Source organism: Phascolarctos cinereus, unplaced genomic scaffold (genome assembly GCF_003287225.1).
Source record: "Phascolarctos cinereus isolate Bilbo 61053 unplaced genomic scaffold, phaCin_HiC Scaffold_9;HRSCAF=440, whole genome shotgun sequence".
Taxonomy (NCBI): Eukaryota; Metazoa; Chordata; class Mammalia; order Diprotodontia; family Phascolarctidae; genus Phascolarctos; species Phascolarctos cinereus.
In genome coordinates, this window is record NW_027556402.1 from 41,990,062 (window position 1) to 42,239,689 (window position 249,628).

The window sequence follows — 249,628 nt, forward strand, 5'->3', positions numbered from 1 at the left end:
TTTCTCCTCTAATTTTCAAGATTGCCTCTTTTGTGCTTATTTTGGGTTTGCTTATTTGTTGGTTTTCTAATTTTAAAAAATGCATATCCAGTTCATTAATCCTCTCCTTTTCTGTTTTGCTAATATGTGTTTTTAGGGATATAATTTTCTCCCCTAAAGATTGCTTTAACTGCATCCCAAAAGTTTTAGCATGTTGTTTTATCATTTTTATCCTATACTGTGTTCCACATTTTACCTCCCTAGTGTCCACCTCTCTACTGAAGAGGATAGGTTTCTTATCAGATTTCTAGAATGAAGACTGATCAGTAAGGGTTCTGTGTGTCATTATCCTTTACTTCATTATAGCCATCATCAGTATTCTCATTTAACAGAAAGGGAACCCATACCTAGGAAGGATATGCCCCAAACCCCACAACTACTTAGTTAATGCAACAGCCAGGACTAAAATCCAAGCTTCCTAACTCCCAATGAAGGATCTGTGGCCCTAAAATCCTATTTAGAAAATGCACAATTAAAAAAAAATGCACAATTAAAACTTTGACTGCCCAACACAAATATACTGCTGCATACGCTGTAATCAAAGATGTCAAATTACATAATCCAAAAATAGAAATTCTAATTTCTGAAAGTTTCTGACCAATAAATAGAGGTCTGAATGTTGTATGTGGTCTAGTGAAGGTATGATAACATATTTAACAGATTTTTAGATGACAGCTTAAAGAAAATATCTGATTTGTTGGATGACATAATAGGGATCCAATGAAAGCTCAACGGTTTACACTAGACCTGCTTTAAAGGGCCCTTCCATCTTTATTTCACACTCCTTCCCCAAATAAATGCCATTGTTATTTAGTTGTTTCAGTAGTGTTTGATTCTTCATGACCCCATTGTAGGTTTCCTTGACACATCTAGCAAGTGTCTGAAGCCAGATCTGAACTCAGGAAGATGAGTCTGGTACTCTGTCTACTGTGCTACCTAGTTGCCCCTACCCCAAATAAATCCTTCGTTCTAATAAAATTAGTGTCTTTGGTCCCAAAATTAATGTGCCTTAGGCTTTCTTAGTTCCAAATATTTGCTTAAATTTTGTAGTATTACTGGAAATCTCTCCCTTGGTATCACTGATTCTCCAATTCCCAAATATTCTTCAAAGTCCAGTTTCCAGACCAATTTCTCCGTAAAGCCTTCCCTGACCACTTTAGCTAGAAGTAATTATTGTCTCCTTTTTAATCTGATAGCACATATTGTTCATCTGCAGATGATTTGCCTTCAATCCTTTGAATAGAAGACAAGTCTAGGGAATTTAACCTAAAAAATGAGAGAAGTAAGTAACTCAGAGATCCAGAGCTAGTAAATGTCCGAGAAGAGATTCGAATCCAGTTCTTTGTAACTCCCAAGTCAAGCACTCTATCCACTATGCCACCCTGCTTCTATTTCATTTGGCACTCATGTGTTGACTTATATTCTTAAATTTCTAAAGTGATTACATATTATCATAAATCCCTTAAGGGCTTGCTTTTAAAAATTTGATCAATAAAGCAAACGATCTCAAATCTCAAATGCTTTTCAACAAGGTATCTGTGCATGTGTTAATAGGTATGACCATATCTGTTCCACAGTATTTTGATTATTAACACCAAGAAAGGGATAAGACAGGGAGACATATGTTATGCCAAAAGTAGTTGCCACTTTCATGTAGGCTGTCGAGCACAAAGGGGGCACAGTGAATAGAGTGCAGAGCCGGGAGTTAGGAAGACTCATCTTCCGAAGTTCAAATCTGGCCTCAGACACTTACTATCTGTGTGACCCTATGCAAGTCACTTAACCCTGTTTGCCTCAGTTTTCTCATCTGTTAAATGAGCTAGAGAAGGATATGGTAAACCATTCTGGAATCTTTGCCAAGGAAACCCCAAATGGGGTCAAGATTGAAAATGACTGAACAACGGTCCAGCACAAAGTTCAAATGGAAAACGGATTCTCTAGAGATGGTAAGGTTTTCCAAATGCTTCAGGCAGATGACATTGTGACCATTGCAGCAAGCACCAGGACACTACAGAGCCTCCTTTAAAAAAACAAACAAACAAGTCTGTTCTTAACAAACAGCACATAAAATGACCCTTTCCATATACAGTCAGGATTGTACGTGAAACTGTGAGTCTCTACTATATTGCTTTTCCTTCTAAGTATGTATTAAATTCAACATGTTATTTTCAAAGCTGTCATGCTTATCTGTGTTTCATTTTGAATGTCTGTTCACTTCTGAACATTTTTAAAACATTAAATAACCTTTTCTTATTGACAATTGCTATTCTTCCCCTTCCCTCAATCCTCCAACCTGTTTTTTTTTGGGGGGGAGAAACAAAACCCTTGTAACAAATAAATATAGTCAAGCAAACAAAACAACACATATGCCTTGTCTGAAAATGTACCTTTGAATTTGTAGCTTGAGACCATTGCCTCTTTGACCAGAGGTAAACTGAAGAGCCTCCAAAAGAAGATACCTAGCCATGTGGGAAAAACCAAGTGGATGAAGAATGCTGATAGACAAGGCAGTCATGCAGTTTGATGGCTAACCAATCCTTTGAGCTGTCCACCAGTAATTGGACAGACACTGAATAATGATCTAGGCCCAAAATTAAACAAAAAGAGAAAAGTTGCATGTGAGAAATAACAAATTGCTTTTTAACACCCCCCCACACCAAGCTTCTACCTAAAACAAAAATGCAACTTTTCATCACCAATGGTTTTCCTGTAAGGCCGTATATCTACAAATCATAGGACACAATTTTTAAAGGTCAAGGAAGAGACATAATGAGCCTAAAATGGGTGATATTATCACCAGGACTTATATGCAAGAATTGTTAAGAGAGCTGTAAGTTCTTCCATCCAGCTCTCAGAGTGCTGCTTTCCCTCCTTTCTGGCTGAGGATTTAAACTCAGCACTTCAGAGTTCTCCGTGGAAGGTGGTATTGCTATGCTTGTTGTTGACAGGGGCTCTCTGGCATGTGCAAGCCTGACTTTTCAGAAGATCATTCCCCTCAAGCTGTTTTCCCAGGTATCAGGATATAATGGTGAGTAGGGACAAAAGACAATTTTGTAGGGAATGAGGCCCAGAGTAAGAGGTAGTGTCACAATGAAGTACCTTATTGAACATGTTGTCATCCCTAATTGGGTGATCAGAAGGATATCTGAAAGTCAGTCAGCAAAGTTCTCAGGTGAGGGGGTGAGGCTAGAGGAGACCATGGGAAGTTTATAGAAGGATGAAAAGGCTTGGAAGAGCTGCAGGGTTAAATAGGATGGTGAGTTAATTAAGGAGGTGGAAAAGAACTGCCTTGCAGCTGTGAAAGCTCAGTTGAGTTTATATAACATAAATTTGTAGCACACCCAGTCAGAATAGTTTCATGATTTTTTTTTTTTGGTGGGCAATCAGGGTTAAGTGACTTGCCCATGGTCACACAGCTAATAAGTGTTAAGTGTCTGAAGCTGGATTTGAACTCAGGTCCTCCCGACTGCAAGGCCAGACCTCTCTTCACTGCACCACCTAGCTGCCCCAGTTCCATGATTTTTTATAGGTTTTTTCAGTACTGTATGTGTAGCAGTGAAGCCTGCAGATTGTGGGAATGGCATGACACGGCAACATTGTCAAGAGATGAGGACACTGTAAACTTGAACTGGTGCACCAAGGAGCCAAGATGGGGAAGGAAATAGAATGTAGCTAGAGCTGGGTATTAAGTAGTTCAGGCAAAGGAGACAGGTGCTTGGAGCTGAAAGAATACTGTTACTCCCCTTCTGCCAAGGCAGGAAACCAGGCAGAACATTTGATGGAGCTCTAAATCATTTTTTTAAAAAATAAATTTAAAGAAAAAAAAGGAAAAAAAAAGAAAGAGCCCCAGACTAGTTATTAGGACCTGGGGCTGTAACTCTGATCTCCTGAAAAACTTATTTCTTCTCTTTATCTTTTCCTTTCCTGTCTTCATCTTAAAAATGGGCCATTTGTTCTCAATTATCTCTAACATCCCTTCCAGCTCTACCATGCTATGTTCCAAGGTCCCTTCAAGATCTAACATTCTATGTCCTATGTACTCACTGCCTCTGTGTGACTCTGCTTGAGGGGCTCTTCCATCTCTAATATTGTGGAGGCTCTTTTCTTTTTTTTTCCTTTTTTTTTAATTTTTCTTTTTTTAATTTTTTTTCCATATGCTTTTGAGAGGAAAATTTTTTCTCCCTTTTTCTCCCCCCCTCCACCCTCCCCAAGACGGCGCACAATCTGACATAGGCTTTACATTTACATACCCATTAAACATATTTTCACATTAGTGAAGTTGTAAGTAAAAATTAGGAGGAACCATCAGAAAGATGAAACAAAACTCAACAGAAGGTAAAAATAAGTGAGAGCAATTCAACTTCCATAGTTCTTTCTTTGGATGTGGACAGCATTTTCCATCCTGAGGCCTCTGGAGATGTCTTAGATCCTCATAATGCTGAGAAGGGTTCAGTTTAACATTCTTAGTCATTGCATAACGTGGCTGTTATTGTGTACAAAGTCTTCTTGGTTCTGCTCACTTCACTCAGCATCAGACCATATAAGTGTTTCCAGGTTTTTCTGAAGTCAGCCTTTCATCGTTTCTTATAGCACAATAGTATTCCATTACATTCATATACCACAACTTGCTCAGCCATTCCCCAACTGATGGGCATCCCCTCAATTTCCAATTCTTTGCCACCACAAAAAGAGCTGCTATGAATATTTTTGTATATGTGGGTCCTTTTCCCATTTGTTTGATCTCTTTGGGATATAGCCCTAGAAGTGCTATTGCTGGATCAAAGGGTATGCACATTTTTGTAGCCCTTTGGGCATAGTTCCAAATTGTTCTCCAAAATGGTTGGATCATTTCACAACTCCACCAACAATGTATTAGCGTTCCAATTTTCCCACATCCTCGCCAACATTTATCATTTTCCGTTTTGTCATGTTGGCCAATCTGATAGGTGTGATGTGGTACCTCAGAGTTGTTTTGATTTGCATTTCTCTAATCAATAATGATTTAGAGCATTTTTTCATATGACTATAGATGGCTTTAATTTCTTCATCTGAGAACTGTCTGTTCATATCCTTTGACCATTTATCAATTGGGGAATGGCTTGTGTTCTTATAAATTTGTCTTAATTCTCTATATATTTTAGAAATGAGGCCTTTATCAGAAAGACTGGTTGTAAAAATTCTTTCCCAATTTTCTACCTTCCTTCTAATCTTAGTTGCATTGGCTTTGTTTTTGCAAAAACTTTTCAATTTAATGTAATCCAAATTATCCATTTTGCTTTTCATAATGTTCTCTATCTCCTCTTTGGTCATGAATTCCTCTGTTCTCCATAGATCTGATAGGTAAACTATTCCTTGTTCTCCCAGTTTACTTATGGTGTCAGCCTTTATATCTAAGTCCTGAACCCATTTTGACTTTATTTTGGTATATGGTGTGAGATTTGGGTCTATGCCTAGTTTCTGCCATATCTTTTCCAGTTTTCCCAGCAGTTTTTTTCAAAGAGTGGGTTCTTATCCCAGAAGCTGGGATCTTTGGGTTTATCAAATAATAGATTACTATAGTCATCGACTACTGTGTCTTGCATATTTAACCTATTCCACTGATCCACCTCCCTATTTCTTAGCCAGTACCAAGCAGTTTTGATGATTGCTGCTTTATAATACAATTTAAGATCTGGAATTGCTAGGCCACCTTCCCCTGCATTTCTTTTAAATCATTTTTGATTAGAGAAATGCAAATTAAAACAACTCTGAGGTACCATTTCATACCTATCAGATTGGCTAATATGACAAAAAAGGAAAATGATAAGTGTTGGAGAGGATGTGGGAAAATTGGCACACTAATGCATTGTTGGTGGAGTTGTGAACTGATCCAGCCATTCTGGAGAGCAATTTGGAACTATGCCCAAAGGGCAACCCGACTGTAAAACCTGGAAAGACTTGTATGAACTGAAGCAAAGAGAAATGAGCAGAACCAGGAAAACATTGTACACAATATCAGCAGAATTGTGTGATGATCAACTATGAATGACTCAGCTCTTCACAGCAACACAATGATCCAAGTTAAGTACTTAGGACTCAAGAAAGAAAATGCTATTCACCTCCAGATAAAAAACTGATGGACTCTGAATGCAGATCAAAGAATACTTTCCCTTTGTTCTTTTTCAGGTTTATTTTTTTCCTTTTGATCAGTTTCTTCTTTCACAACTTTGACTATATGGAAATATTTTACATGATGGTACATGTATAACCTAAGGAGAAAATTTGGAACTCAAAATCTTGAAAAATGAATACTAAAAATTATCTTGATATGTAATTGGGGGAAAAAAGAAAAAAAAAACTTGAAAACTTATTCTTCCCTGGAGGGAGAGTCGTATGGGAGACTTGATTGATGGAATGGCATTTTTTCCTCTTTACCCCCAAAATAGGAAAGTGTTTCATGAAGGAGTGGCACCCCTGCTTTTTTTTTTTGTTTTTGATTTTACCTCAACTGAATAAATTCTGCTGGACAATTTGGAACTATGCCCAAAGGGCAATCAAACTGCATACCCTTTGATATAGCAATACCACTACTGGGTTTGTATCCCAAAGAGATGATTAAAAAAAGGGGAAAGGACCTACATGCATAAAAATATTTGTAGTATCTCTTTTGTGGTGGCAAAGAATTGGAAATTGAGGGGATGCCCATCAATTGGGGAATGACTGAACAAGGTATGATATATGAATGTAATGGATACTGTTTTGTTGTAAGAAATGATGAGCAGGCAGATTTCAGAAAAACCTGGAAAGACATACATAAGCTCATGCAAAGTGAAGTGAGCAGAACCTGGAGAACATGGTACACAGTAAGAGCAACATTGTGTGATGACCATCTATGATTGACTTAGCTCTTCTCAGCAATACCATAATCCAAGATGATTCCAAAAGATTTATGATGGAAAATGCTATCCACATCCAGAAAAAGAACTAATGGAGTCTTAGTGCAGGTCTAAGCACACTATTTTCACTTTATTTTTTCCCATCTTTTCTTTTTTATGTGAGGCAATTGGGGTTAAGTGACTTGCCCAGAGCCACACAGGTAGGAAATATTATGTGTCTGAGGCTGGATTTGAACTCAGGTCCTCTTGACTTCAGCAGGCCAGTGCTCTATCCACTGAGCCACCTAGCTGCTTCCTATTTTCACTTTATTTTTTCATGGTTTGTTCCTTTTGCAAACTAATTTTTTTGCAAACTGTTTCTTCTTTTCTTATTTCTTCTTTCACAACATGACTAATATGTAAATATGTTTTATATGATTGTTCATACAAAACTTATATCAAATTGCTTACTGTCTTAGAAAAGTAGGAGGGAAAAGGAGGGAGGGAGAAAAATTGGAACTTAAAATTTCATTAAAAAAAGAATATTAACATGTAATTGGGAAAAAATATTTTTTAAAAATTCTGCTTGAGCCCTTTATTTTTATTCTATGTGTGTCTCTGTTTCAAATGGGTTTCTTGCAAATAATGTATTGGTAGATTCTGGTTTTTAATCTATTCTGCTATCCACTTCTGTTTCATGGATGAATTCATCCCATTCACATTCACAATTATGATTATTAATTGTATATTTCCCTCCATCCTATTTTTCCCTATTTATCCTTCTCTGTCTCTCTTTACTCTGTCCCTCCTTAAAAGTCAATTTTGCTTCTGGCTTTAGTCTGCCTTCCATTCTATTAGCCCTTTCCCTTCTGTTGTCCCTTTCTCCTTTTACTTCCCTATAGAGTAAGATAGATTTCTATACCCAACTGAATGTATATGTTATTCCCTCCTTGAGCCAATTTTGATGAGAGTAAAGTTCAAGCACTGCCCATCACCCCCCTCATCTTCCCCTTCAATGTAAAAGCTCCTCCTTTCATGACTCTTTTTTGTGAGATAATTTTCCCCATTCTTCCTCTTCCCCTTTCTCCCAGTACATCCCTCTTTCTTACCCTTTAATTTAAAAAAAATAATCCCATCATAATCAACTCACACCTGTGCCTTCTGTCTATGTCTAACTACCCTAATAATGTTTCAATTCTTCAGAGTTAAATGCATAATCTTCCCATATAGGAAAAATTTAATCTTATTGATTCCCTTATAATTTCTCTTTCATATTTACCTTTTTATGCTTCTCTTGAGTCTTGTATTTGAAAGTCATAATTTCTATTTAGTTCTGGTCTTTTCAGCCCCAATACTTGAAAATCTTCCATTTCATTAAATATGCATTTCTCCCTCCCACCCCTCCACACCAAAGAATTGTACTGAGTTTTGCTGGGTTGAGTGATTCTTGGCTGTAATCCTAGCTCCTTTACCTTCCAGAGTATCATATTCTAAGCCTTCCAATCCTTTAATTTAGAAGCTGCTAAATCTTACATTATCCTAATTGTGACTCCACAATATTTAAATTCTATTTGCTATTTCTAACTATTTGCAATATTTTCTCCTCAACCTGGGAGCTCTGGAATTTGACTATAATATTCCTGGGAGTTTTCATTTTGGAATCTCTTTCAGGCCGTGATTGATGGATTCTTTCAATTTCTGTTTTACCCTCTGGTTCTAGGATATTAGGGTAGTTTCCCTGATAGTTTCTTAAAAGATGATATCTAGGCTCTTTTTTTTTTAATCATGGCTTTCAGGTAGTCCAATAATTTTTATCTCTTGATCTACTATCCAGGTCAGTTGTTTTTCCCAATGAGATATTTCACATTTTCTTTTATTTTTGCATTCTTTTGATTTGTTTCCTTTTTTTGATTTTTTTATTAATTTATTTTTAGTTTTCAACAATCATTTCCATATACTTTTGACTTTTAATTTTTTCTCCCTCTCCCTCCATGCCTCCTCCCCAAGACTTGATTTGTTTCTTGGTGTCTCATGGAGTCATTAGCCTTCACTTGCCCATTCCAATTTTCTTCAGTGAGCTTTTGTACCTCTTTTTTTATTTGCCCCATTCTGCTTTTCAAGGCATTCTTCTATTCAGTGGATTTGTGTGCCTTTTTTACTATTTGGCCAATTCTGTTTCTTAATGAGTTATTTTCTTCAATATCTTTCTTAAATTCCTTTACCAAACCACTGGTTTTCTTTTCAAAATTTTCTTGCATCATTTGTACTTCTCAATTTTTCCTCTACCTCTCTTATTTGATTTTTAAAATCCTTCTTGAACTCTTCCGGGAATATTTTTTTTTTTTTGCAGCCTGTGACCAATTGACATTTTTCTTTGAGGCTTTGCATGTAGCTATTTTGACATCATTGTCTTTTTTGTGTTTGTGTCTTCATCTTCCCTGTTACCATAGTAACTTTGTATGGTCAGGTTCTTTGTTATTTGCTTATCTTTCCAGCCTATTTCTTGACTTTTAATTCCATGTTAAAGTTTTTTTGTTTTTAAAGGCTTTTTAAAGGCTTTGCTCCCAGGGTGGAGACAGCACTGTTCTAAGCTTCAGCCCTTTCTTGCGACTGTTTTCAGAGCTAGCTCTGAGGGTCTGTAGGTTTTTGGTGCTTTCACGGTGGTATGATCTAAGGAGAGGTGTGATCACTGCTCTTTGTGCCAGTCTGTGCTCTGGTGTTTAGCCAGGAGGAGACCTTGTTCCCCTGTAACCTCTAGCACTAAGATTTCTTCTGGCCCTGGGATTGTGACTGGGTCCCCCACTTTTCTTCAGCTGCAATTGCTAGTGCTTCCCTCTGTCTGGGAATTAAGACTAAAGTTCCTATTCCCCTGGGAATGATCAGAAGCACTCCTCTCTGCCCTGGAACTGCCACCAAGGTTCCTATTCCCCTGAAGCAGCAAATGTTGTTGCTCCTTTTGCCCTGGGACTGCAATGCAGAGGGGCAGCTAGATGGTGCAATGGGCAGAGCACTGAGTTGAGAATCAGGAAGACTCATCTTTCTGAGTTCAAATCTAGTCTCTCAGACACTTACTAGCTATGTGACCCTGGGCTAATCACTTAACCCTGTTTGCCTTACTTCATCTGTAAAATGAGCTGGAGAAGGAAATGGCAAAACCTGGAATGCTGGACCATAGTCAGGCTTGAGAGAGGTCCCAGCTGGAGGAAGTTATACAGCAAGAGTTCCAACCTCAGGGCAGCTAGGTGTCATAGTGGATAGAGCTCTGGCCTTGGAGTCAGGAGGACCTGAGTTCAAATCTGGTCTCAGACACATAACACTTACTAGCCATGTGACCCTGGGCAAGTCACTTAACCCCAATTGCCCCACTGAAAAGCAAAAAAAAAAAAAAGTTCCAACCTCAAGGCCCACTGTAGGACCTACACAGGAGAGAAGCCCTACTCTTATACCTAGTTCAAGTGCCATGGACTTTCACTGGCTTAAATGAGTTGACCTAAACTAATATGACTAGAGGCAGATGGCCTACCCATGCCACTTGTATTCCTAAAACTTCTCCCAATTGGACTACTTTCCTTGCACTTGAAATGTCAACAGTGAATCTGCCCCAGAGAATGATGCCTCTTCCCCCTGTCCCTTCTTTCCTTTCTTTCCTTCCCCTCCTGCTCCTGGCCCCTGTAGAGTAGGTAAACTGAACATTTTCCAGAAAAATTGTGGCCCTAGGCCAGCAAAGACTGAGACCTATGACATCCCACCTCTCCTGTTAGAACTCCACATTGCCCCTGGATGGGACCATGTTATCAAAGACATTCTCTACCCCTAGAAATCACCCTGGAATCCGTTTCAGACCCTTCCCTCGTGTCTCTTTCTTGCCTTTTTGGTTCTTACGGAAGGAGTTTTAATTTTTTTTTAGCTTTCATAGAGAGGTAGAAAAGGCTTTGAACTGCCTTAACTTCTCTCCCTAAGAGACTATGGCAAAGTCATTTAACTTCTCTGGGTCTGTTTCCTATGATAAAATAGAAGTAAAATAAAGTTTTTGTATATTTGTGAAAACAGTGAAGTAGTATTTAAATTTTTTTGAGAAGAAAATGGATATGGTTTTGCCAAACAAATGATCAACAATCATATGGAAAAAACATTCTAAATCATTAATAATAAGAGAAATGGACATTAATATAATTTGAGGTTTTAACCAATACCCATCAAATTGACAAAAATGATGAAAAATAGAAGTAGTTAATTTTGGAGAGGTTACAGGAAGACAGGCACACTAATTCCCTCTTAGTAGAGTTGTGAATTGTTCCAACTGTTCTGGAAAATAATTTGTTACTATATAAGAAGGTCACTTATAAAATCCAAATCCTTTGAACCAGTATCATACGATTGGGCATATGCCCCCAAGGACTTCAATGACAGAAAGATAGGTCCTATGTGGAGAATCAGGGCTCTGAGATTGTCTTCTAGATAGCTTCACATTATTACCAAGCATAGGGGCAGGCTATCCATTACTACCTTTAGGGACCATGAAGAAATTTCATTCTCTGTCCCCAGGCAGAACAATGAAAAGCACCTCATCCACTTGTTGTAGCCAATTATTTGTTCATCTTTTACCTTTTTTCAGAATATTCCAAAACTCTCCTCCACATTAATCACCCAGGGATTAATATTTCTGCTTTGAACCTAAACTGCCGTGATTGACAGTATGGAGGAGACCAGCCTGGTTCACAGTGGCATTCTCTCTTGTGATTACAGACTCCGTGATTATGGCACTGACTGGAACAGTCCTTAGAGCCATAGACACTGAGGCCCTGACAGTGCTTGTGGTAGCACACCATCTGCTCACCACACTTCGTGCCAGTGGCCACGATCTCGAAAGGATTATGGCTTTCGATCTGCATTACAGCAAGGTCACACCTTTTACCTCCCAAAATGAAGGTGCACAGAGCCCTGGAGGGGGGCCGTGTGCTAGCCCTGGAGCAGTACAGGTCCCCACACTTGTTGAAGCCCCTTTTGGCAGGATGATCAGCTAGTGTGCATCCTCGAGGAAGCCCAAACCAGAAGCACCTGTCATCAGACACTCGTGATCCTGTACCCCAGAGTGCCTCGCACTGCTGCTTGTAAGTGGGGCAGGCCCCATTGTAACAGTAGCCCTCCCAGCATGGTGTGCCGTTCTCTTTGTATGCATTTTCTGGACACTTAGCCTGTCGGCCATTGCAGTACTCAGCCAGGTCACAGACATCCTGAGCATCCCGACAGAGCTCTCCGGCTTCTGTGAAATGACATTCCTGGCAGCATTCCCCTTCAACACAATCAGCTCCTGGGGCCAGCCTGCAGTTCACAGGGTTACAGCACAGATTCAAACACTCCCATGGAAGGCCACAATCACACTCCTCCCCTCGTTCCACAAACTTGTTCCCACACACAGGCTCTCCCTTATTCTGCTCCAGGTCTGGGAAGTTGGTCAAGCAGTTGGCCTGGAATATATTCCCCCTAAGAAACTTCTGCAGATTATCCTTGCTGCAGCTGCTGAACTGTTTGGGGTAGGCATTACCAACCCCCATGGATTGCATGACACACCCACTTGCATTTTGCTGACCTCACACCAGCAGTCCTTGATATTTTCATCATGGTCCATGCCAAGGTTGTGTCCCATTTCATGAGCTATAGAGGTTGCTAGTCCAAATGGATGAGAGTCGTAGTCCTGGTTCACTCCCCCAGAACCTAGTTGTGCACATGGAACCCGATCTGGCCAGTCCCACCCCTCTTCCAAAATCCAGTGCTGTGATCAGCTGGGCATTATCATGCTGCTTCTTCCTTATTAGATTGCTTTCCCTCCATTTCAGGAAGTTGTTCAGGGAAGACTGTATGTCATTGCTGATTGCAGCCTTGTTACCTTTGTCCCATATTTCCAGGCCAATTAGAACCACACGGAAATTGAGCAGCTGATAAAACCTATCTATTTGATTCACAACCTCTTTCACCCTATTCCGTATATTCCGTAGGTTTCCATATTTCTTGAACTCTGTGTGCTCCACCACCACATAGAGCTCTACATAGTGAGTGTCTTTTGGGATGGATCCAGGTACCCAGCTTGGGGGCATGTTGACTGTAGCCATCTTTGTCTCTAGTTCTCTATGTAGGGTGACCCTGGGGATACCACAGAGGCTCAGTTTCTTCTTGAAATGTCTTTCCCTATAGACTGCGTGTTTCCCCTGGGCATTGCCATGTCTATCCTGGGCATTGCCATGTCTCTTCTGGGCATTACTATATCTCTCCTGGGCATTGCCTTGTCTCTCTTGGATGCTGCCATATCTACCTTGAACCAGTGGTTCAATCAGATGGATGGTAGACCCAATCTGGAAAGAGCCCCGGATGCCATCACAGGTGCTGATGCTGGCAGAGGAATTATAGTGCCCCTCCACATGACCCTGATAGAAGCAATGCTCCTCTTCCTTCGGCCACTCAGTCACCTCCGTGCCATTAGCCAAAGTGTAGGTTTCTGTGTAGTCTGACCCCACCAGGTACCTGTTTCTGAGGAGGTAAAGGGTAAAGTTATGGTCTCTCAGGCCTAGGCGGTAGCGGACAATCTCAGGATGCACAGATGCATCTGAAGAAAGTTCTTGTGGAATCCCTAAAATGGGTAACTGGAGAGGTTCAACCACTTCATACTGTTGCACTTGTCGAAGTGGGCCTATCAGTGGAACTTGTGGCTCTGAGAAGTCCTGGTTTGCTCCAAAAGAGTTCCTCAGCGAGAAGAGGAGGAAATAGAAACGGAAGCCAGGGCGACAGGGGAACATCACGTAGAGTGGAACTAGCCCTGCCCGACCACCTGTGAGGGTGGGGATGTGGCCATGCAGAACACGCTGTGCCTCCCTGTGCCGAGTTATGACTTGCTGCAGCTCCCCGGGTTGTGCTTTTCTTCTGACTCCTCTGCTTCCTCCTCCAGACCCTCCTCTTCCTCCCCACTCCCGCTGATGGATGAGAATCACACTGACCTCACAAAGAGTTCTTCTCCCAGCAACCCTGTGAGGTATTCCAGGATTAGAACAAATTGAGACAATTATGGTCCATCCAACTTTTAATACAAAATAAGTTTACTTAATAATAGCATGGAAAGGATACCAGCTTCCACGTTCTCCTTCTCCAGCTCAGCTGGTGATCAATTCATTTCAACTTCCTCAGGTTTTGAGGTTTTGTTTTGTTTTGTCTGGTGCACATAGTAGAGGCCTCAGTAAATATTTGTTGGATTGAATGGATAAAATTCTTAAGATCTGTTAAGTTCTACTCAAGAATTGTCACTGTTTTCCTTCAGGTATCTGTTTGGCTTTCTCTCAGGTGTCCTTTGACCTCTTGCATTGATGAGCATTTGTTTACCTTGCTCATGGAGAGAATGATTACTAGAATTTTCTTTTTTCCACATTTTCTTCTTCAGTGAAACTCTTGTATCAGAGGCACATGTGATTGCAGGATCAGAGGGTCTTAGATTCAGAGCTGGAAGGGGTTCTGGATGCTGTGAAGTCCAAACCCTGCGGCTAAGGTCAGTGATTTGCTTAAGGTTGTGTAGGGCAGGGAGTGGAACAAAGGCTTTCTGATGCCAAATCTAGCCCCCTTGGATTATACCACCCTGACAGGCAGTGTGGCAGAGTGGAAAGAGCTCTAATTTTGATGTGGGAAACCCAGAGTTCAAATCTTGATTCTGTGATTTTCTTAGCTGTGGGATCTTAGGCATGTCACTCTGTGTCTCTTTGAGGCTCATTATGTAAAGTGGGAATAGAAATCTTTGTACTATCCATCATTTACAGACTCTTTTGAGGCAAGCTCTCTGTAAACCTTAATATGATATGGTCAAATTATTAAATTCAAACTCCCCACAAAAAAACCATACTAACTTAAAGCAAGAGATTTCTTGAGGGGGCAGCTAGGTGGCGCTGTGGATAGAGCACCAGCCCTGAAGTCAGGAGGACCTGAGTTCAAATCCTGCTCAGATCAAACACTTGACACTTACTAGCTGTGTGATCCTGGGCAAGTCACTTAACCCCAATTGCCTAAAAAAAATTTTAAAAAAAGTTATCTTGAGGGGTTCCCCATTTCTGTTGCCACATGGTCCTACCCAGAAATTTGATAAATCCACTTTCCTTTAAATCCTGAGGGCTCTCCCACATATAACTGATTATCCCCCCGCCTCCATGCCACCTTTCCTCTTTCCTTATTTCTGTCAGGGATACTCCCATCATTTCAGGCTTCTATTCAAAGCCCATCTCTGAGCAATCACCCACTGTCATATCTTGTCATTTCTATCTTTACGACATCTCTCATATCTGTCCTTTTCTCTCTACTCTCACAGCTAGCACCCTTATAAATTTCTTGGATTAGCTCAATAGCCTTGTAATTGATCTCTTTGCCTCTTTAAGTCTCTCTCCAGTTCATCCTCCCCATAGCTTCCACAGTGATCTTCCTAAATCATGCGTCTGACAATGTCACTTCCCTGCTCAAAAAGCCCTAGTGGTGCTTCTAGAATAAAATACAAATACCTCAGCCTGGCTAGCATTTAAGGTCCTTTTAATTCCAGCCTACTTTTCCAGTTGTGTTCCAGTGCCTTTCCACTATTGAAACCCCCAATTTATCTTGTATATGCCTTGTTTTATGTAGTCGTTTGCATGTTATCTGCCCCATCATATTCTAAGATCTCTGAGAGATGGAACTCTTTTGCCTTTATTTCCCCAGGGCTTAGCACAGTGACTTGCACATAGTAGATGCTTAATTAATTTTTATTGACTATAACATGGTGCCTGTGTTTCACTGACTATCCTAGCGTTGTATACTCTCATTAATCTCCTAACTTTATACCTCCTTCTTCTAGCTAACTTTGTATTCTGCTCATTTAAGTTTTTTGAATTATTGAAATATGCAAATTGTTCAGCTATTGTCATGTCAGATGAAATTTGTCTATGGCATCCAATAAGTATATGTAGTGTGGATATCCCCTTGCTCTCCTACCTGGTGTGCTGGCATAGATTTCCCCTTACTGCCTTTCCCTCACACTTTGCCCCATTAAAAGATCTTTTAAATCTATAGAAGAGGACCCAGTGAAGGGTGGATCCCTACCTATACTGCCTGGTTAAATTACACACAAATGAACTGAAAATGTCTCGACCAATGTATCTTATGAAAAGAAATCTAACAGATTAGTGTCATTTTCCTTGTCTTATTGTTCATTGTTCCAGTTTCATAGGATCATATATTAGAGCTGGAAGAGATGGCTCTTTCTCGTTGACCTCTGTTGTGGGCCAGACCTGACTCAGAATGGTCTGGTGGTTCAGCTTCAGGATTGGAACAAAATGAGACAATTGTAGTCCATCCAACTGGTGATAAAAGGCATTTACTTAATAATAACATGGGAAGCATACTCTGCAGGGAGACAAAATGATTTAGATAGATGTAGCCCCCCATCCTGCTTTGCTGCTGTACTCCAAGGCCCAAAGGACTTTTCTTTCTGATTTATATTTGAAATCTTTCATATTTGTTGTTTTTCCCATTAGAATGTGAACTCCCTGAAAGCAGAGACTGTCTTACTTTTCTATTTTAAATCCTCAGCACTTAGCAAAGTACCTTCCACATTCTAAGTACTTAATAAATGCTTTATTCATTCAATCATTCATTCATATATGAATCTGGGAGTCATTTGCAGATAGATGAGATGATTAAATCCATGAGGGCTAATGGAGTCACCAAGTGGGAGGGTACAAGGGGAAAAAAGAACACAGGGCAAAGTCTTGGGGTACTACTGAAAGTTTTGTTGACTCAGTGACCTATTGTTCCCAGCCCTGCTTGTCAATCTGTGTTGGGGAAGGTGACACCAAGTCTGCAGCTTTTTGCATTACCTACTCTTTGTCACTCCCCCCCCCCAGTGTGACCTTTGTACCCCTACCTACAAATTGTCACTGTTCTTGCTATCTTGGGGAGGAACTGAGGTGCAAGGGCTCAACCTGTTCTGCTGAGGTGGACCTGTCTGAATTGTCTTAAAGTTACCCATAAAAGCTGGCCCCTCCTTGAAGCCAGTGCTGATCTTCAATGGTCAGCTGGTCAAGATGTTGCTACCTTGATGTATTCATAATAAAATCCTTTTAATTCTCTTTGTCCTGAGTTTTGCCTCATTAATCAGGGTGAAAACCCAAATGAAGAATTTTCCTTTCAACAATACACTCAAGGTTAAGGGGCAGGAGACTGATGATGATCTAGGAAAGAAAAATAAAGAACCGACAGGTAGGAGAAACAAGAAAGAACAATGCCACAAAACCCTAGAGAGCAGAGCATCCAGGAGGAGAGTGTGGTCAACTGCATCAAATGCCACTGAGAGGTCAAAGAGAATGGATGATGGTTGAGAAAGTAACGTGATGTCATAGAGTTCTTGACTTGGAATCAGGAAGACCTACATTTTTTTTTAATCCTACATGATGCAGGGCAAAATGCTTAATCTGTCTCAGCTTCTTCATCTGTAAGATTAGGGTGTTAGACTTGATGACTTCTGAGCTCCTTTCTGGCCCTAAGTTCTATGATCTTATGACTTGGTAATTAAGAGATAATTGGTAACTTTGGAGAGAGAAGTTTCAGTTGGGTGATAGGGTCAGAAGCCAGATTGCAGAAGGTTGAGAGGTGAGAGAAAAGGAAATGAAGGTTTGGTTTGCTGCCACTCTTTTAATACTTATCACTGCCTTGTATTGCAATCTTTTAAAGTTTATATCTTCTGAATTTAATTGTTAACTGATATCTTCTGAACTCCTCTATCATTTATTTACTTATTATTTTGTGGAGAATAATGGAGAGATATATACTATATGATAATTACCATTTACCAATTACCATGTACCAATTACAATGGTTGGATCACTGGACTTAAAGAGTAGTTGTTAATGGTTTAATGTCAATGTTGAGATGGTCTACAGCAGAGTACTCATAAGATCTATGCTTGGCCCTGTGCTATTTAACATTTCTGTTAGTTACTTGTGTAACCAGGGGCTCAAGCATAGACATTTGTTTAAGACTTCTCATTGGTGGAGAGAATGGCTACTCAATACCTCGTGTCAGTGTGAGGGGTTGAGTTAGCAAGTGCTTAAGAGAAGAAAGTTCATTCTTTTGGTTTCTGGCTTGGAGGACAAATACACGATTCCAGATTCTCTTCAGGAGAAAGGTTCTTGGAGGATGAAAGTCTCTTGGAAATCAGCAAGTAGAAGAGCCAGCCCCTCAAGCTCAGTCATGCTGTGTATTGTGTGGTATATTCTAATCTGTAATTTCCCTGATTTCTGTTTGATCTCTTCTTGGATAAATGAGTTTATTGACTCTTCAATATTTTTGATGGTCTTTGTATAATTAGCATTTGGTGGGAAGAGAGTCAAGCTTTTAAATACTGCAGGGAGCATTGCTATTACAATTAAGGAATAGTAAAGTGGCATGAATCCAAAAACTCATTGCCCCTAGAGAGATATAACTCTAGTCTAACCTTCTCTCTCTAAGTAGAGCAAAGCATGCTAGCCTCACAACCCTAACCTCTTGCCCCCTTCCAGGCAGTTATTGATCTTCCTTGGAGACAGGTGGGTGAGATTTGAGAGATATCTATTCACACCTACCTTTGAGCTGCATTTAGATAAATCCATATGGATAAATATAACCTACATGGACAACACACACAGACACACACACACACACACACACACACACACACACACCCTTACACTTGTATAACAGCACAGACAACATGCTTAGCAGGTTTGCAGATGTGACACAAAGCTCTGGGAGGGGTAGATGAAGAGCTACAAATAGCTTGACAGGCAAGAGCACTGGGCTGAATCAAATCAGGTAAAATTCAAAGGAGATAAATGTAAAGTCTCACACATTGGTATAACAAGCTAGCTTCACAAATACAAGATAAGAGAAGCATGGTTAGAAAGTAATTGTTCTTTAAAAAAAAAAAGATCAGGAGGTCCTAGTGGACTATAAAGTCAGTAATGAGTCCATAGTGTGATATGGCAGCCCAGATGTTCATTAAGAGAGGCCTAGCTTGAAATAAGTGGGATGGAAGTTATCACTACGCTTCAATTCCTAAAAGGAGGCAGTGCTGCTGATCCAAGGCGAATCCCAGCCCTCACCTCTGGTTGGATGTGTAACTTTGGCTCCCCCTACTTGTAGCCCCTGGAACCTCATGTTATCGGACCAAGGCTCAGAAATCAGGATGAACCCCATCTAGAGCAGACACAGAGGACAAGCTCTGGTCTCCCTGTCTCCTCCCTTCTTCCCTCTCCTCTAGGGCTCCACCTCGGACTCTCTGTTATGAATGTGCCCTCCAACCCCTTCATACCCTGTTCTTCAACTTAAATAATAAGTAGCAACTTTGAAAAAAGAAAAGAGGCCTAGCTTTCAGAACTATGGAATTGATCATCGCACTGCACTCTTCCCTCATCAGACATCATTTGCAGTAGTGGGTTCAGCTCCGTGAAACATGACACAGTGTTGATAAGCTAGAGAATGTAGCGTGTTTAGCTAGAGAAGACAGAGTTAAAAAGCTGTTTCTGAGTAGTTGAAGAGATGTCAGGTGGAGGACAGATTTGACTTTTTCTGTTGGGTCCCAGAACACAGAGGCAGGAGCAATGGATAAAAGTGGCCATGAGGCCAATTTAAGCTTCATGTTGGGGGGAAAAAAAACTTAACAATTAGAATTGTGGCTCTTTGCCTCTTGCTTCAGTTACTCTTAGGAGATCTTAGTCACTCATCTGGTAAAAGACCATGAGGTAATGAGAAAGATGTTAGTGCCTTCTCCTCTTTGAGGCCATGCAGCCCTGAGGAACAGACCTCAATCTTTTTGATTTGTTCTTTTCCAATTGAGGTGAAGAGAGAAGAGCCTCATCACCTAGTGAATTAGAAAGGTCATCAGGAGGATGCTCTGAGGCCTGGCATTCCATAGTCTGGGCTCTAGACCTTATGTAGGCATAAAGAGTGATCTTAGGGAGTGATCTTTGGGAATCCAAACCAATGGAAGGACTCATCTGCCAGTCATGCCACATCTGGACATAAATCTGGTGGGATTAATGCCAGATAGGAACCGAGCTAAGATATGAACCTAATCCCTCTCCTCCTCCCCAAACCCCAAACAAGAGACCAAGGTAGTGTAAGGGAGATTATGCCCTTCAGGTGTTGGGGAAGTTTGTATTTTATTCTTGCTTTACCTTTAAAGCAAATATCCCTTTATAAAAATTAAACAACAAAAAAAGGACTCTCCTATTAGAACAGGCCATCTAAAGAAGTGGGCTCCCTTTCATTGGAGGTCTTCAAGTAGAAAATGGGTAACCATTTATTGAATATGTTATAGTGGGGAGTCCTTTGTGTACAAGTTAGACTAGACCAGGGGTATACTGGAACCATCTTGAACTAGCTTATGAGAACCAATGGTTAAATTTTCAGTGAGCATCTACACACAGAAATTGGCAAATGCTACAAATCATGGCTTGATTTACTGTTTTATTGATTGTTAGACCATCACACATGGCACTAAATAAATCCACTTATCCAAGTTGACAGCAAACAAATCAGAGAAGTTACACAGATTTTAGAATATATCGGACAAAAACAGAATGAATGAGTTCTTTCATTGGGATCAGGTTTCTTAGTCAAAGAAAGAGAGAGCCTGATCTCACTCACTCACTCACTCACTCACTCACTCACTCACTCACTCACTCACTGCCCCAAAGTCTCTGGCAGGGTAAGCTGGTGATAGGGACGTGATTGAAGCACCAGCTCCTCTCCATGTTCACTTCTTCCAGGAGTTTTTCCCTCCCTTCAAGGATTTCTCTCTAAAGAGAATCTGGAATTGCATGTCTCCTCTCTCAAAGTTGGCAGCCAGAAGGACAAGGATTTCTCCTCTTCCAAGCTCTCACCAACACTGTCCCTCACTTAGGCATGAAACATTGAGTAATCACTCTCTACTAGTGAGGAGAGTCCTACACAGTTAACATTGATTACCTGCATTATTAACTATCTTTTCACTTTTATCTATCTTATTTCCCCAATGAGAGTATAAACCTCTTGACTATTAGAATTGTCTTAGAATCCTTTCTTGCCAACCCTCTGGTACTCAGGAGTGTCTTACACAAAGCAGATACTTAAATATTTGTTAATTGTATTTGTTAAACACACAGCCATATATAGGATATCCCAAAAGTCCTAGTGCAGTTTTAAGCTTAAATATACGAAACTTAATGCTACATGGTTAATATATAATAATATGTGGCAAATATGTAATATTTAAACTATGACTCCAATATAATTCTCTACAGCTTTCACTACACTAACTTCAAACTGTACTAAGACTTTCAAGATGTCCTCTGTAGTAGTAGCTGTAGAGAATTACGTGCAGTATTGAAGGCGTTGGAGCTGACTCGGTGGCAGAGTGAGATGAGCAATGAGATTGGGTGCAGGCCAGACCGCCAACAGTTCAGCCACTGCGTGGTTGTTGCTTCATCACCTGAAGCCTGTTTCCCTTTATGTAAAATGGGAATAACACTATTTCCTCAGTCTGTGTCACGGTGTTCTTGGGAGATTTGTAAACCTTAAAGCATGGTAGAACTATAAAACATAATAATCATGATGATAATGATGATTAATAATAAATGGCTAGAGCCTAGTAAGTTAGTCAGAAAAATCTAAAGTACACAGTATAAAAAAGCAAATGATTTTGGAATCGATTTTTTTTAAGGTAAGAAAGAGAAGCAGACTGACCTAGCGGAGAGAGAGCTGGCCTTGGAGTTAAGGAGATCTGGATTCAAGTCCTGCCTCCGGCATGAACTGGCTATCTGACCTTGGGCAAATCACTTAATATTTCAGTGATCCAGGCATGTCTTATGACTGTAAGTTGCAGAACAAATGCTGATTTGAATTGGTAGAGAGAGTTTCCTCACCTGGAGTTCCCACATGAATCATATCACAAGAAAGCTAGCTGACTTGTGGGAAAGATTCATAGAATCATAAATCTGGAGCTGGAAGGGTCCTCAGAAGCTATCTGGTCCGACCCTTTCATTTTACAGATGAGGAAACTAAGGCCAAGGCAAGTGAAGTGATGTGCCCAAGGTCACTCATCTAATAAGCATCAGAGGCAGGATCTGATCCAGGTTTTCTGACTCTTACACCACTGAGGTTAAGAGTGAGTGTACTACACAATTTCCATTTAATTACTGGGTATAACAAGGGATGAGAATCATTATTTAGGGAGTCAATAGTAAAGTGGCCTTGAAGCTCATCACCTGGAAATTAGCTGTGACAAACAAAAGAATTAGGGTCTTTGGAGAAATTATAAGGTTTAAACAAGATTAATGAAATAATGTTTATTGTAGTTTGCCATAAGACATCCTTGAGCACGAGCATATTTTGGTTCATGTTGTAGTCCAGGCACCAGATGTTTAGAATTTGAACAGTAGCTGAAATTAATTTTAATGGAATTGCTAAGGGAATAAAAGGACTGCATTTTTTAAAATGTAAAGAAATGTGAAAATCAGGAATAACATACAAATAGAATGGGGAATACAACTGAAACAGATGTAGAGAGCCCCAACTAAGCACACACTGAGCAGGAATGAGCCACACTGTCATGTTGTTTTTAAGTTGCGATGACACACAGGAAGCAGGAAGTCATCCAGATGTTACGAACATATTGTTTATGCCCTTGAATTCCTTATTCCTTAGCTGACCTATTTAACCACCAGCTCTGGGATTTTGTGACCTTTTACTTTTCTCAACAAAGTGTCCATAAACAGAATAGTCACTTAGCGCCTGGGACACACATGTGGGAGACCAGGGCCCTGAAATGCTGATCACAAGCTTTGGGGAGAGAAGAAACATAAACATGCAAAGGGGAAGTGTTATATAACGTCAGGTTTGATTCAATGCCAGGTAAGTGGATTCCATAGCCTTCGTAGCATGTCATGCATGCTTAGTTCTCCTGATTTCAGTACTGGAAATAGCTGAGATAAATGAGAATTCCTCCTACTATCTTTAGAGTACTACGCAAATTTACCTCAGTATTTCAGAAGATCCATGATTTTATCATTGTGGGTGATTACTTGATTGACAGGTCAAAACCCAAGCATGCCTTAGGAGCTAGATTTTGTGTTTTGGAGTTAGTGTAAAAAAACAAAACAAAACATGATTGAGTGGCTAGTTTCTTGATTATGAATATAAAAACTGAAGGGATTGTGGTTGCTGGGAACCTCTCTGAATCTCACCTTGACAAATAATAATATAAAGGAATATAATATTATCATTGGACTTGTGGCTTGCAGATATTCAGAGCAAGTGGCCAAGCTAACAGTAATGTTGGTTGGATTCAGAGTTGATTGAATGAAAGGACCCAAAGAATAAGGACTTAAAAAGTCAGCAGTTCTTCCTAACAATTAGGGTTATGCACAAAAACAGAACAGGGTGTCTTGAAAGGTAGTGGGTTCCCCCATACTGAAGCTCTTTAAGCAGAAGCTAGATGACCACTATTGGCTATTTTATGGTGAGGGACTCCTTTTGATTATGGATTGAGTGAGCCTGACTCACGCTGGTCCCCCTGGTATTTTAGGCTAGGTATTGGAACAAAATGAGATACTTGCAGATCATTAAGCAATTAATCAAAAAGAGCTTTTCTTAACCACAGCAGAAGGATATTCAACAAGGATGTGCACTTCAGACACCTCCGGTTGCTTCAACCAAGGAAAGCTCACTTGGCCTGAGCTACCAGTTGTGATCCACCAGCCATGAATCAAAGCATTTCTGGAGTTCCTTGTGGTATCGAGAAAGTGATATTAACAGTCTGAGCCTTTAATCCCCTGAATCAACCTAGTGTTGAGGAGGGTCGAAATACTTTTTAAGGAAAAAAAAAACACTAGCCTATTTTGCATAGGAGAGATTAGGATATTGTTCCTACCACACTAGTGATGGCTGCTGGGTTATTTTATAACTGTGAAATTCTTTGATTCTAGTGGTGTGCCCCTGGAGTCTCTTTTTAATCCTGCATCGTTTACTCCTCCCCAACTAATCACAGAAAGCCCAGGCATCTGGATTGAGTTGGTCAATCAAAAGTAAACTAGAGATGAATAAGTCATCAGGCTGAAAGAAGCACAGGATCTTTGGGTCACTGGATGAAAACAAATGATACCATATAGGAAATATTGTGTTATTGGTTAAAAGAATTAGGTATGGCTCAAGACCTATATATACTACAGCAAACTAGTTTAGAATCATGTATCATATTAGCAGTAACTCAAATGGTGGAAGGAGCCAGGTTGAAAAACTTCTGGGAGAATTAACCCTCGGGGAATGGGGAGGAGCATGAGATTCTCTTATCCATTCCCATTAACCAGGTGATGATCTTGTGAACCTCAAAGGTCAGAAGATCTGGATCTCCCATTGGCATCAGTAGTAGAGTCTTCAGAGTAGGTAGATGCCGATGGCAGCATCTGCATCAGGAGCTGAAAGACATACTGAGAACAAACTAAACACATTAAGGAAAAACAGCTTTGAGAAGGCTGACTCCACACTGGTGGAAGCTGATGAGTAATGATATTAGAAAATCTCAGCTCTTCATGGTTATTCCTAGACTCCTAAAGAGAGTACAGGCTATCAACTCTATAAATTCACCAATTCTTAGAGGCCAGCCGAAGCTAAACCTGTGGGGAACTTCCTATAAAGTGAGAAAAGGTCTTCTAGTAACCAGGATTTGTAAGTTATCCCTTATAGCAACACAAGTTCTATAGACAAGTGCGTCACTTCCATTTTACTATATGTTTGAGCCCACTTTCCCCTGGGAAGTTCTACAGGGGAACTTGTGTATATAAGAGTTTACTCCCAGAAAACTGGAACACTAATGCATTGTTGATAGAGTTGTGAAGTAATCAAACCATTCTGGAAAACAATTTGGAACTATGCCCAAAGTGCTATAAAACTGCGCATACCCTTTGATCCAGCAATACCACTTCTAGGTCCATATCCCAAAGAGATAGTAAAAAAGGGAAAAAGACCCACATGTACAAAAATATTTATAGCAGTTCTTTTTGTGGTGGCAAAGAATGGAAAATGAGGGGATGCCCATCAATAGCAGGATAGCTGAATAAGTTGTGGTATATGAATGTAATGGAATACTATTGTTCTATACAAAATGACTAGCAAGTAGATTTCAGAAAAACCTAGAAAGACTTACATGAATTGATACTGAGTGGAGTGAGCAGCACCAGGAGAACACTGTGCACAGTAACAGCAACATTGTGCAATGACCAACTTTGAATAACTTAGCTCTTCTTATCAATACAAAGATCTAAGACAATTCCAAAAGATTCATGATGGAAAATGCTATCCACATCCAGAGAAAGAACTAAGGAGTCTGAATGCAGATCAAAGCATACTATTTCCCCTTTTTTTTTTCTTTCTCGTGTTTTTTCCCTTTTGTTCTGATTCTTCTTTCATATCATGACTAATGTGGAAATATGTTTAACATGATTGTACATGTATAGTTTATATTAGATTGCATGCTGTCTTGGGGAGGAGGGAGAGGAGGGAAGGAGAAAAAACTTTAGAACTAAAAATCTTATAAAAGTGATTGTTGAAAAAAATTTAAATAAAAAAGTAAAATAAAGCAAAAAAAGGAAAAAGAGGTAACCCTCAGGTTGGAAGGAATTGTTTCTGTAATAACTTTTTTTTTTTTGCTTTTTAGTGAGGCAGTCGGGGTTAAGTGACTTGCCCAGGGTCACACAGCTAGTTATGTGTCAAGTGTCTGAGGCCAGATTTCAACTCAGGTCTTCCTGACTCCAGGGCTGGTGCTCTATCCACTGCACCACCTAGCTGCCCCCTCTGTAATAACTTTTTCCTGCTATACTGGCTTAATAAATTCCCTAAGGGCTAATTTAAGGTTGGCTAAATAATCAAAAGGAAACACACTGCTGGGAGCTTATGAGGAACAATATTAGAAAACCCCAGCTCTTCATGATTATTTCTAGACTCCTAAAGATAGTAGTCAGCCACCTTGTGGTGACCCAGCCTGTGAATGCAAGTACAGATTGGGGGAGAGGCCCTAGTGGGAATGTTAAACTGTAAATTCTCACAGAGTTTTAGGGGGTAACTCCTTTGTTTGAATCCTTTACCACTGGGCTTTGACCACTCAACTCACTACTGGTAGAATGTGTGATTCTGATCTACCTTGCTGCAATGTTAGTTTGCTCTGTGTGTGTGTGTATAGACATATTCAGAAGTATGTCCAATCCTTTCAGTCAATCACAAGACATTTGTGTGACATCATTGCTTTTCATCCAATGATCCAAAGCCCCTATTCTTTAAAATTGTTTAGAACTTATTCACACCTAGCTTACTATTGATAGATTCATTCCAGATGCCTTGGCCTTCTGTGACTAATTAGGGGTGGAAATGCATCCCCGTCCTTATATTATCGATCACTTGACTTTAGAATGGATTCTTTTTCATGTAAGGATTGTACTAGATGCACTGTGAAGTCCTTTTAAATTCTGAAAGTCCTTGATTCTTTAGTAATTACACATGTGGATTTCAGTGAGCACAGACTCACTCAAAGAAAGAAAAAAAATCATTTGGGAGATGTTAAATCATGGGCCAAAATGCTGAAAATTTTAATTATCTTAAGATTACCCTTTCTGAAAGTATGTGCTTTTTCTAGCCTGAATATTTGCAAAAAGCATAGTAGAAGCAGCATGACATAGTGATAGAGCTGGCCTTGGAGTCAGAAAGACTTAGATTAAAATTATTCCTCAGACTCTCACTGTGTGATTCTGGCCAAGTAATATAACCTCTCTGAGCCTCAGCCCTTCATCTATAAAATGAGGTTGGACTAGAGAATCATTTTCAACTCCAAATCTATGAGCCTGTGATTTTTTGGAAATATGATTTCATTTCTAATATGTGTTTCTAAAGGCAAACTAAGATCTAATGTGGATAAATGGGCTAATGGGGAGGGTAGTCCTTGGGGAATATATAGATTTTCTCTGCTTGGGTCCACGTGAAAGCCAAGGGTGAGCCTACTTCCAGTCATGATGACTCAGAGCTTTGTATACTATGTGATGACTAAGAATTCTATAATTGGTTGTGGAAGTGGAGGAACTGATGACTCTAGGGTTGCTGAGCTAGAACTGAGTGTACATATAAATCTCTCTCTCTCTCTGGTTGAGGAAGGTAGCTGCTCAGTCTCTTATCCAGCTGAATGACAGCCATAAGCACATGTCCTGTCTGTACAAGCCTATGTCTGGGATGGAATTTTGTGGGTTTTTTTAATCTTAGATGAGTGGGAGTACCTAGGTGATTTTATAAGTATGAAAGATTCCGAGGATGAGGGCTGATAGTTACCAGAGGGAAGATAGCACTAAGGAATGGAATGCCACATTAGCTTTCAAGCTATGGACACAGGAATGGACCCATGGAGACCAGGTTGGGCTGTCTACCTAGTAGGGAGCTACAACTAAGGAAAACTTGGTGAAGATTCCATGAAGGGGAAAAAAAAGGACTCTCAGTATCAGGAATAGTGAGGATTCCCTTCCACTCTGTTTTCTACATATATACCTCACAGTCTTTGTACTTTAAATTTGACCTCATGCTCCTTAGGAAGCTTGTTTGTATAAGAGAAACATATACCACAGGTTTGGGGGGAATGTTTTGAACCATTTCTTGTCAGTAAACCCCTTTTCTGAAAGTTAATGGAATCAAATGGTTGATTGTAAATGAGGCACACATGTGAGGGCTGAGGAGTCCTCATATAAGAAGGATAGCCATTTAAGGTAATCTGCCCCTGAAACTCTAAGAGTAATTCTAGTCAGCTGACCTCTGGGGGCCCCCAAACTGAAAGCAAGTGCATAGCTGGGGGAGTGGCTACAAAGATATTCCTCTAAAATTACAAATACACAAATTTAGGTAATGAATCCAAACAAAACAATTATTTTGCTTTACATGTTTTAAGACAGTCTTCAAATTAAAAGCAAAATGACTGAATAGGCTTCATTAGCTTGAAAGATTTTTTTTACCCCATAGGTATAATTAACATAATTTTACAGAACCATGGAATTTGAAAAGATTTTTCAGAGGTAATCCTAATCTAACACCCTCCTTCTGGGACAGGCCTGCACAACATACCACCTGCAGGCCACAAGCCTGTTTTATATCCTCTACATTTTTCATAGGCTGCCCAAAATCTTTATGCTTATGGCCCTCGGGCCGAATGTTGTGAAGGCCTGTTCTAGGAGCTTCACCTAAACCAGTGCTCCTTAAACTTTTTCCACTTGCAACCTCTTTTCACCTGAGAAATTTTTACATGACTCTGGATATATAGGTAAATAAAATAGGTATACAAAAAAATTTACTGATAATAAATCATAAAGAAATTTATTTTAAAACAATTCTTTGGTATACATATAATTTTATCATTTATTAAAGATGAAAGCAAATTTGCAATCTAATGAGATGGATATGCTTGTTTATTTTTACATAAAAATTAAATCTTGGTGGAATATTTAATACTGTAGGATGGATGCATCTTCAGTGTTTTTCAGAGTTGACTGATATTTTGATTTTATAATCATCAATGTTAAGAATGCCACTTGCATAAATATGTAATACAAAAATGGCAGATGTTTAGGGCCACTTCAGAAACTGTTGGAAATTCTGTCCTCAACACAAGTTAAAATCCATTTTATGATTCTTTAAGAAACTCAGGTTTTAAACTTGTTTCACTTAATAACTTGGCAAATTCTTCCTGAACTTTTAATGGTAGATGACTGATGCTTTTTATTTCAATTGATGGTTAATGAACCCAACTTAGTTTTTTAAAATCAAAATCTGAAGGGAAGTATTTCTGAAACTGTTTCTCCAGGCACTTCAGATGATCAATTACAACTCTTACAATTACATCTTTGGGAAGTTATTTTCAGTTATAAAATCAACTGTAGCCGTAAACATTTCTAAAGAGCCATTTCCACCCTATTCTTCCATATGTTAACTTTTTTGGTAAAACTTTCAAATTTATCTTTTAATATAAATAAATTACAATTTTTCCTTGAAACAACATATTTGAATCATTGAGTTTTTTCAAAAATATCCAACATATAACATAGTTTTGAAAGCTTTAAGTCATTTGGAAAAAAATTAACAAAATCAGATTTCTGCTCATTCAGAAATCTAACAGCTTCATTTTTCAATTTCAATAGTCTGTTTAAACTTCATCTTCCTGAGAGGATTTGACAGTTTCTTTTTCTTTTCAATATGGGTGCACTACAACCAGGTAGTGAAGACTCTGCCACATTGTCATCAGTATTTTTACCTCTTCTGTCTAAATTTAGCCACTTAGCCATAAGTAAAAAATATTTTGTCCTAAAATATAAATATTGCTAATAATTTCTCAAATAAGCACTAGCTTTAGTTTATAAAATTACATTTGTTTGTGCTAAATTTAAGAAACTGATGTTCGCACACACACACATACAGCAGTGATGGTGGAGAAATATTATTAAAGGGCTTTTGTTTTTACTTGCTGCAAATAATCACTTAGTTTCTGTAAAAGAAGGAGGAAAAAAATTTTAATCAAACATTCTAATACAATACAATCCAAAACTATACTAATTTGATACATGCTGAGGAATGATGGTAGGAAAAATCTTTTCTTTATTTTTCATAATTAAACTATTATGTTTCTGTTAGAGCAAAAAACTTTGCATGTACAGTAAAAACACTGCAATTCATAACACACAATAGTTTTTAATCTGAGCCAAGGTGTTTCTGGCAGTGTTTGTTGGTGTTCTGTGGCACAATGGCACATGCAGTGCAAAGTGCACAAGTTGTATGTTCAGAAATAAGGCTGCAGTGAATTCACATGATGCAATGCTGGCAAGCACTGCCAGACACCTCGGATACATCATGCGTTTGTTTTGAATTAATTTTGGGTCGTTTCGTGTTCAGAAACCTTTTACTGTTGCCAAATTTTTTGTGACTCCCACATTCAGTTCCGAGACCACGCATGGGTCACAACCCACAGTTTAAGAAGCATAGACAACTCCATGTAGGTGGATTGCTTTAATGACTATGAATGATTAAAGCTGATCTTTTAAAACTTCAGAGTCCTACTATTTAGAGACCTTAGAGACAGACACAGACACAGAGAAATGACGTAAATTGTTCAAGGTCATATAGTTGGTGAATAGTGGATCAGGGATAGGAACTCAAGTCCTTTGATCCAAACCTTTTGTTCTTTCCATGAATTTATTAATATGTATTTTTCTTGTTTGCAGATCTCATTTCCAATTACCTTAAGCACTAAAGCTAGTTTACCCACATTCAGTTATGTTCCCAGTGTCAATTCCCTCTTTAAAGCTATAAATAGGATGATGTTGTTAAGTGGAGATCTTTATAAATGAAGATATAGCATAACCAGGGAGGAGCAGCTGAGGATTTGCTCCAGAGTGCCATATTTAGAGACTAATGGCAGCATTTGCAATCTTTTAACAGTACAGAAACAACAGAGCTTAGCACCTAGTTAGCAACAAAGATTAAAATAGGAAAGTACCAGATGGTGAGCAGGGGTGAACCTTCCCTATCTACAATCTTCCCTACCTTCAATCTCCTGGCCTTCCCTCCACCCTACCCTTGGTCCCAGGTGCCAATATCCTTGGTTTTTTGGTGTCTTCACCATGGAGCTCAGCCTTCTACCCCCTCAGCTGACATAAATGTGAGCTATGTGCCACTGGCCCCTCTAAATCCTAATTTAAATTAAAGATTTTACTAAAATTAGAAATACCTCTTCCTATCAAATTTTTATATATTTTTTAAAGAAATTTTATTGCACTGGGAAATTGAAAGAATCACTTTTTCATGAACTGTTTTTAAAAGTATTAGAAAGATTTGAGCTTTCTCACAGTTGGTTTGTGTACAGTAAAATTCTACCAAATTTTCTTCACTCTCGATATATACTTTCTCCATGAAACTTTTTTTAAAATGAAGTTCTTTTGCTACCCCTGACACACAAACATCTTAATCCTAATGTAGCTCAAGTTCCATTTCCTATGAATCACTTTTGATTACTATCTAATTGGATAAAAAAATTTTATCAATTAGCACACTGATATACCAACTCCTTACATTTCTGATGGTTATTTCCACTTCATCCCATCTGTAGCTTATGTGTACCTTGTCATTTACATTTTGTCTCTCCCATTAGATTATAAACTCCTTGAGGGCAGGGACTGTCTTACCTCTCTTTGTATTCTCAGCACTTAGCTCAGTGCTTGGCACATAGTAGGTACACAATACATGTTTGTTGTTTACTGATTGGAAACTACATAATAATTTCAGATTCATAGCATGTAATTAATTTTACATGAAACTAATGTTTGGGCAAAGAAAATACAGCAGGGACAGGGTCTCTGAAATTTTGGTAAGATTTCTGACAGCAATCATCAACTTCAACCCTATTAGCATTTTCTTTAGACATTTCCAAGTAACCAGGTAATTGGTATGGTGATGGGCTGAGTATGTTTTTTCCCAACTTCAAAAAAATTAGTGGGTGGTGCTAACCAGGTGGAGGGTATGCTCTGAAAGGCAGGAGAGATGTGAATGAAATTCAGTTGTTTTTTACCTTGAGTGCAATACTAGTTGAAAAAGGCGTGTCATCTGAGTGAGACTGTAGGTCTAGCTAGGGTAATGGGGATCTGGTGCATGCACAGAGTAGCTGGGAATGTTTCTCCACATGGAGTGGCTAAGGAGCTTGATTTCAGGAGAATCAAGATGTAGAATGCAAGTGCCTTGGAAAGAATGTGGGTGGCAGGTGCAGACGTTCTATAACTGGTGTTGTTCAGCCTAACCACGTGGTATAAGAGGCGGCTCTCTCTATTCCCTCTTTAAGCCCTCAGAACAGAATCAATCCACCCCCAGGACCTGTCTGTCTCATTTAACTTCCTCAATACCATCTGAATACATTAAAATTCTGAAAGGATATTTGTTTCTACTCCTACATTAGAATGTCTCCATTATACAACTCCTTCCAATTGGTTAAAAACAACTCTTGTATTTGTATTTCAAAGTTCCTACTCAGCACTAGTTTTTTCATCAGTTTCCCAAAAGTTCACTCTTTTATTTGACCTCTGATCAATGCAATGACCAACCATGATTCCAGAGGACTCATGAAAAAGAAATGCTACCCACCCCCTAACAAAGTAGTAATTTACTCTGAGTGCTCATTGAGTCATTTTTAAAATATGGCCTGTGGGAGAATATGTTTTGCTTGACTATGCATGCTTGTTACAGGGGTTTTGTTTTTCTTGCTTTCTAAATTGGGAGTAAGGAAAGGAGGTGAGAGGGAGAGAAGTCAAATTTTCAGTGATTAAAAAAACTTAAATATAACGCAGAGACATTTATCAGAGAAACTAGCTGCAAAGATTTTACCCCAGTTAACTATTTACCTTCTAATCTTAGCTGCACTGAATTTGTCTGTTCAAAAACTTTTTATGTAATAAAAATTGTCCATTTTAGCTTCTGTTAGCCTCTCTATTCCTTGCTTGGTCATTAAGTCTTCCTCTATCCATAAACCTGAATGATAACTTTTAGCTTGGTTCTCTAATTTATTATGTGACGTTTTATATTCAAGTCATGTACCTTTTAGGAGTTTATCCTGAATTATTTTTTAAGGCCCAAACCAGATTGCTCTGCCAGATTGGTGATTAGTTTTTCTAACAGTTTTTGTCAAATAGTGAGTCATGCAAGGAGTTGAGGTCTTTGGGTTACTGAACACTAGACTCCTAGGTCTATTTTCTACTTTATATTGCATGCTTAATCTATTCTACTGATTGAACCCTTATTTTTTAACCAATACTAAAATGTTTATTGTTTGTAGTATTGAGATGTGGTACTGCCAGGCCCTCTTCCTTCCCACTTTTTTCTCACTATTTTTCTTGAGAGTCTTGACCTTTTGTTACTCTAATTTATTATTCTTTTCTAGTCCTATAAAGTAATTCTTAGGTAGTGTGGCAAGCCACTAAATAAGTGAATTAATTCAGGAAGTATTGTCATTTTGATTATATTGGTTTGACCTACCTGTGAAAAATTATTCTTTCTCCAATTTTTTAAGTCTGTCTTTATTTGTGTAAAGAGTATTTCATAGCTTTATTCAACCTATGTGTAGCTTGGCAGGTAGCCTTACATTTTACATTTTTTTATAATTTAAATGTAATTTTTCTTTCTTCTTGCTGCATTTTATTGGTAAAATACCAAAATGCTGATGACTTACATGGATTTTATACTCTGCAACTTTGCAAAACTTACTGTTTCAATTTAGTTGACTCTCCAGGGTTCTCCAAGTATTACATTGTTATCTGTAAAAAGTGGCAATTTTGTTTCTTCTTTGCCTATGCTTATCCCTCAGTTTCTTTTTATCTTATTGCTAGAGCTAAAAGGTCCAGCATTAGATTAAAGAGAAGTGGTAACAAAGGACAGCCTTGCTTCATTCCTCATCTTATTAGAAAGGACTCTACTTCATCCCCATTACATAATGCTGGCTATTCACTGAAGATATACTATTTTCCATGTTAAGGAAAGGTCCATTTATTCCTTTGTTTTCCAGTGCTCTTAATAGAAATGGATGGTATTGTCAAACGCTTTTTCTGACTATTAACACAATCATCTGGGTTTTGTTGTTCTTGCTATCAATATGGTCAATTATGTTTGTGGTTTACCAACTGTGCATTCCTAGTATAAATTCAATCATGTCAGTGTATAATCTTTGTTCAGTATGACTGGATTTTTTGCTAATATTTTATTGTAAATTGTAAAGTAAATGTTCACTAAGGATAATGGTCAATAGTTTTCTTGCTTTGTTTTGATTATCTATGGCTTAGGTATCAAGACCACATTTGTACTATAGAAAGAATTTGGTAGGAACTTTTCTTTTGCTATTTTTGAGAACACTTTGTGTAATACTGGAATAACTATTGTTTGGATGTTTCGTAGAATTCACTTGTAAATCCATCTGGTTCTGTAGTTGAGTTCTTTGGGAGCTCATTTGTGGCTTGTTCATTTTCTTTATCTAAGAAGGGGCTGTCAGCTAAAATTCCTTATTTCATGTTCTACAAATCTGGATGTTTTATGTTTTGTAAATATTTGTACATTTCACTTAGACATTTTGTTTTATTGGTATATAATTGAGTAAAATTTTCTAATAATGTTGTTTCTTCATTTGTTATCAATTCTCCTTTTTCATTTTTGATACTGGTATACAACACTCCATCTCCTAACTGAGCATTATTCATTAGCTTTCTCCCAGTCCTAGAAAGCTCCTTCTCCCCTTCTCTTCTTTCTAGCTTCTTTCAAGTCTTCAGCTAAAGTCTCACCTTTTGCAAGAAGCCTTTCCCAGTTCTCCTTAATCTTAGTTCCTTCTCTGAGATTACTCTCAATTTACACTGTATGTATCTCATTTGCACATAGATGTTTGCATGTTGTTTCCAACATCAGATTGTGAGCTCCTTGAGAACGAGGAATTGTTTTTTCTTTGTATCCTCAGTACTTAGTATAGTGCCTGGGATATTGTAGGAACTATTTAACAAATACCAACTTACTGGTAATTTGTTTTTCCTCTTTCTCCTTTTTTAAAGCAAATTAGCTAATGGTTTGTCTATTTTTTTAATCTAGTTTTTGTTATTTCAACTTTTTTGCTTTCAATTTTGTTAATTTCTTCTTTGATCTTCAAGATTTCTATTTTGTTTTTTAATTACAATTTTAATGGTTTTGTTTTCTAGTTTTTTGAACATCTTCAAAGATAGAAATTTTATGATGAATAATTTCAGAAGAAACTATAAGAACCTTTATCAACTGATGAAGAGTGAAGTAAGTAGAACTAGGAGAACAACTCAGATAATGATGACAACCCTAGAGAGAAAAGCAACTCTGGAAGACTTTAGATCTCTGCTCAGTACAGTGATGAATTCCAAGTTCAACAGGTGATGAATAGATTTTTTTTTCTATTTTCATTTTGTTTTCTTGTTCTAATACGTCTGGGTAATTTTCTCTCATGATTTCTTGAAATATGATATCTAGACTTCATCATGGTTTTCAGGTAGCTCAGTGATTCTTTTTATTTAAAAAAAGTTTTTATTCATGCTTTCCCCCCCCCAATATCTTTGTAATTTCCCCCAGTGTCTCTCCCTCAGACCTATCCCATTTAACAAATATTTTTAAAATACAAAAAAAGAGAAAAAATAAGCATAACTGATCTATACATTAATAAAGGTCTCATGAGTTACAAACATCATCTTTCCATGTAGGAATGTAAACAGTTCAACTTTAATAACTCCCTTATGATTTCTCTTTCCTGTTTACCTTTTCATGCTTCTCTTGAGTCTTGTATTTGAAAGTCAAATTTTCTATTCAGCTCTGGTCTTTTCATCAAGAATGCTTGAAAGTCCTGTACTTCATTGAATATCCATTTTTCCCCCTGAAGGATTATACTCAGTTTTGCTGGGTGATTCTTGGTTTTAATGCTAGCTTCTTTGACCTCCGGGATATCATATTCCAAGCCCTCTAATCCCTTAATGTAGAAGCTGCTAAATCTTGTGTTATCCTGATTGCAACATTAACTTTTGATTTTTTGGTATGTGGTTGTTCTTTCCATTTCCGCTGTTGTAGTTATTAAGTACATTGTTTTCTTGGCTCTACTTCATTCTACATCAATTCATGTAGATCTTTTCATACTTCTCTGAATTCATCACATTTATCATTTCTTATAGCATCCTACTGTAAGACATAGTAATTTACCACAATTTGTTTATTCATTCCTCAATTTATAGGCATCTACTTTGCTTTAGATTCTTTGCTATCATAAAACATGCTGCCATAAATAATTTGGTGAATATGAGTACTTTCTTTTTATCAATGGCCTACTAATGGAATCTTTGGGTCAAAGGGTATGGATATTTTAGTCACTTTATTTGCATAATTCCAAAGTGTTTTGCAAAATGGTTGTACTGATTCACAGTTTCACCAACAATGCACCAGTGTGCCTAACTCACAATAGATAATATCGACTATTCTTATCTTCTGTCATCTTTGTACATTTTTGCAGTGTGTGAAATGAAACCTCAAGTTTGTTTTGACTTGCATTTCTCTTATGTTCTCATATGTTATCACATTCTTTCATATGGCTGTTAATAGTTTAAAATTTTGAGAACTGCTCATATCCTTTTTCTTTCTTTTTTTTTTTGGTGAGGCAACTAGGGTTAAGTGACTTGCCCAGAGTCACACAGCTAGTGAGTGTTATGTGTCTGAGGATGGATTTGAGCCCACGTCCTCCTGACTCCAGGGCTGGTGCTCTATCCACTCCACCACCTAGCTGGCCCCTATTTGTTCACATCCTTTGACCACTTATCTTTTGGAGAATCCAATTATTCTTAAATTATCTCTCCTTCATCTACTTTCTAGATGTTTTCAAATACAAGATAACCTTACATTTTCTTCAACTTTTTTTTTAATCTTCCCCCTTTATTTTGATACTTGTTGTTACATGGAATCATTCATTTCTATTTGATCCATTCTTATTTTCAGGAAGTCTGTTACTTGGGTAAGGTTTTATATTTTAATTCTCTTTCCTTCATAACTCTCACTTCTTTTCCAATTCTTTCCTCTACTATTCTCATTTAATTTATATTTTAGATTTTTCAAAATAAATAACTCTTGTATCTTTTTTTTTAAAGGAATCCTAACTGATCTTGTGGCTGAGCTATGTTTTCCTTTGCCCGAAGGTGTTTTGGGGTTATTCTTCTCTTCTGGGTTTGTACCTTGGGCATTTCTGGCATAACAATAGCTCTTGATCTTTTTTTTGTTTACTCTGCTTTCTGGATTAGGAGTTTATTTAAAGGCTAGGCTATGTATACTTCTGGCGGTACTTTTTTGGCTTTTTATGGTCCTGAATTATCTGCTGTCTTGCTGCTGGCATTACAAGGACAACATCAAGACCCCATTGCTCACCTAAGTTCCAAGCATCACATCTCCTCTAGGGCATCAAGATCAGAATGACAGCACTGAAGCCCTGTTGCTCATCTAGGGGCTAAGTCTGAAGTTCCTTTCCTTCTGGATTAGGGTAAACAAACTGTAGTGCTTGTGCCCCAGCGCTAAGTCTTGTGTTCAGGGAACTGAGATAAAATGCTTCCTCATACTCTGATATCCTGGCTGGTATATTTTGTTTAAATTTCTTCCATGTATTCTTATAGTCTTTTTAGGCCAAATCATTTCCGCCCCCCACCCCCACCCCCAGACTTTGCTTATACTTACTGTGGAATCATTTTTCCCCCCAGGTTTATTTCTTAGGTATCTCTTGACCCATAATATTTCTTCACAAAATTTGGTATCTTCTATTTACTGTTATCTTCAGGTGATAGGAATAAATTTCTGATTCCATGTCAGGGCCAGATTCTACACCCTTCAGTACTCTTGGATGCAGGTGATCAAGCCCTTTCTGGTCCTGAAATTGATTTCCTAGGCTCTTGGCATTGGCTTTTACCTCTCTTGGTATGTCCACACTCATAGCCCTGGCCAGTTTCATGCCCCTCTTACTCATTCTGCTTCAGGGCACTAAGGCCTTCAGGGTCTTTCGGAGAGTCTCTAGTTTAGACTTCCATGTATTTCACTGTGGTCTCCCTGAAGGGTTCCAGGGCCCATGGCCAAAGTCAGAGCACTGTGGGTTTCTAATCTTACCCTGGATCATCTTCATCAAGGTACTCAGGGCTTCCTGACTCAAAAGAGAGTGCAGCCTCTAGTCAGAGCACTGATAGGCTTCTTGTTTGCTTATCTGACCTTTCACTAGATTCTCTGGTTGTATACCTTTTTCAATGCCAGCACAGTTCTGGCTAACTCTTTGGGCAGTGCTGGGTTGGCTGAAATAGCTTGCTATTGTTTCTCTTTGGATTTCTTGATCATTATTCAATCTGGTGTTCTTCTTAGATCTTTGCTGGAACATATACAGGAGAACTAAGCTTCTCTACAACCTTTTAAGTTATCATCTTATCTAGAAGTCCTCCATAATGATATTTAAATGAAAAACCAATTCATTGAGTCTCATATAAAAAGGGGAAAATGAAATAGGTAAATACAACATGAAGCAAAAAGGAATCTTCCCTCCCCCTTACATCGATTTTTCTATAACAGAAACATATTCTTCCACTAAAGTCTATGCTTTGTATTGGCATTAAGGTGACCCCAGGCTCTAAAAGGTTAAGCTCTTTCAGGCCCTGTTAAGCTGGAAAGGTTTTGAGTATGGGCCCATCAACAGACTCCATTTCTGCCATCTGAGAACCAGCCAAAATACCTTGGAACTCCACTCCATTAAGTTCATTTCAGTAGAAATTTTTCTAAGATCAAGTCAGACCTGGGGAATTTGGGAGAGAGGGGAATATGATATAATCTCCACTTAAGATTATGTTTTGGGGGTTCCCACCAATGCCCATGGACCAAAATGAAAATCACAGACAGTTTGGAATATATGCACATTTTAAGATAAGATTAGAGGGAAGAACTCAGAATAAGGCCTAAAATCCCAAAGAATAGAAAAATGCTGTCAGTGAAATTTTCTGCTGCATAAGAGTATAGGTTTCATCTGTTAAGAAAAGCTAAAATTTCTATTAACTATTATGTTATTATAATTATATATTATTCTATAATAATTTTATTTCTACTAAATTTCTATTAATAAGTAACATATTGTTAACCTATACTTCTTTCCTTGGCAAGGAAATCAAAGTTGATGATTTGAGGTATTTTTCTATCACTAATATTAATAATATTTCTTTCATGACACTGAAATGCTTGAAAATTATGTAAAGATTCTAAATCTCATCTGGAATTTAGAATTTTTTTCCTAACTGCATTCTTTGGATATTTATATTTTTAAAAAGTATTTTCCATAATGTCTATTTGTTACAGTAGATTGTATATAGATTTTGCTACTGTACTCTAAGAACATAAAAAATGACAAATATGCTATATTTGGTCAAACAATTGACCCATCTATGTCATTTTTAACTTTCATAATATCATCAAAGACACATTTATGGGGAAGCATGAAATAATTTAGGGACAGTAGCAATCATGTTAGACTAGGAGTCAGGAAGACAAGGCTCTAGTTCTTGGCAAATACATCAATTCTATAACTCAAAATATGCATTCCTAAAAATCACTACACTATGCAAAATCACACAATAAAATTCATAGGGCTTATCAGGAAAATAAGATTAGAAGTACAACACTCAAAAACTTCATCAGTAACACAGAAAAAAGACAGGAACTGAATAAAAACAGTAGCATAGTTTCATACATGTTAAATAGTTAAGAAATAAATAAATACTACAATAAACAAAGTACGTCTACAGGACCTGATGACTTGTATAAGTCTTAGGCACCCACCAAGTCTGAAAGGCCTGGAGCACACAGAGCTCAGGCTTTTTATTGGCCCTCAGTCAGGAAGCTATGTCAGAGAAGCTGAGACCAATAAGGTTTTATGGACGGAAGAAACTTCACCAAGAAAGCTGCTAGGAAAACTAAGGCTGCAGAAAATTGTGTGGGGCTTGGGTATAGAGAAGAAGCTGTATAAAAGTGAGGAAAAATGCATCAGGAAACTGATGTTCTGTCACACTGGACTAAGGTAGTTCTAGTGGAAATGGAGAGAAAGTAGCAAACATAAAAGACAGACACATCAAAGGTGACTGGGACTGACTGGGTAGAATGACTGCATAGTGAAGTAAGGCCTCTGACTGGAGAGGCTCCTTCAAGGTTAAAGATTTACAAAGCAGGTGGGCCAGCATGGGGTTGAGACTATATCATTAGACCCTAAAGCCTTGGAAGAATCCTGACAACACTACAGAATAAATACACATTCACTGGGAAGGCTTTCAACAACCTTCAATCAACTGCCAAGAGCAGAGTGAGAGAGATGGAATAATGAAGACTCAGATGACAAGTTCTGACACTGGAATGCAAGGCAGGCTCTCCTGTCTCTACTGTCAGGTAAGTCTAAGGATAAAGTAATTAGAATCACAGAATTTGAAAGCTGGACAGACCTCAGGAGCAATTAAGTCTATTCTACACATGAAAGGAATCTCGTCATGCAGCCTACCATTTATCAAGGTAGCCCATTCTACTGTTGAGCAACTTTGTTAGGAAAGTTTCCCTGGCACCAAACCTAAATTCACCACAGCAATTCCATCTATTATTCCTATTTCTGCCATTTGAGACCAAAAAGAACAAGTCTAAACCTTTCTCATGATACCCCTTCAAATATTACCGACAGCTGTCATGAACATTTCCTGGGTATTCAGAGGAAATGGAGGGATATAGTACTTGGCATAGAGAATGTTTCTAATGTTTGACATTTCCTTTTTTCTTCCATTAAATGCTTTTAGCGATTATATACTACTGTTTGATGGGGTTTCTTTTACCATGACAACTACTGAGTAACTAGACCGAAGATGACTTTCGAGGTTCCTTGGTTTGCTGAGGGGACAGGGGCTCAAACCAAGTGAGGTACACTCATTAGAAGATACTCCTCACAAATTCGAACCCAAATCCATTAGTGGTTAGTGCCATCAACTACACAAAGAAGAAGGGCAAAGATGGAGTCTCAGACAACTCTACTGGTGGTACCATTAATAGAAAAAGGAAACTTGGGAACTCTCCTCAAGATGGAGTCGAAGCAGAATACCCCAGTTCTCTCACAACTACTCCAGCAAGGATGAAGGAAAAAAATAACACTAGACTGAGTAATGATCAAGAAATCTAAAAGAAAAAAAAACTACAGTAAGTAATAGCCCAAGTCCAGGGCCAACAGGCACCAGAAGGGGTTCAGACAGAAAATCCAAGCTTCATTCTGCACCTCTATCCCATTATCTCTGTGCCAAGAGTTGGGAAGCACGATTCACCATCAGTTTTCTGGAGTCATGATTGGCCATAACTAGTAAGTCTTTTGCCATTATTTTCCTTTATATAACAAGTATCGTCCTTTAAATGTAATAGGTAGTTATGTCATGTAGGATACATGTAACAGGGTTACTGTAGTACAGTTAACTCCATGCCTAGCAAAGAATAAGGGAGGGGATAGAAGAAAGGAGAGGAGAAGAATCTAGGAATGCTTTCCTTAAAGGTAATCAGAGAAAGAACACTACTTTATCTCTAAAGTCAAGGAAGGCTTCTACCTCACCAATAACAACAGGTTAGGGAAAACTTAGGATTTATGATTATAAATCTGTCTCTTTGCTTTTTTGTCTCCTGCTCACCTACAAGGGATTTGCTAAGGAATTTTATAACAGTAGCTCTTACGATATTTACCAGTCAGATAGGCACAGGAGCCTGGAAATGACAGCACCTTTCAGACTCCTGGCTCTACTTCAAGCTTAGTCCTCGGAGCCATCATCTGGGGAAGCAACTCCATCCCATCCTAATCTACTGCCATACACAGGGCAGGCAAGCCAGCCTAGCTGAAGCACCACACGTCAGGCAAGTGAACCACCACCTTGATCACTATCTCCCCTCAGACCGTGATGGAGAGAGGCTAGAGCCTTGGCAACAGCCATGCTTCCAGCCCAGTATTTGTAGCCAACTTCCTGGGGAGCAACCCCTACAGACATGCAGCCTAGCAACTACTCCTACAGGTGCTATCTCCACTTCTTTTGAAGATCCCCAGAAGAAAGTTCCTCTGTCCAAGTCCTTGGCACTGTCAAATAGTTCAACCAGAAACGACATCAAAGAGGCATTAACGTCTGCTTTACCACTGCAAAGTTCTCTAAAGCTCATGGGAACTATCTGACTTGTACGTTCCACATTAGCAGAGAGTACAAAATAGTCTTTACTATTTGCATCCTCAGAGTTTATTTAGCACAGCGCTTTGCACCCAGTAAGCACTTGATAAATCCTCTCTCCATTCATTTAGTATGACACTACCAGGCATGTAATTTCCTAGGGAAGAAATCATTTCGTGGATACCTCTCTGCCTCCTGCCTCACATTAGGTTCTGATGGGCATTCCTTGTACTTCTCCAGTAGGCCCAACCCTGAATTCTCCACACTAAGCACAAGAGTGTTAATAGTTATGAGCATGCTTTATATAATGCCAGAATAAACAGTAATAAAGGAATGGATAGAAATTACAGGGGAAAGAGAGCCAATCTAGGAGTATACTGCTTGGGCACAGCCAGGGGCTGCAAGAACAAGGGCTTTCCTGCACTTACTCCTCTGATCACAGAGAGAAGGCGATTAAAACAATTGAAGAGTGCGGCAATTAGGCAATTACGGGCCTCTTCCTTATTCCTGGATCAGAGCCAGGAGAGGGCAGCAAGGGTCATCTCACCCAACACTTCCCGTTGGCCCAGTGATCACATCATCACCACATCAGAGCTGCCTTATGCTAGGAGTTTTCTCTTAGATGAGAGAAATATCAACTCTGCAAAAATCTGCATGGCTGCAACCCCATCTTCTACCCGAGTTGTGGCTTCCTTCCACTTTGATTTCTTTGTGAACCTCCCAAGCACCACCCACAGGTTCATGACCTCAGTGGCCTATGGGCTCCAGGGGAAGTGCCTCTATGGTTATTCCAATACAAGGCCTGAGGCAGGGTTACTTTCCAACGTAGGTATTGTATAAGTGATTGGTTTTGCTCACTTCATTCTATATCCATTCATACAAGTACTCTCATTTTTCTCTGAATCTGATCCTTTTGTCATTTCTTGTGATGCAGTACTATTCTATTATATTCACTTAACATAATTTGTTCAGCCACTGCCTAACTGATGGGCACCAACTTGATTTCTAGTTCTTTGCTATTACAGCACCTTGTCCTTTCCCTTCCCCTCCTTTCTCAAGGAATTCAGTACCTGGCTCACTATCTTCCTCTCTCCTCTAATCCCTTCTCTTACTAAGAGAACATATGTGTATATATGTACATATATTTGTATCTCCTCAAATACTGTGGCCTCCCAGTTCATCAAAATCCTCAGCTCCCATGATCTACACTTTTATTCCATCTTAGTTACAAAAATGTATAGCCGTAACTTTGAAATCACCATCACACACACAACTTTTCTATTTACAATCAGAGATTATGGGATCGTGGGTTCAGCACTGGAAGGAACCTTAGAGGTTATTGAGTCCAACCTCCTTGTTTTACAGATGAGGAAACTGATGCCTGGAGAGGTTCAGTAACTTGCACAGGATCACATGCTAGTTAGTACTGCAGGCACAATTTGAACTCGGGTCTTCCTGACTCCAAACCCAGCTCTCTATTTACAATACTGTCTGGCTGCTTCAATGATTGAGAACTCTGAAATTTCTCTCTATGATGCTAACCTTCTGTTCTTCTACCTGTCTCTTTCTCACTCCTGTGAAACCTATTTTGCATCTTCACTCTCACTGGGACCTCTGGTCATTTCGCTCTTCAGTTATTCTAGTCCATCTGCTCAGTGATGCTGTGCAAAGATCACTGGACTTGGAGTCAGGAAGACCTGAATTTAAATCTGGCCTCAGACACTTACTTTATTAGCTGTCAGACCCTGGGCAATTCTTTAAAATCTGTAAAATAGCGATAACGATAGCACCTACCTCCCAGGGTTGCAAGGATAAAACGAGACATTTATAAAACAAGCTGCAACCTTAGAAAGCTCTATAAAATTGATAGCTATTATTATTATCCATCAACCTGTACTGGCCTCCTTTTCCTTTCTTCAAGATCCTGACCTCTATAGTTGACTAATTACTTTATAAACTTTCCTCTGCCCTTGAATCTCACCCCCTTGATGCTCCTGCTTTACCAATCCCAACCCCACTCCTACCATCTACCTCCTTTCCTTCTAGAAGAAAAGACACAAATCACATAACCATTACACAAGGACTATCTAATCTTTGAATAGATAATTTTCAGTACCATCAGTGCTGCAGGGCAATCCTTTTGTTCCTTGATTATCAGAATTTTCACAGTGGCAATTCCACATCTTTTCTTTCCTCTCAATTCTTCAACTTCACCCTTTCCCACATCTCTCAGTAGAGGATCTTGACTCCTACTTTATACTGAGAAAGTATGACATCCATCATGAGATTCTTCTTCTCTTCTTTTTTATATCCTAGAACCTTACAGTATTCACTACTCTCTCATTTGCTGTAATCTCTGAAAAAGATGTGACCCTTCTCCTTGCCAAGGCTAAACCCTCTGCTTTTGCCCTCCATTTCAACCCCTCCCATCTTCACCCCTTGCTCCTTCAGTCATCCTCAGGTCCTCTTCTATCTTATCTTTAATCTTTGTTATTTACAGGCTTCTCTGCAGTCTACAAACTTGCCTGGATCTCCCTTATCCTTAAAAACAATAACAAAAATTTTTCCTTGCCTTTGCCATTCTCTGAAACTATTTTCCTACATCTCTATTTCCTTTCAAAATTAAATTTCTAGAAAAAACTATCTATATTCACTGCCTTCACTCACTTTTTAACCCTTTGTGAACTTGGCTTAAGATCCCACCAGTTCAACTGATATTACTACCTGCTAAATTTTGTGGTCTTTTCTCATTCAAAACAAAATGTATCAGTGAACTTAAGACAAGTAAGTCTTTGGTCACCTTAGGCTAGATTCTGTGTCCTAGGGCCACATGACAAATATAATTCCTAACCATATGGGCTTGTGCTAGCTAGACAGCACATGGAGAGTTACCAATCACTGATTCCTATTACATTATCTCAAAATGTATCCTTGCACACAATATATGCTTTTTGATAACAAAGCTTTTCTCACTACTCTTAGCATAAACTCTTCCTCTGTTTCCAGTGTCTATTTTTGATGCCAGTTGTCCAGGTTCAGGTTGGTTTTTACTCAGCATTTTTGTTAGCTTTATTATTATGAGTATGTATGCATACATGTGCTTGTAAGGGAATTAGCACAATGTGTCTAAGGGAAAAGAAAAAAAATCATGTCTCCAAATACTAAAAGAAGGTTTATGCTGTCTTAAGTATTAGTAAATGGATCAAATCAGATCAAATCATATTCTTTTATCTAGAATTACCATTACTGAGCATTACCATTCCTCCACGCAGTACACTAAAATATTCATTAGTAGCATGGAAAGGACAAGTAACAAAACTTGGAAGCAAAGCCCATTAATTGAATAGTAATTGAATAAATTGTGGTATGTGAACGTAATAAAATACGTTCCATAATAAATGCCAAATATGAGGAATTCAGAGAAAGTTGGAAAGACTTTAAAAAATTGACCGAGACTGAAGAAAACAGAACTCAGGAAACATACAGATAAATGACCACAGTAATGTAAAAGAAATAAAACTTAAAGACAAAAAATTCAGATCAACGCAGTCCTGATTCCAGAAGACTGATGATGAAACACTTCTTTTTTCCTGATACAGAGGCAACAGATTACAGATGTGGAATGCTACATATGTTGTCAGTTTGCTTTGCTTAATTGTTTTTGTCATAAGGCGGGGCTATATGTATGGGAAGAAATGGAACATGGATATTTGGAAGTCACAGTGATTTTTTTTTTAAAGAAGAAAACTCCAATCATCAAATTAAAAAAAATATTGAATTTGTGGGTGATAGACTGACTTAAGATCCTTAAAGTTTACATTTAAATTTTTTTTCAATTAACAAGCATTTATTTATTCTTCCCCCCAACCCAAAAATCAAGAAAGGAAAACTCCTGTAATAAACATGTATGGTCAAGCAAAGCAAATTCCCTCACTGGCCATGTCCAAAAATATTTCTCTGTGTTTTGAGTCTTATCACTTGTCAGAATATGAGAAATATGCTTCATCTTCAATCCCTTGGAATCATGTTTGATCACTGCATTGGTCAGAGTTCTAAAGTCTTTCAAAGTTGTTTCTATTTATAATATTGTTATTGCATAAACTATTCTTCTGGTTCTGCTTTATTTTGCATCAGTTTATACATGTCTTCCCAGGCTTCTCTCAAACTGTTCATTTTGTTATTTCTTATGGTACAATAATATTCCATTATATTCACAAACCGTAATTTGTTCAGCCATACCTAACTGATGGATACTCTCTTCATTTCCAGCTTTTTTCTACTACAAAAATAGGTTCTGTAAATATTTTTGCATACATAAGTTTTTTTTCATCTTCCTTTGGTCTCTTTGGGAGTATATAGCTAAACAGTGGTATTGCTGGGTCAAAGGGAATAAACATTTGGTGACTTGGGGCATAGTTCCAATTTGATTACCAGAATGGCTGCACCAATTCACTGCTCCATCATCAGTGCATTATTAGTCATTTAGCAAGCATTTCTTAAGTGCTTATAATATGCCAGGTACTGTGCTGAGTGTCATGGTTACAAAATGTGCCTATTTTCCAAAGCAGTACCTCCAGCACGTCCTTTTCTTTTTGCCAATAATGGGTATGAGGTAGAACTTCAAATTAATTTTTATATCTCTATTAGTGATTTGGAGCATCTCAAAGTTCAAATCCAGGTACCACTGCCCAGAGACCTTTACTAAGAGAAAATTGTGATTTGGTGGCTTCAGGTACTGAAATTGCTCAGGGACTCCTTTCCTCCCCAGAATGCCCTCCTATGCCTTTCCAACAAGCCACTGTCTCCAGTCTTTTAAGACTATAATGACAAGCTACCTCAACAAAATATTTTTAGTCTAGCCCTAATTAGACTTCAACAACTCTAATGCACCTGGGAAGTCCTATATCCTTAACACGTCCTCTATCACTTAAGCATGACCATCCAAATAATTTATTAAACACCTTACACAATGCACTGTGCTATTTATAGTTCAAGAAGCCATGATTTCATCAACTGTGAACACTTCCTCCACTATTGCTGACTGCAACTCCTCTCTACTTTAGCCCTTTTCTTGGGTATTTGAGTACATATTACCATGTCTGGAAAAAAATCAATACATGATGGACTTCCTTGAGGTCCCTTGACATTACATGAATACCAATACAGCATACAGCATACAGGGTATCCATTTATTCTACCTAACTCTGGCACCCATCTCCAACTATCTTTTATGCTGCTTTTTGTATGGAATTAATTGCAATGGTAATAAGCTACAGCTTACTTATGCTGAACATTGGTTTCCCAATTGCCCTTTGGGTATTCCACAATTTTGAATCTTTAAAGAATGTTGTAACTGTGTTCCAAGGAGAAATTTGGGGTCATTAAAAACATTGTGCAATTTGTCAAATGCCATACAGCCTGCCCTCTTTTCCCCCTTCAATTCCGGGTCCTGTTCCTTGTTTTATCTACAGTCTATCTGTGACATAAATATTGGTGACAGCCTAATGGGCTTTCCATTAGAGAATGTTTTTCCTTTTTCCTTGTATCCCCACTCACCAATGTCTTACATATGGCAGGTGCTTAATAAATGTTTGTTGTCAACGGACAATAGACATTCTTCATCTGCTTAGTTTTTCCTATGTGGATAGTCAGACTGAACTATTCTAGGAGAGTGATTTATTTATCTGACATAAGAGACTCTACAATGAGGAATTTGGAGAAAAGTGGGAAGACTTACAGAAACTGATGGAGATTGGAGAAAGCAGAACTAAGAGAATATACATTAATGATCACAGTGCTATAATGCTTAAGGAATTTCTGAACTGTATGATCTGCAAACTGAAGAACGTGGGGAATTCTACCATCTATAGGAAATAACCTTCATGTGGACTCTGTGTTGGTTGCATAATTTGGCAAATATCTTTGATCAACATAAATTTTCCTATTTTATGCCTCTTGATATTAATAATTAATAATAAATATACTCTACTGAATAAATATCTATTCTTTATAATTTTAACATTTACATAGCAGACTTCTTTGTGAAGCCCAGCAAAATTTTGCTCTATCAAATTAGATGATTTTTAAAAAATAATCAACAATAAACCCTGCTGGACCTCTTATTCTCTGCAGCTTTCTGACAACTGTGGAACTATGAGGCGGTTTCCTGAAAAATATAGTTTGAGAAAGCCTGCTTATTCCTTTATTATGTCCTCAGCTACACCTTCCTTATCAACTAAAGTCCCATCTTCTGCAAGAAGCCTTTCCTCCAACGTTATCTCCAATTTGTCCTATCTTTGTACATCTGTATTATTTGTACATAGTTGTTAGCTTAGCATGGTCTTCCTCTATTAGACTTTGCACTCTTTGATGGCAGTGAGTCTTTTGTCCAGTGTCCAAATGAAGAGTGTTTACCCAGAGTCAGTAAGACCTGAGTTCAAATACTACCTCAAACACTTACTAGCTGAGTGGCTCTGGGCAAATCACTTAATCTCCCTAGGCCTCAGTTTCCACATCTGTAAAATACAGAGGACACCAGTACCCACCTCGAAGTGTGTTTTAAGGATCAAATGAGATTCAACATATGCAAAGCGCTTCGCAAAACGGTATAGCATTTTAACATCTACATAAATGCTAGCTATTATTAGTTACATCTCTATGGACTTGCACAGTGCGTTGCATATACAGTAGGCGATTAATAAGTGCTTGCTGGCTTGACTAGGAGAAGATTTTAAAAAGGAAGCACTTCTTCGGCCGATTCTGAGACGGCAAAATAAATTACGTTTGCTTCCTTGTCCGACAACAGAGTGCGCTGGGGAATGCAGACGGGGTGGTAGGACACATAACCTTTGACCTCAGTTGCGGTCAATTCTCATTTCCAGGCCCAGGGTGCAGCTCTGGGTCCCGGGCACCTGTCTACACCTGCCCCGGCGAGCAAGACGTCAAGTCGAAACAAACAAAACAGCCAAGCAGACCCCGGTTCGGCCACACTTTTGCGCATCCCTGCATACGCGCGCGTTTTCCTGCTTGGGCCTCCTGCTTCCCGCCCGGTTGCCCCTTCTCGGCCCGCGACTCGCGCTTCTTCCTCTTACGTCACCAGCCGCACCACCAATCAGCGCCCGGCAGGTCACCGCTCCCTCGCTCCGAGCCCGCCACGGACCCGCCTCCCCGAGATCCCCAGCATACTTCAGCCGGGAGACGGAAAGCAACCCGGCTCGTGGCGCAGGCGCAGTAGCTAGCGGTCAGGGCACGCTCCGAGAGCAGAAGGCAAGGTGCTTTGGAGACAGAATGGTGCTGGAGAGCGTGGCCCGCATCGTAAAGGTGCAGCTCCCCGCCTACCTCAAGCGGCTCCCAGTCCCGGAGAGCATTACCGGGTTCGCCCGGCTCACAGGTAAACAAACTGGGGGGGGGAGTGTGTACATATGTGAGGGGAGGCATAAATGGGGAATCATTAATCGTGGACTTTGTCCCCCACTCACAGCTGACCTACTCTTTACGGGTGGTGGGAGGGGAAAGAGGTAACGGAGCACGTTCGGGGGCGGGACTTCGTAACCCGGCGTAGCGCGCGCGCTGGGAGGCGGAAGTGGGAGGGTGGAGTGGGCAGGACTCTTTTGCGCCTGCGCATGTTGAGGCCTCAGCCCCTCCGGTGCGGGTGTGCGTGTGGCTCTTTGTGCACCGAGCTGGGGTCACCCCGGGTCGTCCCGAGGCGCGGAGCAGGCACTTAGTGAGCTGCCGACTTGCCTTGCCTTGGAATGGCGTCTCCATCGACGCTTGTGCTCGGCCGTTGCAGGACTCGTGGGCGCCTGCTTCTCACCGCAGATGCGCTGACCCAGGCTGGCCTTGTGGCTCCGCCCGCCCCTCCCCCATCCGCTGGCGCTTTGCTCACCGCCGCCTTAGATACTTAGGACAGAAAGGCTCACCATCCAAAAAGAGTTCAGCTAGAGTGACGTGCATTGGGTGCAGTCCCGAACTCCTTGGTGTGATCTTTGCGTGGCGCTTGAAGCTGGAGGTGAAGCTTTGCAATGCAACATTCAGTTGCTGGGAGACCAGTAAAGGGATCTTAACCTCCTTCACCGAGTGTTTTTAAACACCTTAAAAATACACTGGATTACAAAGGAAACCAATTACGTTGAAATGCAGTTAACAAGTTTTTGTTTTTTAAGCACAGACCGTGGAATATGAGCCTCTGCATAGTATGCATGTTCTCCACTTTGGAGAAAGTCCAGAAGACATTCCGATTCAGTGGGTGGGAGGTTCTTCTAATATAATTCATTTTGTGTAGTGGACCTCTTGGGCATTCTGGTGAATCCTGTAGGCCCCTTATCAGAACTGTAGTTTTAAATGCACAAAATACACGGGATTACAAAGGAAACCAATTATGCTGGTTCAATTAGATTGAAATGCGGTTATCAAAACATTAAAAAAAACAAAAATTCGCAAAGTTAAAAACCTTTGTCATGAAACTCAACGTCACTTTGGTTGTGGATAAACAAGTACTATTTTTCTCTTGAATTGGATTCAGTTACTTCCTCTTTATAGTGTAACATAGTATTGAGGAGTTTCTTGTTTTGCTGATTTAATCTTAGTTTTTAAAAGCTGAAATTGAGGACTGACTGGCCCATTCACTTCGAAGGCTTTGTTTAAGTGGCAAAGCATATCCTTGAGTGGGTCCACACGGATTAATTTACCTCTTGCCCAGATATTTTAAAAAATCTTATGAAAACTTTTTTTTCTATTTTGTATTGCCTTCATTTCTAAATACATCCCTCCTTCACTACGCAACAAGCCATCCTTTTTAACTCAAACATTTAAAAACAAAACAAGAAAAAGCAGTTCAAATAAGCCCACAAATCGGCATCATTTGACGCTATGTACAATATTCTGAGGAAATAGTAGCTAGCATTTCGTGGTTAAAGTTTGCAAAGTACTTTACATATCTTATCTCATTTGATCCTCGAACAGGCTTTCCAGTTGATGCTCACATCTTTGCAAAGGAGAGGAAAGTGCACTAATGACGTATATTGATGAGGATATTCCATTGCTTAAAAATTTTTCAGTGACTGCTACTTACAAAATAATAGCCCAAACAGCCTGGCATTCTAGGACCTCCACAAGCAGGTTCTACCCATTCTTTTATACTTTCATACTTATTTCATTATTTCCATACTTTTCTCCATCACATACTCTAAAAGGCCATATATTGTTCCCTTAAACATTCTCTACTTTGTCTTGAATATCCTACTCTTTCTGCCTGTTGAAATCTTAATCTCCATGAAACCTGACATTCCTCCTTCCTCAAAGCTCTTATAACTAACACTCTTTGTGTTTCTCATGCATTTAATCATATTCTGTTTTTAACACTTAGTGTTTGAATTGTCCATTTGTTTAGTGTCTGAAATTAGCTAGCCATTGTTTTATGACCACTTTGATTTAGAAAAAATATGAACTTTCTAACTGGAAGAATTAAAATAATCTTGGTGAAAAGAAGACGTAGTATTTACTAAATTTTGTACCATATCATCAAAGGCTTAAAAGTCTTGTATAGCCTCTGACACATCCTCAGTGTGGAGGTTACTTTGAAATATTTTCAACATTGAACTGGGGTATAAGTTTGGTGAATAAAGTGGAGTGTTAGCCCAGCAACTTTTTTTCAGCATTGAATTCATTTTAAAATGTTCCAGAGACATAAATCCTGCTACATTTTTCATGTGTCTTTTCTTTTCATGTTAACATTATACAGTATTTTTCCAGCCACATGTTCTCTCACCATGACGCTGCATTCCTGGTAAACATATGGGATTCTTGATTACAGTGTGGTATTTGAGTACTTAGACAATACTTATCTGTATCCAGAAACAGCTAGAATGAGGCCCTTGAAGTATGATAAGGTAGATTGACAGTAGTCCTTTGAAAGTTTGTTGCTAGTAATATCTGCACTTAAAAAAATTTTTTATTGATGTCTGAATAGGTCCCCTTCCACTTTTAAAAATAAATTTTTAACAGAAGCTGGAAAACAGTATAGTGCCAGATTTAAAACACAGTGGCTAAACTGAGTGTAGCTTCTTTGCAAAGATAAACTATTTTGTTGGCTTGAATTGCATAGTGTAGGAGACACTGTTTATGTTACTTATGCCCAGGGATACAATAACAGACCCTAAGACCTTAATGTGGTATGCCAGTTCCCTACACATTTTTCAGAGATGGTTCCAGAGCTGACACTCTGAGGCTGTGAATTTCCATATTTTGATTCTTTACTTATTTAGTATTGTCCTAAATAAGAGTTTTATGCAGTGAAATTATCTAGTGATAATTTATTGCCAAATTATCTGACTAGGTCAAAACCAGGTAGTTAGGTGCTTAAATGGATGCTGTTTCATCTATATAGTTCTTCCTTTGTTAGTGCAGACTGTAATCTTTCTATATGTTCTAATTCTATGCAAATCTTTTCCATTTTTTTTTCCTGAAAATCATAGGATCACAGGATCATAGTATCATTAGAGGTAGAAGGTACCTTAGAGGTCATCAAGTCAGCCCCCTCATTTTACAGATGAAGAAACCTTGGCCCAAAGAGGTTCAATGACTAGTAGCGCAACTAGTGTCAGGCAGTATTTGAACCCAGATTTTCCTAGCTTTTAAGTCCAGCAAGGCATTCCTCTGGTTCCTTAAATATATTGATACCAATGTCGAATTTAGGTAGCCCATCTGTTTTCTCAGTCAAGCATGTTCTTAATTTCTTTTGTGCTTCTTCTTTTTAAGTTCTTTATGGTGAAGAAAAGAGGCCCTGTTAGAGTTTGGTGTATTTTCTATATCCTACTCTTTCTCTTTGTGGTGAAACTTTGTCTCTTTCAGTTAAGAAAGTAGCTCACCTGAAAACCACTTCCTTCTATGTTTGTGTATTCTTAAATTAAGTCAACAAGCATTTCTCTTAAGTGTTTACTATGTGCTAGGCACTGTACTAAGTGTTGGGAAATACAAATAGAAGCAGAAGGAAGAACAGTCCTTACCCCAAAAGGGCTTACATTCTAATGAAGGAAAACACATAAAAAAGAAGCTGAAAAGAAAATGGAAGATAACAAAGAGAAGGAATGCCAAAGAAAGTCCAAAGACTCAGGAGTGGAGCCTGGAGAGGAATGAAAAACATGGCCAGCCTAGTGACTTTCTTTAAAATTGAAATTCTGAGAAGAACGAGCCAGGAAGTGTGCCATCCTCATGTTCCCTTCCACCCTACCCCCATTCCCACCAAGTTAGGGTTTCAAGGATGGAATGTACTTAAGAGTCTTAAAAGTCCAGGGATATAGTCAACCCCCATTATGAGAAATAGTAAGTTCTACTCCCTTTTTCCTTTTCTTTACGCTAGTATATTTTTCTTTCCCTTTTTAAAGCCTTTGGAACAGAACCAGTCCACATCCATGACCTCTGTTTTTCTATATTTATTTAACATTTGTACCCTCTGGAGACACTAAGGTTCTGAAGAGGCACTTCTCACATTAGAATGTTAGCACTTCATCTTACAGTCCCTTCATCCAAATGTACCTCTTCAGTTTCTCTTTTGTCTTATGTTTTCCTTTCAGAGTTGAGAAATGCTTTAAAGTTCCCTATTCAATTAAAAGTGAATTATTGGGTGGTGCAGTAGAGTACTAGGCCTCAAGTTAGGAAGACTCTGAGTTCAAATGTGGCCTCAGATACTGTGTGACCCTGGGTAAGTCACTTAGCCCTGTTTGCCTCAGATTCTTCCTTTGTAAAATGAGCTGGAGAAGGAAATGGCAAACCATTCCAGTATCTTTGCCAAGAAAACCTCAAACAGGGTCACAAAAAGTTGGACATGACTGAAAAAAATGACTGAAACACAACAAAAATTGTTCAGTTGTAATATTTACTCAGTCTTCTGTGGTGAATTAGTCTTGATTATAAGCATATATCTTTTTCCTTTTTGAATACAGTATTCCAAGAGCTCCCCTCTTTTATAGTAGAGGCTGTCAGGTCTTGTTTGATTCTGACAGTGGTCTCTTAGTACTTAAATTTATCTCTCTGGCTGCTTGTAGTAGTTTTCTTTGACACTTAAACTCCGTATTTTGGTTATGACATTACTGGACTTTTCATCTTGAGAGTTTCTTTTAGGAGGTGATATGTGGATTCTTTCTATCTTCACTTTTTTTAATAGCAAATATCTTAGATATTTTTACTTTTTCAAGCTTTTGATTTTTTGCTAATATTTCTTTCTGTCTCATGGAGTTATTGATTTCTTTTTGGTCAAGTCTAATTTTTAGGAGTCCATGACAAAGAATAAATGTTACCCCTTTTTTTCCCTAAGCTATTCTCCTTCCAGTTTTTTCTTCTAGAGTTTTTATTTCATTTTTTAATCTCACATTTTATTTTTAGTTATTTATGTGTTCCTTGTAGAAAATCCATTTTTCCTCTTTGTATTCTCTGCTTGCAATTGTTAGGGAGTTATTTTTGCCTGCTATGTTAGATTTTTTAGGCAACTTTGGATCTCTTCTAATTATTTATCTTAGTCTGTATTGTCCGTTTACTGTTCTCTCTAGTCTTAGTTCCTGAATTGTTTTGTGCCAGATCCAGGGTGCATCCCCAGCTCCCTTTTGCAGTGTGGTAGTTGGCCTTGGTCATCTGTGTTAACCTTCACCTCGTGAACTCAGGCCCTCCTGGATCTTTGAGGTTCCTAGGATTGGATCTTCAGCAACTTTTCTGGAATCTCAGGGATAACAACTCCTGGGCCTGGCTTATCCACATCAGAGGGTTGCTGTCATGTCACTGTAAGCACACAGCATGGGTCATTGTCCCAGTCCCAGTTGCTTAGGTTTCCAACCAATTTAGGGCTTTCTTTGGAGAGTCTCTTCCTTTGCTACCTTTGGATACAGAACTTTGCCTGTTACATGTATAGCTTGTATTTGATCCTACAGGTAACAGGGAGCCAGTGCAGTTTATCAGGCTGGTGAATGACCTGGTCAGAAATGTGCTTTAGGGATCTTACTTGAGCAGCTGTGAAGAGAATGGATTGGAAAGGGGAGATCCTTGGAGCAGGGAGATCAATAAGGAGAGTATTGCAATAGCACAAAGATTCTTAAATGAAAAAATAATATCAAGATACAAAACATTACTTTTTTAGGTGTGCATTTATTCTAAATTTAGTAATTGAAATACCCTCCTAATTGATCTCCCTGTTCCAGGTATCTCCCCTCTCCAATCCTGAGAAGAGATGAAACCCTGGACTAGAGAGATAGTTGTGTGAAGAAATATTGTGGAGGTAGAATAAAGCTTGGCAAATGATAAGAAAATAAAGATGAGGAGTTGAAGATAACCTAGTGGTCGCAAACCTATATGACAAAATGTATATTTTTGTTAGTTTCCATGTGTCTGTTTATACAAACATATCCTCTTTTATTGTTATGCTGTCGAAAGCTAGTGATTTATGTGTGTGCCCACCTTCCTGACCACAGAAAAGAGGGGAAGAAGCCTTGCTGTTCTAGAGATTATTGTATGTAGTGCATGCACTATCAAGGCCAATGTGAAATTAGCATGGGGAGTCCTTTGAACTAATGACCACTGCAACAGCTGATTAGGATTAGCCTTATAAATATTACTCCATCCCTCCAGCTGGTTATAGACCTCAGAGTCTAGAATACTGGGGCCTGGAGGATAGCTAAGTGGCTGTTACGGCTTCAAATGCTGTGTATCTGGGTATTATTAAAAGCCTGTTAGCAGAACACCTTTGAGCAACACCTTTCTTCCTCAAGTTGGATGAGATTTTAGGATGTCATCTAAATCCAATATTGTCATTTTACAGTGGAGAAACATGTAGGCCAGAGAGATTATCACTTGCCCAGTGTCACACACAAGGTTAGGAGCAGAGCTGGAATTCAAATGCGGGACCTTTGCCCTTTGGGTCAACCACAACTCTGAATCCTTGAAGACCGTAGTGTCTTAAAATTTATAATTATAGACCCTCTAAAGCATCTAAAGCTCTTCACAACCTAGCTCTAATCTGTCTTTCCAACCTTCTGTATTACTCTTCTTGTACTCCTCTGTCCAGCCAAAATGGCCTTCTCACAATTCCTCACACGGGACTTTACATTTCCTGTCTTTGCCCGGCTTGTCCTCAATGCCTAGAAGGCACTTCTTCCTCACCTCCACCTCTTAAAGTCTCAGGCTTTCTTCAAAGCATTTCCTGATCCCTCTAGCTTATATCCTCTGTCTTGGTTGCCCCAGTGCTTAGCACAGTGCATAGCATTTAGTAGTCTAATAAATTCTTGTTTTCTTGTTCCTTCCCACACGTATATACACAGAGTATAGAAGGTATTGCAAAATAGAATAAACATGTAAAAGAAACTGTAAAAAACCGCCATTGCTACAAAATAGAGGGTAGGAGAAAGAACAGATATGCCATTTATCATTCCAGGAACCCTTTGAAGATGCTAATGTCTGTCCCTGGTCTAAGACTGGGACTTAGTACCCCCCCCCAATCCTTTGACAGTCTCCACACTTTAAGACTGCTATACCTAGGTTGATTTTTTTCTTCATCCTGTTCTCCATATTTCATATTTCTTTTTTCACGGTTATTCCTACAAGAAAAGTTTTAAATTAGTTTTGCTATAACCTGCAAATTTATAGGAATCATGTGACATAGATTTTGAGCTGAAAGGGACTCTACCCAGTCCAACATCTTTCCTCATTTTGCAGATGAGGTAACTGAGTCAAAGAGAGCTTATGCCCAAGGATATTTTTTCTCATTCCAGTAGTTATGTTATTAAATTGAAATTAAACTCTCTGTGTCTGCTGTTTTCTAAAGTATCAATCAACAAGCATTTATGAAATGCTTATTACTTATGTGCCAGGCACTGCTAAATGCTAGAAGAGATAATGATGTATCTCCCTATCATATAACAGAAAGATTTAACATTCATTATTTTTTATGAAAATTAATTTTAAGCATATCAGAAAATAAACACTGAGGTAGTTTAATAGGTCATAATAATACCATTTGATCTCTATTTATAGCTTGTATAAGCTATAGCATATTAAGTTTAGGAAAGAAGTCCAAATTCTGTACTTTGTTTTTGAACCTGCTTTGTTTTGTATACTTGGTAGGTCATTTCACTTTTTCATGATGCATTTTTTTAAAATTTTGCAGATATGCTTAATAATACCATAAATTAATGCTTACAAAGATTCCTAAGTGAAAAAAAATCAATATAAAAAAATATTACTGTTTTAGGCATGCATTTGTTTTATTGTAAACTTAGTAACCATCAACAAATATAACCAAATTAATATGTTCATGCATAAAGCCATATGTTCCAAATTATAATTTATTTTTAAAATATATATTAACATTAACAAAATAATTTTTAAAATCCTATTTGCTTCCATTTTCCTTCTAATCTGTTTTCCTGTGTTTTAAAAAAATTTTTACTGCTATTTTTTTACATAGCTGTGGATAGTATGTCTATTCTGGTTCTATTTCTTCACACTGCATTTCTTCATTTGTCTTCCTGTTTTTCCTTGTGTTATTCATGTTTGTCATTTCTTTATTCCTGTACTATGATTTGACCTAAAGCAGTTTCTATGTGTATGCTATTATAAATAAAACTTCATTGAAAATTTTTGTGTGGATAGTTGTGTGTGTTTTTTAAAGATACTGCATTTCAGTTGTAAGCCTAGTAGTGAGATCATTGTCAGGAAGAGTTTTACAACTCTTATGGTATATTGCTGCATTTCTGTTCAAAAAGATTATGCCTGTTAGTATGTGTATTGAAATATTTCATCATGCTCTAAGACTATTAATCATCTATCTTGGTGTATAACCGTAAATAATATATTTTGTATTTGAGGAAATTGAAGTACGAAGTAGTTTAGACTTAACCATCTAGCAACTGACTCCCTCAGTTAACTGCAATTTTTCTTTATCAGGGCCCATCTTATTTTCCAGTTTCAGTCAGGCACATTCATAGCATGCAATTTATTCGTTTTAAATAACATATTTTTCATATGATTGACTCCTGTCTATTTCCTTCACGAGCCAAATCTTTTACAATAATACTGGGAAATAATGATAAAAATAGCACATATTATCTAGGGAATGAAGGGGGTTTTTTAGCTGACATTTATATAGCAGTTTATGGTCAACATTGTGCTGTACATTTATCTCATTTGATCCTCACAACAGCCTTATAAGATGAATAATGTAGATACTACCTTCATTTTACAGATGAGGTAACTGAAGCACAATGTAAAATCGTTAAATGACTTAAATAAAATCACATAGCTAGCAAGTAGCAGAGCTTGCATTTGAAAACACCTTATTGGTCTCCAAATCCAGTGCCCATTTCAGTATACCTATATAGCTGCTTTCACAGTGCACCCTTAAGCCAGGTGTGATCTCTACTGGTGAGGGGGGTAGTGCTGGCAGATTCCTTCAGTGCTTCAGTGCTAAGCTAGAACAGGCTAAGCCAATCAGGTGGGCAGCTGTGTGATGAGCCTTTGGGTGCAGAGGCTACCAGGCTGCCTAAGGAGGAGCAAACCAATCGATGTTATAAATGGAGCATGGTGGCACTGCCATGCTGATTAGTAGTGGGATTGGGCGCCATGAGTGGCCACTGTACTTCCTGCCTGTACAACATAGGACGATCTATTCTCCTCCCTTCCCACCAAAGGGGATTCATTGATTTGAATTAAAGTGAATATGTGTAAGTTTTGTTCCCCCAACTAGAGTGTAAGCTCCTCAAGGACAGGAAGTGTGTTTTAGGCTTTGTGTGTCATTAACCACAGTACCCAAAAAAATGCTATGCACATAGTTGGTGCTCAGTAAATACATGTGAAATAGAATTATGTACTACTTCATTATTGTTCCCTTGTTGGACTGTGTCTTCCATTTTTGTTTTCCCATGGTGCCTAGAATGGAACTTGACATAGACACTCAGAGACATTTAGTAAGTACCTACTCTACAAGTATTGTGCTAGGCTTTGAATCTAAAGTCTTCCTGTCCTTGTGTAGCTTACGTGTTACTTGGCAGATATAATATGTGCACAGGTAAGTAAATGTGATGCCAGAATGAATAGAACACTAACAAGGAGGGGACCAAGGAAGGCCCATAGTTGAGGTAGCACCTGAGCTGAACCTTAGGGAACATAAAGATGAAAAAAGCAGAGATAAGCAGTGTGTTGGGAGTGGGGGAGGGGGAGAAGAACATGTATATGTGCATGCATATATACGTGTACTAAATACATTAAGATAAAAGATAGAATGTTGAGTTTAGAGATGAGCTCGTAGGCCAGTTTGATGGGAAGGTGTACTATGTGAAAAGGGCAGTTATGTGAAATAAGAGTAAATTGGAACCAAATTATAAAAAGTCTCAGGGGTTTATATTTAATCCTGGAAGCAGTAGTGATTTACTAAAGGTTTTTAAGCAGGTTAGTCACATGATCAGGATTGGGCCTTATGAAGATTACTCGGACATCTTTGTGGAGGACAGACTGGAGAGAAAAGAGACTGAAGGCAAAGTGACTAATTAAAAGGCTGTTGCAACTAGGGGCCTGAACTAGGTGGTGGTCATGTGAGTGGAGAAAAGAAATGAGAAGAAATATTATGGGAATAAAAAAAAAACCTGACTTAAAACTGATTGGGTATAGGGATAAAGGAGAGGAAAGCTGAGTCAAGTCTTTGACGTTGGGAACCTGGGATAAGGGAGAGGAAAACCAAGTCAAGTCTTTGAGGTTAGGAACCTGGGTTACTGAAAAGATGGTGGTACCCTCAACAGAAATAGGGCTGCTTGGAGAAGGGATGGGTATACTGGGGAAGAAAATGCATTCTGTTTTAGACAAGTTGAGTTTGAAATGACAATGGGACATCCAGGTAGAGCTGTCCAGTAGGCTGTTGAAGATGTAGAACTGAAATTCAGGAGAGAAATTAGAACTGAATGCATAGATTTGGAGTCATCTGCACAGAAATAGAGATGATGAAGTGACTTACCCAGGCTCACACAGTTAATGAGTATCTGAGGCCAAATTTTAATTTAGGTCTTCTTTATTGCAGGTCCAATGCTGTATCCTCTATACCACCAGAAAGTAAGAAAGAATCAGGGAGAATGAGAACTAGCCAGGGGTCTTAGAATTAGGCAGTTGAAAATATTTGTAATCATTGAAAGTCTAGTTTCAGTAGAGAAAATAGACTAGAAGAGGTCAAGAAGTGAGTAGTGAAAAGACAGACAAGTGTAGATAGTTTTTATGAGGACTTGGGCAGAGATGTAGGATGGAAGCCTGAGGGAATTTGTAAGGATGGGAAAGATCTCAGCATATTTAGGTGGGTGGCAAGAGGCTGGACAAGGACAGGAAGAATAAATGAGCAAAAAGAGCAAGCTCTCAAAAGAAACCAAAGGTAACCTAATACTTTTGAGATTTTCCTATGGGTTTTCACTTCTGCTTGCAATGAAAATTCTCAAAAATTCTCAGATCTATAACTAGGAATTCTAGTGCCACAGTCAAGTTCTATTGGGGGAGGGAAAGGGGAGGGAGTAAGGGGTAGGACAGGATTTTTTTGGGCCCCTTTCTAGCAGAAGACATCGTGATATAAATCCAAACAGCATTAATTCCCTTAATTAATTAATCCCAATTAATTCCCTAATCAAACACTGGAACAAAGTACTATTCTACTACACGTAATATCTCTAGCTAATGGGAAAACCTATATGCCAAACTATCTAACAGTTTAGATATATAGACTCATTGGGCATTTTATTTTTTTCTCCTCTCTCCTCCCCCCCTTTCCACTTGAATTTACTTTGACACAATGGTGAGGGTGGGGTAATAGGAGAGGGACACTGTGGCTATAGGAAGCTGAAAGTATCACCTTGGGGATGTCATGTGCTTCTTTCTTGGATGATGACTCCCTTGGGCAAAGCCTAGGTTGCATAACTTACGTTCTGGAAATTCTCCTAGAGGAAAGGGTTTTAATTTATGGTCGGTTTATGGATTGATTTCAGAGAATCTCTGAATTTTGATGGGAGGGGAAAAAAATATATTTTTACTACCCCGTAACTGAATTTTAATGAGCAGCAAGGTGGTGCACTGAATAGAGTACCAGGCCTGGAGTCAGGAAGATCTGAGTTCAAATCCAGCCTCAGACACTTGCTATCTCTGTGGTCCTGGCAAGTCACTTAACCCCTATTTGCCTTAGTTCCTCATAGGTAAAACAGACACTCACTGGAGAAGGAAATGGCAAACCACTCCAGTATTTTTGCCAAGAAAACTCTTTGGGCAAAAGTCCACAGGGTCACATAGAGTCAATATGACTGCATAATAACAAGCTGGATTTTAGCATTTCCTTCAGTTATTTAAAAACATTCTTTAAAAAAAAAAGGGCCTGGAAGCTTCATGAGACTGTCAAAGAAGTCCATGACAGAAAAAAGGTTTAGACCCCCTATCCAAGAGGTTAACAAGATTCTCACCTTCACTTTTGCACTTTGGGGAAATTTCATTTAGATATTGATGGACTACTTGAGAACATGGAGGACTGAAGTAAGATTTACCTGTGTTGCAATGGAAAAACCAGTAGGTTGTTACCTGGCTAGGGTTGGGTAAAGACAGGTGAAAATAGGGCTTTGCGTCATGGGAAATCTTTGGAATAAAAGGAGATGGGGACATGATGTTGAGTTGTTGGGAAGGTAATAGGGACCTAATGTGTCATCCTAAATAAACCTGTAGTGAGATGCTGAGGGGTTAGAGATCAGCAGACCCAGACGTTAATCTGAAAAACACATAGAGGCCTGGAAAATCCAAGTAACAGAAGCCAGAGAGAGAAATTATTGGTGGCCTATCCTGGGTAGTTGTATAGAAGGGGGTAAGGCAAGCAAATTGGAGGAATACCTGTGTTTGAAAATTATAATTTACAAATCATCTAAATTAGACAATGATTATTTTATTACACTAGAATTCTTGCTTTCCTAAAAGATTCTTTTAAATTCTGTGACTTGATTATAAGCTTCTTAAGGGCACAGATTATCAAATGAATGAATAAATGAATGAATCTAAATAGCATTTCACCTAGTGCATTTAGATTTCTACTTTTATACACAACTAGCAAAAGTGTTAGATGTTACTGCCAATTAAATTGAAATTAAGATATAATATACCTTATAAATAAATGAAAGTGTGTTATTTGCAAAGATCATCTTTGATTTCAAGAATTTTTTTTTACATAAACCAATTCAACTTGGAATATAGTACTTCTACAGAACATAGATTTAGAAGTGACTCGTATTATGATCACTCTTGGATGTTAAAAAAAAGAGAAAGGTTTAACACATTTTTTTAAATACTGAAAAATTTTGGTATATTCATTTTCACTCATTTTTCATGGTATAGTGTTCTGATATATACTACGTGGCACTAACAAGCTTTTCACAGAGAGAATGCAATTTTAGATTGAGATGGGCAAATGTGTTTTGTTATGAAAAAGATCACATGACTTCTGGGTCATGGACTTGACATTTTTCTGATCCACAGGACCTCTTAGCCCTGTCGAATATAGAAATTATGCTCCAGAGATAAAACAACTTAGCTGGCTTTATGGTCTAGGACACAAGTACAGAAAGAAGGTTTAAAGAAAGTTCATGAACAAATACCTAACTCAAGCTCACTCAATATCCTGCTCCTCCCACCCACCACTTTCCCAGCAGCAAGATCGTACTCGCCAGCCTGACTCATGGACCTGCAACAGAATGCAACTCCACATCCAGACCCCTCTTCCCTCTTTCCAGTGCTGTGGAGATCCAAATCCCGAACTATAGAAATTTGCTGAGGCTGTAGTAAGCCAGCACAGCAGCATGATTCTTTGTTGCCACAGAGGTCTGCAAGAAGGCAGAGGACCACAGAGAATGGGCAGGACACGTATCTAGATACACACTGACCCCTGCCTCTTTCTAGTACCATAGAAACCCAAACTCCAAATGGCAGAAATTTGCCCAGACTGGAATAGCAGAAATGTGTTAGTGCTCTACGTTGCTGGGCCAGAGAACTGAGGAACAGAACAGAGCAGGGTACTGTACGTGTACACAAACACACATAGAGGGCTTTATGGCACTCCGCTAAGCGTAAGAGAAAGAGCCCAGCATTTAGCTAGAGCCAGGCCTGTCCCTGTAAAAGTCACTTAGGACAGAGACCTAGGCTGGTGAACCTTTCAGATCCAGCCCCTAGGGAAATCACCATCAGAGGGGAAGGAGAAGAAAAAGTGAGCAATAGAGGAAATATGGGGAGAAAGACTGAAATTACTGGAGTTCTCAGGAGGAAGAAAAGACCTTAAACATAAGCAGATAAACCAACAGGGGAGACAAGAACAGCAAGAAATATGACCTCCAGATCTAGTGAATGAGTTTAGGCATCTATGAATAAATATTGCAAAACAAAGGAAAATGATTCAGTGTCAACTGATTGGGAATGCAAATACATAGAAGTGAAGGACAGTCCAGAAGAAGAGAAGCAAAAATCTCTCTCTCTCTCTCTCTCACACACACACACACACACACACACACACACACACACGCTTTCCATGCAAGCAAAATATAATTCCAAAGACTGGATATTTGGTGACAACTTAAGGATTTTAGGTCTCCCAGAAGAACCTATAATTTTTTCAGATCACAAAGCCCAAACACCATGATGCAAGAAGTAATACAAGAAAATTGCTGAATCGTATTCTGAACGTCTTGACACAGAAAACAAAGTGCCAGTTGAAAGAATTTATAGATTTCTTGGACGGGGGGCAACCCAAGGCTGCAAACTCCAAGTCATGGTGTAGTGGTTAAATGTAACAGTTTCATTGAGAAAGAACAAATTCTTCAAAGAACCAGTAGAAAGACCTTCGAATACAAAGGCAGGGACATTCAAGCAGCAGGAGACTTTTATACCTACCAGAGAATGTGGGAGGGAATGCAGTGATGTGCTCCAAAAAGCATTGGACCTCAGGATGCAGCCAAAGGTGACTCATCCTTCAAATCTTAGCTTAACAGTAAATGAAAAAAGATGAATGGTCGGTAATAAAGAGGCATTCCTAGAAAGAAAACCAGTCCTGAAGTGATTATTTCCTTTGTGAACACCCCAGACGACAGAAATGCAGGAGGGGTGACGAACGCAGTAGCCAAGGACAGCAACAGACTGACAGCAGACAGAACATTAAGAGACTTCTTTCTAAAAGTATACAAAGAGATAGGAGTGATGGCAGAAGTCAGATGAAGGTTGTAGTGGAGAGTTAGGCCTTGGGGCATTATGGCCTGAACCTCAGAACACCCTGCTGCAGGTGAATCAGTGGTTTTTGTGGAACTAAATTACAAAAAGAGAAGGTCAGTGGAAGTGGGGAAGGAAGGAGGATAGAGAGGAGCATGTGGTGTGCCATGCTCAGGTCAAGGGCTAGCTATAAGTGAAAATGACTCCTGCTGTCTGTCCTCTCAGTTGAGGAGAGCCTGCAGGAGAGTAATTGAAAAGAGCAGGGAGGAATAATAAAAGGGGAGGGAATAGAAAGGTTTGGAGGAGGTGTCACTGGTGAATGTTCATGGGTGAAGAGAAGCACCAAGTATTGTGGGGATTCTGTGCTTAGAGACACCACTTGTCCTGTCTCGGAAGGCATATGGAGTCAGAACTCCTAGGGGCAACTGGCACCTGTGGGAAGGCCACAGGATCCAGAGAGGAGGTTTTGAAACAAATAAGGAAGGAAAGTGACCAGGGAAAGGCAGAAGTCAGTAGAGAGCTGCATAATTGGAAATGTTGGGGAGTCAAGCCATAGGAAAGTGTCTTCTCCGTAACCCGAAGGACTTTTTCTGTAGTGATGCGTAATGGGAAAGGCAGGACCAGACAGCAAGCTCTAACAAGAGAGTGGCAGAAGTTGCTTAGAGGGGAGAGCCCAGAATGGATACCTCATAAGTTTTGATTCTGTGAGAAATTAAATAACCAAATAAAAGTGGCAAAGAAAGAACTAATAAGCAAAATTCTAAAGGGAAAGGGGTAACAAATGGGAAGGGGGTTGGGAGTGAGAACAAGAGATCTAATAGGAATGATTCTACCTTAAAAAATAATAATAATAAGGTAACTAGAGAGCCATAGTACTGTGTTTATAGTAGAAGAGGGGGAAAAAAATCATAACTTGAAAAAAATCCAGTATTGGAGACAAATAGAGGAAAATATAAACATAAATCCAAAAGTAAAAAAGAGTGGCAGATTAAATAAGAAAGCAAAACCCCGCAATCTGTTTCTCACAAGAAACACATTTAAAAGACAAAAAAAAATACACAGAATAAAACTGAGGGACTGGAAGAAAAAAATTATCGTGTGTCAAGTGAATCCAAAAAAGTAGGAGTTGCAGTCATGCTATCTGACAAAGCAAAAATCAACATTCAGAAATTAAAAACAGGGAAACTACATTATGCTAAAAGGAATCATAGACAATAAACCAATATCAGTATTAAATATATATGCTGTGAATGCCTTAGCATCCAAGTTCATAAAGGAAATTGAGCTACAAAAAGACAGACAGTAAAACAATAATGACAGGAGATTTCATTGTCCCTCTCTCAGTTTCACATAAGTCTAACAAAAAGATAATGGGGAAATATGATCTGAAGAAACTGCTAGAGAAACTAGACCTAAAAGATTTGTGTCATCCTCTACAGGGGACTGTAAGAAAATATATATATGTCTTTCTCAGCACCACATGGAAGTCTTACAAAAATTGACCATATATTAGGACACAGAGATGTTGCAAACATAAAGAGACAGCAGAAGTAATGAGTCTGTCCTTTACAGACCAGAACAAGATAATTCAAATGGGAACTTAACCACGAAATCCTGCAGCCACTAGGCCATATGTGACTTTCTAGGTCTGTGGGTGTGACCTTTTGACTGAGTCCAAGTTTTTTGGAACAAATCCCTATATTAAGGGGTTTTGTTCTGTGAAGTTTCCTCCCGTGGTACAGGGCCACATGTTGCCTCAAGGCCGAGGATTCTCCACCCCTCTCCTAAATAATGAGTCGGTCAGAGAGCAAATCACAGAAACCATTATTATGTGAAAAAAACCCAGAATTTCTGGGATGCAGCCAAAGCATTCCTCAGGGTAGGAAATCACATCCTTATATATGTTAGCAAAACTGAAAAAGAGAAGATTAAAAATAGAACTGACTATGTATTTTTTAAAAATTAGAAATCTAATAAATAAACCTAAAATAAGCATATAAGAGGAGATATTAAAAATTAGAAGAGAAACAAACTAGAAACCAATAAAACCATAGAAATAAACAAAACTGAAGACTGGTTCTTGGAAAAGACTACTAAGTTGATAAACCTTTAGCTAATCTAATTTTTAAAAAGAGGGAAGAAAATCAAATCAATGAAATATCCAATTAGTAAGGTAAAATCACAACAAAACCGGAACAGATTTTTAAAAACCTCTTTTAGAGGTTCAACATGATTATCTCAATAAATGTAGAAAAAGCCTTTGACGAAGTACAATGTGAATTTATGCGTGCACTGGAAAAGACATACATATTGTCTAACAGTCCCTTTTAGAAAAATATGTGTCTTTTAGGTCTAGCTTCTCCAGCATTTTCTTCACATCATATTTTCCCATTATCTTTTCACTAGATTTATGCAAGTATAGGCATAGAGGGGTCTATTTTAATATCATGGAAAGCATGTATTCAATCCTAAAGCAAGCATCAAATGCAATGGGTATACTTTCATTGAATTACAGGAATGACAAGATGCCCACTCTCCCCACTAATAAATTCTAGCAACAGCAATTAGGTAAGTGATAAAGAGGAGATAAAATTATCCATATTTGTTGATGACGTAACGGCATACTTGGAAAATCCTAGGACGTTAGCAGAAATGTTCATCAAGACAATAGCTTCAGCAAAGTTGCAGTCTACAAAATAAACCTTCAAAATCAACAGCATTATTCATAATAAGATCCATGAAGCAGTAATATAAAGGGAAACCCCATTGCAGACATCTACAATGCATGAAGTATCTAGGGATGAATCCATTAAAGCACACAAAGACATGTATAGATTTGATTATGAAGTCCTTTTCAAAGAGTATTCAGTGCTTTATGACTGGGCCATGCTAATGTAATAAAACACAATTTCTACCAAGATTAATTTATACTTTTAATGCTATACCAATCATGGGGCAGCTAGGTGGCACAGTGGATAGAACACCGGCCCTGAAGTCAGGAGGACCTGAGTTCAAATCTGGCCTCAGACCAAACACTTGACACTTACTAGCTGTGTGACCCTGGGCAAGTCACTTAACCCCAATTGCCTAAAAGCCCCCCCCAAAAAAAATTTTTTTTAAATGCTATACCAATCAAATTGAGAAACTTGATAGAATAATAACAAAATTCGTTTAGATAAATAAAAGATACCAAATATCAAGGGAAATGTTGAAAAGAAATAGGGATGAAGGGGGAATAGCACTTCTTCACACTATAATATAAAGCAGCAATTATCAAAACCTTCTGGTATTGGTTAAAATATATAGAGGCAGATCAGTGGAACAGACTAGATAAGGGAGAATCAAGAAGGATTTAACTTGGTACTCTTGTGTTTGATAAACTTGAACACACAAATTACTTCAAAAAGAGTTCCCTATTTAATAAAAACTGCTGGGAAAACTGAAAAGCAGTCTGTCAGAAATTAAGCTTAAGCCAACACCAATACATTCTGAATGGTTATGAGAACATAATATTTAAATATCATAATATTTTTTTTTAAAAAAGAAGAGAAAAACAGCTTCTCACAGCCATGGCTAGGGGCATTTATTTAACCAAACAAGAGAGAGAGGCAATTACAAAAAATAAAATAGACAGCTTTGATTATGTGAAACAAAAACTTATGCACAGACAAAATTAATGCACCTAGAATAAGAAGAGAATTGGTTAAATGAGGGAGAGGAAATCTTTGTATCAAATTTCTTTCAGGATTAGATATCCAAGATACATAAGCAATTAACAAATATTTAAGACTAGTAGCCATTCCCTAATAGATAAATGGTCAAAGGATATATAGGAATAGTTCTCAGAAGAATTGCAAATTGTTGTGTTAAGAACCATTGGAAACAATATTCCATATCATGAATAATAAGAGAAATGCAAATCAAACAACCCTGAGGTTTCACCTCACACCCTGCAAATTGGCAAAGGTGACAAAAAATGGCAGTAGTCAATTTTGGTGGTATTGTGGAATTATTGAAATACTAATGCCTTGTTGGCGGAGCTATGAATTGGTACAATCATTTTGGAATGCAATTTGGAATTATGTAAAGTAATTAAAATATTCATATACTTTGACCTAAAGATTCTGTTACTTAACTTATACCATAAGGAAGCCATTGATAGGAAGAAAGTCTCCACATACACCAAAATATTTAGTGTAGCACTTTTTGCTATAACAAAGAATTGGAAACAGAGTAGAAGCCCATTGATTGGGGAATGGATAAACATGTTGTAGCGCATGAATGTAAATGGAAACTGTGCTGGAAGAAATTATTAATGTGATGAATGCAGAGAAGAATGGAAATATCTACATAAGTAAGCAGAGCCAAGAAAATAATATACCTAATGACTGCAACAATTTAAAGGGAAAAGACAGTCACATACCAAAAACCAAAAGTAAATGTAGCAAAACTATAAATATCATGCATGACCTGAATCAAGAAATATGAGAGGACACCCCCAACTCATCCCTTTGTGGAAGGGAGAAGACCAGAGATGTATATTGTACATGTTTTCAGACTTTTTCTGGATATTGATTGGTTGTGCTGGATTTTTCCTCTTTTCCTTTTTTTTTCTTTATAAAATACTGTTTGTTATATAGGGAGAGGAAAGGATACTGGAGAAAACTATGATGATGTAAATAATAGAAGACCAATAAAAACTCATTTCTTTAAAAAAAACAATACTTATGCTTTGGAATAGGTATTGATTTAGTATTATACTGGTGATAAAAAAAATGTGGATTCTTTTATAGTCATATGCTGTGGGCTTCCTTTTTACCTAAGAACATCAGGATATCATTGATTCCAAGTGACCTAGATTTTGAATTCTTGATGTCGTTATTCATGAATAAATTTTTACCTTAGGTTCCAGTGATGGCTAATTACCAGGAGGCCCTAATTAACCCATTAAAATAAGATCTTAAGTGTAGGGGATGTGTTTTTTTTTAATTCATGCAGCAGTTTAGAGTTGATTTTAAAAGACAGCACTGCAAAGCTTAATAAATTTGTGTGTATTTAGTTTCAGAATGGCTTCGTTTATTACCATTCCTGGGCGTACTTGCACTGCTAGGCTACCTTGCAGTTCGTCCATTCCTCCCCAAGAAGAAACAACAGAAAGATAGCCTGATTAATCTCAAGATTCAGAAGGAAAATCCAAAAGTAGTGAATGAAATAAACATCGAAGATTTGTGTCTTACTAAAGCTGCTTACTGCAGGTGTTGGCGTTCTAAGACGGTAAGATGCCTACTTACATATAAACATAAAAATTCTTTGCAGTTGTGGCACTTTTACTTCCCTGAATCACAGTTTAAATTCCTTCTGCACGTTGGAAGATTTCTTGTGATGTTTGATAATTTCTCCATTTCTCAATTTGTATAATATTTGTGTTTTAGAGATAGGTGTACTCTTGAAAGGGCCATTTTCAGTGAAAATTTGTGTAAATTGCTATACTTTGTTCAGAATCAAAATGTAAACTGGTTTATCATAGAGTATCTATAATAACATTTCCTCTTTAAAGTATTTATACTTTTAAAATTTTTAAAAAAAGGAAGTTTGAAGTCATCAGTATCATTTCCTGTTGACAATCTTTCATCATGCTCTTTTGTTATTTGGACAGTGACCGTCAGCTGGTCTTAATAAATTGGTCATAATAACATAAATAATAAGGTGGTCAGCTTAATAAATGCCTTAGGATTGATTGGACCCAGACTGCAATGTGAATATACTCTGAGGTGGTTTTTAATTTCAAGCTGCAGCATGAAATGGTTAGGCATTTGCACTGACTTTCTGTAAACCTATCTTTGGCTGATATGAACTTTCTAAGATCTAATACAAGATGCAACAAACAATGGCTTAATTGTTTGTTCAATTGCTTGGTTTGAGATTTTAAAAAGGAAAGAAGGCTGTAAGTAGTCTCAAACTATTTTTTATTGTGTCAAGGTGCTAAGTAAAATGAAGTAGTTTGGTCAGAAGTACTTGATATCCACTTTTCAAAATCAGTTTGCTTTGTATTCACTTTAGTCAGTATTAAATTTATTGGATCTTGTATTTTGAATAACACTTTTAATTTTTTCTCTTCTAGTTTCCTGCCTGTGATGGGTCACATAATAAACACAATGAATTAACAGGAGATAATGTGGGTCCACTAATATTGAAGAAGAAAGAAGTATAGGAGTGTTGGACTAATTATTTTAATTTCTGTGGTATAAAGTCATCTTATATTGTATTTTTCAATTATTTGTGTCTTTAAGTGCCTTTGAATGGCATAGATGGTATCCTTAGTAATCTTAATTAATGTTGTTGATTTGATCATTATTTCTGCCATTTAGTTTTCTTACTACACTACTGTTTTGTATTTGATACTTTGAATATTCAGAAGAATCATATTTATGTAGAACTAAAAACTGAACAAGTCTTTGTATTATGAAATAATAGGTTCCTTTGTGTTTCAGCAATAAAATCATATTCCTGATCTTGATTTTTAACTGTGAGATTGTTAGTCCAAGATTTCTGTAATACTCCTAAAACTAATAGTGTTTTCAGTATCTACATAAGTCCTCTTATTTTCTGTAGTGTAAAATTACATATTTTTCAAACACTTCTGTACCTTAAAATTATTTTTCTTCAGCCTGTTATCTTTATGGGAATAAGAAAATATGTTGTAGCCCAACATTGGTGTCAGTTCAATGCTCCCATAATAGCAATGTGTTAGGTAACTGGGATAAAGATAGATTGTTTGCTTTAAGAAGATTTTGGTGCAATATGAATCCCAATTGGAGAAAACTAGAGGAACAGGATTTTTGAAAATCCAAATAACCATAGGGGTGGTTATTTGCATTACAACAAGGATTCTTTGGTTTACAAAAGAATTCCTCTAAAGGGGCTTCTTTAAATAAAAATTTGCCTGACAATCATGAGCTACAGAAACGAGGTTATGAGGCAGGGTAGTGTTATTAAGACCTACTGCTGTCTTGATAAGGATCAGGGAAGAACTTTTGGGGTTTTCTTTGTTTGGACCTTTGATTTTGTGGATAAAAATTAAAAATCTAAAATAATGTAGGGCCATGGAAAAATGATTCAATCCTAAAGAAGGTAATGAAGACAAGGAAGTTTTTAAAATAAATATTTTATTAGGGAAATTACAAAAAGGAACTATAACTTTATTAACTATAGTTGTTTTATTTCTATGTACTTCGGGTTATTTCTCATTTTAAAAGAGTATCTGGCAATAAATGGTGTTCAGTACATTCAAATTCATTCAGGTATATGTGAAGAAAATGCTACCGACCAAGCATAAATTTTTTTTTCAGGAGTGGGAATAGGTTTATACTGAATCAGCCACATTTGTTAAGACCAATGGCGTATATAGATAGATAGACAGATACATTTTTTACAAGCATTTGTTATCTCTCCTTCCCATTCTACCCCCAGAATTGAACATATGTAAAAAGCAAAGAAAAGTAAAAAGCTCGTAACAAATACGCATAGTCCAAGAAAACAAATTCCTACTTTGGCTGTGTTGTTTACTTCTGCATTTTAAATACATTACTTCTCCAACAGGAGGTGGGCAGTGTGTTTCATTTTTCATCCTCTGGAATTATGGTTTATCATAGTACTGTACTGAAGTCTTTCAAACTTGCTTTTCTTTATAATGTTGTCATTATATAAATTGTTCTCCTAGTTCTGCTTATGTCTTCCCAGTTTCCTCAGCAACTGTCAATTTATTTCATCATTCTTTTTTTTTTTGACTACATGATTGCCAGGTTTAATGTAATTATTATTCCCATTTCTGTCCTGCAAAAAATAAGAAAATGCTTCCATCAAAATTACACTGTAAAATATAAGCACAAAGTTTCTTGACATAGTTCTGGAGAAAATGTTGGTACCAACTGCATTTAAAAAAACAAGTTTTAAGGCATAACAAAAAAAAATACAAGGACAAATAATTAATTTATGCATTTTAGGAGAGACTTCGAGTACAATGCTGAGAATCTTTGGATCTTCCAAATACAGGCAGTTCCAACAAACAAATGCCCGACATATGTACCTGTTTTACATACAAATGAACACAGATGCATTAACACTTCCTCCTGCTAACCAATCTCATTCTCATGGGCTGCTTTCATTCCCCACCCTTCCAGAGCCCCTCTACACCCAGTTTCATGGTCCACACCAACAAGCTATATGAGGAAACAAAGAAAAGAGATTAGAAGGAGAAGGGAAACATCCTACTGCTGCTATTTAGAACTCTTCTGCTCATCTTTCCCACTGGATGCTCCACCCCTGTGGCTCACCACCCCGTTCTACTGGAATTCTTGTTCTAGGAATCACTACTAGTGGCTTAGAGCTTCAGAATTCAGGTGGAAAAGGGGAATTATCATTGCCAGGGATGTGGCTAAGGAGGTGTGTTTTTGCCACCATAAGCTAGCACCCAAAACATGTTTTCCCATAGAGATGCTGTTATAAATGGTGATCAGGTTCCATAGTTCAGCTGCACTCTGGGTTAAGGAGACTTCTTTATCCAGCCTAAGAATTTAATCACCATTTACAACATTGTTTCTACATAAAAATGATTTCCTAGTTTCAAAGAACTGACCTCCAAAGAACACAGCCGATTAGATTAGGTATTGTCTCTATAGGCTCATAGGAAAAGAGAAAGCTTATCTTGGCTATAAAGCACTCTCCAAAATCATGAGGGAATCCTCAAGAGGCAAAATCTTTGGCTGACAAATACCACTTGCCAGTTCCCCTTAATTTGCCAAATAAGAAGTGTTTAGCAGCAATTTCCTACAGGCACTTAAATATCGAGGACGATGGGTGCATGTTAATACAAGATGTCAGTTTGCTAAATATTCTAAGTAGAACAATATTTCCAGAATTTGGTGCTCACCTTATAGACATCCATCTTGAAACCCACCATCATGAAACCTCATCTGCTCTTCTTGCAGATGTTCCAAAATACAAGAGATAAGGAATTATAAACTATAGTGTTATCTAGTCTGAGGAATGTTTCACTAAATGATTGAAGAGACATGATTCAATAGTTAAATGTGATTAGAATAGCTTCAAGAAAATTGTAGTCTGTTATCTCCACTTAAAAAACTCGTGTTTTATCCACTGATATTAGGTCTAGTTAATTTTCAGATCTAACGTTTCCAGTTTCACTGGGCAGAAGATTGCAAAGATTCCCCGAAGTAAATAATCACTCATACAAGGAAATTTTCTGCTTACTTTTTAGTGTACGTATGTAATTAAATGTGTCATAACTGGTTCAAATTCATCAGCAGTTTGTGAAGCTGGTATTTGAACAGCATTCAAGATGGCTCTTTCAATATTGTCCAAAATGTTTATTTTGAAGAACTAACGGTTCTCAGTGATTTGCTCTCCTCCCCACCAACTGATTACAGTAAAAAAAAAAAAGTCTTAGAAAAATACAAATAACCAAAATATCAGAAAGAAATTGGATAGCATAATAAAGCCTTTAAAAAATATTGGAAGGCCCCATCCCCTGCCCTCCATAGAAAAGAATTATGGTTTGTGAAAGTAGTATGTTCATACTGCTGCTGGACTTCAGAGGCAGTCAAAGGTATGTAAGGCTTATGAGAAGCAGGGAGAAATTATTCACTTTAAAAATCAGTTAATAAGAAATCCAACATAATCTCTTATGTAAGGCAGGCCTTTTGATCTAAGATCCGGCCAAAGGCTTCTAGATGTCAGAAGGTACAAATGACCCTGCGAGATCTGGGTGCAAAAATCTGCCATTCGGAATAGGTCTAGGGGCAGCTAGGTGGCAGAGCGGATAGAGCACCAGCCCTAAAGTCAAGAGAATCCCTGAGTTCAAATCCAGCCTCAGACCAAACAGTTGACACTTACTAACCCTGGGCAAGTCACTTAACCCCAATTGCCTAACAACAACAACAAAAAAAAATAACTCTACAAACAAGGGAAAAGGAAAATTGGCCTGACTGATAAGCACTTACTTGCAAGAGGTCAAATCAAGTCCAATACCGCTTTCAAGTTGCAGCTTAGTGAGTCTTTCTCTGGCTTTTGTGGGAAAGAGGTCAAAAAGCCTCATATCTGCAGAACAACAGGCAAACTTAAAAGAACACAAGCAAATTTAACACCCGTTTTCTTTTATTAGTAGTGCTCCTACAAAAGTAAAGGTCCTGCATCATCACTATAATTAAAGGACTGTGAGCTAAATGATCCATTTCCCCTTCTGAAACACAAGTTACATCCCTTTCCCAAACAAGGGAAAGGGAGCATTCCTTGGGCAGCTGTCCAACACATCATTCACATGGGTGTTTAGTCCCCTTGTGAAACTGTCAGTGGCCAGCAAAACACGGGTATTCCTAGTAGCCATGAAGATCCTACTCTTTCCCCATTTTCTTTCACCCCATCAAAGATGCTTATATCTGAAACTAATTTTGGGATGCAAACCTGAGGAATTCCTTGTCGCTCCCTTAATATTTGTTTTCTCTATTCGTGTCCCCTGGTCCTGTGTAGCTCCAGCTGTTTCTAGAAGACAAGTCTGAATAGTGAGCTACATGAAAATCTTTGCACAAATCATCCACTCCTCCCCTCTCCACCTCACTCCACCTTGTACTAGAAACTATAAACCTTGGCACTCTAACACGAGTTTCTAGTCTGAAGATGCTGGTATTCGTTTCCTTTAGTAGAAACATGCTGGATTTGCCACCTGCTGGTTTGAGGACTTTGTTGTGTGAGCAAGGCCTGGGCTCATGGCTGTCAGTCTTGAGTTTAGACTGTTTCCTTGGCTCATTCCTCCTTTCCTTTGGCACATTTCTCATCGTGTCCTTCTCTTGAAGATTGTGTATTCTCTGTAGCTCTGAATGGCAATTTTCTGTCCTCATTTTCACATGTGACAATATGATCCTTAGGCTTGTTTGGGAATGCTAAGGGCACAGTAATGGTGACTGGAGACCCAAAGGTGTCACTGGTCTTCCCACCAGGAGGATTCAAACAATATCGAGCCTGCAGAGGAGTAGGCTCTTCAAAGATTTCATTTCCTTTGCTTCCTGGAGGATTTGACCTTTTGGGTGTATTCTGAGGTTTCCTGGATGCTCCAAAGATATTAGATGCCATTCTGTTTGTTCTATTTGAAGGAATAACTTCTGGAGTTCCGAAGAGATTGCCCGAGCCTCTTCTGGGAATTTCATTGGCAAGCTTGGCTTGCCGTCCTCATTCTCCTACCCCTGGAACAGGTGGCAGCAGCTGTGGCAGTGGTGGTAATTGTAGCAGCTGAAGTGCCAGGGGCATTGGCAATGGTGTTCTTCTCACACTGCCTTATTTAATCATTCTTTTGGTGTAATAATGTTCCATTACATTCACATATCACAATTTAGCCAATGACATATATTTTTGAGAAAAGGTTAGGAATGTAGTCTGGTTGGAAACCAGCCAGTTGATTTAGTATCAATGAGTCATTTGCCATTACAGAGGAAACTAATGATCTCAGACAGCCTTTGACCCCAGTTCAGAGCATCCTTGCATCCTAAAGCTTGGGATCAGGCTTTTCCTGATGGTAGTCTGTGATTTAAAATAGACACATACAGAAAATGGAATCAAGGAGTGGTAACAGGTAATAAATATGAAACATGGCATTGGCCTATGTAAGATTGGTGTCAGAAGCACTGAGGCTCGGGATGACCTGGGCTTAGAAAGGAAACTTAAGGCCAATTTTTTTTTAATTGTCTTTTTTTTTTTTAGCTCATTTAGTGAAAACAGAGAGGAGCCTCAACATTCTGTTTTCTCGGAGAAGAATCAACAGAACAAAAATGGCTAATAGGGAATTGATAACCAAGATAAGTAAAAGAAACTAAGAGAATACCTAACTGCTATTGAAGAGTTCAAGTCACCAGGCCCAGTTGAAATATGTTCTTGTTTACTGAAGGAATTGGCACAAGTGATTGGTGAGCCATTGTTAATATATTTGAAAGACCATAGAAAATGGAAGAGGAGCTATAGAGTTAGGGGGTGGGAGGTTATGCTGATTTTTTTTTTAAGGGAAGAGGATGGAGACTGCCAAATATAGACCAGTGAGCCCAACTTCAGCTTTTCAGAAGTCCAGAATGTTTTATTAAATGTAGTACCTAGTAGCTGTAGAAAAGGAAGTGATCACAAGAGCCCTCCTGGTTTCATGAAGAACAGGATGTGCCGGATTAACGTTATTTCTTTTTTGACAAGTGACTGAGCTGGTAGATCAGGGGAATGCTAGAGATGGTTTGAGTTTATCAAAACATTAGTCTTTCATCCTATTTTTGTGTAAAAGATGGGAGGGTTGTGGGCTAATGATTGTACAGATTTCAGGTGAATTTTGACCTGACTGAATTACCAGACCTGAATGTTTTGCTGTCAACTTGGAAGGAAATGTCCAGGGGAACAATGTATAGATTTAACCATTGGCCCTGTGCATTTTTATCAATGACTTGTATAAAGGCATTGTTAGAAAATCTGAAGATGACATGAAGTTAAGAATAGCTAACACCAGATGAATGAGTTAAGAGTAAACAAGATATGTAGGTTAGATATAGTTTAAATCTGGCCTCAGACATTTACTGGCTGTGTGACCCTGGACAAGTCACTTAACCCTGTTGCCTCAATTCCTCATCTGTAAAATGGGCTAGAGAAGGAAATAGCAAACTACTGCAATATCTTTGCCACGAAAACACCAAAGGGAGTCATGAAAAGGCAGACTAGACTGAAATGACCAAACAGCAAAGTATGGGCTAAATCTAACAAGATGAAATTGAATAGGAATAAATGGACTCAACTTCCTCAGTACAAGGTAAGGTAGGTATGATATGGCTGAAAGGCAATTTTCCTGGAAAAGATTTGGGAGTTTTAGAGGAATGCAAACATCTACAATTTGTTAGGGCTTCCAGGAAAACATGTCATCTTGGGGTGTACTGAGACAGGGCCATCCAGTCAGAGTGTACTCTGTCACGTCAGATCCCATCTGGAGCGTTGTTTTCAGTTACAGGTACTGTATTTGAGCAAGGACACTGAGAAGCCGGAGACTGTTTTAGAGAAGGGCTCCCAGCATGCTGAAGGGTACATATGAGTATCAGTTGATGGAACTGGGGGAGGGGAAAAGACAGCACTGGTGAGGCTTCCTGCCTGGAGAGGAAGCAGATTATTTGGTATCTTTCTATTTCAACTAATTCTTTTTGATATATAGGTGCTAACAATCCTTTTTTTTTTTTCAGTCCAAGAAACCTGATTACTCAGGTGGGGTGTGGAGTGGCACCCTTTGAACAAACATTTATTTTAGAGAAGGGGAGCTGACAGGGTTTTAAACCAATTCCCTCAAAACTCTTAGGTTATCATGTTAGATCTAGAATGATCTATAATAATGGAATAATCCAACCCAATTTGCAAAGGCCCAAAGGGGCTGAGGTACCTTACTTATGGTCAAGGAGCTCATGGAAATGTTACTGAAATTAGGGCTAAATTGAGATAGTGTACACACACTCCAGATCTCATAGTCAAAGCTAGAAAGATCCTTAGAGATCACGTTTTCTACCACCACCACCCCATTCTACAGAACAGAAAAGGGAGACCCAGAACAAGGACTCAATCCCTACCTAATACAGTGTTCTTTCAGCCAGGTTAAGATTTGTCATCTCTTGTGGGACTAAATTTTTCCGCAGTAGTAAGTAGCTCTTGATTTTCTGACTCAGCACCAGCTAATTAGTAGAGAATGTCCTTCCTGGTGCATTCTGGCTCCAAATTCCCCCAGAGTTCCCTCAGGTAGGATGGAGGGAAATTAAAGGTCCCTAAATTGGGGAAGACAAGTCTCCCCCAGGATGCATGGCTAAAGGGCTGTCCTCTTGGGCCCTGCTCTGCTTGTTCACCCTCTGCCTGAGTAAAAGAGAGGCAGTCCCTGAAGGGTATCTTCTATGGGTTGATAGCAAATTGGGAGGGATTGATTTCAGTCTGAAATCAGGCCCTAGCCTACTTTTCTCCTCTGGGGTCCTTTAAGGGCCCTGACAAGACTGGTTAGCCAGGGGCCAAGACCAGGACCACAGTGTGGTATAGTATAAAGAACACTGACTCCAAAGCCAGAAGACCTTGGTTAAGATCTCAAATCTGCCACTTACTGCCTATGTGACCTTGAGCAATCACTCCCCCTTTCAGGGTCCTCACCTCTAAAACATCTTCCAGCTCTGAATCTGCAATCCTCTGATGATCCCTCTCCAGCTCTAGGCCATGAGGATGCTCAGGTTCATGGCTTCTGCCCCGTCCTCTCTCACCTAAGAAGCCCTTCAAGATGGTACAAGTCATAGCTAAGCTGCTTCCTCTTTGAATCAGCTGGGACTTCCTCAACATTCTATCACAGGCTCTGCCCTACCACAGGCCTCACCCCTGCTTTCTTCAGGAGAAACTAAGTGCTGTCAGCCACCCTTTAAATGTACAAGGCATACATCATCCTGTCTAGTTTTGACTGTCATCCCACCAGAGGGCCACTTCAGATATTACTTAAATTATTTTTGAAATTATAAATGAGGAAATCATTAACAAACATGAAAACTTTCATCAGTGAAAGGTCAGAAGATTATATATATATATATGAAACTCAATTTATTACAGATTGTTTATTAAATTATAAATTTAACATGGTAGTATCAACACTACCCTGCTTATTTGTGTGACCTTCTGAACATCCTTCTGTGCTGTGTATTTTTCTTTTTTCTTTTTTTTTAGGCATTTGGGGTTAAGTGACTTGCCCAGGGTCACGCAGATAGTAAGTGTCAAGTGTTTGATCTGAGGCTGGGTTTGAACTCAGATACCTCTGACTTCAGGGCCGGTGCTCTATCCACTGCACCACCTAGTTGCCCCTGTTCTGTGTATTTTTAAGGTGTTTCTTTGGGATACTACTTCTATAAGGAGGCTGAGAAATGCTCATTCCAGCATCTCAGCTGACCTCAATACTGTATTATATTATACTTAATGTCTTTACTATAGAGCCATATAGAAATGAATCTTATTCTCTGTGGGGTCTGATAGGATCCTCTCAGTAGCTTCATATTTCTTTGAGGGCCTTCTGGATTCTTTTCAACTACTTGGCCACCTTTTGGCTATAGCTCTACTCAATCTTTCTAATAAACTGCCTGTGCTGATCTTTGGCTTCATTGAGTGCCACAGATCTATCAGGGAGTAGCAGTGCAAGGGTTCTTTCTGACTTTACATGTACCCCAGACTATATTTCATACTGTTGCACTAGCTTTAGGAAGCAAAGTCAACCTCAATGTGGTCAACAGCCTAGCCGGGGGTGGGGAACCTATGGCCTTGAGGCCTGGCTAGGAGAAACAGCAAGGGTCACAGTGAAGTACATTAAGAAGGTAACATTTTTTTTTACCAGCTTCTTGCCCATATTTTTCCCTACCTTTGCCTACATTCACTCCCATATCAAACTGTTCATTTCTTTCTTTTTTTTTTTTTTTTTTTGGCTAGACAACAGGGTTAAGTGACTTGCCCAGGGTCACACAGCTAGGAAATGTTATGTGTCTGAGGCAGGGTTTGAACTCAGGTCCTCCTGAATCCAGGGCCAGTGCTCTATCCCCTGTGCCACCTAAGCAGTCCCCTCAAACTGTTCATTTCAAAGCACCAATTATTTTTTTATTTTTATTTTTCAAAGCATCAATCTTAAAGTAAAAAGATTTGGGTTTTAGTCCTGGCAATAATATTTACTAGTGGGGTGGCTCTAAGCAAGTCATTTAACCACTGAGTCTCGGTTTCCAGATCTTTAAAGTAGGGGTAATGCTTCGCACTATCTGGTCCATGTGGTTATTGTGAATAAATCTTTTGTAAACCTTGAAGCACTATAGGAATGTGAGTTATGACAATGCTGCTTACTTTCATATGCAATTCTATCTCCTCTTCCCTCTACTATGTTCTTCTGGAGTTACCTTTGTCACCATTCCTGAGAGAATCTCTCCTAAAACAAGGGATTCTCAAATCAGCCTGATCTAAATTGATGATAGAATGGAAGATGCTTTGGGAAGTGGGGAACTACTGTCCTGTGTTACTAAGAAACTCCACCCTCCCTTGATCACATAATTACTGGCTTCCACAGTCACCTCTCTGAGTTACTAACCCAAGGAATTACTTTTTGCCTTACTCAGTGAATGAGCATGACTATTACATAAATACCAGGTAAATAAAGTGCTCCAAGGGATTTTCAGGTATGAGGATTCAGATGAGTAGTTAACCAGGTTGCATTACAAAAGGGGTATTACAATTCAGCTTGGAGTCTATTTCTCAGATGATGACTCATTCAAGTGCCTTTGCATTTTGTAACTTAATTTGTTAATAATCTTGTGGGAAGCTAATTACACCAGCTATTAATCTGTCTCCTTCCCTCTTTGTGATTCTAGTAGGTGGTGCAGTAGATAGAACGCTGGGCCTGGAGTCAGGAAGATCTGGGTTCAGACACTTACTAGCTATATGACCCTGGGCAAGTCATTTAACCTGGTTTGCCTCAGTTTCTTCATCGTAAAATGAGCTGGAAAAGGAAATGGCAACCCACTCTGGTATCTTTGCCAAGAAAGCCAAAAATGGGATCATGAAGAGTCAGGTATAATCGAACAACAACAAAAGTGATCCAGAATTGTTAAGTCTTATCTTTAGTTTAAGTAAAAAAAAAAAAAGCAAGGGTAGCAATCATGATCTCAGACAAAACAAAAACAAAAATAGATCTAATTAAAAGAGACTAAACAGGAAAACCACATTTTACTAAAAGGTACCAAAGACAATAAATTGATGTCAGTATTGAACATATATGCACCAAATGGCATAGCATCTAAATTCAAAAAGGAAAAGTTAAAAGAGTTACAAAAGGAAACAGACAACAAAACTGTATTACTGGGGGAACCTCAATTTACTTCTCTCAGACTTCTCTCAGATCTAACTATAAAATAATCAAAAAGAAATTAAGGAAATCTATAGAATTTTGGAAAAGTTAGATATGATAGACCTCTGGAAAATAGTGAATGGAAATAGAAAGTGATGTATACTTCTTTCTCAGCTGTGCATGCCACTTTCACAAAAATTGGCCATGTATTAGGGAATAAAAATCTCACAAACCAATGAAGAAAAGTAGAAATATTAAATGTATTTTTCTGATTATAATACAATAAAAAATATATTCAAGAAAATGCCTTTGAAGCATAGATTAAAAATTAGTCGGACTAAAGAACTTAGCCCTAAAAAATGGGTGGGTCAAAGAACAAATTATAGAAACAATAATTTCATTAAAGGTAATGATGACAATAACACGATACACCAAAATTTGTGGGATGCAGCCAAAACAGTACTTAGGGAAAAATTTATATCTCTAAGTGAGAGCAGATCAACGAATTGGACATGCAACTAAAAGAACTAGAAAACCAACAATTTAAAAATCCCCAATTAAACACCAAAATAGAAACCCTGAGAATCAAAGGAGAAATTAACAAAAGTGAAAGTTAAAAAAACAAAAACAAAATCCTTGAACTAATAAACTAGGAGCTGGTTTAAAAAAAAAATAGATAAACCATTGGGTAATTTGATTTAAAAGAAGAAAACCAAATTACCAGCATCAAAAACAAAAAAGATGAATTTACAACCAAAAAAGATAAAATAAAAGCAATTATTTGGAGCTATATTGCCCAAATGTATTGCTAATAAAACTGACAATATTAATTAAAGGGATGAATATTAACAAAAAATATAAATTACCCAGATTAACAGAATAGGATATAGAATACTTAAATGATCTTATCTTAGAAAAAGAAATTGAACAAACCATAAATGAGTTCTTTTAAGAAAAAAATCTCCAGGACCTGACCAGAACAAAGGGGGAAGCATGCATATCATATATAGGGTCTTACATAGCCTTAGGGCAGACAACAAAAGGAACATTTAAGGTATACTGTCACTTTCCTTATTTGGGAGGTTGAGTAATACAGACAGCATGTCAGGTGAGGGGAGGAGGGGGGAATGTCTTAAGTTTGGTGTAGTGACCTGTTACCTTTGGTTCTGTAATTTGTTAACTTTGGTGTTCCCTGTAGTTAAACTCATGGGACCTCTTGGTGGGGCAGGAGGTATTGAGATAGAACCAGAATGGAATGCAGACTAAGTCTGTATTTACACAAACCTCCAGGCTCAATTTCTTTGACCTGTAAGGTGGTAAGTAGCACTCCTAAACTTACAGTACTCAGGTTTATCTATTTCTTCTACTGTAGCAATGTTATTTGCATTATATTGACATGGCCATGGGCACTGAATATTCTTCTGGCTATTTAAGTTGTCTTTTATTTCTTTAAAGAATACTTACTTTGTAATTGAATCCATATAAATCTTTTTTTAAAAGTGTTTTCACATGCTACTGGGAAGTAAGAAATACAGGAAATGGGGTACAGAGTCTATCCTGCCCTACAGGAAAATAGAAGGGGAAGGGGATAAGAAAAGTGGGGGGAAGAGATAGAAGAGAGGACAGACTAGGGGAAGGGATATTCAGAATGCATGCCATCTTGGGGTGGGGGGAGGGGTAAGATGGGGTGAAAATTTGGAACTCAAAAACTTGTGGAAGTGAATGTTGAAAACTAAAAATAAATAAATTTTTATTAAAAAAAATAAAAAGAAATAAAAAGAAAAAATTTTTTAAAAATAAATCTTTTTTTAAAAATTTAGGTGAAGAATGAGATTTCTCTCTCTATTATTGCTTCTCAGATTTTGCTGTTAATATACAAAAATGTTATTGATTTTTGAGGGTTATTTTGTAGCCTAAAACTTTTCTAAAGGTATTCATTCAGTTAGTATCTTTGCTGATTCCCTAGATTTTTCCAAGTATGTTATCATATCATCAGCAAATAGAGATAGTTTTATTTCCTCTTTACTTATCTTTATGCCTTTAATTTCTTTCTCTTGTTTTATTGCTGTTGATAGCATTTAATAGTGGGGAGAGTGGACATCCTTGCTTCATTCTCATATGTTTTGGGAAAGATTATTCGGTATCCCCATTGCATTTGATGCTTGCTTATGATTTTTAGATACTTTTTAATGATATTTTTAAAAGTTCCTTTGTGCCAATATTTCATAGATTTTTAAAAAAATCATAAATGAGTGTTGTACTTTGTCAAAGTTTTTTTTTTCTAAACCTATTGAGATAAGTATGTAGTTTTGGGTATTTGGGGTTTTAATATGATTATGTTGTTTGTTTTCCTAATGTTGAACCACCCTTGTATTTCTGGTAGTAAATCCCACTTGATCATAATTAGGACTGGATTTGTTTCATAAAAGGATTCTGTTAGGCTGTTTTCTTTCTCATTTTTTGAAAATAATTTGTGAAGTATGACTTGTTTTTTTCAGCTTGATAGTATTCTTCTGTGAATCCTTTAGAATAAGAATTTTTTTTTCTCTTTGGTAATTTCTTTACAGATAGATCTATTTCCTTTTCTGATATTGGGTTATTTAGGATCTCTCTCTGGACTTCTGATAGTTTAGATATTTCATATTTTGAAGGTATTCCTCTATTTCTTTCGTATTCTTAGTTTTGTTAGCATATAACTGCATAAAATATTGTAATTATTATTCTTTATTTCTCCTGGTTTTGCTGTGATTTTACCTTGCTCATTTGTTATTTTATTAATGTGATTTTCTGCCCTTTTCTTTTTAATCAGATTAGCTAAATATTTATCAATTTCATTAGTTTTTTTCCAAGAACCAACTTTTAATTTTATTTGTGACTTTTATGGGGTTTTTTGTTTCCAATTTATCCTTTAATTTTTTTTATCTACTCTTTTGTGCTTATTTTAGGTTTATTTATTTGTTGGCTTTCTTTTTTTTTAAATGCATATTCAGTTCATTAATCCTCTCTTTTTGTATTTTGTTAATGCATGTTTATAGGGGTATGATTTTTCTCCCCAAAGCCTGCTTTACCTGCTTCCTAGAAATTTTGGTATGTTGTTTCATACCAAAACAGACAGGGGGAAAAAAACCTGGAGTGGGTGGGGGAACAAAAAAACAAACAAAACAAAACAAATAAAAGCAGAAATTAAAAAAGAACTCCAAAGGGAAAGGGCAGTAAATGGGGAGAAAAGATCCAGGATGAGGGAAAAGACCAGTGGGAATAAGACCACCTTAAAGAAGAATAAGCTAGATGGAGGGAAATACACAGTAATCATCACTGTGAATGTGAATGGGACAAACTTACCCATAAAATGGAAGCAGATAGTGGAGTGGATTAAAAACTAGAACATGACAGTATATTGTTTACAAGAAACATAATTGAAACAGAGAGACGTACACATATTTTTTTTTTTTTTTTTTTTTTTTTTTTGCTTTTTGGTGAGGCATTCAGGATTAAGTGACTTGCCCGGGGTCACAAAGCTAGTAAGTGTCAAGTAAGTAAGAGACTGGAACAGAATCTATTATGTTTCAGCTGACATTAAAAAAAAAAAAGCAGGGGTAGCAATTATGATCTCAGACAAATCAAAAGCAAAAATAGATCAAATTAAATGAGATTAGCAGGGAAACTACATTTTGCTAAAAGGTGCCATGGACAATGAAGTAATATCAATACTAAACATATATGCCCCAAATGGTATGGCATCCAATTTCTTAAAGGAAAAGTTAAATGAGTTACAGGAGGAAAGAGACAATAAAACTATACTAATGGGTGACCTCAACTTTCCTGTCTCAGAACTAGATAAATCTAATAAAAAATAAACAAGAAAGAAGTTAAGGAGATGAATAGAATCTTATAAAAGTTAGATATGTTAGACCTCTGGAAAAATTGAATGGGAATAGAAAGTAATATGCATTTTTCTCAGTGGTATATGGCACCTACACAAAAATTGACCATGTATTAGGACATGAAAACCTCACAACCAAATGCAGAAAAGCAGAAATATTAAGTACATCCTTTTTAGGTCATAATGCAATAAAAATTTGCATTTAATAAAGGGCTGTGGAAACATAGATTAAAAATTAATTGAAAACTAAGCAATCTAATCTTAAAGATTGATTGGGATAAAGAAACAAATCACAGAAACAATCAATAATTTCATTAAAGAGATGGACAACTATGTGACAATATACCAAAATTTATGGAATACAGCCAAAGCAGTACTTGGGGGAAAATTTATGTCTCTGAGCTCTTACATCAATAAAATAGAGAAAAAGCAGATCAGGAATTGGGCACTCAAAAACACTGGTTAATTTGATTTTAAAATGAAAGAGGAAAACCAAATTACCAGTATCAAAAATGAAAGGAGTGAACTCACCCCCAATGAAAAGGAAATTAAAGCAATTATTAGGAGCTAATTTGCCCAATTATATGCTGGTAAAACTAACAATGTAAGTGAAAAAGATGAATATTTACAAAAATATAAATTCCCCATATTAACAGCAGAGAAAATAGAATGCTTAATGCTATCTTAGAAAAACAAATTGAGCAAGATATCAATGAGCTCCCTAAGAAAAATATCCCTAGGAAGGACCAGATAGATTTACAAGTGAATTCTATCAAATATTTAAAGAGCAATTAATTCTAATACTATATAAACTATTTGAAAAAAATAGGTAAAGGAGTCCTACTAAATTCCTCTTATGATACAAATATGATTTTGATACCTAAACCAAGGAGAGCAGAAACAGATAAAGAAAACTATAGACCAATTCCCCAATTAAAATTGATGCAAAAATTTTAAATAAAATGCATAGCAAGATTATCATAATTTATCACAAGGATCATACGCTATGACCAGGTGGGATTTATACCAGAAATGCAAGGCTGCATCAATATTAAGAAAGCTATCAGCCTAATTGACCATATCAATAAAAATAACAACAAAATCATGTGATTATCTCAATAGATGGAGAAAAAGCTTTTGACAAAAAAACACACTCATTCCTATTAAGAACACTGGAAAGCATAGGAATAAATTGAGCTTTCCTCAAAATGGTAAGTAGCATTTATCTAAAACCATTATCTGTAATAGGTATAAATTAGAGGTCTTTCTAATAAGATCAGGGATGATGCAAGGATGCTTATTATCACCACTATTATTCAATATTGTATTAGAAATGCTAGTTATAACAATCAGAGAAGAAAGATAAATTAGAATAGGCAATGAGGAAATAAAAACTATTACCCTTTGCAGATGATATGATGATGAGATTTGACATCACAGGTTCACATTTTTCTATTCTGCCCATTATTTTGCTGTTCAGGACATAAATTCTGCTCTCATAATTCTCACTTTTCTTTTAAACCACTTAGGTAGTGTTTCTTATGGTTCCATATTCTCCTCAAATTCCATAGAATCTTCTTTCTCATCAGCCCCTCTGGTGGTGGTTTCTTTTGGGGCTGGATCTCAAAGTATCCCAGCTTCCTCCCATTGGGCAATTCACCATTCACCAGCTTAGGTTTCTGCCCCAAGTAATTTTTGAAGGAACCCATCTGGATGCTAAACTCTTTCCCCTCAGGCGTAGTGGAGTGCTGTGGAGTCCAGACATATACACATGATGTCCAGTCCTGATTTTCCTGTCCCACTCCCTCTGTTTCTCACTTGTCTGGCCTGGTACCAGGAGTTAAAAGTGTTACTGACACTGGTGGTATGGGGTTGATTCCTCTAGTTTGGGTGCTTGAGACTCTGGGAGGGCAGGGGTATAGAGTGTGGGTTGGAGTTCTAGTTTAAGCCCAGACACATGTCTGCCCCTTTCCTTGTCTGCTTCTGCTACCCTAAAGAGATTCTTTGCAGCACAAAATGCTGCCCTCACAGCACTGGCATTCTGTCACAGCCCAAGTAAATGTCTGAAGTCTAAGGTCCAGATCTTGTAGGCACTGTAAAGGGGAGTGGGAGGGAGAGAGGACTGGAGTATGCAGTTGGATTTTGTTGCAAGCCCATTTGTTGGGTCCTTGGGCCAGCTAGTGCAGCCTCACTGCTGGTAGCCTGTTGGTTGGTGGGTCAGAGGTACTGAGTGAGCTTAGGGTAGATGTCAATGGTTGGGGGAGGGTGTTGTTTTACTTTTTACCTACTTTTGGATTCTAACTGTTCTAGACAACTGAAGTAGCTTTATCTTTGGCATATAATTTCTGTTTTGGAGAGGTCTGAATAGTCATGGGGGATCATAAAAAATGTCTAATCCTCCTCATCTTGTTAGTCGTGTGACCCAGAAGTCCTGCATTTGCATGGTTGTGGTTATTATGTATACTGTTTTTGTGGCACTGTTTACTTCACTCTGCATCAATCTATTAGTCTTCCCGTGCTTCTCTGTATCCTTAACATTCACAATTTCTTAATAACTCAAGAGTTTTCCATTACCTTCATGTATCACAACTTGTTACCTATTCCCTAGTCAATGAGCATCTACTTTCCTGTTATTTATTGTGACAAAAAGTGCTGCTATAAATTTTTTCATGTAACCCAGTAAAGTTATGTTGCAACAATCAACATTACATTGCTGGCAGACAGGCACCATTTCTCTACCTAAGTGTTAAAGGCTGTTTCTTGGAAGTTGTACGTAAAGTCTGGCTCACAGGGAACCTAAGGAACTGTTTGGGAAACTAGAGGTGATATATGTGACAGCCATGTAGAAGCACACATTAATTAAGTTAACACATATTAAAACATCTGTGTACAAAGTACTATAGATAAAAGGGTCTTCCTACCCCCCACCAAAAAAAAAAAAGAAAAAGAAAAAAAAAAGAGTCCCTTGTATTCTACTGGTGGATTCAAAGACTAAATACAAGTAAATAAGAGATAATTTGAGGAGAGAAGAGAGAAAGAAAATGAAAGGGAGTGGTGTAGTCAAGGAGAGGTCAACAAAAAATTTTTGTTGCCCCTGAGCTGAGCCTTGAAGGAGGCTAAAGGATGTCACTAGCTGAGGCGATTCTGCTGTTCTTTTGTTTGATTTCACGTAAGTTCTTAGCAAAAGAAACTCTTTCGGCAATAATTATGATAACAGCACTACTGTCCAAAAAGAAAAAAAAGTCAAAGTAAAGATTATACCTAATGACACCAGGTTACTTAAGTCTTAATTCCCACTATTTTGAAGTTAAAGTATTTCAAACACTAAACAGAAGACAGGAAATGAGTAATAAATTGCTGTTATACAGATGAATCTTGTACTGATGGGAAAATAAAAATATCTCCGCTAAAGTATGTAGTTTTCCATTAGACTTCTTGGCATATACTTCTGTATTGTCAGAGTAAAGATACTGAAATACACACTGTCTTGAGTAAATCACACAAACACAACATAAAAATGGGAAGCTATAAAAGAAGTGCATCTATTTAATATCATGCTTTTAGCAATAAGAAATGCAGGTGCCTGTTGTTTAACAGAAAGGAATACTTGCTTACATACATACATACGTACATACATACAAAGGCATACTGTGAGTTCAGTATGACCACAATAAAGCAAACATCTCAATAAAGCAAGCCACATGAACTTTTTTGTTTCCCAGTGCATATAAAAGTTATGTTTACACTATACTGTAGTCTATTAAGTGTGCAAATATTATTATGTCTAAAAAATTTGGCTCACATATCTTAATTAAAAAAATAATCTTTTTGCTGGTGAGAATCTTGCCTCAATGTTCATGGCTGCTGACTGATCAGGGTGGTAGATGCTGAAAGTTGGAGTGGCTGTGGCAATTTCTTAAAATAAGACAACAATGAAGTTTGCTGTATCAATTGACTTTGCCTTTCATGAAAGATTTCTCTGTAGCATGTAATGCTGTTTGATAGCATTTTACCCACAGAAAACTTCTTTCAAAACTGGAATCAATCTTCAAACTCTCCACTGCTTTATCAGCTAAGTTTATGTAATATTCTTCAATATTGTTATATCTCAGGGAATAGAGAGGCCCGAGGACAGGGAGAGAGACAGGCAATGGCTGATTGGTGGAGCAGTCAGAACACACACAACATTTATTGATTACATAGGCATAGTTCATGGCACCCCCAAACAATTACAATAGTAACATCAAAGACCACTGATCACAGATCACCACAACAGATATAATAATAATGAAAAAGTTTGAAATATTGTGAGAATTATCAAAATATGACATGAAGTGACAACATGCTTACCAATAGCCTTGCTTGAAGCAGGATTGCCACAAACCTTCAATTTGTAAAAAAACAAAACAAAGCAAAAAAACACAACATCTGCAAAACACAATACAGCAAAGTACAATAAGATGAGACGTGCCTGTATAAATACATCTATTTGTGTATATGTGTATATATAATGTATGTATATATAAACACACCGATACATATGTATGTTTTTAACAATCCAGAGTATTGGACACTTACCATATTGTCGTCAGGAATGAGCTACTCACTGGGATTGCAGGTAAGTTGACACTTTTCTGCCGAAATATATATATGTACAATTACAACAGAGCCAACTCAATTAATTTCTCACTAGGAACCATGATATTGTCATACTTGATCTTCATTGATAATCTTAACACAGCACATGCATTATGGTGGGAGGTCTCAAATATTTTCAATATGTGGTTAACCAGAATTTATTTGGCTTTCATTATCAGATAACCTGATACAAACTCCACCTGTGATACTTACTAGCTGTGTGACATTGGGCAAGTCACAGTCTCCCTGGGATTCAGTTTTCTACTCTGTGAAATGGGGAGACTCAACTAGATGGCCTCTGAATTCCCTTCCAACCCAAATCGACAATCTTATGAAGAGTACAAAAAGGAAAGAACAATTGCACATGAAACCAAATAAAGATGTGGTTCCTATAGGAGGATCAGGTGATTAACTAGCCTCAATGAGACAAATGAAAAGCCCAAGAGACAAAGCTCCTGGACAATCAATTTTCTATTTATAAACGGAGCTAGCAGATATTCAGTAAATTGATAGTCAGCAGTTTCTCTCAATAACCAAAGATACCTAATGGAGACACTGAATGCCTTAATTTTTCTTTTTTGAAAGGGAATGTCTCTGATGGGAGAACTTAACCCTGCTTGGTGTACAATTAATGGGTGAATGGATTTTTAAATGAGGAGGTGGGCTGAAAGCCTTCAGATCCTCCTGCACAGAACATGTCTTGATCATGAGACTCAGCTGCCTCTAGCAATCTGGACAAAGAAATCCATCTCCCCCCAGACCTTAACCCTAATGCTAACCGTAACTCTAACCCTAACCCTTTGGTTCATTTTCTCTCTAATAAGCTGGCTTACCCTAAACTCCAATGGAGGGGTGCAAGGGCATAGGCTTAATGCTTTAGGGCTGGAATTCACCTAAGATTAGGTTCTGTTTACACTCTAAATAGAAGTAAGTTCCCCTAGTTGGGTAGGGACCCACCCAAGATTGAGGAACATGTTCCCTGAGGATTTGGGCAATCTCATCTCTCAGCCTTTTCCTTCAGACACTAGCTGACTGATTTACAGGGATTAGTCCCTGAGTGAGGAAAGAAAGAGAAAAAGCTTTAATCCTAATTTAATAATTGGTTATTAATATAAAAGAAAAATAATCACTTCTCTCACCAAAATATATCAGAGTTTGGGTTCTGGTTCACGAATGTGGTAGGAGCAGCTTGGACTGATAGGACATTGAAGATAGACGTCAACAAGTCAACATTGATGAAGCACCTACTTTCTGTTAGACACTGTGCTAAGTTCTAGGATATAAAGAAATCTCTCAAGGAGCTCACAGTCTGATGGGGAGACAACATGCCGACAACTACGTACCAACAAGATATCAATAGGATAAATTCAGAGATAATCTCAAAGGGAAGACAGTAAGATTAAAGAGAATTAGGAGTAGATCCTCGAAGAAGGTGAGACTAGCTGAAACTTGAAGGAAGCCCGGTTCTCACCTCCTCACATCCTCTTGAGCAGATTACAACCTCAGTCATTCCTCTGTCTTGACAGGGTAAGGAATCTGCAGCCTCAAGGCCGCATGGGGTCCTGTAGGTCTTCAAGTGCGGCCTTTTGACTGAATCCAAACTTCACAGAACAAATCCCCTTAATAAGAGGATTTGTTCTGTAAATCTCGGACTCAGTCAAAAGGCTGCACCCACGGACCTAGAAGGCTGCATGTGGCCTCAAGGCCACAGCTTCCCCACCCCTGGTCAATCTTCAATCTCTTCCTATATTGCAGTTCTTTCCCTCCTGCCTTCAAACCTGTACCTATACCTCCCCTATCCTTAAGAAGTCTTTATTAGACTGCCACTCTCTGGTCTTGTATGTCTTATCTCTCTCAGCCAAACTCCTAGGGGGAAAAAAAAGCTTTCTACACTTGCTACCTCTATTTCCTCTCCTCTTGACCTTTACTCAGTCTTTGTACTATAACATCCAACTTCCTCATTCAGCTGAAACTGCTGTCTCCAAAGTTACCAATAATCAGCCAATCAAAAGATCTCTTTTCAGCCTTCATCCTTCTCTTTCCTCTCTGCTGCCTTTGACATTGATGATGAACCTCTTCCACTAGATACTGTTTCTTTTCTGGGTTTTCATGACACCAGTTTCTCCTAATTACCCTCTTACCTCTTTGACTGTGTTTTCTTCATATCCTTTGCTGTCTCATCACCAATATCACTCTCCCAGCATGTTAGTATTCTAACCAAGGCCCTCTTCTCTCTCCGTACTTTGTAATCTCCTCAACTCCCATGAGTTTAACTATCATCTCCATGCAGATAACTTACAGACCTATATATACAGCCCAAGATCCCATCAACTACCATGGGTTCAATTTTCTTTTCTTTTCTTTTCTTTTCTTTCTTTCTTTCTTTCTTTCTTTCTTTCTTTCTTTCTTTCTTTCTTTCTTTCTTTCTTTCTTTCTTTCTTTCTTGTAAGGCAATTGGGGTTAAGTGACTTACCCAGGGTCACACAGCTAGTGAGTGTTATGTGTTTGAGGACTGATTTGAACTCAGGTCCTCCTGAATCCAGGGCTGGTGCTCTATCCACTGCGCCACCTAGCTGCCCCAGGTTCAATTTTCATACCTATGCAGATGGGATTCCCAGATCTAGTTATCTAGCCCTGGTCTCTTCCCTGAATTTCAGTCTTGCCTACTGCCCACCATTTACCTATTGGATCTTTCAAACTGGATGTTCTAGAGAATCTCAAACTCAAACTTTCTAAAATATAGCTCATTATCTTTCTTCTCAACCCTTCCTTTCTATTAAAGGTACTGCCATCCTTCCAGCCTCCCAGGTTCATAACATCAGCATTCTCTTCAATTCTTTACTCTTCATTACCCTACATATCCAATGAGTTGCCATTCTACCTCCACAACATTCTTCCTTATGAATCCTTTCATTCACCCACATAGCTACCATCTTAGTTCAGGCTTCCATCACCTTTCACCTAGATTATGGCAATAGCCTTCTAATTGATCCTCCTACTTCAAGTCTCTGCTCACTCCAGTCCATCCTCCATATTGCTTACAAATAATTTCCCTTAAGTACAGATCTGAGCATGTGATTGCCCTACTCAGTCAACTACAGTGGTACCATATTGCTTCTGGGATAAATACTAATTCCTTTGTTTAGTTTTTAAAGTCCATCACAATCTCTCCCCAACCTATCTCTCTAGGCTCATTAAACATTACATTCTGCTGTCTAGCCTAACTGCTCCTCCTCCTCCTCCTCCTCCTCTTCTTCTTCTTCTTCTTCTTCTTCTTCTTCTTCTTCTCTTCTTCTTCTTCTTCTTCTTCTTCTTCTTCTTCTTCTTCTTCTCCTCCTCCTCCTCCTCCTCCTCCTCCTCTCTCTTTCCTTTTCTCTTACATGAAAATCCATTTACAGTCTCTACAGGGCCATGCTCTATGCACTCTCTCTTTACCTCTACTTCATAGAATCCCTCTATTCCTTCAAAACACAGATCAATCATTGCTTTCTCCATGAAGCCTTTCCTTAATCCCCCAAATTCTAGTGTCCTTTCACAGATGTGAAAATTTGGTGTGCTTAGGGAGGTTCTAAACTACTCTGTCTTCTTTAACACACTGTCTTCAACATGCTCTCTCCCACCTGAGGTGTCTATCAAACAGCTGCCTTCCAAATTTTCTTGTAGTTAACTGCTCTGTATTTAATCTCTTTATATTTATTCTGTATATGTATATATGTCTTCCCATTCTAATGTAATAGAATTGATTAATAGATTAATTATTTCTATTTTATTATCTATATAATTTATTTATATTATATTATTTATATATTATATATAATTATCTATATGATATATTGAATATATTTGTATAATATATCAATAATAATTTATATTAATTAATTAATACAATAATTAATTAATAGAATTTTCTTGGGAATAGGAGTTATTTTATATATTTTACTTATATCCCCAGAGCCATGTATGGGGCCCGACACATAGTAGGTGCTTGTTGAACACTTGACTTACTAGCTCTATATGACCTTGAGCAAGTCATTTAACCCCCAACTGCCTAGCAAAAACAGATAATAAATGCTTGTTGATTGATTTACATAGGTCATGTATAGCCACTGTAGGTCCTTTAGCAGGGAGTAACATGATGAAAATGATGTTCTAGGAAGATTAATAGTTAGCATAATAACAATAATATGAAAGAGCTACAATGATTTACTGCTCACTCCACCATTTTGGCTCCTAGAAATCCATAATAACACTAATAGCTAGCATTTACACTACATCTTCAGGTTTTCAAAATGCTTTACATAAGTAATCTCATCTGATTAGTCTGAAAGCAGTGCACAATACAGATTGGACTATGGAGAGACTAGTGTGGGGAGAATAATTAGAAGATTATTATTGCAGGAACTGAAGCATGCAATAACTAAGTAGGTAGCAACAGGAATGGGGAAGAAAAAAATAAATCTGATCACCATTTAAAAAAATTTAATTTAATTTTTTTTTTGATTGGGCAATGGGGTTAAGTGACTTGCCCAGGGTCACATAGCTAATAAATGTTATGTGTCTGAGGCCAGATTTGAACTCAGGTTCTCCTGAATCCAGGGCCAGTGCTCTATCCACCGTCCCACCTCGCTGCCCCCAATCACCATTTTGAAGGAAGAATCTGTAGGACTAGACTGGGTAGAATGGAAAGGGAAGACTTAAAAATGACTGTCCAGTTTTGAGCAAGGGTGACTAAAAGAAGGGTGTTATCTCTAATAGGAATGGCTAATTTAGAGGGGAACAGTTGGTCTTGGGGGAGGGAAAAGCAATCCTCTGCATTAGGCCCTGTTGAATTTGAGATGATGGCAAGGTATTTAAATGGAGACATTTCAATGGTAGTTGAGAAGTGAAAGTGTGAGTGGAGGTCATGGAATAATGGAATTTCATTGCTGGAAGCAGCAATCTAATCCAATCCATAGCCATACCTGAAAGGGCATGCCTGCCACGACCCACTGGACAAGTCAGAACTGGAGATCTAATGAGCCCAAATCATGTGTGGCATGAGACTGTCAACATGTAGCTGTGTCTCCAGAGTTAAATGGTGTAGTGTTGCCTTGCCATCAAATAGTTCAAGCTGTCATATCTGAAAAATTTGCAACCTGGCTTACCTTCTGCAAAAGCGTTCTGTTTTCCTTTTGGCCATTTTCATGGTAACTGGACCTGCTTTCCTACCTGGAATTCATATAGCACTTTAAGGTTTGAAAAGTGTTTTACTAATGTAAGTGGACTTCCAACAAGCCTGGAGTTTTTTTCTTTGCTTCTGTATGTGGAGGAAAATATAAGTCCAGATCAATAGAGAGAAAGCTGAGTGCAAGGTCATGCTATAGGACTTAGGGAGTGGGTTCTACAGATTCTTCAGAGAGACATGTATAGTTTCAAGCTTCTTTTGAGAAGAGAGAGAGAGGAAGAGGAGGGAGAGAGAGAGGAGAGAGAGAGAGAGAGAGAGAGAGAGAGAGAGAGAGAGGGAGGGAGAGAGAGAGCACTTAGATATAATACTAGCTAGCATTTATATAGTGCCTACAATGTACCCGGCATTGTGTTAAACACTTTACAAATATTATCTTATTTGATCTTTACAACAATCCTGTGAGGTAGGCACTATTCTTATTCCCATTTTACAGTTGAGGAAACTGAGGCAAACTAAAGTTAAGTGGCTTGCCCAAGGTCACATGGCTAGTAAGTGATTGAGGTCAATTTGACTCAGGTCTTCCTGACTCCAGTCCTAGTCTCTCTCCACTGCACCACCAAGCTGCCACTAAGGGGTACTTTGCTGGAGAAAACAGGATGGAATAGGACCATTTATGCATTTAAAGGAGTTTGCCTTAGCAAGGAGAGGACTATTTCATCATGTGAGGCTGGGGTGAAGAAGGAAATAATGGAAGAAGGCCTCTGGGTGATGTGAGTTGGTGGGGGGGGGGAAGAGGGAGTTCTCAGACAATGGCTTCAATTTTTTCAGCAAAATATTAAGCAAGGTTCTCAGCTGATAGGAGAAGAGGAGAGTGCTATGGGAGATTTGAGGAGGGATTTCTTCCAATGGTTCAGGAAGATTTTGAACAATCACCCCAGAAACAAGTGAGTCAATTGCCATACCCAAGGACTTCAGCAAGTTCAACATCACAGCTTATTCTGAGGCCTGAGCCAAAACTTGCCTTGGAACAAGACCAGTCACAGACAAGTGGCAGACTTGGAGAGCCTCTCATGTCTTGTTCAGGATAGATTAGTCAAGGTGCAGCTGGCTGATACCCTCTCGGCATTCATCTGATATTGTATATTCATGTAGAACCTTGCCTCCATTGCATCCGATCTGACAGTCTCCTTGGATTATCCCATTTATCAACCCTCCCATCCTTGTTCAGGAAGGGTACCTGCCGCAAAAAAGGACCGGCTTCTGATAAATAGATCCACAAGGTGGAGAAACTGTCTATACTGTAGTCAGACAGTTTATCTTTAGCTTTATCTTTGCCCTCCCAAAAGGCATAGTTCCCTACAAAAGACTGGAAAATTTTTCTACTGTCAGGGAGGGGGAGCTTTGATAGAACGTCTTCCATTTTGAACCCTAGAACCCATCAGCCTATCAGTTTTGAACTCCCAGACTACTGAGTGTAGGGTCTAAGAGTGAGAATTATAGAGTTTCTGAAAATGTCTTGGCCCAGTGAGAGAAAGAGTCTCCACTTAACCCTCACCAGCACCAGTCATGAAGGAGTCTATCAGTGAATATACCCTCTGGTAATGACACACGAAACATATACTTGGTCTTATCATGTACATTATCTGATCTCCTTTGTTCTCAGTCATGCTAAGGGATCAATTGGTTGGCCTAACATGGCCCAGACATCCATTGGAACTTGAGGAATTTGGATCAGAGAGAAGTTTAGGGTCAGTTAAGAAGCTTTGTAATTTCCTAAAGGCAATCCATTCTACTATCCTCTTCCTGTTTGAATCTGGTACTAAATGATTGTCTTTTATACTGACAGCGAAGTATTACAGGTCTTTCCTGTAACTATCTATCAAGATAAGGATAATAGACAGTCTTTATCTGTGTTGTTTTTCCTGTATAGTCAGGTTAAATTCTTTTTAGTGGTCATCCAAGAGGCTTTACAGTGCTCTGGGGCTTCATGTAAATAGCACAATATCATCCATAGTAATGGTAGATATTGACACGTTCAAGCCAAGATGGCTTGAACCGACCAATACCACTAAGGCAGTTCACTTATTTCTTTGGAAGGTTTTTCTGATTTCTGGTATTCTGTCCAATTTAGCTCCTACTTGAACCCTCAGTTTCTCTCATTTGTTTTTGTTAGCCTTCAGGAAAACCTTCAGCTCTTTTCTACATACCATTGGTAATTTGACAGATAAAAAATGTACCACCATATCCTCAAAAAATATCTTATGTTTAAAAAAATAAAAAAATCTACCTAAAAGTTGTATGCTCTTTCTCCTATCCTCTGAAGGTCAATATTTGTTGTTAGGTTGGTTTTTTTTCAGTCATGTCCAACTCTCTGTGACCCCATTCAGGATTTTCTTGGTACTTCTTACTATCAGAACTGGGTTGCATTACTGCCCATGGTAAAGTTCTGGTAAAATGGCTCAGTTCACTCATTTACCCAAAGCCTCTTCTTCCCGGCGAATCATGGCTTTTACTGGATTTTCTTCATGCCACAATCCTGGTTGTTGACAATTAATCAGAAACTATTTAGGCCAATCTATAGTAATCCCGTAGATGGCTAAAATCATGGGGAGGATAAACAACAAAAAACCCCAGGAACCACTCGCAGGTTAGAGCTAAGACCTAGTTTCTTTCCAGGAATTTGGTATGTTAAACAATTGAAGCAATCTCAATTTCACCACATGGGTGGTGAGCTCAGAAGCTCTTATGAGATAAAACTGCTTGTCTTGTTCCACAAGCAATCCAGGTTGCAGTAAGCATACCTCAATTTGGGCTTGCACCTATTGAAAACTCCCCCTTATATTGATTACTGATCAACAGAACTCTGTGCTGAAGCACTTAGCACAGTACCTGGTACATAGGTGTGGGGTTAATAAATATTCATGCATCAACCTTAGATTTTGGACATTAGTAGGGTCCTCTCCTATATCTTGTGGACTGGGCTACAGACTCCCCCCAAAAAAAAGACATAAGAAGTTATATGAAGTCTGCATACCCCCAAATTCAAGAAAAATTTTAACTAATAATGTTCTGCCTGACCTTGTGCCTGGGCCATAGATGTTTTAGGAGAAGGAGTGAGGAATAAGCTTCCGTACTTAATAGCTTCCGGAATTGGGCAGGGCTGGGTGTGACTAACACTCAGCTCCTGGAGTAAAAGACCATAATTGATGAGTCACAGCTGAGTAGTTCTGACTGTCAGCTCTCTGTTTTCAGGCTCTTGAACCCTGGCTTGTTCTCCATCCTCTATCCATGCTCCTGCTTCTTCTTCACCACTGGTGGTTTCTCTGATGTCTCCTGGATGTCTTTGATTTCCTTGGATTTGTACCTACCTTATCTTTTGTCTATAATACTTGGTGGATTGAACTTTGAATAAATTAAACTTTTGCTTCTTTTTGACATTCACTTGCTCTATCTTTTATACACTTGAGACGTAGCCTAAAGGAGATTAAAAACAAACTTGGGACTTATGAATATAGTGGTAGTAAGTGGAGCAATGAAAGTGGTGAGCTCTTCAACAACTGGGTAAAATAAACTGGATCTTGGAAGAATTCCAATATGACCTCAGACCCTTACTAGCTGTGTGATCTTGGGCAAGTCACTTGACCCTATTTGCCTCAGTTTCCTCATCTGTCAAATGATCTAGGGAAGGAAATGGCAAACCACACCAGTTATCTCTGCCAGGAAAATCCTGAATGGGGTCACAGAGAGTTGGACATGACTGAAAAAAACCAACCTACTAACAAATATTGACCTTCAGAGGATGGGAGAAAGAACACTCAGCTTTTAAGTCAATATAATCTTGTATTATCTAATCTCTTCCGATAGGTCAATCAAGGACCCCAAGCTCTTATCCTAGTCTGGTCATTATCCTAATCAATTCAATAAAAGAGTCCTTTCTTTAATTGATTTGAAGAGCGGGACATCTTTTTTTCCAACTAATAGTTAAAGACTGATAAGAGTATTTCCTTCAGGTTAGTCCAAAGGCCTTCTACTAGGATAATTTCAAAATGCTTTCTTAACATTTCTAAAAGTGACTAGGTGAGGTTTTATCTGCTTCCAGAGGTTAATTGGTACATTTTGTTCAGTCATTCCCCAACTGATGTGTGTGTACTTTGTTTCCACAAAAAGTCTGCTGTGAATATTGTGGTGTATTCAGAACATTTCTTGCTGTCTTTGATCTCCTTGGGGAATATTCCTGGCAGTAGAGCCTCAAGAGTCAAAGGGTATAGACATTTTAGTTGTGTTTTTTTTTTAAACATCATTCTAAATGGTTTTGCAGGTTAGCCCAATCCGTGTTCTTATCCTCCTGCAGTCCTTCCAACATCAATCTCATCTTTTTTGCCATCTTTGCCATTTGCTGTGAGGTGTGGGGTGAAACCTCAGAGCTGCTTTGATTTGCATTTCTCTCATTAAGAGCTATTTGAAGCACTGTTTCCTATGGTTGTTGTTGAGTCATTTCAGTTATGTCCTACTCTTTGTGACCCCATTTGGATTTTTCTTGGTAAAGATACTGGAATGGTTTGCCATTTCCTTCTCCAGCTTATTTTACAGGTGAGGAAACTGAGGCCAATAGAGTTAAGTGACTTGCCCAGGGTGACACGGCTAGTAGGTATCTGAGGTCAAATTTGAATTCAGGTCTTCTTGAATCCAACCCAATGGTCTACCCACTGTACCATCTACCTGCACCTTTCATAGGTTGTTAGTAGTCTGCAATTTTTTTGAGAATTCTTTGTTCATATTCCTTTGACCACTTATCCAATGAGGAATGGCTCTTGGCCTTATATACTTGTATTGATTTCCTATACATTTCAGTAATATTTGTGGTAACGAAGAATTAGAAACAAAGTAGATGCCTATCAATTGAATAATGGCTGAATAAGCTATGGTACATGAATGTAATGAATATTATTGTAGAGTAAGAAATGAGGAACCCAAAGAATTTGGAAACACAGGAGAATTGTATAGCCTATTATGGAATGAGATTAGCAGAACCAGAAGAATGTAATACTAAATGCTAATGATTAAAATAGTGGTTCCCAAACTTTTTTGTTTCATAAAATTTGGTCTCACTCTTTAAACATTTCTTTAAAATATTTTTTTCCAGTTACATGTAAAAGCAATTTAAGACATTCGTTTTTTAAAAAATTGAGTTCCAAATTCTCCCCTCCCTTCCTCCCTCCCGTCATTATTGAGAAGGCAAGCAATTTGGTATAGGTTATATATGTGCAGTAATGCAAAACATAATTCCATATTACTCATGTTGTAGAAGAAAATACAGACCAAAAAAAAAAGCACCCTATGAAAAGTAAAGTAAAATAAAAAATAGTATGCTTCAATCTGCATTCAGATTCCATAAGTTCTTTCTCTGAAAGTAGATAGAATTTTTTTTATCATATCTTGATCTCATTCTTTTTTTTTTAATATTCAGTTTTTAAAATTCATTTTGAACTTAAATACAAAGACACACACGCAAAAGAACATTTTCAGGTACGTACCGCAACATAAAAAGTGGATTTAATACAAAAACACAAACTTCCATTTCATGGTTTACTTTGAAAAAAAAAACTATGTAATAAATACTATTCATCATTTTCAAAGCTACCCTGCTTTTCTGCGCTTCCAAGTTTTCTTTTGTTCTCTGCTGTGCACTTTTAATTTTTTTCTCCCTCCTTCCCCACCCCACCCTAGAGAAGACTACCATTAGACACAAATGTGTGTGTGTGTGTGTGTGTGTGTGTAAAACCATACTATGCATACTTCTATTTATCAGTTCTTTCTCCCAAGGTGTATAGCATCTTTCTTCATAGGTCCTTTGTAGTTGATTTAAGTATGTATGATACTCAAAATGAATTAGTCATTCAAAGTTGTTCTTATGACACTATTTCTGTTACTGTGTACGATGTTCTCTTGTTCTGTTCATTTCATTTTTCTTTACTTAATGTCTTTCCATGTTTTTCTAAGATCAGCCAGTTCATCATTTCTTATAGCACAGTAGTATTCCACCACAATCATATACTATAACTTATTTAGCCATTCCCCAACTGAAGGGTACCCCCTCAATTTCAAGTTGTTTGCCACCACAAAGAGAGCTGCTATAAATATTTTAGAACATATAAGTTATTTTCCTTTTTTCCTAATTGCCTTGGGGGAAAAAAACTTAAGACTGGTATTGGTTAAAGGGTATCCACAGTTTTATAACTCTTTGGTCATAATTCCAGATTGCTCTCCAAATGCTTGGATCAGTTCACAGTTCCACCAAGAGTGAATGAAAGTCCCAATTTTTCCACATCCCCTCCAACATTTGTTGCTTTCCCTTTCTATCATTTTAGCCAATCTGATAGATGTAAGATGATATCTTAAAGTTGCTTTGATTTGCATTTCTCTAATCAATAGTGATTTAGAGCATTTTTCATATGACTATATGTAGTTTTGATTTCTTCATCAAAAAAATTGCCTTTTCACCTCCTTTGACCATTTAGCAATTGGAGAATGACTTGTACTCTTACAGACTTGACAGAGTTCTTCATGTATTTGAGATGTGAGACCTTTATCTGAGAAACTGTCTATAAAATTTTTCACCTAATATTCTGCTTTCTTTCTAATCTTGGCTACATTGGTCTTATTTGAACAAAACCCTTTTTAATTTAATGTAATTGAAATGTTCAGTTTTACATCTCACAAAGCTCTCAATGTCTTGTTTAGTCATAGATTGTTCTATCCATTTCTCTGATAGCTCATATGTTCCATGTTCTTCTAATTTTCTCGTGATATCTCCCTTTATGTCTAGGTCATGTATCCATTTTGACCTTACCCTGGTAAATGGTGTGAGATGTTAGTCTATGCCTAATTTCTGCCAGACTGCTTTCCAGTTTTCCTAGAAATTTTTACTAAATGTTGAATTCTTATCCTTAAAACTTAAATCTTTGCATTTGTCAAACACAATGTTACTATGTTCGCTTGCCACTGTGTATTGTATATCTAATCCATTCCACTGATCCACTTTGTATTTCTTTCTTTTTTAGTGAGGCAATTGCGGTTAAGTGACTTGCCCAGAGCCACAGCTATGTGTCTGAGGCCGCATTTGAACTCAGGTCCTCCTGACTCCAGGGCTGGTGCTCTATCCATTGCACCACCTAGCTGCCCTCACTTTGTATTCCTTAGCCAGTACTAGATAGTTTTGATAATTACTACCTTATGATTTGTTTAAGATTTGGCGCTGTTAAACCTCCTTCCTTTACACTTCTTTTCATTAGTTCCTTTGAAATTCTTGATCTTCTGTTCTTCCAAATGAATTTTGTTATTTTTTTCTAACTCAGTAAAATTAATCTTTGCTAATTTAATTGGAATGGCATTGATTAGTTTAGGTAGATTTAACATTTTTATTATATTGACTCTGCCTACCCATGAAAAATTAATATTTCTCCAATTATTTAAAACTGACTTTATTTGTAGAAAAAGTGTTTTATAATTATGTTCATGCTGTTCCTGGGTTTGTTTTTGCAAGTATACTACTAGATAGTTTATATTGTCTACAGTTATTTTAAATAGGGTATCTCTTCTTGCAGAGTTTTGTTGGCAATACATAGAAATGCTGATGATTTATGTGGATTTACCTTATATCCTGCTACTTTGCTAAACTTATTGTTTCAGGTCTCACTCTTAAAAATTTTTGAGGACCATGTCCCCATAGAACTTTTACTTATATGGATTATATCTATTGATATTTATTGTATTTTAAATTAATATATTTTAGTATTATTGTGAAAATAGCTTCAACCTTGTGGACCCCTTGAATGCTCTCAGAGACCCCAAAGTGTCCCTGTACCATACTTTGAGAATGGCTTCGCTACAACAATATAATACTTGCATTATATTGCAGGCTATTGTTCTGTGTGGGATCCAAATTCTGAAAAACTGAAAACCAAGTCTGGACTTGGAGAACAGATAATGAAACATGTGAGAGCAGAATGTTGCATGTATAGAATGTTGCATATAGACAAGATCACCAGGTCGGCTGTTTTTGCTTGTTTTTCTCTGTTACGAGGGAAGGTTCAATTTGTATGTGGGTATAAATATCTAGAAAGGGAAGCAATGATCAAAGAATAGGCCATGGCATACTAACCTAATTCCCTTTTGTTTTTATAGGGATACTTAATTTGTAGTTCAAGGAGGTGCTTTAGATGGAGTTTCCTTAAATTTCAGTATTTTGCAAAGTCTCTTGAGGAAAACACGGGGAAGTGAAAGGTTACAAAATACAATTAGGTAGATTCAGAATGAGTAGGATGTTCATTAGCCATCTTTTTGAAGATAGATTCTTGAATTTTGTCAGTAATTAAATTTTTAACCTCAATGGCCTATAGTTTACAGACTCTACTCTGTTCCTTTTGTTAAAGATAGGACATTTACCCTTCTCAATCTTATTCCACCTTTCCCATTCTCCATGATTTTTCAAATATTGCTGATTGTAATTCAGCATTCACATTTGCCAAATTCTTTTAGTCCAGCAGGTTGTAGTTCTTCTGGGCCTGGTGACTTGAACTCATTGAAGGAAAACATCGTTATCTCAGTGTCAATTCCTTACTAGCTATTTCTATTCTGTCCTTTTCTGTCCAAAGATCATTCTTTTGGGCAGGAAAATAGAAGCAAAATAAGGATTGAACAGTTCAATCCTCTCCACAACATCGGTCAGCGTCATCTAATCCACTCCAAACAGTGATAGTATTCTTCAGTTTTTTTCTTTCCTCCAGTATAACTAAAACTAAAGTAAACAAAAAACCACAGAGGCAGCTGGCGGCTCAGTGGATAGGGCTGGAGTCAGGATGACCTGAATTCAAATCCAAGCTTAGACACTTCCAGCTAGGAAGTGTGTGACCCTGGGCAAGTCACTTAACCTCAGATTGCCTGACAAAATGGATCCACCAGAGAAGGAAATGGCAAACTACTCCAGTATCTTTGCCAAGAAAACCCCAAAATGAAGGGTCAGACATGACAGCAACAACAAACAAAAACTCTTAATAATTTTTTTCTTATCCTCGGTTTTAGCCTCACTGCCAGTATTCTTATGCCATTGAGACATTGTTCTTAAACTCATCCTCCAGTACCTCCCCACTTGAATATCTTCTGTCTAGCTGTGTTAAAATTCAATAAATGCCTGTTGATTTGTTGGTTGATGAATTCCCTGTGTAACCATCTTGATCTCTTTAAACAACATTCCCTTTTTCCTCCTCATCAGGATGGCCTCTCTCTGTGTTTTCAGAATTTTGTTCCCAGGACCTTCTCATCCTTCCTGGACTGAAGTCACTTGGTAAACTTTGAGGCCCCTGTTTTTAAATGAGCCCTTTGATACTCACCCCCCACCAAAATCTGAGGGGTATGTCAAAGTCTTTACAGCTTTCTTCTTCTTCTGCACAATTTCTAAGAAGGAATAGTCACTTCCCCACTTCATTTTCATCCTAGCAACCAGTTCCTCATTTTTGATGAGAATCATGTTGAGAATAGCATTCCCTTCCCCCGCCTCAACCCTCCCCAGGTTGGTTTCCCCACCTTTGCAAGATAAGAAATCAACATTAAGGTAAGTAAAAAATGATCAGCTGCTCTATTTTAAACTGATATTTGCAATCCCTACTATAGCTAGGCCAGACTTGTAATCTGGAACTCTGTGACAGGTTTGTCATTTGTTTTCTGACCTCACTTCCTTCCTCTTTCTGTTCAGTTGGCGTATGTAGTGTACTCTGAAGACAAGATCACTTCCTGTTACTTTGGGAGTGGGGGTGGGAAATTATAACTTGAAAGGCAGTGTGGAATAGTGGCTAGACCACAGGTCCAGAAGTTATAAAGATGCATTCTGGTCTCGCCTTTGACACACGCTAGGTGTGTGACCCTGGGAAACTCTTTAAGATTGTAAAGGAGACAGAACAGTTGTCAATCTGTCTTGGTAGAGGAAGTTTCCTACACCCATGACATCTAGTCAAGATATCACCCTGTGATGTCATTGACCCTCTTCAAAAATGAACAACAAGGTTGAGGGTCTAGAACTCCCCACCCCTACCCCCATCCTCTTCCCAAAAGGATATTCTTCTAGTATTCCAGTCATGGGTCTCATCCCACCAAGTCTCAGCAATACATGTGAGATCGAGTCTGCCTCCTCACAGTAGACTCTTTAGTTTACCAAGGCCAGTCAACAAGCATTTTCTAACCAGTCACCACAAAGAAAAGCAAAAAATGGTGGCAACCAAAGTGTTGGGCCTGAGGCCCCGCCTCAGATACGTCCTGGTTGTGTAATCTTGAATGAGTCACTTCTATTATCTCAGTTTCCCCATCTATAAAATAGCACCTACCTACCCAGAGTGCCAGGCCTGGAATTAGGAAGATTCATCTTCATGAGTTCAAATCCGGCCTCAGATACCTACTGTGTGACCCTGGACAAGTCATGTAACCCTGTTTTCCTCAGTTTCCTCCTCTGTGAAATGAGCTCGGGAAGGAAATGATCTTTGCCAAGAAAACCCCAAATGGAGTCACAACGAGGTGAACGTGACTTAAAGGACTGAACAACAACCAAAAAATCCCATTTTCCACAAGATATAATACTTCAAGTATTTGCATGCCATTCTAGCAGAATGGAGGATGAACTGGAGTAGGAAGTTTATTGTTCCAGGGTGGATGTTAACTTTCTGCCCATCAGAGAAGACCTGAGAAATTTGAACTTGGTGGAATGAATGCTACATAGGAATCAAATTAAATTTTGAGACTGATCTTCCTCCCTTCCCCAGATACTGAAGTGGTCTGGCTTAGGGAAGGGGAATTACTGGGTGCTGGGAGAAATGTTTGTATGTTTGAGCTCACCATACCTTTCAAGTAAATATTTCTTTGTAAAAGCTAATCTGATGTTATGTAGTCAAATGGAACTAGGATACTAAGGCGCTAGCCTCTAAAAAATAGAAGGGGAGAACATAGTGGGATTTCAAGCCAATTGCAGAAGAACAGAGACTCCCTCAATCCTCAAAGGGTACTGAAGAGCCCTAGGGGTGGAAGAATGTAACAGACCAGGTCCTCAGACAGGTAACCAAGGACACAAGTATATAGTTTATCTCTTCCCCCTGTGCATACTCACTGACTTTAAACTTTTCCATATTTTGTTATTTTCAAGTAATAAATGCAAATATATTATGTGAAACAGGGTGAAGAATCAAGTGCATTATGGAAGTATAAACTTTCAAAACTAAAACATAATGGGTTAAAAAAAGATGCTTCATAAATTTACATGGTAAAAAAACTAAGTTATTTTATTTATTTTAAATGGAAATAAATAGTACATAAATATATACACACATATATGGTAGACATACAGACATGAATAAGGACATTTAAAATATTTTAAATTTCTGAAGCTATGAAAAGTTTTAGGAATATAAATTTAAAACTGTGATGTAACTATCACAATGCTTTATAAATCAGAAACATTTGGGTATAATGAACATGTAAGAAATTAAATCTAAATGCAAGAATCTAAGACAACTCCAAAAGACTCATGATGGAAAATGCTACCCATATCCAGAAAAAGAACCATGAGTCTGAATACAAATGGAAGCATACTATTTGCTCTCCTTTTCTTTTGTTGTTTTGTTTTATTTCTTCTTTCTCACGGTTCCTCCCACTACTTCTAATTCTTCTATATATTATGACTAATGTGAAAATATGCTTAATGTGAATGTATAAGTAGAACCTATATCAGATTACACACTGTCTTGGGGAGAAGGTAGGAGAGGGAGGGGGAGAAAACTTAAAACTCAAAATCTTATGGAAGTGAATGTTGAAAACTAAAAATAAATAAGTTATTTTTAAAATTTTCAACAAAAGAAATTAAATCTAAAATTCATAGAGAACTCCGTAATGGAGTAGAGTAAGAATCAATAAAGGTTCAAGATGCAGTTAATCACCTATTTCCTTCGAAAAATAATTTGTTTTCTATCTCACATCAACACGAGCTGAGGCATTGGTGCTTACGACATAGGTCATTTTCTACTTCCTACCTGGAAGGGGTAGTATATGGCCAAAATGTCGATGTCTGAGATAGAGGGAAGGATAAATACAAACTATCCTTCATATACTGTTTTGTTTGTATCTACACTAGCGTATCTATAGAAAAAACACCTAATGCTTATGCAGTTTAATATCTACAAGCTTTTTTTTTCTACTTTTGGTGAAACCCTCATAAAAGGGATTCAGCAAAATAGGAATGGACCCATCATTTTAGTCCTCTTCTTACAAAAGAGAGTGTAAATGTCCTGCCTTGTGCTACTGGGATCAACATCTTTCTTCCTCACTTGTGCAGATTTGGGAAGAAATGATAGAACTCTAGGACTTAGGGACATATTAATGCAGAGAGTCTTTCTCATGGTCCTTAGAGAGCTTTTGCATTGTCCTTGAAATGTCAAATATGTCCAAATGAAAAGTCTTAAAGACAAATGGATTGTGAGTTACTGGGATGGTCTCTGAGCACAGCCCAAGATGTAATCAGTTCACTCTATAAGTAGTATATAGGATAAAAAAACCTTTGGTACCAGAAAGGAAAATCAAAATATTATAAACACCACAAATGGATTTGTGACAGTTTTAGTTCTGAAGAGTCTTAAAAATGACTTGCTTTCAATGCCAGGATGATTTTTTTTCCCTTGTAGCAAGTGAAAAAAACACAAAACTTCTCTTTATTTCCATTTTAACATATTTTTTCATAGTTGCAAATAACATTGGCTTATAATCATCTGTTAAGGTTAAGGTAGAAATAGCCGAACTATAACTTTGTTCTTTCTCTAGTCTTGAAACAGGATCTGTTCAGGGGTCCACTAAGACCAGCTTTCTAATGAAAGAGAAATTCCTACCAATAAGTTTATCTGTTCAAAGATGAGCTATTTTCTACCTTACAGTGTTTTGTGGGTACCTCTTGCAGCCCACTGATTATTGTGAAAGAGGTTTTCACTTCTTTTGAGAGATTTACTTATGAATACCAATGTAGTGGGGTGGTTTTTTTTTTTTGTTATCTTCAACCTCTACCTTCCCTGATATTCAGCAGAACGGTATTTTTTTTTTTTTTTTGCTTGGTGCGTTTTGTTTCTACTTTTCTTAGGCCAGCTTGATCCCTTTATGTTATAATTTTCTATCCATAGTTATTTCTTTCTTTCTTTTCTGTCTTTCTTTTTTTTTGGGGGGGGGTGAGGCAATTGGGGTTAAGTGACTTACCCAAGGTCACACAGCTACGAAGTGTCAAGTGTCTAAGGCCAGATTTGAACTCGGGTCCTCCTGACTCCAAGGCCAGACCTTTATCCACTGTGCCACCTAGCTGCCCCTATTTGTAGTTATTTCTAACTACACCTTCTGGGAATTTCTGAACAGTGATCATGTCTTCCACTAAGTTGTAGTTAAGCCATCCTAATTTGTGAGAAAGAAGATGGTAGAAAATTGAAGAGAAAAACAGTAGAAAAAGCTACATAATTAAACTAAGGGTGTGTACCAGCCTTAAGTTCTGTTCCCATTACTTAATTTTCACTTTCCTTTCAATTTCAGAATTTTATTAGCAGATACAGGTGGTAAAAATGTTTCTCACTTTTTGAAAAAAAAGTCTCTTTCCTCCATCTAATGTGAAATAATCTCCTCTGTTTCTTCAGGATTGTCTAATGAAAGCACTTTAGGCCCCAATAAGCCAATGAGTAGTGCCCCATTTGGAGCTGTCATCAAGATTGCCAGAAACGCCATGGTCATCACATTCTTTGCATACACTTCGAAATGAATTTGGTTCCTACTTCTTGTTTCTTCTAAAGCAAGAGGTCCTAATACGGCCTATGTTTAGGAGGGAAAAGTTTGAAGCAGTAAGAAAAAAAGTTAAATAAATTATTCATATTTAAGAAAAAGCATAAAACCTTCCTTGATTATTACAATAACCAAGATTGGGACATGATAAATTTGTCACACGATAAACTTTTTGGTGTGTTTTTGGTATGTAAACGTACCAGTTCATAAAGTACCAGTTCATTATTCAAAAGGAAAAAAAAAATAAACAAAAAGTACTGAAAACACTTAAGAAATAAGCATTCCATTCTAGAGCCTCTCTCATAAAGAATAGGAAACATGATATAAAGGAAATGAGTCCAAACATCTGGATTCGAATCTTGGCTTTACTTCTTGCCACTTGTGTGACAGTGGGCAATCACTTCCTTTTCTGAGACTGTTTCTTTGATTTCCTCACTGGGTTGAATTAGATTACCTGGATGGTCCTCTACAACTCAAAATCTATGACCAAATGAATTACCTTTGGTATCAGACTAAGTGAAAATTTGATAACACAGTAGCCTTTCAGAGAGGAAGAAATCTAGGAACCTTCAGCACTTTTCTTTAGGCCATTTGGTGGAAGAACGAAGGAACAATATACAGAGCTTTTGAGGTTAATTTTAGAGGAAAAAAAAAAAGGAGGGTCAGGGGCAGCTAGGTGGTACAGTGGATAGAGCACTGGCCCAGGAGTCAGAATGATCTGAGTTCAAATCCAGCCTCAGAGACTTGACATTTACTAGCTATGTAACTCTGGACAAGTCACTTAACCCTAGCAACAAACAAACAAACAAATAAATAAGTAAATAAATAAATGAAGCCTAGCAAAAAATAAAATTAAATTTAAAAAGGGGGATGGATGTAGGGGCAAGATAATGGTATAACATCAGATCTCTAATATAACGATACATATGTGGGCCTGGACACTTAAAAATGAGTCGCTCACAGAGTCACTGACCTGCCAGGGGATGTGGCCTTCTCTTTTTCTGACCAGATCTGTGATTTCATTGGTATGAGGTGCCCAGGCATGTTGGTACCTGATCTGCACTGCAGAGTCTGAGAGAGTTATTTGGGGGCTTTAAGCACAATAACAGGTTGTAGCTTCCTGAGAGGGAATTGCTAAGGTGGCAGAGCATCAGCTGGACAAAATTTCAGGTCGGTAGGTAGGGGGAACACTTTCCTAGTCACTGCAGCACTTTCATAGAATGTCATTTCCTGAAGGGCAGAGACCGTCTCATTTTTGTGCTTGTAACCCCTCCTCGTAGGGACGGTGCCTGGCACGTTGGGGGTCCTTAATATATGCGCTAATGCTCATTTCTACCTCTTTCCCTTTGCTTTTGCTATTCTCTCTCTTCATCCTTCTTCACCTAGCTAGGTTTTAACTGTTCTTCAATTCCCATCACAGTTTCTAGATCCTCTATGAAAAGTTCACTTATACTTCTAGTTAATACCGGCCTTTCCTCTTCCTCTCCACCCATAACACATTGTCTTAATAGCAAATTTTGCTGCTTGATTATATCCCACTTAGTACGTCATTCGATATTATTTTATATCTAACTCTCCATTCTTCATGTGCTGCCTGGTGTCCCCTAAAGACTAATCTTTTAAAAGGTATAATCTCTATCTTTGTAGGTGTACTTCTGCAAACCCAAAGGCACAAACTTTCAGTAAATACTTGAACTGAAGCATCAGAAACTTGCTTTCTGTTCCCCATGCACAATATTCCACCTCCTGTGTCCATGTCTTTGCATGGACAGTACCCCATATCTAGAAGGTACTCGCTCCTGACCCTTCCTTCTTGGCATCCATGACTCAGCTCAGGTGCCAGCCAACTCTTACAGGAAAACTGTGCTGATGCCCCCAGTTACTGGTGCCTCAAATCCGAATTCTTTGTATCTACTTTGTGTTTTGTGTTTAATTGTACATGTCCTCCTCTCCCTAATCTTAACAAAATGCAAGAGTTGTTTTATTTTATTTTTTTCTTTGTATCTTCAGTGCCTATCAACAATTGGCCGGGACATGGCAGTCCCTGAATGCATGCTTGATGAATGAACGAACCTTGAAATTTCTGAAATTAGTTTTTAAAATAGTTTAAGACTTTAATTTTAGCCTTTACACCACCAATGAAGTACAAAATCAAAAGAAACCAGTATGTAAATGCAGACGTCTCAACCACCGCAGACTGAAAACTAAAACACAACATCAAAGATTCTTGAAAGAACTAAATTACTTTGTATTCAACAATCTTGACCTTTATACCCTGGTTAGGTATTTATGGATTCTAAGGCTTTAGGTATTTTGCCAAATTGAGACAATTTTTTCAGTCCTGTGTCTAAATTCCTAGTAATGTTACTCTCCTCATGAATCAATTGCTGATTCAAAAGGTTTTTTTTTTTTTTATTACTTTGGCAAGTGATTAGCTTGAGAAGAAAATATACACATGTTAATGATTCTGTAAAACATATTTCACATTCAGATTGAAACAGAGAACTGTGGGAAACATTTAATAAGTGAAACTAACCATTAAATACCCATTCCGTTAAGTTATCTAGGTAATTTAAGTAACACACACATACACACAGATAAAGATAGAGACTGGACCTGTGATTGCAAGAGAATAGGGAACTCTCTCTAACCAATGCAGGCTGCCAAATTCTCTTTGACTTAGCTGCTTAGACCGTGGATAGCTTAAGTGACTTGCCCCACATTATATGACCACCATGTGACAGAAGTTACACTTGGATCCACGTCTTTTCTGGTTCCAAGGATGGTTCTATGTCCCCTCTATTAGGCTGCCTCAACATACAGATACACACATACACCTGTACCATGTACTGTGCACATATCTGTACACACATATAGCTCTACTGTATCCAAGAGGATCCAAGACCTTCAATCAGCCAATCAATAGGCATTTATTAAGTGCCTACTATGTGCTAGGCACTGGGGATACAAAGACAGAAAACCATCTCTGTTCTCCAGGAGCTTATTTTTTCAAATTTCCTCCATTCTCTTCTTTCCCTTAAAAACAATTCACTTAAAGAGCCCTTTAAGTTATGTGAAATGCTTTCTCCCTAACAGCCACATGAAGTGTGTTATAGTATAAACAGTGTAAGTGTTATTATTCCCATTTTACAGACAAGAAAAATGAGGCTCAGAGGTATAACTTGCCTGAGTTCCCACAGCTAGTAAACATGTTTTTCTGAATTCAAGAAATATTATATCACAGGGCTTTCAAACACTTGGAATGGCTTGAGGTTTCCCTGGATAAACTACAAGTGTCAGATTATCGAGGAAGATTGAGGAACAGCATTTTTGTTTTCTGATTTCAATAGAACAAACATTTATTTAGACTGATTTGTTGGGGGGGGAAGCAGAAGTATTAATTATATCCAAGGTACTCGATATTTTAGTTTTCAAGGTACCTACTGTCTTTCAACATTGTTCATTAAAATAATTTTAAAATATTTTTTCCATAATTCCATCTATTTGTATTTTCTAATTCAGCTGTAAAATTACCTTCAGCTTTTTTAAGGGATCAGTCAAAGATATACTTTCTGTATATACTTGCAAAATGACCAGAACAGTTATCCTATACCTAAGTTTAGGAGTGACCACCCCCAAAGCATGGTCACAGCAATCAAAAGTTGTAGCTAAGTAGGTTTCTTGTGGGTTTTTTTGTCTTTTTTTTTGGGGGGGTGAGGCATTTGGGGTTAAGTGACTTGCCTAGGGTCACACAGCTAGTGTCAAGTGTCTGAGGCAGGATTTGAACTCAGGTCCGCCTGACTCCAGGGCCAGTGCTCTGTCCATGTAGCTGAGTAGTTTTGACAACTTTCGGTTTAATGGGCCCAAATACCTGATGACTATTACCTCCTTCCAGTGGTTAAATTCCAACAGCCTTTCTTTACCTAGAGAACAAACTATTATTCAGGTCCTGATTTTCTAGCTATGGGCTATCTGTACCTCTTCTTCTGATGTCACCTCCTTCACTGCCATTTTCAGTAGCATCTCTACCATGCAGTGAAGGAAGAAGAGTCTATCTGGCTACTTTTTCATGGGAGTTGGGGTGGAAGGGGAAAGTTCTAACCTTGGATAGATCTGAAGATTCCATTTGTCCATTCTATCCATTTTATCCATACTGAGGTTAAAGAGTTGACTAGATTTTGCTAATAATTGGATCACATCTACCTGTACAGTGGATCCATTTTATTTTATACTTTTCGTTCCTGCAAGAGCTTAGTTTATGCTAGGCAGGACTTAGGAGGTCAAAACAAGTAGAATCATCATTAGCCTTGAGTCTACACTGGTAAATTTTCTACCCTCTCCTTTCTTTTTGTGCTTGAAGCTACGGCAGAATCAACCTCAGGCACTTACCAGCTGTATGAACCTGGGCAAGTCAGTTAACTCTGTTCACTTCAGTTTCCTCATCTATAAAAGGAGCTGAGAAGGAAATGGCAAACCATGCTAGTATCTTTGCCAAGAAAACTGTAAAAGTGTCACAAAGAGTTGGACATGACTGACAAAACAACAAGCTTGTGGCTAATAATCAGAGAAGTCAAGGTCTAAGTGACCTCAAAGGCCATCTACTCGAATCCTCTCATTTTACAGATGAGGAAACTGAGATCTAGGAAGTTTGGGTGACTTTCCCAAGGTCATACAGGTAATAGGCGTCAGAGGAGGATTTAAGCCCAAATCTTCTGGTTCCAGAGCCCATGCTTTTTCCACTGCATCAAAACCTGTCTGCTTGAGGCCAACAACAAAATGATGTGAACAAAGAGTAGGTCACCTCACCTCTACACTATAACTTTCTGTGGTACTGATTACAAGCAGAAAATTGGGATGTAGATAGTAGTTTCACTTTAGTTATGTTTTGAGAAATTTTGTAACATTTACAAGGTTTATGAAAGAGGTTTTAAGGGAAGGAAATAGTGACAAGGCTCAATTCCAGTCATTGTAGTAAGTGCTTGTGGGTTAGAAGACTGGCATGGGAATGTCAATAAAAGGCAGTAATTCTAGAAGACTTATAGACTCTGAGACATTCAAAGCATAACAAATGACTCAATCAATCACACTCAAGTCAGAAAAAGTAACTCTCTTTTCAAAGTCTAATTTACATTTTGAATAGCAAAGTGTTGCTTTATGGTATTTTGTAAAATATCTCTCACAAAAATCAGAAGTTTTCCTCTTGAAAGTGAAATTCTTAAAAGAATATATCAACATTATTAAGTAGCTTGACTTTTTCAAATTATTTCCAAAGTTTGAAGAATATTCACTGAATCACAGAGTTGCGAGGGTTACCTGAAGGCTAACATTCCTTCCCACCCACCCCTGCAGCCTACCTAACAAGTATGTTAAATCCAGGGACCCATCCTGTCTCAAGCTCATTTGGGAATATGACAAGCTTACACTCTAGGATTCTATCGCAATCACTGATAAAAATGCTAAGTACTGCAGAGTCAAACACCAATTTCTGGGGCAAATCCACCGGAGCCCTCCTTCCAAGTTGATGCTGAACCTGTAACGAACATGCTTTAGCATCCAGCTTACTGAATTGTGCTGGTTCCCTTTCTTGTGATTAGAAAAGCTGTTTCTCAGGCTTCTAGTGGAGAACTCAAAATGACCACCATAATTTAGTCATTCCAAGAGCCATATATGAGCAATTAATACCTTACCTGAACAGTGGCTTTGGGGATCCATGCCAAGGCAACAAAAATTTTTTCCTTAAATGAAAAACCAGCAAAAGACACCAATAAGAACGTGACAATAACTCGAACCAACAGTGACAAGCTCAATGTACCAACACAGAAGCCTAGAACAAATTCAAAAAGCCTGAGTTAATAATCCAAATTAACAACATATTAGTCAAGAACTTCTTGAAGATAACTCATTGCAAAGAACAGCAATAGCATCTTAGTCTTACTTTTAATTTTTTTTTTTTTGTGAGGCAATTGGGGTTAAGTGACTTGCCCAGGGTCACACAGCTAGTAAGTGTCAAGTGTTTTGTCTGAGGTCAAATTTGAACTCAGGTCCCCCCTGACTTCAGGGCTGGTGCTCTATCCACTGTGCCACCTACCTGCCCCCTCAACACCTTAGTTTTGAATTCTGTTTTTTATGTTTTAAAGCATTTTCACACATATTATCATTTTGTCTTTTAGTTTTTTAATTTGAAAAAATAAAGAGATGCTCATATGATTGAATATAAAACCAAACTTATTGTTGCTGGTTCTGGTAAAAATGATTCCATCGATGGAGTACAAACTAGTATTTAGTTATGGTGGTAACACAAATACCAGGAGAGGGAACATATCTGTCATTCTATGTCAATGGACACCTAAGCTTTCATATAAAGGAAGGTCCTTATTATGTCAGCTGAGCTTTTTAAATGATCTATAGATAGAAATCTGATCTGATTTTATCTTCCCAGATCATTTAGATTGGCTACTTCAAGCAGTATTTGTTTACAACACATAAAAAGAAACGAATGTGCTGAATATAGCTTGTACTGCTGGACATGTGAAAAAAAAAGGGGCCCTAAGGGGGACAAAGTGAAAGAAACTCTGAAGTATTATATTATTCAATATTTCTAAAAACTTCTTCTCCTCTAACATCTCACCAATAGTATTTGATTCAAGATTTGCAACAGACACCTCTGCTCCAACCAGGCCAAAAAGAAGGGGTTGAAAAATGTGCCACATGCCTGCAATGATGTTTTGCACTCTTGCCTGTGAGAAAAGGGAAGTAAATGGATGAGTTATCAGAGAACTGAGCCACATTAAACAATTTTATTTCATTATAAATATTTGACATCTCAATCTTGAAATAGTCCAGTTTTGGGAGAGTAAACCTTTTCCAACCCATTTGTATCAGCTTCATAATTTATTTATTTTCTTAAATTTGAAAATAAGTTTTTATCTGTTTTTTTAACATAACAGCAAAAATTACAAAATGTATTTCTGATTCAAGCTTGTTACAAAGTAATAGTTATAAAAGCAAAATTAAAATTAAAAACAACCAAAATTGTACCCCAGATAAATCTACACTGATATGAAAACATATTGTCATTTAAAATATTTTAACAGTTTGGACAGAACTGTTATTGTTGTTGTTTGTCCTTCATTCTTTTTTTATTATAATTATTCATTTATTTTTAGTTTTCAACGATCACTCCCATAAGCTTTTGAGTTTTAAGTTTTTCTCCCCCTCCCTCCTCACCTCCCTCCCCAAGACAGTGTGCAATCTGATATAGGCTCTACATATACATTCCTATTAAACATATTTTCACATTAGTCATGTAGTAAGGAAGAATTAGAATCAATAGGAGAAACCACAAGAAAGAGGAAACAAAACAAAACAGAAGGGAAAAAAAGAGCAAATGGTACGCTTCGATCTGCATTCTAACTCCACAGTTCTTTCTCTGGGTGTGGATAGCATTTTCCCAGATTGATAATTTAGTAGATTTGTTTTTGTACTGCTCTAGATTTAGAAGAAAGGCAAGTGTAGTATAGAGTGAGCCTTGGAGACAGGAAGACTAGGGTTCTAGTCCTGCCGCTGACACATGCTGTCGGGGTATTCCTAGCCATGTCTTTCACAGTTGGCAAGATTGCCCTCTCAGATGAAGACACACAGAAGGGACTGACCTGTTTTGGTAGAGGAAGATCCTCACTGGGACCTCCCCACATCAACAAAATTATAGGTCCAGTCTTTATTCTAGTCCCTATCTCTCTACATTTGGAAACCAAAAAAGATGAGAAAAAAAGCAAAAATAAGACAAAAACAAGAATTTTACAAAGTGGTCATTCTTGTAGGTGCATTTCATTCTTGTGGAACATGTCTATTAATACTGTTTTCTCTTCAACTCTTGTGTTTCTGCTTCCATATCTGTAAAATGAGGACACTGGACTGACTGCTGAGACCTCTCATTCCTTTTTTTTTTTGAGGGAGCATTCTGCTCTTTTTAAAAAATATATAAATTTATTTATTTTTAGTTTTAATATTTACTTCCACAAGATTTTGAGTACCAAATTTTCACCCCATCTCGCCCCTCCCCCACCCCAAGATGGCATGCATTCTGAATACCCCTTCCCCTAGTCTGTCTTCTCTTCTATCTCTCCCCACCCCTTCTCTTATCCCCTTCCCATTCTATTTTCCTGTAGGGCAGGATAGATTTCTGTACCCCATTTCCTGTATTTCTTATTTCCCAGTTGCATGTGAAAACATTTTTTTTAAACATAAGTTTTTAAAACTTTGGGTTCCAAATTTTCTCCCTTCCTCCCTCCCCCCCGACCTTCACTGAACAGGCAAGCAACTCATATAGGTTATACATGTGTAGTTATACAAAAACTTCCCTAGTAGACATGTTGTGAAAAACTAACTCTATTTCCCTTAATCCTATCCTGCCCTCCCATTTATTCTATTCTTTCTTTTGACCCTGTCCCTCCTCAGAAGTATTTGCTTCTGATTACCCCCTTTCCCAATCTGCCCTCCTCTCTATCATCCCCCTGCTCTCTTGTCCCCTTCTCCCCCATTTTCCTGTAGGGTAAGACAGATTTCCATACCCAATTGAATGTCTATGTTACCTCAGTAAGCCAAATCCTGTAAGATTCACTCATTCCCTCTCACCTTCCCCCATTTCCTCTCCACTGTAAGAGCCTTTTCTTTTCTGTGGCTTTTTTTTTTTGTGAGATAATTTACCCCATTCTACCTCTCCCTTTCTTCTTCTCCTAGTATAATCTCTTATCCCTTAACTTTATTCTCCAGATATGACTCCTTAATCTTCAACTCACCCTATGCCCTCTATCTATCTATCTATCTATCTATATCTATCTATCTATCTATCTATCTATCTATATCCATCTATCCATCTATCTATACATACATATATATACACACATACATATACATATATATATATATATACATATAATTTTTTCCCTCCCACTACCCTGATGCTGACAAAGGTCTCATGACTTATAAATATCATCTTTCCACGCAGGAATGGAAACAGCTGAGCTTAATAAGTGAGACCTCTCATATTAAGGACGTTCCACATCCATACTAATATTCCTCAAATTCCCTAACTGTCCAGTTGCTCAGCCTACTCACTTCCCATGACTTATTCTTCCACTCTACCTCAGTTACACATAGGGATGGCCATGCCCTTGATCTTACCAACACCCCCAAGAGTTGCACTTCCACATGCAAGAGCTCTGAATTTCCTCTCTCTGATCAAAATTGCTTATTTTTCCATCTCTCGCTATATTTCACTCTTCTTAAACTGAGTCCTCTTCCTCACGCTGACTTCCAATTCCTTTTTTCCCTCAATTTTATCCCAGGCCATCATCTCTACTTCGATTACACTCTCCTCTCTTTCCAGTCAGTCGAGACTTTGGTGAACCAGTTCAACTCTGCACTATTTACTATTCTTGTGTCTTTAGTTCCTTCATCTTCTTGCAGCTCACACCTTGCCAAACTCCAACCCTGGATTTTCCCATTATCTGCCTCTTTCAATTCTACTTGTGAGCATGAAACCATGTTGTTTGGAACCACTACAAATACATGCTAGTTAATCTCAACTGGGCCCTCACTTCAGCAAGGCAATCCTCCTACTCCCCCACCCTAATTGATCACTAATCCCATTCACCACAGTAGTTGTCCCAAACCTTTTCTTAAATCTCCCACACGACCTCCCAAGTCATACTTCATAAAAAAAAAAAAGAAATTGAGAACCCCTTCCTCTTCCTGTCTCATCATCTCACATTTATCTGTCATCATTTCCCACTATGTCCTCCCCTACACCAATCTGATGATGAGGTTGCCCTTCTGCTCTCCAAGGCAAATCCCTCTACTATCCTGTCCTATCTACTACAGCAGATTACCTCCACTAGATTTAAAGTTGAAAGGAACCTTTGAAGCCATCAATTTTCAGCTAAACTCCTTGAAAAAGCCGACATTTATTCATCTCTCACGCTCTTGTAAACTCTCTGCCATTTGGCTTTTAACTTTATCATTCACTTGAAATTTAAATCTCCACAGTTAACTAATGATTCGTGAGTCATCGAATCTAATGGCCTCTTCTCTGTTCTCTTTCTTCTTGATTACTTTGTAAACTTTGTACTGTTGACCCCTTTCTCCACTTGGATTCTCCTCCTGATCTACTCATCTGACCATTCCTTGCCAATTTATTTTGCTGAATCTTTATCCATAGCACATCCACTAATAATGGGTGTCCCCCAAGGCTCTCTCCTAGGCTATATTCTCTTGTCTTTCTATACTCTCTCATTTGGTGAGCTCATCGGCTTCAATGGATCTTTAGGGAGATGGTTTCCAGATCTATCTATCCAGTCCTAGTTCCTGTCTTAAGTGTCAGTCCCACATCACCAAATGCCTATTGGATATTTTGAACTGGATGTCCTATAACTCATATTCAACGTGTCCAAAATAGAACAATGAACCTCTTTGGGGTTCTTAATCTTTGTTTTTGTTATAGATCCCTTTGGCAGTCTGGTAAAGCCTATAGACACCTTGGAATAATATTTTTAAATATATAAATTGCAAAAGAAAGTAATTATATTGAAAACTATCTATCATCTATCCATCCATCCATCCATCTTTCTTTCTTTCTTTTCTTTCTCTCTCTCTCTCTTTCTTTCTTTCTTTTCTTTCTTTCTTTCTTTCTCTCTCTCTCTTTCTTTCTTTCTTTCTTTTTTCTTTCCCTCTCTCTTTCTTTTCTTTCTCTTTCTTTCTTTCTTTCTTTCTTTCTCTTTCTTTCTTCCTTTCCTTCCTTCCTTCCTTCCTTCCTTCCTTCTTCCTTCCTTCCTTCCTTCCTTCCTTCCTTCTTTCCTTCCTTCTTCTTCTTCTTCTTTTTCTTCTTCTTTCTCTTCTTCTCTTCTTTCTTCTTCTTTCTCTTTCTTTCTCTTCTCTTTCTTTCTTTCTTTCTTTCTTTCTTTCTTTCTTTCTTTCTTTCTTTCTTTCTTTCTTTCTTTTCTTTCTTTCTTTCTTTTCTTTCTTTCTTCTTTCTTTCCTTCTTTCTTTTTCTTTCTTCTTCTTTCTTCTTTCTTTCTTTCTTTCTTTCTCTTCTCTTTCTTTCTTTCTTCTTTCTTTCTTTCCTTCTTTCTTTCTTTCCTTCTTTCTTTCTTTCCTTCTTTCTTTCTTTCAACAAGTGCATGGACTCTGGGTTAAGAAACTCTGCCCTAAGACCAAACACAAAATCCTTTGTCTGACATTTGACATTGACCTGCCTTTTCACAACCTGACCCCATCTTCCCTTTCTAATTTCATTTCTACTGCCCTCTACACGCTATGATCCAGCTAAACTGGCCTACTGGCTATTCCTTGCACATGACATCCGATACAGTCCCTGTTTTCTTTAAGACTCAGATCAAACACCTATAGATGGTCTTTTCTGCTCCCCCTAGCTGCCAATGCTATATCCTCTTAGGTTTCCCTACCTAAAATGTGACACCTAGAAATGAGCATAGTATTTCAGATATGATCTGATCAGGGTAAACCATCCCTTACCTTGTCGTAGATACTATAACTATAATGTTAGGCTGGGTGGCTAGATGGCACAGTGGATAGAGTGCCAGGCCTGGAGTCAAGAAGACTCATCTTCCTAAATTCAAATATGGCCTCAGATGCTTATTAGCTGTGTGATCCTGGGCAAGTCATTTAACCCTGTTTGCCTCAGTTTCTTCACCTGTAAAATGAGCTGGAGAAGAAAATAGCAAACCACTACCACAATAAATTTTGGGCTGCCACATTGTGTTGGCTCATATTTAGGTCGCAATCCAATGAAGCCCCTAATCTTTCATGTAAAATCTGTTAACAAAGACATTCCCATCATATATGTATGTGTGTGTGTGTGTGTGTGTGTGTGTGTATATATATATATATATATATATATATATATATCTTTTTGGTGAGGTAATCAGGATTAAGTGACTTTCCCACAGTCACACATCTAGTAAGTGCCAAGTGTCTGAGGCCAAATTTGAACTCAGGTCCTTCTGACTCCAAGGCCGAAGCTCTATCCACTGCACCACCTAGCTGCCCCCCATCCTATATTTGTACAATTTTTTTAACCCAAATGTGAAAGTTACCTTCCTAGAACATAGGTTTAATAATGTCAGCCCCTTACTCAATAAACTCCAGCGGCTTCCTATCACTTCCAGGGTCAAATAGAAACCTTTCTTTTTGGCTCATACCCTTCATAGCATGGCCCCTTCCTACTTTTTCAGTCTCCTTACACCTTACTCCCGTCCATGTAGTCTAAGATCCAGGAACACTGGCCTCCTTATTCTTCCTTGACCATGACACTCTATCTCCCAACTTGGTGCCTTTTCACTGGCTGTCCTGTGTGCCTGGAATTCTCTTCCTCTTTATCTTCATCTCCTAGCTTCCCTAGTTTCCTTCAAGTCTTAGCCAAAATCCCAGCTTCTATAAGCATTCTTTCCTGGTTCTTTTCAATATTAGTGCTTTTCCTCTAAGGCTATCTTCCATTTACCTGCATGTATTGTGTATGTGCATACTTGTAGGCATGTTGTTTCCCCCATTAGAATATGAGCTCTTTGAGGAGAGGGACTATTTTTGTCTTTCTAGCATTCAGGAAGATGAAGCTGCTGTGAGACACATCATGGTGTAGTCGTTGCAGTGTTTTCTGGATCTTCTGCTATTATGCTACAGTGGCTGGGGGTGGGGGTGGGGGGTCATCACTCAAGCCAAAAGAGGAACCATGTTCTAAACACATATTGCAAGCTTGAACTGGAAAAGTGAAAGACAGAGTCTCCTCTCTCAAGAAGACTGTCCCTAGAGACAGAGAGAGGGGACAGCCAGACAAAGAACTGCTTCTCTCTTTTACAATTCCCACCAGAGCTTATGACCTCACTTGACCCTCTGACTTGGCACTTTCCATTAGCCAAATACTTTCCTCACACTGAGGCCCATTTCCGTCTGTTTTTGGCGTCTAGCAGAAAATAAGGGGTAAAAACGAAGAATATTTTGGGGCCATAACAAGTGTTGCATAAAACATTTACTTCTCCTTCATAGGATGTCTATAACCTGACCTCTCAGAGTAGCCTGGGGAGGAAAGGGAGACTAATTGATGTCTACGGGGCACACATATCCTTCCTATCTTGGAGAGACGTATGTTCAATAGCATTGCTTTAACTCTGTATGCATTTTGGCACCTTTTAGACTCATTCACTGAAAGACTTTGTATTATATACTCTCTCCATAAGCCTCATTCAAGAAAAGTTCATTGACCTGAGTTCTACAGTAATAAATCTCTCTCTCTCCCCATCTCTCTCTCTGTGTCTCTCTGTCTCTGTCTCTGTCTCTCTCTCTCTCTCTCTCTCTCTCTCTCTCTCTCTCTCTCTCTCTCTCTCTCTCTCTCTCACACACACACACACACACACACACACACACACACAACACGGTTTATACTGCCTGCAACTCTGGGCAGTGCTGGGGTACTCCTCTGAAAATAAGTCCTAGTGAATCTGTTGTTCAATTCAATTCAATAAACATTTAGTAATTGCCTACTATGTGTTTACAATTTAATGATGGAAATAACACACAGGGGCAGCTAGATGGCACAGTGGATAGAGCACTGCCCTGAAGTCAGGAGGACCTGAGTTCAAATTCAGCCTTAGACCAAACACTTGACACTTACTAGCTGTGTGACCCTGGGCAAGTCACTTAAGCCCAATTGCCTACCCCCCCCCAAAAAAAGAAACAACACACAAACAAATATGTACAAAGCAGGCTATATGAAGCAAAAATAGGAAATAATAAACAGAGGGAAGGCACTGGAATTAAGAGGGGTTAGGGGAGGCTTCCCAAAGCAGGTGGGATTTTAGTCGGGGGTTTAAAGGAAGCCAGGGAGGTCAGTAGTCAGAGTAGAGGAGACAGAGCATTCCAGGCATGTATGACAGCCAGAGAGAATGCCTGGAGCCAAGAGATTGAATATCTGGTTTATGAAACAGCCAGGAAGCCATCCCTGGACGGAAGAATATATGTAGGGAGTCAGTAAGAAACCACTGGAGTTTATTGAATGGGGGTGGAGTGACATGATCAGACTTGTGTTTTAGGAAAATCTCTTTAGTGGCTGAATGGAGAATGGATTGGAGAGGGGAGAGACTTGAAGAAGGCAGACCCACCAGCAGGCTATTGAAGCAATCAAGGTGTGAAGTGATGAGGGTCTGCACAAAAGTGGTGTCAGTGTCAGAAGGGAGAAGGGGCATTTTTAGAAGATGTTTCAAAGATGAAATCAACAAGCCTTGGAAACAACTTGGATATGGAAAATGAGAGATAGTGAGCTATCCAAGATGACTATGATATGACAACTCACTTAGGACCTAGTCCTCTAGAACACTCAGGTTTGAGGATCTCCTCACTCTTTCAACAAGCATATTAAACACCTACTATGTGCCAGGCACCATGCTAGGCCCTGGGGAGACAAAAACAAAAACAAATTGACTTTAAGGAGCTTATATGCTGTTGGAGGAAAAGTAAATGCAAAATTAATGCCATGTAATTTGAGGGAAGGAGAAGAAATGGCACTTGAGCTATGCTTTGGATGGAGGTAGGGATTGTCTGGGGTGGTGATGATGAGGGAGTAGAGTATATTCCAGGCATTGGGAAAAGCCTCTACAAAGCCACTAACGTGGGAGACAGTACATTGTATATGGAGAGCTAGCAGTAAGAGAACAATTTCACTGTAATGCAGAATTCACGAAGGAGAAAAATATACAATAAATCCTAGCGAGTCAGGTCATGGAGGACTTTAAATGTCAAGAGGAGTTTGTACTTTATCCAAGAGGCAATAGGGAGCCCACTGGCACCTCTTGAACAGGAGAATGGAATGGTCAAGCCTAAGCTTTAGAAATATTGATTTAGCATCTGTGTGGACAACAGATTGGTACAGACAGGGAAATCAATTAGGAGGCTAGAGGTGATGGTGATGGCTGCTTGGGTAAGAGGGGAGACAAATGTGAGAGATACTGTACAGATAGAATCAAGACAGCTGATTGTGTATGAAAGGTGATTGATGTGGACACTGGTTCTCACAAGTGTGATGAGTTCAGAATGATTCTAAGCTTGGGAGCCTGGGGGACAGCAAAGAAGGTGTTATCCTCAAGAGAAATAGCAGGGTCTGGAAGAGAAGTGTTTTGTGTAAAGTGTAATGCATTCTATTTTGAACATGCTAAGTTTTTTGATGCCTGTGAGAAACCAATGACCAATTACAGCTGACCGGTCAGTTATATAGACTAGGAGTTTAGGAGAAAGGTTAGGGATGAATAAATATATCTAGTGAAGGGAACCTTCTTATGGATCCCCCTCTACTGTTCCAACTTCTGTTCCAGAATAATAAGAACACTACCCTTGAAGTACAGGCTACAGTGATTCTATTGTTAAAAGCCCTTAGGAGAAATCAAACATGACTCACATAAGCATTTGGCTCTCTCACCTGCTTGATAACTTCCTTCTCAAAGGAAAACAACAACAACAACAAACCCTTCTCAATTCCTTATTTGCTTCTCTCTTCCTCTCTTCTAGGTAATCCTTCAGTTGGATCTCCCTTAGATTTACCAGGTTATCAGATAAGGGGTACCCCACCAACTAGTCTCCTTTGGGTAATTGCTTAACTCCTTTAATACTTCTGTCTGCTCTGCTGGGAAGAAGTCAGACCTGAGAGTTGATGAGCTCAAGATATAGAATGAGACTTTCTTTTTTTAAACATAGCCAGTATGGGTATAAGAATTTGTTTTGCTTGATTATGCTTATTTGTTACACAGATTTTGTTTCTCTTTTTCTTCTTTCCCTACTTGAGGGGAGTGGTTGGGAAGGAGAGATAGAAATTCTTGTTAATGGAAAAAATAAAAAAATAAGAACAAAAAAAGGAGTACCATGACTCTCTTCCTTCTTCGAGAACTGCTAACTCTGCAACAGCAATATAATGAGACATCTTAAAAACATCAGCCTGGGTTCGTTTACCATTTATGTGCTAACTGCAAGCAGACCCAGCATGTGAGAGAACTTGGGACCCTCATCAAGACTCCTGGGAGCAGCTGCTGGCTTCTTGCCCTTTGTCCATGCCAGGTCAACTGCCCGTCTTCCTGATATCTGCTAGGTACTGGAGTTCTTTAATGCTCCGTTTACTTCTCTATAGCTGCAAGGTCAGAGACAGACAGATTTCCCTAGGAAAAAGGATACAGTAGGGTTGAAACTTTAGGAATATAAATTTTGAAACTGCAGGGAGATCCTTTTTGCTATGAATGGGCAATAAGAACAATGCATGTGAGAGAACTAAATGATCCCTAAGGTCCTTTCCTTAGGACTTAGGATTCTAGAAAGCATGGAGGAAAAGTACAAGATGGTGTCTGGATGCAAACTAGAACAACAAGGAAAGAATCCTGGCCTTACCTAAGAATTAGAGACAGACTTGAGAATTGGATATTGCATTAGAAGCCTAGGAGCTAAGCCTCTGCCCCAGTGAAGATTCTCCTGACATCCTCTAATTTTTTTTTTCTGAGCATGATGAACAGGCAGCAGTCCAAAGAAAAAGAAAAGCAAGGAAGCAAAATGGCTCCTTTATGAGGCTTTACAAATAGCTGAGGAAAGAAGGAAAGTGAAAAGTAAAGGAGAAAGAGAAAGATATATCCAACTGAATGCAGAATTCCAGAGAATAGCAAGGAGAGTTGAGAAGGTTTGTTTAAATGAGTATTGCAAAGAAACAGAACAATAGAAAGGCAAAGAAGCATTGCTAACAATAAGGCTAGTGGAAAAGATCAATTTATGTCCCAATCCTAAGGAAGGGTAGTACCAAAGAATGTTCAAATTTCCAAGCAAGTGAACTCATTTCACGTGCCAGCAAGGTTATACTTAAGATTCTTGCAAGCTAGGCTTCAGCAATATATGAACCAAGAATTACCAGAAGAGCAGGCTAGTTTTTGAAGAGGCAGAGGAACTAGAGACCAAATTGCCAACATTAGCTGGATTATGGAGATGGCAAGGGAGTTCTAGAAAAAAACATGTACTTCTGCTTCATTGACTACAGTAATGCCTTTGACTGTGTGGATCACAACAAAATGTGGTAAATTCTCAAAGAGATGGGAATACCAGATCATCTTCCTTGTCTCCTGAGGAACCTGTATGTGGGTCAAGAAACAACTAGTAGTCAAGAAGCAACATGGTACAATTGGTTAAAGATTGGAAAAGGATTATATAAGGCTATGTATTATCTCCTTATTTATTTAACTTATATTCAGATTACATAATGAGAAATGCTAGGCTGAATGAATCAAAACTAGAATTAAGGTTGCCAGGAGAAATATCAACAATCTCAGATATGCAGATGATACTATTCTGGCAGTAGAAAATGAAGAATTAAGAAGCCACTTGATGATGGTAAAAGAGGAGAGTATAAAAGCTGACTTAAAGCTTAACATCAAAAAAAAAATTAAGATCTTAGCAACTGGTCACATCACTTTCTGGCAAATAGTGAGAGAAGAAATAGAAACAGTGTCAGATTTTATGTCCTTGGGCTCTTCAATGATCACCACACATAGTGACTGCAACTATGAAATTAAAAGATTCTTGCTCCTTAAGGAAAGTTATGGCAAATCTGGACAGCATACTAAAAAGTAAAGACATCACTTTGCTGACAAAGGTCTGTATAGTCAAATCAATGGCTTTTCCAGTGGCAATGTATGGCTGTGAGAACTAGACTATAAGGAAAGCTGAGTGCTGCAAAATTGACACTTTTGAATTGTGGTGCTAGGAAGACTTTTGAGAATCCTTTGGAGAGCAAGGAGATCAAATAAGTCAATACTTAAAGAAATTAATTGAGTCGGCTCATTGGAAGGTCAAATATTGGAGGTGAAGCTTAAATACTTTGGTTACATAATAAGAAGATAGAACTCATTGGAAAAGTCTCTGATGAGAAAGATCAAAGGCAAAAGGACAAGGGGACAGCATAGGGTGAGATGGATAGATAGTGTCATGGAAGCAGCAAACATGAGCTTGGACAGACTTTGGGAGATAGTGGAGGACAGAAGGGCCTGGAGTGCTATGGTCCATGGGGTCATGAAGAGTCAGACATGACTGAATGACTGAACAACAACAGACTCTAGCTCGCTTGCCTGATCTCTCCTGCCTTAACTAACCTCTCTAGCCATGCATCTTTGTTTACCTAAACATGGGGTTCCTCCAGGGCCCTCTTATATAGACTCCTCTTACTAACCTTCCTGGTCACCCCTTACCCAGTTCTGCCAACATCCTGGTGTAACAGATGAAGAGAACTTAGAACAAAAAAGCAGAAGATGAAAAATACACACACAGCAATTTGGGGATGACTACTCAGTCTATGAAGAGAGCAGATTGGAGAAGCCACCATCTTTCTAGGCCAACAACAAAGGAGAATTCCCATAAGGGTTTAAAGGAAATATTTATGTAAAAAAGGGTATTTTGGTACTTTGCCAGTTCTTTAATGTTTCAAAATTGTTTTGCTTATTTTTTCCTCTTGAGATGCTTAGTGCTTAGGAGATAAATTTTCTTCGTGAAGAAGCTTTTGAAAGGAAAACTTGGAGGCAGAAGGAAAAAAAAAGGTGGTGGCGATAGTGGGGGGAAATGTGTGATTGAGGTGACCACTGTATCTAATCATCCAGTCCTCCCCAAGATTGAATGTTGGGTGTTCGTGCTACTGCTATGCCCAGGGAGATCTTATTACTCCTCTTGATGTTTTGCTTTCAGATTCAAAATGACTTTCATTCTTCCAGACCTTGAATGTACCACGTGTTCACAGGAGAACAGAGTTCCTGAATTAAACCAAGCCAAGTAGACATGCTTTCCTGATCCTGAAGATTCATTTTTCTTTCATGACATACAAGTTGCCATGTTAATGTAGAGGGACAGTTTCCCCTGCATAAGAGTGGGTGATGATGGTATAGACAGGTAAAAGATTTTTTTCCTTTTTGTGGATGCACCTACATTCTTTATGGGTGTGGTAGAGTCCCAAAGCCCAGAAGGTCATCTGGATTCCCACCTCCTTGGGCCCTGGACTAGGGTTTTTTTTTTTATCAGCTTGGCTGAAGGTTACAAAAGTAAAATCATTAATATAAAATATGTTATCAATTTATCACAAATGATTTGTATTTGCCCCCAGTTCCCATTAATATTATCTCCTTTACAACTTCACATGATCTTGAAAGAAAACACCTGTATTATGTTTTAAGATACTTATGTAAAGCCAGAAATAAAAATAAATTATGTTATTTAGACTTTCAGGTGAGTGATGACTTACCATTCTTAGTGAAATATGAATTCCCCACTTAGTTTAAACTTTTCATTCCCAGAAAATGGGAAGATAATTTAGTTTCACTGCATGGCATGTGACCCAACCCCAGCTTCAATAGATGCACTCATTGTTCCTGCCTGATTGTTCAATAAATTGTAGAGCATGAAGATTATTGAGTGTCAGAGTTCTATGATGTCCCTTTTTGCTGCCACTGTTATCCAGAGTCTCACAAATTTATACTACAAGCTTAGGTGCTTTCAGGTAGGGTTTTCCTTGCACTCAACCTCCTCCCCACCAGCAGTTCAGACACTGCCAGCCCAAATCCCTCATTCCAAGTGTCCTGGCAAAATGACCTCACATACTTCTATGGAGTACTACCCTGACCTATCTCTCCTTCACAATTTTTCAGCAGACCATAGAAAAAGCAAAGAGGATTTGACTTTGGTTATTGCTATCTCCTTCAAAAGAGAAGAAGCCTTGGGGCAGCTAGGTGGTGCAGTGGATAGAGCTCTGGCCTTCGAGTCAGGAGGACCTGAGTTCAAATCTGACCTCAGTCACTTGACACTTACTAGCTGTGTGATCCTGGGCAATTCATTCAACTCGATTGCCTCACCAAAAATAAAAAAAAAAGAAAAGAAAAAGAAAGGAGCCTTGCTAATACTTGCACTCTGCAAAAATGTAATGGGAGACAGGAGCACTTTTCTTTTAATATGTCAAGCACAGGGTTTGTACTTTTCAGTGATGTCAGGTATCATTTTAGACTAATTTCTTATCAGCTCTGCAGTCTTTTTATGTCCAAAGACATCATTTGATACTTTTGACAATAGGCTAAATACTTTGGGAGAAACCAATGGCTTCTTGGTACTTTGTGGGACCATTTAGTGTCCAGGGCAGAATTCCATTTCATGGCTTCATCTTCTATCATTCTTTCTTTTCTTTTCTTTTCTTTTTCTTTTTTTTTTTTTTTTGGCTAGGCAATGGGTTTAAGTGACTTGCCCAGGGTCACACAGCTAGTAAATGTTATGTGTCTGAGGCCGTATTTGAACTCAGGTCCTCCTGAATCCAGAGCTGGTGCTCTATCCACTGTGCCACCTAGCTGCCCCTTCTACCATTATTTCAATAGCTGGAGAATGTCCAAAAGAAAGCAACGAGATCGATGAAAGTCCTTGAATTTATGATGCATGAGGAAAGGCTGAAGGAATTAGGTAAATTTAACCTAAAGAAGTGAAAGTTAAGAGAAGTGTAACTATACTCAAGTATTTGAAGGGCTGTGGCTTGGAGGAGGGACTAGTACTTGCCTCTGAGGTCCCAGACAATAGAATAAGGAAAGAAATTTAAACTAGAGGTAAGGAAGACTTCCTACCAATGAAATGGTCAGTAGTCCAAACAGAAAGGTTGCCCCCAGAGAGGGGGAATCAGCTTTGAAAAGCAGTAAAAAGTGACTAAAGATGAGGGTGTGTCACCCAAAGGAGGAAAAGTTTTTAAGACATCATCATCTATCAAATATAACAGAGAAGCAGGGGGTAGTAATTGGTATAAGAGCACTGGTTCTGGGGAAGACAGAGTAGATTTATGTAGGGAATTAGAAATTGTCTCAGGATGCAGAGAATAGAAAGTGGACAGCATGCCTCATCCTTGCCATTCTCCACTGACTTTTTAAGGAAGGCTGCAGACACTTTGGGTCTAGAAGAGAGACTGGAGCTAAACCACTGCTTGGGTTGAAAGAGATAGCCACTGGCAGCCATGATGGAGGAGAATCGGAGAGCCGTAACTCCAGTAGGAGCCTTCTACCAAGGATCTTTCTCACCCTGTACCATAGAAAGCATTTTTAAAAAAATAGAAATATACTACAAATACTGATTAATTTTCAAGGCCCCCTCACCAAAACCTATTTACTTCACAGGGAATGTAACAAATTAGACATTTCTCTACTTCCTATTAGTACACTATGAGACTATTAACACACAACAGGGCTATCATTTCAAAGAGAAATATTTATTTTGGCTGTCCTTTGAATCAGAAAAATAACAATACCCCCACAGTTCGTATCAAAGTATGAACAAATAAGAGGACAAATACTTAAAGGACTCTCTAAAAACCCTATTTTCAATTATAGATGCTTTCTACTACTTTCATTGTACTTACAATGAAAAATAGCAGAAAAGCAGGAAAATTACTTTTTATTTGACAAAATTATAGGATTGTCACTGTTGGACTAGATTATATACAAATTAAAGTTATTGCATGACAGATAATGGATAAGACATCAAAAGATATGAAGTTCTCGATAGAAATACAAACAAGTAATTAACAATTGTTCAAATTCTCTAATAATCAGAAAAAATAAGTTGGAACAATTGTGTGATATAAGCTGACACCCATTAAACTGGTAAAAATTGATAAAAATGACAAAGATCAATGTTGGTTAGGCTGCGGAGAAAAGGGAATATTACACTTGGGTGAGGATGCTATGAATGAAAGGAATCTTTCTAGAAAGGAGCATTGTCATAGAATGACCATGTTATTCATATGATAATATTTATTTGATCTAGCAATTCCCCTGCTAGGATTACACTGTATAGACATTACTGAAAAGAAAAAAAAAGGAATTATTTGTGAGAAGATCTAGCAATTCCCCTGCTAGAATTACACTGTATAGACATTACTGAAAAGAAAAAAAAAGGAATTATTCATGAGAAGATATTTATTACAACATTGTAATGGTTAGAACAACCATGTTATTCATATGATCATCATTGATCTAGTAATTCTTCTACTAGGACTACACTGCATAGATATTACTGAAAGGCAAAAAAAAGGTGAATTTGTGAGAAAATACTTATTTCGACATTATTTAGAACAGCAAAAATGGCAAAAACAATAATAGCTGAAAACAATCCATGGCTCCACTAGTGAGGAATGGCCAAACAAATTGTATCACAATTGTACCACAACTGTTAATCACAATTGAACACAATTCTTATATTGGGTTATAAAATGAATGCAAAGAAGGTTGGGATGATGTATGTAAAGTGATGTAGAGTATTTTCAAATAAAGCAAAATCAAAACATAGCAGATATAATGACAATAATGATGAAATCTGAAAAAATACATGGAAGACAGACTTCAACAGGAACAATGAAGGGAATTTTAATTATTCTTTTTAATTTTAATTTTAATTATTTTAATTATTCTTTAAAAAACCATTTTTGTAAAAAAAAGCTTCAATAATGGAGTTGATTGTGCTCTCCTGTCTCATTTTTTATTTTTGTGTATTTTAATGATTTTTTTTTACTGATTACTGAGTTTAGAATATATTTCAACTAGCAGAAAACAATACCATTGCAAATTACTGTATTGCAGTGATATGGTGGATTAAATTGCCTTTTATGAGTTAACGGGGGAGCCTAACATCCCATGTATAAAATTATTTCTATTGGAAACTGTGTCCTAAGTTCCAAACAACTGAACAACTAACAAACATTGGGAACACAGTTCATTTGGAAATTGAGAACTGCCTGACCATTCCTTATAGCAATAAAAAGTATGCAGTTGTTACGTTAAGTATGCTAGCAAAGAGTTCACCTTTTCCTGGTTCCACCCCAGCGCTGAAACAAAGGTCAACACTATGGTGGCCAGTCCTCCAGCTCCTTGTAAACCAACTCGATTGCTGCCTATGACAGCCACAATAGATAAACTCAGAAGGAGGAATGCTCTCTTCCAGGCAAGTATAGTCTAGGGTTAGAGACAAAGATATTTAAAGATTAGTTTACATTAAACATTCAAGAAAAGTTTTGCATTATCTATGAAATTTTACTATTCGTGACATTCCTGTCTCCAGTAACCATGTTAAGAATAGCTGAACATTTTGTCTCTTTTCTCACAAAAATCTTTAAAACAGAGCTGCCACGTAGCAGCAAAATCAACATATTTGTAATATCTCCCTTATTTTCACCGCCTTGGTACTAGTAACCATGAAGGTTTTAGTGGGAGAGAGGAGAAGAATTAGGACTTCCTGTTCCAAACAACAGCCTCTGAATAATTAAGAGTTGACTTGCAAGTAAATTAGATTAAATAAGTGAACTTAAGTCAATATTTAAGGACATTTTTCTGTAATAGTAAAAGAGACCTCTGTGTGTAAACTCTTGTCTACTGTTCAATAATTGTTGGGGGAATAAGAGGAGTGGGCTAGGCCAAACCAGGGAAGGGAACTGTTAAATATAGTTGTGCTGTCTACACATGCATCAGGGATATTTAAGTCAACCATGGCCAATACAGCAGGAAGAAAGAGGAGGAAGAACTGAGGATGCCACTAAAATCAATGTTGTCTCTCCCTAGGAAGGTTTACACACAGAGGATCTGGAGAAGAAAGGCTTAGTGGCTGCCCTATCTAATTTCATGACTTCTAGAAGCCAGAAGGCAGTAATAGAAAGCAAGAACTTTGTCCATCTGAGCCAAGTAGATCATTCTTTTGTTCCTTATTCACAAAGTAAGAAGACAGAAACTTCAATTAAAGTCAGTGCTGAGGACTCTGTTACCAAGCAGTAGGAATCCAAAACTCCCTGAAAGAAGTTTTCACAAAAATAAATGTAATAAGTGATATTTTATGTCTTCCCAAATGACAGCTTTTCTTATTAAATGCTTAAACACCACATTTCATCAAGAGTTTTATTTTCTATTTACCTGTTCATTACTTGGAAAGTAGCGAACAAAATACCCCATAATAATTCCTCCTGTCACACCAACTACTATTTCATAAATACCCTTGATGACATTCTTATATACAGGACCTGTAATAAACAACACATGATTAGGAGACCATTTTATTTTATTTTATTTTTTAAAACATTTTATTTCTTCCTCAATTACATGTAAAAACAATGCAACATTCATTTTTTTAAAGTGTTGAGTTCCAAATTCTATCCCTCCCTCCCTGAGATGGTAAGCAATCTGATACAAATTATACATGTGCAATCATGTAAAACATTTTCATATTGGTTATTTTGTGCAACAAGATGTGACAAAAAAATTGAAAGGAAGGAAGAAAGGAAGAAAGAAAGGAAGAAAGAAAGAAAGAAGAAAAGAAGGAAGGAAAGAAAGAAAGAAAGAAATGATATGCTTGAGCATATTTTCAAACATCAGTTCTTTCTCTGGACACAGATAGCATTTTTCTTTTTTTTTCTTTTTTTGTATGAAATAATTTTTATTAATTTGTTTTGATTTATCATTTCTTATAGCACAATAGTATTCCATTACATTCATATACCGCAATTTGTTTAGCCATTCCTTAGTTGATGGGTATCCCCTCCATTTCCAATTGTTTGCCACCACAGAAAGAACTACTATATATATTTTTGTACATGTGGGTCCTTTTCTCATTTTTATGATCCCTTTGGGATACAGCCCTAAAAGTGCTATTGCTGGGTCAAAGGGTATGCACATTTTTATAGCCCTTTGGGCATAGTTCCAAATTGCTTTCCAAAACGGGGGTATCATTTCACAACTCCACCAACAATGCATTAGTGTTCTAATTTTCCCACATCTCCAACGTTTATCATTTTCCTGTTTTATCATGTTGGCCAATCTGATAGGTGTGATATGGTACCTCAGAGTGGTTTTGATTCTCATTTCTCTAATCAATAGTGATTTAGAACATTTTTTCATATGACTATAGATGGCTTTAATTTCTTCAGCAGATAGCATTTTTCATCATGAGTCCTTTGGGATTGTCTTGGATCATTGGATTGCAGAGAATAGCTAAGTCATTCACAGTTGATCATCATACAATATTGTTGTTACTATGTTCAATGTTCTTCTTACTCTGCTCATTTCACTTTGTATCAATTCACGTCAGTCTTTCCAGGTTTTTCTGAAATCATCCTGCTTGTCATTTGTTATATCACAATAATATTCCATTATGATCATATACCAGAACTTGTTCAGCCATTCCCCAATTGATGGGCATCCCCTCAATTTACAATTCTTAGCCACTATGAAAAGAGCTGCTATAAATATTTTTGTACAAATAGGTTTTTTTTCCTTTTTATTTTAAAATCTCTATGGAATACAGACCCAGCAGTAGTATTGCTGGGTCAAAGAGTATGCACAGTTTTATAGCCCTTTGGGCATTGTTCCAAATTGTTCTCCAGAATGGTTGGATCAGTTTACAACTCCACCAACAATGCATTAGTATCCTGTTTTCCCACATCCCCTCTAACATTTATCATATTTCTTTTTTTCTCATATTAGCTCAGGAGACCATTTTAAAGAAATATCTATCCATATCCGATAAAATACAGAAAGACAAACATTACCCTATCAGTATTCCCCCGCACCAAAAAAAAAAAACACAACTCATGGACAAAACCAACATTACTAACAGAGCAGAATAGCTATATCCTAAAACAAATATATGAAAATCAGCCTCTAATATACCATGTCCCAAAAGTCATAGTGCAGTTTTAAGTGTTAATAGCTTCAGAAGCATGAATGCTATAAATATAAAAAACATCATTTGAAAATTTAATTATTTATACTTCTTTTACAATTGTTTGGTTTTATGAACTTTGAATAATAAATTTTGAATTTCCATTTTAACAAGATGAAACACACTGTAATTATGGATTACATGTTTGACAGTTCTTGGATGACACTTTTTAAAAAACTTTAATTTATTTATTTTAATTTGTTTATTTTTCAACATTTACTTCCACAAGATTTTGAGGTCCAAATTTTCACCCCATCTCACCCCTCCCCCCACCCCAAAATGGCATGCATTCTGAATATCCCTTCCCCTAGTCTGCCCTCCCTTCTATCTCTCCTCCCCTTGTCTTATTCCCTTCCCTTTCTATTTTCCTGTAGGGCAGGATACATTTCTGTACCCCATTTTCTGTATTTCTTATTTCCCAGTTGCATGTGAAAACATTTTTTTAAACATGTGCTTTTAAAACTTTGGGTTCCAAACTTTCTCCCTTCCTCCCCCACCCCCCACCATTGAAAAGGCAAGCAACTCAATATAGGTTATACATGTGCAGTTATGCAAAACACTTCCATAGTAGTCATGTTGTGAAAAACTAACTCTATTTTCCTTAATCCTATCCAGCCCTTGCCCCCGCATTTTTCTGTTCTTTCTTTTGACCCTGTCCTTTGGATGACACTTTCTCAGACCAGTAAAATAGTAGAGGAGGTCCTTTTGATTGACCACCTGATCTATATCCATTAGACTTTTTCTTGTGGGGGTCATGTCAAATCTGTCATGTAGACATCAAAATGGCTAACATTACAAAGTCACTGAACAGCATCTGATGAAAATTTTTACAAAGTTTGAAAATCATCTGAGTGATGTATAGTACAAGATGGTAGTTACGTTGAATTTAAAATAATTTACCTTTCAAATGTTGCTTTTTTTATAAGAGTTATGAAGTTTTTTAAAGCTTAAAACTGCAGTAAGACTTTTAGGACATGCTATATTAAATAGATCACTCCACTTGGTCTACGGAGTAATTACCTATTTTTGCTGTTGTTGCTCAGTCATTTCAGTCATATCTGACTCTTTGTGATTCCATTTGGGGTTTTCTTGACAAAGATATTGGAGTGGTTTGCCATTTCCTTCTCTAATTCATTTTACAGATGAGGAAACTGAGGCAGAGAGGATTAAGGGACTTGCCCAGTCACTCACCAAGTAAGTGTCTGAGGCCAGATTTGAACTCAGGAAGATGAGTCTTCCTGACTCCAGACTAGCACTCTATCCACTGAGCCCCTACCTGTACACTACATGTATACATCTGCAATTATCATTATGTACATATGTCACAAACAGCACCATAGTTCTGATATCCTGGTCAAATTTATATGGGAGTGGAGCAGGCCTCAGAATTTGAAGTCCCATGGTGGAAAAGGATATGGGACTGTGCTCCATTGGTGGAAGAAGACACTGGGATACCTGACTTCCCCTTTGTGAATGGGAGGAATGTCTTAGATGTCACCTCTGTAGCACCTGAATCACAGGGTTAATGAATCAAATGAGATCATGTAGGAAACTGCAAATTTTACAGCACTTAGTATCTAAATGCTAGTTATTATGATAAAAGCTGTGAGCCATAAATCCCCAAGACAGTCTGCCTCAGTCAGTGTATCAGGAAAAGAGGGAGCCTCTTTGGGAGCATTAATTAAAACTAAATAAGCATTAACTAAAAAGAGAAACTGCAACTGATTCCTGAATCACGCTCCCAAAAGAGTAATAGGGAAGGCAAGATTGCCCATAAACCCCATTAAGAAAAAAAAAACCTGTCACATCTCCTGGCCCTCATTTAAGATCTATTTACATTTATTTTGTGAGCTCATTTAATTATTGGTTCAGGCTGAGATTATTATGTTCTTTGGCATTGCAGGGCCCACTGAAGATTTTTCTGATTTTACTTTTTCTTAATCTTTTCTGGGCTGTGATTGACAATATGAACTCTTAAAGAGTCCAGCTACTGTTCCACTCAGACTGTGTCCCACGGTGTTCAACATGCCAGTTTGATGTGCGCATACTTAAATGTAATTACAGGGTTGTTATCATTGATCATTGTTGAATTTGTGATCGAGGTGGAAATAAAATAGCATCATAGCTATGCAAAAATTGGTGTACATTAGCAGGATTGGATCCCATGAAGTATTATTATTTTGGGGAGTATCTTTGGAATACTTTGATAAAGATATTGAAGAGACTTCTTCGTGGTATGTATGTGGGGGGAGAGAGTTTGGGTAAATGTCAGGTATCGTCTAAAATGATTAAAGATGACAAAAATATTGTATTCCATGATTTGGTTAATGCAGTGGTACATGTCAGAATCATCAATAAGACCGGGTTCTGGAAGATGTTTGCAAAATAATTAATAGACCTCCTTATGAGGATGAGAAGCTGGTTTTAACCTCTCCTGAGGAGATAAGCTGGAACTGGAGATGCCATGGCTGACAAGAAACCTAAGGAAGAAACCAAGATTGAAAACAGAAATCACATTAATTTGAAGGAGGAAGGGCAAGATGGTTCTGTGGTGCAGATTTAAGATTAAGAAGCACATGCCACTTAATAAAACTATTGTGAAAGCCTATTGTGAAAGACTGGGTTTGTCACTGAGGTAGATCAGATTACATATTGATGGGCAATGAATCAATTAAATGGACTCCCCTGAACATCAGGGAAATGGAGGATGAAGATGTAATTGATGAGTCCCAGCAGCTAACAGAAAGCATTGACTAAAAAGAGAAACTGCAACTTTATTCCCGAATCATGCTCCTAAGAAAAACCACTACATTCACAATTAGAAAGCTGAGATTTCATTCTTTATATCCTGTCTAATGGATACAAATTTTCTCTCTTCTCCCATTCCTTTCCCCCAACTCTTTATTGTGCATAAAGAAACTCTTGACTGGATATAAGCATAATACATTGAAAAAAAAAACCTTAGGGGCTGATGGAATTAATTTCATCAACATCAAATGGATATGGGGAGGGGAAAAAAGCAAACTGATTCTATATCTCTTTTCTCCACTACTAGCATGCTCATTCAACTTTTTTCTTTATATTTCAGTAAGTTATTTTCCTCTCATTGTTTGACAGCAACAACAACAGAACCCCACAAAAATCCTTACATATCTTGTTTGATTGTATAATTTTAATATTTTTCTTTTTATCATTGTAAAACCAAGTATGATTTTATGACATTTTATTTGTACGTATGTGTTTCATATAGGGGAATCAATGTCTTTCAGTAGAGATAAACTATAGTACTATAAAAAGATTCCACAGAGTTTTCCCTTCAAGTCAAACATCTTTTTTTTAAATAAAGTTTTTGTTTAAAATTAAAAAAAAAAAGAATTGCACCAATGGAGCCTAGCTGGAAAAGCAGAGCTGTATTTTGCTTCAAATATGGACAAAACAATTGAGTGCACTAGGGAGGAGACCACGAAAACCAAAGATATCAATATAATGTGTTTATTTTTAAAGAAATGATGTATGGCAAGAATGAAGTGACTCAGATTTCATTCCCCCCTGAGGGCACCCTTCTCTTAACACAATGACCGAAGTTAGTAATGCTGTAAGGGATGAAAACCGATCTGATGAGATGTGTAAGAAAGTAGCTGGTGCATTTCATCTTATTCTCATAATAGTACTACATAATAATATTGCATACTTGGTTCAAGAGAATCTTAAAGCTGACTCTAATCAATGCAATGATTCAAGACAGTTCCAAAGGATTCACAATGAAAAATGCAATCCACAACCAGAGAAAGAACTGATGAACTTGGAATGCAGATTGAAACATACTTTTTTCAAATTTTTTTTTTGCCAACATAGCTAATATGTTCTGCTTGACTTTATATGTGTAATTGATATAGTGATGTTTGCCTTCTCAATAAGTGGGGCGAGGGGGGGAGGAAAGGAGAGAATTCAGAACTCAAAATTTTAAAAAATGAATGTTAGAATAAATAAAGTATAATTTTTTTTTTTAAAAAAAGAGAGACTCTTAAAGCTGGTACAAAACATATTCTAGGAGCCCAAGATGGTTTTGGCTATCTGCCAACTCTGACTATACGCTCGCAGAGCAGGAGCACCCTTCAAGTTTTTATCTCTGACAGGAAATGGGAAGAATATAAGCACTGAGTGGTGACAGACCCTTTTGTCTTGTATTGCAAACACATCCAATGAGAAACCAAAAAAATTCTTTGGTTGCAAAGGTGTTAGTGAGAAATATTTATATATGGTTTTTTGTTTTTGTTTTTGTTTTTGCACTAGGATATATTTAGATCATAATAGAATCCTGACAGCAAGGGGGTTCCTAGCTTCAGCAGAAACTCCATATCTGTAGCCTGAGTGAGCCTTTTAATGGCCAATTATCAAATATACTCGAGACACAGAGCCGTGAGAAGTCTCAATGTAACCTACATATGGTTTTCCTGGTGCATGCATATACTATGATATAACCAAGAACCACACCACAGATTTTATATTCTATCTGCTTATATTTGAGCAGGAGTCATGTTTACCTATTGATTTATGCTTCAGTCTCAGAAGATACAATAGATGTGGTGACTCATAGCCATTATATCTTCTGGCTGAAAGTCTGGTTGATATAGCATCTTTGTCCTCAGTTCAGATGAGCTCAGATAGGAACAAGTGATGTTACAATTCACAAGTTCTCTGTCAATAATTTCAACAAAAGAATAGGTACCTACTAAAAAGTCACAGTGTTCAGGAAATACACAAGATAGAGGTCTGATGGAAAATTATCTCATACCAAGTAGTTAAAAGACTGAGATATCTACCAGTCTACAAAACAGCCTCAAAGAACACTTGGTATTGCATAAAAATAATGCATACCAGTCATCTCTTGCCCACTGAAGAGTTCATTGGAGTACTTGGTGACCAGGAAGAAAAGAGCAATGGAGTTTTAAGCCGTGTGGGCTCTAAGAAGTACCTACCCACCAGTTGCAATAAACTGTTAGAGATAGGTCAGAAGGAGGAAATTTAGATAAGGAAGATATTGAGTACTTGTCAGAGGGTCAGGGAAGTCAACCTAATCTATTCCAGCTTGAGAGGGTCTTGTATTCTGGTACAAAGGGTCTTTTTTGCCTAACATTCTACCAATAGCAGTCCCTAAAGGAATAGAAGCTATCTCTAGTGCCTGGACCATTCCTAAGCTCAGGAATGAATGCAACAAAATCTACTAAAGGTCAACGAAGAAGTGTCATTACTTTTTGGTCAGTGACAGTTAACTTTAGATGCTTAAGGCATAATGTGTGAAGCAGCTACACATATAGTCAGACAAAGTCCAATGTTGAAATTCGTGTATCACAGTGATTCATGCGGTCCCCTGGATGTGTTGTATATGTCACCTAAACATTTTGTATGCAGCAAATTTCTTTGCTAGATACGCTAATGCTATGTGTATATGTATTAAGTTTCTGCATGTGACCTATAGGTATGCTTCTCGATGTGATCTTGACGCTTTGTCTTATGTATTGGGGGAGGGAGAATAGAATGAACATTTAGGCAATGTGCTAACAAATACTATCTTATTTGATCCTAATAACCCCACAAGGTAGGTGCTAATATCTCTGTTTTATAGTTGAAGAAACTGAGGCAAATAGAGGAATGATTTGCCCAGGGTCAACAGCTACTGTCTGAGGTCATACTTGAGCTCAAGTCTTCCCGACTCCAGGACAAGCCTTCTATCCACTGTGCTAGCTAGCTGCCTTGCATGAGATTAGTGTATTTGGTCTACTGTATGCAATGTTATTACATGTTGTGTGTGCTATTAATTTCTGTGCTAAGTACTATGGATACAAAGAAAGGCAAAAGACAATCCCTGTTCTCCAGGAGCCCATAGTCTACTGGGGAAAGCAAACTGCAAAGATCTATGTACAAACAAGATATAGTCAGGAAAAATTGGGGGGAGGCAATAAGATTAAGGAGGACTGGGAAAGGCTTTCTGCAGCAGACAGGACATGTCTCTAGTTGAGACGTGACAGACACCTAGCAGGCTAAGAAGCAGAAAATCATCAAGTAAGCTGACAAGCAAACAAACCAACCCCATTTATTCTAGGATGTGTCCTGTGCTCAGTATGAATTAAGCTCAACTTAGCTATACTCATAGCTCAGTGATGACGATGATAACTGATATTTATATAGGTATAGGCATCTTGGCTTAGTGGCTTAAGAACCAGCTTTGTCAGGTGCTTCTGACCCATACTGGCTAGGACTCTGGGTAAGGCTCTTTTCTTCTCAGGGCCCTAGGGCGGGGGTGGGGAATCTGTGTCCTTGAGGCCACATGCAGACCTCTAGGTCCTCAAGTGCCACCCTTTGACTGAATCCGTGGATTCATAGCTTCAAGACTATAAGATACAACAGTTGTAGATGTGTATTGTTTAGGGAATTTTTTCTCAATGCAATCATAGGCCTGCACCAAATATATGTCTTAATTTAACCCCCTGGTAATTCTAGTAAAAGCTGCTGGGTCAGGCGATGGTTTCCCAATGTACTAATGATTTTTTTTTCTGCCTGTAAAAATATGAAAAGAATGAAATCCTTTTTAAGCTCTACATTTTAATTAGTCCATTAAGAAGTGAAGTCAGGAATATTATTAAGCCAAATAACAGAAAACTGAGGCTCAAAGCTGTGGATTGCTTAATTTACCTGAAGTGAATGTTATGCTTAAGAATGTATTGAAACCAGTGATAGCCAGAATATCATCAAAGCTGCTGGCAGCGATCAGCAAGGTGGGGATCCCCTTTTTGACCCCATATCCTTGGTGTTGCAGAATCAGCATTGAGGGGACCACAACAGCAGGAGAAACTGCACCTATGACAAAGCTTAAAAAAAAAGTTTAATAAAGCTTTTAAAAACTTAAAAAAGATACAACACTGACACTAACTAGCTGAGTGACCATGGGCATGAAGTTGCTATGCAAAGAAAACTCTAAAAGCCATAATTACATACAGTTTTGAGTTGGATGGATGCAATTTACTCTTCAGGAATTATATACGATATGCCATCTTTATTTTTTGTTTGTTTATTTATTCATTTACTTGCTTATTTGCTTATTTGTTTGTTTGTTTGTTTATTTTGGTGAGGCAGTTGGGGTTAAGTGACTTGCCCAGGGTCACACAGCTAGTAAGTGTTATATGTCTGAGGCCACATTTGAACTCAGGTCCTCCTGACTCCAAGGCCAGAATTTTATCCACTGCACCACCTAGCTGCCCCAGGTCACAATTATCTCATCCCTTCCGGGATGACTATAACACCCAATAGCTATTCTACATGATTTAACAGGATTCTCTTTTAGACTGTGTTTCCTAGGTGCTACTCTAATAGTTAATTAAGTTACACATTCCTTGAGCTTCACTTACAAGGCGATTCTGGCAACATGATAAGTGCATCAATAATCACCATCATAATAATAATTACTTGTTGGGTGATTGAGAAGTGTCTAAAGACAAACGGAATTCCTTTGGACAAATGGTGTGGTATTTTTCATGACTCCTAGTCCATTTGGTACACCTCCTCCTCATCCTTCTGCCTAGAGGTGGGGAATCTGTGGCCTCAAGGCCACAGGGTTTGGAATCAGTAAAAGGGCCGCACTTGAGGATCTAGAGGGCCACACGTGGCCTCAAGGCCACAGGTTCCCCACCCCTGGACTCAATAAAACTTATTTTGAATTGATGGGAGAGAAAGATGAATGATGCTACAGAATATGAATTATTCAATACTTAGGCACCTGACTAGCCCTTTAGGGTCTAGAGAAGTTAGAGACTATGTATTCTAGGTATTAAAAAAAAAAAGCTGTGTGATGAACCTGGCTTTATGCTCTGTTATCAACTCATTTGGTTTTGGTTTATATGCCCCCCTAAAGCCTAGCACAGTGTCTTGACTCTAGTAGGTGCTTAATACATGTTGTTTAACTGAATTGAATTGAATTTCTAAGGTCTTCCACGGTAGAAAGACAAAAGCTGTTGAAGGGCAATAGTATATATCATAAACATGTTCAAATACATATTTATAGACAGCATGACTATTTGGCAGAATAGATATATCCATCATTTTAAACCCAGGAGCCTGGCCTTGCTTATTTATTTTCACAGGAAAAATGAGACTAAATTACCCTAATAGAAATCCCCATCGCCATGGAAACTTCATAATAAAGTGAGAAAAAACAGCAGCTGAGCATGCCTCCAAACAACATGGACCAATGGAGAGTCTTAAACAAACTCCCTTTAATTTCTTCAGTGCCTGAAATATACAAACAGTCATATACAGATGATCTTTAAGTGACACAAAGAAAACCAATTGAAAAAAAGATCTCAAGGTTTTTTTAAAAGTAGTTTTTATAGAGAGTTGGGAGGAATAGCATTATAACTATTCTCCTTTGGCTTACTTACTTCCCTCAAAGATTTGACTATATATAGCTTTATATTTTATTTTATTTTTTAGGCAGTTGGGGTTAAGTGACTTGCCCAGAGTCACACAGCGAGTAAGTGTTATGTGTCTGAGGCCGTATTTGAACTCAGGTCCTCCTGACTCCAGGGCCAGTGCTCTATCCACTGCACTACCTAGCTGCCCTGTATAGCTTTATATTTTAAAGAATATTTATTTTAGCAAGCAAAAGTTAAGGAGTTATGACTATTGTCCTAATTTGCTGCCTACACACATGCCTTGGCCTCTCTCATCTTTAAAAAACCTTCTCAGGGGACAGCTAGGTGGTGCAGTGCATAGAGCACCAGCCCTGGAGTCAGGAGGACCTGAGTACAAATCCAGCCTCAGACACATAACACTTACTAGCTGTGTGACCCTGGGCAAGTCACTTAACCCCCATTGCCTAGCAAAAAACAAAAACAAAAACAAAAATAAAACCAAAAAAACCCCCCTCCTAATCCTACCATCCCTTCACACTATCTTCCTATGTTTTCTTCTCTTTCAGAGTCAAATTCTTTGGAAAATCTGTCTACCTACCTTGTTTCTTTTTTAACTTTTCTTACTCGCTTCTCAATCCCTTCAAATCTAGGGCTCTGATGCTTACTACTTGTATGACTTTGTGCAAATCACTTAGCCTACTTGGGCCTCAGTTTCCTCATTGGTTGAACAAGATGACCTTTGAGGTTCTGTCCAGTTGTAAATCTATTATCCAGTGAGCCCAACAACTGAAACTGCTGTCTTCAAAGTTCACAATGATGTTTCTGTGGCCAAAGCCACAGAATTAAATTAAAGCTGAATCTCCCTCTCAATGTATACATATATACATATATATACATACCTTTCTCTATCTTTATATATATATGTGTGTGTATGTATCTTTCTCTCCTGTCCTCTTTATCTCTGTATATATATATATATATATATATATATATATATCTCCATTTCTTTCTCTTTCCCCCTCTCTCTATGTATATCTAAACATAGATATTCATTTATCTATATATCTTTCTCATTTCTATCTATAATTTATATATATTTTATGTGTTTCTGTGGCCAAAGCCAGTGGTCTTTTCTCAGTCCTCCCCTTCTGGGCCTTTCTGCAGCATTTGACAAGGGTGATTACTTCTCCTCCCCTTCTTCTGGATACTGTCTCTCTCTCTGGTTTATAGTGACTGCTGTTACTTGGTTCTTCTCTTACCTCTCTGGATACTTCATCCTTTAAAGCACAGCTCAAATGATGCCTTCTACAGGAACCTTGACTTGATTTCTCACGCTTCAGCTGCTAATGACTTCTCCCTCAAGACTATTTTGTATTTTGTGTCTACTTTTTCACGTGCTCATTGTTTTCCCCAATAAGATGTCAATTCACTGTTTTTCATTTTCATTTTCCCAGTGTCTAGCATAGTATCTGTCACATAGCAGGTGCTATTTAACGCTTCTTGACTGATTGACAGACAAGCTCCCTTAGTAAAAAGGGTGCTACTACTTAAAAACTGCTTTGTGAAATATTCGCTGTTGGCTCAACTTTATCATTTTAGCGAGAATACATTAGAAGGCAGAAGAAAAGTGATCGTTAAGAAAATGGTACAATTTGAAGGATCATGTGTTGATAGATTGATAGCCAAGAGAAATTTTAGAGGCCATCAAATCCAAGCCCATTATTTTACAGATGAGGAAACTGAGCTACAGAGAAGTTAAATGACTAGCCCTTGGCCAATAGCTAGTCAACATCAGAGGTAGGTTTTGAAACCTCACTATCTTCAAATATACTGCACGGGGCTGCCTCTCATTCCCTGGATGTATAATTGATGTGGCTCAAACATATTTTTTTGTCTTCAACTTGGTACATACTAGCACCTAGTATGGTGCAGTTCTAGGATAGTAGGTTTCATCTCCCAATCTCCCTAATAGTCAAGGCTTTCTTTCTCCTCAAATTATTATGATTATTATACACAAAGCACAGTTCTACTGTATCCCCCAATCAGGTTATATCTAGAGTATTGCAGTCAGTGCAAAGGGCCACATTGGAGGAGAGACACTGACAAGAAACTTCAACACTACCACAGGAGGCTGACTAGGATGGTGAGGGAACACAAAACCAGGTCATCTACGAATTGGTTAAAGGAACTGAGATGTTAAACTTGGAGAAAAGAAGAGATGCAAAGGGAAGGGAGGGCAGGGTTACTGACTTCCCACACTTTGTAGGATCATCGAGTGGGAGAGGGATGAGATTCATTCTTTGTGCTGTTAAGATCAAGTAAGGATCCTTAGGTGGAAAGAGTAAGAAGGCAGATTGTGGCTCCTTATAATGACAGGCTGCATAGAGATAGGGACCAGATCTTCAATTTCATTGGTATTAGCACTGTCCCATAAGGAAACTCCTTCTATTAATATAGGTCAGCACCTTCTCTGCACTTTAGAGCCTTAGAGAATAATATAAAAAACTGAGAGGTTAAGTGATTTTCCCTGGGTCTCATAACCATCATATGTCAAAGGAAAGGACAAATGCTAGCTTGGAGGCCAGCTTGCTTTCCACTATGCCATGGTGTCTCTCCATACAATTTTCTTTCTATAAAATTAAAGCTGAATCTCCCTCTCAATGTATACATATATACATATATATACATACCTTTCTCTATCTTTATATATATATGTGTGTGTATGTATCTTTCTCTCCTCTCCTCTTTAGCTCTGTATATATATATATATATATATATATATATATATATATGTATGTATATATATTTCTCTCCATTTCTTTCTCTCTCCCCCTCTCTCTATGTATATCTAAACATAGATATTCATTTATCTATATATCTTTCTCATTTCTATCTATAATTTATATATATTTTATGTGTTCATATATATACATATATTAATTAAAGCTGTTCAAAAATGGAATAGACTAATTCAAGAAATAATGAGATCCCTAAAACTGATTATGTTCAAGCAGAATTTAGAAGACAACCTCTAAAGGTCCTCTAAATGTCCTTTTCAACTTTAAGAGCGTATGGTTTTTCTACTAAATTCTTTGACTTTAACTTATCTTTGATTCCAAACTCCACTCTAAATAACTGTAAGGTGGGGCAGTTAGGTGGTGCAGCGGATTGAGCATCCGCCCTGAAGTCAAGAGGACCAAACCTTTGACACTTACTAGCTGTGTGACCCTGGGCAAGTCACTTAACCTCAATTGCCTAAAAAAAAAAAAGTAAATAACTGTAAGGCAAATTCTGTCTCTTTAACTTTTCTATAATTCTCCAATCCAAATTCCAAGTTATGAACTACCTGTGGATCAAGCCCAAGCCCAGCTTGTACCAATATAATGGTAAGGGCAGTATTTCTCAAATGGGACGACCAGACTTGACTGATACGAACTGAATCACGGATGACTGGAGTGTTTCTGACGATGAAACCACTGAGCAACATCCCTGGAAACAATGAGAAAAAAAGAAGCACGTCCTGATTTTAAAAATTTTTTCTAAAGAGATCACAGGGATGTTTAATCATTCTCCCTCTAAACCGAAAATATATCTCATTATTTCAGAAAGTGTCAGATTGTGTATGAGGAGGAGCTAAGATTTTTATATGATGCTCTTTATAAACCACGGACATTGATTATCATGATCATCATTATTATTCTCAAGCAGTAACAAGATCATAGGGCATAGTGGGCCCGCCTGGGAGTCAGGAAGACCTGGGTTCGCTCTTGTTTCGGACATTCGCTAGCCAGTGATAAAGGGAGAGGACAAGTTACAAAGGAGTTGCTGATGTGCACCGGGTTAGGGAGCTTCCACACTCACAAAACTACACGTTGAGACAAAAAGTCGAAACAGTCTATTGTTACTAGCGTCTGTGAGGGATTAGGAGGTATGAGAGGAGTAAGACACTTGATGGTTATTTGGAAAGAGGAATGGTACAAGGCTAATAGGTAACCACGGAACTGGAGGAAAGATTCTGCCAGTGGGCCCACTTTTAAGGTGATAACATTGTAGACCCAGAGCTAGAAGGGAACTTAGAGGCCCCTGAGGCAGACCCCCTCATTAGGTAGATGAGGATAAGATGAAGTTAAATTATTTGCCCCAGGGTCCCATGGGTAGTAAGTGCCAGAAATAATATTTGAACAACATCACTAATGTGAAAATGTCTAATAGGAATGTATATGTATAGCCTATATCAGATTGCACGCCACCTTGGAGAGGGAGGTTGGGAGGGAGGAGGAGAAAAATTTTAAACTCAAAAACTTACGGAAGTAACTGTTGATAATTTAAAATAAATTAATTAAAAATGTAAAAAAAGAAATAATATTTGAACTCAGGGACCCCCCTGCTCCAAGTCTAATTTCCTATCTACTCTAACAGTGATGGGGGTCAGAAAAGGGGCTGGTACTCAGTTGCTCTCTGGTTGGGGTTGGCCTCATGTTTCATGTAGCTTTTTATAGCTTCATGTATTGTCCTTGAAACAGATGCAAGAAGGAAAAAATTGCCATAAATTATACTGATTAAATATCTAAAATGAGATTACAGTGACTGTAAGATGCAAAGATATATGAAGGCATTCCAGACAGCATGAGAAAAAGGTTGTCCTAGGAATATAATAACCCTGGAGGAAGGGGAGGGTAAATTTTTTTTTTTTGGCCATGCCACTAGTAAGTTCTGATTCCTATCCCAGGCCAGCTTGACCATTCTCAATCTATAGGGAGAAGGAGAATAAAAATAATAGAAGCACTTTCTAATTCCTGAGAACACTATATAAATGTCAGCTTCTATTATTTCATTACACGGATGGCAGATCATTGCCATAGTGGTTCAAGAGTGGGGTGTAGGAGGTAAAAAGAGACACGTATTCAGGTGGCCTGAACTAAGAACTCTGACAAACCCTGAAAATGCTACAATTCTTCCCAGCAATGCGATTTACTCTCCACAGATGTGAATGTTTGTAGATGTCCTTCTGCTCATGGAACAGAAAAGTGGTTTTGTGTATAAGGCAAATAACAATACAGTTAGAAGGCTAAGAATCTGAGTAGGACAGGAAACAGGACAGAAGAGAAATGAAGGTCAGAGGCAAAAAACGGAAGTAAGGACAAGAAGGATGAAGAAGTGTTTTGGAAAGCCAGGAAAACAGGTAGAGACTTGGACTAGAAGGGAGTGGCTTATGGTTGAATTCAGGGAAGCACAGGCCATCCCAGGGCAGGAACTGAGCCAAAGGAGATTAACAGGATCACAGATCAAAGCGACCAAGATGCAAATAGACAAAGACAGAGAGCTAAAATGAGAACCCAGAAAACCAGGATGGCGGAAGAGCATTCCTAAGAGAGGGACAGACATAAAGAGATGGAAGAAAGGTCTGCACAGAAACACAAAATGGTGTGTTTTATATTATATATATAATAATTATATATAATTATGTATTATATTATATATATGGTATGTATATATTATATACACATACATAATATATATGTGTGTGTATGTGTGTGTATATATATATGTGTGTGTGTGTGTGTGTGTGTGTATATATATATGTGTGTGTGTGTGTGTGTGTGTGTGTGTGTGTGTGTGTGTGTGTGTGTATATACATTATAACTCAAATTCCTCTTAGATGCCCTCTGGATATCCTGTAGGCATCTCAAACTTAACATGCACAAAATAAAGCTCATTATCTTTCTGAAACATACCTCTTCTAAACTTCCGTTATTGTTAAGGGCACCCATATCCACCCAGTCAACTTAGGTTTGCAACTATCGTATCATGCTCCATTCCTCACCTTCGCTTACTATATAATCCGTTGACAAATCTATCTCCATGACTTCTCTCTTAAACATCCCCTTTTATGTGATTATGATGGAGTACTATTGTATTGTAAGAAATGATGAGTAGGATGCTCTCAGGAAAACCGGGAAAGACTTGAGTGAGTTGATGCAAAGTGAAATGTACTGTGTACAAAGTAACAGCAACGTTATAAGGTGATAAGCCGTGAATGACTTAAGCTATTCTCAGCCATACAACAAGTCAAGACTGTGAAGGACTTATGATGAAAAATGCTATCCATCCCAGAGAAAGAACAGATAGTATCTGAAATATAGAGTGAAGTATACTTTTTATTTTACTTTATTTTTCTTGAGCTTTTTTTTTTATATTTGTAGTTTCATTTATATTATTGTGGTCGTTTTTTAATATTCTTCTGGTTCAGCTTATTTCATTCTGTTCTAGTTCGTACAAGCATTCCTATGTTTTCATTCTCCCACTTATTGAATAGGCAAGCAATATGATATACATTATGCAAACATTATCTTTCTAAAACAAATTCTAGTTTTGTCACATTGAAGAAAGATTGGCTTTGATCTGCTTGACTTCAGAGGACAGATTTTAGATCAAGAGTTGGGAGTTACAGGAAGGCATATTTTGACTTGATGTAAGAATTATTTCTTTTAATGAAAGACTGGTCTCTAAGATGATTTCCAAGTTTCCTTCATGATTCTGAGATTGCTCACACAATAGTCGTGAACATTTTACTAAACTCATTGGCTATAATTGGTCATTTCTGTCCCAAAAAATGGTTGTGGATATGCATGTCAATCAATCAATCAGTCAACAAGTAGATATTTAGTATTTATAATGTTTCAGGAACTGTGTTAAGAATTGGGGATACAAAGAAAAAGCAAAAACAATACCTCCCTCAGGGAACTTGCAAGGAATTAAATTTCTAACAAGAAGCATTATCAGAATGAAATGAGAGGCTCTGGAGGTGGTAAGTAAGGTAGTTTACTATGGGAAAAGTGAGCTGTCATTGGAAGTCTTCAAGTTGAGGACAGATGACCCGTTGCCACCCAGGGATTAAATCTTCAAGTAGATTAGGTTTCTTCTAATTCCAACATTCTATAGTTTTATTACCATTAACAAAAATTAGAGGCATTGATGGTATAATGGTTAGAGGGCCAGAAGACTTGGGTTCAAGTCCTGCTTCTGATACAGAAGCTATGTGACTGTGGCTATATGACAATGGGTAAGTCACCTAAACTCTCAGTGATCTAGGAGACTAAGTTGCAGGGAAAGTGCTGACCTACCATTGGCAGAAGGAGTTTCTTCACCTGGGAGTTCTCTGTATCAATAATACTACAAGTCTATTTCCTATCTCTATCCCTTGGTAAAAATCACTGGGGAACAACAAGAGGAAAGTATTTTTAAATGTTTGTTTATTAATTTCTTCTTTGTAATGAGTTCAAGACTGATTAATTCAACTTGTCTAGATTTTTTTTTAGGCAACTGGGGTTAAGTGACTTGCCTAGGGTCACACAGCTAATAAGTGTCAAGTGTCTGGTCTGAGATCGGATTTAAACTCAGGTCCTCCTGCCTCCAGGGCTGGTGCTCTATCCACTGCACCACCTAGCTGCCCCTTGTCTAGATATCTTGAATGAGTTGTTGTTGTTTTTTTTTTAGTTTAAAAACATGGGAAAATCGTTAACATCATTTTTTTTCCTGAAATACAAAGAAAATCTTCAAAATACACTAAAACATCAGGATTATCAGAAAATTTTAATTCATGTAAAATTCAACCTTTTACAATCTGTTTCTGCAAAGTTTGGCATTAAAATCCTGTGTTACTTGGGATGAGCAAAGACTATAAGCGAAGAAGAGACCGTAATAGAATCTTAAGACACCAGAAGGAGCTTTGAGGTTATTGAGTCCAATCTCCTCCATGATGAAGGAAGTCCTTCTGTCACACCTCTAAAGGCATCTAACACTTAACAGACACTTACTAGGGAAGACAAACACTTAACAGGGAGGAAACCCACTGTATGAGAAGGAAGAGCCTCTTCCACCATTAATGAGCTCTGCTGCCACTAAAACTTTGTGCTTACAATGAATTGAAATTTATCTTCTTATAACCTCCCTCTAGTCATCGTAATTCTGTCTCTGGAGCAACATGAAATAAGTCTATTCTCTCTCAAACATGACTATACTTTAAATATATGAGTCAATAGGTCCTTTCTAAACCTTCTCAACACCCAGATACATATCCCCAGGGCCCTCAACTTTAAGTCACAGGAGATAGTTTTCAAAAATCTAGCCAATTTGGGTGCTTCCCTTACAAAGACACTCTTGTTTGACAACATTCTTCTTAAAATGGTAGTTTATAGAACTGAGCACAATAACTCAGATGTAGTTTGACCAGTGCAGATTCCAGTGAGAATATCACCTTGATCAGCTTTATCTATTAACGAAATTTAAGATTTCAACAAAATTGTATTTAGGTTTTATCTTAAACTTCATGGGCAACTAAAATACCCAGGTCTTTTCACATGAATTGCTGCTGAGACACATCTACTTTAATCATGTACTTGAACATTGATTTTTCTCCTTAAATTTCACCTGGTTTTGAAGCAGATTGTGTCATGCAATTATTAACTATTCTGGCTAGCGTTGGGTTATCTAAAAATCACATACCTGTCATGCCTTTATCCAAATCAGTGAGCATACCAGGATAGCCTATGGCTCACTATAAGTGACCTACCTCCAGGTTGACAAGGATCCATTAATCAACATTTTGGGAATAGAGTTGATCAGCCAGCTATGAGTTCACCTGACTGTACTAGCCTCCAGCCCATACTTTATCTTCTCCACGAAGTCATAATGAGGGACTTTTGTCAAATGTTCTGAAATTGATACACTATGTCTATGTCATTCTCACCTACCAGTCTAGTTATCTTATGAAAAAAAAAAGTGGGGTTAATTTGACAAGCATTGCATTGTCTCTATAGAATTACCACTTTCTATTCTGAAGTACCCATAAACCACTTGTTAAGCAATCCATACTAGACTTTTTTCCCCACTTAGGAATTTATAGTGGGTGGAATCTATCTTCCCCCCTTTTTGAAAATCAGGACATTTGCCTGTCTCTGGTCTTTCAATTCCTAGCCTGTTCCCTATGAATCATCCTCCATGATGACTTTTTGAACATGATTTTGTGATCATATCTTTTAAGTTTTCATTGCCAAAGGATGTAATTTTATCCATACCTGAAACCTAGAAGTAATTAAAAGCAGCTGGTTGGTGCTTTCTACTATCTTCTCATCTCACATGCATTTTTTTAAGACAATGTTTTCTCTACCCATTCCAGTTTGAACATTATGTTTCAGGACAAAGACAAAAACTGGAATCAAATAATTGTGCCCTTTTTTGTTCTGATTATATTTTCTACAGGATTTAGATTATCCTGGCTTTTAGCCTGATAATATGACAATTCTGTACCACTTCTAAAAAAAATTGTCTTGAGTTATATACCCTTCATGCTATCTTCTGTAATATACTTTCACAATCTGAGTTAACTTCACAGCTTCCTGTGTGGCTACAGGGTTTCTTCTCAGTCTTCTTCATTAGGATGATTTATGATTTGTGTTTAGCTAGAATATCATATTTCAGAGGCTAGCTTCATTTGGCCTTTTCCCAATTTTTTGACATCTGCTTTCCCAAATGGCCTTTAGGAACTCAGATTTTGTAGTTAAGTTTATTGTTATTAGAATACAAAAGGAAGGCCAGTTATCCTGTGGGAATGGGGTATTAATAGCTGCTACTGACAGCCTTGAAAAACTCCCCCCCATCTCTGCCATATTGGAGGTGCCAGTATTTGACATAACCAAAGCAGAGAGAAGCAAAGTTTCCTTCTTGGTGTTTTTAGAAGGCTACTTCCTTCCTTTCTGTCTTCTAAGTAGGGCAAAAAAAGGATAAGACTGTATGCTGTGAGACTTCATTGCAAGAAGCAATGGGGCTAAGAGGCTGCAGCACTCTGGTATTTCTGGGTGATTTTCCCTTTACATTTGCACTGATATTGCCTTGTGTAATGTGTCTGCCCAGTGTCAGAGCATGCTACCAAATGGCCATAGAGAAAAGCAAAGGAATATGGGTATGATAAATCTGTTTCACAAGGACAGGAAAATATGTGTTCTCAATAACACCTTCGGAAGCATTCTCTCCCTCTCCTTAGGCTATGTCAAAGTCAAAGGTCACTCAAGTCTCACACTTATGAAGAATTCCTTTTTTTTTTTTGGATTAGACCTGTGATTTCATTGGCATAGAGAGCTCTCTATGAGGAAACTCCCTCCATCAACACATATCAGTATCTGCCTTGCAGCTTACAGTCTTGAGGGCCTAGGACACTGACTGAGTAGTTAAGTGTGATTTGCCAAAGTGTAGATTTAAACCCAGGCCTTCCTAACTCAGGCTAGATCTCAATCCAATCCAACATGCTTGCCTCTCTATGAATAATTAATTATAATAATCGTCTTTCGAAACTGTACATTAAGTATTACCACTATAGTATCCAGAAATCTTTTTTCACATCTCAAGATACCATCTTCTTTGGACATTTACTTCTGTGATATTGTATTTGCTAATTTGCATTAACTTTATGATTATGCTTAACGCTTGGTAGGTGATTTGACCATTGCAGGGACTCAGTTTTGTCACTTGCAGACAAAAAATAATATAAAACGGGGCACAGTATTATGATTATGTTGGAAGACAGTTGTCATGAAAATATGTAGTTGGATTAACTACCCCAATAGTCTATACATAAGAATTGTAGCAACAGCTACTATGATAAATGTTAGGTTCTGATTATGAGAACAAGAGATGTATTCAATTTTACTTGCTTTTTAGAAAAAAATAGAGTCATTTCCCAGGACTTTTCTGCTTTTTCATAAGCTTCTTTAAACAACAAAAGGCAACATTATTATATTAAAGAATAAGATACAAGAATAAAATTAAATATTCTAGAAAAATGGTTAAGCAGAAGATATATATTATGTGTAATATACAAATTGTTGTTTGCAAATATTCTTTGAAAAAGATGCATATATTTAGACTCACATTTTACACCATGTATCTTAGTGGATTCTAGCTAGATGACAGACTTAAGAATAAAAAAAACTTTTAAAAATATGGAAGAAAATAGAATAATGTATTTATCTCAATTATGGAGAGATGATTTTTTAAAAAAATTATAGCCTTTGATTTCTTTTTTTTTTGCTTTTAGGCAATTGGAGTTAAGTGACTTGCCCAGGGTCACACAGCTAATAAGCATTATGTGTCTGAGGCCGGATTTGAACTCAAGTCCTCCTGAATCCAGGGCCAGTGTCCACTGTGCCACCTAGCTGCCCAAGAGATGATTTAAAAAAAAAAGATTTGACATAGAAGGAATTCTTAAGGGGCAAGATATATGTTCTTATAATAAAAAATAAATACAACAAATATAAGACTATGATTAAAATAATTAGAAAGTTATTAGATTTGGAAAAAATATTTGCCATTAATATGACAAGTAAAAATGTCATGCAATCCCTGTCCCAACGCCCATTGGTATGAGATGCTTTCTTTGGTGGAAATAAATGCCCTGCCCTATGTGAGTGGTGAGGTGGGGGTTGACAAAAGAGCTCCAGTCTTCTTCAGTCCTCTTTGAGATTCTTCAGTCTTCAAGTCATCTTTGAGCTTTGAGTTGCTCCAAGAGCTTCTGCCTTCCAGCTTTGAGAGGGAAGACAGATGAACCCAATCTCGCTTCAGCTTGCTGAAGGAAGAGACTCCGGGAAGACATGAGAGAAGTGGGCGGTCTCTGTCATGTCTCTATCCCCCACCCTGCTGCAGTGAAGACTTTGGGGAGTTTCCTTGTGGGTGAGATCCATAACTCTCTTGTTTGAGCTGAGTTACCTCGCTCCCAGTGGGAGAGCTCTTTTATTCTGTATCATCTGGTATATAATAGATTCTCCTGTGTATAACTGCTCTGATTTCTGTTTTGCTATGATTTGGATAAATGGGTTTCTTTGCTATTTATTCTCCATGTGTGTTTGTTGTGGAACTAGTGTTAGGTGGGGAAGAGGTCAAATTTTGGACATAGAGCTTGGGGTCCCCTTTCCTCAATAATGACAGAGGAATCAAGAGTTAGATGGAACCCAAACATATTCCTTAGACTAATAATATTTAAGGGAGCAGATGCTTCTAACCTAATAACCCTTCTCTCTGAGGACAATAGGTTGGCCTCTGGCCCCAAACTCCTACTTTCTTGGCAACAATGGAAGTCTCCCTTGGAGCAGAGTGGGAGCAGAAGATGTAAAAGATGTCTGCTCTGACTCTCTTTGAGCCATATACAAGGGTTCCTCTATTACACATGGGGCCCTACTTTTTCTAAAATTACATTTACATCTAAAATACATTTAAAATAGTTTTTAAATTGTAATGGTTAACTCTCATTGCTAAATGGATAAATAGTCAAATGGATATTAATAGACAAATTTCAAGAGAATAAAACATAAATTGTTGATAATCACTTGAAACAATGCCCAACCTCAATAATTTTTGAAAAAAGATGTAAATTAAAACAACTTTGGGTTGTTATCCTATCAAATTGGCAAAAACAAGTAAGCATAAGAACTCCATACTGGTAGGAATTTAAAATTTGTACAGTCTGGCTGTGCACAGCAAAAGCTATTTAAAAAATCATACCCTTTAATACCAATAATTTCAATTGTTGGGAAAGTGTTATCAAAACCAATCCATCCAAAGATTTTCATAATTGTATAAAATTGGAAGGAATCTAAATATTCTACACTAGGAGAAGGATTAAAGTGTAGCATAAGAATATGGGAAAATCCAATGATGTCACAAAATCAGGAATATGAGGAAAACAAAGAAATCTGGAAAGATAATTTGTGAAACAATTGAAAGTGGAAAAAACAAAGCCTCAGAACCAGAGGACAACTATATATGGGTAGGGGAGAATTTTGTATAAGCATGTTATATATACTTATATGTGTACATTTAATACACGTCAGCACCTCTGATATCACCCTGAGGGCAGGGCTTATTCCATTTTTATTTCCCTAGCACCTAGCATGGCGCCTGGCATGTGGTCAGGGACTTAATAAAATGCTTGGTGATTGATTACTTGGTCAAATGAATATAAAAATGAGGAATCCTGATGAGGATTTGAAAAAGACTGACTAAGTATGGAAATGAATTTAAGTGTAAATAGTTATTGTGATATATAAAAAGTTAGAGAGACATAGTTTCTGGGTAATTAATCATCTCATTAATAATGCTAGCATAAGGGGCAGCTAGGTGGTGCGGTGGATAGAGCACCGGCCCTGAAGTCAGGGGGACCTGAGTTCAAATCTGACCTCAGACCAGTTGACACTAGCTGTGTGACCCTGGGCAAGTCACTTAACCCCAAATGCCTAGCCAAAAAAAAAATTTTTTTTAAAAATAATGCTGGCATATTATTAATAAAAGGATGGTCATTTAGTTGTCTCTCTTAGACCAAAAGACCCCTCATAGAACCCACTCAACACTTATATGCCCTTGGAAGAGTAGGTATTCTTGAGGGTGGAAATCAACTCTGATTGGTTAACAATTAGTGAAAGAATGAATATTATAATGAGAGTCTGGGGCAAGTGACTCTGGTCACTCAGTTTTAGTCAAAGAGAATTATCTATATTAATATCACCCATCTGATAAAAGGGAGAATCCACATTTTCCCAGACCTGTCTAAGTAAAGCACAATGGGTGGAAATCCATCAATTCATTTAACTTTATCTTTTGAACAGATCTGGATTCTCCCTCTCAGTGTTAGCCCTGCGCTTCAAAAGGCTGCCTGAGTAACCTATAGGGGCTGATTTCTCAATAAGGAGGTAAGAAAAGGTGAAAAACCTTGGTCCTAATTCAATTATTAGTTATTAAATACAAGAGGGAAATAATCATTTCTCATTACTAAGCAAATTTATTTGGCTGTATTTATGTTATATTAAGTTTTTAATAAAATGTAATACATTTTATTTATTATTTTATTTATAATAAAATTTCTATTTATAATATATTTTATTATAAATAATTACATATAAATAAGATTTAATAAAATTAAAGTTCAATTTTTTAAAGGAAAAATATGTACATAATGCCTATGAGTATACAAATGAAATAAGAGAGTTATCATTACAGTGAAATGTTTCTCAGTGTTAACTTACCACTATAACTACACCAAATGTTCAAAAGTGAATTAAGCACAGTGAATTAAGAAGAATGCCTAAGTAATGTTCTACTTACCAAGAAGAGGAGGTAGTGGAGGTACTACAGGGATCTTAATAATTTCCATGAGTTTACCACCAGCAATGGAACAATAGAAAATAATTAATAGTCCAAACACGCTTCCACCAGGATAAACTTCTGCGCCTGTATAGGACCAGGCTAAAATCCAAAACAACCCCATGAGGACACCTGAAATAAGTCAGGAAAATAGATATCAGAGATATAGAATTCTTACACATAATCGTCCTTATAATCCCCACGTCTCTATTACAAGCCTCATTCTGCATCCAGCTCTACAGCCCATATTGACCCTGCTTTACTTCTATGGAGACGTTATTTCTGTTTGAATGAGTACATGCTTTTACCTACTGCATATCCCTGTGTCCAATACTTAAACAAAGATGTTCTTGCTTTGGCATTTTATTTTAATTTTTATTTTTTTCCAATTACATGTAAAAATAATTTTAAACTTTTGTTTGCTAAAATTTGGAGTTCCAGATTCTCTCCCTCACTCTTCACCTCACCCTCCTTGAGAAGGCAAAGCAATTTGACATAGATTATACATGTGCAGTCATATAAAACATTTCCATATTAGCTATGTTGTAAAAGAAAACTGACAAGAAGAAAGGGAAAAAAAGGAAGAAAGGGAGAAAAAGTAAAAAATAGTGTGCTTTGATTTGCATTCAGACTCTGTTCTTTCTCTGGAGGCGTATAGGATTTTTCATCATGAGTCCTTGGGAATTGTCTTAGATCATTGTATTGCTGAGAATAACTAAGTCATTCACAGCTGATCATCATTACAATATTGGTATTACCATATACAATGTTCTACCCACTTCATTTTGCATCAGTTCATATAAGTCTTTAGGTTTTTCTGAAAGCATCTTGCTCGTCATTTCTTATAGCACAATAATATTCTATTTCATACCCATACCACAACGTGTTCAGTCATTCCCCAATTGATGGGCATGCCTTCAGATTCCAATTCTTCGTCTCCACAAAAGAAGCTGCTATAAATATTTTTGTCCTTATAGATCTTTTCCTTTATTTTTTTTTAAATCTCTTCAGAGTACAGACCTAGTAGTGATATTTTTTAAGTTAAAGGGTATGCACAGTTTTGTAGCCCTTTGGGCACAGTTCCAAATTGTTCTCCAGAATGGCTGGATCCACCAATAGTGCATCAATGTCCCAATTTTTCCATATCCCCTCCAACATTTGTCATTTTCCTTCTCCATCATATTAGCCAATCTGATAGATATGAGGCGGTATTTTTATTTCTCTAATCAATAGTGAATTTGAGCATTTTTATATGACTATAGATAGCTTTGATTTCTTTGTCTGAAAATTGCCTGTTCATATCCTTTGACCACTTAGCAATTGGGGAATGACTTGTATTCTTGTAAATTTGACTCACATATTTGAGAAATGAGGACTTTATCAGAAAAACTTGCTGTAAATTCCTCTCCCCGCCCAGTTTTCTACTTTCCTTCTAATTTTAGCTGCATCAGTTTTTGTTTTTGCAAAATCTTTTAAATTAAATTTAATCAAAATTACCCTTTTTAGGGCAGCGAGGTGGAGCAGTGGATAGAGCTCTGGCCTTGGAGTCAGGAGGACCTGAATTCAAATCTGCCCTCAGACACTTGACACTTACTAGATGTGTGACCCTGGGCCAGTCACTTAACCCTGATCACCTCAACAAAAATGAAACAAAATTACCCTTCTTATATCCTGTACTGTTCTCTATTTCTTGTTTAGCCATAAATCCTTCCCTTATCTATAGATCTGATAGGTAAACTCTTCCATGCTCCCCTAATTTGCTTATGGTATTACCATTTATTGAGCAGCTAGGACACACAGCAGATAGTATGTTGGTCCTGAAGTCAGGAAGACTCATCTTCCTGCGTTCAAGTCTGACCTCAGACATTTACTAGATGTGTGACCCTGAGCAAATCACTTAACCCTGTTTGCCTTAGTTCTTCATCTGTCAAATTAGCTTGAGAAGGAAATGGCAAACCACTTTAATATCTTTACCAAGAAAAACTCAAACAGGGTCACAAGGAGTCAGACATGACAACAACAGCAAATCATCCTTTATGTCTAAATCATGTACCCATTTTGGTTTTATCTTGGTATATGGTGTGAGTTTCTGCCAAATTGCTTTCCAATTTTCCCAGCAATTTTTGTCCAATAAAGAGTTTTTGTTCCAAAAGCTTGGATCATTGCATTTATCAAACACTAGTTTACTATGGTCATTTACTATTGTGTATTATTGTGTACCTAATCTATTCCATTGATCCACCACTCTATTTCTTAGCCAGTACCTGATTTCCTTTGACATTAAAAAAAGGCAGTATTTTGATATTGAATGTTCTTAAAATGTGATGTTTTTCAAAAACTTTTGGTGATATAATGTTGTCATGGTTTTTGTTTTAAAGAATGTAGCAATTGGAGGACTATTGTTAATGAGAGAATTCCCACTCTCCTCAGATATCTGTCTGTTCTCCTTCCTCACTACACTAACTCTTCTCTGTATTTATCCTGTGTCCATCATTACTGAAAACCATGAGGGAAAAAAAAAAGCTAAAAAGTGTCTTGGGCATATTCAGAGCCATTTCTTCTGCCAAGTATTCTCTTTGTACTAAGATTACAATGTCAGAATTCAGAATCGTCTTGAAGCTTCCTGAGCTCCTCACTGAAGAGTTCATTTCTACTTTGGGTTCAAAAGTTACAATGGGTGATGGGGGCTCACTTCCCTAAAGTATCCCTCACATTTTTTTTCAAGCCTAGGTCACTATTGTGTTTGGCACCTCTTAGAATCAAATTAATCTAAAGTGGTGGTTCTATTTAATAGTTTGCAAACCCCTTGGGGTTTTACACCAATGGTTTGAGGAATTCACATTAAAAATTCTGGTACGGTGCCTAAGACTGTAAATAACTGCCTAATTATGTGACAAATGTGCTTTCCCATTGTAACAGCAAGCATGTACACATTTGAAGCATTTTAGGTTTGTTTCTGTAGCAATTCAAGACTTTCATGATCACACACACCATGACTTCGGTGTTTGTGCAGCACGTCCATCAAACTCTCATCGCTTCTAAGTTCAATGTATTCTTGCTGCTTCTCAACTAGCCATCACACTACTTCCAAACCATAAAAAGGGTCTGACATTTGAATACCAACTCATTCCCAACAAATGGACAGATGAGTACACAAACCCTCATTTGTGTACACCACACCACACCACACCACACCACACCAGAGTAGCCCTCTCGGTCCCATTGGTTACCCTGTGACTGTAACTCATCAGCTGGGTAATCATGTGATCAAGAAGGCTGACATTCTTTCGGTGCAGGGTTGTTTGAAAATCATGAGAGTGGCATGCACATGAGATGTCATCTCAAAACCATCATGGACCGATGCAAAGTTTCTGCAGACACAAGCCTTCTATTGCCTCTCATTGTGCTATTAAGGCTGTTTTCCACTTCAATTTTATCTTCTGCATATACTCTTTTTCTTCTGTCTGGTGGATTTCCAGATGAACTGGTTTGCAATTGGTTGTTCAGTAGAGTTTTTGTGAGAAGACAAAGAGAAGAAAGAGGTTTCTTCCTTGCTAATGTTAATTTGTATATAAATATTGTTTAAAAATGAAGCAATATAGGAAATTGAACTTTAAGTATATTTATTAATACAGTACTAGTCACTAGCCAGTTGAAAAGTAAATATCTTATATTGTAACTAGCTATTAATTTTCTTCAATTAGTTAAGAAGCTAAATATTTTTTTAAAAGTCCATCTCTCAGCAAGAAAGCTTGTAAAATTCTACCATTTTCTACCACATATTTGTGTGTGGCTATTTCCATTTTATTCTTGTTTTAAATTAAAAAAAAAACAGGAATAAATTCAATGTGGAAACAGATTTGACTGTATTTTTCTGTTCAAATAAAAAATTCAACACCAAAATTAGTTTACATATATCATTATATTATGTCAAATATCTCGAAAAACGTAGCTTACTTCATTTAAAATGTTTCAATCAGACTTGTAAAATAAAAAGGTTTATTATGAAGTAAAAATTTATGGTCTTGCTGGATCACTTATTTCGACTCTTATAGAGTGTCATTCCACATCAAATATTCCTAATTATTTCATAATTAGATTTTTATAATATCATACCTAGAATTTTCATCTTTATAGATAGATATGATGTAAATCTTAATTTGGAGCTTTTTAAAGCAAAAGTTGTCATTGTAGTTGTTGCATGAATGAATAAATTTATGGGCAGCTAGGTGGCGCTGCAGTGGAGAGCTGGACTTGAGGTCAGGAAGACTCATCTTCATGAGTTCAAATCTCGCTTCAGACACTTATTACCTGTGTGACCCTGGGCAAGTCATTTAACCTTTTTGCCTCAGTTTCCTCATCTGCAGAATGAGCTATAGAAGACAATAGCAAACTACTTCAGTATTTTTGCCAAGAAAACCCCAAATTGGGTCACGAAGAATCAGACATCACTGAAATGACCAACAACAAATAAATAAGTCCAAAATAATATTTTGAAGTCCATATGCAATTAGTACGAGTGTTCACAAACCATTTTTTCTTGCTGTTAAAAGGGGCTCCTGGAACAAAAAACATGGGAACCACTGATCTATGATCATCGATACAGAAGGATTCCATAACAGTTTATACTTCAGTGTATTCAAAGTATAAAGGGTTCATGGGGAAACACTCTGTATTGGATAAATTTCCATAAGCATAAAAAAGAAATGCAAATAGGACACAAGAGATCAGAAAAGTATGAGTGAAAGTAGAAGGAAAGAAATCAGTAAGAGAGATATAAGAGAAAAGGAAATATTTGGTTTAAAGTGCATAAAAACTCTGTTTTCTACCTTATGGAGAAAGATAAGTGCAGCTTATTTATTAGTGGGACCTAAAGTTAATTCTACGAAAGTAAATGCTCTTGCTTTATCTTTCTTTTTAACTTTTAATTTTTTTTCATTAAAAATTTTGTCACTCCTCTCATTACAAAAAAGACAAAAAGCAAAACCTTATTAACAACTACGCAAAACCAAAACTAATTCCTGCTTTGGCCGTGTCCAAAAAACAGGCATCTCAAACTGCATCCTGAGCCCAACACTCCTTTGTTAAGAGGTGGGGTGCATGCTTCACCATGGATCCTTTGGAATTATGTTTCACTAAATGCACTGATCGGACTTCTTAAGTCTTTCACAGTTTATCTTTATAATACTGTTCTTCTTAACTTCACCCTGCATCAATTCTTACAAGTCTCAAGTTTCTCTGAAAGCATCCTTTTCGTCATTCTCATAATGTGTTCACTATTTCCCAACTTATGGGCACTCCCTTAGTTTCTAGTTCTTTGCCACCACAAAAAGAAACACTATAAATATTTTTGCACATGTTAGTGCTTTTCCTTTGATCTCTTTGAGACTATAGCTATATAATAAGGTTTCGATTCTCTAGGAGAGGCTGAGAATTTTCAAATAGTCAAGTTTTGAATGAATGTATTATGGCTAATTCAAAGCAGATTCTTTCGTAACAAAAAATTGTAAACTTCATCCCAAAACATTAGCTAAAAAAAAAAACCTCACCATGTAAGAACATAACTCACTTTATACAAATTAGTCATAATCTGGATACAACAATATTGAAAACATTCAATTTACTTGAACAAAAACTTAGTGCTGTCCACGTGCAAGGCCCTATACTAGTTGCTAGTGACAGAAAACTGACAACAAAACAGTACTGACACTTCCACTCTACAGAGAAACAAGTAATGCAAAGTAGAGTGGACTAGGGAAATTCCAGTACCACCTGAAGTGAAATTCTAGAATGTGGGTCATTGTGAATTCCTGATAAAAACTGAAGAATTATCCCAAACTGTTGAAATTTAAGGCCATTTTTGGAGGCAACTGATGAAATACAGGATACTTCTAATGATTGGCTGACTGAGGATCAATCTTGTTACCTGGTACTCTATTAAAGCAAATTCTTCTCATTCCGGGGTCTCTCAGCTCTCAAGGGCTTATTCTTTGCCTTTTGCCTTGTTCTGAAGTGCAGCAAAGGGGTGTGAGGGAAAATTTCTACACCCTCTCTCTCAACCTTCAGAGAAAGCATTGGAGACTTTAACAGTAGCTTGTGTCAGTGGGAGACGTGTGCTTAGATATGACCTGGAGAGAGGGGGCTCAAAGACACTGTTCCTGAACCCTATCCCTCTACATAGAGAAGTGAGAGGATTCTGGATTCTCGAGGTAGTAGAATCCTGCAATCGTGCCTTTTAGAAGAGAAAACAGATTTCCTAGTTAGCCCCAGCTTTGAAAGTAGCTTTGTGGGTGACCCCAAATTCAAGAAGTTTGGAGTTCAAGGTTCTGGGCACAGAGATTTTGAGAGAGATTGATTGCCTGATGCAGTTTGCTCCTTGGAGAAAGGGACGGATAGTCCTAGAGCAGACCTGCACAACTCAGCGGTAGGTTCGGGCCGCAGATAGCTTAGACCAGAGACCCAGGTTGGTTGCCGTGAGTCAAGTGACAAACAGGAGAGAGTGCGCAGTGGCAACCCTGCATTTTTCACAGGCTGCTCCAAATCCTTTAGCCGGATGCAGGTGGCCTGCGGGGCGTGTGTTGTGCAGGCCTCACCTAGAGGATCTGATGAGAAGGGATGCGTTTCAGCCAGCACCAAAGCATGTTTACCTTCTAAACCACCAGGTGGCGCTGTACACCTTGGGGAGATAGCGTAGTACTCGGGAAGGGCTTCATTGCCATGGTAGAGGCTTGCTCCACTAGCTGCCTCAGTTCAACTCCTTTTGCAGAGGCTGGGGAAGAGAAGCCGCTGGTGGATTTGAGCGCTTTAAGATTATTTGTTCATTGGCTCTTGTGAGTCTTTTGCAACTTAAATATCCTCTACGGAATTTTTTCATATCCAACAACTCTATCCTAGGTAGAATGGTTGTGCAGGATTTGGATGGTGACACTGTTAGATCCGAGCCAGTTTTATTGTGGAGACTTTTCTAGATCAATCCATCTGAGGACAATGAACCACAGAAAGAAATTGAACCTCCCTGGTTGCCTTTCAATCTCAGCTGAAATCCCATCTTCTAAGGAACGGCCCCTTAATTCTAGCGCCTGCCTATGTTAATTATTTCCTCTTTATCAGGTAGATAGTTTGCTTTGTACCTAATTGGTTTTATGTTGTCTTTTGACTCTTTTTGTACCCCCAGAGCTTAGCATAGTACCTGACACATAGTAGGCACTTTGTTTCTTGACTGATTGTTTGAATTGGTTCTTGAGGTGAAGTCTCTAGAATGGGGTTCAGTGTGTGTGTGTGTGAGCTCAGAATTCTTGGGGGCAAGGGGTAGGGGACAACCAGTACTGGAGTATTTCAAGAGAGCGAGGGCACCAATATCTGCCACTGTTGTTGAGACGTTTTCAGTCATGTCCCATTTTTCCTGACTCTTTTTCTTGGCAAAGATATTGGAGTAGTTTGCCGTTTCCTTCTCCAGCTCATTTGACAGATGAAGAAACTGAGGCGAACAGGGCTAAATGACTTGCCTGGGGTCAAATCTGAGGACAGATTTGAACTCAGGAAGACGAATATTCCTGACTCCAGGGCCAGCATTCTATCCACTATGCCACCTAGCTGCCCTTAACACTGCACTAACATTTGAGGGGAATCTCAAAAGGCTTTGCATAGGAACACCTATGTACAAGTATATTATAGTCTGTTTAAAGCCATAGAGGCAGGGCTTCCAGTTAGGAAAGTGATGTAAAAGGTTGTAGAGGAGCCCTGATCTCACCCAAATACTCCAGCAAAGATCTAAAAAAGAAAGCACCAGTTCAAATCACGTTCAAGAAATCCAAAGAGAAACAACGCTTTGTTCCAGCCCAGGATTTGCATGCAAAGAAGTAAGTGTGCAGGCATTGGGATCCTTTCTGGGAAACCAGCATAACAGAAGAACAGATGAAAAGCCTGCCAGAGCTCTGCCTAGGAACACTCCACTGACCCCTGAAGCCTGTAGTACTCTGACCCTGATGTTCAAGGTTGGCTGAAAGTTCACAGTGCCCTGGACGGGGTGGATGAGCTAGCAATGATTACAGATCTCAGAGGGAGGACATTCCAGGGGGCCATAGACTGCAGAGTCCTTACTCCGGATAATGAAGAAAGATCATAACGGGGACGATTTTTGATTAGGAGGGAACTGATCAGAGCTGTTTCATGGAAATATTAACCCAGCGTCTTTTTGAAGGACATTTAGGAGAGGGGAGAGATTATAAATTAGGAGATTATTGCAGTAGTCCAGGTAGGAGATTCTAAGGTTCTGAACTTCAGTGGTGGCAGTGTATAAACTGGATAGATACTGTGGAAATAATGAGATATTCAAATAAAATTCTGTGATGGCACAGTGGATAGAGCATTGGCCCTGGATTCAGGAGGCCCCGAGTTCAAATCTGGTCTCGCATCCATAACACTTACTAGCTGTGTGACCCCGGGCAAGTCACTTAACCCCAATGCCTAGCCAAAAATAAATAAATGAATGTAATTCTATGATGAGTGTTAAGAGTAAGCAGAAGTAAGCTGATTTGCAATCATTTATATATTCACAGCTAGTGTAGGCATATTATTTTATATAATTGAGACACACTCACATACGAGTTGGTTGTTAAACTATACAAACCCAACAGGCCAACAGTTGGAGATGGGGGTAATGGTAAGAGGGATGATGATAGTGGGAAGAGAGCAAATGTGGCAAGGGGTGTTGTGGGTGTGGATCACAGGGAGGTAAAAATAAACGTCTCTAGCATTTCCTTTCTACCCTTCTCTTAGGGAAATTTTGATTTCCTTGGATAGGAAACGGGAGGTTGGGGCCAGAGGCTGGCCACTCTGCTCTCCTTAGAGAGAGGGGGTACCAGGCCAAAATTATATCTATCTGCCCCCTTAAATATTATTAGTCTAGAGGATGTGATTTTTAGGTTCAAGTTCAACTTCTGATCATTATTTTTTTTAAGGCAATTGAGGTTAAGTGACTTGCCCAGGGTCACACAGCTAGTGTCAAGTATTTAGTCTGAGGCTGGATTTGAACTCAGGTCCTCCTGACTTCAGGGCTGGTGCTGTATCCACTGCTCCACCTAGCTGCCCTGATTATTTGTTAGTAGGGAAGAAGTACTCGAAACTTTATATTCAAGGCTTGACTCTCTTCCAACCAAATGCCACACACATAGCAAATAAACCTGTTTACCCAAGCTGATTTAAAAAAACCCAAACAAACAGAAATCAGAGAAAGCATACGTAGAAGAATATATTCTAGACAATACAAAGTAAAAGAGCTCTCCTGTTGGGGGTGAAGTGATGTACAGCTCAACCAAGACAGAGAATCCCAGATTTCAGCCAAAGGGAAATTTCCCTGAAGTCTCTAGTGTAATAAGCTGGAGATGGGGAAATGATAGAGAATGCCAGTTCCTCTCACACTGGCGTCTCCCCAGAGTCTCTTCCCTTCCGTGACCTGAGGAGAAGTTGCATTGTGTATCTTTCCTCTCAAAGCTGGAGCCAGAAGAGCCAAGATCTCTCTTCTCTCTTGCTCTCACCAATTCTTCCAGCCTCTCACACATGCTCAGGACATTGAGTAATCAATCTCCACTGATGAGGAGAGTCCCATACACTTAGCCCTTGAAGACAAGGGTTACACAAGTAAAATAAACTTCCTCATCCTGAATGGGGGAATCAAAATGGAAAAATGAAAGGATAGAACTAGAATTTAAGGGCATGCTCACCAGTTAGGGAATAGCTGAATAAATTGGGATGTATGAATGAAATGGGATATTACTGAGCTGTAAGAAATAATGGAAGAAGATGGAATTCAAGAGAATTCAAAGTGTGAACTGACGCAGCACAGGAAGAACCATTTTTTTAAAGGACAACATCGCACAGAAGAACGAACAGCTTTGAAAGACTTAAGAACTGTAACCATTGCGAGGATCAGCCACATTTCTAGAGGAACTCTGAGGAAGTCTATCACCCCACCTCTTGACAGAGCTGATGGACTCAAAGTGCAGAAAGATACACATTTTGAGGCACACCTACTACATATATAGATTCTTCTTCTTGACTATGCTTATTTCTTATTAGGGTTTTTTTTCTCCTTTCTATTAGTCTTCAAATCAGAGGCAAGAGGAGATTAGCAATAGTGATGCCAAAAAAAAAAAAGAAAGAGGGCCATGGAAATACACACACACACACACACACACACACACACACACACACACAGCACAGACAGGAATGGCAGAAGGAAATTCAGAAGGAAACACAGGGAAGTAAGACAGTTCTAAAAGTTACATGTAGAATTATTAGATAGTTACTAAAAAGTTGCATGAAATAGAGATTCATGGTTTCATATACAATTCTCTTTTTATGTCCTGGTGTATATAAACAGATGCTTTCTTTTTGATGTTTAAGTTTTTTTTAATTTAATGTAGATGTCAAAAGTATATTTGATATGTTTAATAGGAATGCATATGTATAGCCTATACTAGATTATGTGCCGTCTTGGGGAGGAAAGTGGGGAGGGAGGGGGAGAAAAATTTTAAACTCAAAAGCATATGGAAGTGATTGTTGATAAATCAAAATAAATTAATTTTTAAAAGGGTATATTTGAAAAGAAAATATTTCATAGAATCACAAAACTTAAAAGAGTTGGAAGGGACCTTAGCAGCTATCTAGTCCAAATAATTTCTGAGTCTAAGAAAAAAAATCAACATGAAAACATCCAGGGAAGATTAAAATATAGATCTACAAGAGACAAGTACTTGTTTATTTCAACATCCTTTCCAATAACCAAAAAGTAACACTACTGTCTCAGCTGGTTGGGGGAAATGTTCTAGTTGTTTATTCACAATGATGCCTACACCAAGTATCAGTCATATCATAGGATCTGAATAATAATGAGTGAATGAGGCAATGGCTTTGTGATATGTGTGTGTGTGGCTTGTGTTTTTTTTTTTAACTAAGCTATTTAAGCTCTGGTTTCCTAACCTATTCCTAACAATAATGAAAAGCTGCTGTGAGCAAAATTCTTTTTAACCCTTAAAGCACCTTACAAAAGTGAGTTGTGAGTATTCTACTTAGAATTTCCCCGTTCCCCATTAATGCATTGTTGGTAGAGTTGTGAACTGATCCAACCATTTTGGAGAACAATTTGGAACTATGCCCAAAAGGCTGTAAAAATGTGCATACCGTTTGACCCAGCAATTGCACTTCTAGGGCTGTATCCCAAAGAGATCATAAAAATGGGAAACAGACCCACATGTACAAAAATATTCATAGCAGTTTTTCTGTGGTGGCAAAGAATTGGAAAATGAGAGGATGCCTTTCAATTGGGGAATGGTTGAGCAAGTTGTGGTATATGAATGTAATCGAATACTATGGTGCTATAAGAAATGATGAGCAGGAGGACTTCAGAAAAACCTGGAAAGATTTGTATAGACTGATGTTGAGTGAAGTGAGCAGAACCAGGAGAATGTTGTACACAGTAACAGCCACGTTGTGCGATGACTAACTTTGATAGACTTAGCCTTTCTCAGCAATGCAACGATCTAAGACATCTCCAAAAGTCTCATATCCAGAGAAACAACTATGGTGTTGGAATGCACATCGAAGCATACTATTTGCTCTTCTTTTTTTCTTCTGTTGTGTTTTGTTTCTTCTTTCTTGTGGTTCCTCCTATTGATTCCAATTCTTCTTTACAACATGACTAATGTGAAAATATGTTTAATAGGAATATATATGTAGAGCCTATATCAGATTACATGCCATCTTGGGGAGGAGGGAGGAGAGTGAAGGGGAGGAAATTTAAAACTCAAAAGCTTATGGAAGTGAATGTTGAAAACTAAAAGTAATTAATTTAAAAAGAAATTTAAAGGAAAAAAAATAATTTCCCCCTTCCCTTCTAACTTGATCTTACATACCATTTGTTACTATTTTGTTGAATTGCCCTCTGGGTGGCCATAATTTAAATATCTTAGTTTTCTTTGATTCTTCCAAAAGAATGGTTTCTTCAATTTTTTCGTCTTCAAGTTCCTAAAGCAAATAATGAAATCTTATCAGAAGTATATTTTTGATAAATGTTTTCTGAACTCAAGAAATTACCACATATTTCTAAAAAATCAGAACCCTTTATTATTACCATCAAGAATGGGCAGTTAGGTAGCATATGAAAAAAACCCAAACAACAACAACAACAACAAAAAACCTGGAGTCAAGAGGACCTGAGTTGAAAGCCAGCCTCAGACACTTATTAGCTGAATGACCCTGGGCAAGTCACTTAACACCAATTGCCTTCCCCCCTAAAATGGGGATCAAATGGAGACTAATATCTTATGGTGTCTTCATTGATAACAATGATAATATGAATACATTTATGTAGTGTATCAGTTTGCAAACTGTGAATGAAGTGGCACTCAAAGGAGTTACAGTAGTGTTTTTAGTTCACCTTGATTCAGAGAATTATATAAATACAAGTTGTATGACAGTTAAATGTACATTTATGTAGATTTCATGGGTCTTTATAACAGGTACATGATCAAAATTCCTTCTCAAATATTCATAACCAGACAAGGAATAAAAGGCTATAAAAGATAAATTGGACAATTTCAGCTGTATAAAATAATGGCTTTTGCACAGACACAGCCAATGTAACTAAAATAAAGTTATGGATCGTGAAATCTTTATATCAAACATCTGATAAAAGTCTGATGTACAAAAGCTACAGAAAACTGACACAAATTTATGACCATGTTTATGTCCAATTGATAAAGTCAAGGAATATGAATAGCTTTCAAATAACAGAATGCAGGTGATAAACCACCACATTTTAAAAAAAATTTCAATTATTGAGAGAAATGTAACTAAAACAGGGCAGCTACATGATGCAGTGGATAGAGCACCAGCGCTGGCCGGAGTCAGGAGGACCTGTGTTCAAATCCAGCCTCAGACACTTGACACTTACTAGTTGTATGACCCTGGGCAAGTCACTTAACCCCATTGCCCAGCCAAAAAAAGAAAACAAAAAAAGAGGCAAGTACCTTTTCACATCTTTTCTGGGGAAGGTTAACTATGCTATTTTTAAATTTTTAATTTTCTTTTAAATTATGGAAATAAATATCAACAAACACGGACATTTCAAAATACAAGAGAAGAGAAAAAGACTATATAAAATTGTGAACTTCTTTTATGTTCAGGAGAAGAACGTGAGGCTGGTGCCCTTGCATAGCCCTCCCTCACTTAAATCCAATTCACTTGCAAGTCGTGGCATCACCTTCCTGATGTCATGGTCCTCTTCAAGAATGAAGGACAAACCAAACACAACACAATGCAACAACTTTTGTAAAAGAATAGCTGTGCATTTAATTTGACACATCACTAACAAAAGCCCCTGTTGGTCTGTGCCCCCTTTTGAACTTCCTTCTAAGGGTAGTTATTCTTATAACATATAATTAAGAGCTAAAAAAGGACCTAGATATAATCTAGTCCAACCACTTCATTTTACAGAGGAGGAAAGGGACACTCTGCGAGGTTAAGTCAAGGAGTCACATAGGGTCACATAGTAGGGCAACAGAGCTGGGATTTGAACCCAAGTCCTCTCACTCCAATTCAATAAATATTTACTAGTACCTCCACTGTGCCAGGCATCATTGTTCGTGGTGCTGGGGAAACAGACAAAAATGAAACCACCCCTATTCTGAAGGAGCTTACATATTACTTGGGAAAGCGTACATCTAAAGACACAGCCTGGGTTATGTGGCAGATGAAACTCTAGAATGCCCCAAAAAGTGGTAAAAGCATTTGAGTGCAGTCCATGGACACACAGTCTAGATGTCATTGCCTTGGTAAGGTTAGAGAGGGTCATCATCAGAGGGTGGGCCACTAAGTAATGAGGTTCTCAGCCTTGTTCCACTTATACCACACTACTCACTCATCTCTAAGCCAATGGGGCCAGCCCTCCCAAATGCCACTTCTTTAAGCTTTTACCCAAACCTATTTTGATCCTGTAATTACTTTGTTCCACTCTTCCCCTTTAAGCACCTCTATATGGCCACAGTCAACCTCTGCTCATTCACCCAAAGCGTCTCTCATACTTGAACAACCAACCACTAAAAATCTGATAAGTGTTTAGACTTTATATGAAATTTTCTAAAACATTATGAATGAACCTTCTGTCTGATGATTGAAACAGTTTTGTAAAACATAATCAACTTTACCTGAGTAGGTGCTTGGGGGTCTTCACTTTGGGCTTCCATAATGTGTTTGCTAGGAAGATTTAAAAGGAAAAGAAAACAAAACTGTTTTTAAAAAAAGGAACTAGAACATATACTCAACACCAAGCCAGAAGGGACTTCCTTGTCCTTAGATGTTTTCTTTTTAATTACTAGAAGAATGCTAAGTTTGGGTTCATGAGCCTAGGTTCAAATTCTGGGTTTCCACTTTCTCGCTTTGTGATTTTTAAAACAAGTCATTTACCCTCTCCTGGACTCACTTTCCTCATCTAGAGAACGAAGAGGTTCAACTAGACAGGATGTAAGGCACCTCCTCACTCTAAATACTTTGGCTCTTACGGTTTCTCTCTTACACTGCAAAAATGAGCAAACAATTCTCATTCGTTTTTGCCTGTCTGACTACTCCTCAGGGTAGGTATCCCTCAAGGCTCTGTTCAGACTTTTTTCTAAGATACAATAGATATATGGATATTATACCTCTATGCAGATGCTTCCCAAATCTATATATTCAACTCTGATCTTTTTTTTAATATATTTGTATTTCATCAAATATTTCCCAATTACATGTAAAACTTTTTTTGACACTTATTTTTTAAAATTTTGATTTCTAAATTCTCTCCCTTTCTCCTATCCTTCCTGCACTTCTTGAAAAGGCAAGCAATATATCAATTATACATGTGGAGTAATGCAAAACATATTTCCATACTGTCATGTTACAAAAGAAAACACACACATAAAACAAGAAAAATAAATAAAATTAAAAAGTATACTTCAATTTGTACTTAGAATTTGTACATCAGTTCCCTCCAACTGGAATGTTAATGTTTGTTGATTGACTGAATCTTCTCACCTGAATTCCTTTCTCGCATTTTTATCTGCCTGCTAGACATCTTCAACCTGCATATCCTAACAGTAACACCTCTAATTCAACATAACCAAAAATTGTGGTCATTCAACATATGTCCAAAAAACTACCCCAAACTTGCTCTTCCCCAAAACTTTCTGATTTCTATTCCAAGTCACCCAGGGTCAAAACTTGAAATTCATATTTCTTTGACTTTTCCTTCTCTGTCATTCTATCACTATATCTGGTTACTAAGTCCTGTTGATTGTGCCTCCACAATATCTCTCACATCTGTCCCATGTGACCACCACCCTAGTTCAGGACCTCATCATCTGTTGCTTAGACTGCTGCAATAGGCTCCTGTTTGGTCTTATTACCTCCAGTTTCTTCCCTCTCCAAACCACCTTTCCTTGCAGGCCACCAAATAATGTTGCGAGTCATGAGTCCGAGATCAGTCCTCGGCTCACAAACCTTCAGTGGAAGGTTTCCATTTCCTTACTACCCCTAAAAAAATATTGAGAAAAATGATTATTTCTTTCTCATATTAATAGCCAATTATTAAATTAGGATTAAAGGATTTTCCACTTCCTTATCTGAAATCAACCACTATAGGAAATCTTGGGAAAAACTTACCCAACTAGGATAAAAGAATTGGTGAATTCCTCTTCATTGTGTTTGGCCAGACTGGTCTAGGGTAGAAGTGGATTCCCTCTTTGATATGTATACCAATAAGTCTCTTTGACTAAGATTTGGTGATCAAGTCACATACCCCTAAGACCTCCTTAGAATGAGCCCACGTCTCATTATAATATAATTTTCTCATTAATTGTTAACCAATTAGAGTTGATTGTCACCCTCAGGAGCACCCACTCTTACAAGAGCATATGAACCGTAAGCCCACTGCCATGAGGGTTTTTGGCATTTGAGAGTACCACTGACCTCTTTTATTAATAACATGCTAGCACTATTAATAAAATGATTAATTACCCAGAAACTATGTCTCTTGAGCTTTTTAAACATTAAAATATAAACTTCTTAGCCTGACATTTGAGGCCTTCTACAATCTGGCTGCAGCCTGCCTTGCTAGGCTTATTCCATATGACTTCTCTTCATGCATTCCACTTCAGAAAAGTGGACTATTCACTGGCCTCCAACTCGACATTTCATCTTTGGGCCTCCTTGTATTCAGGCAGAGCATGTCCCACAATTAGAATGAACTTTCTTAACTCTGTCTTCCAGAATCTTTATCTTTCTTCAAGGCTCGGCCGATGGGCGGCCACCTCTTTTGCGCAGCCCTCATCATCTTCTACTGAAATTGTTCTCTTCATCATCAAATATGTTGGGATTTGGGGCTCCCTTCCCCCCACTTCCTCCCAGTTACTCTGTGCCGGTATGTCATACCAATCTAGGGACATTACAGCTATCCCAGTGTAACATCTTTCCTGGAGGAACAGCATCATTTGTTGTTCTATTGTATTGTATCCTCAGTTCAACACAATGCCTTATACATGGTAGTTAATAACCATTAGCTGAATTTTAATTTGAACTTTGTTCAACGAAACAAAAATTCAGTTATTACATAGCATCTCACCTAATAAATTACATTTGCCTGAATGTGTCTGCTGTAGTAGGAACAATTTCACAGGAGGAACTAAGATCCGTCTGTCTATAGGTAGAAGTCATTTACAAGAGTTTCATTTTAGCAGAGTGGGACATCAAAATTGTTACTCATTGTCATGCCAGGGTATGTATGTCATAGAAGGCTGCATGAATAAAGAGGTGTAGCCCTGCCTGGGGAAGCTACGGCAAGGTCAGTGCCAGGGAGTCAGTGTGAGGTAAGGAGCACATAAGCTTCAGGGTCAGGAAAAGCCACAAGTCAGAACCCAGTTTGGGTTCCCAACCTGGTGAATTACCTAGGTACAAGTAAGCACAGCATCTCGGCATCAGGCAAACAGAAACTCCTGGGATCACAGATTTAGAGCTGGAAGGGACTTCCAAATCCAACACCCTCACTTAACATATGAGGAAACACAAGCTCATAGATACTGGCAGAAATTTTGGAACCACGCTGTCTGCAAGTATTATCGGGAAAAGTTTGGATCAAAATAGACAGAAAGGATCAGTAATCCAGGAAAGAAAAAGGGACCACCAGGACTTTGTATAACAGATATTAGCAGCAAATAAAGAGCTTAAGAACTGAGCCCAAAGCTATTTGACCTCAGACAGTTCTCAGCATGTGGGAGGCTCCTTACTATCTGTCTGACACCTGGCTTCTGAGGCTCCCCTGATCCCTAAATGTATGTTCACCTTGCTCATTTACCTGCCTGCTTCTAGTCCACGGCTGGTCCTAATGTTGTAGTTTGTAGTTGGCTTTTCCCTGGATACTTTACTTATAAAGTAGCAACAGAAGGCACTTCAGAACTGTATTAGGACACTAGACCTTTCCCCACTGATCAACCTGACAAGGACAATTCTGAAGCTCTTTCTGGTGATCCATAGACTCAGATAAGCAGTATCCTGACTCAGAATCTCTGCTCTACCAAGAGCTCTGAAATAAGACATTGCTCTTGAAACATGGGGCCAAGAAGATATGTATGTCCTCTGGAAATACTACTGAATCACACAAATAAGTGAGAAGTGAGTGCTTCTGCGTGCTGTAGGCCTATTACAGATGCCCTTGGTCTGGGCAGTTCTGCAAATGTTTCTCTGGAGCAGTGTTGTCAAACCTCTTTTGGTCACACACCCCATCGATATATCTTGAGCATGCATCCCAACATATGCAATGTTTTTGGTTGCTCAGTCGTTCCAGTTATATCTGACTCTTTGTGACCCCATTTGGGGTTTTCTTGGCAAAGATACTAGTGACTTGACATTCCCTTCTCCAGCACATTTTACAGATGAGGAAACTGAGGCTAGGTTAAATGACTTGCCCAGGGCCACACAGCTAATGTCTCATGCCATATTTGAACTCAGGAAGATGAATCTTTTTGTCTCCAGACCCAGCAGGATTTAGACTGGAAGGGACCATTTAGTACAACTCTCCCATTTTATAGATGAGGACACCCCTAGAAAGGGGAAATGATTTGCCCAAAGCTACCAGGCCCTCTTGGGAAGCTTGGTGGCACAATGGATAGAGCACCAGGTCTAGAGTCAAAAAGACTCCTCTTCCCAAGTTCAAATCTGGCCTCAGACACTTACTAGCTGTGTGTGACCCTGGGCAAGTCACTTAGCCCTGTTTGCCTCGGTTTCCTCGTCTGTCAAATGACCTGCAGAAGGAAATGGCAAGCCACTCCAGTATCTTTGCCAAGAAAACCCCAAATGGTCTCATGAAGAGTCAAACACAACTGAAATGACTGAACAAGAACAATCAGGTCATCTGGCTTCAAAATCCAGTATTCTTTCCACTACCCTGATCTCTTTGTCAGAAAAATATCTATATATGTTGAAAAATCATTTAATGAAATTACCATTTGAAAATGCTGTAAAAGTTTGTTCTTTCCATTCAAATAATGATGCTTCATTCATTTTTATCCTCAGTGTTCTTTTACCTTCATCACTTTCATCTTTTTCGTCATGATCTTCCTTGCCATCCACAACATCTTCAATGCTATCCACAACATTTGAAAAGCAGCATTTTTTTAGAGTTAGAGATGATAATTTTCTTTTTTTTAGGCGACTGGGGTTAAGTGACTTGCCCAGGGTCACATAGCTAGTAAGTGTCAAGTGTTTGGTCTGATGCCGGATTTGAACTCAGGTCCTCCTGACTTCAGGGCTGGTGCTTGATCCACTGCACCACCTAGCTGCCCCAGAGGTGATAAATTGGACATTAGCTATATTTACAGCGTCTTCATTTTTCTTCCTGATGAAGAGGTGCAATCTACTGGCCAAAGCTGATTGATTACTGTCTTTGGAAGTTGTCCTAAGTGGTTATAGCATTGTTTGTACTTAAAGGATATCTAATACCGCAGTTTTACAATCTGTTTTAGAACTAGGTCTTAATCCCTAACCAATATGTCTTTTAACATGGTTACCCAAATCTTCAATACTCATTGAATTTCTGACCTACTGTGTGGGTATTCCTTACAATCTTATAGGCCACAGTCTTGCCTGCCTATCCTATATGACACTTGCCCAGGGAGTCTGCTAAATGCTGTGGGCCTACTTCATCTCCTAACACTGTGAAGCATGTAATAGACGATTGGTTAGCCTCCATTTTAGCACACGACCGGCCCATCTTCTTTCTTTCTCTGATGCATTTCATTGATAACTTCCTTTTCCCCACTTCTTCAGAATTCCTAGTTTATTACACATTACAACCTGCTCACATCCACCATGAGCCTTTCCTTTGCCCTTTTACCAATTCTCAAATTGATTTCTCTAGAAATTTTAATGTTCCATGACCCAGTAAAACAACAACATTGTAAGAATGCTGGTATTAAAAAGATAGGCATTTATTTTGGGGAGGAGCTTGAGGGTCATTATAAAACTTTATAATTTCTCCAAAATAATCCAGTTCGTTCTCTTTCTCCTGTTCAATTTGGGCCTTGTCTGACCATAGGCATTCTTTTATCTATTGGTTTTTCCTTTGTGGATATTAAAACCAAACTCATAGAGGAGGAGTTCTTAACCTGGGGTCTATAGGCCCCAAGACTTCTGTGAATAGATTTTAGGGGGTCTGTGAAATTACATCTTTATGTCCACCGACTCATAATTAAAACGTAGTATTCCCTTCAATTATTTAAAAACATTATTCTTAGAAAGGTTCATAGGCTTCACCAGGCTGCCAAAAGAGTCCATGACACACAAAAGGCTAAGGAGCCATGCTTTAAAATGTTTGTGGATCTCATTTGTGTGGCTGTGCAGTTACAGGGCTTCTTGCAACCAGGGCAATGCCTGATGCAGCAGCATCTCAAGGATTTCATCATCTTCAAGGAATCCCTCTTTAATTTGGCTGCTGTGCTAAATGTCCTCTATGACAGTGATTGCAAGCATGTGTCTTCCTGTTGTATGATTTCCATGATATTAATGATGAGGTGAGCATCTAACAAGGTTATCTCTGCTGTTGCATCTTCCAAAGAAACTCGTATGATTTTGACATATTTCATGGGGGTCATCTATCTCACTGTAGGAGAGCCTCTAAAGGCAACATTTCTTTTACCAAATCAGATGCTTTTATCTAGTCATCAATCAGCACAGTGATGCTCTGTATTTTCTACATTTTTGTGTGCCATGACAACGATATAATTAATGTACAGTGAAATATTGCTTTCAAAAACCTGTTCCCTACCAATACCCTCAACATGATGCCTGTGACGTATGTGTAGCTTATCCTCACAAAAACTTCTACAGGTAGGAAAATAAAAGTTTACATAGATGAGTTGGTATTTATTAGTGATCTCTCCATTGACTTTTCTTGGTAGTAACAAGATCTGAAATGTTTTCCACATCTTTCATAGCTTCCCTTCTTAAGATATATTGATAATCCAACTTAGCATCCTCATATTGCAATGATTCCAGTATGGATCTTCTTTTTGTGCACTTGGTTTCATCCAGTTTCCTCTCCTATTTTTTTCTCAGTACTATTTATACTTCCTCTATAATCCAAGAATGTGATGTTAGAGGCCAGCTGTGATGGCTCTACTGTTCTCCATGGTGAAAAGAATTTGTTATAAAAATCTCTCTTTTTTTATCTGTCATCTTTTACTGACCTCTTTTCAGGGTTATCCTTAATGCCCTCAGGATGACTGCTTAGCTGTAACTCTCGCTGAGCTTTCAAACTTTTTGTCCCCTTCATTTCATCTCGCTGTTTTATTGTGGTAAAGGTGGCACTGTCTGTAATTTTCCACCATCCTTCTTTGGAAGATTTTGTTTTATTTTCACTTGTTAAATTTTACAAATGAGCTGCTATTATCATCTAAACCAGCGCTACTGCTGGCTACCGTCATTCTGCATGATATCAAGTATCTGTTGACTAAGGCTGTTTTTAGATTTCTTTCAGTCTTCTAATAGCAATTGAGTGACATTGGTTAAAATTCTGTAAGAAATTATTATACTCGGCTTTGGTGTCTTTCCTTTTTCCATTTCCCATTTTTTACATCATTCCCAGTTTTTTCAATCTGAAAAACACATACTACTTCTAGACATCCCATAAGAATAACTTACCTTTTGAGAAGTGCTGATGACCCTTTTATGAAAACTTTCTGAATTAACTACAGGTCTCAAGGTCTCTTTTTAAGTCATGGCTTCTCTCTGAATAGCACTGAGTGTGTGGTATCACCCTCTCAAGACTTACACAAATCAGACTGGGAAAAAGCACAGCCTGTTTTCAGACCTACATAGTAATAGTAATGACAATGACAAACATTTGTGTAAAGTGGGATACTCTTTTCAGAGTGCTTCCACAAACATGATCTTATTTATGGAACACAGAACATAGAATGTAGAATGCTCATTGTGAACATTTATGTATGGAATAAATACCACCTGAAAATAATGGCAAGCGTCTTTCATTTTCTCTTCCTGTCCCACTCCCCCAAACAAATAAACAACACCTACCACAAAATTTGTCCAGGGGTATTAATTGATCATAATCAGTGCAGTCGATTAATAGCAAATTCACCATCTGAGTGTAGAGTTATTCTAGTCAGAATAATTTCATAATGATATTCTCTCTTATGGTGAGCTGGCCTCATCAAAAAAATCTTTATTTGATTTTCAATGTCTTAGAAAACCAAGTAAATTCTCAATTTTTGAGGCATATTTACATAAATATCTTTTTCTTATGGCTGAACACAATCACATCTCACTGAATTAGCTTAAGCTTCCAACCTGGCCATCTCCCCCGTAGCCTCACCAACCAGCCATTGCCTTGGCCCCAGCCTGGGTAGCCATTTCCCCCCTTTCTTTGTCCCCTTTCCATTCAGGAACCTTGAACAATGATCAAATCAATTCTGCCATTACTCCTGGGTGGGGTATATCAATCTACTACCCTATGCCTCTTCACCAACTCTGCAACTTTCAGTATCAAAGTGTACTCGTTGATTACCACTTCTGTTTGTATCTGGTCTCCCCCATTAAAATGTAAGTTATTTGAGGGCTGGAACCATTTTTGCTTTTTGTATTTTTATCTCCAAAGACAGCTGGGATTTTTCAGATAAGCAAGACCATACTACCTTCATGGTATGTATGTATGATACATATTAAGTGCTTAATAAATTCTTTTTCATTCATTTTAAAAGCACAGTGTCACAAAACCTTAGAGAATAATTAGACCTGACCATTTAAAACTATATTTGTGGCATAAATATGCCTTAAAAGAAAAGCAATTGTACTGGCTAAAATGACTTCTATATTTGTATGACTCTTCTCCCAAGGTCCTGATTTAACATTTTCAGCTGTCTACTGGATATTTCTATCCCAAACCTCAAATTCATCATGTCCAACTGAACTTTTCCTTTTAAAACTTGTTTCTTCTGACTTACTAACTACTCACATTAATAGATAGCATAAAGATTTATAGAACTGTAACTAGGATAGGGCCATGAGGATACTGTCAGAAGAATATCAACACTGAGACAACATCTGGTTGTCCCCATACCACTATCAGACCATTCTGTGGTCTTCTACTGCACAAGGCAAACCTGCTAGTTCCCCTAGTGTCTCCTTGGCACTAACATAATCCTGCTCCATTGTCTGGCTCCACCCCACCCCACCCCATCCCCACTCAATAGCTAGACAATTCTCACACATGGCACCATTTTTCTAGTACACTCCCTCAAAAGAGACTGGATTATTGGCACTGCTTTCAACCCTCCTTCCCTTGGAACTACCCTCTATGTAGATGACTTCTCTCCCTACTCTATTACTCCTTTGTGTCAACCATGAACCCCACCACCTCTCTTGTACCAGTAAGCCCAAATCCCAGGTGAAATAATTTCTCATTTTGGTTGTAAAGGTTTATAAAAGACTTCTCTGAGCAACCGTGTGAGATAATGAAGCTCAAATATGTGAGTGGACTTGAAGTCACAAAGCTAATAATAACCAGAGCCCTGGCTCAAAGACAGGTAAGTGGTCTGATTCCAAGTTCGGTGTTGTTTCTACTATACTGCATCGATTTCTTTATTCCTGTGTTAACCAAAAATCACAACTCCTCAAGACATAAGTAGTAACTTGATTTATTAAAAGAGAAAGGCACATGTATGTGGGAACTCCTTATACTAAATACATAGGAAATCACAATACAGACAGAGCCTTGGGTTTTTTATGTTGTGGCAAGGATGGGAAGTTGTAAGAGGAGGAGAGGAAAAGAGGGAAATTCCTTAGAGATGAGTCATGAGAAAAGTGAAGCATGGCTGGGCCCCCCCCGGGAACTGCTACCAGGGATGGGGAACCTGTTAGACCATGAAGGTAGTATGGTCTTGCTTATCCAAAAAGTCCCAGCTGCACAAATGGTTTATCAGTCTGAGTTAGGCTGGCTGGAACCAGGCTTGCAGCTGATTCAGCTTCAAGGACACTCAGAGTTTAACAGAGTTCAATTGCAAAAGATCACTGTTATGTTAGTTCAGGGGACTTCATCTCTGGAAAATAGAACAACTCAAGAATATAAGTTCAGGGGACCCCTTCATACCTGACACTATAACCATTATTCACCCAAAACCCCATGTTTGAAATGTTGAATGTGGAGAAAAGAGAAGAATCAAAGTTAACATCAACCAATTGCCAAGTCTCAGTGATTCTACATGAGAAATATTTGATTCTACCCTGTTCTCAATCTCTACTGCCACCACCTTAGTATAGCCCCTCATTACTATCCTTCTGGCCTACTACAATAACCTAACCAAGTTTTACCACTTATACTTTATGTTCCCACTGAGCCATGCCTTCACACTCAAGACAAGTCAACCAGTGTTTACTAAGCACATACTTTGTGCCAGGCACTAAGAGCTGGATACAAAGAAAGGCAAAAAGCAGTCCCTGCTCTCAAGCTGCTCACAGTCTAATGGAGGAGACAACATGCAAACAACCACATAAAAACAATATAAATACAGGACAAATTGGAGAAAATCAACAGAAGGAAGGCACTAGCATTAAAAGAGATCAGAGGGGCAGCCAGGTGGCACAGTGGATAGAGCACAGGCCCTGGAGTCAGGAGGACCTGAGTTCAAATCCAGCCTCAAACCAAATGCTTGACACTTACTAACTGTGTGACCCTAGGCAAGTCACTTAACCCCAGTTGCCTTAAAACGAGAGAGAGAGAGAGAGAGATCAGAAAAAGCTTCTTATGGAGATTTTAGCTGAGACCTGAAGTAAGTCAAGTAAGCCAAGAGATGGAGATAAGGAGTAAAGAGTTCCAGGCACGGGGGGGCAGCCAGTATAAATTCAAAGAGTTGGCAGATGGAGTGTCTCGTGTGAGGAATAGTAAGGGGCAGTGTCTTTGTATTGAAAAGTACATACATAGTGTGTATATTGGGGCAGGGGTGAGGGGAGGAGGCGGTTAGCGTAAGAAGGCTGGAAATGTAGGAAGGGAATGTAGGAAATGTAGGAAGATTATGAAGAGATGTAATAGTAAAACATTGGATTTTATCTTTGATCCCAGAGATAGTAGGCAGCCAATTGAATCTTTCCACATCATTACAACATTTCCACCACAAAAAAACAAAAACCAAAACCTATTGCCTGCCATATCAAGTACAAAGCCTTAGTCTGACATTCAAGGCTGTCCACAATATGGCACCACCATCCTTTTCCAGATTAATTCACGTTGCTCTCTTCCACCCTATTCCTCTCCTTTTCCTTTCTTCTTTTAAAATCATGAAAATATAACAAAGCCACTCTCAAGCCCTCTGTCTTATTTGACTCCCTCTGTGACTCTTGATGATTGGGGCTCTGCAGGAGAGGAAAAGGTATTCACTGGAGAGAGGAAAAGAGATGAAAGGGAAGGATTATCTCATACTCAGGGTACACAAGAGATTACATATATGCATGTATGTATATATATATATATACATGTACACACATATATTTATGTATACATATATGTGTATACACATGGTTGGGTGCAGAAATAGATTTCACTCAATAAGAAAAGAGGAAAGGAGAGAAGAGGACATAACAGGAAAGGTAGTTTCAAAGATTAGTCATAAGCAAAACAAACTATAGAGGCTGGATAGTGGAAGAGATACTTAAAAGGAAAGTAAAAACTCATGATTGGGCTCTGGGTAAGGGAAAGAGAAAAAAGCAGGGGAAAAATTATATTAATTGTATAAATTTTTAAAAATATTTTCTGCAAAAACCCCCAATGCAGCTAAAATTAAAGGGAAGTGGGTAACTAGGGTGAAAAAAATCTCTGATGAAGGTCTCATTTCTAAAATATATAGGGAGCTGATAAGAGCTATTTCCCAATTTGTAAATGGTTAAAGGGCATTAATAGGCACTTTTCAGAAGAAGAAATCCAAACTAATCCGAAGCCATATGAAATAAATAATGATCCAAATCACTAATAATTAGAGAAATGTAAAGTAAAGCAATTCTGAGGTGCCATTTCATACCCATAAGATTGGCAGAAGACAAAAACAGAAAATTAAAAAGGTTGAAGGGGCTGTGAGTGGAGCTGTGAATTAGTTCAATCTTTCTGGAATGCAATTTGGAACTATGTTTCAAAAGTTACTAAACTATAAATAACCTTTGACCCACTGATGCCACAACTAGGTCAACTATACTCCAAGAAGATCAAAGAAAGAGGAAAATGTCTTGTTTGTACAAAAATATTTTTTGTGATGGCAAAAAAACTGGAAACTAATGGATATAATCCACTGGGGAAATGGCTGAACAAATTATAGTATATAAATGGAATGGAATACCACTGTGCTGCAGTAAGAAATGATGAAGGGATGCTTTCAGAGAAACCTAGATTTGTATGAACTAACAGAATGTGAAGTGAGCAGAATTAGGAGAATACTTTACAACAATAACATCCTTGAAAACACAAACAACTTTGAAAGACTTAAGAACTCTAATGAATACAATGACCCACCATGATTCCAGAGGGCTCATGATGAAATACATTATGAACCTCCTCAGAGAGGTGATAGTCTCAGGGTGCAGCCTGAGACACGTGTATTTGGACGTGGCCATTGTAGGAATTAGTTTTGCTTGACTATCCTACAAGGATTTTTTTTTCCTCTTTTTCCATGGGCCTGGGGTGGGAGGAGGAGGTTAAAGGAAAAGAAAATAAATTTTTATTCATTAAAAAATGATAAAAATATAATTTTTAAAGATTAAGAACAGATTATGTCAGAATAAATTCACTTTCTTTTTTGTTGTTGTTGTTGTCCTATTTTTTTATTTTTTAGGCAATTGGGGTTAAGTGACTTGCCCGGGGTCACTATAAGTGTCAAGTGTTTGGTCTGAAGCCAGATTTGAACTCAGGTCCTCCTGACCTCTATCCATTGCACCACCTAGCTGCCCCCCCTTTCTTTTTAGATAGGGCACCATACTGGTAGATCATGAGAATGATGCAAATATAGTATGCTTGGAATTTAGTAAGATATTTGGAAAAAACCTTTTATACTATCCTATCTTTGTGGATGAGTTGGAGATGTGTAAGCTACATGGTTGACTAGATTGTGAATATGTTAAATGATCAGACCCAGAATAATCATTAATGGATCAATATTTGATTTGGAAGGAGTTTTTTGGTAAAATACCCCAAGGATCTGTCTTTGGCCAAGTTCTGTTCAACATTTTAATTAGTAACTTACATGGAAGCATTTTTATTACATCTAAAATCATTGCAAAGATGAGAGCAATGGAAGGAGTTTTTCGGTAAAATACCCCAAAGATCTGTCTTTGGCCAAGTTCTGTTCAACATTTTAATTAGTAACTTACATGGAAGCATTTTTACTACATCTACAATCATTGCAAAGATGAGAGCAATAGTTAACATGTTGAGTCAAGGTTCAAAGACATTGACAGGCTAAAATAGAATGAAGATAATAATAAGATGAAATATACTTAATAAGAATCAATGAAAAGTCTTGCACTTAAGTTTTTTTTTTAAATCAATGGTACAAATACTCAGTGGGAAGCGAGACTAGACAATAATTTTCATGAAAAGGATCTAGGCACTTTTGTGGACTGCAGCTTCAACATAAATCAACTGTGTGACTTGTCAGCCAACAAAGCTGTCATGTATATTAAGAAGGACATCCATTCAGAGGGAGGGAGGTGACAGATCCAATTACTCTTCCCTGGTCACACAACAGCTGGAATATTCTGTTCAGTTCTGAACTCTGCACTTCGGGAAGGACAATGACAAAATACGGTGTGTCAGAAGAAGGTGACCAGAATCTTGAGGGAACAAGGAATCTAGCTAGCAATTAAAAAAAAACTAGAATTACCCAACCTGAAGAGGAGAAGACCTGAGGGAGACTCGTTTTGGATGGTCCCAGTGAAAAGAAGTAGTTACAGAGAAGCAGATTTAAATTCAATATGAGGAAAAACTCCTTAAGGATTAGAGCTGTCTGAAAGTGGAATGGTCTTCCTCAGGAGATGAAGGTTCTCCATTGCTGCAGGTCTTCAAGAGGAGTCTGGGTGACTACAGGGAATGTTTGTAGAGATAATTTCTGTTCATTTATGGGTTGAACTATACAACCCCTGAGGTCTTGTCCATCTTCAAGAGTTTCTGGTTTTTGTGGAAATGTATATACAAACAATTATGATACAAAATAGAATTTAATAATTGCTCACCATTTTATGGTGCTCAAACACTTTTTAAAAAATTAAATTAAATAACTATTTCAAAATAATGAGTTTCCTGCATAATCCTATGTATAAAAACACTCTAAGAAAGGTCCCATAGGCTTCAGATTATCAAAGGGGTCCATGGCACAAAAAAAGGTTATGAACCTGAGGACAGATAGTGAAAGTGTGAGACTGAAAAGGGTATTTGGAATAGCTACTGTGGGGAACTCACCAGGGGGTCAGAAGGAGATAAAAACAGGGAACTGTTGTACTGGAAATCAAGCTGAGGTTAGTGAGTGGGAATTTGTAGTGGACTCAGTCAAAATAAAAACTTTATGACCTTCTCCAGCAGTGCTGTGAAGCTAAGAAATAGGAACAGAGGAAACAGATGACAAACTTGAATGCCACACACACTAAGCTCAAAGTGCATATATACATTTGGAATGTAAAAGTTGACATAAAAAACCGTGAAAGAATCAGATATCTTTCACAGTTAGGCTAGAGACTAGTGGATATACATTTGGAATGTAAAAGCTGACATAAAAAACCGTGAAAGAATCAGATATCTTTCACAGTTAGGCTAGAGGGAGAATTCTTAACCAAATGAGATCAAGGCAACCACAAGATAAATATAGGTAATTTTGATTACATGAAATTGAAAAGCTTTTGCACAAACAAAATTTATAATAAAACTAAGTTAAGAAGGTTAGGTGTCGATTGCAGGAAAAAAGTCACGTAAAATCTCTGACAAAGGTCTGTTCTCCAAGATACAGATAATTAACACAGTTATATAAGACCAAGAACCATTTTTCAATAATGGCCAAAGGATGTGAATAGTTTTCAAAAAAAATTGCAAGCTATTAACAACAACATGAAAAGTGGTTCATAATCACTAATAAATTGAGAAATACAAATCAAAATGACTCTGAGATTTTATCTCATACTCAATGTATTGGCAAAGATGACAAAAGATAGAAATAGTTATTGTTGGGGTGCCTATGAAAATAAGCACACCAAAACCCTATTGGCAGAGCTATAAATTGGTCTAAATATTCTAGAAAACAATTTGGAATGCTTTTTTAAAAAGTGACTAGGTGCAGCTAGGTGGCGCGGTGGATAGAGCTCTGGCCTTGGAGTCAGGAGGACCTGAGTTCAAATCCAGCCTCAGAGATTTGACACTAGCTGTGTGACCCTGGGCAAGTCACTTAACCCTGATTGTCTCACCAAAAATGAGCAAAAAAAACCCAATGAAGTGACTACATGTCCATACTCCCTGACCCAGAGATTGTACTATTAGTCATATACCTAAATGATAAGAAAGACAAAAAGAAAGATCCCAAGTACACCAAAATATTCATAGCAACATTTGTTGTGATAGCAAAAATCTGGAAAAAGTAGATATCCATTAGCTGGGGAATCACTAAATAAAGTATGATACAATAGTCAAATGGAATATTATTATACCATAAGAAAGGGACAGCTAGGTGGCCCAGTGGATAGGACACTGGGCCTGGAATGAGAAAGACTCTTCTGAGAGAGTTCAAATCTGGCCTCAAACACTTATTAACTGTGTGACCCTGGGCAAGTCACTTAACCCTGTTTGCCTCAGTTTCCTCATCTGTAAAATGAGCAAACCACCCCAGTATCTTTGCCAAGAAAACCCCAAATGGGTTCATGGTGAGTCAGAAATGACTCAACTACAAAGAACTGTACAAAAGCACAAATATGATGAATTCTGAGAAGCATGGAAAGACATATGAACTGCTGCACAGTGATATAAGAAGAGCCAGAAGAATAATATGCACAACATGAATGGGAAGAAAACCAACACTGAATATTTAGTAATTATTGTGAGCAATCTTAGTCCCAGAGAAGATAGGAGAACATATATGTCCTTTACCTCCTTACAGAGGTGGTAGACAAGGGATGGGAAATGGTTTGATACGTTGGCTACATTGCTTTTTTTTCTCTCTTTTAAATCTTTGTTAAAGAAAATGGATCTCTGAGTAATAGAAGGCAAAGGAATATATTTGGAAACGAGGTTGATATTAAAAAACAAAAAAATCAAAATAAGTAGGATAAAACGAAAATAAAGGAGTTGGATACTTAGATAACCCGTCAAGTCTCTCAGCTTTCTCAGTATTTATGACTGTATAATTACATCTTCCCACTTAAACAGAAAAGAAGTAAAATGTTACCTGAGAACTTGTCATCTTAAAAAAAAAATCTCATGAATGGTAAATACATTGTGCCGTAAAAAAAACTCCACATCTTCCAGCTGTTGTTGGTAAGATATCCTCAACACTAAGCCTAGTACAATTATCCCTTCCACATTGATCTGAAAATCTTCGTAAAATTTTGTGGCCCTCCCTTCATATCAGAGAAGAAGTCTGAATTTTTTCTTTTATATGGTATTTACAGTACCTTTTCGTAAAATTTTAGTTAAGTAATTCGCTGTAGGCTCTGTGTCATCTGCAACTTTCACAAAACTGACAAAAAATTCCCATTTTATTTCTTATGTTGATATATCCCATGATATATGGAAACTACAGTGGGGAAAGTCGAAATGCAGAAGGGATAACTATCATCTTTTGCAGCAATAGTTAGGCTTTTACATGGCAGGATAGTGACATCTAGTGACTGTACCACGAAGACTTCTAAAAAGAAGTTTGATAAACTGTCATGGGTTTTGTCACATAAAAAGTCAACACTTTATAATCTGTGCAGAATTATATAGCACTTAGATTTGGAAGGAACTTTAATCTAACCCCCTCATTTTACAAGTGAGAAAACTGAAGCCTATGATGGTTAAGTGAGTAGAAAGTAAGTGGATTTAAAAGATGTAGCCAAGATGTAATCAAAAGGTCCTAGTCAATGACTCAGTATGTGAATTAAAGGATAGGAAAGAGTCAAAGAGAGCCCCGAAGTTCTACTGTTTTTATGTGTTTTGGTTTTTGTTGTTGTTGCTGTTTTTTGTGAGGCAATTGGGGTTAAGTGACTTGCCCAGAGTCACACAGATAGTGAGTGTTATGTGTCTGAGGTCGGATTTGAACTCAGGTCTTCCTGACTCCAAGGCTGGAGCTCTACCCACTGCGACCTAACTGTCCCCATCCCTCCCTGAAGTTCTAAACACAAAAATATTGAATGGTTGTGCCACAGAAATAGTTAAGTCACAAGAAAGACCTGGTTTACCTAGAAAGATAAGCTCAGTTTGGGCAGTGAATTTGAGAGACTAAATAAAAGCCATTGACTTTATTGATTACTTCTCAGAGAGCAGTTTCAGTAGAATGACTGGGGACGTGATTTTGCCAGGTTTTGTCTGTTCTGTCTCCTTCATGTATCTTCTACCTGTTCTCTTCCCTTTACTCCCACCATGTCCAAAGCCTCAGGACCTCTTAACTGGAGTGTAGCAATACTCCTCAGCTCGAGATCCTTTAGTAATAAAAACTGCTCTGTTTGGCCTTTAAAGCCCCTTGCAATCTTGCTGGAGAGTATCTTTTCTGGCCAGTTACACATCATTCTCCAGACACTCTCAGCCAAAAGCTTTCATACTGTTCCCTGTCCCCAACATTTCCAAACTCAGTTTCTTTGAAGCCCTGAAAAATAGTAGGTACATAATAAATGTTTCTTGATTGATTAATCCTGCCTCTTGGACACGAAGTGTCCAGAGTGATCTGTTTGAGGTTTGAGGGTAGCTAACAGCAGGAAGCAAAAGAAACTGAAACCAGGGATAAAACTTCCAATCTAAGATCATCTATCTATGTATCATGTATCTATGTATCATCTACCTATCCTAGAAGAAAAGCACTTTATATAAACCTAGCGTCTCTCATTGGCCTTAGTCAAGCAGGATTTAGCCACTGTTACTCAAAAGCGCAGGGGCAGGCTCCCTTCCTCCTGTTTCACATCATTAACTAGCCTGTGTTACTCTGCTCCCCTCCTCCCTCAAACTGGCCTTTAGAAAATTTGCTTGAACACTTAAGTCATCTGTCTCATCCAATACTTGTGTCTGTCAAGACAGTTGGGACTAGAGTCAGGAAGAGCTCAGTTCAAATTCTTAACAGCCATCTTGGGGCAGTTAGGTGGTGAAGTAGATAGAGCACCAGCCCTGGAGTCAGGAGGACCTGAGTTAAAATCTGGCCTGAGACACTTGACACTTCCTAGCTGTGTGGCCCTGGGCAAGTCACTTAATCCTGACTGCCTCCCCAAAAAACAAAACAAAACAAAAAAACCTGTCTTGTGTGACAGCTAGACAAGTCCCTTAATTGCTCTCTTGCCTCAGTTTCCTCAACGGTAAAGTGGGGATGATAATAACATTAGATTGTAAGCTCCTTTTTTTTTTTTTGTATTTCCCATTCCCATCCTGCACTTAGCACAAGGCCTGGCACAAAGTAGATGCTTAATAAATGATTGATAGCACCTCCCCCCAGGGTTGTGGTGAATGAGATAACGCTTTTAAAGAGGTTGAGTCCAGAGTCTGGTACATAGTAGGAGCTTAATAAATGCTTGTTTCCTTCCTCCCTTCCTTGTTTGTATGTGGGTAGAGGTATGAGGGAATGAAAAGAAGAGGCAGAAAGGGGAAGGGAAAGGAAAAAGATGAAAGGGGTGAGAAGCAGCAAAGTAATGCGGGTGGACTTGAGGATGCAGATTACCAAAAGAAAAGAGGGAGGGGCAGTGACAGGAGTAGCTAGATGAGGCCGGAAGAGGAGGAGGAGGAGGAGGAGGAGGAGGAGGAGGAGGAGGAGGAGGAGGAGGAGGAGGAGGAGGAGGAGGAGGAGGAGGAGGAGGAGGAGGAGGAGAGGAGGAGGAGGAGGAGGCGGCACAGGGAAGCTTTGGCCTAGGACGTAAGGAGAGAGGAGCTCCCTACCTCTAGCTTTCTCAGGCCCCCGACGGCCTTCCTCAGTGGCCTCACCCGCGAAAACCGCCGGGATGTTCCACGCGCTGCCCTGCACAGGACCCGGGCCAGCTCCGCGCTCGTGCCGTGGGACTACCCACCCCTGAGCCGCCCCCCGCCGCCCCTCCATAGACGCCCCTCACTCCCATATCCCCACCTTCGCCGCTCCTCCATCCATCCCCCCCGCCGCCCCTCCATCTCTCCCCGCCGTCCCTCCATCCTATATCCCCCCTTCCATCCCATTACCCGAAACCCCTCCATCCCCACCCCGGAGCCCCTCCATCTCCCCCTCCTGCCAGATAAGATAGGGATAAGGGGTTTCAACTCTTTGCAAGAGATAATGGGGAGCCCCCCAAAGCTTCATTGATTCTTAATCATCGTCGATCAGGAACTGAATCGATCTTAGAAGCTCTTTAGTTGTTATACAATTATACACCTCCCCTCATTATACAAGGGGAGGCAACCCAGGCTCAGTGCCCCTTCTATTCTTTGAACATTTGTTATTCACTTTCAGTTATCCTTTGCCACGCCTTCCTTTCTGTTAAAAAGTTTCCACTTGAACTTCTGAAATAAGTATCTTGAGGTCTCTAATAATTAAAATGATCTTTATTATAATAGCTAACCTTTAAGGTTGGCATAACACTTTACAAATACTGTCACATTTTATCCTCACAACCACCCTGGGGGACAGGATGCATTTCTACTGCTATTTAAAGAGGAGGAAACTAAAGCAGACTGGAAGTTAAGTGATTTGCCCAGAGTCACACAGTCAAAAACTCTGGTCCCTGACCCCAGGCTCAGAGCTCTATTTATTAAACCACCTATCCGCCTCTTATTTTCTTGCCTTGATCATCACCAGAGAAGAAACATGCCCCTACCCCTCTTTAAAACACTAATTTTTTTTTAAAAATTTAACAGACATTTATTCTCTCTCTTGCTCCCTCTCCCTTCGTTGAAAACAAAACAAAAATAATTGAATTATAATTTATTTATTTCCCCACTGTTCTGAAATTGGAACCTGTTTAAGAGTTGGAGGTAGTGTTTCTGTGCAGTCAGGCTAGGGGTAGGCTTCAGTCAGGTTTTGGGATGGAATCAGGAAGTCCTTGTGATCTGATAGGGGTGATGTAGGAAGCAAAGCATGGGATCCCCTTAGCCTTAGGGCTTACGTTTCCACAGGTAGAATAATGCAGAGATTTAAAGCACAACTGCAGGTGGGCTCAGGCTTAGCCAATAAAAAGCAAGCTGATGGTTCCATAAAGACTCCAAAATCAAGACAAGGGTCAAGCCAGCTCAGACCAGTTAGGGTCAACCTGAGGACACCTGAAAAATGTTAGTGTGCCTGCTTAATGAACTGCATTATTATTATTATCTGACACACCCTGCATAAAATTAGAGCCTCATTAACAAGTCATGACCAAGGGAGGGGGAACATACTTGAGCATATCAAGGGGAAACATGTAAGGAAAGGTGTAACCTGGGAAGGGATGGACCAATCCAGGCCTGGGATGTTTCTCATCGAATTCAACTGCATAAAAGCACACTTGCCCTTGCATTCAGGGCCCACCCCTCCTTAAGAGGGGTGGAGCCTGCTTCTGGCCAGAAACATCTAAATCCTCTGGACTTTCTTTGTAATACATTTTCTTGATACTGTAATGCAGAACATTATTTTGACATTTAGGTAGTAGGGCCCTTTAAGCCATGGAAAGCAAAAGTTGGTGCTAAACCAGACCTCTTTCCTCCTAAATCTAAACAATAGTGAAATGTACTCTCGCATAGCTCAGCATAGCCCGTACCTCCAATGAAAATGGATAAGAAAGCTTGCAATATAATTGCTTTAGATAATTATGTTTATACCAGAGACCAGGACACCTGGTCTGGTTTGTGTGATCTCTGACCTGTAATAATGGGGTGCTTAGGTGCTTGTGCTTGTACTTGTGCCCCAATTTCTCCCTAGTCTCAGAAACACTGTCTCTAACAACCACTCCCCAGACCAAGGACACTGTGCCTAGCAGTTATTCATGCATGGGCCTCAGCATGACCCTTATCTCTCTCCCTGTACAGCTACACAGAGCTGGGCTGCTCAGGCCCCAGCCCTCAGATCATGTATCTGGAAGCCTCCCAATTCCTCAGTAAGTTCCTGTGTTGTGAGAAAGCTTTCCTTTGGTGCAGAGCATTCTCATGTCAAGACAGAGGGAGAGGAGTGTCCTTGACCAGCCCAAGAACTCTTCTTCTTGCCAGACTTCAAAGATCCATCCCCCTCCCTGTCCGGTATACTCCCTGTACTTTCCCATCCATAGCCCCCAAAGACACCTGCATCTTTGGATTACCTCATCAGTGTTCCTCGCATTTCTTTCCCATGCTCTTTTCTATATAAACCCTAGCTCGACCCCTGATGGAGGCTGCTTGATTTGGATGTGCATACCCCTTGCAGCCTCACGCTAATAAAGTCCACATCTTAAATCACATCTGGATCTCACTCGCTGATTTCTTGGTACAACAATGCTAAATTTTTGGTGTCAAGCCTATTTCTAACATGGTGGTGGAGGAGTACCAATAGGTGATGAAGGGTCTTGGGAGGCCTGAGAGGAGCAGGGGAAGCTCAAAGTAAATGAAAAATGGTGGGGCACTATAAGAAGTGATGAAAGGAACCATTTCAGAGAGACCTGAGAAGGCCTGTATGAACTGAAGCTGAGGGAAATGAACAGTCAGCAGAATAATTTACACAGTGACAATATTGTGAAGACAAACAACTCTGAAACCTTGAAATTGAACCAGTGACCAAGCACAATTTCAGATGGCTGATTATGAAGCTGAGTGCCTCCTGACAGAGAGGTGATGGCCTCAAGATGCAGAAGGAGACATCCATTTTTGGCTATGGCCAATGTGGAATTTGTTTTGTTTGACCATGTATATTTGTTACATGGGTTTTCTTTTTTTCATTTTTTAAAAAATGTGGATATGAGAAAGTTGGGAGAGAGAAAATAATTGAAAAAAATTTTTTTCTGAAAAGTATCATGGCCTATCTCTTCCCAGTAAGGTGATTTGAGCAAGAAAAAAAAATCTGTAAATAACAGTCCTTTCTCCTGTCCCCTCCCTTATTTCAGATGCATACAATAGATGCCCATTTCTGAGTCCTTTTTACTCTGCACTGAGTCTTATTAGTGTGTGTATGTGTGTGTTTGACCCCAAAAGAATTTTAAAAAATAAACTGATATGGGGTTCCTGATAAGGGAGGAATATTGGACTCTGTTTCACCCCCCAATGCACCACACTGTTTCTTTTGTGTCTGTGTTATTCTTTCCTGAGGTTAGGTGAATAAGAATCAAAGACAGAATAGATTAGATTATGACCTTGAGAAGTCTAAAAGGTCAGATGAGCCACAAAAGATGCCCTCAGAAACTTGGAGCCCATAGCATAGCCAAGTCCAAGGAGAAAAGTCAGGCCTCAGGAATGACCTGCTTGATTCATCTCAGCAATCTGTCAAGTCCTGAAATAAATCAGTCGTGAGTTGAGGAATAGATTGTAGTTATTCAAGATAACAGGGTAGTAAACCTGATACCCTGGGAGATGTCCCATGTGTGCAGAGTACGATGGATTTCCTAACCAAGAGACCTATGAAAAGGCTTTATGTCTTTAGGAAGGGAGAGGAGGTAGTATTGATGGGGTAAAGGGATCTGGACACCTAAAAGGGGTCTTTGAAAGCAACCCAGTCCCTGAATTTTCCCATCCATTTCATCAGGGAGGCTTGTAAGGACATTACTGGAATTCTGACATTGCTAGCATGATTAAGAGTTGTGGCAGTCCACATCACATTTGATATTCACAATTTTCTGTCATTATCTTAACGATTATCTTCACAGTTTTCTGTCAAATGAGATCTAGTGTCCAGCAAAAACAAAGCCACATGCAGGGAGTGAACTTGGTGGGGACTCCGGGGAGAAAAAGCCAACTCTGAATTATAATCATAGCTAGTATTTACATAAAGCTTGAAGGTTTGAAAATGCTTAATGTATGTTATTTTATTTGAGCCTCACAACAACCCTGTGAGGTAGGTGCAACTATTTATCCCCATTTTATAATTGGGGAAACTGAGGCAAACAGCTTAAGTGACTTGCTCAAGGTCATACAGCTACACAGTGAATAAGTATCAGAAGTAGGATTTTTCTGCACTCCCAGCCTAACTACCTACTATGCTACTAAAGTCCAGAAAAAGGGGAGGGAGGGACAGTGGCCCAGAGCAGCCAGAGCCAGATCTAGGACACTGCAAGTGTTCGCCTCCATTAGTATGTATACTGAGGCAATCAATTAGCATTCTCTGCAAGGTTAAGAAAGCCTTGATGGCTTACATTCTGATGGAGGAAGACAACACTTAAAGGGAACTGAAAACGAGGTAGGGAGAGAGAAGGTACCTGTTGGGGGCATGTGCCAAAATTTGTGTAAGAATGTAAGCTTGGCCAGTATAATGGAGGTGTGTCTCAGGCAGAGAAGGCAACTGAGTCACGATGCTAAAAGGAAGTGGGGGAAAGAAGCTTAAAGGGGCAAGTGGCCAGAGCAAACTTGATTCTTGGCCTTACTTTTCTTGAGCCTATGGAGTTTCAAGCCTTGTTGGGAAAAGTTATGACCCACATAAACTGAGTCTTTTTTGAGAATGAAAAATGGAAGGAGTAAACTGCATTGAGCAGTATTTCTGATTCCAAACTCTGGGGAACTTCCCCTTCAGTGGGATCTAGGATTCTCTTTTATTGAGTCAAGTTGCTTCATTCCCAGTGGGAAAGCTCCTCCACTCTATAGTGTCTGGTACAAAATATATTTTTCTATGTATACTTTCTCAGATTTCTGTTTTGCTATTGACTGAGATAAATGGTTTCTTTTGCCAAAAAAACAAAAAACAAGTGAGTAGGCTGTTCAGCCAAGAGAAGAATGGGATGAGGCTGATTGGGATTCCCAACTAATTTGGAAAAGAGGTGTGGTGTCAGGCCAGGAATTCTGCAGGAGGAAGGTGGGGGATGTCTCTTACTCAACTAAGTATTATAATCAGGGACCCCCTTTCTAGACCCTGTCTGTGGGTGGTGGTTCTAGACCTCCTTTGCATAAACTTAATCCTTCTTTTGGTCTGGAGGTAAGATAAGAAAGCATCAGAAAATCCCACAGCCTCAATCAACACTGGGTGGATGGGAGTGGGGGTGGGAAGGCAGGAGGTAATACCTATGAGTCAATGCAGACTCAGAGACTCCAAGGCAGAATGACTCCATCTCAGCAGGTGTACTCTCCACTTCCTCCCAAGGTTTTCTGCCCCTGTTCTGTTATTTTTATCCTTTTTTATCTCCTCTCTTTGGTGGAAAGGGGAGAGATCGAGAGGCAGCGTTGTTAAATAAGTGAGCACAGAGTTAACTCCCTCAGCTTCTCTCTAGTTGTTCTTAATTTAAGCCTTTTGTGTCATGGACCCCCTTTGGCAGTATGATGAAGCCCATAGATTCCTTTTCAGAATAATGTTTTTAAATAATTGAAGGAAATAACCAAATTTCAGTTAGAAGTTAATGAAATTAGTGATGTCTTTTTTTCTCATCCAAATTCATAGATTTCCTTGAAATCTGCCCATCAACCTAGATTAAGAACTCTTGTTCTACTCTGTCATCTTCCAAGAAGTCTTCCATACACATCTTTAAAGCTAGAGAGATGTCCTCCCTGATCAATTTTAAATTGAGCCCTTTGGGGGCAAGAAAATAGACTATATGAATTTCAGGGCCCACATATCTTGGAGATTCTAGATTTCCTAACCAGATATCCTTTTTGATCATCATTCAGACCATACTTGTATCATCTCCTGCCAGGTAGAACCGGCCAAAGCTTGTACTAGGGGCTGGTAAGGCCTTTGAAGATGACTTTCACATAACCACAAAGCTCCAGAATGCAAGACTTTATTCAAAGAACCTTATTTCTGTTGCTAGAGTTTCACTCTAGCTAAATTTGAAAAGACTCATCACCAGGTCTTACAGGTCAAAGGGAGGTATGTTTACACTCAGTAAGAGGGTACTCTCATTCACAAAATGACAGATCCTTGGAGTATTGAAGTAAATACTCCTGGTAGGCCCAATTATCATTCTCTATTATTCACTGATGTAAACAAAATTTCTGCTCCCATCTCCCAGAGCCTTAGTGATAAACACAATTTTAAGCATGTTGAAGTAAGGAAAAAGAAAGAAAAAAAAGAGCAAAGGATATTCTGAACAATTCCAAAGCTAAAGGGAAATTCATCCTCACCCTCCTCTTAATGTCAGTGTTTGCTAATGATGATCTGTGAAAAAATGGTCTACTCTACATTCGATCATGACAGACTGGTCACTTCTCTGTCAGCTTCAACAGGGAGCTAAGACTTATTTCATATTCTTCGTAATGCTGTCTTTATAATAGCTGATCTTTTGTCCATTTGCACCTATCAATGAAATCTTTTTTGACTATTATGTTTAGCTCCCTGTTCCTCATTACAGTTTCACAGAGAGGATGACAAGGCCCCACATTGACACAGGGACAAGGTAGTCTGTGATAGATGCTTTATAGATATTATCTCATTGGATTTCAACCCTGTGAGGGAGGTACTATTGTTATCTCCATTTACCGATGAAGAAACTGAAGTTAAGAGAGAATAAGTGACTTGCCTAGGGTCTCACATTGCTAAGTATCTGAGGCACAATTTGAATTCATGTCTTTCTGACTCCAAGTACCACATTCTATCTATAACACCACCTAGCTGCTGGCAGCCCCTTTGTGGTAACTCATATAATTATACTACAACTTTCCTACTGACGCTGGTCTCTAGAACTACAGTCACACTTTGGGCACCAAAGTATGACATGGTAAGCTCACATTTTGATGGTGCTTCATGATTTTCAAAGCACTTTCCTTCCAACCACCCTCTGAACTAGTAGCAAAATTTTTATTATATACATTTTATTAGTAATAATAATACACAGCCTTTACATAGCACTTTTAAGGTTTGTGAAACACTTTACAAATGTGATCTAATTTTATCCTCACAATAATAACCTTCATTTTACAAATGAATAAGTGCTGATTTTTGTGTGAGTTGACCTCTCCAAGTGACATCTGATTCCCTACTTCATCTTACTGGCTTTATCCCAAACATCCTACTGTAATACATATATTTTACTTTCTTTCCATGCCACTTCTGGCCCTGATTTCAGCCATTCTGTGTTGATGTCTACTATATTCAACTTCAAAATGTTACATTTTATTGACTTTCTCCCCAAATTCTAGGGTTCAGCCCCATATGGAGTGTGAACTGATAACCCTGCTGTGTGACAGCAACAGGAAGCTGGGAGGAACTGTTCTGGTCATGGGAGTGGGGAGGATTATACAAGTTAGGTATCACACATTGGAAGGACATCTGAGAACAAATGTCCAGAAGGCAGCTAGACACCAGACTGAAATAAGGGTGAGAGGTCACTCATACATGTGTCATTGGTAAAAGGCATGTAAATGAAGGCATGAACTCAAATTGGCAAAGACTAAAACATTTATTTTAAAAGAAAACTAAATAAATGACCCAAGTCATTGGTCCTATTGCACCTCTAACTTAGTACAATGGGTGGGAGTTTTGTAAAGAGGCAAATTTAGGCTTGATGTGAGAAGAAAAACTTTTTTTACCAACAGAGGGATGTAGAAGTGGCATGGGCTGCCCCCTTCCATGGAGGGCTTCAAGAGAAGGTTTCATGACATTGGATGGCACAGTGTAGTGGGCATTCTAAGATTCTGCTATTCAACACCCATCTAGACAGAAAAATTCTGATAACAGCAACAAGTGATAGTGACAGTTTTAAAAATTGTTACTCCCAGAGTCCTCTCCTTTCACCTCTATATTTGCACATGTGATTCTCTTCTCTCTCCATCTTTATTTTGATTCTGGTCAGCTTTCTGCAGCAGCCTGGGACCCAGGAGACCAATGAGCAGGCTTCCGATTGGAGCTGTGATCAGAATTGACAAGAATGCAACTGTTAGCACGTCCATTCCATACTTTTCCAGTTGTTCATCCCCATGCGTTCTTGCGGTGTCCAAAGCCACAGATCCTATGGCAGCCTGTGAAATGTTAAAGGTCAGGGGGGATGGGACAACACAATGAATGTGGAAGAAAAAGAAAAAGGAATCATCAATTCTAGTTTTCCCTCTGGAGTTGAGTGGTCTATTGGTATCATGATACTTTATTGGCATCTTTCACTTAAATTTTTATGGCTTAATATGAAAGTGTCAGTATGACATAGAGGACAGGGCTGGATTTAGAATCAGAAAGTTCCACTCAAATCCTGTCTGATATTATCTGTATAAACTTGAATAAATCACTATATCTTTACACCTCAGTTTCTTTATTTGTAAAGCAAAGAGATTAGACTAGATGACCTCAGAGGTCCCTTCCAGTGCTAGACTCTCTCCAAGCCTCACATTCCTGTTCTCTAAAATATGGATAAAGCCTTTTGTACCTCCCCTTAAATCGTGACCTCTTCTGCCATTCTTTGTGTCCCCCATTTTGCAGTTCCTGGTGCATAGTAGGTGCTTAATAAATGCTTACTGCCTGCCTGACTACCTGGCTCAAAGAGTTGTTATGAGGCTTAAATGAAGATGCAAGTAGAGTGTCCAGCGTGGGTTGAGTATTCAAGTGCAGATGTCCAGAAGGCAGCTTGAATGCACAACATGTCTGTTACTCTTATAATTAAGAATAACAAGAATGCAAACCCAATCACATGGAACCCAAGAAGCAAAAAACAACAGATTTAGTATATTTTTCAAAAGGATACTTAGTGTAATTATAAAACTTTGCTGCATCAAACAGACAAGACAGCAATACAAAGCAAGAATAGTAAATTATTTCTCTATACTTTACAATTTGTAATAAATGATAGCTTATGATTTTCTAATTCTAATTTTTAATTCTGAAATTTTTACCAAATGCATAAACATGATTTTTTTTTTATCACTGGACCATCCGGATCATAAATTTTGACCAAATGAAGATGATTTTTGTTAGGACAATTAGCATGACTATAATTTAATAATAATAATATATATATATCCTTGACCTAGGAAAGCATTCTCACATTTTCTTCTATATTCTTCTCTGTTGCACATAAACTCTGGTCAGGATTCATGTATCAATCATTTGATCAACAACCATTTATTAAATATACTATATGCCAGACACAAAATATAGTAGGGAGGGGCAGCAAGGTGGCACAGTGGATAGAGCACCGGCCCTGAAGTCAGGAGGACCTGAGTTTAGATCTGGCCTTAGACCAAACACTTGACATGTATTAGCTGTGTGACCCTGGGCAAGTCACTTAACCCCAATTGCCTTAAAAAACAAAAAAACCCCCCCAAAATATAGTAGGTGCCAGAGATACAAAGACCAAAGTGAGACAGTTCCTGCCTTCATTGAGCTTACATTCTACTGCAGTCATCAACTCATTCTAACCCAGTGACTGAGCTAAAGACCTATGAACAATACTTTTTTTTTTTATTCCTGGCTTTGGAGCTTTCTAAATGGAGGGTCTTTACTGTTCTTCTGAGTGATTTAAAGGAGATCTTGTCTCAAGATAGGGAGAAATTAGTTGTTGTTACATTGTTTCAGACTCTTTGTGACCCCATAGGCAAAGATACTGGAGCGGTTTGCCATTTCCTTCTCCAGCCTATTTGACAGATGAGGAAACTCAGGCAAACAGGGGTAAGTGACTTGCCCAGTGTCACACAGCTAGTGAATGCCTGAGGCTAGATTTGAACTCAGGAAGATGAGTCTTCCTGACTCTAGGCCACCCTATGCACTATGCACTATGGCCAGCCACCTTAGTTGCTCTAGGGGAAGATACTCTAGGTGATAACTGAAGGAAACTTCTGCTTTTCAAAGTTTAGCTCTGACAGCAATCCTCAACAGGTGGCCTTTTTTCTTATTCTATGTTGGAGTTCTTAACCTTTTTTTAGTTCATGTATGCCTTTGGCAGTCCATGAGACTAACAACCTTCTTCTCAGAATAATGTTTTTAAATACCTAAAATAAAATATATAAGGTTAATATAATTCTGAAAATAGTCTTTAAAAATTCATGAACACCAGATTCACAGTGGCAGTGTGGGAATGAATGTTATTTCTAGGGAAGTCCTGGAAATCTTTGTTGGAAAAAAAAAAGAAATGGAAACAAAGTCTGTCATTTGCCGACTGCTCATGTTAAAAATGAAATTTTAAGCTGTGTGACCCTGGGCAAATCACTTAACCCCAACTGCCTCGCCAAAAAGCAAAAACAAAAAGAAAATGAAATTTTAAGTGGCTATGCAATAACTAATATTGATAAACTTAACCCTTCCCAGCAATACAAGGATCTAAGACATCTCCAAAGGCTTCATGATGGAAAATGCTATCCACATCCAAAGAAAGAACTATGGAGTTTGAATGCAGATCGAAGCATACTATTTGCTATTTTTTTTTCTTCTGTTGAGTTTTGTTTTCTCTTTCTGGTGGTTCCTCCTATTGGTTCTAATTCTTACTTACAACATCACTAATGTGAAAATATGTTTAATAGGAACTGTATATGTATAGCCTATATCAGATTGTGCACTGTCTTGGGGAGGGTGGAGGGGAGGAAAGGGGAGAAAAATTTTAAACTCAAAAGCATATGGAAGTGATTGTTGATAAATCAAAATTAATTAATTAATTAAAAAATAAAGTATTATCACATTAAAAAAAAAGACTACATACAAATTACAAAGTACATGGTCATCCTTGTCATCCTTACCTGGACTGTGGCTTTAGGAAGCCAGGCAAAAGAAATGAATATTTTTTCCTTTATGTTAAAACCAGCAAAGGACACCATTAAGAATGTGGTAACAATCCTTATCAACACAGCAATGCCCAAGGTGGCCACACATAGCCCTACAATACGAACAAAGTAATTATTTAGAAATTGTAAGCCAGAGAGTACTTGGAAAGAACTTACCTTTCATGGTTAGTAATTGAATTAAAGAACAAAAAAAATTATTTGATGATTAGATGAAATGGAATTAAAAAAATTGATTTGTAAGAAATAAATGGTTTAAAGTTGTAATTTCCGCCTAAACGAAAATCTTCAGTTATCATTAATTAGTACAAATTTTTACATTTCTTATATTTTTACATTAAAGACTATATTTTCTTGTATTGATAACCATAATCAAAGAACTGGATCTTATTAAAATAACAAAAGATGAACCTTCCTCAGACAAGTGTAGACAGAATCCTAATTTGAGACTATTAATTATTCTTCCATTCTCAGTAACAGATACAACATTAAAATCTAGGACAAGAAGAATGTTTCCATCTTTTTGACCTCATAGATTCCTGGGCAATATGAGAACAATAACATGAATAAAAATAAATATTAATAAAATATATTGCCCTTCATCTATGGAGATGACCCTCTTGACCCACTGTTAATACAGTGTGTACTATGAATCATTTTTCCAGTAATGGTGATAAATTGCACTGAGTCAGCTATAAATATAGTGTTCCTGTTCCCTTTTGTTACTAAAAGCCACATTTGTCATATAGACAGACAGGCAGAGGGTTTTACACTTCATGGAACAGATCTATTCAGAGCTGTCTTTAGGGTATGACAAACACAGATAACTGCCCCAAGCCCAAACCATTTTGAAGACAAATCTAGTAGAATAGCACAATGAGGAGGAAGAGGTATCTATGGCAATTACCACTAAAAAAAGATCCTAAATTAACTAATAGCTAAAAAAAAAATCCTAAAGTAACTAGTTTATTTTATAATGATCACTATTAGCACACAAATACTATCATACCTCTCATCCCAAAATATAATCACCTCAGTTATGTTTGTTCAGTTCCTACTTTTACCGTTGTTCTCATAGACATATTATATCATTTGCTCTGATGCCTAGCACTCCCCAGAAATGGCACTGCTATTTTCTCTGTGCCACAGACCTAAGCCACGTGGCTAGTTAGCTAAAAATGTCAACTATCAGAATGTGCCATCTTGGGGTGGGGGGTGGGGAGAGAGAAAATTTGGAACTCAAAATCTTGTGGAAGTGAATGTTGAAAACTAAAAATAAATTAATTTAAAAAAAAAAAGAATGCGAGGAGGAAAAAATGTTAACTAAAGCCAGGTCATCCTTATCTCTAAAATAAGAAGGCCGGAATATACCATGTCTAAATTATTTTTCATCCTATAATTTCTTGATTCTACATATGAGCCACTGTAAAACAAAACAAAACAAAAAAACAAAAATCAATTTTGGCAAGGCTAACTATCTTTAAAATGCATGTCCGAGGTAACAAACAAATATATGACCACCAATGAAAAAACCAATTAAATCTGTCTTGTGATAGTATTTCGTAGTATCTTCATATATGTGTGTGGGGGGGGTTCCTTATTGGGAAAAAGCCATAAAATACAGTAATAAGTGAAAAACCATAAAAACTTAAGCTCTGGGAAAGGTGGAACCTCAGACATGGTGACCTGTTAGAAATCATAACTTAGACACTAAATCATAACTTAGACACCAAGTCAGAACTTAAGATACTATGACCTATGAAAGCCATAACAAGAATATTGTGACTTATATGTGACCAGGACATGATCAATACACAAACTTACGTCTGGGCATAACGTTGGCTTAACTCCCAAGCTCATTACTTAGCAACAAACCCCCTGTAAGGGCTGCATGTATTCAAATCTGTACTATTTGAAGTTATAATTATGTAAGATATGGTTGTTAATTCCAGACCAATGAAAATATGCAGGGACTCCCAGGTGAGGAAACTCCCCCTACCAATGCAGGTCGAAGCCTTCTGATACTCTAAGAGAGCAGCTTAGAACATTAAGAGGTTATCTGCCTAGGGGTACATATCCAAGTATATATCAAAAGCAGGCCTTGAACTTGGGTCTTCTTGGTGTTAAGGCCAACTCTTTATCTACTATGCTACCTTGTTTCATATTATCTAGAAAAAAAAGTATTTCCACAAACTTTTGGTATTGAGACACTTACCAACGGTTTCTGGTCTAAGGGATGTAATAGATACTTCTGCTCCAATCAATCCAAAAAGAAGAGGTTGGAAAATGTCCCATGAAATCGCAATGATCTTTTCCACATCTGCCTATACGGGAAATAATATTTATAGAAGCACAGAAAAAATTAATTGAGGCTTTATTAATTTGAAATATGAATTAATTTGATCAGGGCTGGCCTTTCTCTTTGTGCTACCTGTGAAGAAATAGTGCAGGCCTTGGAGTCAGGAAGAACTGGCTTCAAAGCCTACCTTTTACATTTACTTGCTGTATGAACCTGGGCAAATTACTTAACTTTTCCTATGTTTCACGGAAGTCTTTAAAGACTATGAGTCTTACATCTCCAAAAGTCTCATGATAGAAAATGCTATCCACATCCAGAGGAAGAACTGTGGAATCTAAATACAGATTGAAGACTACTATTTGCTCTTTTTTTTCTTCTATTTTGTTTTATTTCTTCTTTCTTGTGGCTCCTCCTATTGGTTCTAATTCTTCTTTACAACATGAGTAATGTGAAAACATGTTTAATAGGAATGTATATGTATAGCCTATATCAGATTGCACACTGTTAGGGGCAGCTAGGTGGTGCAGTGGATAGAGCCCTGGCCCTGGAGTCAGGAGGACCTGAGTTCAAATCTAGCCTCAGCCACACAACACTAGCTGTGTGACCCTGGGCAAGTCACTTAACCCCATTGCCTAGCCAAAAAACAAAAAACAAAAAAGCACACACACAGATTGCCCACTGTCTTCGGGAAAGAGGGAGAGAAAATTTAAAACTCAATATCTTATGGAAGTAAATGTTGAAAACTAAAAATAAATAAATAAAATTTTTAAAAAAGATTATGAGTCTTAGATGAGTTGTATTCGCCATAGGCAGAGGATATACTTACACTGATGAAATCATAGGTTATTTACATACTAATGTATTGAAGAAGAAAAGCTTTTCTAGATAAATGATGAGTATAGACAAATTTGCATAAGAGAAGTTTAACCTACTTGAAGATAAACTAGTTTAAGAACTTTAACATATTGTTGATTTTCAAATAAATGCTTATAAAAAGATTAGAATCTCCTTATGAAAGTGGGCCCAAACAGGGACTCTACAGGTAATATCTGGTTCCATTCATCAAATAAACATTTGCTGAAGCTTGGTAAAAGACAAAAACTAGTGTCATGCCGAATGGAAGGTCTTTCATGGGATCCTATCTTGGTTCAGTTCTGTTCAACATTTTTTTCAATGACTTGACATGTTAAATTTGTACGTAATACTATCACATGATCATAGATTCAGAGTTGGAATGGACCTCAGAGGCCATTGCAACTGGGTTAAGTGACTTCAACTCCCTCATTTTACAGATGAGGAAGCTAAGGCCCAGAAAGGATTTCTGGTTTCTACTCCTAGCTTTTCTATTAATGGATATTCTAAGTCTAACTGCCTAACAATGGAAGACTCTCATCTACAGTACTCCAAACAGATGGTCATCCAGCGCTGCTCCATTACTTCTAGTGGTGCTAAGCTCACTACTTCATGAGGCAACCCATATTGTTGTTGGATAACTTTAATAATTAGAAAAGTAGATCACTTTAATTTTTTGAAAAATCTCCCACTTCTTCAACTAAAATCCATTCCCTTCTAATTTCTATTCACTGGTCCAGGTTTGGCTAACTGGAGCACACAAGTCTATTTCTTTCTTCCACATAAGAACTCTTCAAATATACAAAAGCAGCTATTATGCTGCCCTTAGATTTTTCTTCTCTAAGCTGAACAACCCTGTTTCCTTCAAGGGTTCCTCTTCTGACATTATCTCTAAACTCTTGGGTTTTTTTTTGTTGCTGTTCTTCTTCAAATGTTTAAATATAATTGTCTTTCCTGACCTTCCTTGCATCGTTATTATTGATGTTGTTAGTTTCTCTATTTGAAATTACTTAGCCATGTACCTGTTGTATCTTCTCAATAGGATGTAAGCTCCTTGAGGGCAGAAGCGGCTGCATTTTGGTCTCGATGCCTAGCATAGCACACTGAACATTTACTATTATAAAGAAGAAATGGAGTTGTGATCAGCCAGTTACTAAGCTCTTTCAGTAGGACCAACTTAAAAAAAAACACCAGAAACATTGGTGGAGGAAATCCCTGAACAACTAGGGTAAGACCTCTATTAACAAAGACTGAAATCACTAATATCTGACTGAAGCTGTAAGCAAAGCAAAAAAAAAAAAGACAAAAAATAACAAAAAACCCCTGAGAAAATCCATCCTCTTACAAAAGTCTAGGAGCAGGCACTGTATTCAATATGCGTTTTTTTCTTTGAAATTAAGCAACAAATTCCTGGGTTTCTCTTTAAAAAATGCAACTATTATTAAAGCATAATAACATTTAATCCTGACAAATAAATACAAAGCATTTACTACTTCATAAAACATTTTCTCCATCTGCTCCTCATGAGAAACGTAATTAATAAAATAAATCATATTGGTACTCTTTATGCCTGGGTATAAATTGTTACTTGTCTTGGGTGTCTGGAAGGCTAGTTGCATGGTTTGTTGTTGTTTTTAAAAGGCCAAGATCTTCTTGCCTTTCATTACTGTGGAAGACACATTTCCCAGTCTCTAAGAGAGTATAGCATTTGGAGCTGGAAGGGGTTTTGGGGAGCATCTAGTTTATCAGTGACTCCCCCACCTCCCCATACATAATAAACAGCAGAGTAAGAATTTAAAACCTACTCCAATAACTCCAAATGCAGTGCTCTTTCCATCACACCAGGTTACTGCCTTTTTTTGCCTCATCAAAAAGGTAATAATCCTGAAATTCTGCTGGAATGATGTCCTGAACAGGGAAAAAAAAGCTTTGCAGAAATACAGATAAAAGTCCAGCAAAAGAACTTGGGCCATTTTTTAGAGATGTTTTAAAATGTTAATGGAGAACAAAAATTTGTAGCTGAAAAAAAAATTCCAGCTGAATTCTGGATCACATAAACTCAGCAATCAGGTAGCGAATTGTGAAAAAGTGATGCTCTATGGCTAGGCCATGGAAGACCACAACCTCTGAAGAATCAAAGTTTGCAACATTATAAAGAAAAAGAATTTTGAAAGACTTTAGAGCTATGATCATTGCAGTGATAAACCACAAGGCAAGAAGCATAATACCCACCTCCTGCCAGAAAGGAGGTGGATTCAAATGCAGAAAGGGACACATCTTTTTGGTCATGGCCAATGTGGGAATTTGTTTGGTTTGACTATGCATATTTGTTATGAGTTTTCTTTTCTTTTTCTTTTTAATTGTTCAATGATGGGAAGGGAGGAGAGTTAGAGGGAGAGAAAAGAAAATGCTTCTTAATTAAAGAATAAATTTAAATTGAATGAACTAAAAAGAATTAAGATTGCAAGTCATCCAATGGGCCACAGAATAGTGGATGGTGAGCATGAGTAGGTTGCAACCGATTGCAAATGAAAAATTGTATAACAGAATAACTAAAAGGGAAAAATGTATGATGATAAGGTAGGTGGGTCAATTTTATGGCAAGAGAGAGAATGATAGATAAACCAAGAGAAAGTCTGTGTGCTCCACTGATTTTTATGCAATATTAAGAGATACAGGGGAGGGACCCCAACAGGTTGGGTACAGGATTTATGGGAGGATATAGACTAGACCACAGGGTGGTCTATTTGAATGTGAGCTCCTTAGGAGTGGAGAATGTCTTGCTTTTCTGTTTGTATCCTTAGTGCTTAGCACATTATAAAGTGCTTAATAAATGCTCCCTCCCTTCCCATATTATCTCATTTAACTTTTACAACAGCACTAACATTTTTGCCATTTTACAAAAGGGGAAATTGAGGCTCAGAGAGGTTGACCTGCCCAGGGTCACACTGCTGGCAAGCGCATGAAGCAGAATGATCCTGGCTAAGTGTGCTAGTGATAGAGTTCTGGACCCAGAGTCAAGAAGACATGAGTTTAAATCCAGCCTTACAGACTTACTAACTGTGTGATCCTGGACAAGTCACTTAACCTCTGTCTGCTCAGCTTCCTCAAGTGTTAAATGGAAATACTTCCTAGGATTATTGTGAGGATCAAATACGATAATACTTGTTAAGTGCTTTGCAAACCTTAAAGCATGACATACATGTTATTATTATTATCCCACATCATTCTCACTAAGTTTAGTGTTCCACTCACAATGTCTTACTGCTGTTGGGGTGACTCTTAGTACTGCTAATCAATCAGTCAGTCAACAAACATTTGTTAAGTACCTACTCTCTGCCAGGTCTTATACTAAGCACCATAGCTATAATGAAAGGCAAAAACAGCCTCTGTTTTCAAGGAGCTCACAATCGGACGGAGGAAACAACATGAAAACAACTATGTAAATACAAGATACCTACAGAACAAACTGGAGATAACTGACGTATGGAAGGCACTGGGCTTAAGGGGAATCAGGAAAGGCTTCCTGTAGAAAGTGGGATTTTAACTGGGACTTGGAACCAGGGAAGCCAGGAGGCAAAGACGCGGAGGAAGAACATTCTGAGCATGGGAGACAGCCAATGAAAATGCTCTCACAGGGTTGCTGTGAGGAAAAAAATCAAATTATATATGCACAGTGCTTCACAAATGTAAAGCAATACAATATTTAATAATGTGATATTTAAATAAATATCAGTTATTATTATTTTTATTGATACTAGGTCTTCCTATCTCACCCAGGCTAGAAATACAGCAGCCATTCATAGGGTTGACACCACACAGTTCATCAAGAGAGCTTTGTCCTGCTGTATTTCTGGCACGGGCTGATTTGCTCCTTCTGAGGCAGCCTACTGGCCCTAGCCCGGTAGCATCCTGGTAGCTCCCACACCATATTGAGTGGGTACCAATTGGCTTAGCTCCCTGCAGCAAAGAATTCCTCAAGCAAACAATAACCTCAGCCTTCCTGGTAGCAGGGATTACAGGCTTGGATTACCATACCATCCTATCATTCTTATTTATAAGATACTGCAAAATTCTAATAGTTTCTTTACTGAGTATCATTTCTTTATTAAACTGGACAGACCCTGATCCTTTCAAACACAAATCTGCTACACACACACACACATATATATATGATTGATATTATATACACATATATGTAACATACATATATATATGTGTGTGTGTGTGTATGTGTGTGTATATATGTGTGTGTGTATATATATACATATATATGTGCATATATATATAGAAGATTTGTGTTTTGTCTGTATATATAGACAAATTTCTCTCTCTCTTTCTCTCTCTCTCTCTCTCTATATATATATATATATACACACACACACACACACACACACACACACACATATATGAGAGAGAGAGAGAGAGAGAGAGAAAACCATCAGGAGACATTTCATTTGTAACATAGAAAGCTTGAGAATAAAATTCACCTTTTCACTAGACCATCCTATGCCAGCAAGAAAAGCCATAACCAGTGTACACAGTCCTCCTGATCCTGGAAAACCAAAAAACGTGCTACTGAAGAGGGCAAACACAGCCAGACCCAAAAGGAGATAAGCTCTCTTCCACTTCAATTTTCCCTGAAAGCAAAGACAATGGGAATGGGAGAGAAGTTGATTCAATTTTTCCTCAAGATAAGTTTTCTATATTAAATATTAAATTTAAAGGTTTTCCATATTAAATTAAATTAAATTAAAGGTTTTCTATATTAAATGTTAATGTAATAAGAGAATATCTGGCTTAACTTTCTTAGTACCATTTACTTAAGATTAACACATCACATAGCTGTTAAAAAGTCTGCAAAACCAAGCTTATCAACTTCAACTCTTGTGTTCATGAACTAGTTTTCTGTTCTACTTGAGACAGATTTCCCCTTCTGCCATCTGTCCGTTGGTCTATAAATCAATATCTTTCCTTATTTGCTCTTTGAAATTCTGTTGTACCCACCTTGCTTTTGTAACCAAAACCTATACATAGCTTAAAACAGATGAACAAGGCTCGCTGGTTTTTTTGTTTGGTTTTGTTTGGTTTTATTCAGTGCTGCCTGTACTCTGAGCATAATAAACTATGGTTTTCACCTATCTCTGCATCACTGATTATAAAATTGGCCACAGTAGCTAACCAACAGATCCTAATATAATTTTTGTCACATTAACTTACAAATTGTTTTTTCCTGGATATACCCAATAGATTACCTGATATTTGCTTTTTCTTCCTTCCCAAAGACAGATCTCACTTTGTAGAAATTCTTTGTGCCTGCTCCTATTACTTTCTTTTATTAAGTTGCCAATGTAACATTTTAGATGAAAGTAAAACCTCCTTTTCCTTAAAATCCCCCTTTCCTTCTTTTGGTTCTTCTTTTCCAAGTTTATGAGCTTCTAAATCTCGGTGCTTTAAGAATAAACTGTTGGCTTCTTGAGTTTCAGGATTATAGGCCTATATATTTTATTTTAGCTTTCAATCACTTAGTTTTCTTATTTTTAGCGATTGTTTTTAGAAATGTTAGAAGTGCACCCCAAGCCCTTAGCATAGTGCCTGGCACAAAGTAAGCACTTAATAAATGCTTATAGTTTGGAGTTTTGCTTATTTTATTATACAAGGTGTCATGGCAATCTTGGTCCAATTTCAAGCTTTAATCACTTTAAATAAACTTAAAATTGAACTAGAGACTTCTGGGACACCGTACACACATAGTTCATAGGACACAGGGATGGCTAAGACCGTCCCTTCTTCTTTTTTAATGCTCTGTAAATTTTATTGTATCTTCTTAGAATTAATGAGTTTAGAGTTCCTAGGTAGAAAAAGTCCAAATTAATTTAAAATTTTTTCTCTTTTAAAAAGGGGCATAGCTTTCTTTTAAAGGAAACATTAGAACTATATCATTTCTCAGTTTTATAACATTATCAGATAAATTTGGTAAGTTAAAGGATTGTCTTGAAATCTATTCTAAACTTTTCATGTATCAAAATATTGCATACATCTAGAATAATGTCTGTTCTCATAGATGTCAACCTCTGAGTAAGGGGATAAGTTCCATATATTTGCGTCTATCTTTATAAAGTAAATACCTGAAAGAAAGAAGACAGCCATGAAATCTTGACTACATGGTTGAGAGCAGTGCATTCATGTTTAGTTACTCTCATTTTTTAAAAACTATTCTAAGATCTTTTGGAATTAGAAATGGAGGATCACAAAGAATTATATTATGTATTGACTTGCTTGCATGTTAGCTCAAAAACAAACAAAAACCCTTGTTCGTCATCAGAAAATGGAGCTCATGGTACCTGTTTTACAATTCAAAATGAAGAGTGAAGTTTGGATAAGTAGTGGAGCAGTTGGACAAGTTTTCAGAACATTAAGTCTTCTAATCACTCCATTTCACAAAAGCACGACCTCATAAGACAAAGAGACATTTCAATAACCCCATTCCCTCCCTCTCTAATTTTGTAAGAGATATTTCACGGATGTTTCTAAAAGTGAACTTTTTTCTTGTCTGAATGCAGTTTCCCAACAAATCCAAAACTTCCTTTGTACCTGATCCCAACTTGGAAAGTACTGAATAAAAAATCCAAGAAGAGATCCAGCTGCCACACCAACTATCACCTCCAGCAATCCTCTGAGAACATTATAAATTGTGGAACCTGTGAAAGTACAAAAAGGAGATAATATTTCAAATAAAAATCTTAATAGTAATAATACAATATATCTCACCTTGGGAGAGGAAAGATACTTTTTATCAAACAAGAAATTATTGGAGGAAAAATGCTATTGTTTGATTACACAAAGGTAAAATAATTTTGCACAAACCTCTCAAATATGTCTAAAATGCAAAGAAATAAGTTGGGAAAATAAATGCAATAATCATGTCCAAGTGTTAATATCTGTAACCCGGAAGGAACTGACTCATATGTACAAAACTAAAATTCGTGCTTTCCAAGGGGGCAGCTGATTAAAAGATAAAGATAACACAAAGTGTTAATAACTACATAAAAAGATGCTATAGGGTAGCTAGGTGGCACAGCAGATAAGAGTGTTGGGCCTAGAGTCAGGAAGACTCATCTTCCTGAGTTCAGATCAGGCCTCAGATATGTGACCCTGGGCAAGTCACCTAATGCTGTTTGCCTCAGTTTCCTTATCTGTAAAATGAGCTGGAGAAGGAAATGGCAAACTACTCCAATATCTTTGCCAAGAAAACCCCAAATGGGGTCATGAAGGGTTGGACACAGCTGAACAACAACAAAAAGATGATCAAATTCCCTGATAATACAAGAAATAAAAATCAAGACAACTTTAAGATTTGACCTTACACTCACTAAAAAGGCAAAAATGACAGCAACAAAAAGTTTTAAATTCAATTGTGTCAAAGTTGTGAGAAAAAAACAAAACAAAACAGGCACTCCCAGTTTCTAGTATAGTGCTCCATTTAATAATGGAAATACTGGGAAAGAATTTTTTACAACCAGTCTCTCTAATAAAGGCCTCATTTCTAAAATATATAGAGAATTAAGACAAATTTATAAGAACACAAGCCATTTCCCAATTGATAAATGGTCAAAGGATATGAACAGACAGTTCTCAGATAAAGAAATTAAAGCCATCTATAGTCATATGAAAAAATGCTCTAAATCGTTATTGATTAGAGAAATGCAAATCAAAACAACTCTGAGGTGCCACATCACACCTATCAGATTGGCCAACATGACAAAACAGGAAAATGATAAATGTTGGAGAAGATGTGGGAAAATTGGAACACTAATACATTGTCAGCGGAGTTGTGAAATGATCCATCCATTTTGGAGAACAATTTGGAACTATGCCCAAAGGGGCTACAAAAATGTGCATACCCTTTGATCCAGCAATAGCACTTCTAGGGCTATATCCCAAAGAGATCATACAAATGGGAAAAGGACCCATATGTACAAAAATATTCATAGCAGCTCTTTTTGTGGTGGCAAAGAATTGGAAATTGAGAGGATGCCCATCAATTGGGGAATGGCTGAGCAAGTTGTGGTATGTGAATGTAATGGAATACTATTGTGCTATAAGAAATGATGAACAGTCTGACTTCAGAAAAACCTGGAAGGACTTGAATGGTCTGATGCTAAGTGAAGTGAGCAGAACCAAGAGGACTTTGTACACAATAACAGCCACGTTATGCAATGACTAAGATTGTTAAACTGAACCCTTCTCAGCATTACGAGGATCTAAGACATCTCCAGAGGCCTCGGGATGGAAAATGCTGTCCACATCCAAAGAAAGAACTATGGAAGTCGAATTGCTATCACTTATTTTTACCTTTTGTTGAGTTTTGTTACACCTTTCTGATGGTTCCTCCTATTGGTTTTAATTTTTACTTACAACTTCACTAATGTGAAAATATGTTTAATGGGTATGTAAAAGTAAAGCCTATTGTGCACCGTCTTGGGGAGAGTAGAGGGGAGAAAAATTTTCAACTCAAAAGCACATGGAAGTGATTGTTGATAAATCAAAATAAATTAATAAAAAAAAAGAAAAAAAATAATGGAAATACTAACTTTTTAACTGAAATTTAATTCAACTGTTGAATACATTTTTGGTGGAACTGGCAAATATTTTGGAAAGCAATGTGGCATTATGTAACAAAGATCATAAAAATGATCATCTCTTTTGAAAAAAAATTTTTTATCCATATAATAAAAAGGAAAAATAACCTATTTACAAAAAAAATCTAGCTGCTTTTTTTTTTGCAATACGAAAAATGGAAATTATGTGACCAATTAGAGTATATTATTGAAATGGTTCTATGAAAATGATAAATGTGAAACATCTGAGGAAATATGAAAAGACCTATATGAAGTGATGCAGAATGAAGCCCATAGAACCAAAATGCCACATACATTAACTACAGCTATTGAGGCAGGGTAGGGGATGACAGGTAGGGGTGGGTGGGTGGGGATAGGGAAGAAACAAGGAAAAATGACTAGGGGAATAAAACTAGGGGAATAGAACTTGAGAAAGACCTAGGAAGGGACAAAGAATAAAAATAGTTTTGTTTGGACTGTTTTAGTTGTTCACTGTTCATTAATTTCATTTGTTTCTTCCTTATTAAAATTTTTTGTTAAGATTATAATCACTACTGGTTTTATACATATATTCACTCATTTGTGTTGATGGTTAAGTTTGTAATTGAAAAATAAAATGGAACAAGGTTCAAATCCCACTTCTGATGCTACTGCCAATATGACCTTGGACAAATCATTTTATTTCCTTCGGTCTCAGTTTCTTCATCTGTAAAATGAGGGGTTTGGCTAACATGGCCTCCAGGGTCCCTTCCAGATTTATGAGCCTATGACCCTATGTATCAAATACCTAATAACTGTGTGTGAAATATATTTTTTGCCCTCCAAAAAGTTGTACATAGCCTGCTCAAGTTAAAAATTTAAATGTCTAGCAAGATAATATATTTTATAAAGGACATAAACTTTATATAATAATACAAAAAATTATAATTAAAGCCAGCCATAAAACATGTAACTTGGAACAATTTTTTCACTATACAAATGTATACATGGATCGAGTAAGCAGATTAAGTGTCTACCTGAGTTTTCAAATGCCCATTTAAGGGTCTGATTTTTAATATTTGACCTGAAAAGGTACACCAGGAATTTAGCAAAAGAAACAACACAGGTTTTATGAATACTAATCTTAGTAAACAATGTAAGGCAGTACAATACAGCAGAATGAGAACTAAGCAGGAAATCAGAAGACCTGAGTTCTAGTCTTCACTAGTTCAGAGCTGGCTATATGACTCTAAGTGTATTACTGAACCTCTCCAGATCTCACATTCCTTATAAGATGAGATGGTTGGATTTGATTATCTCTAAGTTCCTTTTCTCAATCTCAATCAATCATTATATAACCAGGTTCAGGGGAGACTGAATTCTTGCAAGCACTGAGTAGGACCTCAGAGATTAGCTGCATAGACTTCTGTTAATTACAGTCTCATAAGATAGAACAAAAATCCCCTTACTTGGATGGGAAGGACTGCATGCAAAGGAAAAATTCAGCAGGAGAACTTGGTTTCATTTTCACAGGGAAGAAAGACAGTGCCACCAGGGAAATGGCAGATTGTTAACTGGTAGTTAAAGGGACAGAAAGGGAGAGAAAGGAAAGAGAAGAGAGGGGAGGAAAAAGACAGAGAAAGGGGGACTTGAGTTCTCTCTCCACTCAAACTTTCTGAGAAGTGGGTGTATCTGGGACAGACTGGGGTAAGGTCTTCAAAATGACAGAGAAGCGCTTTACCTTTCCCTCACATCTCCCTCTGTCTGCAGTCAGCAAGTATTGACTTTAAGATTTTTCTCTTAAGTTGTTCATAATTTCTGGTTTTCATAGTAACTTAAAAGATGCTTTGCCTGATATAAAACCAATAACCACTCTTAATTTGTTCATGATTAAAATCGTTCTTAATTAGGAACAGGGAGACTGTAAGGGAGAGTCAGTAAATGGTGATTAACAGAGGCAGAGAATAGATGTTTTGTCTGGATTGCTGGGACAGTAGGGAAAGGATTCATCTCTCATTGTTCGGCTAGGAGCTTGAGTTATTAGAGAGAAATCTTAGGGAAAAAAAGAAATATTAGGGAGTTTTGATTTCCTGTTAGTAACTCTCATAAATTCTTAAACAGCAGCATTTAAACCACTGGGGACCACACCCCTTTGTTACTGAGTAAACAAACAAATGGCTAAGCAGATTGATGCTTTTCTCCAAGCAAAGTAGCTTCAGGCAAGTACACTCCCCTGTGTCCATTTTCTTCAGATGAGTCTATTACTGGGGAGAGACAGAATAAGGGCATTGACTAAGGGAAGTTACAGCCCCTGCAACTAAGGTAAAACTTGGGAAATAGCATAAATGCATACATTCCAAAGGTGGAGAGAGATGCAATAGGGACAGTCCTTCACCTCCAGAGTCAACCTTACCAGACAGCACCACCTGCTAGTTACAATTATATGTTCTCTCTAAACTCTACCGTGACTTTTTTTTTAATTCAATTTCATTTTTAATCCCAAGGCCTTACCTTTCTCCACTCTTTCTTCTATTCATTCTGACATGATTTATGATCCCCTACTATTTATTTTATTTTCAAATTTCGGTCATCTTTATCAAGATTTTGTCCTTCAAATAAAGCTTAAGGATTTTACTTGAGAAAACTCTTAGGAGAGAATATCTATAACACGTACATATCTATCTGCTGGTATGAAATAAAATCAGAAAAAATGTGACTTTTCCTCATATGTGAAGTTATGGAATTAATTTAGTAATATACATAGCTTAATGTACAGAAAACAATATTCTGATGCCTTATTGTGGTGAGGTGACCCTGTGTTAATACTGTGCCAGTGAAGTCATGTTAGGTCCTTCCAAGCTGGAAAGGCTTTGAGTATGACCCAGAGCCTGCTTATATAGTGTCTGCTCTAAGGGCAGAGAGGTTTATCAGTTGGCTAATCAATCAATAAGCATTTATTAAGTGCTTACTATGTACCAGCTAAGAGCTAGTAACACAAAGGTAAAAAAAGCAAGAAACCGATTAATCTCAGCCTCTGCTCTTAAGGAGCTCAGTCTAATAGGAGATATAACATGCAAGCAGCTGTGCACAAACAAGATATAGACAGAATGTGTTGGAGATAATTAATTGAGATAAGACATTAGTATTAAGTGGGATCAGGAAAGGCTTCTCATAGGTGATATTTTAGCTGGGACCTGACAGAAGCCAGGAGACAGAGATGAGGAAGGAGTTCCAAGCATGAAGGACAACTAGTGAAAATGCCCAGAATTGGGAGATGAGTGTTTTGTGCAAGGAATGGCAAGTTAACTGAGGTATGGTGAATTTTTTGGTCACAGCAACTCTCAAACATCGAACTTATGATTTCAACAGTATAGGAAGCTTCCAGTGAGGAATTTCCTGCATAAATGCAAATTTGTACCTTCTCTGCAATTTATAATCTAAAAGAGTTGCCTGGTAAACAGAGAAAGCAGGTTACTAGCTCAAGGTCATACAGCCAGTATGTGGTAGAGGTGAGGATAAAGAGGTGAAGAAAAATTATAATAATGATTCTTTTTTTCCTGCTGTGATTGCACTGCTTTTCTATCTATTAAAAAAAAAGGAATTGATTTTGTTTCACTAAAAAAGAAAAAAATTCACTGGTCTATGTTAAAATGAATATACCTAGCTGATAGTGATCACAATATATGAGCTATTATATATGACTTATTATAGAAAAGCAGTGTGACATAATGGACAGAGCCACCTTAAAGCCACAGGTCCTGCCTCTGACTCCTACTGGTTGTGTGATCCTGGGCAAGTCACAACCTCTCAGCGCTCTACATAACCCGCTAAGACTAAGTGGCAGAAAAGATGCCAACCTATATGGGCAGGAGCAATTTTCTTACCAATAAAATCAGAGGCCCAGGGATCCCTATTCCAAACTTAGAATAAATACAAATAAGAAAGGAAATATAGAGTAGTGGATAGAGGATTGGTCTTGGAGTCTAGAAAAACCTGTGTTCCAGCCCCACTCTGATATATACTAGCTGTGTGGCCATGGGCAGATCATTGGATTTCTCAGTGCCATTGTCACTCTTTAAGACTAGGTTTCAGAGGAGATGCTGATCTTGCTTAATAATGGGAATTTCCACAAAAGGAACTCCTCTACATGATGAAATAAATCACAGGCCAAGGGGAAAAGGAAGTGAGACTTGCCCATTAGTTATTTATAAAGCTATAAACTAAGTCCAAAGTAAGTCAATAATACAAAATACAGGATCAAAGACTGGGAATTGTCGAACTCTGAAAGCTCAGGTAATATGTTTCACTTATTTCATTGGAATGTAAAGCCACCTTCTGAGGTAGAGGGCATGACAGTAACCGTACCTTCTCATCACACTCAATGAGCCATAGGGCTAAATTGATTCCTAATTATTAAATCATTAAAAAGAAACTATAAAATGGTATAGTTTGATAAGGTTTCCTAAATATTTGAATGGTCTGGGGTTTTCCTTTGATAACCAGGTAATAATTCTAACAAAAGCTAAATCATAGTAATTTTTTTCTTGGTAATATTTTTTCCTTTTATGTTACAATTAGGACCCAAAGAAGGCCGAAATGAATAGAAAGCTCAAACGCATTTTAGACCTCTGTTTTAAGATAGTCTTGCAAATAATACATTGGGAGGTCTCTCATTAATTTTTTAGTAATATGGTCTAGCCTAGCTAATCCAGGCAAAACCAATGTTCCTCACTGCTCATTTTATACGAGTTATTGCTTACTGGGGAAGGAAACTACTAACACAGTTAATTTTTTTCCCATTTAATAGTAGTTTATTTTTTTCAATTACATGTAAAGATAGTTTTCAACATTCACTTTTAGAAGATTTGGAGTTCCAAATTTTTTTCACTCCCTACTCTCCCCCCCTTCCCAAGATGGCATGCAATATGATATAAGCTATACATGTACAATCATATTAAACATAGTTCTACATTAGTCATGCTGTAACACAGTTAATTTAAATAAAATCTTTTAGGTGCAGAGAGAAAAATGGACGAGATGTCTTCTGGTCCATTCCAGCAACATAATTTTGGAAGCTGGAATTTGATTAAAGTCAAATCAAAGATAAAAGAAGCAATGAACAAATGAATCTTTCTTGTAACAATTTTTCTATAGCTCAAGAGCCAAAGAATACTATGAGTTATTAAGTGCTTACCTGTAGAGAAAGCCATGCCTAAACATGTATTGAAGCCAGTGATGGCTAGAATGTCATCAAAGCTACCAGCAGCCATAAGCAAAGTCGGGACACCTTTTTCAACACCATATCCACCTCCTTGCAAAATAAGCATTGAGGGCACCACAACAGCTGGGGAGACAGCACCTAGAACAAAACTAAGCAGGCAGAATTGCAAGTCTTCATTAAATTTTTTTCTTATGATTTTGAAAGGAAATGATCATATCTTTAGGGACAAAATCCCCTATGTCTATAGAGGCCAAAATAATGACCACTGTGGTCATCTAAAGCTAAGGAAAAAAAATCCCTCAGTACAAGTAAAATAGCTTTTTTATTATACTATATTATTATAATATATGATATATTATATTTTATTAGAGTATATAAAACACTTTATTATTATTAATATTAATAATAAGTAATGAGGAAAAGAAGAAGAATAGCTCTCACTTACATGATACTTTGTAAGGTTTGCAAAGTGCTTTACACATGTTAACTCATTTGATCCTCACAACAACCCTAGGAGGTAGGTCCCATTGATGAGGAGGAAATTGAAATAGAAATTAAGTGACTTTCCCAGGGTCACAGAACTTAATAGCTTTGTGACACTTAATAGTGTCTGAGGCAAGATCTGAACTCAGGTCTTCATAGGAAAGATATAACACCATTCCCAGTCCCTCACCCAGAAAAATGAGTATAAAATGAAGCAACGGTGAGAATTAATAGCTGAGCAGGAAGGGAAGAAATGATAAAATGGCAAAATCACAGCAGTCATAGTAGAGTGTAGGGACAAAGACTCTATTATCTTTTGTACTTTTTTTGTTGTGAAATTTGGCTTATCTTTCCCAACATCTATAGGTTTCATCAATGTGAACATTTCCTCCAGACTACCCATCTGATCCTTCTCAGCCTGTCTGATTCATGGACAAGTCCTCCCACAAAACCTCCGAAGAAGTTCCACTGAGTGTTGGAATGTAAGGTGAGACTAAAATAGAAGGTGTCAACCTGGGATCTTTGAATTTTTTTTAACAGTTTTGATAACTGTCTTTCAATATAATTGGTCTTCTTTGCAATCCTGTGTATTTTATTTTATGCATTTAAAAACATTATTTTGAGGAGGAGTCCGTAAGCTTTACCAGACTGTTGAAGAGGTCCATGACATAAGAAAAGTTAAGAATCCCTGGACTAAAACATCAATTGTCCCCAGTACCTCAAACAGTTTGAATTATTAACTTCTACAATGTAGGCAAAGGGCACTGTAGAGTTTACATTATAAATCAGAAATTAACATGCATATTTTGGTAGGTCTCACCTAGATGTCTATAATTTTTGCTGCTTTAGTGGCAGCAAAATGGAGCAGTGGAAAAGCACTGATAGATCTCTGTTCAGATCTAGCTGCAGATGCTTACTAACTGTACAACTCTGGGAAAGTCACTTAACCTCAGTTTCCTCATCTGTAAAATGGGGATAGTAATAGTACCTACCTCATAGGGTTGTGAGGGAAATAATCAAGTGAAATAATACTTTTAAAGTACTTAGCACAGTGCCTGGCACACAGTAAGCACTACATAAATGTTAGCTTATCATCATTATTATTATTAATATAAAAGGCTAGGGAATGTACATTTGACTCAGATGGAAAGAATACTCTGCAAAATCTTAAAGAGCCACAGATTTAAATGCCAGACATTATTTAAGTTCCAAATGTTCCTGGCTATTTTCACAGGACAAAGAAAAATAAATTACCCTAAGATAAATCCCCATTGCCAAGGTAAATGCATTAAGAAGTGGGCAAGAACAGCAGATGAACATGCCTCAACAAGGCAGGGGCCCATGGATAATCGGAGGCACACAGCCTTCAGCTTCCTCAGGGCCTGAAATAGAAAAAGATACATTTAAATAATCCTTTAATGATGTACAGGCAAAATTAGCTTAAGGGTTGACACTTTAATACCCCATTTTATATCTAGTTTTTGTTTGTTTGCTCTGAGATTTGAGAAGGTCTGGATACCTGCAAGGAACTCTGGCCAAGTAATTGGGACAAGCTTTATTTTTCAGTGTGTGATGTTTAAAAAGTCCGAGAGACATAGTTTCTGGATAGTTAATCATTCTACTAATAATGCTGGCAATATCAATAAAATCAATAAAAGGAATGGTGACATAAGCTCACAGTTTACATGCCTTGGAAGAATGCATGTTCCTCTGATTGGTTAACAGTTAATGAGAGGATGAATACTATAATGAGAGGTGGCCTTATTCCAGCGAGGGTCTTGGGATATGTGACACTGACCACTCGAATCTTGGTCAAAGTAATTTATCAATGTCCATATCACCCGTCTGACAAAAGGGAAAATCACCACATCACACCTATCAGATTGGCCAAAAGGACAAAACAGGAAAATGATAAATGTTGGAGAACATGTGGAAAAATTAGAACACTGATGCATTGTTGGTGGAATTGTGAAATGATTCAACCATTTTGGAGAACAATTTGGAACTATGCCCAAAGGGCTATAAAAATGTGAATACCCTTTGACCCAGCAATAGCACTTCTAGGGCTATATACCAAAGAGATCATACAAATGGGAAAAGGACCCACATGTACAAAAATATTCGTAGTAGCTCTTTTTTGTGGTGGCAAAGAATTGGAAATTGAGAGGATGCCCATCAATTGGGGTATGGCTAAGCAAGTTGTGGTATATGATGTAATGGAATACTATTGTGCTATAAGAAATGACAAACAGGCTGACTTCAGAAAAACCTGGAAAGACTTGTATGGTCTGATGCTGAGTGAAATGAGCAGAACCAAGAGAACATTGTACACAATAACAGCCACATTGTGCAATGACTAATATTGATAAACTTAACCCTTCCCAGCAATACAAGGATCTAAGACATCTCCAGAGGCCTTGCAATGGAAAATGCTATCCACATCCAAAGAAAGAACTATGAAAGTTGAATTGTTATTTTTTTTCCCCTTCTGTTGAGTTTTGTTTCCTCTTTCTGAAGGTTCCTCCTACTGGTTTTAATTGTTACTTACAACACCACTAATGCAAAAATATGTTTAATAGAAATGTAAACATATAGCCTATATCAGATTGTGTGCCATCTTGGGGAAGGTGGTGGGGAGGAAGGGGGAGAAAAATTTTAAACTCAAAAGCATGTGGAAGTGATTATTGATAAATCAAAATAAATTAATAAAATTTTTTTTTAAAAAGGGAGAATCCACATTTTCCCAGATCTATCTGAGTAAACATAATGAGCAGGAATATACCCATTCACCTAAACTTGGAATTTCTTTACTGGTTTTCATTAGGTCTTTAGCTTTCTTGGCTGGGCAAGCCTTTACTCAAGATTTCCCAGACTGGTTGGTTTCTGGATGAGGAAGTAGAAAAGGAGAAAACCTTGGTCCTAATGCAATAATTAATTATTAAATACAAGAGAGAAATAGATATTTCTCTCAAGTGTAGGGACACACTGATCTTGAGGTATTCTCTTCACCTCCACAAAGGGTAGGAATTTTCTAGTAGTACCATACATTGACTGAACTCAACAAATTATTGACGTGACCAAGAGAACACGGCAGAGCTGCTCTCTGACTATATCAACATATCATTGCAGAATTAATGTGGGGGGCCAGAGGATGCAGGGAGTCACCATAAATGGGAAAAACTTTGGTAAAATAGGGTCCTAGACTTTTGTTTTAACTTATCTCATATTAAAGCTAAGCCTACCTGAAATACTCCCATTCAGAGGCAAGTCACATCTACTTTACAAAACTCTGATATTTCATTCTTACTTAGGAACAAAAGTCCTATTCAATTATTAGACATTGTGTTTCTCAACCCCACCTTTGAATCAAGTCCAAGCCCAGCGCGAACCAAAATAATAGAAAGGGCTATGTTTCTGAGAGATGCAGACCATATGTGCTTTATCTGGATTTTGTCACTGATGACAGGAATATTTCTAAGGAGAAACCCAGCAAGCAGCATGCCTTGAAAGAAAAAACAAAAAACAAAACAAGTGTCTCTTAGGTGAATTCATTTTCTAATAAAATTGAGGATATTTTTAATTATTAAAGACATTTGATGATTTAAGTAATGCCCAAAAGCCATTCTTTTTTTTCCTGTTTGATTCAGTGTCTAACACATATTGAACTTTTAATGAATATTGAACTTTTTTTTTAAGAAAAGCATTACAATCTAGTTTGTGGGGCTGATAGGAGAAAAAAGAAAATTTGCAGAATTTTCATTTATGAAATGATGGAATCTCAAAATTGGATGCAATCTCAGTAGCCATCTAGTCTAATGTGTACCCAAAAGGAATTACCCACTATAATGTACTCACACGTGGTCATCCACACTCTGCTTGAAGACCTTCAAAGGAGGGGAATCCACTATGTCCCAAAGCAGTCCATTCCATTTTTGTATAGCTCCAATTACTAGAAGGTGTTTCCTTATGGGATTATAGATCTAGAGGGCTTCAAGATACCATGGAGCGCCTCTTGTCATAGGATCATTGTATTCTGACCTGGAAAGGATCTTTGGGACATTTCCCCGTGTGAAAATTCCCTCTTTTAATGCAGATCAGCAACTCTATAATTTATTTAATCCTAGAGTTGCCTGCAGCAATGAGAGGTAAATGACTTGCTCACGATTACACAACCAGAATTTGTCAGAGAATGGATCTGAGCCCAAGTCTTTCTGATTCCAAGATCAGCTCTCTACCCACTAACCCACCTTTGCAGTACACCAATAGTCACAATGCCTTGTATTCACCCAATCTGCTTCTTTTCTTGGCTCTTAAGTGCAAGAAATCTATGTGGGCTCCCTGGACCAGTAACAATCCAAGAAAAGTTGGAAACATACATTACTTCTCTGTAAATCTTCTCTGAAATGTATAGGAATGGATTAGTATATTTTTCTGTCAAATTCTAATTAATCAAAACCCAAGTTGTCTGAGTGAATGACACAGGAAATGACATTGAGGAGACTTGGTTGTTTTAAAGAAGCCAGAGTACGTTGGACAACTCGTATTTGTGCAACACCTCTGTGATGTATGAATGGAGAAAGTATTTCTTCAGAAGACTGAAAGACCTGGAGAGAGCCAACTGTGAGAAGCAAGCTCTCTAAGTTTTGAATGGCAGACACAGGATTTCCTTAGAGCCACAGACACGTTGAATGGTCGATTGCTTATTCTCCATTATTCTGCAGTCCCTTCCAAGAGGTCCTAACTACAATAGCACTTTGGGATAATCCAGTTTTCTTTCCTTCTTCAATCAAGCAACTGACATAATGCTTAATCTCGGTCTATAAAGAAGAAATGTCAATTCTCGTTTAAGAATTAAGAATACCCCTTCTGGCTGCTGGTCAGAACTATTATTAGCACAGCTATTTCCCCTCCCTAACTCAGCTAATGACTTTCAGTCTGGAAACCCTATTGTCTCTCCTGCCTCCACTCTTTAACATAGAATCTACTCCCTGTCAGAAACTGGCCTGATCAATCCCTTAATATAGAAGCGTCCAGGCTAAAATAAAGAGGAAGCAAAATATCAAGTGCCTTTGTTATTGTTGTTACCTTGTATCTATTTTTAAATCTAATCTAAAATCTAATTTTTTCCATTAATAAGAATTTATTGCCTCTTCTTCCTACTACATTCCTCCTCCTGGGGGAAAGAAAAAGAAAATCCTAGTAACAAAAATTTTCCCAGTTAACCATTTTCTTTCTAATCTTAACAGGATTGATTTGTTTGTGTAAAAACTTTTAATTTTATGTAATCTGTCCTTTTTATCTTCTGCGATTTTTTTCTGTATTTTCATCATGAATTCTTCCCTTAGCCATGGATTTAAAAGGTAGTTTCTTCTTTGATCTTCTAATTTGTTTTCAATGTGGCCTTTTTATGGATAAGTCATGTATCTACTTGTAGTTATCTTGGTATATGGTGTGAGGTGTTAGTCTAAGCCTAATTTCTGCTGGACTACTTTCTAGTTTTCCCATTAGTTTTCTTCAAGTAATGAGTTCTTACTGCGGTAGCTAAAATCTTTGGACTTATCAAACACTAAGGTAAGAAGAAATTAAATTGATTCTGTATCATTTTATAATTGATTCCATTCTGTAATCGATCCTATTCTGTATTACTGCCCCATTTTGTATGATCGCTCAAGCTACGTTTCTTTTGTCTCTTTGCCTATAAGCTAAGTTTACAGGTTCAGTTCTCCTGCTAATCACTGTCCTATTCTTGCCTCAAGGAAGTCTGTTACCCTTGAAAGAGGCAGGTGGACACCAGGGAGTCTGGTCTAGTATCTTTACACCACCAAACTTCAAGGATGTCTGATCTGTCATCCAAAGAAGTCTGGTCCATTATCCCTATATGGACTCAAACAATGAACATTTCTTAGTCACAGAAGTTTGGCTTCCCCTCTGAGTTGGTTAAAAGAAAACATGTTATTCCTCATACTTTCTGCTCCTGAAAAATCCACTGATACCTGTTTGCTGTCTTTGAAGGCCTCTAAGCTGGCTTGGTACAATTGCACCAAATATGTTCATCCTTGCCTATCTTTGTGCAATTAAGGAGGATCTTATTTCCCTCCTAGGAGCCAGGGAGTCTGCTGTCCCTGGTCTCATAAATCAGTCAAGCATTCCTCCAAGACACAGAGGGGCAATTTCTAGTCCTCACATGGGTGCTAGCCTGTTCTTGATGTAACCAATCATTTTGTCCTCACCCAGCCCTGAAACCAATTTTATTGTTTTCCTCACCTATCCAACTCTGTTCTTTGTTCTGTTGTACTTCCCAAAACTATATAAAGGCTAGTAAGCCCTACCTTATGGTCTTTGGTCATTCAGAAAGACCACTGACCTAATTCATTTGTCATTGCTAGCCTAATAAATTGATCACGCTCAGACCACTGTCTCTCAGTTTATCTTTTCAAATGTAACAGGTACTTGGTTCATTTGTTTCTATACCCTGTGTACCTAATTTGTTTTACTGATTGGCCTCTCTATTTTTTAACAAGTACCAAATAATTTTAATGACTATTGCTTTAAAATATAGTCTGAGATCTGGTATTGTTAGGTCTCCTTCCTTCTCACATTTATTCATTATTTCCTTTGAGATTCTTGATCTTTTTTTCTTCCATATGAATTTCATTATTATTTTTTCTAGGATTGTACAGTGATTCCTTGGTAGTCTGACTGGTATAGCACTGGATAAGTGAATTAATTTAGGTTGTGTTGTTATTTTTATTATATTGGTTCAGCTTACCCACTTTTCTCATTATTTAGGTCTGTCCTTTTTACTATAAAGGGCATTTTACAATTGCATTCATATAGTTCCTATCTGTAGACCCCCAAGTATTTTACACATTCTGTAGTTATTTTAAATGGAATTTCCCTTTCTACTTTTACCTGCTGGATTTTGTTGATAACAGAAAAGCTGATGATTTAAAAAGGTTTGTTTTATATTTTGCAAATTTGCTAAAGATATTGTTTTCATTAACTTTAGTTGACTTTCAAGGATTCTCTAAGTAAACCATCTCATCTGCAAAGGGTGATAACTTTGTTTCTTCTCTTCCTAAACTCATTCACTCAGTTATTTTTTCCTGTCTAACTGTATTTCTAACATTATATAAAGTGGACATCTTTGCTTTACCTTCATCTTATTGGGAAAGTCTCTAGTTTTGTCTCCATTATATATAATGCTGGCTCTGGGTTTTAAATAGATACCACTCACCATAGTAAGGAATGGTAAATTATTCCTTTGCATTCTAGCGTTTTTAACAGAAATGGATGCTGTGTGTTGTCAAAAGCTTTTTCTTCAAAAAACAAAACAAAACAAAACAAAACAAGAGGAACAGCCAGGTGGTGCAGTAGATAGAGTACCGGCTCTAAAGTCAGGAGGACCTGAGTTCAAATCCAGCCTCAGACACATGACACTTACTAGCTGTGTGACCCTGGGCAAGTCACTTAATCCCATTGCCTAAAACAACAACAACAAAACAAAAGCTTTTTCTTATGTTTAATATGATTGTACATGTATAGCCCATAGCAGATTGCATGCCGTCTTGGGGAAGGGGGGAGGAAAGGAAGGGAGAAAATTTAGAACTTAAAATCTTATAAAAGTGAATGTTGAAAACTAAAAATTAATTAATTCAAAAATAAAAAATAAATAAAAATAAAATTTAAAAGCTTCTTCTGTGTCTTTTGATATGCCCATATAATTTTAATTATTCTAGTTTTAAATTATTTTCACATCTATTATTCAAGTTTTAAATAATTCTAGTTTTTAATTATTCTAGTTCTAATTTTAAATAAATTCTAGTTGGCCAATTATGTTTCTAACAAATCAATCCTGAATTCTTACTATACACCTAATCTGATCCTCATGTATAATTTTTGTGATTTGTTGCTATAGCCTCTTTGCTAATATTTCCTTAAGAATGTTTGCTTAAATGTTTATTACATATATTTGTCTAGTTTCTTTCCTCTGTTTTGACTTTCCTTGGTTTAGGTATCAATACCATATTTGTATCACCAGAGGAATTGGATATAATTCCTTCTTTTCATGGTTTTGCAAAAAAGTTTGTAAAGTATTAGAATTAATTATTCTTTAAATGTTTGAAAAATTTGCTAATAAGTCCATCTGATCCCAGAGTTTTTTCTTGAGGAGTTTATTTGGCTCGTTTAATTTTTTTTTTTGAGACAGGATAATTTTCATCTCTACTTCTTTTTCTATTAATTTGAGCATTTCATATTTTTGTAAATATTCATCCATTTTATTTGTCAGTTTTATTGCCACACAGTTGGGCAAAATAGTTTCTAATAATTTTCTGTACTTCTCCTTATTTGTTGTAAATCTCTTTTTTCATTTTTAATACTGGTAATTTGGTTTTCCACTTTATTTTTAAAAATTAAGTTAATTAGTTGTTTATTTTTATTGGCTTTTTAGAAACCAGATCCTAGTTTTATTTGTTAATTCAATAGGTTCTTGCTTTCAATTTTGTTATAATCTGTTATCTTTCAGGAGAGATGAAACAATATTCATAACTATTTGATCACAACTATTACATTTTCTGGAAAATGTTTCAAATTCAAAGGGTAAAAATGGCAAAGAGATGAATTTAGGCAAAGATTACAAATTAATGCAAATATCTTTTGAAAGGGCAAATAGGTAGCGCAGTGGACAGAGTGTAAGACCTGGAGTCAGGAAGACTCTTCTTCATGAGTTCAAATCTGGCCTCAGACACTTTCTAGCTATGTGACTGTGGGCAACTCACTTAACCCTGTTTGCCTCAGTCTTTTCATCTGTAAAATGAGCTAGAGAAGAAAATGGCCAACAATTTCAGTATCTTTGCCAAGAAAACCCCAAATGGGGTCATGAATACTCCATGACTGAAAAATAACTTTGAAAGCCATATATATATCTTACTTTAACATCTCATCATTTCACAGAAGTCAGTAAAGCTCAGTGATAGAATAATTTTGCAGATGATCTATAGCAGTCATGTCAAACTTAATAGAAACAGATCCCTACAGGTCACGTATTGACTTAGAAAACCACAAATTACCATTATCTATGTTGTACTGTCTTTTTATCTATTTTGTTAGATATTTCCCAATTATATTTAAAGCTGGTTCAGACCTCATTTGGGAGTGTTGTGGGCTCCGTGTTGGACACTTCTGATCTAAAATCTACAAGATGGGTATAAGTAGACCGTAACATATTGCTATTAATAGCATGCACAGAAGTAGTTAAAAAAAAATACTGCCCACAACTTGGCCAGATAAGGAATGTGTTTTGACCATATCTACTCAATGAGACCCTCTAATAAGTTTTTCTTAACTAAAATCATTTTCAAAATATTACATAACTTGTTATGTATAACAACAGTAAGGTCACAAGATATAAGAGAGGTATGGTTCCACACAGGAACTATGCATATTTATATTCTAACATTCTTCAATCTAAACTACCAAATCTTTAAAATTCACACAGATAAAAAAAAAAGGAAAAGGTTGCACTTACCAAGAAGAGGAGGTAGTGGAGGCAATGTAGGTAGCTTGACAAATCCCAGAAGTTTACCCCCAGTGACAGCACAAAAAAACAGGACTAATATTCCAAATAGGTTTCCACCAGGGAGACATTCATTGCCAGTAACTGACCAAACCACGGCCCATACAAGAACCACCATGGTGACTGTAATAAATCAGGAAAATTAAAATATGTGGCATTCTATCTATAATGATCTCACACTATAAAATATGTATTCCATGATATAAATTTGAAGATAACGTGTTCATTAAATATGGTTTGCAATTTCTTTCCTTTATGTCATATTCTTTACATACCATTTGTTATTATTTGACCAAAGATGCCTCTTGGGGGACAGGCAAATATTTGCCTCAGTTTCCCCCTACTCGATTCTGGTGATGATTCTGGTGATGGCTCATTACTTTTCAGTAGGGCACTTTCTTCCATTGGCTCATTTCCGTCTATACCTTTGAGATCCATGACCGTCCCCTCCTTAGGGCAAAACAATTAAAAGTATGTGAAAATGTGATATATTATATGAAAATATGATTCTTTTTGAAACAGGAAAGTCATTGCAATCAGAAAATAAAATTACTAGCATTGAAATAAATGAAAACTCTATGTTGCAGAGGGGAAAAAATGGCTGGCAGAATCATATGACTTTATGAAGAACTAATACACTGGTATTTGGAAAAGGTTCAATGTTGGAAATATTAGACATTATGCCAAAATTTTCTTAGAATGGAAAGAAATCAGAGCCATGATAAGGTTATAGACGTTAACAAGTGATATGGAAATCTAAGTGATAATAAAAACAAAAGGTATCAGTAAAAGTTTATTTTTAAAAATTCAAGTCACATTCGAGACCCAACAAAAACTATAAAAGGTCTATGAAAAAATGTCATAGCAATGATGGGCATAACTTTTCAAGACTGCTTTCATTGCAAAATCAGATATGCTAATAAAAATGCATCCATCAAAGGATGGACTGCACTGAAATGATTAAGACCGGCACCATCTTTGGTCTGGCTTTGCCTTTATTATGCCACACTCAAATTAAGAGTCAGGAAGACAGAGATTAGTTAAATTGGAGTGATTTGGTATCACGGCTGCTCAGAATTGGATTTAGAGGTTAGAAGGAAATTTGCAGTGCTATCACAGAGGCAAAAAAGTAGTCCATACCTAAAAGAAAGTACTGAAAGATTGCACATTGCATTTTAGATTGTAATTTTTATTTTTCAAAATACTCATTGCTACTTTTTGTTTTTTTACATCACCTTCACTTCCCACAGATCTCCCTCCCTTTCCCATCCCAGAGAACCAGACTCATAACCAAGAATGGAAAAAGGGTGAAAAGAAGTTCAGCAAAACTAAGCAACACAGTGAAAAAAATCTGACATTACATGCATTGTTTCCACACCAATGGTCCCCCACCTCTACAAAGAAAGGAAGCTGTAAGGGGGAGGTAGGTGGTGCAGTAGATAGAACACCAGCTGTAGTGTCAGGAAGACCCGAGTTCAAATTTGCCTCAGACACTTGATACTTACTAGCTATGTGACCCTGGGCAAGTCACTTAACCTCGACTGCTTTGCCAAAAAAAGAAAAAAAAAAGAAAGGAGTCAGTGCTTTCTCACATCTCTTCTTTGGGGCCGATTTTGCTAACTATAATTTCGTAGCATTCAAACCATTCAATCATTTGATTGGTGGTTGTTTTTTTTTTCCCATTTACGCTGTTGTAGTTATTGTCTACATTGGTTTCCTTGTTCTGCTTACTTCACTTTGCATCCATTCTTATGCTTTTCTGTACTCATATTGTTTCTTATGATACAGCAATATTCTATTAATTAAATTAATTAATAAGCAAATTATTCTATTAACTAAATTCTATTACTTTACCATGATTTGATTAGCTATTCCACAATGGATGGATATCAGCTCTCCTTCCATTACTTTGTTTCTATAAAAAGCATTGCTATAAATATCGTGGCGCATGTAGGACCTTTTTTCTCCTCACTGAGCTCTTGGAGCATATATACTATCCATGGGCCAAATGATATAGACAGTTTAGTCATTGCCTTGGCACAATTTCAAATAGCTTTCCAGAATAGCTGGACCATTCACAGCTTTACAGTACTTTAAATGTGTTTCTCTTTCCAAGACCCCAACACTGCCTAGAATGTGACTTCAATATGCCCATTTGACTTTGCACAGCTCTCTCTCACTTAAATCCAATTCACTTGCAAGTCAAGTTCCTGATGTTATGGTCCTCTTTGAGAATGAAGGACAAACACAAATGAACAAATGAATGACTTTTATAAAATACAAATAAAATTACCTCTGTTGTCTTGATTGTGGAAGCAGCAGAATTTACTTCTGGTTCATTACTCTGAATCACATCATCTTCATTTCCCATGGTTTGTAAACTAAGAAAAAAAATAGGATGGGGGGAGGGAGAAAGCAATTTTAAATCGAGATGAGGTAGCATATGAAAATGAAAGTTCTATTTCTCTCCCTTTAAATAAAAGTCCTTTTCTTCCCAGTATTTCCCAGATAAAGCCTTGTAGTCAACATCACACCAACAGTGGCTAAGCCAGGGGAGGGGAACCAGTGGCCTTAAGGTTATATGTGGCCCTCTAGGTCCTCAACTGCGACCCTTTGACTGAATCAAAACTTCACTGAACAAATCCCCATAATGATAATGATAATAATAATAATAATAATAATAATAATAATAACAATCGGGGCAGCTAGGTAGCACAGTGGATAGAGCACTGGCCCTAAAATCAGGAGGACCTGAGTTCAAATCCAGTCTCAGACCAAACACTTGACACTAGCTGTGTGACCCTGGGCAAGTCACTTAACCCCAATTGCCTAAAAATAAAAAAATAATAATCATAGCAATAATAAACCCCCTTTGACCAGAAGGTTTGTTGTCTCTTAATGCTGACTTTATTTACATTGCTGTAATCATTGTGCTTGGACAGGTAGGTGGCATAGTGAATAGAACACTGGGCCTACAGTCAAGAAGAGAGCTTCCTGAGTTCAAATCTGACCTCAGACACTTACTAACTGTTGGACCCTGGGAGCCACTCGATCCTGTTTGCTCAGTTTCCTCATCTGTAAAATAAACTGGAGAAGAAAATGGCAAACCACTCCACAATCTTTGCCAAGAAAACCGCAAATGGGGTCGTGAAGAGCTGGACATGACTGAAACAACTGAACAACACCAATCATTATGTATATTACTCTTTTAGCTCTGCTTTCTTCACGCTACATTATGTAGCTCACCCCAAATTTCTCTGAATTACATTTACCATTTCTCACAATGTAGCAATATTCCATTGCATTCATCTACCCTAGTTTGTTCAGTCATTCCCTCATCTTTGGCATTTATTTTATTTACAGCTTTTTGTTATCACAAATAACATAACAATGAATATTTGTGTACACATGGGCATTTTCTTGTCAATCACCTACTTGGGTTACACAGTCTCAACCAAATGTTGTGAGTAATTTAGTATCTTTTCTTGCATAATTCCAAATTGCTTCCTGGAATCAATCCCATTATTTTACAGGTGAGGAATTCCAGAGAGGTTAACATCTAAGGTCATTTAGGTAGCTAACTCCAAACCCTGGATTGAAAACCAGGTCATTTAAATCCAAATTTAGTACTCTTTCCATATCATACTGCCTCCTTACTAAAACTTTCTACCATTAGTCCCATTAATCCTCTTTTCATGATTGGTCTTCATCATCCTTTATATCACTGAGATTTTGGCCAACCTTTATTTTCTTCTTGACAAAGACCTTGTTGCCTGGATTAAAATGTTGATGGGATTTTTCTTTCTTTTTTTTTTTTTTATTTTAGATTCAAACACTGAAACTCAAATACACAATAGGGGTAAGAAAAAGAAATATATCATAAACTTAAATACAAAGTAAGAAAAGAAAAGCATGTCATGTGCATAGCAGAACATAAGAGAGGATTCAAAATATATAGCAATAAATTTTATTTCAAGAAAGTTCATATGATAAATACTTCACATTGTGTTGAGAAATGCTTTTCTTTGCTTCCTTATAAGTTTTCTTTTAAGTGTGAATATATTTCTATATAGATACAGATATATACAGACATATACTTACATATATGCATATATATATAGAATACACTTTCCTTAACAAATTCTACTCCTGATCTTTGTTTTTATTATTTGTGCATGTTTCTTATTTCCTATCCCTCCTGACTCCCTTACTTCCACCCTCTACCTTGTCCTCCTATTACTAACCCTTTCTCTCCTCCAAGGATCCCTCCCTTATCCTCCCGTTCCCATAAATCTAAACAACCTTCTATGCCCCCCTTTAACTTATCCCCTCTATAGATTCTTTCCCTTATCCTCTCCCCTCAACATTTTATTTCTTTCTAAATTTAGAAGACTTTTATATTCTTCTGGATATATATGTATTGTTCCCTCTTGAACCCATTCCCAGTGAAAGGTTACCAAAACTAACAGCCCTCCTCCCCCATCTAATGCCTCTGTATCAATTCTTCCTCTAGTATCTCATTTGTATAAGATAATTATTATTTTTAGCTGTTCCTAAACAGTTTTACTATCTGAAGTCATATCATACTGAGGTCTACCCCAATTTTTCTTACAAACTACCCAATTACTAATAACAATCTTAGACATACGTTTTACATTTTACATATATGAAAGATAAACAGTCTGTCCTTATTTAATCCCTTGTAATTAATCTTTGGTAAGTACCTTATATTTCTCTTGGCTCTTATATGTCAAATCTTCTATTAAGTTCAGTGTTTTTTTTTAAACAAAGTCCTGAAAGTCTAAATGTCCATTTTTTTTCATTCAGGATTATGCTTAGCTTTGCTGGATATGACATTTTTGGCCAGAACCCCAGTTCTTTTGCTCTTCGATATATAGTGTTCCAAGACCTATGGTCCTTTACTGTTGCTGCTGTTAGGTCTTGTGTAATTCTAATTGTGGCACCACTATATTTAAATTGGGTTTGTTTGGGGTTTTTTGGATTTTTTTTTTTACTGAATCTGCCAAAAGCATTTAGGTCGAATTTTCTATCTTCTTCAAATTGCCAACCTATGCTTGTAACTTTCTAGCATAGCCTAGTTTAGACCTTCTCAAGGGATAATGAGGAGTAAGTTAGTAGAGAAATGATTATGGCCTTCATCAATTTTGGATAAAACAGTAATAATAGCTCCCTGGATACTGTACAGCAACTAGGTGGCACAGTGGTTAAAGCACCAGGCCTGGAGTCAGAGTTCAAATCTGGCCTCAGACACTTACTAGTTGTATGACCCTGGGCAAGTCACTTAACCCCATTTCCCTCAGTTTCCTCATCTGTAAAATGAATTGGAGAAGGAAAGTGGCAAACCATTCCAGTATCTTTGCCAAGAAAATCCAAAATGGGGCAAAAAAGAGTTGGATGTGACTGAAATGACTGAACAACAACAGCGTGGACACTGTGCAGTTACAAAATGCTCTCTTCACAACAGTTCTGTTAAGCAGGTAGTGTGTAGACTAGGAATCAATGAACTTACTCTCTCTGACTGATGGGGATGTGATCTGAACCCCTAAAAGGAAAAGACCATGTCTTTGGGATCTGGACCCCAAAAAGTAAAAACCCTGGATTTTCCCACCTCGCCAAATCTCTGGTGGCCACCTGAGGCTATAAGTCTATCAACTGGCCTTTCATTGTGGCTATCTATACTCAATCTCCCAATTCTGTTCCATTATGTCCCAGTTGCCCTTGGACACTTCCTACCCTTAATCCTATCTAGACTCCATTCTCCCTTGGCCAAGTCCCTGGTTTTTTGTTCACCCCAGCTTACTGACCACTCCCATCCAGATCCTCCTTAGACCCCTCCTCCAGTTACCCCAAACTACTTGGCCACTCCTAGATCCCTTCCACAATCTTTCTGTGTATAAGGTCCATCTTGTCTCCATTAAGGTGCTCAGGTTCTTAAAATCTAGCCACTGCCCAGATTCTTTAAGAACCTAGCCAATAGGCCCCAGAAAAAACCCTGGAACAGCTGAACCAGAAGAAAGATGGGGTGCAGTAATCTGGTAGCCCAGATAGCTTGAGGGATTAACGGAAAAGGCCCCTCTTGCCCTGGGGTAAGGGGAGCAGTACAGAATGGGAGGTGTCACAGTGAGCTAGCAGAAAGCCCCATCTCAGCATACCGGGAGGAGATCCTAAAACCCAGGTGATGGAAGCAAGCAAACACCAACACCTGGACCTCTGAGTGCCTCAATGAGGGCAGGGGAACTGGTGGAAACCACCTTGGAAAACCACCAGGTGCCCCAGCATTCTACACCAACTGGCTCTCCCAGTGCTCAGCAAAATTAAGGGAAATAGCACTCCAAGGGGCCCCAGGTGGATAAACATCCTGCAACGACCATCTGAAAGGAGCTGAAGAAAGTAAAAGGAAGGAAAGGCCAGGGTAAGCAGGAAATTTCCAGGAGCCACACTACCCAATCTTACCCCTAAGGGAAGCAGCACTACAAAGGTCCCCAGGCAGATAAGCACTCTGCAACATCCATCTGAAAGGAGCTGAAGAAAGTGAAAAGAAAGGAAAAGCAGTCAACCTGAGTTGCCCTAGAATTCCAGCCAGCCCAACACCAGGTAAGCTGCCAGAATCCTACAGTCTCCAACTGCCAACATCAGAGGCCCCAGTGCACAATGCCAGTGACCAGGCCCTAGGCTCTCGATACAAGAAGCCTGGGTCAGTGCCCTCTGCTCCCAGCAGGAGAGATCAGTCTCTTTAAAGGACAGGAAATAAGCAAACACCATGAGCAAAAAGAAACACACAATAGATTCTTATTGTGAGAAGAGTGACGATCAAGGCAGAAATTCTGAAGAGAACAACATTGTCAACAAACCCACATCTGGAACCTCAAAAGGGAATATGATCTGATCTGAAGCCCAAAAAGCCTTCTTAGAAGAGCTGAAGAAGGATTTTAAAAGTCAAATGAGAGAGGTAGAAGAAAAAATGGGGGAAAAAATAAGAGGTATGCAAGAGAGAATTAATAGCTCGGAAAAGAAAGGGCAAAAATTAACAGCAGAAACAAGCTCCTTAAAAAATACAGTTGGCCAACTGGAAAAAAAATTACACTGAAGAAAACAAGTCCCTAAAAAATACAATTGGCCAAGTGGGGAAGGAGGTACAAAATCTAATAGAATAAAACAACTTGTTAAAAATTAGAATTAGGCAAATGGAAGCTAATGACTCTATGAGAACAAGAATCAGTCAAACAAAAGCAAAAGAACGAAAAAATAGATGAAAATGTAAAATACCTCATTGGTAAAACAACTGACCTGGAAAATCGATCCAGGAGAGACAATTTAAAAATTATTGGTCTACCTGAAAATCATGATGAAAAAAAAAAAGCCTGGACAGTATCTTTCCGGAAATCATAAAGGAAAACTGCCCTGAGGTCCTAGAACCAGAGGTAAAATAGCCATAGAAAGAATCTACCAATCACCTCCTGAAAGAGATCCCAAATTGAAAATGCCAAGGAATATAATAGCCAAATTCCAAAATCACCAGGGCAAAGAGAAAATACTGCAAGCAGCCATAAAGAAACAATTTAAATATCATGGAACCACAGTCAGGATTACACAGGAGCTTTCAGCTTCTACATTAAAGACCATAGGGCATGGAATATGACATTCTGTAGGGCAAAGGAGCTTGAATTACAACCCAGGATCAACTACCCAGAGAAAATGAGCATGATGTTTCAGGGGAGGAGATGGAAATTCAATGGAATAGGGGACTTCCAAACTTTCCTAATAAAAAGACCAGAGCTCAACAGAAAATTTGATCTTCAAATACAAGATTCAAGAGAGACATAAAGAGGTAAACAGGACAGAAAGATACAACATGTTGTTAATAAGGGCAAACTGTTTACATCCCTACAGGGAAGATGACACTTGTAACCCTTGAGAACCATATTGTTATTATACCATGTTAAAGGGGGTATACATAAAGGGGTGGGTATAAGTTGACTTTGATGCAATGATAAAAAAAAATCTGATCAAGAGGGTTAAATGGATCCAAGCAAGCAGATTAATCTGATCTAAGAAAATGTACTGAGAAAAAAGGAAAGGAGGAGGAAGACAAGGGTAAATGATATTACAGGAAAAGGCACAAAAACCTATAACAGCAGAGGGAAAGAAGGGAGGGAGATGAGCATTATTTGAACCTTGCTCTCATCAGATTTGGCTCAAGAAGGGAATAACATAATCAGTTAGGTACTAAAGTTGATAGACTTAACCCTTCTCAGTAATACAAGGATCTAAGACATCTCTAAAGGCCTCATGATGGAAAATGCTATTCACATCCAAAGAAAGAACTATGGAGTTTGAATACAAATCGAAGCATACTATTTGTTATTTTTTTTCCTTCTGTTGTGTTTTGTTTCCTCTTTCTGGTGGTTCCTCCTATTGGTTCTAATTCTTACTTACAACATCACTAATGTGAAAATATGTTTAATAGGAATGCATATGTATAGCCTATATCAGATTGCATGCCATCTTGGGGAGGGAGGTGGGAAGGGAGGGGGAGAAAAAATTAAAACTCAAAAGCTTATGGAAGTGATGATTGATAAATCAAAAGAAATTAATTTAAAAATTTTTTTAAAAAAAGAACCTAGCTAATAGTTCACAAATGTTCAGGTTCCTTAAAAGTCTGGCCAGTGTGGCAGATCTTTAATAAATTTTGTCTCTGGCTGAAAGATGGCTTAGGTCGAATTCTTTCGGGCAGGACCCATGTCTCTTGCTCTTGATATTTTGGGGTCCCAGCACCCTAAACCTCTAGACCTCAACATGACCAGTGCCCACATTTCTATCCTTCATAACAGCAGGATATTTCAAGGATGTAAAGACATCCTTGAGTGTGTGTGAATGATGACACTAGTTGGATCTGTTTCCAAGAATTTGCCTATTGGTCTGAGGTAGGTGGACAAATGTCAGAGATCCCAGCTGTTATTGGTGGATGTCGCTACCATTGGGGGCTTGAATCTCAGAGGGTCTCTGTTCTTTTCTTTGGGTTCCCTTCTTTGAATATTTGCAAACCATATCAGTAATCCTTCCCAGCACTGAGTCTCTTTTCAGAGATATGATGTGTTCTTGAGGGAAAGCTCTCAATCACAGCAAGATGCCAGAATTTTTCAAATCAATGAATGTTATCCCGATAGCATTAAGTAACCTAGGGAGAGAAGAGGCTAGTGGTCCTGGTAAAGAGCTTAGCTAAGAAGGATCTCAAAGAGAACTTCCAGGGGTCACTAACTGAAAAGCTCCACTCCACATACACCTGTTTATCTGTGTGATTATTGCCACATCACAACATGAGACTCATTTCCTCATTGTAAAATAGGTTCAATACAAGGAAAATGCTTTGTAAACCTTAAAAAAGTGAGTTATTTTCTGTATAAATTGTGAATCAACATCGTTGAGAAGTTGAATTATTCAAACACTGTCCCCACTACACATGAGTCCTCTCTACATGTATGGGGTCCGCCCTCTTTCTCCACATTGCTACAGGAGTAAGGAAAGAGAATGAAAAGTGATGCAAAAACTCAAAAGCATAGGGCTACTTAATATTTATTATAGGGAGCCACTGGATAGTCATATCCCAAAGCAGGTGAAAATTAAACATCTTTTTTTTTTTACATCTCCCAAAAAGAAAGACTCCTGGCCTCTTCCTGTAAACTCTGGCTTAATTCCCAACTCAAGAAAGGAACTCAGCCAAAAGAAAATATAGGCTGAAACACACACCTTAGATAAAACAACTTTCACAATCTCTCTTTTAGGTGAAGTTCTCTAAATGGTCTTTACCTTATCTGAAAGAGTTAGGCAGTACCAAGCTCAAACAATGGTTTTTCTGGTTTGTAAATGAAGAGGGTGGTTCTGCTGAAACAGGTAAAACCTCAGCAAAGGTAGGAAAAGGAATTTACAATGAGGTCCAAAGTACCACCACCCCTCTTTCTTCCACCTACCAATTTTAAGCATATTTTAATTGAAAGTAAAAGACTCATTTTTCTCTCTTTCAAATAAACAAATTAAACTGTACTTCTAAAAAAGGACTAATAATTACAATAGCTAGCATTTATATAGAGCTTTAAGGTGTGCAAAGACTTTTAAAAGTGATATACTTCACATGCATCTATGCCACTAAATAATCCTGGGAGTTAGGTACATTGAATGGCATTATTCCTATTTTACAGGGAAGGAAATGGGTTCAGAAAGGTTGGGATTCTTCTTCCTTCACATCTTACATATGACCTCTTATGAAACCTTTTCTGATCGCTGGCAGTTCTGGTCTGTCTTTCACGGACCTTAATTAGCATTTTCTCAGCACCTCTTGGGTTCATGTTGTATTATATAGATCTCTAAAACAGAGGCTATTTTTTAAAATTTTAATTAATTTTTAGTTTTAAACAATCACTTCCATCATTTTTGAGTTTCGTTTTCAGATGAAGAAACTAAAGCTTTTGAGTTTTAGCAATTATTTTTTAATTTATTTTTTAGGCTATTGGGGTTAAATGACTCGCCCAGGGTCACACAGCTAGTAAGTGTCAAGTGTTTGGTCTGAAGCCAGATTTGAACTGAGGTCCTCCTGACTTCAGGGCCAGTGCTCTATCCACTGTACCACCCAGGTGACCCAACTCTGGGGTTTTAAATTTTCTCCCCCTCCCTCCTCATCTCCCTCCCTAAGACAGTGAGCAATTTGATATAGGCTCTACATAAACATTCCTATTAAACAAATTTTCACATTAGTTATGTTGTAAAGAAGATTTAGAACCAATAGGAGGAACCACAAGGAAGAAGAAACAAAATAAAACAGAAGGAAAAAAAGAACAAATAATATGCTTTGATCTGCATTCCACCTCCACAGTTCTTTCTCTCAATGTGGATAGCATTTTCCATCATGAGACTTTTGGAGATATCTTAGATCTTTGCATTGCTGAGAAGGGCTAAGTCTATCAGAGTTAGTCATTGAACAACGTGGCTGTTACTGTGTACAATGTTCCCCTGATTCTGCTCACTTCACTCAACATCAGTCTATACAAGTCTTTCCAGATTTTTCTGAAATCTGCCTGCTCATCATTTCTTATAGCACAATAGTATTCCATTACATTCACGTACCACAACTTGCTCAGACATTCCCTAATTAATGGGCAGCCTCTCAATTTCCAATTCTTTGCCACCACAAAAAGAGCTGCTATAACTATTTTTGTACATGTGAGTCCTTTTCCCATTTGTTTGGTCTCTTTGGGATATAGCCCTAGAAGTGCTATTGCTGGGTCAAAGGGTATTCACATTTTTATAGCCCTTTGGGCATAATTCCAAATTGCTCTCCAAAATGGTTGGATCATTTCACAACTCCACCAACAATGCATTAATGTTCCAATTTCCCACATCTCCAACATTTATCTTTTTCCTATTTTGTCATATTAGACAATCTGATAGGTGTGATGTGGTACCCCAGAGTTGTTTGATTTGCATTTCTCCGATCAATAGCGATTTAGAGCATTTTTTTTCCCATATGACTATAGATAGTTTTAGTTTCTTCATCTGAAAACTGATATTGGCTATTTTTTAAATGAAGAGGTGGAGAGAAGGACTTAATTTTTTCTCTTTTTTAATTTTAATTTTCTATTTTCAAATTCTTTCTCTCCCTCCAGCCCATTCCCCACCCATTGAAGAGGAAAGCAATTTTAAATTTTTTCTTCAAGAACAGATATGGTTATGACCTGTTATATACAAATTACCTGTCTGTGTCCTACTCATACTGTTAAAATTTTACTCAAATGAAGCTTCCCCACTGAGACTTCTCTGATCTCCAAACTCATCATCCCAACAACACATAGCATTTACATCTCTCTGAGAAGTTTTATTATGCCAGTATATGTTTTGTATCTGGACTGTAAATTTAGATGAGGGAAGGACCCTTGATTTAGATAAACTTTGTGTCACCCCTACTAAACCAGCAGATTAATCCACATGCCAGCTGGTGATTATTAATTCTCACTAAATTGAAGCGAATGTCAGTTCTTGATGGGGTAATTAAGGAAAGTGGTGATTTTTTGGTGGCTTTTTTTTTGCCACTTGCTTTGAAGGAACCAAATTGCATAGAAATCTCCACATAGGTTTAGTAGTTGCCACATTATTTACCTTAGTGATCTCATCAGCTCTCATGGATACAACTAAGTCTATGCAGAGGACTCTCAGATCTACTTAGTCAGCCCTAACCTCCCTCCTGACTTGCCATGTCTAGTCTCCAATGGCCTGTTACTGGACATCTCAAACTGGATGTTCCATAGACATTTTAAATTTAACATGTCCAAAACTAATGTTTCTCCCAAAACCCTCCCATCAAAAATGGGAGGGAAGGTGGTGGACAATGCTTGAACCTCACTCTCTTTGGAATTGGTTTAAAGAAGGAAGAATATATATGCACACTCAGTTGAGTATAAATAAATGTACCTCTCACCCAATATGGAAGTAGGAGAGGAAGGAGATAAGACATATGGCAGGGTGGGGAATGATAAAAGTGAGGGCAGATTAACTGAGTGGTCAGAAGCAAAACAGACTTTTGAGGAGGGCCAAGATAAAAAAAAATGGAGAAGGATAAACAGAAGAAAAAGGGGCAGAGGGAAATACACAGTAATCATAATTGTGAATGTGAAGGGATTGAGCTCACCCATAAAATGCAAGTGGATAGCAGAATGGATTAGAAGCCAGAATCTAATAATACGTTGTTTATGAAAGACACACTTAATGCAGAAAGATACACACAGTTAAAATAAAGGGCTGGAGCAGATTCTATCATGCTTCAGCTGAAGCAAAAAAAAAAGGCAAGGGTAGCAGTCAGGATCGCAGACAAAGCAAAAGCAAAAATAGGCCTAATTAAAAGAGATAATCAGGGAAATTACATTTTGCTCAAAATGAAGTAACATCAAAAAATTTTACAGCAAGTTTCTCTGATAAAGGCCTCATTTTTCAAATATATAGGGAATTAAGTGAAATTTATAAAACTAACAGCCATTCCCCAATTGATAAATAGTCAAAAGATATGAATAGGTGGTTTTCAGAAGAAGAAATCAAAGCTATCTAAAGCCATATGAAAAATGCTCTAAATCATTATTGATTAGAAAAATGCAAATTAAAACAAACCTGAGCTACCACCTCACACCTATCAGAAATGACGAGTACTGGAGAGGATGAGGAGAAATAGGTACACTAATAAACTGTTGGTGGATCCAACCATTTTGGAGAAAAATTTAGAACTGAGCCCCAGGACTATCAAACTGTGCATATTCTTTGACCCAGCAATACCAATAGTAGGTCTGTATCCCCAAAGAGATCAAAGGAAAAGGAAAAGCACCTGCACATACAAAAATATGTGTGACAAGCTATTTTCGTGGTGGCAAAGAATTGGAAATTTAGGGGATACTCATCAAGTGGGGAATGGCTGAGCAAGTTGTGGCACATAACTGTGATGGAATATTATTGTGCTATAAGAAATGACAAGGGGGGTGGTTTCAGAAAAAGGTATGGCAAAACCTATATGAAATGATGCAAAGTCAAGTGAGAAGAACTGGAGTTCACTGTGCACAGGAACAGCAATGTGGTAATGATGATCAACTGTGAAAGACTTGGATATTCTGATCAATACAATGATCTAAGAAAATTCCAAAGAATTCATGATGAAAAAAATGCCATCCACCTCCAGAGAGAGAATTGAAGAACGTTGAAGAACCCAGTATGGCTAACATGGAAATTTTTTTTGCATGATTTCACATATATAATTAATTGATATAATTAAAGTTATATATAATATATTGTATATAACATAAGAATGCTTAACATAAATTATTTTATTTATTTTTAAAAAGAAGATACCAAAACCCTTCCCTCTCCTAACGACCCTATTACTGTTGAGGGTTCCACCATTCTTCCATTCATTCAGTCTCTGAAACCTGTGTCATCTTTGCTTGACTCCTCATTATCTCTCACCCACACATAGCCAATCTACTGCCAAGGCCTACTGATTTCACTTGTGCAACATTTGGAACATACCCCCTTCTGTCCTCTAATACCCTGGTCCAGGACCTCATCACCTCTGCTTGGACTGTTACAATAACCTTTTCCTTGCTCTCCCTGCCTCAAAGTGTCTCCCCGATCCAGTCTTTACCCGCCACTGAGCTGCCAAATTGATCTTCCTAAAACCCTGGTCTGACAATATCACAGTCCTATTTGATAAAATCCAGTAGCTCAGATATAAAATCCTGTCCTCTTTCTACTTTTCCGGTTTTCTTATACCTTAATCCCCCGCACTCTGGGATGCTCTGACACTGGCCTTTTTGCAGTTCTTTGTACGAGACACTCTCTCTCCTCACTCCACACATTTTCATGGCTGTCCCCTATGCCTGGAACAGTCTCTCTCCTTTTGGCTTCCTTCAGGTCCCAGCCAAAAATCCCACCTCCTTCAAGAAGCCTTCCCTATCCCCTTTAATCCTAGTCCCTTTCCTGTACGATTATTTCTAAGTTATTTTGTATATATCTTGCTTGCACATAGTTTTTTACACGTTCATTGTTCCCTCAATTAGATCGTGAGCTTCTCAAGGGCGAGCACTGTCTTGGACCTTCCTTTGTGTTCCCATGGCTTGCTCAGCCCAGTGCCTGACACACAGGAGGCCTTGATAAACGTTTGCTGATTTGACTACATACCCCGCTGCCTCTGCCCTACTGCTTAGCACAGTGCCTGATGACTTGTCATCGCGTCCTTCCCTCGGATTCCCACTTAGTAAATACTTGTTGATCTGTTATTGATTGCAGAGTCGCAGCTCTCCGGGATTCCTACGCCTCTCCCCGAGGCCTCCTCCTAGCTCCCTACCCCCACCTGGCCAGTGAGGATCAAATCTCCCCGCAAGTCCCAGGCCCAGTGCATCCCTTCAGAGTAATTAAAAACAAAACAACGCGCAAACCGACCCCCCAAGGAAGACAGGCCTGTGTCCCATTACTCAAAGCTCAAGCCATCAATCAGTTCCAGAGTCAAAACCACAGGTTGCTTTCCAGAGCCCAGCCTAGTGCCTTAGGTGTTCGCAAAAGAAAAGGAATAATACTCACATTGTTCTTTCCCGGAAAGGCATCATTAAACCCATCTTTAATGGTCGCTTTGGAAACGAGTGGCAAAGAACAGTTATTTTTTAAAGGGGAGGGAAGGGCAGACACTGGCCATCACCAGCACTCTTTCTCCTTGCCCAAACAATGGCTGGCATCCACGCGGCTGCTTGCATCCTGTTCCATCCTGGCCAGCATCGCCCTTTTTTCTTTAGCTGCTAACAAAAGGGGCAGTAGCTCCGTGACCCCGGCTGGCTTCCCTGGAAGGGCGGCCTCGCCGATCTGGGTGGCCCGAGGGCAGGTATTATTAGTTCCTGCAGCTGCTGGGTCACCCACCCTGCTCCGCCTGGCATGCCAAACTCCGGGGTGGAGCCCAGGCGGAGAAGAGCAGAATGGATGGAGGAGGAGCCTTGGGATACGTCAGGCAGTGACCGGGAGGAGGCTGGTGCGGTTGCCTCGACTCTGTCCAGGGACCGCTGCTCAAAGAGACAATCCCCTCCTCAGCAACAATAATGCCCTTACCCACCCTGCAGGACAAGTCATCCCTTCTGTGGTACCCAACGGAGGAAGTGCGGTTGGCTAGCCCTGAGGAGCATCCTTCTGTGGGCCGAGCCCTAAGGATCTAGCCTTCTACTGTTTGTTGCTGTTAGTGCCCTGGTGTGAAAGCAAGTGTATGTATGCTCTTAGGAGCGTACTCTGTGCCTGGCTCAGGGTGTTGGGGCACTAGATCCCCAGGCAGCCGTGAGGAGCTTGCAGAGGGCTCGGTTTGGAGTCAGGGGACTGCAGTTCAAATCTCACCTCCCTCCTGCTGCGTGACTTGGAGCAAGTCACTGGACCTCAGTTTCCTCCTCTGTAAAATGGACACCCTATCTACGATACCACGCCACACAAAATATGGCTTTCTAATTAGGGTACTGGTGTAGGTCAAATAGGGTCAGTGGGGCCCAGAATCCAGAATGCCTTGCAGCGACAGGGTTTTTCAATAAGTATCCAAATTTACTCGTGGGCTGAAGAATCCCAAATCTTCTGTCTCTTCGTAGGCATCCAGCTTTCTTCATCACATCTCAATCTGATTTTAATTTACCAACTTGAACTCTCCATCTCACCAAGAGTTTGAGGTTTCTCAAGCTCTTTTTCATTCAATCTGCCAGTTCCTTGGCCCCCTCAAAAATACATGAGCCCTTTCTTGATGGTCTCCCCCCCCCAAGTTAGTGCCTTCGAATTACTTAGTATTTACTTTATGCACAGATTTTGCATTTTCTTAATTGTTTATAGGTTTCCCCTCCTAGGCAAAGACTACCCTAAGGAACAGCATAGGAGCACTCAATCAATTAATAAACTGACCAGGAGACCCTAGATGAGTGATTTTACCTGTCAGTGCCCCAGGCAGCTCTGGAAGCTGTAATGGCAGACCTCTTTCCTTTGGGAGAGGGAGGGAATTTCTTAGAGCTCCCTCTACACAGATGAAATCACAGGTGTGGTTAAAAACAACAACACAAAAATCTTTGAAGACTAGTTTGAGTTTTGTTGTTTTTTTTTTAAATCCAAAGTTACATTTGAAGTTAGGTCCAATGATCAAAGTCTTCTTAATGATTCTAGTTGAGTATTTTTCTGCCTTCTGTGTAGGGGCCTCAGCAGCTGCAGTGTTTATAACCTGCTTGAAATGCCGAAGATTAGATCTAATGAAGTCTGGTCATTTGTTGGACCTGCACCAAATAGTGGTTAGGAAGTTAGCTGGCCTTGTATGAATCCAGAAAGAGCTGGGGTCAAGTTCTATCTCTGACATGGACTGGCTGTGTGACCTTGGGCAGTTACAAACTCCCAGTGCTCTAGGCATCTATCCAAGCCAGGATACAATGTACAGATAAGTTTCTAAGAGAGAAGAATTTCCTAACTTTCAAGAGTTTTCTAATCTGAAATCTTAAGTCCCATAAATATTTAAGTAGTTGAGTTCTTTCATTGTTTTGTGGACAGGAACTCATGTTATTTACAAGCCAAGAAACCCTTCAAATAAGCCATCCTTTTCCTTACCTTGATTCCACTCATCCAATATATTGCAAATATATTTTATGATTAACATTCCTTCTTTCAGTTACTAGCAAATAACTTTTTAAAAATTTAATTTTACTTTCAAGTCCACATTCTTTTCTTTCCACTTCCTCTCTCCCTGATTTGAGAAAGAAAAAAATGCCAAAACCCCTGTTAAAAACAGATAACCAAGCAAAGCAAAATTCACAGCATAGCCATGACCAATAGGAAAAAAAGGGCTCAATCCGTACACTGAGTCCATCACCTTTCTCTGGAGATGAGCAGCATGTTTCAACATGAGTCCAGGAGAACATGGTTGGTCATTGTGTTGATCTGAGTTCCTAATTCTTTCAAAATTGTTTGTCTTTACAACGTTAACACATAACCTTTTTACATTTTTTTATTTTTAAAAAAAAATTTTCTTTGTTTCAATCAGCCAAGATCCGCCCCCCACTCCCACCCCCAACAAAGGAGGACCCAAGCAGAACAAACCCACTACACACGTGTAATCAATCCAAACAAATTTCCACATTGTCCATGTCCAAAAAACTCTTTGTCTCCTACATTCTGAGTTCTTTCACCTTTCTTTCAGGAAGTAGGTAGCATGTTTCATCATTAGTTCTTTGGAATCCTGGTCAGTCATTACCAGCACATAACTTCTGGAAATATTTTTAGATTTTTAAAATGATTCCTTTCTACCAGATGTATATGGCAGACGGCGTTGTAATGACCTCATTTTTAAACTTTTAGTGGAACCCCAAATACCTACTCCTAAGGTAGGGAGAGAAAGTCTAAGAAATAGAAAAAAAAAGTTTCCAATTATTTTCATTTTGATATTCGTGACCATATATTGTCCCTGGCACCTATACAACCAAGTGGTACTGAACACTTGACTGGAATTAAAGAGTTTCTGGAATTAAAATACAAATTAGCAGCAAAATTCTCCTAGAACTTAATCTCTTAACAACTCTTTCTGGCCAAAAGCTACTTAGTTAACTTGGGGCTCACTGGCTAGACTTCTTTTTAAAAGACCAAGCCTTAAACCCAGTTCACTCTAGATCTCACGTATTGGACAATAGGTCCCTGCCCAAGCACCACTTAATGGTTATTTTTTGGGTCCTCCTGTAAGCAGTAACTGTTTCTCTTTTGGCCAGCAACCCTGAGGGTCTAACCCTCTCAGATTTTTTTTTTTGTTAAAGGGTCCATCCCTTAACTCACTTCTTAAAGACCCCTATTCACTGAATGAGTGCTGCCTAACGGCAAAGTGAGAACCTGAAAAAACTTAGTTTAAAAGAGCCAAGGTCTCCCGCTACATTCTGGGCCATCTCCAGACATCCTGATCAATCTCGCCACTGGACCCAGATGGCTCTGGAGGAGAGAGTGAGGCTGGTGACTTTGCACAGCCCTCCTTCACTAAAATCAAAGTCAATTGCAAGTCATGTCATCATCTCTCTGATGTCATGGTCCTCTTGGAGAACAAAGGATAAACTACACATTGAAAATGGTCTTGTCCTTACCTAGGCCAGTCCTGATCACTTTTCTTCCCAAATTAAACCTTACCTGTCTTCTTACCTGTTTTCCTCACTCTCTTAGCAGAATCTGTGTGTGGTCTGGCCTTAGAAGTGCCTTTTTTTCTACAGTGGTTCTTCCACAAAACCTTTACACCTCTCAAATCCTTATTTGTTAAAGAAAAGAAAGCATGGACCTGAAACATTTGCTCCTCAGGTGCCTTTGCTGCTTCTAAATAGAGAGCGAAGCTATTTCCCCTTTGGAGCTCTTTTTATCATAAATCGTACCAAAATTTCTGGGTGCCAACTTCCTCTTGCCCTTCCTCCTCCCATAGTATATTTTTCCTTTTTTCCCAGCCACGAGTTCTTCATTGATAAATCCCTAGGATTGTTCCGTGTGACTGGAAATACATTGTAATCTTGCTGGATTATGTTGTACTTTGCAGGGTGTGTGTGTGTGGGGGGGGAAGATATATAATGGGAACTTTTAGTAGGGGAGAGAGTTAATTAGTGTTTACTGTGCATTTCAGAAGTTGCCTTTCATACAAATTTAAAACAAAATACTATTTTTGGAACACAGTGTATTTACGTTTGTCACTTGAAGTTTTTTATGGATTTGTAAAGAACTAGCATCATCTTAACTAATATCTTATAGGGTTGACATCTCTCCACTAATACTTATTAGCTGTGTGACCCTGGACAAGTTATTTTGCTTCTCTGAAGAAATCATGGTTCCTTGATATAATTATAGGGGTCTCAAAGTCAGTAGTGTCACTGGTCCACCCCAGCGTCTGTGTAGAATCCTAGAATGGGAGTGGGAAGGCATCTGAGATGAGCCCTTTCATTTTAAAGATGCAGAAAATGAGGTTGATACTTGTCCAAGATCAGGTGAGCTAGTGGCAAAGACAGAGCTTAAGTCCTAATGTTTGACCAAAAGATCACAGAACTAGAGCTGGAAGAGACTTCAAAAGGCATCCAGTTCAACCTTCTCATTTTACAGATGAGAAAACTGAGGCCAGGGAGGCTAGGTGATTTGTCCAGGGTTACAGAGGTAATATATGACAGAGGAAGGTTTTGAAACCATGTCTTCTGAGTGTTTCCATCTTATTTATTATTTTTTTTTTTTCGGCATAAGGCAATCAGGGTTAAGTGTCTTGCCCAGAGTCATACAGCTAGTAAGTGTCAGGTGTTGAGGTCAGATTTGAACTCAGGTCCTCCTGAATCCAGGTCTGGTGCTCTATCCACTACACCACCTAGCTGCCCCTATTATTATTCTGCTAGATAGTAGTAGCATAAGATTCATAAACATGCATTATGTCTTTGGATCATCCCCACAACAACCTTGTAAGGTAGATGGTTTTATCTATCTCCTCTCCTCCATTTTACAAGAAGCTTAGGCTCAGAGAGATTAATTGGCTGCCCAGCTAATTCAGGTGGGATTTCACTATTTCATGCTGCTGGTAGTGCACTGGGTAGAGTACTGGAGTCAATCAATCGACATTTATTAAATGTTTACTATTTGCCAGGCACTGTGCATACAGAGGATACAAAAAGAGGCAAAAAGCAGTCCCTGCTCTCAAGGAGCTTATGATCTAATGGGGGAAGACCTGAGTTCATACCCTACTTCAGATACTTACTGATTATGTATCCCTGAGGAAGTTACGACCTCAGTCTGCCTCAGTTTCCTCAATCCATAAAATGGAAATAATAACAGCTTCCCAGGATTGCTGTGTAATGATAAAATTGGATGATATTGGTAAAGAGCATCGCAAACCTCAAAGTGATGTATAAATGCTAGTTATTCTCATTATTATCCCACCCTGCTTAAGATAGAGGGTTTACCTAGAACATAAGATTTAGGTTTGGGACTTCACTGATCATTTAGTTCAACCCCCTTGTTTTGTAAATGAAAAATCTGAGGCCCAGAGAGTTTAAATAAAATGCCACAGCTTGTAAGCAGCAGGGCAGGATCCAGATATTTGAACTTTAAATCCAGTGTGCTTTTCCACCTTCAGAGACATTGTGGTACCATATTCTACCCTGCCCTGACCTGCCTTGCCCTGCCCTGAGAGATGGAAGGAGTTGTGAAGAGTGATACGGAAAAATATCTGGTGGTGATATAATGATATCTAATATATGACTTAGGTTTTTTGGTTTTTAGGGTAAAATCTGGTATCTAGAGAAGCAACCCTAGGGGAGGGCCATGAGCCATGACTCAATTTATTATTAAACATTTATTGAGCACTGATTAAGTACAAGCTACAGTGAGTAACTCAGGGATCAGAAAGCAGAGATAAAAGCTTAGCCACAAGAAGGTGGATTTAGAGGAAGACTCAGGCGAAGATTTCCATTGTTTCTGTCCCAAAGACTGTCTCTTATCCCAGCCTACTGAAGAACTGGAAATTAGGAGATGCTTGAAAATGCACTTGGAGGTGGTTTGGAGAGAAAAAGAAGAAGACAGGAAGAGAAACTCAATGTGGATGGGGACCTGGGCAGACTAGCATGAAGATGCCAGCGAGAGATACATGGTAGCCCAAAACAGGCCAGGCCAAGGCCTCATGGCCTCTGGAAGGGAGAAGACCCAGATGGCAGCTTAGGCCTGTAGGCTAGATGGAACAACTTCAGCCAATCAGTCAACGAGCATTTATTAAGTACTTGCTACGTGATGGACACTATGCAAACCATGCCAAAGAAAGGCAAAAAATAGTTTTGTCCTCAAGGATTATAATGGAGGAGACAACACACATACAACTATGTACATATGATATATATATATATGTGTGTGTGTGTGTGTGTGTGTGTGTGTGTGTATGTATGTGCATATACACACATCATATATATATATTTGTTATATATAAATATATAATATACACATGTGCATATACATTACACATATTAGTTATATAATATAATAAAATATATTAGTATGTTATATATACATTACATATATGTATATGTGTATATGTGTACGTGTGTGTGTATATTATGTATATTATATATATGTACATGTACGTATGAATGAGAGGTGATCTTAAGGGAAAGGCACTAGAGTGAGGGTTGGTGTGCAGGGAGACTGGGAAAGATCTCCCCATAAAGGAGGTACCAGCTGCTAAGCCAAAATAAAATATATGCGTGTGTGTGTGTGTGTGTCTGCTGTCTAAGTATATAGATTCAGCTCACTGGTGGCATGGATAAGTCTGATCTGAGAGCAGTACCTGTATCACCAACAGTCTAGTTAGGGGGTGAGGGATGAGTGTGAAGAGAGGGGCAGAGGGACAGGAGGATCTTAGATAGCGTGAGTTTGGCAATCTTCCCTCTCTTCAAGAGGAGTATTAAACTAGAATGATACCTAGCTGCCACCCCTTCAAACATCTTTAGTCCAGGGATACCGTTTTAGGAGTTCATAAAGAAAGTCTGCTTACTTTCCTGCATACTTTAGCTTATGCTCACCAGTTTAGTCCCCTCCCACCAAATGCTGGCTACACAAAGACCATCACAAACAATGAATATCGAGTAAACCAAAACAGCAAACAGAAATCAGATGTTCTTATTGCTTTCAGAGTTGTTTATTTTTATGGTGGTGTTATTATTGTATAAATTGTTTGCAT

The 249,628-nt window shown here is 38.1% G+C and overlaps 3 protein-coding genes and 2 pseudogenes across 7 annotated transcripts; 1 reads left to right on the forward strand and 4 right to left on the reverse strand.

Annotated features, from left to right (window-relative positions):
* Nucleotides 1-11,248: 11,248 nt before the first annotated feature.
* On the reverse strand, nt 11,249-42,034 carry LOC110223089 (disintegrin and metalloproteinase domain-containing protein 8 pseudogene; annotated as a pseudogene).
* A 6,826-nt stretch (nt 42,035-48,860) lies between these two features.
* On the forward strand, nt 48,861-71,568 carry CISD2 (CDGSH iron sulfur domain 2). Its single transcript, XM_021008373.2, has 3 exons — nt 48,861-49,127; nt 69,027-69,241; nt 70,089-71,568. Exons 1-3 carry the CDS (start codon nt 49,025-49,027, stop codon nt 70,176-70,178), a joined length of 408 nt encoding a protein of 135 aa, XP_020864032.1. The 5' UTR covers nt 48,861-49,024; the 3' UTR covers nt 70,179-71,568.
* Nucleotides 71,569-71,665: 97 nt separating this feature from the next.
* LOC110223090 (uncharacterized) lies at nt 71,666-86,474 on the reverse strand (annotated as a pseudogene). Its single transcript, XR_013484169.1, has 3 exons — nt 86,275-86,474; nt 73,987-75,268; nt 71,666-71,800 (listed from the first exon to the last, which is right to left on the reverse strand). The product of XR_013484169.1 is annotated as an uncharacterized LOC110223090 (transcript).
* A 20,972-nt stretch (nt 86,475-107,446) lies between these two features.
* LOC110223048 (sodium/hydrogen exchanger 9B1-like) lies at nt 107,447-189,548 on the reverse strand. Of its 3 annotated transcripts, none has more exons than XM_021008371.2 (12): nt 189,473-189,548; nt 171,006-171,054; nt 168,714-168,825; nt 156,763-156,933; nt 145,961-146,103; nt 142,365-142,492; nt 140,900-141,075; nt 132,403-132,509; nt 131,305-131,454; nt 115,038-115,146; nt 114,097-114,233; nt 107,447-108,439 (listed from the first exon to the last, which is right to left on the reverse strand). In XM_021008371.2, exons 2-12 carry the CDS (start codon nt 171,042-171,044, stop codon nt 108,236-108,238), a joined length of 1,476 nt encoding a protein of 491 aa, XP_020864030.1. In that variant the 5' UTR covers nt 171,045-171,054; nt 189,473-189,548; the 3' UTR covers nt 107,447-108,235. The 3 variants fall into 3 exon arrangements, with proteins under 3 accessions (XP_020864030.1, XP_020864027.1, XP_078004891.1); XM_021008368.2 differs by lacking the exon at nt 189,473-189,548 and adding an exon at nt 178,027-178,283; XM_078148765.1 differs by lacking the exon at nt 189,473-189,548 and adding an exon at nt 172,242-172,275.
* A 7,467-nt stretch (nt 189,549-197,015) lies between these two features.
* Nucleotides 197,016-242,871, reverse strand: LOC110223069 (sodium/hydrogen exchanger 9B2). Of its 2 annotated transcripts, none has more exons than XM_021008404.2 (12): nt 242,491-242,871; nt 229,658-229,745; nt 227,640-227,814; nt 227,317-227,487; nt 221,147-221,289; nt 219,042-219,169; nt 217,278-217,453; nt 210,078-210,184; nt 207,974-208,123; nt 202,548-202,656; nt 200,291-200,427; nt 197,016-197,481 (listed from the first exon to the last, which is right to left on the reverse strand). In XM_021008404.2, the coding sequence occupies exons 1-12, from the start codon at nt 242,523-242,525 to the stop codon at nt 197,344-197,346; spliced, it is 1,557 nt and encodes a 518-aa protein (XP_020864063.1). In that variant the 5' UTR covers nt 242,526-242,871; the 3' UTR covers nt 197,016-197,343. The 2 variants fall into 2 exon arrangements, with proteins under 2 accessions (XP_020864063.1, XP_020864062.1); XM_021008403.2 differs by having other exon boundaries at nt 197,016-197,593.
* Between the last annotated feature and the right edge of the window lie 6,757 nt (nt 242,872-249,628).

Coding starts and splice junctions, on each gene's coding strand:
- CISD2 (XM_021008373.2), top strand. CDS start 49,025: ATGGTGCTGGAGAGCGTGGCCCGCATCGTAAAGGTGCAGCTCCCCGCC. Junction 49,128..69,026: donor CGGGTTCGCCCGGCTCACAG/GTAAACAAACTG, acceptor GTGTGTATTTAG/TTTCAGAATGGCTTCGTTTA. Junction 69,242..70,088: donor GGTGTTGGCGTTCTAAGACG/GTAAGATGCCTA, acceptor TTTCTCTTCTAG/TTTCCTGCCTGTGATGGGTC.
- LOC110223048 (XM_021008371.2), bottom strand. CDS start 171,044: ATGGAAGCCCAAAGTGAAGACCCCCAAGCACCTACTCAG. Junction 142,493..145,960: donor GGCTTGGGCTTGATCCACAG/GTAGTTCATAAC, acceptor TGTATATTTCAG/GCACTGAAGAAATTAAAGGG. Junction 141,076..142,364: donor CGATGGGGATTTCTATTAGG/GTAATTTAGTCT, acceptor TTTTTTTTTAAG/CTTTGTCATAGGTGCAGTTT.
- LOC110223069 (XM_021008403.2), bottom strand. CDS start 242,525: ATGGGTTTAATGATGCCTTTCCGGGAAAGAACAAT. Junction 217,454..219,041: donor CAATGGGGATTTATCTTAGG/GTAATTTATTTT, acceptor CTGCCTGCTTAG/TTTTGTTCTAGGTGCTGTCT. Junction 202,657..207,973: donor TAGGATGGTCTAGTGAAAAG/GTGAATTTTATT, acceptor TTTCCCGTATAG/GCAGATGTGGAAAAGATCAT.